Raw genomic sequence first — 217,437 nt, 5'->3', positions numbered from 1 at the left:
AATTGCTTGTTCGTTAGAACATAACATGGAGGTTAGTTCGACAGCACAAGGAGGACGAGGATCGAGTTGGAATGATGGGCCTGAATGAAGGATATCATTCAGGCTCTCATTGAAACCGACCCTCACTTTTGTTGTGGTGTTGTCGGGAACTCGGGATGGAAGAGTTGCCGGAATCTCAAGTTTTGTCTCACCCGGAACGGAGACTTGAGTTGTGAACGAGGAGACCATTTCCGGTGAAGTTCGTGAAAGTGGACCAGTCAGCACCCAACCGAAAACAGTCTCTAGACCTAGAAGAGGTCCACAGATATTCGGATGGTAACCTCCCTGAATAATAGTCGGAAGGATATCCGCACCTAGAAGGACATCAATTTCTGAACTCTTGTAGAACTCGGGATCAGCTAGCTGAATATTCGGCAGCTGGTTCAATAAGAGTTGCGGAATTGGAGATGAAGGGAGTTTACCGGCAAGTTTTGGAAGGACGAGAGCAGAAGCTTCGATTCGTAGTCTCGGCTTCGAAGGAGAACCAATGTCAAAGCTGCATAGCTTTTGTGCATGAGCTGTAACTGCTTCATTCAAGCTGGAAACTTGAGTCTGCATGGATTTGAAGGGCAACTTGATTTTGCGGAATAGTCGCTCAGAAATGAAAGTTGCTTCGGATCCTGAGTCGACTAAAGCACGGGCAGGATAGATTGCTCCGGAATGGCATATGTTGATCACCGCCGTGCCGAGGAGGACACCTCGCGTGTTGGCAGCCAGATACGTTTGGACGTTGGACATAACTTGCGTACGAATTGGGGCTATAGCTGTTGCGGATGCAGCAGCAGACCGAGTAGTATTGTCCCTATGGAGTAGGGTGTTATGTCGACCATTACACTTGAAACAGTTGTGCGTACTGGTACACCCTCGTAACTGGTGACCCTTAGCGAAGCAGTTCAGGCAAATATTCTTTGCTTTGATGTATGCCTCTCGTTCATGGATAGACAGCTGGAGAAACCGAGGGCAAAATCGAATTGGATGGTTCTGTTCTGAACACAGATCGCACAGACTCACTTGCGTTGTAAAAGAGTTGACAAGTTTGGGAGGGGCAGAGCTCGCGCATCTCGGAACTGAGATTGGAGCTGTTGGTGCAGAACGATCACCTTCCATAGCCTCGAGAGCAAGAGCACGCTCGCTAAGAAAGTGACTAACGTCCTGCCAGGCTGGAATTTCTGTTTTTTGTGTCAGTGAATGCTCCCAGAGAGATCGAGTGTGATCTGGCAATTTGGATGTGCACACGAACACAAGGATACAGTCCCAATTCTCCGTAGAGATTTGAGCATGCTCGATTGCAGTGACGCATCTATGAATGGTGCCATGCAACTCTCTGAGAGCCGAGCCTGATTCCTTGGTGACTTTGGAGAGGTTGAGCAGGATTTTCAGCTGGCTGTTGACTAACAGCCGCTTATTCTCGAACCGATCACGCAAGGAGCCCCAAGCCGATGCAAAGCCGTCGTTTGTGAGAGGATACTCTGCGATTAAGGCATTTGCATCGCCTGCTGTCTTTGAATTGAGGTGGAATAACTTTTCCACCGGAGTCAAGCGCGGGTTTTGGATATAAATGGCAGTAAAAAGGTCGCGGAATGTTGGCCAGCGCAAGTAGTCGCCGTGGAACACTTCCGTATCAACAGGTGGAAGGCGACAGCCTCCAGACGAGGCGAAAGTAGCGGACATAGGAGCGGGCGGTGTACTCGATGCGGAAAGTGCGTCGATTTGCACCCCCAGGTGCGTCGTACACCGCTCATACACAGTGTAGCAGTTGTCGAATTTGGCCTCCATGGCTTCAACTTCGCCACTGCTCGCCCCTTGGTTCAACGCTCTGGCACAGACCTTATATTGCTGCTCAGCATCATCCCATAAGGCCCTGACCCGCTCTCGGCGGATCTCGAAGGCCCGGAGTAGAGCCGCCTGGGTGGCATTAGAGTCCCCGGGACCGTCAATGCGGGCTTCGAACTTAATAAGCCTATCCGCAGCCGCGATGAACTCGGACAGAGACATATTTAATGGATTTGCGGGCTTCGGACTGGACCGGGTTACGACCGGACTGCGCTTGAAAGTGCTGGTGGTCTGTGGTTTCCCGGACGGAATGGGAGATGCGGAGGCACTGCGTTGAATCAAACGCGAAGCGGGTACCTTAAGTTGCGGTCGACCCGAACGATCAGACATGGAAGCTAACTAGAAATTAGCTGGCGGAAATTTCTGATACAGAGGTAGAAAATCACTCAAAGAACAGAGTAATGCAGTTGACAAAAACAAGGAAGTTGTCAACTGAATTTTGTAGAACAAATTGAAAAACAAAATGTCTTGTTAAGCAAATAAACGAAAAATGGAAAAATTTAATAAATTAATTAATTAGGATTAATTAGGATAAATTAAACAATTAAATTAATTTATTAAGCTGGGGAAATTTCCTTTTAACAACAGAAGAAAAAAAAACAAGACTAAAAGTCTATTTTCTATTTATTTTGCAATAGTTTTTAAATTACGATGAATTCTGATCGTGCAAAACTATCGTCACGAAATTGTGGCGGCCGGTGATAATTATCGGAAAAGTTATTGATACTAGTTACGATCTCAGCTGTTTGGACACAAAGCAAAACGACCAATTTAGCAATTTAAGTTTATTATTTAAATGTGCCGTGTATATGTATGTGGAACTTTTTATTGTGAATTTATATGTTAATTGTGTTGCTGGGCTGCTTAGAAATACGCGAGTGGAAATCAAATAAATCCAAATCTGCTCGTATGTGCATACATGTATTTATGTAAATATGTATGAGCGTATGTTCGTAAAAACAGAAGATAGCGGACACACAATTAGCAAATATATAAATAAAACACGTAGAAGTAATTATGCTTGGTGGATAAGTTATCTTAAATTGCAAAATAAAACTATTAAAAACAACAAAGGATATTGGTTTTTTATTTAATAGTTCGAGTGAGGAGTATGTATGTATGTATGTACGTACATATGTATGTATGTCTCTCTGCAGCCGGCGACTAGTATATGAGTGTATGCGGATGTGCTAAACAGCAGAATATTGCAAATAGATTTATTAAACAATTAACAAAGGATATTGTTCTCTCGTTTTAATAAATATTTATCGGAATATACATATAGTTATGGAGAAATATATGTGTATGAATGATGTGGCGATATGTAGGACGGAGTGTCGGACTAAATAGGATTAGTACATATGCTTGTGTATGGATTGTAACACAGCTTCAGACATGTCTATATATGCATATAAGGATATATACACATATGTATAGGCATGCAGTAAATATAATGTAAATTAGTACATATATAAATACATATACAAGGAAATATAGCGGCGGACAAGTGCCAGTGTATGTATGTATATACTGTATATATATATATGTACTACTTTACGCAAAGATGGGGTACTTATCTCGACGGCCGATGGAATGCTGATGTGTATGTGGAGGTGGATGAGATCCGGCTCGAAGGACCAAATGTTGTAGTGGTGGCGTCGCCGATAAGTAAAAAGACCGGATTGTAATTTCCTCGTCTTTATTTCTTAGAGTAAAGCTGTGTTGCTCGTATAGCATTAGTAAAGATATACATATATGTCGTCAATACCAGGAGAGGCAAGTGACCCCGGAGGGGGGACGAGGTACTCCGCGGGGCGCCGAGTACAGCGAACCAGTAGGAGAACTGGGTTATGTTATTAGCAGAGTGCTGTTAATAACATAACGTGTGTTGCGGGAGGAGCAATTCTTGTTAATGGGATCTGGCATTAACAGTTCATGTGGATCATATTCACGTTCACGTTCTAATTCTCTATTAAATGCGTTATTCATTCCGCGATCTGGCGCTGGCATTCCTAACCTATCTAACAAACTGCCGCAGATACTATGTGTTACCTCATATATCTTCGATCAAAAGCAAGGCCTGGTTATGCATCTCCTGGTTCGCCTCAAGATCAGGATTTCTTGAGTTGATACGACTTCGATATAAAATGTCTTCATTTTTATACCCTGAACCCATTGAAAATGGGAAATCAGGGTATAATGGTTTTGTTGAAATGTATGTAACAGGCAGAAGGAGGCGTGGCAGACCCCACAAAGTATATATATTCTTGATCAGCACGACGAGCTGAGTCGATTTGGCCCTGTCCGTCTGTCTGTCTGTCCGTATGTATGAACGCGTCGATCTCAGAAGATATAAGAGCTAGAGACCTCAACTTTTTTTTAAAATGTCCGTATATATCGCGCGCATATCGAGTTTATCACTAAAAAACGATAACTCATTCCGATAATTTTTTATCGATAAAAAACCTTATCGAAGATCACTTAAAAAATTATATCTCCTACATCTTTCAAGCTAGAATCTCCAAATTTAAAATGTATATAAAGATGTATTTTATACAATTTCGGTTTTTGTTAGAATTTACCCCCCACCTCTAAAACCACCCCCTCATCCTCATCTTTGTAAAAGTCGTATATCAAATACTAGAAACCTGTGCTTCGGTATACACATACATTTAAACATCATGATTACTTTGTGAAAGTTTCATTACGATCGTACGTCTAGAAATGAGATTATTCAACAAATAAGTTTTCCAAATATTGCCAACACTGCACCAAGCTCAATCGCCTGTATATGCGTGTGTGTGTGTGTGTGCGTGTGTTTGTTTGTATGTGTGTGTGTGTGTGTGCGTGTGTATGTGCGAATTATTATTGAAATATCAGTTGCTCGAAGGGTTCAGGGGATCTCGTAGTCGAGCAGTCTCGACTAGAGCTTTCTTACTTGTTATCTTTGTATTTGCTCCACAGGTCACGTGGTTTCGATGGGAAGCATGTTGAAATGATGATTTCAAATAATGTGCGTATCTGACTTGGTGGAGCATTAAATGTGCGTTCATGTGTTCCAGCTGGTCTTTCATCTGCTCTGATTACTACTTTATAGTCATCTCTTGGCATGCGCTCTAAAGCAGTCTTGAACAGCTTGACCAATGCATCAATGCATCTTGGAGAATTGCTCTTTTCATAGCTGTGTTGATTTCTTGACGCAGGTCAAGTTGTTCTTCCATATTGCCCATGACGTATATTTTCAAGAATTTGTGCTGTGCATCTTCAATAGGTTGCAATGATCCAATGCGATGCCAAATCTGGCCCTGAATCTTTAAATTCAAAGCCATAGTTATGGTTAGAATTACAAACACTTTTTACAGAAATCTAACAAACTTTATTATTCTTTATTTTTTTTTTAATTTTTTTTTTTCAATCCTTGAAAATAAAATTAACGTAAATTACCTTAAATGTTGGATTATATCCGTCTCCAATAATTTCCGGCCCAAATGAAATCATTTGGAAACAGGCATTGTATTTTTGAGTGTTCGCTAGAAAATGTCGTGATTCTAGTGTTTCGCCATAAAGCAGGGAACGCAATGGCTCTGGTGGCGGGACCACTAATGACAATGTCACTTTACCACTAAGGCAGCACGAACCGGGCATTTCACCAGCAAACTTTAATGCGCCACAATGCTGTCAAACAACGTCCATTGGCCCAATGCAAACTAAACGATGCAAGCTGTAGTCAATGGTGCAATCATATCGAAATGCTGCTCGGTCCAAATCAATCCTAAAACCAGATTCACGGGCTGCCTCTCTTTGAGAAGCTGGTTACTAACGCGGCGCCTTTCTCGGGCGATTCCTCGTTCTTCGTCAGATAATTGACTCGCGTTATTCCGTTGCCTAATTGCATTATGGGTCCGCCGGAAAAGATTAGATCTTCTAGGACGCGGCATTTTTATTAATAGTAATACTGAATATGCCCTCGCACAAAACCACAAAACAATCGAGATATATAAATATGAATAATTTACACAAATTAATGTCAGAGACAAACAAATTTTTTTTTTATAAAATTAGTTTTTTTATGAATAGTCAGGTTCGCCTGAGGCTGTGCCGTAGACTGACTGACTACATTTGTTTATTTACTTCTATACTATTGTATAATATGAGAGCAGGACCGAAAACTGTCCTGTTATCAAGCCTACTGAAATTTGAATCTTTAGGGAAAAAACCGCGTTTTTCAAGTATTCATGAAATTTTTTCAGTATTTTTAAGATCTACTATCCTACTCATAGCGGAGACAAATTCAACAAATAAAAAAACCATGAAAATTGGTCCAGCAGATCTCGAATTATAAGTGCTGGAAAACTTTTCACATTTCTCTTTTATATATATAGATATAGCATACTTTTTGGATCAGAGTGACACTCTAACACTGCACTATGAGGTAAACAATAACAGTAACTATACGAAAGTGTAATACTTGCATAAAATACACCTTAGAAGAAACTAGATACTTTAATATGGTTTCCTAAAGAAGTATGATATGAAAATAATTGATGTATTATATTTAGTGTTAAATCTTTAGTTTTATCATTATCATTGGAGTGTATATTTCAGAGGATACAATTTTTTTTGTCTTGACATTTATTTCTCTAAATTCGAGGTCTCGACCTCGAAGAGACAATGTGTCAGCTGTTGCATATTTTCTGATTTATTTATTTATGTATGCATACCATAAAGGACCATAAGTACTCCACTGGATTTTGTCTTTAGAAAGACGACTGGCATACAATAACATTACACTTACCTTGTGCAAACATTTTACGAGTATTTGAGTTTCGGCTTTAATGTTGCCGTTTTAGTAAATCCTTTTCCACAGTCGCTTTGCGTTGCTCTTGGCAACTATGTAGTTTCGCTGACTCGACGGCAGTTAGCGACAAGAATCTCGGCGCTTGGTAAATCTCTGGTGTGCCTGTCAACGGGCTCTTCCTGCTTCCGCTTTCCCATATCCCGTTTGAGCCTTTGAGAGTTGCCTCCCACAATTTCCTTGGCGCCAGGATGATGCCGCCTTTCGTGGGCCTCTCGTCATTTGGACCGCTGCCCAGTTGCCTGGCTACCCACTTGCCTCTTGACAGACCACTCTGTGGGCCATTTAATCGTAAGAGCCGTCTGCACTAGAACTGTGAGCGTCCGGGTGGAGTGAACGAGTGCAGTGAATTATTTGCTTGTATTTTACGATTATGGCCGCGTCTCTGTGCTCATTGTGGCTTTCAGAATTCAATGTGTATGCAAATATTCGATTGACATCCGGCTTTTATGTGCGAACAGCTGATATTGATAGCGCCGAGGGCCTTGTAAGACAGTCCATCCCAAGTGCTGTCCAAACATAATAGCCGCAGGCCGGCTTCCCTACATCCGCCCTGTTGGCCCCTCCACTTGGCTGCCCTGATTGATATGACTGATTGTCAGCTGCCATTTGTTGGCTTATCATTACGAGTGATAATCAAAAAACAAATTTCAGCTTCAAGTGCCGCAGCAAACATCAATCTAATATTTGTTTGAATAGAGACTTGAGCAATAAATATTGCGCATCTTTTTCACAGGCGCGACCTGTAAGCACCTTACTGTCGAAAATATTAAATTACAGAATAAACAAGTAAGAAGGCTCTAGTCGAGACCGCTCGTCTAGGAGATTCCCTGAACCCTCCAATCTGATATTCTAATCATTCTATACTTCTTTTATGCACATATACATACATACACATGCATCCACACGCACGTATAAAAACGCGCTCTGCTAACTGCGCAGTAAGCAGCGACTGCGCTTGGGCTACGCTGGGCACTATTATGGTAATTCATTTGTTGAATAACTTCATTTGTAGACATAAAATCTTAATGAAATTTTCAGGGCGTAATCATATGGTCACAATGTGTGTACATTCCAAAGGACAAGTCTCTACTTAAAATACGTTTTCTACAAATTGGGGGCGAGGGGGGCGTGGTATCCAAAATCTGTTGATTACAAAATGTTTTTATTTATCATATGTATATATACAGTAAATCTGAAGTCTCCACGTCTAATAGTACTCCAATGAGGCTAAAAAACAAAATACATTTTTCGATTATTCTCGATAAAAAAGTTATCGGATGAGCTATCGAAAAAATATTCAGTTCTCTAGCTCTCATATCTTCTGAGATCTCGGCGGACAGACGGACAGGGCTGATTAATTTCTGACCTGTTTTTACATTTTGCAATGAAAAGCAGACTAAATAAAAACAATTAAGAAGGTTCTAGTCGAGACTGCTCGACTAGGAGATACCCTGAACCCTCCCATCTGGTATTCTTATCATCCTGCATTTCTTTTATGCACACATATGTATGTATGTAAGCATCTGCACGCACGTATAAAAACGCGCTCTGCTAACTGCGCAGTAAGCAGCGACTGCGCTTCGACTGTGCTGCAGTGTGGACAATATTATAAGAATTTAATTGTTGAATAATTTAATTTCTAGACGTACAATTAATGAAACTTTCAGAACGTAATCATAATTTTCAAATGTATGTATATGCCGAAGCACAGTCTCTAGTATTAGAAATACGTTTTTTACAATTGAATACAAAATGTTTGTATTCAATATATTTATATACACAGTAAATCTGAAGTCTCCAGGTCTAAAAGTGTTCAAATGAGGCTGAAAAAATCAAATTAATTTTTCGATTATTCTCGATAAACTCGTACTGCGTATGGTATACACGAGCTTATATGCCGAATTTCGGCTCGCTAGCTTTATACCATTATACCCTGATTTCCCATTTTCAATGGGTTCAGGGTATAAAAATATTGAACAGCAATCACTGGGTGCCAACTGAAAACACTGCCAAATATATTTGGATGGTAGGAAAAGTTTTCTTGGCGCGTAGTTAAAGCTAATGAAGAACCTTGGCAAACATGCGGACCAAACTTCTTGCCAAACAAAACAAGTTCAACGGCGCAGAACGTAAGAGAACAGAGGAACCTTCATACATATAATATATTCGATATATACGTTACGATATATACGATATACAAAATTTGTGAAACCTGTAAAAATGCCTTAATTTAAGCTGAATTTTTTTGTATTGTATATTTATTACAATATGTTGTTAAAACCTTTTTCTTCGTTTAACTGAAATCACGTAGTTTTACGTTCGACTCAACGACAAAGTCTAAAAAAAATACGAGCTAAATAAAACTTACCAAATAGCTAACCTGATTTCTTTCTCTCTTTTTGTCATGGGTCTCTCTAGTCTACATTTCCATATATATTCCTAACTTTAATCAAATAATTTATTTTCAACACATATTCTTGGAGCTTCTGCTTCTATTTGCGAGGCTGTTTATATTTGGGAATTCATGGAGTCTGTATTTCACAGAAAGTACTTTTTGGGTCATTGGGAAGACGTATGAGGCTTAGGAAGCTGAAAAATGTGTTTTCCAGTGTGAAATGTTCCGTTTTTAAAGTTCGCCACATTTGCCCACATTTCAATTGGCCAAGCTGAAGTCGACCCACACGTGATACTCCCGCGTTTATCGGACCCACAAATTTTACAAATTGCTCTGCAGTTAGACAGATTATGTAGAGCATGTATGTATGTAGGAGGATGTGTGGCTCATCAGCCCTACGCTTGTGTGCGACACGCGCCTCTGATAAAAAAGCAGCTACAAATTTGACGGCAACTTCCTGACTGCCACGAGCTTCACATTTGCAGAACCCAAAAGTTATTTCCCTCTGCGAAATTAAAAGTTTGCGTAGTTCATGTTAAAGTTTCTCTTTATTGTTGGCCGGGAGGCATGAGCGCTAGGCGTGAAAAGTTTTCTTTTTTTTATACCCTGAACCCATTGAAAATGGGAAATCAGGATATAATGGTTTTGTGATAGTGTATGTAACGGGATAGTGTATGTATACTGTGTATATACATATGTGAATACAAACATTTTGTAATTTACGGATTTTGGATACCACGCCCCCTTCGCCCCCAATTTGTAAAAAACGCATTTCAAATACTAGAGACTTGTGCTTCGGTATACACATACATTTAAACATTATGACTACGTTCTGAAAGTTTCATTACGATCGCACGTCTAGAAATTAAATTATTCAACAAATAAGTTCTCATAATATTGCCAACACTGCAGCGCAACCCAAGCGCAATCGCCTGTATATGCGTGTGAGTGTGTGTGTGTTTGTTTGTATGCGTGTGTGTGTCCGAATTATTATTGAAATATCAGTTGCTGCAAGGGTTCAGGGGATCTCGTAGTCGAGCAGTCTCGACTAGAGCTTTCTTACTTGTTTTTTGTTTACTTTGTCTCATTTGTGCGCTATGGTTTTTTAATTGCCTTGATTAGCATACGAATTTTTCCAGTAGAAGTTGCGCACAATTAAAATTCAATCGCATTTGCTTAGCGTCCATAAAGTCAACAACTAATTCGTAAACAACTTCCGCGAGCTCTGCGGTGCTGCAACTTCTTTTAGCTCGAGTAAATTGTTTCTCTAGCTGATAGTTTGTTATCGTTGTCCTGATTGCCTGCAGGATGTTGTTGCCCGCACAAGTTCTGAGTTTTATTGCCATTGCTTCAAAGCTGGGGATTCGTACATGAAAACTTGTTGGGCCCCCCACACACAGTATGACTGAGGGGAAGTTGGAAAAGCTTAAAGTTGAAACTCTACTCGAGTTATGTCCGTTAAAAAAGTGCACTTCCAACTAGTTGCTCAAGTATAATTATTGGCGAAAGTCGAATCAAGCATCGACAAAGTCAATGGCAATAGAGAGATTTTCAGATCATTTAAGTGAATTTAGAACTAACATTCAACAATTTTTTGAATCCAACACTAAGGACATCAGCTTAATTTAGTTTACGTAATTAAATGAATTTATCAGCTATGCACATCAATCGTACTTCTTCTATTCTTACATCTTTTTATAGAAACTTGATAATCTGAATTAATTTTACTTTTAATGATTCAAATTTTCAATTTAATGTCGTGTAATCATCATGAGATGATCAAGTTTCTATGTTTATTTGCTATAGTACAAATAATTCTTGTTTGCTAAATTTGCGGTTTTCATGCTAAATTTAGTATTTTGGTACGGGGTACTCTTTATATAACTCTCATAATTATATTGTTTTTAGAGTTATACATGCTCAAATTATAATAAAGCAACAAAATACTTACAAATATAAGGCTCATAAATTTCCATAAATAAAAAATTATTTTTTGATAAAATATCCAAATTTTGAAAATGACAATCCAAGCTTCAAAATAATTAACAGAAATAACTATCTGCAAATAGTTTTTTAAATTTATCTTTAAGATATTATAAGAATTACTTGTAAGGTATTAAAGTTAATGAATTTTTTTATTTTTTTTATTTCATTTTATAATTTTATAAAATATAGATTTTATTTTGAATATCTCATTATTAGAGGGTTATTCATTCCAACTTTATAAATATATGATTAGGTTACATTTACCCACGCATTGAAATAATTTATTAGTTTACATGCTCAGACGACCGACTCTAGCATTAAGAATGTAGCAATTTATTACTTATTTTCGATAATGTTTTAATCGATAACTAAATAACGGACAAGTTGTCGATTTTCTGAAAAAGACTCAAGATATGCGCGTAATATACACGGACATAGGTAAACAACTTACAAAACTATTATACCATTTTCAGTACTTGGACATCTACTGCGCGCGGGAGTTTTTTTTTTTTCTTTTTTTTTTTTTGTCGCTAATCTCTAATTTTTGTAATTATCTGCCTAATAATACTAGTGCGACTAGTAATTTCACTTACACTAACGCAACAGCAGCTACTGCAGGAATCTGCTGTGTGAGTCCTAGCGGGTGCACGGCTAACCTTGGAACTGGCTCTATCCAACGCTCCGCTGATAATGTCGATCTAACATGCAACGATTCTGCTAAAATTAACCATCCAGTACTGAGTGGAGCTGTTGACTGGTGAAACTGGTGACTGCCCAAATAAACTTAACAAATAAAAGGAAGACCTTCTTTTTCTCCCTATAATAACCTTCAGAGGTCGAACAAAAACTTAAAACTATACTCGACTTCAATAACAACCAATAAACTCTAGAAATAGATTTGGCAGCTAGACGTGAACATTAATGCAGCCAGTGAAATAATAGCTCTTCTGACGCTGTCCCTCAGAATACTCTCAATATGAATCCTAACGACACGGACAACAACCCACAGCATAATACTTCTAACGCTATCAAGCTTAGTTCACCAACGCCACCGCAAATAGTGGTTAGTATTACCGACCTTAATGATCTCCTTGAACTCATCAAGGAAATAACTAGCCTAGATAACGTGCCCATCAATTTCAATCAAGCTGAAACAGCCCGAAAACTTCCCAAAGACAGTGATACATATAGAGCCATTGTAAACCATTTTGATGCTATTGCGATTGAGTTTCACACCTATCAACTAAAGGGAGATAAACCCTGCAGAATAGTTGTTAAGGGGCTAAACCACAGAACGTTGAACAAACAAATTTTTAAAGATTCAAAAAAAAAAAAAAAAAAAAAAAAAACGGAAAGGACAATAGTATAGTCTGCACAACTTGAAATCCCCTTAACTCGGTATGGGGTCGGCTCTATTATTAATTTACCTTCATTGTGCTGTTTTGGTTCTATTTTTGATGTACCGGTTCTTCACTTAATAAATAAATATATATATAATATATATTATTCCTTTTAATTTTTTCAAATATATATTCATATATATTCATTTATTTGTATGAATTATTAAACGATAATTATGCGTTGTTAAGTCACTTTCTGAAAGCTTTTACAGTCCACTAGAAGTCACATTAAGCACGCACGAATGATTCACCTTCCCGAGCTCTGCAGGAGCTCTTACCATATCATTACAGCTAATGTGCTACAAGTGACAAAATTGTTTAGGCTTAACAAATTAAGACAATTAGACCTTAATTAGCTCTTTCGAAGACTGCCGACGCGTCGATGACCTGCTCGAGACTATAAAAGTGGCAGCACTGAGCTGTCAACAAGTGCAGACAAAACGAAATGGTCAACATAGTCAAACATCCTCCGAGCAGGAGTGCAAGGAATCCACTACTCCAATGCTGGAAGAGCCACCCACTGAAACTAGCCATTACGAACACCTTCTGGGAGTACACGGAGCGCACCAAGGTGAGCGGCATGTGGCTTCTGCGGCGCAATCGCACGCACGGGTTGTCCAGGTGAGTGAGCTATGCGTAATCGACCCTTTGTCAAAATATCTTTATTTGCTAACAACAACGGCAGACCTCATCAAACTAAGATCGATTGTAATACTAACCTCAATAAGTCTTTACGGCTGACCATATCCGGATCCCCAATTCATATCAGAATAAAACGAGACTTAATAATTAGTAATAAAATCAATTTGAAATTTTCCTAGTCGCGACTCTCTGAAAACTTGTTTCTCTCAGAATTTAATCAGAATTCAGAATCTGTTTGTCTGTTTGGACCTAAGTACATTTACATATATTGCAGATTAATTTGGGCTTCGGTGCTGGTTCAGCTGCTGGGTCTCAGCATCTATTTGACTATGCTGCTCTGGCTGAAGTTCTACTCATATCCTATTCTAAACACCATTTCAAATGAGCTGTCTATTACGGATGTGGCCTTTCCCGGCGTAACCATATGTAGTCCCAAGACGGTAAACACGGAGCGAGTGCAACGCTACGTCCGAACGCTGTGAGATGCAATGGAGAATCTCATGAAGGATCCTATTGATACTCTCTTTAACTCTTTCAGCCAGATACCTTCGGATTACGATGTAGCCGAAGTAGCAGCTGGCTTTGAGTTTCTCAATGCCTTCACGGATCAGAGCTTTGTTCCCCCAGCGCATGAGAGCTACAAGGCAACGGATGCTGTGCTGCGACTAAACAACGTGTCCATATGGGAGGCTGCCATGGCTGTCAGTCCGGGCTGTGCGGATTTTGTAAAACGCTGCTTTTGGGGCGTTGGGGAGTTTCCGTGTAATCAGAGCCATGAATACTTGTCCTTTATACCGACTACTGCATTCCTTGGTCCGTGCTGCTCTTTCAACTACAATCCGCGGAATTCCAGCTTTCTGCCCTTCTCAGCCAACATCTTTGGCATGGATGGGGGCCTCACTTTTATTGGCGCTGAAGGCTCTGAACGAAACCTAAACACCGGCCTCATTGTACTTGTCCATCATCCGATGGACTATGTAACGGAGAAAGCCGCATCGGTAACTATAACTGCAAGGTCCGAGAGCTTTGTCGAAGTCTCGCCCACCGTACAGACTTCCTCGACAGAGGTGCTTGAGCTGTCTGAGCGCAAACGAGATTGCCTCACCTCGGATGATGTGCAGCTACGCAACTATCGCCAGGCAGCCTGCTTGCTCGCCTGCCAGACAGAGGCGATTGGCAAACGCTGTGGCTGTCATCCTTACCTCCTGCCCACCGTAAGCAAGAAGTTTAAGGAATGCAGTCTGAACGATACCTTCTGCTACGCATATAACTATGGTAAATAGAGAATACCTACGCCGTACACTTAACTGCGACTTATCCCAAACCTAGACAAGTTTCCCACCTTTACACTCTTTCCTCATTCGACTTACCTGTTCCCATCTCTCGCGGCGCTTGAGTTATTTACCTACACAGACACGTGTGATGCATTGTGGTCACCATATCGCCTTCCTCTGTTTCTCTCTCTCTCTCTCTCCATCTATCACTGATTGCTCCAGTTACATCATATATAATTTAAATTAAATATTCAAAATACGTGCCTGTCTGCCAGCTTATGTAAGTGTACACGCAAGTTGCTCCATAACAGGTCCTTAAAGACGCTTCGGTATGCAAAACCCATAACAATTCCACAGAGCATATTATATGTATATGTCGGTAGCATAAATAGCGTGATTCGGCAAGTGTCTGCTGAAATTCTTCCTATTAACTCGCATACTCATACACACATACATATGTCTATGTGAGCATGTGAGTATTTGTTTGAGTTACCGTATTAGAGTGTTACTCCTCCTTTGATGCCATATCTACAAAGTTAAACTTTAATTAAAGCAAATAAAGAATGCGCGAAATGGGGACTTTTCCTATAAATAGTTTTCGAATGCTTCTTTCGTATCCTCTAGACTTTATCCTCATAGGCAAACTTTACGATATACCTACTAACTTTCTACACAGTAATACATATACAGATAAGATCTAATTTACAGACAATTTCAAGAGTGTTCGTTGTGATCAATGCCTCCCCAATTGCTATGACGTCACATACTCAACGCTGTCCTATAAAACGGATCTCAATCTGCATTCATTCTCCGTCAGTGGCTTTTAGTAAGTATGCAATATAATTGTAGTTCGCAACGTAGTGAACTTAATAATAGCTTACTTAGCAAGCAGGAGACGCTGAACAACGACAGCTTCATGCTACGAGTGTATTTGGCTAAGCAGGTGGTCCCAGTGATACGCAAGGTGACCGTCATGTCCTGGGTTGGACTGCTATGTAAGTGCTTATGAATGTTTCAATTTCAGATAAATATTTTTCTATGTATCCAACGATTGCAGCTGACTTGGGAGGCATTTTCAATTTGTGCTTGGGCTTGAGCATGATTTCCATCGTGGAGTTCTTCTACTACTGCACTTATCGCTTGTATGTTAATTATCAACAGCAGAAGCAGCTTCTGGTGAAACATGCTTGGAATTAGTCTCGATTTAACAGATATTATTATATATTTCAATACATTTATATATCTTTGATCTATAACTTAATTGTAAAAGAGGTTGTAATATCGCGAATCATTTTTTCTTTTTTGACTTTTGTGACTGCGTGGTTGCTTTTCGTTTTTGAGCAACTGTCATTTGCTGCTCATTCGCTTCATCATCGCTGTCCCTGTGGGATAACACATTTATGAATATACTTTACGTATACCTGATTTATTTTTGTCATATTCAAACTCACCCAACGGTGGCCATTTGCTCAAACATGTCCTCGTACTCCGCGTCCAGCGGCGTTGCCTTAGGCTCTCGTTTATTTCGTATGCTTTCTTGCGTTTGCACTTCAGGCTCCGCTTCGTTGTCATCCTCGCTGAGCTGCCGCTGTTGTGACAGTTGGTTAATGAGCACCTTCGTCGCCTTCGACTTGACGTAGCACTGATAGAGCAGTACAGTGGAATCAGCATCGTGCACGCGTACATAGCGATCCAGAGAAGCGGAGCTCAGATATTTGCCCGTCTCATCCAAGTAAAGGTCGCTGATGCCGCCCGTAAAGCCTTTATAAGTGTGCACATGAGTTTTCATGCGGCGCGTGTCAAAGGCCTAACAAGGAATCTTAATGAAGTACGTAAATACACATATGCACAATTTAGTACTTACCTTTAAGACTCCCATTGTAGTGCCTGTATAAATATAGTGACCATTTGCTACGAGCGACGCAAAGCTCATGCCATGCTCCTCGCTGGCAAAGTGTGCCACAGGACGACGTTGCTTGCGTGTGTCGTACAGCCTCACGTAGCCATGGCGAGAGCAGGTGGCCAAGACGCTTGGCCCATCCACAAAGCCTATATCGCTATCCCACACGGGCACCTCTAGCTGCAGATAATCGTTGGGCAAATTCTTGGAGCTGAAGATTTGCTTGCCATCGGCACTCAGATCGTAGATTTTCAAGTTATTCTGTCGAGCTTTGCCGCCGGTGGCCACAATCTGCCTAGCAGTAGAGCACTGACGCAAGTGGTCCATATGATCTCCAGTGGTTATAAGAACTGGTTCCGCCGCAGATTCCTCCTCCTCATCATCAACAGCATCCAGCGACGTGGTCTGTATTTTTCCATTGCTAAAGCCAGCAATCAACTTATTGTTATAGCGAGCTAGACCTACAATTGGGGCGCCGGCTACATTGATGTGGCGTGTTCTTGAGGCACCGCTTGCTCCCAGTGAATGCACCTCAACCACATTCTTCGCGCGACCGAGCAGTATTTCCGTTTGCGCCTCATTGCCAAATGCCAACGCAGTCACTCGGGATTCTTTATCTAGAGCCGCCACATCAGTAAGGTTTGATTGTGAATATGGATTCTTTTCCAGAGCGGGCACCAAGTCTGTAACATATAAAGTTTAAAAAAAAGAGCCCGCCGTAGAACATGTCATTTGACTCACGTTTGAAAGAGCCTGTGTGTGTGCCTACAAACAATTCATGTTTGGCTGTATAATTGGCATGCTTTAAGTTTGCTGTAGTCCACTTCATTTTGTTAAATTGCCCCTTAACAATAAAACAGTCAAAACAAATGCTACACGTGCAGCGCCAAATGTGTGTAAGCGAGACAGCCCTATAAGCTGTCTATCGATTAAAACGATTATTCACCAACACTGAATATAAATCGTATAGCACATATCAGCGGTGGGTATATCTATCGCCTGCTCACGTAGCGACATTTTATTTTAAAGAATAACACGCTCATGGTTTATGAATTTTTACATAATTCATAGAAACTATGGCGCTGACAAAAGTGTACGATGCGGCCACGGTGCTTAAGAACCTCAATGGCATTATCAATGTCTACAAGCCGTCTGGCTTGAAAGTTAAGCATGTGCGCAATGCCATTCTAAGCAACATATGCAAAGGTGCGTTAAAAGCAGAATTGAGATATGAAATAAATAAAGTAATGCTACTTATGTGGTAGGACTCAATGAGCTGGAACAACGGGAGCCACGTGAACTGCCGAATAACATGCGACTGCTGTGCGCTGGCGCTGCCACAGACACTGTACTGCATAAGATAGCCGCCAACACAGATCTCTCGGACCACATATTGGCCAGTGGGCCACGCTACTTGCCAAGTGATATTCGCTGCGCAGCTGTTGGTACACTGGGTTATCACACAAGCGGCGTACTGTGTATGTAATGTATTACTGTATTCCACAGCAGTTATTTGCATATCGTTTTGTTTAGTGTTTGGGCTAAACAAAGGACTGCAACAGTCCAGTCTAATACAACGGAATCGCCCAGTGCGCGTTTACCATGTAACCGCTCGAATGGGCACAGCCACAGAGAATCACCTGCCAGACTCACGTGTGACAGTGCGCGCTAATCACCGGCACTTGACACCGGATCGCATTAGCGGATTGGCCGCCTCGATGCAGGCTTCCCATCAGCGGAAAATGTACGAGCTCTGCGGCGTAGACTTGCAGACGCAGGCGGCCTACGAGCTGGCCTGCAAGGGACTACTGCGACCCGCCGACAATAACCAGCCCGTCGTCTATGGCATCAAGCTCATACACTTTGAACGACCTCACTTCACGCTCGAGCTGCACACGATCAACGAAAACGAACAGTACATGGCAGCCCTGATCCACGACATGGCTATCGAACTACGCACTGTAGCTCACTGCTCACAGATTCGTTGCATACGTCACGCCCACTTTGATGTGTCGGAGAGTCTACTGCGCCATGGCTGGCACCTGCCGGGCATCATGAAGAATCTGCGAATGCAGCAAAGTGTGCTCGAAGCGCATCCGCAGCTACTGGACCAGCAGCGTGTGGATCTACATGCTGCTCAACAATAGCTATTTATAAATAATTAAAATGTAATTATAAGTTTTGTATATAAATGTTTAATTTCATTTGTTAAATTTCAGTGTGGCTGTCAATTTGTAATGCTCCGCAAAGTGCTGCTGCAATTTATCGTTCAGCTTCTTTCCGGCCACAGAGTCCAGCACCTTCTCCACCACGTCTTGCGCCTCCTTCAGACGCAGTTCAGCTTGCTCCAGCAGAGCTGCTGCTTCAGTATGCTGTCTGCGTGCTCGCTCCTCCAGCGTATGAGTCATCTCGATGAGAATGGTGCTGACGTAGATGGCAAGCTTGATGCTGTGGGGATCGAGCAAGTGGCACACGTTGTATAGCTCATTGCACAGGCGTTGCTTTCGGCCCAACTGCAGATCGCTCAGTGTAGCCAACTCCAGCCCTGCCTCATGACCGTACAGCTGGACGAGAGTGTGCTTCAGATTAAACATGTGAAAGTGATTGGTGTGCAGCAGCTGGGAGAGTCGAGCCAACAGTAGCTCCACGTGGCTGGCTGTGGGTCGTCCAGCCAACAGGGACTCCACTTGCTCGGTCATGTGTGTCTGCACTTCAGTCACGTAGGCAGCGTCCACAACCATGGGACAAGTGTCGCACTTCCACTGAGTCTTCTCATCAAGTGGGTCGACCGGCAGCTGGACGCCTACGCACGACTTGGACACATCACCCAAGCAACGCATGGCACTCACATAACTGCCGTTCTCGGTCGGATCCTCACAGCGTGCACAGCGGCAGCTGAAGTGCTTAGTCATGAGTAGATGATGCTGTCGCATTTGCGTACCCCACAATATGTTGGTGTATGTGATCTTCAAATGGTCTCCCTTCTTCAAGCCGCAGCCCGCACGCACTGCAATCCGTTGTGTGGCAGCATCGAACTGGAAGTAACAATTCGGCTGGCAGGCGTGCTCCATCATGCAGGCTTGCCGGAAGAGACCGCTCAGCTCTATTCCCGTGGACAGCTCGATGACCATATAGTTGGTCTCTATGATGCCGCACAGGCGATGCAGCAGCTGTGGCTCGTAGTCGCTGGGCATGCTGTCTCGTTGTTTACTCTGCTTGATGCGCTGCAGGAAACGCTGCTGTAGGTAGCCGACAATTCGCTGCTCCGCTTCCTGGTGCAGTTCGGTGCCCAGGCGCTCCTCTTCATGCGACTGCATTTCCAACAGCGCCCGCCAGCGATCCGGATGTTGCTGCTGCAACAGCAGGCACTTGAGCACCAGCAACGCATCGTGTCGGTAGTAGTCAACGAGAGCACGTACATCCGTCTTGGTTCTAGGTGCGCTTCCCAGACTGAGAACACTGCACTCCAGTTTCTCGTGCTCGCAGCCGATGCTGCATACGGGCCAGCGACAACTGTTGGATATCGAAGATTAAGGAGTACTACTATTAACGCATTAGAGTTTTAGTTATGGTTGGTTTATGGTGTATCAAGACAAGATACTGATGATTATGCTAATCATTGCCGGCAGATGAACTATTATATTGGAATTATTTTCGAAGGTCGTAGAAATACCTTCAACAAATGCATGCTTTGACCTACGCTTTTGAGGATTCCCTTCAACTGTTGATTTTTGTTCCACGGTTTTTGACACTCACTTGCGACAATGATGTTTGTCCACGCGGCAGGGCGTGTAGCAGCCTACACAGGGGACGATGCTGGACGATTTCTCTTCGTCGGTGAGAAACCACTTAGGACCCACGACAAGGGGATCCTCGACAAATATGATCTGCTTGGCCATAACGTTGTGTGTAGCTACCAAGTAGCGGCCCAGTTGGGCATCCTGCTGCTCCCGGAATGGCCGGCAGCAGCTCTTGTGCTGCGGCCAATCCTGCTTCTGGTGCTCCCCATTGCAATAGCGTACGACCTTGCAGCGTGTGCAGGTGAGCCGGGCGGCCACATGGCAAACGGCACAGTTAGTTTTCGTGAACGTCATTCCAATTGTCACTCTACGACTCTCTAAAACGCAATGATCTTATGTGAGCGGACAACATTTGATTCGTTTCGGGCTTCCACTGTTTTAGCACTTTTCTTCAAACATTTGCCTCTGCTCGCTCAAAATCTATTCAGCGTGCTCTGCGACGCGTTCAGGAATGCTGTGAAAATCTCTTCAAAGTGAGAGTATACATACATATATAATAGTATGCACACTATATATATAGATATATATATGTCGAAGCACTAGTATTCTTGTTGAAGCACTAGTATTCTCTTGCTTAATTTCCATTGTGCAGCGAGTTTCGGCGGCGGACAAGTTCTAAACGTAACTGACTTCTTTGTCTCAACCATTTCTTGTGCTTGCCACCGAACCACACTCAGCGACAGCTACAAACGCTGTCGCCCAGCTACAACGGGACATTTCCATGCTAAAAATCATATTCCAGTCACAACACATCAAACGGCTGATGCAATACTCTTATGAAATTACAATAGTTGTGAAATAGCAAACAACTCTTATTTCACATACTGACCACCAAATACTCTCAATAATTTCACTATGTAGGTTGCGCTCATGTGTGACCAAAACAACCACCATACACTGTCATAGAGCATTCTTTGTTCAAGGGCATCAAACACACAAGCTCGACTCACACTCGCACAAGTTCGAAGGCACGCATAAAGGGAAATAGAAGCACAATTATAGTGCGCGCCAACAAATTAGTACTACTTGCTCTTCGACACGGCCATCCTGACCTTAACACGGCCTCGTGTAATATTATACCAAGCTTTTCCACATCATCAATTTATTTACCAATTATTAAGCATAAGATATAATTTCCGCTTTATCTCATAAATTGGTCCATTACAACTACATATCTTTTTACATTTTTTTCTTACAGTTTGTATAAGATCTTATTTCCGATTTTAGTTTTATTCTTAGGTTGGCATAAATTTATCTTTCTACTCAACTCAAATTCTTCGTAATTGTTCGCATTATCATAACCTTAGCTCGTTTTACATCTAATTATCTCATGTGCCACATGCTACTATCAGAACATTTCACCATCTCTTATTTCATTACTGTCTCTTGCAACAGTGTCTCTTTCATTTACTTCATTACTGTCTCTTGCAACAGCTTCTCTCTCAATTACTTCATTACTGTCTCTTGCAACAGCTTCTCTCTCAATTACTTCATTACTGTCTCTTGCAACAGCTTCTCTCTCAATTACTTCATTACTGTCTCTTGCAACAGCTTCTCTCTCAATTACTTCATTACTGTCTCTTGCAACAGCTTCTCTCTCAATTACTTCATTACTGTCTCTTGCAACAGCTTCTCTCTCAATTACTTCATTACTGTCTCTTGCAACAGCTTCAATTACTTCATTACTGTCTCTTGCAACAGCTTCACTTTCAATCAATCCATTACTGTCTCTTTCAACAGCTTCTCTTTCAATCAATCCATTAATGTCTCTTTCAATTATATTCAAATCCTCGTCGCAACTTTCCATTTCAATTGTGTACCCCTCCGTCTACCAATTCAAATATCTGCAACGGCCCTCTAAACTTGGGACTTAATTTCGTCTGATGCCTTTCTTCAATCCTCAACAACACAAAGTCGCCTTTTTTATATCTAACTAATTTAGCTTTGGTTTTATCAAATCACGCTTTATTGTAAGCTGCTCCTGGAATATTTTCCGCTGCCCGTGCTCTTGATTCTACCAAATCGACCTCATGTGTCGTGTCGCACAGTGGGAGCAGCCCCAACGGTCGAGCAACCTTACCAATAAACAATTCTAAAGGACTTGCCTTTGTTACACGACTTACTGTACAATTTAAGGCTAACTGAACCTCTCGATTGCTAGTCTCAACTGCAGTTAACAGATTTTCAAGGTGTTCATAGTCCGTTCAACTTATCCGTTTGCTCTACTTGCGCCCGTCGCAATTAAATGCAAGCATATTTTCTGTTTATAACAAACTCGCTAAACTTTGTATTGGCGAAACACCTACCCTGGCCTGCGATTATGAGGTTTGGTACTCCAAACAATGATACAGCTGATGTCACAACAATTATGCAGCTCTTAGCATCAATCTTGACCGTGTGTGTTAAATAGGCAAATTTAGTGAAAGCATCTATTTGGACAATAACATACTCCTTTTGATCAGACTTCCCACTTAGTTTTCGACGAACTTTCGTATATACTTGGACATGATTTCAAACCAGTAATAGTCATAGGCCTTATCCAACGTCTTCTCCCAGCCTAAATGCATGATTGATTCATGTATCTGATTTATTACAGACCATCTGAACGCTCTTGGGACAATTGGCAAGGATCGAGTTCTACCATTTCTCTGGATTTTACGATATAATATTCCCCCTCTTAACTCATAAGTTTTTATCAAGTCCTCGGGCAAAGAATTCTCTTTCAACTCTTTCACGATATTACTGATATCAGCATCTTTGCGCTGTTCGGCCATTAGCCAATCACTAGATATTTCTGAAAGATTAACTCGCCTTTCCTGGATCTTATAAATATTATTCGCCTTAGTGGATGGGAGATTTCTCGAAAAGAAGTCGGCATGAGCCATTCTCTTACCCTCTGTATACTGTAAATCAAACGTGAACAATGCAATGCAATCAGTAAGAACGACGAACTCTCTGCCCGTCAAATAATGTCGGAAATGCTTTATAGCCATGACAACTGCAAGAGTTTCTAATTCGTAAGAACGGTATCGTGACTCAGCAGATGAAGTTGCCTTACTGAAAAACTCAACGACATGAGCCTTATTGTTGATTCTATGTAATAGAATGGCTCCGTATCCTGGAGCACTTGCATCCATATGCAACTCAATCGGGTATTGGGGGTCAAATATTACTAAGACTGGCTTCTGCGTAAGCAGAGAAACAACTTTTTGTCTTATTTGTTTATGTTCTGGCTTCCAGACAAACTCGTTCTTTTCCAACGTCAAAATATATAATGGCTTCATCGAACACGAAAATTCTTGTATAAATTGCCGAACATATGATGCCAATCCGATAAATTGTCTCAAGGCCAAAACCGACTTATACAAAGAAAAAAAAATATAAGTGTCGTGTCTTCACAATATTATGAATATCGTGTTATCACTATTATAAGCATCGTGTCATCACTATATTTCAAGATTAAGAGCGTAAAGAGGAAAGAATAAAATGTACTTCACAATAACGCTTAAGGTTGTATGTGTGACTATGCGACTGCCGTTATTTCAATTCCATTCGTTTCTTCCCCGATCCGTTATCCTAACCTGGCAGACGTCTCTGTCTGACGCAGTCTGGGCACGACAGTAAATTAGAGCGAGACAGACACAACAACCGCAACACATACATGTATGAGCGAGCGTGCGCGTGCACCCACACAGAACAGCAGCAAGGCCCAAATATATCATCATTTGAACAACGGTTTACAATTTTCGATCTGATAACTTCAAATTTTCCGGGAGACATAATGATATGAAACCCATTAGACAATATTTCTCGATCAATCACGACACCTTTTTTTAAGTTTTCATCCCCCAAAACATGAAATAGTATCTCAATGCAAAAAATTGTTAATTTTTACATTACCAAGTATTTGCAATGTACTACAAATACTACCATTGCCAATACCCTTTAAAATTACTACATTATTAATTCTTTTACCAATTAACTTAGAACTTATCTTTTCTTTGACCAATGAAAATTCCGCACAAGTTATGTCAGGATAACATGTTTGTGAAAGCCACTGCGATGCACTGCCATCCAACGCTGCACTCAAAGCCATCACTAATGCACTGCCTTTTATGAGATTTTCCGCCATGATGATATTCACTGTAGCGCACCATGCTGCTGCGTCGGCGCCAGCAACTTCTGCGTTGAGTTTTGGCAACACTATTGTCTTATTATTTGTTGTTTCAGTTGCAATGCTTTACAAGCTCGATTAAATTTTTATTTTGTTGCTCAATTAATATTCATAGAGGCTCATTCAGAGTGGTAGATAGTGAGCCGAATCCCACTTCTGATGTCGAAGCACTAGTATTCTTGTTGAAGCACTAGTATTCTCTTGCTTAATTTCCATTGTGCAGCGAGTTTCGGCGGCGGACAAGTTCTAAACGTAACTGACTTCTTTGTCTCAACCATTTCTTGTGCTTGCCACCGAACCACACTCAGCGACAGCTACAAACGCTGTCGCCCAGCTACAACGGGACATTTCCATGCTAAAAATCATATTCCAGTCACAACACATCAAACGGCTGATGCAATACTCTTATGAAATAGTTGTGAAATAGCAAACAACTCTTATTTCACATACTGACCACCAAATACTCTCAATAATTTCACTATGTAGGTTGCGCTCATGTGTGACCAAAACAACCACCATACACTGTCATAGAGCATTCTTTGTTCAAGGGCATCAAACACACAAGCTCGACTCACACTCGCACAAGTTCGAAGGCACGCATAAAGGGAAATAGAAGCACAATTATAGTGCGCGCCAACAAATTAGTACTACTTGCTCTTCGACATATATATATATGTTTACATAGACAATGAAATACACTGTGAAGAATCATTCTTATTCTATAGTTGTAATAACGAAAGCATATTATATTTTGTTTCATTACCGCCAATTTTGTTTACAACAGCAATTTCTTCAAACATATCGTTTCACGCGTCATGTTTTTCGTGCATTCCACGTACGATATAAGAAAACTTCATTTTTTAAGTACTCAACTTGCTCTTATAAACTTTTAATATTTTGATTCAAGTTTGATATTTGAATAATTTTCGTTCGTATTTTCAAAGTATGTATTCATAATGTAATTTTATTAATCTGTACTGCAAAAGAGCTGTACGTAATTTGCCTAAGTTTAGCGTTTGATTTTTATACCCTGAACCAATTGAAAATGGGAAATCAGGGTATAATGGTATGTAACGGGCAGAAGGAATCAACGGAGACCCCATAAAGTATATATATTCTTGATCAGGACGGCGAGCTGAGTCGAAATAGCTCTGTCCGTCCCTCCGTCCGTCCGTTTGTATGAGGGCGTCCATCTCAGAAGATCCAAAAACTAGAGAGCTGAAATTTGGCATGCATATTCGTGTATACCATACCACTAACCAGACAACACATAGACCGGACACGTAGTGTAAGGCATTTGCACACTTATTTTCGAGCATTAGTTTCCAGACCGTTCGTATTTGCTCGGCTCCTCACTTTTAGGCTTGTGCTACTAAAATATGGGAACACAAAATCATTTCTCTTCATGCGCTCGACCTAGATGGTGACTGTTGAACAAAAGGTCCCTCTATGCTAAATGTTTCCGTTGCTCTCTCTCTCTCTCTCTCTCGAGTCTGGTTAGTGACCATACGCAGTACGAGCTCTCTTTAGTTTTTCGATAAATCATCCGATAACTTTTTTATCGAGAATAATCGAAAAATAGATTGTTTTTCAGCCTCATTTGAACATTTTTAGACCTGGAGACCTCAGATGTACTGTGTATATACATATGATGAGTGCAAACATTTTGTAATTTATAGATTTTGAATACCACGCCCCCTTCGCCCACAATTTGTAAAAAACACATTTCAAATACTAGAGACTCTTCTTCTTATTCAACAAATTCTCACAATATTGCCCACACTGCAGCGCAGCCCAAGCGCACTCGTATCCGAATGGATTTACTCTAGAATTTCTTATGAGAGTCGGCCATTCAATTGGTGCCCAAACATTACGGTTTCTAATAAAGGATTATATTGATACTGCAGACATCGTTGTATGACCAGGAAGCAAATAGGTGATTTAAATTGTTTTCAAAAAAGTTGATAAACCAGATAGCACAGCCCTGTTTATATTGAGCAACTATCGCAAAAAAGGCTGACTTGATGCTGTTTTTTTTACTATCTAGAATAAGCAAATATTTTACAAGAGCTGAGCAATTTCATTACTACCTCCTTTGCCATCAACTTCGCCCTACAAAAATCTTTGCCCATTTCGTGTAGCAGTCTCATATATACTTAGATTATTGTACGAGTATTTACGTGAGTAAAAGAGGGTTACATTTTTTGGAATGCGACATGTTTATTACTTTCATCTCGGATACCTCATTGCTGTCTTTTCGGTTACATGGGTTGATGCCACAGATACATGGGATTTTTATATCGTTGCATCTTCGAGACAATACAGCCTAACTCGGGGCAGTGCTTCTCTCAGTTCCATTTAAGCACTGACCAGAGAACACATAGACTAGACATGTAGAACAAATTTTTCTACACCTCGACACTGTTAAGTTGAGGTACCACTATTCTTCGTATTTGCTCGGCTCGGTCGCTGGAGGTTCAAGCAGTGAAAATGCTCTCTGTTCAGTGATTTAAGTTAGCTGTTTTAATAATCTGTATCCGACATGCGATTGCATGTTCAAACTACTCCAAATTTGAAGTTCTTAATTCGTTCGCTCGATAGATTGAAGATCTTAGGACAGTAAATATTTCATGTTAAACTTTACAATTTCGCTCAACATTTATTAAACATGATATGAATGACATGAATTCGAGTTACGTGACCCCTTTTCGAGACTTAAAGGTTACTCATTATTAAAATTTCCTATAATACTGATTTCTTATGAATGTAACGAATTTGTTCAGATTCCATATTAGTTATATATTTCAAACAATTATCACAACATATATATATTAATTATATATATTAATAAATACTTTCTTGTTTCCAAACATATCCGATATTAAGTGAAATGCAACAAATATGACAACCAACTTTTATTTAGTTTAATTTTTTCACAATCGAAGTTATGCGGTGTAAAACATTTATCTTAAAGGACCATTTTATTTACGGATTTTTTGTTAAATAATTTAATTTTTGTAGATTTTTAGGTTAGCTAGAAAATAACTTAGACTTCTCCGCTTGATTCGGTCTATGGTCTGTTCAATGTGTGTATTTTTATAAAATAATCTGGTTTAGTCTATTTTCTGTGGGGGCGTTAGCTTAGTACGGCTCTTGGGGCGCGTCCAAGTCTCGGTAGTGAGATCTGGCGCGGTAATCGAAACCACCGGGCCTGCAAGCAACGAAAATGAATGTGGTTTAGATTTAGGCATTATATACACAAATCTTATATAAGAAAACAAACATTTACTGCAGCATGTGATTGCATAATAGAAATCATCAGAAACTGTATTTTATTTACTGACAAAATTATAATCCTTAATTAGATCCAAGCCCACAGGTTTTAATTTTTTTTTTTTTTTTTCGTTCTTATTTTTTTTGCTTGTATTTATTCTTAATACAATTGGCATATTGTACATAAATAAAAGTGAAAATCGTTCCTAAGATTTTGTCCCCATTGGCTAGGAATTAGCTTAATTGCTTTATAGAACTATGCTTGAAAATATGCGTTAACTGTGTGTGGTTTCTGCGTTCTGTGCTAATCAATCAATTAATTAATTAGTCAAACATATCGGAATTAATAGGCGCATCCAAATCATGGTAACCGATAATCCGGCGTTGGTGTTCCAAGGGCATTTCTCTGCAAAAAATTTGCGACACAAGAAAGTCGTGACAAATTTCGTTTTTAAACCAACAACAAAACAAATGAAAGCAAGTTAATGAAGGCATATCGAGATCGGGACTAATAGACTAGGCTCCTTATCAACTTAAATTTACTTAAGGAAAAACATGTCTGATTTCTGAGTATTTAGTAGAGATACGATATTTTAATTCTACTAATTTATTCGATTATGTATAAGAAGTCTTTAAAAACGGCTATTATGTAAGCTGGAAAGTACCGCAATATATAATAATAATTAATATAATTTAAGTTGAACTACTTTGAGAGTTGAAGGGTATTGATGACTAAAGTTCAAAATGCCATTTTCAATACACATTAACATACTCTGCTGCCTTATCAGATGAAATAAAATAAAATCTTTTAGTTAGGGACAGTGAAAGCTACAAGAAACTGGAGGTGTCACTCGATTTATATATCGACTACACAGACGGACGAAATATATAGACATCGAATTTTTGTCTATACTTTACCCTAACGTACTTATGTACTATGGACTTTGCATTTTAATGCAAGCAAATTGAGCTACTGACCTGCGTACAGGTGGGAAATTGCGTCCACCTCGTCCTCCACCGCCGCCCATCATGGGCGGTGCAAATCCATACGGCATGGCTGAAAATGGCGGATACACGGGTGGCCGATACCTGTAGGGGCAACAAATATTTACAATGGATAAATGGACATAGGGGATATGTACACTTACCCTGAACCACGGCCTGATTCGGATTCGGTGCGTTTGGAACTACCTGGATGTTCCGGTAGCTGCGGCCGTTTGGGATCCCGCAAATAGTTGTTAAAATATTGCACCTCCTTACGCACCTCTTCGACTTTTTCCTCGTGCTTGTTGAAGATGTGTTTACGTATGAATTCTGGACCCTTGAACTTCTTGCCCGAAAGCGGACACAGCCATTTATCCTTGGCCAGTTCCTGTGTGTTGGCTTGAACGAATTTTTCCACCTCGGCTTCTGGATCTTTGGCGCCCAGCTCTTTAATCTCCTCATCGCTCAGTTGCACAGTCTTGGTCAAGAACTGTTGCAGCTTGCCATCGTATGCTTTGATGTATTCCTGGACATCGTTGCTAGTCACGCGCATGGGGGCTGGTCCACGGGCATGTATAATGCCACAGCGGTTAGGCATTTCATCCTCGTATGGGTACTCGCAGTGATTGTAGTAGTCTACCGAGTGCACAATTCGTAAGTAAAGCACCAAGCGATCGAGAACAGAGATAAGTGACTCGTCCCGCTCGATGGGTTCGCCCTCGCTGTCCTTATTATCGCCGGAAAGGCCAAGCAGCTCCTCTTCCTCGGCTGAGGCTTCCTCAATGAGGTAATCGGTTATGTTCTGAAGCACCGGATTCTTGGAATTGAACCCATACGATGGCGAGTTACTGATACCGCTACCATTGGTAGCCTCTTGGCCAGTTTTGTTCTCCACTGCCTCAACATCTGAACGAGTCGAGTCGCACCACAGCTTAAATCGATCATCTAGATTCATAGCAATTTTTGCGCACAGTTTAATGTCTGCGCGCACAATCTGCTTATGCGCAGTGATACCATTGGCAGGTCGAACTCGTCTGCTCAAATCCCGGTTGACTATGGCGCCCATTTCGCAGTCGCGCAGACGTTGATTGTTCAGGCTCCAGCATATCTCTTTGATGTTGACGTCTCGAGTAAACGTGATCCACCCGCGGCGGTACCAGCGTCGCTCGACGAGGGGATCAGCAATGGCTACGCGTAGATAACCACTGAAGCGTTTGCAAATAGCTTCGATCTCTGCCTTGGTGATTGACGGCGCCAAATTTCGCAGAAAAATTGACGAGGTGCGATGCAGTGCTCGTGGATGTGGCCCATCCTTAACCTTGTCCAGATCGATTGTTTCGGTCACTTCATTTGCTGTTGATTCTTGAATGTCCGCTTCGGACCTGTCTTCGGTTTTCGCTTCCTTCTCTTCGCCATTCTTTTCTCCTGGATTGCCTGCCGTAGCATGCTCAGTTTGTTCTACTCGTTGCTCAATTTTGTCCTCTTTGGGTTCCTCACTGGCTTCACTTTTGATTTCTACTGCCTCTTTAGGATCTTCCACGTCGTCAGCCTGGGGACTTTCGGGTGGCAGTAACATTTCTTTAGCTGCTATGGCAGAGTTCTCTCTGTCTTTTTGTGCCTCCGCTTTCTGATCAGCGCGCAACCCCTCTTCTACATCGTATTTAGCTTTGACCTTTTCATCGTCTGATTCCGTGTCGGAATCGGAGCTAGAAGAAGATGAGCTGTCATCGTCGCTGCTGTTCCGTTTTCGTTTCTTAATTTTCTTTTTTTTTAGATTTTTCTCATTGTCATTTATAACTGATTCTTCCTCCTCTGGTTCTTTACTTCGTCCATCAATGGACTTTTCGCCGACTTTGCCTCTCTGCACTTCCATGGGTTCATCTTCATCCCAATTCTCCTCGTCAAGGTTAACGGGCCTTAAGCTTTTATGTTGTGGGGATTGAGCCCCTAGCAAGACGTCATCTTTCTCCGCTTTTGAAATCTCAGGCTCCCGTTTTGCTACGATAGTTGATTCAGTTGTTTCTGATTTGCGCTCGTAAACGATCGACGGATCTTTGGGCTTTTCGTCAAGAACCTTAAGATCCTCATCAGTGCCACCCTCTAGTTTGATTACACAAGTATCCAAAACTCGCACCAAAGCATCAGCCTGCGAAGAGTCAACTTTGACGCTGCTAATGGTGCCGTTCTCCAGTAATTCCAGAAATACTTCTGTTCGTCGCTATACATTTTAATGTGCATGTATTATAACTTAGTTATTGACAGATAAAATGTTGATTACCTTTAAAAATCCCCGCTGTTCTTCACTCCGTCGCACGCTGTCTTCTGGATGGTATTTGTTTTTGAACCTGCGAAAGACAAAGCTCAGCTTAAGAACAGATTACGAACAAAGCCAAATATTAAAGATAATAATGTTCAGAGATTCAAGTGGGCAAGACATATAGTCTTTGATTTTGTATATGGCAGGTTTTCGATTTCCTTGTATCCAGAGGGTAAGACATCAAGTACTTATTTAGTGGAACACATTTATTGGATTTCAATTTAGATTTAGCTTTTGCATATGTACAAATTTCCCAAGGTCTTACCTTTGCAAGCGCATTCATAATGTGTATATGTATATAATATACATTCGTTAGTTATATATATACATATATATATATATATATATAAATTTAGGCATTTGCTCGCAACGAATTTAAAAAGATCGCGGTTCAAAAATAAACACAACCCACGGCATTGCTCGCCGGGTAAATTTAAATTTAAAGTTATTCTTTCAGTTTCTACTGAGACAGAGGCTGTATCAGTGTCTCGTCTCTGAGTCTCAGATCGCAAAACGCCATAAAACCCATAAATAGCTGCAGAGAAAAACTTAATAATAAGTATACAAGACGGTTATGAATTTTATGAATGCAGTCGCACTTAGAGAAATAATTGCAATTAAATAAAGAATAAAATACAAAATGTACACATATAAATATACATTGTTTGCAGTGAAATGCAATGGATGTCGAGAATCCACTTCAAAGCGTGATTCTGGCCTTCGCTGTTGTCATTATTTATTTTTTAGTTCTTTGTTAGGGAAGACCCATTCTTACTCACCATTCCTCGTCCTTGTGCGCCACAAAGAACTCGTTTAGCTGCTGTCTTTTAAAGTCAGTCTTGTATTCGGTGTATTTACGCATCACTTCGGAGTCAGATATGTTCTCGTCCTGCGTGTCCAGAAATTGCTTCAGAGTTAGCATTGCCGGCTGCGTCAATGTGTCCCCGCCTCCAGCAGGCACTGTTTCTCGAACAGACGACCCGTGACCTGCATGGGAGTAAGCTGAGTGCAGTGACTGATAATGATCATTCCAGGCCTGTACCAGATACGGGTCATAGCCTGCAAAATAAGCAAAATAATTTATATAATAGTAATGAGCTGATAATATTAATCCTTCAGTGCCTTACCAAAACGCGGATTGGACCTCATCTCGCTGTCACCCCAGTCGGGTCGCATGCGCTTCGCTGGCGGCATCTCCCGCCCCGGTGAGCCGTACCGTGGACGTGGTCCAGAGCCTCGATAGTCACTATAATCTGGGCGATGACGTGCCCCGCCGCCGCCACCACCGCCACCTGCTGTCGAGCTGCCGCGAAACGGATTGCTGTGAGAGAAGCTGAATAGTGTGAACGATTTCACTATTGCCAAAATTTAATCCACTTACCGCTCCGACCACTCGTCACGTGAGTTAGAAGCACCGCCCATGGGTCGACGCTCGTCCCTGCGTTCGGGACGGTAGCTGTCGCGCTCGCCACGAAATTTATCACGCCGTTTGCGATCGTATTCATCATCTGAATCAGCCATTGATGGTTCCCTGAAATAAACAATGCAAAATAGCATTAGCAATTAACAGACTAGTGAAAGTTTGCACCTAAATGGAAATTCTGGAGCTGGCGACAGAAACATAACCTCAAACTCGACTTAGCAATAATTAGATAGCTGCATACATACATATGTATATGCAGCGTACAATTTTAAAATCTCTAATCATATCACCGTTTTTTGAGGTCTATAACAAAATTATTTTAGATATGTGAATTTTCCCAGGGCACATCCGCCATCTTGTCGTCTTTGTATGAAAAAACAACGCTTACGTGTTGTTACAAAGAAAATATCAATCGAAGAACAATTTTTAACACATTTGAAAGCGATGCGAATACTTTTCCTAAACTTTCTAATCTATATTTCTATTTTTTCACATTTACCTTTTATTTAAAAGTACTTTACTCTTTATTTCACCTTTACTTGTCCCACAGCTTGTCGGCGTCCGAGCTAAGATGTAGATGTGGTAGTAAAAGCTATCGATACTTCGATTCCGATACTCTTTCGAAAACGAGCTGCCAGACTCTATAAAATGTAACTCAGTGAACAACTGAATTGCGATAGTGGTAACCTTTATACGATTAATCATCAAGCTCAGTAAATATATTTGATTAATGAAAATTTGCAAATCGTTTGAACATATTTTAAATATATATATTTTTATTTTTGGTTTTACACGTTTCATATATATCGTATATATAGACTTTTGTTGTTTTTAGTATATTAATACGTATGTATGTATATGTACAGCTTAGATTTAAAACTATTTCAAGTGTGTTTTGTGTGTTTTGCTATCTGTAGTCTCTAACCCTATGTAAATATTTAATGTTTCACGTGCGTAATGTTATTTTGTTCAAAAATGTATTCATATGCGCTCATAGACTTGCATATTAATAAGCTTTTAGTTAATGCGCTGTCACTCGATCTCCAAAAATGTCACACATAAATATAGAAAATTACATCATTTTAGATACCTATATACATATTCTTCGGAAATTTAAGACAAGTTCTAATCGTAGTTTTACGCGTTTGAAGTATAAAAGTTATAATTTATGTGGTTTTCGCTTTTAGCAACACATAATGAAAGTACCTCAAAACTAAATGTAAGTTTATATAGTCTATATTATATGTAAAAGTATTTATAAATACATATGTATATGTATATAAACATACATATGTATATGTTTATATATACACATATACATGCGTTTTCCCTTATATAGACATATCAATGCACCTTAAGTTCTCAAATTAAAAACAAGCTAATCTCGATAAGAAACCATATAAGATAATAAAAATTGCATATTTAATTGTTTATTCGCTTTAAATGCTAACAATCTCTACTTCTCTCTCATTTTCAATAAACGTAATGAAGGAAAAATTTAAATAGATTTGTCAAATATTTGCCAAATAAAAAAGACTGGCGTCTTCAATCTAATCTAAACTATAAATAAAAGCTGTCTTTCTTTATGTTTGTAATCTACTTCTGTTTTTTTTTTTTTTTTTTTTGGCAGTGTAGCGCTTCAAACAAAAATAGAGCTAAATTATTATATATGGGAAACTTACATTCTTTGAAATTCACAAAAGTTGAAATTTCTTAATTTAGTTTACGTATTGTTTGTCTATTATTCATCTGCCTTTCATTTAAATTATGTGTATATATGTAAGTAATTTTTTAATTTGTATGTTTCATTTTCTTTTCTTTTGTAACTCTAAAATGCCACCAATTCAGTTTTCAGTTGCTTATTTTGTTCGGTTCTTTTCATCATTAACAAAGTATATATTGTTTCTTTTTTCAGCTAATGTGCGTTGGTTTTAGCATAGACCGTAATTTCAGTGTAACTGTTTTATGTAATTTATATTGTAATCCTATATAATATTGTAGATAATTGGATAATAGAAGTATATTACTGATTGCTACACATTGCAAATCAAATTTCAAATATTGACATATTTTCTTTATTCATTAGCACAGGTCAACATGGAATTTATGTGTTGAATCTGAAACTGAAACTGAGATCAGAATACTCCCCCACCAGGAGCCCCAAGAACTTTCCAAAATTGCTTTCTGGTGCCTCGATCAGAACTATTCCAATGGCATGAAAGGGAACGAGGAGGGCCTAAGCATCCTAGAAATTGGACGAGTCACAGCTATTCAAGATTCAGATCAGGATTCAGTACTCAGTATTGGGGCGACTAATATTCATGGTAGTGGGTTGACCTGTGTAACTAATTAAATTTCTCATTATTTTTTATTTACTTCCTTTCAAATGTTGGCAGTGAAGAAACGAAACTAAACATTTTTAAATTTATCATTTTTTGATTGGATTAAGTATTTAATACATCACATATGTAAGCATTTGTAAACATATTTTTCAAGTCGAAAACGATTTAAAATATCATTAACTAATTTCAAATTAAATAAATGGAGGCTGAGTGTTTGGTGTTTTTCATTTATGACAGTTATGATCGAGTGCTGCAAAGAACAAACAAAAAAGAAACAGGTACCTATAAGAAGGCATTTGTTTTATCATATTTCTAAACAGAGAGCATGGGTTTAATTTTCTTTCCATTGTATCCTTATTTTTTTTTTTTTTTTTTTTAGAAATTCAGCGAAACAAAAAGATTATTTTATGTATATTTGGTTTGGTATTTTGTAATGTATATTTGTGGTTAGCGCTGATGCTAAGGTCTCGCTTGTAGTTACGTTTATTATTAATGCTCGAAAAACCTTTTAATCGTGTTTGTCATTTGAATGTTTCGTTTGAGGTAGTTTTCAATTCAGGATCAATATCTACAAGTTGAACACAAAACTTTCATCTTTCAATTTTGCTTTTTCATTATCTTTTTTTTATAATGTTTTTGTTTTTTGTTTTGTTCTTGTTTTTTTTTTATTATTAAGGTTAGGTTTAGCGGAATGTTTAATATGGGACTCGATTTCTTTCTCTTTTTCATCGACTTTAAACCTTTACGGATCGTACATAAATCTTCTAGGGATTAAGTACCATATTTAGTTACAGTTTTAGGGCAAAACAAGTTACAGTTACACGTAACAGAAAACAGTGCATAAAAATTAAATAAATTACTTGTATTTGTCGTTTTTCTTGAATTCACAAAAATCTACATAACGATTTGTTCACGTACTTTTTGTTCTAATTATTTATTCATTTCTTGTTTGTTTTTGTTTCTATTATTATTATATGAATGGATATCTCAACAAGTTATTTACTTTATATGTAGCTTATGTTCTTTGTGTATCCTTATAATTTTGTCAGGTTTCTTTCTTTTGTATGTTTCGTATTTGTATTTGCTTTTCGTAATGTTTTCTTATTTTATATAGAGCAAGAGTTACCTACATACTTATTTACAGTTCCACTTAAGCTTAGGTAGTATTAGGGTAAATCTGTTTTATTTGCAGATATTATATATAGTATTATAAAAGTTGAGGGAAATGTTTTATAGTGAGAGCGTGGGAGTTTATTATTATTATATTAAATTAAATATTTCATTTGATTACGACTAGGTTAACTTATACATTTGACATGACATCAGCATATTTATTTAATTTTTATTATAATTATTTTTCATTTAGAAATTATAGTTTCTTTATTTAATTGAAAGAGTTTTTAGAATTTATTTTATCATCTAAAGCTATTTTATAGCGTGTCTTATATTTCTTTCACTTTAATTTAAGCTTTATTGGGCTCTACTCTTAAGTTTCGCCCATTTAAAAATCATGTATGTCTTCATTGTGCCAGATTTCCAATTTGTGAAACTAAAACTTGGACTACAATTTAAAAAAAAAAAAAATAAATAAATAAATAAATTTCCACTTTTAGACCCAAGCTGCTTCGTAATTCACTTTGCTTCCTCCCGTTTTTACCTTCTCTCCTTTCCCTTTCCTCTTTCGGTTCATTCGCTTTTATACTCCCAAAAAATTTGTTTCTTAGTTTGCTTTTCCAATTTCTGAATAGCCACACTCAGTGAAAAGCTAACTTCACAGCCGTTTGCTTCGCATTTTAGCGAATCGCATTCAATTTCTGCACGTTATCTATCGATATCCTATTATCATAAACTTATCGAAAAGAGTCGCTGCTCTACCCTGCTCTTCGAGTCTATACATTCGTCGAATATTTATCAAACTAAAATGTAAGCTATGAACAATTAATCTTCTAGTTTGTTAATGTTTCATTTTCAATCCTTACGAGTACATACCTTCCTTCCAATATTAAATTAGATAAAAAAGTGTTCAGAAAATCGATAAGAGCAAATATTTAAAAAAGAATAAGTTAAATAAAAACACAATTTTGCTTATGCTTCATTTTTTTGTTCAACATATTTTCATATATATTGTGTGTATATTTTTGTTTTGTTGTTGTTGCATGTTCCATTTTCGCATTTACGTAAAATTGTAAAAATTAATTGTATGTATATATATATATATTATTGTAGATTTCTGTTATTTTTACATTAGAGTAAAACTACACAACAAATTATGCGAATAAAAATAGGCGCCTGTAAGGTAATCTATAAAAAACTTAAGTTTTAAATCAAATTTATATTATAATAATTATATAATGAAACTTAAAAATGAGTTTTTGTTTTGCTTTGTATTTTTTATATTTCGGTTCATTCTTCCACTAATAGATTGGTATTATTTATATTATTTAATTAAATTATTCACTGTTTTTGTTTTCATTCTCCAAGTGCAGTTTACAAGTATTCTATTACTATACTTTCGCGTTATTATTTTCCAATATGTTCAAAATGTTTGTGTGTGTGTATATATATATGAAAACTATGTATATGTATATAATTAGAATAATGATAATAATAATAATAATAATAATAATAATAATAGTAAAATTTAAAAATTGCACATTTCAAACATTTTTCTGCCTTCTTTAAAACACAATTCGAAAATGATTTTTATTTTTCTTTGTTTACATATTTTGTTTGTGTTTCTCGTACTTTACAAATGCTACTAAAATTAAAGTAAATTTGATTTAAGTTAAAATAAGGCCAACAATTTATTTTTTCCCGTTTTCCTTTTTTTAAAGCAAAAGCAAAACAAAAAAAAACAAAAAATGAAAAAGGAAATCATAAAAATTTAATTGCATAACAAAATTTTCAAATAAAAAAACAAATTGCCAAAAATATTCCTTGCACTTTTGATGTCATAGTTTTTTTTTTTTTTACAAATTTTGATTAATTTACAATTATTCATAAATTTTAAATAAAATTTTTTAAATTTTTAATTAATATTGAAGTCTTTTGGTGTGTATATGTGTGTGTGTGTTTGTATCTAATTTTGTGTGGTTGTGATTGAAACTTGTTTGCCAGCAAAAATGTGCATTGATTTTTAAATTTATTTGTTAGTTAGTTGTTAAATATTTAATACCGTTAATGCCTTTTAAATTTTGAGTAAAACTCCAATCACTTTTTTCTTGTTTACAAAACTTTTATCAATTTCGCCATTTTTTTTTATCTTTTTCTTATTTTTCAAAGAAAAATAAAAAATAAACTGCATTTAAAATTGTAAATTCTCAATTTCTGGTTAATTAAAAAAAATATAAGGAGGGCATAAGGAAAAATATATTTGTATGTATTTTTCTTCATTTCAGTTTGTCAATATTTTTTCTTATTCCGTTTCAGTTACTCATTTAATATGATTAAAAAAATATTTATAAAATCAGTCCAAGTTTGCGTTTTTTTTTTAGATTTAATGTTTTTTTTTTTAAGTTTGGGTTTGTGGTGTTGTGAATTATGTAACTTAAATTAGCTGTTAATGGTTTAGCTTTTTTTTATAGTTCAAGGTGTTTAAATTAAATATAGTGCTTTTGAATTACATTTACAGGTTATATATGTTTCTTTTATTTTTTTTTTTAGTAATAATATTATAAATTGTATGTATTTGTTTTTATATATTTTTAAAATATAAACAATCTTTATTCTCTTTTGTTTTAATTTTTATAATTTTTGCATGACAGTTTGACAGTAGAAAATTCAATACAATGTTTTGGTTGTACATATAGTTGATATATAAACAAATATACATTTTTATGTATATAAATATATATGTTAAGGTATTCTTTGCATTAATTCTATGCCCTTTGCTTACGAGTTTAAGCATTCTCTGTTATAGTTTAGAATTTGTTTTATTGAATTAGCTGTGTCTGTGTGTGTGTGGGTGTGTCTGTGTGTCCATGTATACTATGTTTTTTGTTATATATATTCATAATACCTTAGACCTAATATTTGCAGGCTTAACACTAAATAACTGCATTTTACGCTTCCTCAAAAATGTTTTTCTCCAGCTTTTCATACATTTATATATATTAGATCAAGCAAATGTGCCGTTACGCACTTATGTTTTAAATCCACGCGCTTTATTTTGTTCAGCTCAGTAAAAAAAAAAAACTATTTTGCATATGTAAAATTTGACTGTTTCACCAGCTATATACAAATGAAGTGAATCTATTATCAAAGTGCCTAACGGTACAGCTCGGTCTATGTGGATGTGTGAGTGGGAGTGTGGGTGTGGGTGTGGGTGTAAATGTGTAGGCTCACAGCTGCCAAGCCTCAGCTCACTCAATAATGCTGCCTAACAACGGACCACCCACCGGCACGCCCACGTCTGTGTCCAAGCCCATGCCCTCAAGCAGAGGCTATGCAGTGGTTGTCGAGTGCTCCGATTTGAGGGGCACGCCCATCAGAGCCATCGCCGCCTGCGTATTGGCATACATGTTGACGTTCGCCCCTCCCCCGTTGGCCACCGGCGCGGTCGTCGAGCTGGCGGGCACAGCGGCTGTGATGCTAGTGCTGGAACTGGCGGCTGCTGTGGTGGGTCCCATAGCACCGCCACCACCTATATAGTCGCTAGTGGTGCTGACAGCTGAGACGGAGCCACCGGGCACCGGCAGTGGCAACGTGTGCACGGGAAGCGTGTGGAGCTGCTGGTGCTGTTGCTGTTGATGCAGTGGCTGTTGTTGGGCGGCGGCAGCGAGCGCCGCCTGGGACGATGTGGAGGCGGAGTCGGCGTCAAGGCCGGCGGTGATGGCACCTCCGACAGCGCCACGCATCCGCTCGGCGCGTCGCTCCTGCTCCTCCTGCTGGGCCTGGAGATGTGATTGAACTGAGGGCGGTATGGCGTGCACGTCCCAGATCTCCTCCAGGAACTTGGGCAGCTTTCGATTCTTGAGCTTGAGCGAGAAACACATCTCGGCGTTCTGGTTGCCCAGCGTGCGCAGCTCGGTGAGTATGGAGAGCAGTTTGGCGTAGAAGACGAGACTCCTGGAGTCGCCGCAGTGGCGATTGAGTATATAAATGCGTAGTGTGTCGATGTAGTAGCTCTGTATCGCTTCAACCAGCTGGGCCTTCTCCAGGCCCGGCCGGTCCGAGAAGATCACAATGGCAGTGAGTAGCGCGTACTCTACGTTGTCCACCTTCATCGAGAACATCTGCCTGCAGAAGTGCAGCAGATCCTCAATGTTGTCCGCCATTCCGGCCATCTTGTACGAGTCGCGCGTATACGATCGATTGTTCGCGAAGAATATCGAGTCCGAACTGTGATCGTAGCGTCGGGCCATTCGCAGCATCATTACCTCCGACGAGCAGGCCTGCAAGCAATATCGATAATTATCGATCTATATCTCGATTTCGATTCTCGTTTACTGATCGCCAATACTCACCTTGAGTAACGTGATCTGATCCTCTTGCGGTATCTTTGTAAACGCTGGTAATCCTTTCGCAAATTCCACGATCAACTGCACTGTGAGTATGGTTATCTCGGTGATGTGCCGAAAGCTGACATCCGTCTGACTCTCATTCTCATCGGGTTGACTCTGCATAGTGGGAAACAAGAAACAAGGGAGATGAGAGCAAATTATAGAAGAGTGTTTGTAATACAACTTATCAAGTGCTCTAGGGATTCTTCATGTTGCACCAAGAGCCGTGATTTGTGGAGGACTTACCATAATACGCTTGAGATCTTCTTCGGATGGCTGCTCATAGCCATCCTGATACCAAATTAATTTATATATAACGGCCAATTGATTGAACGTTAATGGAGGTATATTGCGCGCTTGACACTCGGCCAAAATATCATCAGGTAGTAGCTGCAAAGATATTCATCGTCAAGTTGCGATTGTCGGCAGCTGGGGATGGGAGTGGACTTACCGGAATTGTGGCATGCTGGGGGGGCTCGCACGTCATGAGGTCGAGAATTTCCTTCTTGACGTAGTCATGGGTACCGTGGAGAGCTCCAGTGGGGCCGCCGGCGCTGTGCTGTGAGCTGGGGGAGCTGGAGACCTTGTCCTTCTCCTTCTGGGCCTTCTTCTCGCGCCGCTTCATCGCGCACTGGTTCTCCGGCACCACGCATTCCGGCCGCATGCCCACGGCCAGGCACTTCTTTAGGCGGCACTCCTGGCACTTGCGCCGCATGTACATGTCCATCTCGCAGGCCCGTCCAAACTTGCAGCAGTAGTGCGCATTCTTCGTCACGCTGCGCCGAAAGAAGCCCTTGCAGCCCTCGCAGGTGAGCGCATTGTAATGATAGCCGGACGCTCGATCCCCGCAGACCAGGCACAGCTCCTCCTGCAGCCGGGGCGCCGGGCCCTTCTTGCTCTTCTTCGCATCGCAGCCCTCGTTTGCCGAGTAGCCGTTGAGGCTGCTCGAGGGCGAGAGATCATCGCGACCTGCAAATGTACCCAAATTCCAGATTCGATTATTCTTTAGCTGGCCGTTTTTTACGATTTCCGTGAATTTCTTAAAATCGAAATCAATTGGTTGTTGGCTTACATAAAACATTAGACCCAAATAAATAAATTTTTTTTTTCGAAAAATTTGCATTCGAAAAATGGAAAATCAAGAGAGAATAAATTCAAAAACAAATTCCCCAGAGAGCCGTCCAACAGCCACAAGTTCCTTCAATTTCCAAGCGCCTAGCTGTATATCTACGTAAGAATATATAATCTGGAACTTGCTGCATCTGTATCTGTATCTGTCTTTCTAGATGTATCTGTGTTTGCGAAGTGGGTCTCCAAGCATAGCAATGGACAAAAGTTCGAAAAAATATTTAAAATTCAATTACCGTGTGCTCAAAAATTATCGCACGCAAAGAATTCGACGGCATAAGAACGAGATAAATGTAAGCAAAGCAGGCAGAGAGAAAAAAAATATCTTAGAAACAGCCAATGGAAATAGGAGAACTCAGTACGGATATCGTCAATGTCGACCGTAGTGCTCAATTCTCGAAGTTTTATTCATTACAAACTTGTTTCAAGCAAAATATTTAAGATAATTATTAAAATTAACTGATATAGATAATGCCAGTAAGAGCAATCATCAAAATTCAGAATGGGGGATCAAAGGCCAGTAAAAATATTCCGATATTCTAAAGTGGAATATGGTGTGGAATATAACGCCAAAGTGGATGTCATTGGAAATCTAAATGAAATGCATGAAACGAGAGTTTAATCACTGTGATGCATGTGGATCACATATGTAGCTCTGAAAGACTGCATATGAAGATATGGAAGTTGAAATTCATATTCTCTGTATTCAATTAAGCTATGTGTGTTGTATGATTATCCTGTATGGGTGCTATGTCAACTCTGTCTACTAATTCATTATATATCCTATATCTTAGTCCTGATCTTCATTAGATATAATCTATTCTTCTCTAATGTTACTTGACCAAAGAGACTCGTATCGATTTGAATATTGACTATTGGCTCGGACAGGAAACTGCGGACTGCGGACTGCGGACTGTCGACTGTGGACTATGAAGAGTCCTGGCTCAGCTGCACTCATACAAATGGTCACGTTCAGGGCGCCCATTAGAAGGCGACGGAGAACGAGACGCAGGGCAAAAAACATATCAAGTGCAAGTTGTTGTCTGTGCAAAGACAGTAATAATCGGGCAGCCAGATGGATGGGTAGATGGGTAGATGGCTAGATGGCTAGATGGGCGGGTGAGCCGTATCCTAAGTAGATAAAAAGCTACGACAAAGAGGCGTTGCGGCTGCGACTTCGGCATGCGGCTTAGAGCAGCAAGACACTAGACTTAGAAGCCAAAGCACGAGCACTAAAAAACACTTGGACGACAAGTGCAAAAGCTGTGCCACGCCTACACCCACGCCCAACGCAGCCCGCTTTGATGAGTGCAGCGCGGTGTATTGTGGGCATAGCACAGTTTTTTTTCTTATTGCTTCTCATTCTCGCCTCTTCCCTGGTTCGTTGCATGCCACACGCTGCACCTGCTGCTGCCTCTGGAGCTACAACTGCTGCCGCTATTGCTGCAATGATATATTGCGCATACACCATGTACTCCCGCCTCGGCCGCTTTCCCTGTGCGCACACACAGTTGTTGCTGCACCGTTTCAATTTCACTGCCACAGCAAAAGCAAAAACAAGAGAGAAACAAGTAAAAAGCTGCACGCTAAATAATATGAAATGAAACGCGGCGTCATGCAAACTTCATCTGCTTCAGCAACGACGACGACGACGGCGACGCCAACTTGGCTGCAAACATTTTCACTGCAGCGTGTAACGTGCGTGTGTGTGTGGCATGTGTGTGTGTGTGTGTGCGCGCTTGGTAAATGAAAAATGCAGTAAATTGCTGTTGCGGCCAAAGAAAAAGTGTGTAGCAACAACAACAACAGCTGCAATGGCCCCAGTAGCAGATGAAAAGGACAGAAAAAAGTAAAAACCTGACCAACCACACATTCAACACACACACACACACACTGGGCTTCGTGTGTGTGGTTCCCGAGGCGTTGTTTTTTTTTTTTTTTTTTTCTTTGATCGCTGACAGCGTCATGCAATGTTTGGCATTTTCATGGCTTGTTTGCGCTATGCAGCAGCAACAACGACAACAACAACAACAACAGCTAAGTAACTTATTTTAATCACCATATATGAGCCATGACTACCTAAACTTCAACGCTGATAATACAAAAGACTTGAATGGAATATCTTTGGTTGCAAATTTAACACCGGATTGATTCGAGCTTGGCAAGCTGAAGAGGTTAACTTGAGCTTAGATCCATTTAATTAGCTATTCAAATATTTGCCAACGGTATGGAATGCCTTGAGTACATTTTGAAAGGATTAAGTCGAAAATATTAAATCAATTTGTTGTTGAAAACGCTTTATTGAAAAATGAACGAGGGAGGAATCTATGTGGATCGTATAATTGTGGAATGTAATGATATATTTACAACGAATACTTTGGAAAATGGATTGTCTGTGCATGCCATGTGGATTGTATTAGGGTTTTACCCACATCAATATATAAGCGGGTCTCTGACATTTCATTCATATATTTTGCATTCATGTAACGAATCTAATATTTCTATAAAAATTTGTTCGTTGTATTCAATATTCTATAGTGCGGATTCCATGTGGATTACGTGTTGGAATCTATATACTTTAGTTACATGAACTTAAATCTGCACATGCTTACTAAGAAAATGTTTTTTACTTTGTGGATTGTAGGCAGAAGAAGCCAATGCTTTCCACTTTCCACAAATCTAATCTAATCGCAGTACGTTTGCGTATAATCTGAGCGTATTAAATAGAACTGAGGCTACCGCCAGGTGGCGCTAATGCAGCGGAGAGCTATGTGTGAGGCAAGCTGCGTCAGCAGTAATTGGCCGCCATTTTGAGTTCGAAACTACCTCAGGTTAGAGGTGGTGCGGTCTGGTTTAAAGCGTAAGCCATCAGCCAGATGACTTATTATATTCCTTATACAAAATATAAAAATAAAAGCAACAATAACTACAACCAGTGCAACAACAAACACAATCAAAGCGCCACATTTCATTTTTCACTATAAAAAGACTTTCTGCATTCGAACAGTACCAAAGAACGCCATGAAGTAACTAAACAAAGGCTCGCAATGGGAAAAACTAAGAGGAGCAGAAGAGAAAGACGAGAAAAAAATAAACGGAAATATAGACGCCAAGTAAAGTACAAAAACAAAACACAAAAGGCAGCCAGCGACGGTGGCGACCTCCATGCCTCATGCCTCATGGCTCCCTCTCACTCCCTCTTCCATTCACTCCACACACCATTAAAAGCCGAGCCCGGCCTCTGCCCACATTTGGAGTTCATTGTGTTATTGTGCTTGGTCGTCTCTCGGTCTCGGTCTCGGCGCAACGCTGCGCCGCACTACATACCCACATAATCCATGTAAACGTCCGAAAGCTACGCGGTAACTGAGATGGGGACGAAGGCGGCGACGGCGGTGACGGCGGCAGCGACGGAGGAACGGGCAGCGACAGCAAGAGCAACAGAAGCCATAGCTATGGCCACGAGAGCACAACACAAACTGGGAAACTGCAGTCGACGTCGCCGCCGCCAGCCGTCAGTCGTCAGCAGCCAGCCACCAGCCGCCAAACAACAAGCACAGCAGCCAGCCGCGGCGCTGGCGCTCAAGCACCAATACAAATGCAAACAACAACCGCAACAGCTCGCACATGCAGCGGGCGCTCTCTCAGTCTTTACTGCACTCTCATGATTTACAGAGCGCGCTCTCTCACTCTCTCGCAGTATGTCTTTATCTCTCGCTCTATGTGTCTCTCTCTCTCTCTCCCTCTCTCCTTCTCTCCCTGTCTTACTCGCTCTGGGAGTTGTTGCAAAAGCAGAAAAATGTTGATGTAGGCCTCGAATATGCAGTTTGCCTTTGGCATTGCCACTGTCACTGCAAGCAGCGCTGCCGGCGTAGGTCCCCCTCTTGGGCTATGCAGCCCTGTTTGCTGCTCCGCTCTGAGAGTATGTGTGTGAGTGTGTGCGTGAATTGCATGTCGCACACAATTTGAGCGTGGTATAGGTAAGTTCTCCCTTCTTTTTTTTGCTTTCTGCTCGTCCGTTTCGCGTGCATTTTTGTTCTATGCCAAGAATTGAAACTTTTTATCTGCTTTTGCTTTTTTCTGTTCTTTATTATTATTATTATTTTTGTGCTCTACTCTAGTCGTCGTTTTCCATGGTAATGTTTTGTGGTGCTTGCTTCAATGCATATTTTTAAGCGGCTTCTTCTATATGTGCGAGTGAGTGTGTGTGTGTGTGTGTGTGTGTGTGTGTGCGCCTTAGGCTGCAGCGTAGCAAAATAGACACATATGTGAATATGCTAGTGGCCAGGCAGTCTTCGTAGATCCCATCTTCTGCTGTTTTTCCAACCCTCCTCAGTCGCATTGTCGCCACTGCGCTGCCGTGGCTCTGCTGCGATATTAGCAAGTTGAAATCTATTCGACTGAAAGTCATGACAAAAGTCTGACGGCAAAAGCAACAACAACAACAACAACGACAACAGCAACAACGGCTTGTTTGCTTGTACGATTTGCAGTTGAGCTGTAGCTACAATATAAATACAAATACACACATATATTAAATCTATATATATATATATATACCTATACACATATGTGTAAATATACTGAGCATCTATATCATCATCTCACATCATATACACATATGACAAAAAAACGTCATACATACATATGTATGTATAAATGTATATGTAGATTTGACGATACATTTTTTGCACTTACAGAAGCTATTCAAAATTTCATACGAATTATTGTATATGTGTATGTATGTGAGTAAAAGTGTGGTTTGTGTTTGGAAGTGGAATTCATTGCCATTTCACTGTGAATGTCATGAATACACATATATGTACACCAAGTAGTAAGCATATGCATGTACTTTCATCAATGGAAAGCAATTAACTGTAAACTTAAAATTGATTTTACTTTGAAGTGAGCTGAATACATTCGTCTTTTATATAGACTAATTCACGTGGATCCCAAGTGGATCGTATGGATCGTAAATGTGGCTGTACCAAAGTTACCGGTCAACTGGTTTTTTATAGCGTGTGGATTGTGTTTGCCATTAATTGTGAATTTTACTACATTTCGATTTACCACCTACGAATTATTACTTGTTGCCCCCGGTGTTGGTCAAAGGTAAATCAAAAATCATTCCATTGACACATTTATCCAAGTCGCCCTACACACGGGGGCTACAGACGATTACATAAATAGGGCTGACGACCCTAACTCAAAATGTGCTGGGGCCAAAACATTGCGAGGCTAACCATAGCAACCCCAACGTTGGCGAGTCAATCGTCCTCTCTCTACCTTGGCTTTGGCTTTGACTTTAAGTCCAACGCCAACATGAGGCTTGAATTCTGAATGGGTTGGTTAGAAAGGGGTTTCGTATCTTACTACATTGGCGCTGTGCCTCTGCGTTTTGGCCGGGCGCCAATTCGTTAGCTGGAGTTGAAAAACTGTACCAACAGCAGCGCATGGCAAATGCATTTGCCAGTGCTCTTCAGGCTCTCTCTCTCTTTCTTTCTCTCTCTCGCTCTCTTTCTATCTCGCTCTCTTCGAGAAGTGCAAGGGGTAATAGGAAGGGGTCTAGTGCAAGGCTGCAATATATTTTGCTCGAGCTTCTCAGTTGTTAGGCACGTTTTGCTACGCGACTACAAAAAGAAACATTGATTTTTTCAGTTCGTTGGCACGTTACCTAGTCCAAAGGGGTAGCAACCCCCCACGCCACACGGCACACTCGCCTTGCCCCCTTGCTCCCTTGCCCGTTTACTGCCCCACGCTGACCACAGGGTTGCAATGCAGTGCAGCACGGCCAAACAGGGCTGAACATGCTTTTTAACCTACTTAAAGCACAGGTCGACATTTGGCGGGGGTCGTCGCATGACCTTTGCGCTTATACCTTGGCTCTGCCTGCCTGAAAGACGCCACTACAGGCGAGTTCAAATGGCTCAGCTGAAGAGGCAGGCGGTGCCACCTAGTACCAACGGTGCTGCAACTGCCGAAAACTGAATTGCTGAAAGAATGCGCCACTAATTTCCATAGAAATAGTCAAGCCATTTTACGGCGTCTGCCATTTCGTAAATGGGCGCCAAACAGGAGATTGAGAGGAAGTGAGAGATAAAGACAAAGTGAGAGAGAAGGAGACAGTCAAAGAATACATGACTCGCAGGTAAACGAAAGTATTTCCATTGGTTTCCGTTTCCGTTTGTCGAGTTCAAGGAAAAATGTGCATTGGTCATGACATCGACTTGAAGGAGGTCCAGTTCAGCCCCAGCTTAAAGCCTGCTATCCCGTAGGGGGCCAATGCAAAATGAATTAGCCGCAAGTAAAAATAACGTAATACATTGAGTAACTAACAGTTAGAAATAACTTGGCTATCTGTGCATCGCTAAGGTAACATTTTATATAATATGTACATATATTATTGTATATGCATTACATTTCTGTTATGGTTTTCCATACTGCATAACTTTACAGAAAGTACAGTTACATAGCTATAATTAAGAACGGTTACGACTCAGTTCTACAGCTTCCATGTGAGCTTTGTCTAATTGTAGCTGTCTTTTAATAGATTTTGTAGGTTTCTCCGAGTTTGATTCGCCTTGAGCTGAGCGCCTTGAACTATGCAGTAAAAACTGCAATCTACATACATACATATAATATACCAAGAGTACTCAGCACTGCACCTCTCTGTCGCTCTCTCTCTCTCCCTTGCGCTCTCTCACTCTCTCTTTCGCATTCTCTTTGTAGCTCTCGTTCATGGGTTGTCTGGGCTGTCATATTCTGTTTATATGAGCCTTTAATCATGCACATGTTTGCTTTTACGCGCACACACACACATATACAAACTCACACACTCACACACACACACACACACAGACACAGTTGGCTTTGTTTACAGTTGGCTTTTTATAGCCAACATATGCTCGACATGTTCAGTTGCCTCGTTTATTGCACATTGCATTGCGTCGCTGTTTTTATGCGCCATTCGCCTCACAACTCGTTTACCAACACTGGCAAACACTTAGCAAAATGTTCAAGTGCTTAGCCATGGGCAGGGACGGCGAGTGGGGGCGGAGGCGTGGCGCAAGGAATTCATGAACAGGCGCTACAAAATATGAATGTATTCCAGAAGCCGAGAAAAAACAAAGGAATACTAAAACAAATGGCAATATAGTGAAGCCATTAACAAACATTCACACACTCACACACATACACAGAGGAACGTGGAAAAAGGTAGAAGTAAATGAAGAAGTTTCAGAGTTGAAAGAAAAAAAAACTAAACAAAAGTCGCAACGCCAATTGTTCTGCCGGCTTTTGCTTCTAAGCGAATGCCTATGACTGTGTGACCAACGCTGACGGCACTGCATGTGTGTGGTGTGTGTTTGTATATAGATGTGTGTGTGTATGTATACAGCCACTATTAGCACAAATACATGAAATCAACTGAAGTTTGTCCACAAGGCAAAGCATTCAGGCAAACTGAAGTTGGGCAACAGAGTACAGAGCTATAAAATATTCTGTTAGGCAGCAGCAAATTAACATTCGCAACGATATAAGGCAAACAAGCAAATGCATGAGCCGGAGATATAAAGGATGGCAATCCATGCATACTCGTTTAGTAAAGTTTCGAACATTTCCGCTCATTACACGTTCTTTCATCTTAAGCGAAGTTTGGCAACAGTGCAATGCCTGAACGTCAGCCATATTTAGTTCTTTAACGGATTTCCAATACCTCATTAGTGAAATTCGGCAACAGCGTCCAAACGAGAGGAACTACATATATAGTGAAGTTTGCCAGCAATGCAAGTATTCGTTAAAGCTTCTGAAATTTGCAATTTTTATGAAATCATTTCTCGATGAAGTTTGGCAACACAGCATTCAAATGGTATATATGGAGCACATTACGGCTCAATGTTGAGAGACTGCCTCAACAATGGACATTGTTTTAAGAACATTGGCTTTTGTGCTGAAATTTGGCAGCGCTGCAGTCAGCTTTGGAGCGCTGTATCGATTACAGCATCTCATTGTGCTGCACCTGATGCGCTGTTGCCGCACTTTCCTCCCTATCCCTCGCCCGCTCTGTTGACTGATTAATGCAGTCAGTCAAGCGTTGCTCTTACGCAAAAAAAAAAAAAAAAAAAAAAAAAAAACATAACAAACAAACAAAAGTTATATATATATATTTATGAGAACAAAGTACAACAATTATTTATAGACTTTGTTCAAGTGCAGTTCTGTTTGGAGTTGAAAAGTGTAGTCGCAGGAAGTTTTTAATTAAATGTTGTGTGAAATATATGAAAGATTGTTGGAAAATCTTTGTATTCAGGTATTCAGTGCAATAGAATTGAGCTCTAAAATATTTTGTGGCTCGCCAGCGACCTTGTGGCTCATGGAAAAGTCAATACGTTCTGTGAACGAAGTGAGTGAGAGTACGGGCGTACGGGAGTCTCCTCATCATTGTCTGGCCGGGGTTTTGTACAATTTTATTGTTATTGTCCATTACATTATCAACATGCTGTACAGCTGGTATACAACTTGTTATGCAGCATCACCAGCAACTCGAGCGACATCCAATACCATAGACGCTATACATTCAATGAACACCCTCAGCACCTTCAACACCCTGCCCTTGCCTGCCTGATTTCCTCTTTGTGTTCGTCGTCGTCGTCGTCGTCGTCGTCGTCGTCTCTCGCACTGCAGACTTATTAAATATCAGCCACATTGTTGATGGTCAGTGATTTTTATTGGGCGACTCGACTCGACTCGACTCGACTCGACTTGCTCCTATTCTGGTTTTGCCTCCATCTCTGTCGCCGTCTTTGTCTCTATCTCCGGCTCCCTCTTTGCTCTCTATCTGGCGTCTGCTGTCGTCTTTTATTATTATAACAGTCTGGTCCGTCTGCTTTTTGCAGCGCGGGTTACTGTGCGTCCTTGAAGTAATTTACGTCAGTTGACAATGCAGTTGCTGCCCGCTGGCCGAAGGAGGGTGCGCGGAGGTTGCCCAGCATAAAATATGGTATTGGGCACTCACATTTACGCACTTTGAGGCCATTTCGTGACGCCCGAGCTCTAAGCCCAAAAGTCTTAAGGAGAAGGCGAAACCATTGATGCATATAAGCCACAGGATAAGGAGCCTAGACAGACGCCTTTCAGTTGTCAGCCGGACGAGTGGGCTTAACTTACGGCTATAAATAGCCAGCCGAGAGTGCATAAAGCAGGCTAGAGAAGAAACAGTTGTTCTACCTAGTCAAGCTAACTTGAGTTGTCATATAAGGCAAACAGATTTGCGGATTTCACTTGTATTTCCTTTCGATTTATTGAATTCCTTTCCTCAATCAACAATGAAATATCATACACGTTCAATGTTTGAAGCAAGCATAAAACATTGACTATAGTTATAGTACATGATTATTGCTTTGCCATTGGCTTTACCTTGCAATCAATACAACATTAGTATTTGCTATTGGGATTCCAAGGTTGGGCAATAGATACCGCAAAGTCCCAAATGGAGAGTACGAACAGGGTGCAGCTGCATTATCAACTAATATGGGACAATATTAAGTAATTTTTCTAATATACACATACGCAAGGCAACATCTGAATTCAATTGCAACTATGTTTATTTATTTATACGAATTCATATAACGAATTTAATATCGGTTTTCAGAATCGCCAGAGCTCTGCAGAGGAAGTTAGTTTGCCATGGCGCCCCCCTCAGCAATTGCTTCTCGTGAATGTTATTTAATCTCCAGCTGCAACTCTTGCACTTCGAACGTGAATATTCACATTTTCATGTTCACGCATTCGGATATTCATATATTCATATGTATATTCATATTTGCCCATTTGGCCCACAGGCAAAGGCATTGAACTGCAGTCGACTCAGGGGGTGAGGGAACGAGCAGAATTAAATATGTTGGTGACTGCGTTTCAAGTGCAAGCACGCTCTGTGCTGCAGCAGCAGACTAAAAATTTCTCATTTGGTTTTTTTCTGGCCAGTTTTTCTTGGCTCCAGGGCCTGACCTTTCTGTGCTACGATGCGTATGCGCAATTTTCGGTTTTCGAGCAGTTGTGGGAAAATCTTTTGTCGAGTGCAGCAGAAAGTGCATTTGATCGAAGCTACTTCTTCTTCTTCTGGTTGCGGCGGTGGTATTACATTACTCTGACTGGCACTCTGTAAGCCGATCACAACAGAACGGGGGAGCTATACGAGCATATTACAAAATACATTTCCAGGAATTTCTCATAAGCAAAGCGCCAAAAACTGAACAACAGAAATCAAGTAAAATTATAAAATGTGAACATAATGCGATTATCAATTTGTTTGCTTGCTGATTTGCTTTTTCATTTTCTTTTCTCTATATTGTTCGTTTTCTTTTTCATTTCGTTTTTTTTTTCGATTTTTTGCAGTGTAAGCTGCATTCAAAATTCAGAAATTACTAATTTCACTAAACTGCTATCCACATACGAAATTGATATATTTTGATAGCAGCATTGGGCCTCTTTAGATTTTGTGTTAAGGCGCATTAATCTCTCGCCGCGCGACAAATTGTCAAAACTTTCGTTTTGTTTCGAACACCTGTCCAATTCGCATTTTGCGTCTATCACTCGCTCGCTCCCTCTCTGCCTCTCACTCTCTCCCTCACACACACCCATCAGATGTACAATTTTATTTTGCGGCAAATAAATCACTTGCAAAAAGAGCTGACGATTGCCTGACACCAAAAAAAGAAAACAACAACGAAAACAGAAAATAAGCGAAAGAAAAGGGGCAAACGAAACAAATTGCGAAAATTCCCTCAGGTTCCGGTCTTAGGTACAACAAATTCGTCATCGCGATGAGCTACTGTAACATTTAAAACTCTTCTGCATAATTTCTAATACGCCTGATTTATGATCTAATTTGTCTCTATTTCTCACGCGAATTATCTCGACTGATTGCGGGTTAAATTATTTTATTTTCGCTTTGCTCTCTAAATGGGACCTTAAGTTATTCAAACATTCTTCCACATCAAAAAGAAAATCAAATTCAGGTTAAGATCTTAATAATCATCATTTCCTTACTGGTGACAAAATAAAATTTAAAAAAAAAAAACTTATGAAAAAGTCCATGGGTCACAGACAGATCACTTTAACTAAGTCCCTGATTGAACGAAAAATAGTAATTGTAATATTTTCCATTAGAAAAATATCATTCTGCTCATTGATATCCAATAAATTATACGTATATTAGTGAATACTTTAAAAGTATTTTATCTTATATTATTTTTTTCTAGACTTGATTTAAAGTCTGGATCAAAAAATTAAAAATAAAAAATTTTAAATTAAAAAAAAATATACCTAATTATTACTGGCTAAAAAGGTCAGATTGAACGAAGCTGTGACAAATTAATATACTTTTTGAGCTTCCTTTTTATTTATTTAAAATTATAATTAAATATAGACAAATTGGTTTCTTTCATGAATTTCTAGTCTTTATAGTTTAATTTCTATTATCTTAAAATGTATTTATCTTTTTTTCAGCTCTATACATTACACAGCTTTTGGAATGACCCTTTGTAGACGCGTTACAAATCTTACCAAATCTGTCGAATGTATCCCTTTTTCTGTTGACCTTTTCCGCCCCCGCTAACCGGACAATGCGAATTGTTGGGTAATATATATACATATATACATAACACACATATATGTATATATATATATATATACGTTTATTTTATTTGTTGCTATGACAAAAAGTGTGTCAAGGGGCAACTTGTCAGTCATATGATTTCTGTGCGCCTGTCATATTACATTTTTTTTTTTTTGGCTAAGAGAAATTGCGTAAATGCTGTGTTGTGGGGCGTGTGGGCGTGTTAACAAATCACTTTATACAATCATATCTATATATACATACATAGGGCAGTGCTAGGGACGTTTACCTGTGGCTGGCCAAATTTTGTATGGCTGTATGTCATTACCTGCAAAAGAGAAAAGAAGCAGAATTCAGGTAAGCAAAATAGAACCTCAAGTGTGAACACAAATTAAAATTATATCCAGATGTAGAAATGAGACTTTACACTTGCAGTGCAGTGCAGTTGCAGTTGCGAGCTAGCGTATCTGTCTAAGGTTACATTTCCGCAATGGCTATATATACTTATACCTATATACGCACACACATACACCTGTATAGTATTTATGCTCTTGATGCCAAGTTGACTTCACAGCTCGCCTAACTTCCGCTGGAAACTTTAATTACAAGTAACAAAAGCAAATGCCAAAAGACCGACAATTTTCTTCATTCTGGCTCTGAGCTCTGCGTAAACGAAACCAAAACTCAAGGCAAAGCTCAAAAGCACCGCCAGAACACAGTGTGTGTGTGACAAAGAGAGAGAGAGAGAGAGAGAGAGAGAGAGAGAGAGAAAGAACACACACACACACACGCACGCACACATATACTGTATGGAAATTGTAGACACTACGAAATCGACATTTCATATACATATTACTTTAACGTCCCAACTATTTATAAACATGCGATCATCATGCGAAAAGCACAAGAGGAACCCCAAGAAATGTTCAATCCCATCAAGCACAGCCAACGACAACAGAAGCAGCAACAGAAGCAAAGAGGAGCAGAAAATGGTAACAAGAAGTGCTAAGAATCTGTGGCTATTAAAGCTGGCCACACACACACACACACACACACACACACACACACACCAAGCACAGAGACCCATACAGAGATACTCGCACATAAAGGTGTGTTTGCACAGCAATGAATACCCTGTATACGCTTAATATAAGGGCTCATAAAGGAAGAGAGAGAGAGAGAGAGAGAGAGAGAGAGGTTTCCTATCCTATATACGAAAATATTATTATTATCAAACTATCAAAGAGTTTGTTTGTTCACTATATTTGTCAATTCTAAGATTCTTATACACACTTCTTTCTAATTTAATTTACGACCTGTTAAATTGATTAAAGTACTTTTAATATTAGATTCGCACAAATCTTTTGGCTGAAATAGTTTAAAAATTATCTAAAATTTAGGTTTTAAAGAAAATCATTAAATGTTTCAATTATTCATTTAATTCATTCATATTCAAGTGTATCCAGATAGCAAAGGATTTCACCTCGATTGTTAACCTGACTAGCTCTATTAAGTTCTTTGCCACAGTTGCCACAATTGGCACAGCAGGGTAGCCAATTCCAAGCTAAATGTTAAAACTAAAAATAATTGCTTTAACTACATTGAAACAGTTTAAATTCAGCTAAATTGAATGAGTCAAAAAGTTAACTGCAACTCTAGCAAGCTTTATGGAAAGCACTCAGCTTGAATTAGTTATGGCTAAATCCGAAGCCAATGGAAAAAAACTTGCGCACGCGAGTGACTTGAAATGCATAATGTTTAATGTTTAAAGTTAAATGATTTTGTGAGATATGAAACTAAACTGCACAAAACCAATGCAAGTGATGCGAAAACATTTGCAATTTACCATATAAAAAGCCAATCAGCCACAGCTGCAGGTATACAGAGAGAGCGAGAGAGAGAGAGAGCCCAGACGAAGTTTGATTACCCTAGGAGACAATGTTAATGTAACCGAGTGTAGGCTAAGTGCATCGATGTTACATCTGTTAAGTTACATATTTAGTAAAGGGACTCCGCACATCAAATGCAAGCTGATTTATGTTAACAGTACTGACTGTGACTGTAATATTCGAAATGAAATAGTTGAAAATATTTTGTAATCGATACAGATATATCTATATAGTACCCGATCGAAACTTATATGGCCACCTATAACATATCCTAGTCCTACGGATACCAATACTGATATTATTCTTTATAGTAATATTAATACTAGTTAAACTTTATGAAAAATTATTAATAGAAATCAAAAACAATACTTGTAGTCATATCAATGTCAGTATTCGTAGTAATATCAATGACCAAGCACATACAAACCTTTACCATCCTTACATCAACATCTTATACCCATAAAAAAAAATGAATAAATAAATATACAAAGATTAATGTAACACTAATAACTATATTAATACTAATTAAAATTCGACCGATACTCCTATACCAATAGCCATACTGATAGCAAATGTGCTACACTTTTCCCATTTCGAATCATACAGAAATTAATTAGCCTGTCTTCAGAATGACTTCCTCACACAGGCCGTGGCAAATTTATGGAACCCACAGAAAGTGTATCAAGCCAAATGGAAACAGAAATAGGTGGCCAGGCCAAAACCACTTTCAATGGCATCCACGCAGACCCAGTCCGAGCCAGCAACTGGTTTGGCCGCGAAACAGAGAAACACCACGTGCAGCGAGTAGTGCACTGGGCAAGCGGGACAGACAGACAACGGCTGCAGCCCGAACAGCCCGAACATTTGTAACCGCTTTCTAAGCATGCCACAGCCAGCTGCAATGGGCAGTGGCTAATGCTTAGTGGTTAGGCGAGACGGCCGAAGTGGGCTTTCGTTTCAAATGCGCGTTGCTGCCACAAAATGGCCTTGAATTTTTAATCAAGTTTCGCAGACAAGCCGCGGGCACAGATCACGGCCCCAGAGACTCGACGCGAGGCGACTCGACTCGACTTGAGTCGGCTCAATTCGCGATTCGAATCGTAGCAAGACTCAACTCTCAACTGCCTCGAAATTGCTTGGTCATGTTTTAGACGCACACACACTCGCACACATAAAGATTCGTTATACACGTTAGCTTTAAACAAGTTCTATTGAACTTGGCTACTAAACCTTTGCCTGAGCTTTACCTTTATTTCTTTTTTTTAATATATTTTGTTTTTGTTGTTGCACCAAATGATTAATGGAATAAACGCGCGCAATTTGAGTCAACTGAGCACACACACTCTCTCACACTCGCACACACACTGCTAAAACACACACTTATATTTTTGTATTAAAATATTATTTTTGCTCGACAAAAATGCCAAAAATTGCCCGCTGTGCAGAAAAGACGCAGAAATGCGCGAAATTGTGGAACCCAAAGAAAAAAAAGGTGTTGCTTAAATAAGAAGAAGAGGAAGACTCGGGAGAAGTGGGAGTTACTTATGAATCGATGTGCCCAATAGGTACCACGCAGAACTTTGCGAGATTTCGATGAATGCGAAATTTGCTAGAGATGATCCCTACTACAGTTGAAATAATTTGACGCCTATCCATTTATATTTTCCTGTAGAGCATACATCAGTACGATTTACAGATCCAAAAGATATGTAGAAAAACATTTGAGCATATTAAGCAAAATGAATATGCGTATATACGTCTCCATAAGTTGCATTGTACATCGAGTTACGCAGTTATGTGAAATATTTCCATAAAAAATTCATTTATTCATTTTAATTAAAGATTGAATTAGTAGTTGCTACTAATAAAAAACAGCACGAAACAAAACAGAAAAACAAGCGACGATGACATCAAATCGGAAATTAGTGTTAACGTATGAGAAATTAATATATGAACGGTATATAAATTTAAGATATGCATATTTCTAACATGGATGAGATATATTTAGAATCAAAGGCCAACGAAAACCCACAACTAAACAATTTCGACTATTATTTTCGTTAGTCTTTTAGCTGAACTATAAATTAAACTGGAGCTCTTCTAATATATTATACAAATAATAAATAATATTAAAAGTACATTTTAAAGGCAGTAAATAACATAGACAATAGATAATACAAATGATAAATAATACAAATTATTTAGAATAATAAATAATAATAGCACTAAGTGCTATTAGCAGCAATTAATAATAAGGAATATTTAGGATAAGTAATATTAAAAACATATCTAATTTCAATGCTCATTTCTCGAGGAGTTCAAGTTTCTTGTTTTCAGTCTTCGCGTAGTTTCGTGAATTTTGTTTTCGCCTTTTGATTAATTGCACGCACATTCTTGGGCCGTGACAGCGGCTAAAGGAATTGTCATAAGCCATGCAACAGCTCATGACTAATAAAGAGTCGCAGCAAACCCAACTGATAAAAAAAAACCAGCAAAATAATCACAAACGACGGCTGCGAACAGCAAATGAAACAGAAACCGAAACCGAAACAAACTTCAACTTTAACTTCAACTTCAACTTAACATAAGAAGAAGAAGAAGAAGCAGACGCGAACTGCGCCTTCCTAAAATCATAAAATAAATAAAGCTGAAGGCAGACTAAAAGCCGACATGTGTAAACGCTGACAGGCGCTGGCCAAAGGGGTCGGTGGCTGGAAGCGGACTTTGACTGTGTGTGTGTTTCACTTTTGATATGTCCCCACACACACACACACACACACACACACACACACACTGCGATTCTCGCTTGCATTTAAAAAACACACCCAACAAATATTTGTAAGCTGAAAAAAACACAATTTTCTGCCTTGTTTGTTTTTTTCTTACTTTTTCAGTTTTTATTTGATTCGAAGTGCATTTCAAGTCAACGACGAAATTGAATCATTTGACAAAAAGCAACGGGGCAACGAGCTTTATCAATTTCGTGGCTCGTCGCTCGACGTTCGCCCGAAATGCAAATTATGCGTTTAGCTAACAGAATATCTTTTGACAACCGAGAAAGAGAGACAGAGAGATGGAGAGAGAGAGGGAGACAATACCCCTGCCGAAATCGCTTTACGGCTTTGGACAAATGGACTGCGGGGTGGACAACTGAATGGAGATTCAAAAATTCTGAGGCCATGTTTGCAAAAATATGCACAGCCTATAAATCAAAAGCCCTGGCTCATCTGACATTCTCGTTTCCCTGTGTGTGTACGTGTGATTGACTGTGTGTGTGTGTGTGTGTTGACACTCAATGGCCTTTTTCATGCTAATACAAATGCGAGTCCAAAGGGCTGACTGCATCGGTTAAAAAATTGTCGCTTTTTTAATGCGTGCGACAAATTTCTGGTGTTTTGTGTCTTAAGTTTCTGGTTTCTTAGTTTTGGGTGAAACACAGGCAATAATTAGGACTTTCTCAAGAAACTGGTATAGGGAGATGAAGACGAAACATTTTCACAAACTGAATCCCAAAGGGTTTGCTGGAAAAGGGCGAGCAGCAAGAGCTGAACTCTATGAAGACATAAAATTATGAATACTACGCATGATTAGTGTTGGAAAACGTAAATCAAATAACGAGCTAATTAATGAGAAATGCAAGGAATATGGAATACATTATAATATAGTAAAATTGAATTGGTAATTGAAACCGAATCATAGTTGCCCAATGAGTGCGAGAATAAAACGATTTCTGATTGGTGTTGCATAACGAGGTCAGGTTTGATTAGTTGCTGTTGTTTCAAATAGTAAATAAGAGTTTAAAAGGCAAGTAGTCAATTCATTAGAATACGATGTTAAGATTCTTGCATACATGTAGATAATATATAAAATATGGTGTACCTCATGCAAACAGTGTTGGACAGTGTGGATTTACTGGCGCTGTATATGCAAGTGTGAATACTTTTGAGTTAATTTTGATATTGGAATTGATCAATATCATATATATATGAGTATGTTCATTTGATTTACTCCGACCCATTCGATATATGCATATATATAAATATCTTGCTCCAGCAGTGTTCCATACATAAGGAGAGCGTTTGTCACCTTCGAAAAACATATATGTACACATGTATGTATACATCACACTTGCTACACTTTGTCGGGCGCGCCTCGATGTCTGTCTCTGAGTAATGAGTGAGTAAAGCGTATTGGGGAGTGTATTTAGGTCTAGGTCTCGTTGGGCATTAATACATTTTTATATAAGTAAGGCACTCGCTTATACTCGCACTCGCATCTGGCACAAGTCCGTGGTCACATTTCATTTTCATGTTCATTTCCATTTTCAGTTTGCCTCACATTTTCGTGACAACTTTCGTTTCATTAATTTTCTTAGCAGACATGGCGTATGCGTAATGTGCGTATTTCTTATGATTCTTATTTATGGCATGAGTAATTGAATGGAACAATGCAAGGCGTGCTACAATTTGATTGATGTGCTGATTAAACGAGCAACGAAACCAACTCCAGAAGCGCTTTGCATTTTATGCATTGTTTGCCAATTAACGTTTGACGACGCGATAAGAATCGCGCAAAACATTTGCCAGTTAAGGCCAGCGCAAACCGAAAAACAAAAACACTACAGGCAGAACATACACTCTGAGCAGATGCCGCAGAGAGCAAACGAGGGCCACGGCAACAGCTGCCAGAGAGACTAAGGCAGGAGCAAAGCAGAAAAAAACAGATACAGGGACAGGGACCGGACAGGGACGGGCACGGGAAGAGAGAGGCGAGCCAAGCAATTGGAATCTAATTTAAAATTAGTGCTTGAAGGATTGAAATAAATTTAGGCAATTTTAAGACACGACACAGAGCAGCCGCTGCCCTTTGGCCACAGCCGAAGCCGGAGCCACTGTTGGGCTCATTGGAAATGCGTAAAGAGCTCTGCGGTTCCGGTTGGCCCATGGGACAAGCAGGCAGGCAAAACTTTTTGGCAGGTGGCCTGATGCTTTGGCCCCGATAGCGTTAGGGGCCCAAGACATTTGGTCTAACCAATTGCAATTGGCTCAAGCTGCTGTTGCTGTTGCTCTGGCTGTTGCTGGCTGCCTTTAAACATATTTTGACAACGAGATAATAAACTAAAGTTAAGGTCAGGCTAGAAACCACGAAAACAGAGCCGCGCCAGCTGCTGCTGCCAAAAGAATATAAAATAAAAGTAAAAGACGAGATACCCGCAGCTTAAAGTTCTAACTCTTAAAAGAGCAATTAAAAGTGAAAAAGGAATGGGCAAAATAAAAAACTATATACTCCAGCTAAAGGGAGGAAGAAACATACAAAATTACAGATAATTACTTTGTAAAAAAAATTTGATTCTAGATCTAAATTATGCGACGGAAATTAAACAAAATAACAAGCCAAGCGTTCGCAAAACGTGCCAAGCAGCAAACAAGCGAGGGAGAGGGGGAAGGGGGGGGAAGGGTTTCGTACAAAGAAAGAGAGAGAAAGACAGAAAGAGAGCGAAACTCTCGTGAGAGGCGTCTGGCTTGAACTAACTTTATTTATTTTTTTTAGATTTTCGTTTTCGCAAACTTGCTTTTAGCATCATTATCAGCACTATAATAATAATTATATATTCACTCTTAGTTCTTCAGCTTTGACAACCTTTTCAAGCATTTGCATATCATTTAAATATATTAATAATTTTGTTGGGACTTTGCTTTACGGAAGTCAAATTGAATATTGGTTAATTAATTTGCGATATTTCGTCTAAGACAATCTGATTTGTTTGCAGTCAGGGAATACCGAAATAGAATCTTAAGTGGCTTACAGCCCTTACAATGAGGCCCAAGCACAACATTGTTGCCAACGCGCATTCAGTAGGCCAAGTTTTGTATGTCTGTGCCTCAGAAACGGTAAGCAGAAACAAACAAAAATCAAGTTTTAATCGTTTTCGATGGCCCAACATGTCCATAAAAGTGGACAAATGCCTGATTTTACCGTTAGCCACAAAGTCGTGGTACTCAGCTCCCACACGCACTCACACAGACACACACACACGCGCAAAAAAAATACACTCAACTGCAGATCGAGATTGAGTCAAGTCGAGTCACTAATTGAAATGCCTCAGCCTCAGCCTGCCTGCGTGGACAAATTGTTAGCGAAATGTTGAAATTTCATCAATTAACACCCAGGCAGTAGGTAGATAACATATATACATATATGTATACCTATGTACCATAGAGCAATTGTTAACCCAGTTTTTGGTCAGGGAGTAGGCGGCACAAGCCGAGAAATGCGATCAAAATTTCCGCTGAAATTGGCAGCACTTTGTTGTTCCTTTTCTCATTTGTCACATTTAATTTGCAGCATTTATATTTAAGGTATACGATAAACATTTTCGAGAGCTCTATAGATCCCTAAGACTCAAAGTGTGTTTTAGCTTATAAAGCTAGCATTAATAAATTTTGGAGTATTTTTTTATTTTGTTTAGACTGCATATTTTAAGTCCTTTTTATTTATTTATTATTGCTTCATTATATTTAAACTGACAAATCACAATAAATAATAATCTGGGTTTTACATTTTTGATATTTATTTTTAAATCAACAGAATCTACAAATTTTTATTCTATATATTCTATAACAAAGTTTGAAGTTTATATAAGAGTACGATTCGATTTAGATCTGATTGAACTTTGCGTGATTTGCAGCTCGTTTAATTAGACAAACAATTTTCTAATCACGCTTCTAGTTTGCCGTCTCATGTGACAGAGCAAAACAAAAGACTTAGGAAACGAACTAGTGGCGGAATGAACCAAGCCTCAAGAAAGAAGACAGGAAAAACAGATTTGGAGAGGCAGCAGAACGAGAACGGTTCAACAAAATCGAAAAGAATGGCGTCAGAAAATGGTTAGAAAAATTTCATAAATCACTTTTGATTGTGCACATTGTTATTTTAATTAAAAAAATAACAAACAACACACACACGCATACAGACCTAAACGCATACGCTCTAGCACACACTCGTTTATAAATATAGATGATAATAATAATAATAGGCTGCGTTAGACAATGGCCTGTAGACTAACAAAGGCCGCCAAATTGTAAAATTGAAGCACATGGCTTAAATAAATAAAAGGCAACGCGTATAGAAAGCCAGTCGAGGAGTGAGAAGTGAGGAGAGAGGCGCGAGACGAGAGGAGAGCAGCGAAGAGCGGGGCCTTAGACACAAAGTAAACATAAAATTTAATTTGCTTGGGCCAACGATCATTATAATCAACATAATAATCAAGCCGCACGAAATTACAAAATACAAAACAACCAAAAACCAAAAAAATATATATATAATAATAAAAATAACAAGAACCAAGCGAAAATCCAAATGCTTGAAAATAGTGCTAAAAAAAATAGAAATCGCGTGTGCGCTGACGAAGCAGAAACTCCCCCAACAACAGCAACCAACTATCATAAGAATAATAAGAGAATAAATAAATGTATGCGTATGTTTATATGTGTATATCAATGTATGTACATATATATAGCTACGACTCACGTCTCATAGTAAAAGCTCAAATAGTAAAAATTCTCAACGCTCAATTTCGCATCGAGGCCCAGAGCCACGCACATGGCGGGAACTGAGACGATATTATTCTTTGAGCTGTGCCCCTCTCTTATGGTAACGTGTTTCTGGCCAAAAGTGTGAACCAGGGCTATCGCTGTTGTTCTTGTTGCTGTTGCTTGTAGTTTATTACGCATCAGCATTTAACCTTGAACGCGGGGGTCAATGAACGTTTTGGCCAAAATATTCTAACAATTTTAGTTGCTACCAACAACAACAGCAGCAACAACAATAACAATCACTTCTAATTATAACAATAACAAAATTATACACACACACACACACACACACATAGATCTACTTCTTTTCTATATAGTTAGTAAGCTGAACTATAAACATTTCGAAAGGCTCACACGCGGCGTATACGTAATATTCCTTTTGATGACTGCAGCTGTTGAGTGTATCACGTGTAGCAAGCGCGTAAAATGTGAAAGTATTTTGATCAATCTATTAACGGAGCCACAGCTGAATATACTTTAATCACACATCCACTTGGCAGGGCATCCTCTCGTCTCATATGAAGTTGTTAGTCGCTAGGCCAAGCTTTTACTTCAAGTGGTCCAAGTACAGGTGTTTCTTATCTCAGTCAGTGTCTCGACATAAAAGATAATTGTATATACATATATCATATACCACAGTTTACCCACTATAAATTAATAAGATGAATGAATTTAATATGAACAACTTTAGAAAACCTAAAATTACCGTGACTTAATCATCTCGACTTGTTCTTCTCGTCTTTTCGTTGCCAGAATGTCCAGATTGTGAAAGCGGGGTTGCCGCACCGCTCAACCAAGCTTCCCTTGTAACTTTTCATAGATCTGCATTTCGATTCATAAACCAATTACCAACTATTCTTACTATCTATCCTTTCACTCTTAAGGTAACTCATTAAATTACAAGTTTCATATTTATAGAAAATGATATTTCGCCTTTTGACTTCTACCATCTGCTTCTCAATGTTATTTACGCGTTGGCCCATTTTAGTGGCCAGAAACTTGGACACGTTTTAGCGCCAGGTCAATCAATATTTTGACTTTTATAACGCCTTCAATATTATTTATTATTGTTGTTGTCCGCTGTTTTCTTGTTGTTTTTATTTTTCTGACTTTTGGCAATGCCATTTGGCGTGTTGTACTTGAAACACAAGCGAATGCGGAGCGAGTGCAAAAAAAAAAACATACACACATACACACGTTTAAAACATTTCGCTTTGTGTGCTTTTTCCTATTTTTATTATTTACTGTGAATTTCAATTGTTGCTGAATAAATTGTGTGCTGAGTGAGTGCAGGGGATTGCGGGTGCCCCCCTCAAAGGGGGGGAACCTGCCAAGGCACGGTCCTACAATTAATTTTGATTCACATTGACGAAAAAATACGCGACTCGTACTTGTATTATATATGTAGATATATATACATACATATGTATATGTACATACATATATATATATACGACCATCGAGTATGTGACTGTAGATGATTCGCGTATTTTGCCAGCATATAGACTCCAGTACTCCATATATACATATGGGCATATATAGTACATGTGTTGATTGCCTCTGATGGTTGTTGTTGCTGTTTCTGTGCTTGTTTTCGCTTGCCCTCATCGTGCGTTGTTTTGTTTTCTTAGCCAGGCTGAAAGGCTGAGAGAGCTTCACGCCTCAATCAACACGCGTAGCGCAGAGTCGCTGGTAGCCAGGGCATACTGTATGACATTACACATTACCCAAAAAGCGGCCATAGGTTAAGGTCAATTCCAAATTCAATGCGGGTTTTTTCTTTCGATTCGTTCGCTTTTGCGCCCGAAAAAAAGAATTCGCATTGTAAAATATGTGCTTAAGATTTTAATTAAACTTTGCACTTGATTGTTCAGCTTTTAATTCGGTTTAATAAGAGAACAGAGAGAGGAGAGAATACATCAATCCAGCTGCCTGTCAGCGCGACAAGATCAAAGAGCACCAAAGGGCGGCAACACCAGAGAGAAGCGATCAGTGTGAAAGGGTTTCTTTTTAAATGAAGACAAGCTTGTAAGCATAAGAAGAGCAATGCTGAATCAATATTGGCGAAAATTACGAGAGATATATTTCGGATCTTCTCTTGAGAGAAAAGTGTTTATAGTGTATAAATTCCTTAGCTTCTCTAAAGGAAATGAGTCAAACAAGGGTTTTTTACATATTTCTTAACATTTCCATTCCCATTTAGTGTATATATGTATCCTTGATAGATGTCCTAATCTTCTAACTTATCTTAGTTCTTTGCTATTCAAAGTGTATAAAACTAAAAGTGAAACGTCTAAAAAAAAAAAATCAAGCTTGAGTCCCAAACATATCTGTGAGCTGAGCTGAGTCAATTGAAATTCAATCTGATTAGGGAGAACAACCCCACGTTGATTATGTTATCCATATTGATTATATATTGTATTAAAACTCGCTTATCCCATGCTAAATGAAGTTGATGTGGATGTTAGAAACAAAGACTCGATGGCCACCTAATTTGAATAGGTCTAGCCAACATTTTATACTATTTTATTTGCTCTTCATGTATGCTATGTATCCCTTCCATTCTTCTCTATTATAATCAGTTTTAACTTCTATAGCCCATATTTCGGCCATCGCGTTTTGGCTTAGCCTACATACATACATACTTGTATCTCACATATTTTTCTGTATATATGCATTTAAACCTGCGTAGATATGAAACGAAATGGCATACAAATTGTGATAGCCGCACAATTAGGCCAATAATTCGAAATAATCTGTTTTGCGAGTCGCTCATTACTTTTGAGTATGAATTTTTATTTGTTCAATTTAAACAATAAATTCGCCAGCCAGCGCTTAACCTTGTAACAATTTTTATGCTGTTTTTTTATTTTTTTTTTTTTTTTATTTATTTTTTGTCTTTATGATATTTCGGTTTCTAAACAAACAGCAAGGCAAGTGCGTGCTTTTTAACAATTTATTTTATTTATTATTATTTTACCCACTATTTGTTCAGCTTCAGCTTCATAGTATTTCTTTTTGTTTTTTACTTTTTGCATTGTGAGAAACCTTCACAAGACCAATTTAAAACTATAAATATGTATGTATATATTGTATCCAATAAAAAGTCAATACAACAACGTCACTAATAGCAACACCCACCACACATTCATGGAAAAAAATTGATGGCGATCTTTTACGCCGCTTTTTTTTTTTTTTTTTTTTTTTTTTTTTTTTTTTTTTAGCGCGCTTTTAAACGCCATATAGAAATGCGAAGTAGCCTTGGGCTGAGCTGCAAAACATATGCCTTGCGGTTAGACATGGCATAGTTTTATTTAACACTATTTTTGACTTTTACTTTGTGCTAGGCCTGCTTTGCCCACATTGCTGTTGCTGCTTATATACATACATAATTATGATGATTGACTCGACTGAATGGAGCCGCGGCAATGTCTCCAGTGAAGTGTGTGGATCGCAATTAAGAAATCTCAGTAATTGCACTGCATCCACACATAGGGGAAGGGGGAGAGGCAGGGAGATTGCCCCGCCCACACAGCAGCTGACGGGCACTTTCTTTTTTAATTGCGAAAAATAATAATGTGAATCTGAAACGCTCGCAGCTTCTACTGAGGCAACTCAGGCAAGGCTACACTCGAATAAGCTGGCTTCATGTTCATAGAAAATGAATATAATAATAGTATAACATATCCATTAGCTAGGCCAATCAGAAATTCTTTTCTATTTACAAATCTACAGAGATTACAGAGATAAATAGAAGGGAATTTCTGCATTCGAAAATTGTAGACTCTTTGAAATTGTAAGCATTTTGAGACTAAAAATCTCCGTCTAGACAGCTGCTAATCCAATTTTCTCTTGTTCTTCAATTTTAAGTAGAATTTATAGTCCACAAAGCAAACAAAACTCATTTTGCTGCATTTCTTGTGCACAAATTCGCTTTCATTTGGCCAAACGCTAACAGCTACATTCAAAAAAACAAAAACAAAAAAAAAAAAAAAAAACAAAAAAAAAATATATATATATATATATATATATATATATATATTTACACACACTTGAGATATATACATATGTATATGTTAAATACAATTGTTCCTTATCTTATCAGCAATGCGACGACTAAGAAGTGCAAAAGCTTTGCGAGCCGTAAATAAGAAACAAGAATTGTTTATATTGTTGCTCATGTGCTCAGTCACAGAAGCAAAAGCAAAAAACAAAAAACAAGAAAAGAAAATACTTTGTTATGGCAAAATAAATAGCACAAATGTGCATTATCAGCACACACACGAATGTGTGTGTGTGTGTGTGTGTGGCAGACGCACACACGCGCATTAACCTCAATTTGAACCGTCCGATTGTGGGGCACTGTGTTATCAGCGCCGTGAGTTGACTGGCTGCTTTTATTTTTTTTGGCTGCTCTGATAAGCCACTGCCCAAAAAAGAAGTAAAGCAGAAAGCAAGAAGAAACATCGTGATCGGAGAGATATCAACTCCAATTGAAGCCATTCGTGCGCTGCCAAATTCCACCTGGAATACATCCCATCCACAATAAATATTTATCTATCGAGGAGCGCCTGTACTAAAAAGTGAGTTTCCATTGAATTGTACAGGTTGAATGAACTTGCTTCCTCACTTAAAGACTCGTTGCATTTTAGTACGCATTGTATTTTTTTAGTACACGCCGACCCTGAACTTGAACCAAGCCAAATTAGTTGAACCCATTAAAAAAAAGACACAAGCAAAAAAGTGAAGTCGCTGTGTGTTTTCAGCTAGTTCGTGAACCTTTGGGCCAAGTGTGAAGGCCAAATGAGTTTTCATCAAAACGAAGTGGAAAAGCAGAAATAGTAAATGAATAAATGAATAAAGAGAAGACGTAACTATAAAAACGTGTTTTAGAAAATGTTCGTTAGCCACCAGTCTCTCTCTCTCTCTCTCTCTCTCTCTCTCTCTCTCTCTTTCTCTATCTCTCTCTCTTTCTCTATCTCTATGACTGCAATCTTCTCTTTCGAAATACTTGAGCTATTAGATATATGCCACTTAGGGACCATCAACAGCGAAAACAATGCTGCGTCTTGTGTACTTAGTAGTACACAGTACTAAATTGTGACCGAGAGATCGAATTCGATTGAGAATAAGACGTAAAATGTAGCTTTATATCAGTTCAAGTAAATGTTTCCTAGATTATATCTATATATGTATATAGATGTGTATAGGTTCCTTAAATATCAGGCAATTTCATATAATATATTTCATCATATCTATAATAACTGTGGATATGCTATATATACATTTTCAATTGCTTGCATACTAAGTCCTGTCATTTTTTGAATTCATGTGTTTCCAACAATATTTGAGTTCAGCATTTATTTTGATTTCCACCTAAACACCATTTACTAAATTAGAGGCATTATATTACTATTAATATCCGCTACTAACATATAGACATAGTTTAGAACAGTTTTTAGGAAGCCCCACGAAGCATATGTATATTGTATATTTTATATATTGAAGCAATATTAAATGTTTCAGTACAGAGTAATAAAAGAAAAAAAAGTAAATAAAGAAACAAATTCTACCAATATCTAGATCTAAACACTTCAGAGCCTTTCACTACTACGGCAAAACTATTTTTAGTACATCTCGCTCGAGCGCCCTATGAATATTGTGCCAGCAGCGCTTTTAATAGATTTCTCTCCTTAGTTTAGCCTTAGCCGGCTCAATGGATTCGGTATGACTCTTAGCACTCTCAAGTGACACCTGGAATTACTAGGCGCTGAAAGGTGGCAGCAGGTGGGGGAGTTTATCAAATGGAGCAAGCTATATGCATATATTTCCTCCACACTTTGTTTATATACTTATCACGTCAAAAGGGCGGGTGGCCAAGAGAGAATGGGATGGAATGGGAAAAAGCGAGCGGGGGATGTGGGGGAATTGTGAAAGTGACCGGCGAGAGAATTATGTATATTTCGTTTTCTTAGTTTTTGTGGCGATGTCAATCATTGGGGCCCACACAGCACTAGGAACTAGAATAGCACCTGAGCCCATGGACGATTACGAAAAGTATGAGAAGAAAAGAATAATAATTTACGTGGGGCTACCCCAATGCTCTCCCACTCGCACTAAATTTTTTTAAACCCAAAATACCTTGTTGGCTAGGCCATTAGCATTACGAAAGAGCAATGAAAAGTTGCGAGAAGGTGTGCTCTCTGTTCTCTGTCTCTCTCTCATTATCTATCTCTCTCACTCTGACGCACTATTTTCAGTGAGCACGAGTCGGAAATGCGTGCGCTCGAAATTTGGGTTATTATTTGTGTGTTGCCCTACTTTCTAAGATAGTCGAAACACACACAAACACACTCATATATATGTGTTTGTACACCCACACACACAATTGTGCTGATTAGAATTTGTGTACTATTGCTCACGTGCCCTTGCCTAGAGCAATATGAATTGGTCAGCGAGCATGGAACGAGAGTGGAAAATCTACTCTCGGAATTTCGAATTTTACATAATACTAACTACCTAAATTACATAACTCTAAGTTCCAGTCGGGCCGCCTCTCAACTCTTAATGCAGGGTATTTCACTTTCTGAGTTTTGCAATATGCTAACAACAAATTAATCTCCTTATTCTCTTTGTTTCGCCATAGAGTATATCTAAACTATCTGCAGGGTATTTGACATTCGGTATACTATGCACATAAGTTATCTTTTGTTTTATTTTTGTTGTTGCTGTTGTTCCTCTGCCTCCAGCTCCTTTATGGTCTGCCCCGAGATGCGACCGGCACGATAAGTAATCGCCTTCTGCCCCGCCACTGCTGCCCAATAAAAAAAGTGCCGGCAATAGTCTGATAAGCTACGCATAGGTAGCTCTATAGTAGATGTAGTTTTTTTTTTTTTTTTTTTGTGTGGCTGTCTTTTTGGTCAATTTTTATGTGACGACTGCACAATTTTGATCGCTGAGCTATTTTCGTTTTGTTGTTGTTTTGTTTCACTTTTGTTGCTCCATTTGGGTTAATTGACATATTTGGGTCAATGTTTAGTTTGCATTTCTGGTGCCGATAAAATAAATAGTAATAATGCTTAGCCGAGTCAGTGAAGCGCACTTTTTGCCCGCCGTGAATTACTTTCTACGTAAGCAAATTGGATTTCATGAAATATATTTGTCGGTTTGGCTCACAAGCTTCAAGGATGTAGATATCTATATAATATGGTGCAAAGCTTCCGCTTAATATTCAAAATTATCAAATTATCATGATCACAAAATAATTTTCCATAGCTCGCCTGTAATTTTCAATCGGTTCTAGTTCAAGACTTTTCATATGAAGAGAAAGGAATTCCTCTATTGGCTCGTTTTTGATTTACATGAGTATATCAAATCATAACATAATTGTTATTTATATTATCATCACTGTCATTACCCAATAGGTGGCATAAATTACGCTAATCAACTGTAAAAATCGGGCTACGAAAGACAACACGAACAATTGAATTCAATATATTTTCCAATGTGAAATTGGACTGAATTCTTCATTTTCATTTTATTTAATTGTGTCTTTTCTTCCATCTCCACTTGATTCGAATTCCATTTCGATTTCGATTTCGGTTGAGTTTAGGGTTTTAGGTTCTACATTTGCTTCACTCTGTATTTTTTTTTTTTTTTATGGGTTTTTGGGGTTATGTGTTTCACTTTCTGCTGGGCTAAACAATTTTGTCTTCTTCGGGCAAATGCGGTGAGTGCATATAGGAATTAGAAATACAATACAATTGAGTACAGAGCAGACAAAGCAAACACGGACAGAGGCGGGCCCAAAGAGGCAAGGGAAGTGTGCCGCCTTAATTGACGGAACAGCTCCGATGGGGCCAAAGTATGCGCCGCCCGAGAACCTCCACGATGGAATTTCATTACAACCCCAAGTCGGCCCTGGCTTGAATTGTGCGTGTAATTGAAATAAATTTCCCAACCAGATGGAACTGAATTGTTTACTGAACAAACTGTTGCCCACAGTCAAATTGTCATTTGCCGGAGTGAGGGCGAAAAAGCAGCTAGAATGACTAGAGCATTATATACTAACAATCGATTATCGATCAATTTATCGATAGATTATCAGATTGTAATCCTCTTTTCCGAAAAACATTCTCATATGGAATAATCCCATTCTCATTTCTTCTTCCAATTCATTCTAACACATTTGAACTTATTTAACATGTTGCAAAATTTATCGATCGATGCACTTTGATGCATTTATCGATAATTTATCGATCGCTATTAATTGATTCTTTGTTATCGAGCTTTCTCTCTGTCTTTTTCCGTCGATTTTCTCGATATATCTGAGGTGTGGCATATATATCATTCTATCTAGCTCTCTCACTAACACTTTCTCTCTCTCTCCAGTTCTCTTCAACAAACAGTTATAATTATATTGGCTGTCGATAAGTTTATAAATAGCTGACCTACTTCCTAACACTACTTCTTATCTAGCCAATGCATTTCTGTCTCTGTCTTTCCCTATCTCGCTGACATATAGTAGTAGCTTACCCGTAATCATTTTGTGTAGAGATTGTGTGATAAGTTACGATTTGCATAAGTGGAACATACCTGCAAGATAAAGAACGAGGTAATAAATCAGTCGGGTTTGCTTATAATTGGATTACGCACACTACTTCAATCTTATAAGACAATGTACATTGGAATATCTTACTATACAGTAAAATAGATTGTACATAATTCAAAAAGATCAATATGATATTAATAAATAAATGTATTGCTTAAGGGAGAGTTTCATTGATCTTTTCATTGACCAAAACTTTGACATAGATACCAAAAGTTGGAAAGGAACAAATAAATAAGTCTATAAATTCCTGGTAAGGTAAGCTAGTGTCTATTTGTGATATATGGATTTTCTCCATATGTAAATGATTAATTATATTTCTCATAGTTAGAGCATAGAGCACCTTTTCGATTTGTTTATCTCAATGTTCTTTGTGCGCAAATCCCTAAAAGCAAAGTAGTTAATTACTTAATAACCGTGCACATTTAACCCATCACGGTATATATGAACACTACCCTGGTCGAACATAAATGCTTTAATGGTGGGTCCATTAATAGAAAAACTATTTCCAGCTCGTCGTCGTCGTTGTAAAACTGCATTCAAGTTTATTAATTGTCAACGTTGTTGCAGCTTGCAGTTTTATATGTAGTATTTTTTATGATGCGATTCTCTTTTTATAGAACTCATTAAATTTGCATCGTAAAAAGTCGAGCGATGCAATAACTGTAAATCGAATCATATCTATCATATGCTACATATATATATTTATATATATCTGTATACATATAGCGTGTTTTACGGCAGTGCGAATGGGGCGTCAACTCAATTTTCACCTGGCCAAAAAGGTGAATTGCGTGTCAGCTAGACTCGGGGAGGCGACTTTAAGAGTCAAGGAATTATAGCTCGTTAAGGGTTAAGGTTCACAGCAAAAATACTAAATGACGAAAAAGACACAGACGTTGGGGAAGGAGAGGGAAGCTACACGCTATGCGCTTAGTTGTAATTAATTAAACCAAAAAAAAAAAAAAAAAAAAAAAAAAAAAAAAAAAACAAACAAACAAACAGTGGGGCAACCCTCTCTATTTGTGAATAATGCGAACGAAAAATCATTTTAATGAGCTCATCGGATGCCCACAACAATAAATACTAAGAAAATACTGACAATTTAATGTAATTTTAGCTGTTTATATTTTGTGTGAATTCGTTTTTTGGGTTTTTTCCTTGCCAAAGCTTAAACAAAAATTCTCATTGCCAACGATGACGTGCAAAAAAAAAAAAAAAAAAAAATAATGATATAAATCTCATTTATAATTTTTGATTAATTTAATGAAGCCAATTTAAATATACCACACAGCATATAGTATTTTTTCGATTTGCAAATAATTGTGGGCGCCCATTAATGTCAAGGCGGATGCCAAAAGTGAAACTATGCTGCGATTCTGAATTTGTTTATACTCTCCAACTAAGCGAAAAACGAGTATATTTGGCCATTATTTTTTCCGTATGTGATACGGATAGGATGGACAACTTGGACTTCAAAGCAATTCTTAATCACCAGCGTGTCTCATACTCTTCGTCTTCCTTTTTAATTAAATTAAAAAGAGAATTCGGAATACTGAGAATTATATTGTCATCTAAAAGATAGTACAAGTATAGTATATCTGCAAAGAATTGGTGTTTAATGATTTTTAGTTTCAGCTGAGTTAATTAATAAGCGAATAATAAAATAATTAGCAACTGTTCCAAACAAAAAAAAAAAAAAAAAGGTTATCAAAATATATCCGAATTTTTCCAAATAAAGTTTACATTTCGCATAGTCTGATTTTTATAAGAAAATCAAAATATAAAAAATTCACTAAAGATCATATATTCCATTGAATGATCATGTATTTAATGAATGGTTTACAACGAAGATACATACATATGTATATATATATATAGACAATTGCAATCGTGATCAGAGGAGGAGAGGAGAGTTGTACTATGATCAACCTGACAGACGCTCATCACACCCATTGTTGTAAATAGAGAATGGGAGGCATGGCAGAGCAGATGGAATATCAACTATTAAAAGTGCGCGGAGTGTCTTTTGGTCGTGCAGTCCCGATTTGAGCGGTCACAATCTATAGCTACCTATCTCTCTCGCTCGTTCACAGTTTTTTGCGCGCTTGCACTTTCCACATGTATGTATGTAAGTGCAGTCACGCCATTTACTGTCAGCTTCTCGACGCCTTTCGCTCGGGCCAAATTGGAAGCTCGGCAGCTGATTTCAAGTTCAAATTGGCCGTAATCATTTTCTTTTCTTTGTTGTTTAAAATTTGAATACATGGGAAATTTACGCAAAAATCAAAATTGGCAGCAATCAGCGCCAGCATAAATCAAAAGCACCAAGAGAGGCATAGACACAGCGAGTGAGGAAAAAGAGAGCGAATTAACAGTTTTTACCTGCTGCAGTGCAACAGAAAACAAAAGCTAAAGAAAAAGTGGAAAATCACGCTTAGTTGCAACAACAACTTTCACCCGAGACAAAAATGGTTGTTGTTATTGTTGTTGTTGTTGCAGCGACGCATTTCTAGAAGCCAGCAAAAGAAAGTGAGCAGTCATAGAAGCAACCAAAGAAGAAGCTGAACGAGAAGAAAGTCAAGAATGAGTGTAGTCATATACACGCTGTGTTCGTGTATGTGTGTAACTGAGCGCAGAGCTATTTGCCTCTGTGTATGAACGCGAGAGAGAGCGAAACTTGTTTGCTGAGCTGCGCTTACGAACAGCTTATTAGAAAGTTGTTTGACTCTCCCAGAATGCAGGCCGCAATGGGAAAAAAAAACAGTTACCGCAAGACACGAAGCGAGCTTAAATTATGTGTTAGTTGGTCTGTCTGCGCATTCATTCTCAACACAAAAGCTCTTGCGTGCGCTGAGAGAGAGCCAACGGCACTCTCACTCACTCGGTCACTCTTGCTCTCTCGCTCTTTTTGCTGTTATTGCCTAATAAGAAAAAGTGTATTCTTAGCATTTTATTTTGTTGTTTGTTCATTTTGCTTTCGAACACAAATTCCTGCCACTTTTATTTCAACTTGTTGTTATTTTTCTCTTTGGCTAATAAAAATACTTAAATATGTATATATGTACATACATATGTACATATATACGTATGTATGGACAGCATTTGTGCATACACACTACTGACATAGTTTGCGTGCTGCCTAAATATGTTTACTGTTTTTTTTCTCATTTTTTTTTTTTCAATTTTTAATTTTATATTTAGCCCCACAGTGGCGCAAAACTTAGAAACATTTACATTCTGATTGTATGTGTACGCGTGTGTGTGTGATGCTTGTATTTTATCAGCAAATCAGCCTGCTGTCAATTTCACTTTTTATTTTATTTCTATGAGCGCAGCTGCGCGTTGTTTTTAAAACTAAATTTAATTAAATTGTAGTATATGAAATAGTATTTAGTTGCGGCCGCGCGCGCATACAGCCGGTTGTGTCATTAACCTATAAAAACGTGTTCGCTAAATGCACTCACACACGCACACACACATTCACTCAACTAATACTAGTTACGCTGACAGCGATGTGGACATCGCTGTCGCAGTCGCTATCGCTGTCCACTTCAACGGCTAATGCACTTGACGTTGACTAAAGGCAAGAGGCAGAAAAAAAATGCCTCTCGGCAGAAGCAACGACTGCGCTGTCGACGCTGACGCTTTCTTTGCGTTTCTCATTTGATTGAAAATTAATGCCAAGTGTACGAAAATAGCCAAAAATACAGCAGCAAGAAACATACTAAGAATGCACAAACACAGAAGAACATGCAAAAGCATGCATATGCATGTGTGTAGATATATGTATGCATATATGGGCATGGTCGTGTATGTGTATTTGCTGTGCTGGCAAAGCTTTCACAGGCTGACGTCACACGCATGTGAGTAACTTTCAAAATGGTTGCCGCCTGCATTTTTCGGCTGTCTAACCAATTTCTCAATGCATAAGATTAGGTTACGCACACATGTACATCTGTATACATATAATGTTAACTATCTATCTTATAGTAATTTGAGCAGTGCAAGCCAACTGATAATCTTTTCGTATGCAAAATGACAATGTTTGCATTGCTTTGCCATGACAAATCGTTTGCTGAAAATTAAAAAAAAAAAGAAGCTAGCAAAAGCAAACTTAAAGTCAAAGTCAGGCGCAAGCTTATCAATGTCAAATCGTTCGAAAAAGACGGCGTAATTACAAGTAGCCAGCAACAACTGTCGCCGCTGCAACAGCAACAAATATCTTGTTCATACAAAGTAGACAAAATGTAGTTTGCTTTTAGCATGAATACAAATTTGTGCACGGCATGTAAAAGCAACAGCAACTACAACGGCAACAGCAACACCAACAATAGCAGCGTTGTTAATAATATGAGCGCGCACGCGAGTCCGCGAGTCCATTTTAATTTGCTGGCGTTTGTGGGAGAGCTGGAGAGCGCGAGAGCAGCTACGCTCTTTAGCTGTTGTTTGTGCTGCTGCTGTTGCTGCTGGGTTCGATTCTTGGTGCTTGCATACGAAGTGCGCTTCGGCCGACTGCTCGATCGCGACGTCGATAACTGACGATGGCGGCGCACAAAATCATTGACCTCATTTTTTTCGTCATGCGAATACACACACACACACATTCGTAACTCTGTGACTCGTGTGTGTATGTGTAACTGCAAGACTAAAAACCGTCAACAGACACTGTTGGCGTCGACTGTGACGGCAGCGTCAATTGCTACTGTTATCGTTCTGTACTTTGTTTATCGCATTAATTTGAAGTTGCCATATAAATCGAATGCTTTATTTATTTTTGAATTTGTACACATTTTGCCTTGCATTGCTTGTTGCTGTCCTTGACTTATAGGATCGTCGTAGCAGCAACAGAATAAGAGCAACCCTAAAAATTATGCTTGCCACCCTAACAGCAAAGCAAAACCCTTGCCCGAAATCTAACAAAAGAAATGCAAATAATAAGCTCAAAGCCGGCCAAAAAACCATTGTGCAAAAAGCACGCACACACGTCGCAGCCGCAGCAGCAGCAGAAGCTGATGTCGTTACCGGTAGTTGCTTAGCTGCGCTGTCGGCGTCTGCGTCGGCGTCGCCATCAACGTTAGCATCGCATTGCTTGGATTTGCTTGTCTGCAGGGGTAAGGTCATGTACTTGAGTTTACAACGCTTGCAATGGCACGTAAAACTGTGTAGAAAGAGAGAGAGAGAGAGAGAGAGAGAGAGAGAGAGAAAGAGCGAAGCATTGAGAGTCATATGCACATTCGACAGCTTTGTCCTTCCGGTCTTTAGTGAGCAACGGTATTTTTCAGGTTTTTTTGGCTGCACCAGTGACCCAAATTTACTCAAAAATTACGAGTTGAGTTCAAAGTCACTTGAAACGACGACGGAGACGGAACAGAAGAGGACGAACAACCATAACAATGCACAGCACAGCTGCTTGAGCTGCACTTCACTCACTGTAAAATGAGAGAATGCCAGTGAAAGAGATGAGACGAACCAGAGTAAAATTTGAGTGTTAAATCAAAACTAATGAGCTTCGAATTTGCAGACTCAACAGACGATTGTTAGTCGGCATTTGAGTCCTGTTAATATAACAGTTCAGCTTACACTTGGTCAATATCGCATTGAAACAAATGTTATTTTGCTTTATTTTTAATATATTGAATAAGATGAGACTTTGGAGTCAAACCAATTAAAATCCATACCTATTACTCAAATTGAGCAATTATGGTTACAAATGAGTTAGAAACAGTAATGGAGAAGGGCTGCGCAGATATATACTTATCACTGGGTTATACATATGTACATACTTGATCATCATTCTTTTTGTAAATTGATAGCAAGGGTGATTTGTGAATACTCTAAATGAATAATATATTGCTCATAACTGAAGCCAATTTTGAATAATAAAATAGATTTACACTATTCATTTTATTAACTGGTTCTCATATCAGTCGGCAATGGGGATTCTAGAGAATCATATCATTTAAAGTTGTTTCAGGGCCTTTTCAATTTCACATAAATTGTTTTTTTTTTTTTTTTTTTTTCAAGCTAAGTCCTTAGTTGACCTGACCCAGACATGGTACTCGGTCAATGTCTAACGGGATGTCGGCTGGCCGGAATACGGACAAGGGACAATCTGTGTCACATCCGGAAGCTGGAGCAGCAACAGTTGCCCCTGACCTCTGACCTCCCTGGAAATTGGGTCACAGTGCAGCATGCAAATTGCTCTGCACGAGCTCGGTGACCCGCTTTTGCAGTGCTGCAGTCGCCCAATGCAATGCAGGACGAGGACGTGGACGAGGTCGTCTTTCCCGACTGCCGAAGGTCACTCGACGCTCTGACGTCACCAACGATTGGAGTTCGATCAAAGACACGAGCCCAAGAGCCAAGGACCGAAAGGCCGGCAGAGGGAAAGGGTAAAAGGGTGACAGGGAGACTCAGAGAGTGCGTTTGTTTGCTAAACATAGAACAGCTTGAGGTAGGTTCGAGTTACACCACCTTATGGCTGCATATTGTGCGTGTGTGTGTGTGTGTAAGTATGTGAGTGTGTGGTGCAGCCCGCCGTGACGCTTGCTGATAAAGTGCGAAGCAAACGCACAAGCGAAACAACAATAACACCAATGTATGCACCAGCTCTCTCACACACAACCCTCCCCCTCCCTATCTGTCACTCCATATCACTCTCTCTTTCTCGCACACTGTTGCTTGGAAAGTCTTTAAGTGCTGTTGATGGTGTTTTCCATCCCTCGTTCTGTGCTCCCTCTACACTTCGCTTGTTCGTATTCAACACACACAAACACACACACACACACAATATATTGTATGTGTTTGTATGCATAAACAAAAGCAATGAATGCAGCTCGTAAAAAAGTGCATCATAAAATATATATACCTCTATATATGCATATAGAAATGCAATTAAATTTAATTAGTGCAGTGTGCAGCAATGCGACAAAGGGGTAAAGGTTGTGAAAGGGGAGTGGTTTGAGCATCTATTAAGAGCAAAGCTTTATAAACCATTATCATTAAACAAAACTGAAAGTCCGCACCGAAATTAATGTCACGTCTCATTAAATTAAAATGCACTGAAAGCGTTTTCCAACACTCACAATCAGTAAAGTACAATTTGGTCAATCCAGTGACAATCCTATGTTCTATAAAATACTTGCATAAAATAACTTTAATTATTTTATAGCAGATTTTTTAACACTGAAAATGGACTTTCATAAGGGATATTATTTGAATAAATGATATGATGAAAATAAACTGAATATTTATTTCAAGAGTAAAGGGTTGGTAAATGCATTTTACAGCACTCTTACCAACTCTACAAAGGCCAACAGCATAATACATACTGAATATACATATAGTATCAAGTAATATCTGTATGTATAATCTTAATAATAATAATTTTAAGTATAAATACATTATAATAATATTTCATAGTATATCAAATAAGGATTTTTTATATTCATACATATGTATCTACTTTGTAGACTACAATATATCATACGGAAAAATAATTATATACTTAAGCAGACTTGGTATAATATATTATATCATATAATATACCTACATATATAAAAAAGGCAAGTCTATTTTGGAGATTCACACGGTATACCAGGAGATATCTCCTCCTCTATGAAACCTTAGACCAACCATCATCGAGTGCACTTTCCTTAATCATTTTTTGACCCTCAACTAATCGAGCTTATTTAGAGTTATTCGTATAGGAAGCCCACTAACCTGATGAAATGGAATTCGCGGAGTCACTGCGCGGCGTATGCTGCATGGCCATGCCCATGGGCACGCCCATCACGCCGACCGCCGCCCCATTGCCCGGATTCGAGCCGAGTCCGTTGGAATTGCCGTTCGTGTGATGAAGCGCGCTCAGGCCCAGGCCGATGGAGGACATGCCGCCGACTGATGCTGGGCCGCCGCCGGAGCCATTGATGCCGCTCTGTTGCATGTGCAAGCCCGGTGTGGGCGTGGTCGAGTTGATCAAACTGTGGCCATTCTGCTGCAGTTGCTGCATGCTGCTGACCAGGCTGCCCACCATGTGACCCCCATTCGTGAGCGAGCCCAGGTTCGTGGCGCCTGGCACGTACCCATTGCTATTGTTGCTACTATTGTTATTGTTATTGTTATTATTGTTGCTGTTGCTATTGTTGTTGTTGTTGTTGCTGCTGCTGTTGCTGTTGTTGTTGTTGTTGTTGTTGTTGATGGGTATTATGGTGGTCTGGGCAGGCAGCGTGCTGGAGCAGCCGTGCATGGCCAGCGTAATGACGCTCTGCTGCTGCGCAGTGGCATGCCCCAAGGTGTTGCCATAGTGCTGGCCCGCATCGTTGCCGCACAGCCAGCTGCCCTGGTCGCCGTAGTCGGGCGAGTCGAGTGGCGACGGCGACATGCTGAGGCCCGAGGACAGGACGAGGCCATTGCTGGAGGAGGTCACCTCCGAGGAGGACTCCTCGTGGATGCGCAGGAAGCCGCCATTGTTCGACCAGCGTCGTTTCATCATTTGATAGCCGATGGTCGCCGTTGTGCTGCCTTTTTGTTCCAAACTTGCGAAACACGAAAATCCGATTTTCCTGTGCGGTCCAATTGGTTCCGCTTCTAGTTTTTCGAATCGTCTTTATATACGCTTCTCGGCTGCTCTTCCAGCTTCGATTTTTCGGTATTGTTTCTAGTATTTCTTACGCACTTGTTTGCGCACGAAATACATTTTTATGGCGTGCCACGCCCCGCGTCTTCAGCAAACAAAAGCTGCAAAATTTTCAATTTCAATTTAAGCATAAACTCGATTTTGCCTCTTCGCTTCTTGTTTGTGCGTCGAAACTCGTTGGGAATCGTATTCGAAATAGACCAAAAAAATACTAGTATTTCCAATTGATTTCATATCGGTTCAATGTACCCCAACTCAGCGCTCATGAAATTTTCATTTTCATTTTAATTCAATTGCAAATGTTCGACTTTTTGCCTTGAACCGCAAAGAACACGGGAAAAATTAACTAACAGCAAAGCACAACAAAAATAAAAGAAACGAGAAAAATTTTAATTTGCTTTAGCTTAGAGAAAAATAAATTTAAATGCTTCTTACTCCACCTAATTTCTAAGTGTTTCTATTTATATATCTATAGCCGGCATCTCCTCTCCCCCCCCTCTCTCCACCCTCTCTATCTCCCCCTCTCTCTATCTCGCTCACTGGCTTTTTTTTAAGTGAACCAGTTTCTCTGAAGAAGATTGCAAAGTTTTGATAAGAAAATTTATTGTCATATGCTTGGACCATAATTTTATTCGCCAATTTTAATTAATCAAAGTCAGAAAAGTTAAGTTCTGCCATAGGTTTTATTTGGTTAAGCTCGTGGCGAAAGGTTTCTCAGCGCGAGGCTGTTAATGGTCATCGTGTCGGATTTTAATTGATGATTATCGACTTAATGATCCATCACTCAAATCACAATTCCAAATTTTGCGCCTTTTACGCATCGTTCGGCTAATCAATTTATTTCCCTGTTTGCAAAGCAAACACTGAAGTTCTTATTGGCATTCTGTTTCGGGGCGAGCCCAAGAACTCAGAACGTACATCTGTGTGAGTATGCCCACATATATGTACATATGTAGGTACATGCACATGTATGCATGTGGAACTTGTTCACTTGTCGCACTTATCTAAATATTTTTATAATCATTTGTTAACACATTCTGTCTATTCAGGTTTCCAACACAAACACGACCTTTACAACAAGACAACAACAACAACAACAGCTAAATATCTGTTACAAGCCCTGAAAATATTTAGGCTCAACATTGAGAACTCGGAAGTTGCGACAACGGAAAAGGTGCGATATTTTTTATTGATATTCTACATATAGTAGAACTCAAATTTTGACCAAGAATAGTCGAATCGGAATTTGTAGGTAACGTCAACATTCCGAAAATATAAATAACAAATAGTTCATAGAAAACTTATGTCTAAAATACGTAAATATTAAATTCAACCGAGTTTACTATAAAGCTATGAGAACAACAATCACATAACAGCGCAAGATACGCCCTTCTATGCAATTCTCATAGGTGCTTAGCTTAGCAATTTTCCGTATTCATGCTGCTCCAAATAATAAGTAAGCATCTTTATCGAGTAAAGTCCCATTTAATTTGGGTCACGTTTTTGTTATCTGCACAACACAATTAATGAATTGTAATAGACCAAACCTCTTGCTATATACATAGATCTTGAGCAGTGTAAAATTCAGATTTTGGTTAACAAGCTCCTTTCTATGCGATTCTCAACAAGGTAAATAATCATTAAACAGGCAACAGGAATTAAACTAAACTTTTCTCTGTCTCAGACCTTTTTCGATAAACCATACTTAGTCCATAGAATTCACTTCACATTGCCAAACACACACACACCCACAGTGCTCACGCATTAGACTGACAAGTGAATTGATAAATGAATGCTCATAGATATACTATATATATGTGTGTGTGTATATGTGTATATGTAAATGGCGGTGATCCAATCAACAATCCACTTAGGCTGTGCCACATATTTTGCTTGGCTTAATGAGGTTTCAATGTAGATATACATTCATAATTACAGTGCTCAGGAGTTGTAATGCGGCTAATTAATAGCATTCAATTACAGTGAAAGTCGACTGGAGAGTAGAGCAGCCAATTGGCCTGGCCAATAAATTGCAGCCAATACGTGGAGCATGGGCCACAGCAGGGGCGAGCAGATGAGCCCCTAATGCAGTTGAATCATTTTCACGGCGAACAACAGGTGATTCATCAGCCTCAGCATTTGACAGTTGAACCTAAAGGCAGAGCTGAAAATATATTTGCCAAGCCGAAACGAATCGCTGCATAAAAAGACCGGCAAGCAAACAGCAACAACAAAGACAGCCAGTGAGTGTTGTTAATAAGCAAAGTGTTGCTGACAACACAACTCTGAAGTTGCCGCTGTGATACCCTCTACAAGGTAAGAGATTGGGGTAGTCCCACTGTAGAGGGCGAGAATAAAATTTGACCCAAAAGAGATTGAAACCGACTTATATATAAACATGATTAAAAAGCAAAGTTAAGAGAACTGTATTAAACAATAATTCCTAGTATTACTCATATATATAATATATAATATATAATATTAGCCGTTTATCTCAGATCATCTATACATGTATGTATGCCTGGTAAACAAATCAATATACCCGTCACGCCAGCTGAACAAAAGCGAGTGAGCAGTTTTTTTTGTTTAAAGTGCCAAAACCGGTTTTGTCCACTCACTGGGCAGAGAGATTGCGAGAGGAGAGCGGCGCTGCGAGAGAGCCGTATTGCCATCTCGCTTGCACAGCAGCTTAGAACAAAATAAAAAGTGGCTAACAACAATGCGATTCGAAGCTTTTAAGCAAGCCAGAAGAGTGCAGAAAAGACACAACTGAGTTTAGAGAGAGAGAGAGAGAGAAAGGCAGCGAAGGGGGGGTCGAGGGGAGGGCGTGTTTTGGCCGTCACATTACTGAGATTTTGGCCCGCATTAACAAACGTAAGAAACCTGTCGCCGTCGACGTATCTCGCTCAATATGAACGAACGAACGAACGAACGAACAACGACAACAACAGCAACGACAACAACAATAATAAACAGGTTGTTCTGTTGTATTTTGCTGCTGTTGTTGCTTTTGCTTTGTTGTCTACAAAAAATCTTGACCAGCAGCAGCAGAAGACGCATCCAGTTTACAAACAGCTACAGATATATTTATCTATATATACATATGTGAGTATGTATGTCTATATATACTATATCTGTGTGTGTGTGCGTGTGATACATAAACGACATTTAAGGCATTTTTATAGCTTTGCGTGCCTCACTCATGCTCTTGTTGTTGTTGTTGTTGCTGCTGCTTTTTGCGCATTTTACTTTTAGCTTTTTTCAAGCTAAAACACACAGCAAAATGCCAGCCAAAAGGCAAGTGCAAAAGTCAAAGCGCGCGCAGTCGCAGACGTCTTTGCCTTTCTATATATGTATGTATATACATATATGTATATATCTAACTCACTCACTCCTTCTCCCTCTCTCTCTCTCTCTCTCTGTCTCTCTCTCCCTAGAAGTTCTTCACTCTCGCTCATTTAGCTGGCGCGTAATTGCCTTAAAGTTCTTCTTCTTCTGTTTTTTTTTTTGTAATTTATAATCGCGACGCATTGTGAAATTTGTTTTTGGTTTGAGTCAATTTGTAACGCGTGTAATGCTGTTGGGCTAAGAGCGCAATTTAAGAATGGGAAGCGTATTAACTCAGGGGAATTGCCTTGCAATCGATGCGATCTCATTGCGTCATGAGAACTGCAGAGAAAGGCCTTGATAGTTATATAGTTTTTTGCAAAGGGAAAAGAATATGGGAGAAACTAAGTTATTTACATAAACAAATGGAGCTGGATTGTCCATAAATATGCCCAAATTAATTAATTCAGATTCCTTTTGTGTGACTTTTACATATAATTTTTGGGCTTAATTATTTTTACGATTAAAGTTCTTTTACATTACAAAAAGGAATACAAACCCCTCATGCAAAATAATATTATTATCGGTTAATCTGTAAACCAGTTGAAAATTGCACAGAGAGGCGAGTGATTAATTAGAAATCTGATTAAATGTAAATACTCGTAAAAAATCCATTAGCTCTAGCTCAGAGAATCGAAGCACAGCTTTGAGCAGTGACTTACATTTGATATAGGCTTTAGGTTTTCGTTAATTGCTGTAAAGATCCAAAATTTCCATTGCGCAATCGCGTCTGACTTCCTTGTGGGGGACACTCACAAATATTGCTGACACTCAGTTTAATTGTGTTCATCAAGCTGTTGTATCACAATACATTTCGTATCATCCTAATACCTTTTTAATCACAAAGCAACAGGGACACTCCAGTGCTCGACATCCTTTTTCAACAATTAATTCGAGGGCCAAAGTATTTTCTGTATTTTCTGTGTTTCGAAGTATGTCAAGTATGTCTGGCACGCGATTGTCGCTTGCCATTTGGCCTGAGCTCAAGCAAATGCAATAAACTATATTAAATGTACGCGAACAACAATTTGGAGTGGGTGCTACAGCACGCCTCGAAGGATTGAAACAGAGAGAGAGCGGAAGAGAAAGAGCGAGAGAGCAAGATAGCAAGATAGTGAAACAGAGGCAAAATAAAACAATTAAATTTCCGTTGACCAACTAACCAAAGAGCCTTAATAGGCTAACAATATTCCTTAACATACGCACACACACATACACACACTGACATATATACGTACAATATGGATCCTTTTAATTTCCTGCTGTTATTTTTATGCACATAGCGCAAACGCCGCGTGATTTCCATTTGCTTACATGTTGACAGGGTATGCGTGGGCTGTCACAGCTTGCATGTATGCATGCGTATGTGTGCGTGTGTGTGAGCGCTGCGCACATGTGGCATATTCCCATAAACAGCGCACAGCTGCGCCATGTGTCTCAGTGCCTGCGCCTCCTCGAGCAAAGTAATCTAATAATAATACATGTATGTATGTATGTGGCCCACCCAAAATGAGAGAGAGCGAGAGACAGAGAGATAGGGATAGAGACATTCCTTCATTTTCTAAGAAACACCCCCACGTCAAGCTGGCTCTAGTCCAGGTTCAAGTAGAAGCTTGTGTTTCAGGAGTGTGTGTGGAGCAGAGATCTTCGAATCACCCAAAAGCCTTTTATGCCATGCTCTAATGACTGTCATTGAGATTGACTTCCTGTTGGGTTATGTCTCTCAGTGTGAGTGTACTTAGACGAAATACCCGAGCCACTGTGCGAGCTCGACAGAGTATGCTGGACTGCCAGTTTTAAAGGATAGGGATATAAGCCATTGGATGTTTCACTCTCTTCAAACTAGACTTTATGTACTTTCCATTAAGATAGGACTGAAAGAATCTTTTCTTCCTATTGTTTCAGATCTATAAACAGTAAAACATGAAGTTTTATTGAAATCTACATGCAATTTAAAACTATTGTCAAGCTCATTTAATCAAATCCATCTAAATTATAAAACAAAAAAATTGAGATAAAAAATTTCTTAAGCCAAATAGATATTAAAATAAGTCGAAGCCTCTTTTAATGAAACTTTAACTTCATTTATTATTTAGGGAAGCAACAATGTTCTCTATTCAAGGATCTAACCTGTCATCCAACATAATTTTTTCACTTTTGCACTCTAAATTTACAGGTGCCGGTATATTCAAGTCTGTCATTTGTGGATTTTACCGAAAGAAAAATAAATATTCCATCTGTCAAAAAACTGTTGACAGCCAAAAACTTTAGGCCGTGCCGCCATTTATACATGTATAAATATTTGCTTATATGTATATATAGAAGGAGATGATGAAGTTTAATCGAATGCCCAATTTTGGTCAGCACCGAAAGTTCCTCAAAAGCCACTCGAGCTTCGGCAGAATCAAACCGACACCAACATCAACAGAGTTGACCTCGTTTCCCTTTTTCTTTTTCTGTGGCTTAGTTTTTTTTTTCTCTCTCTCTTCTCCGCCGAACTTTTGTTTTTGTTTGCAGTTTATCAGCTTTTTCTCTCGTGGTCTGTGCAAACACACGTGCCCAAAAACCGCATGGAGCATACATATCTCCACACCTTTCTCTCTATCTCTCTCTATCTCTCTCTCTCTCTCTCTCTCTCTCACTCACTCTCTCTCTCTCTCTCTCTCTCTTTCGCTGTGTCTCCTTCTTCCTACCTCTCTTTCTACCTCTCACTTTATATCTTTTTCGAGACACGACTGCAGACAGACTTAACGGTTATTTTCGTTTGCGCCGCTCTGGTTAAAAACACATAAAATACAACCAAAACCAAACCATCCCAAACGAAAAAACAAAAACTGGTTTCGCGTTGCTTTTCCGCGAATTTGTTCTGTCTCTTTTGTGTCATTTTGATATATTTTATTTTTTACTTTATTTTGAAGTTTGCTGATTTGCCCAACACGAGAATCGGTGCCATCAATTGACACATATCGCATGCAACTGCCAGACTAGCTGAGCAGCTAGACGCTCAACTAGACGCAGCAACAGGTGCTTGTTAACATTTAACTGGCAGTTTAAGTGGCTTACCGGACGAGAGTTTCTGTCTTTTAGTTCTTTATTCTTTCAATGTTCTATAACTAAGTATAAACTTGCCTTCAAAGGACAACAATATTTCAGAGTGAAGATAATTTGAAGATGTATTATTAACTAGCTATTCATATTTTATAGCACATCAATCTCGAGTCAAGGGCAACAACTCCTTCGAGGAAGATTTGAATATTTAACAATAGCTTTGACAGCAGCTTTTAGCATTTTAGGGTCTTTCCTCATGATTTTGATTGTCGCCTACTCATAGAGTATGGATGTATGTGTGTATGCGCATATATTTGATAGCCCATCTGTGCCATTCCACGAAGCTCATGTTTATGATATTGGGAAGCCTGTGGATTGCCATAAAATCATTTACATGTAAGTCCTTTCTCCTTTTTGATTGCTTTCTCATTAACCAATTTTTTTTTTTTTTTTTTTTTTTTTAAGGCCTCAAACCAATTAACAATGAAAACAAGCCGAAAAACAAATATCGTGACGAATTGTAGATACTCTCGAAAAAGTCTTATAGCTATAGAGTCCTCTAGATTATTCTTATACTCCTAATTGAGTTTCTATGAAACATTTATAAATTCAACTTTATTTCGTTAATTATATTTATAAATGTTATGGTAATAATAATAAATTGCCCATCATATTTTTATTGGGATCGAATCAGCATTTGTATCAACTAAATTTCCAATTGCCTGAATAAGTTTTTTAGGCTGCTGCTGGAAAAGTCGAAAGGAAACTTTTTAATGGCCATCTGATGTACAAACAGCACAAACAGAAAATGGGAAAAGTCGTTTTGAGGAGCAGATTTATGGCGCATTTTTCGGCTTTCCATTAAGTGGAGAAGCTCTTAATTGCTTGCAATGTTGTGACAGGGCACGCGTTTGGATTAGGCCAGAGATAGGGGGCGAAAAATGGCTAAAACACAGAGAGCTGTCAATACTTGCCTCATATTCTTAGCACTCGCACAAATTATGCGGGAGCAATGGAATACCAAGTGGAATCGTAGCGGTTTCTGGTGGAGCTACACATTATGTCAAAGGCACAACCTTGACGCAACAACAACAGCGCAACTGACAATAAATAAGAAGATATATATGCTTGCATAAAAGAAGAAGAAACAGCAACAACAGAAAAATAATACCAGTAATAGGAAAAAAAGAGACAGACATTAGACAGAAACCAGCCGAAAAGGCGAACGCTCAAAATGCGCTTGAATCATTTCCTTTTCCGGTTTTGTCGCGTTTCTCGTTTCAGCTCATTTTTGTTATAGACTCGTATAATTTTTTATTTATTTATTACTTTTTTTTTGTTTTATTTTGTTGTACTACGTGTATTCATTATCGATTTGCATTTATTATCGAGATGATTTGCATACAACGCCGGACTTGCCTCAATTTAGGCTGACCTTTTGGAAAGTTATCAACGAGATATATAGAATTTGTGTTTGACGACTTTATTAGAACTGGCATATGGAAGTTGGAAATAGTTGAAAATATCTATGGATATCATTTATCAGTGGGACTCTATATACAGAATCGAATATGGTAAGTGGGAATAAAAATAGAGACTGATATGCTCATGAACACAACTGTAAGTGATTTATTCTGGCTGCCAACTCGATTTACCATGCATATATACATATCCTATATTTTATTTGCGACCTGTTATAAGGGCCAAGCAGAGACAGAGATGGTGTAATGGTGATGTCGATGTTAAAATTTTCCATTTGAATACTACTGGCTTTATTTGCAGGTTTTTTAACTTTTCAGATTTCTAGCCTGCTTTCGAGTGAGTATATAGTCCACCAATAACTGACTTAGTCTCTGTTGAACTTAGCTCAGTTCAGGTGTCACGACAACTTAGTGTCGTCTGTTGCAAATCGACCTTGAATTCTAGGTCTCTTTTAATTTTTTGTTTTTTGTTTGGTTTTCATTTAGTATGACAGCTATGCCTAATATGTATTTAGTGAGTTGCTAAACAAGAAATATTATAATTAACTCATTGAGATACAGTATTGATCAACTTCGAGTTGTGAGTCATTAAAAGATCAGGTTTGTCCAGCTGAGGTCGTTAGCTTTTTGAGGGGGGCAACTAAAGGGTATTTCGTTACTCAAGGAAAAGCCAAAAGAAGATATTGTGAATGCATAATTATTGTGAATCGAAAAGGCTTTCAGGGAAAGCTTAAGCTGCAATTCGAATTCTTTGCTACAATAGAGATGAACTCATTAACTAATTAGATCCCATAAATCAGCTGGCATAACTTATTATCTCGTAGCCTGAGCATATACATATTTATAGCACACTTGCACGTATTTTCATTTGCAATGATGGAAAACTGTGGAAAGTCTGTGGTAATTGTCTGCGAAAGTGTTGACAGCCATGTTTTATTTTTATTTTTATTTTTTCTTTGCCTCTTCTCTGAAATTTTGCTTATTTTTCATATGGATTGAGCAATGTGAAAGCGTTGCAATGAAACTCGTTTCAAGCGCCGTTTTTATGGCAAGACTTTGCTAATTAATGCCACACACACACACACGTACACTCAGATAGGCAGAAACACAGATGCAACAGAAGTTGCTCTGGTTTTTCCAGAGTTCACAAACGCTGCGAGCTCTACACAATGCATATGTCCAGACAGAGAGAACCCAACGAGTGAGAGGGAGAGAGAGCGAGAGAGAGAGAGAGAGAGGTAGTCACTGGAAATATCCGAAGCGAGCAACGGACAAGATAAGACGCACAATGCACATAATGAAGGGAACCTGTTTGATGCGCCTCGCAATTGTTGAAATTTATTCCTCTGTGTGCCTTCCTTAAGGGTGGTTCGCAGATGAAATCTGGCTGAACATGTGCATGACTCATGACCCAGTCATGGCCAGAGTCACTCACTCACTCACTCAGTCAGTCAGTCAGTCAGTCAGAATCGATGCTGCGGCAACTAGAAATTGATTTATTGATTGAACTCCGGGCATGAACCTGCACCAGGTGTCGCATTGTTTGCGCCCACACAATGCAGGTGAATAGCCAAGCGGCGCCGGCTCGAAATCATCTTTTTTTCTGTTTCGTAAAGCGGTTCAAGGTTTGCTAGGAATGAGTGCAATATGGCACATGCATACTAAATAGACTTCCTTCATACACTTGTTTGTGGTACAATATTATATAATTTCAAATAAGAATAGGTCCCCTGTATTCGCTAAGCTACGACATAATAGAGCTTACGTATAAATCTAGGGCAAAGCAACTATTTGGCTACATTGCAATCGATGCATCATAGTAAACCACAAGCTATTTCATAAAAAATGTATAGTAACACCCGATGATAAAAATTATATTTGGATTTGTACAAAATATATAAGGATTTATAGCAACTTTATAGTAATTGTATAGTAACAATAGGGATATCTGATAGCAGTAGTATTTCTAATTTGGATTGTTACAATACACATCAAACTTTATTGTACTTTTATAGAAAGTTTATGGTAAATTTATAGTAACAGTGAGGAGTCCAAGCATCCATGATATTCGAGAGTGCTGCAATAGAATTTTAGGTAAATTCGATTTGCAATCAATTTTTATAGCGATCTTATAGAGCTCAACTTTGTCATCAATTGTAGTTTTATTTATAATTAACTTATAGTAACAGGGATATTCGGGAGTCATCGAGTTTTATTGCTATAATTTGTATAGCGACATTTTTATAGCTCAAATTTATCAGAAATTATATTTTGACGGCGCTTTAAATGTATTATCTGCTAACACTTGCTATACATTTTATAGCAAGTATGAAATAATCAAAACTTTCAATGAATCTTGCTATAAATTGTATAGCAAGTATGAAATAACGAACATTTGTCGCTTGAAAGGTATTATATGTTAAATCCGTCGACGAATCTTGCTATACAGTTTATAGCAAGTCTGAAATAAACAACATTTAACTGCCCGGCCAGCAGGCACTTGCCGTAGCACTTATAGCAAGTCGTTTTTAGGCATCGAAATGCGCAAAAACATAAACCCAGTAACTGCCCAAGGGATCGGTCCGTTGAGCAAGCCCACACATTAGGCACACATACACACACATAATACTCGGCAAATACTTATGATAATCGTAGACAAACAACTCATAGATGAGTTGATATAGGCACAGAAGTCTGTGTGTGTGTGTGTGTGTGTGTGTGTGTGTGTGTGTGCAGCACAATCGGAAGGCGGGCCCATTAAAACCAGAAGCTTGACAATGCATGCGAAGAGCTCAGAGCTCAGAGCTCAGAGCGAAGCACGAAACATGAAACACTTTGGAATGTGCGCCTAGAGCGAATCACACATTTAAATTGATATACATATAGATACATGAGCGTACGTTCATATGTGTAGTATGTATATATCCATATACATATATATACAAATATGTATGTATATATTTGCATAAAATGGCATTAAAATTTGCCATTTAGCCAACTTTAATGTACCATAAAACAAACAGCAACGAAGCAAAGTAACTTTTTTTTATAGCTGCAAAGGCAGAAGAAAATAGAAAATAGAAAATAGAAAAGAGAGACAGGTTACCAGCAGACCCTGAAAGTGGATCTTTTCTCAGAAGTGGAGGCGAGGGCAGAGGGGAGCGCCTCTTCTAGCTGCGACAGGCAAATTAATTGCGCCCAGTCCCAACTAATGCGAGTTGGTTAATGTGGCTTTTTGGCTCGTTAGGCGCCTGGAATTAGGCAATACTAAGCCAGGAGGACACATTCTTCTCAATTTCTCTGCTGCAAATGGAAAAAAACGACACTTTACCTAAATAAAAAGCTGCACCTGGCGAAAAGCCAATCAACGTCAATAAGGAAATGAAAATGAAAATAAATAATAAATATTTAGTTAGTGTCTTATGCGGTCTTTACTTCAGAGCTGCAATTAAGCAACGTTTACTTGGGCATAATCGAAATATCTGATAGTTCGATCGTATTAACTAAATGAGCTGAACGATCAGATTAAAACAGATCTGAAATACTGGGAATTATTTAAAAAACCTGTCCTTATATATTCCACATGTTATATGGTTATATGGTTATATAATTTTCTTCAAGTGTATTTGACATCGAAATAGAGGCCACTACGAGGAGACGCAAAACATTGTTGGCAAAACAACAACAACAACAACAACAAATAGCGACACGCGCAAAGCCGCCCAAAACAATTAGTGCGGAATCGCGTTCATCATCATCATTATCAGCATCATCATGGTCATTGCCATCGTCATCACGGACCACATTATCAGCATTTACTTCATTTGGCTATGGTGTCCTGCAGAGCTTGTGGTATTATTGATAGGTCGCCTAATGCCTTTCATTTCTGTTGCTATTGTTGTTGTTGTTGTTGTTGTTTGTGACGTTTGATACGCGTGCTCTCCAGGTTGAATCATATTACATTGTCATTGCGTACAGAACATGTTAAATATAAACATATATATGTACATGTATATAGGTATATATGGATATTAATTACTATATATATATATACATATATACTTCTAGGAATCAGAGTCAAGCGCTAACACCAATCTGCAAAAGGTGATTGCAAATTTGTTGCTTATATAATGAGTGTACAAACTTTTGCTGGCTGTGACAAGCATATCAATTTGCATACAGCAGACAGATAGAGCGAAGGGCTCTTAGATGGTAGTAGTTGATTATATTTAGATTGAGGCTATAAAAAACTGAAGAATCCTTAAGAAACCTTGAGAATTCTGGGAGTTATAAAACTCAAGCTAAATCGCAAATCTCAACTCTGTTCTGGGGTTTCCTCCCGCTAGTTACTGTTTAAGTCTTGAGTTAATAATATTATGTCGATTTCTAAGAATTGTTAGCCGTATAACTAACAAATTTAAAATCTGATCAGTCAGCAGTTATCCAAGAGTATTTTGCTAAAAATTCTCTATTGGATTCAGCTATAAATAAAACAAATTCGAATTGGCTCAAGATCAAATCAAGACCATATCCATTGACCATTGCGCAGAATAAAATTATATTTGTCCTTAACCCGGCGAGTTCCTGGATTACTCCTTTAAAAAATGGAATCGTAGCTTACATATTTCAAATCGGCTCACGTTACAAATCAAACGAATTTGCCTAATTCCAATCCACTTGCTAGATAATCACTTTGGGCCTCACAGAAAAGTTAGCCAAGGCAACACACACGCACACACACACACACACACACACAAACACAAACACAAACACACACAGAAAATCAGAATGAAAAGAAGAAGAAGCAGAGTGAGCTCGCCACTTGAAAAGTCAATAAGCAGCGCAATTTATTTGTATAATTCAGTTGTTCGATGCCAATTACATGTGCAAAGTGCTCAAAAATCCACTTCTCTCTACATACATACATATATCCAAATGTATCTCAAGTGTGTGTGTGTGTGTGTGCGTGTGCGTGTACTTTTGTATGTATATAAATTTACATTTCAGCAAATGCGCTTTAATTGGCCGTCTGTCAGTTGTCATGACAATAATTAATGTATTACCAATTTATGGCCAGAAACATGTGTATCTTCTGCGTGCCTACAGCAAAAGTATCTGCAGATACAAATGTATCTACGCTGTGCTGTACTGCGTGTGTATCTTGGCATAGAAATGGCTTCACGCTGCTTTTTATTTTTCACTTGGCCAAGTTTTTGCCCAAATTTTCATTCTTCTTCCCTTTTTTTCTGGGCCGGACGCAATGGAAATGCGTAGCTTGTTTTCTCAAGCGCATCGCGTGTATCTCAAACTCAATCTCAATCTGTGTCTGATTGAATGGTTGACAGGTCAAATGTAAATAATCAAATTCGCATAAAAAGTAAATAAACAAGTGTCGAACAGATGACAGCCTAATTCACGTCAGATACATCCATCCACTCTCATGTATGGGAGGGACAGCCAAAGGGAGGGGAGACGGATGAATACTTAGCTATTCTAGGCAAACATCTATGTATCGACATACATACAGCTCTGTGAGCTCCCAATAACTTATTAAACTGAATATAAAGTTATACTGTATATAAAGTCTGTTCCTGTAGAATGTTATATAGTTCGGAGTATTACTGAACAGTCTATATCTATACAGAGATCGATATACACATATAACTCTGTTTTCCATTGCAGTTTCCATTCTACTTGGTAACCAATTGAACAAATTTTTTAATTTAATATAAGCTCAAACTCAGTTTTTTTAAATCTGTATTTTTCACCAGTTTTTCGTTCCAACTCTTTCAATTTCCTTGGCAACGAGTTCGCACGCACAAACAGTTGGAATTTAGTTGCTCTTTGATTTCTTCCAACTTACCGTTAGCATCTATGAAATGCGTGTAATCGGCTACTAATCCATACAAATCGTTATCCATTTACAAAGTTATAGATTAAACACAGAGAGTAGGCAACTTCTTTATAATTTTTTTTTTTTTTGCAATTGCTGTTGCTGTTTTTCTTTCGCACTCTTTGCACTATAATTCGTATATATTTTATGCACTGTAAACTTTATGCTCGTATTTAATTTCACTTATTTCATTTCGTAGTTTTGTTTGTTTTGGGGCACTTTTGGCAACTGCTTCAACTGCGACGCTCAGTCGGGCAGTTAGTCAACCAATCAATCAATCGATCAGGTCAATCCGTTAGTCGTGCCGGCGTAGTGGGTGCGCGCTGTAGACGCCAGGACATGCCGGACAATGCAGACAGACAAACTGCAGACGCTAGTCTGCCGTCGCAGTCGCCGTCGTTGTCGCGGTTTAACACGCCGCTGATGCTCTTTCTCTCTATGTGTTGATTACGTAGCGCAGTCGACGTCGCTGTATGATAAACGTTACGGCCGCTGCCGCTGCGGCTGTTGTTGATGTTTGATAGTTCCTGTTGTAGGTGTGTGTGCGTCTACGTGTGTGTGTGTGTCACTCTCTCTCTCTCTCTCTCTCTGTGTGTGCTGTGGTGGTGTGTTTGCTTTCACTGTAAAATGTTTAGTTTCATGTGCGTTTTTATTTACACATTTTGTCTCATTGTTGTTGTTGTTGTTTTTCTATATTTTGCTTTTTCTATTCTATTTATTTATTTTTATTTTCTTTTTATTTTGGCTTGTTGCTATTTTAAAGCATGTCGCATGCAGCGGCTGTTAGAGGCAGATTTTCAATTCATATACATATATATAAATATATATGTATAAATATATAAAACTGTTGCACTTCAGACTGTTTTGTTTTTTGTTTTTTTTTTTTTTTTTTTCAGCTACGATGCATTTGCACTTTGTTTTATCTAAATATATTTTATTTCAATTGCACTTGTGTTTAACAATTTATATTTATTTTATTTTGTGTTGTTTAGCATAATTTTGTTTTAGTACTTTGTTTCAACGCGTGTTATATTTAAGAGTTTCGGTTCAACCGTTATGTTTCATTAATAATATTTTTTATTTAAACAATTATTTTATTTATTTTTTATTTGGTATTCAAAAGCAAACCGCAAAAAACACAACGAACGAACGAGCGAACGGGAGAACGAACCGTTAACGACAAAGTCCAAACAAATACTAAATGTAAAGTCCAAACAAATACTAAATGTTATTGCTCTGTTAAATTGGAAATGACGAAGTGCGGCAAACTCACCACGAAACCCACCACCGACACTGCAAGAGAGAGAGGGAGAGCGAGAGTGAGAGCGTACGCCGCGACGTCGACAGCAGCCCACACCAGAGCGAACGTGCGCTCACTAGAAGTCGAAAACGGAATCAGCGCTAAAGTTAAATGTGAAGCGCAGCGCACACACGCATAAATATCTTACGCTCTTGCACACACACAAACACACGCAGTAGCGAGTGGCTTGAATGAAAATGCCGATGCAATCGCACGCTGCTCTTTGCGTTGCCTCTCCGGCACGTACACACACACACCCATAAATAGACGCTCACACAGCACACACATACTACACACATAAGCCGCGCTCTTTCCTCCGCCGTTGTGTGTACACCCACACTCAAAACCATAAGGCGTGTCTGCGTTTGTGTGCGTGCGAGTGCCATCATCGCTTTCCTTTATATTTGCCTCCTTTTAGTTTCTCTTTTCTTTTTATTTTCGTTGATTTTTCCTGTGTGTGAGTGTGTGTGTTGTGTCTGCTCGCACTGCTGCTGCTGCTGCTGGTGGCGTCGTCGTCGGGTGCACAAGTGCAAATTCACACGTACATTCGAAATGTGTTCGCACAGTGGCACCAAAACGATTATTACCAACATTTCCAGACGCTGACAGCCGCCAGAGACAAGGGCAAATCCGAAGTTGGGAAGTTGTTCGTTGCAGCGGAGACGTTGGAATTTTCTAGTACAATTGCACTCACATTATATTGTATGTAAATTTGTATGCATATGTTTATGTATGTGTATGTGTATGTGTGTGTGGATAACTATTTACATACTGTGGATGGAAATGAATGGAAATGGAAATTTGTAAACAAGCGAGTGAGAGCTAGGAAAATGTAGTGTTAATTTGCTTTTTCTTTCGTTACAGAGAAACTGCAAATCTGTGTAACATAATATTAAACTAAAATATTATCAGAAGAGGGAAATTTTATAATATTTTCTTTTCATTTCTTATAATTCAGAAAGTTATCTAACTGAATATTCTAAATAAATTTAATTTAAGAATCAAATAGTTTGTTGTATTCGCCGCCTCTCCCTCTCTCTCTCTCTCTCTCTCACACCCACTCTCGTTTTCTTTGTTATTTTACAGTATCTTTGACGTAAGGCGCTACCTTAATACGTACATACGTATCTTATCTCATTGGTTTTATCTAAAGACAGAGACATAAAAGTCCCAAAATCATTCAGAAATCCAATTTGTTTGAATTACAAAATACCAAGGTCTACACACATATGTACATATTTACCACCCGATATACGTCTAGATAACAATATTTAACAAGTGCATTTAAAAGTGCATGCCAGAGCTAAACAAATCAATTTGTAATAAACTAATACAGCAAGGCATACTATATATACTTGATATCGGTCAAATGCAAATCTACGAAATCAAGTACAAGCTTTGCCTTGTAGTAAATAGCAGAACAAATTCAGATTCAAATACAAATATGAGAAAATAAACATGAAAACGAATTTGAGTGCGAGTATACATACATACATATGTACATATCTAGAAGTATGTACGTGTGTAGAGCGACGACGTGCTGAGACGTAATTGATGAAAGGCAAAGATCTACAGCGCAAACACTGAACAACAAAAATAATAACAACAACAATGGGAAAAACTCAACTAAAGCAGTCTAAGGACGCAACTGCGACAGCGACAGCGACAGCGACGGCGACGTCGACGTCGACATATGAAATTGCACATTTCAAATACAATGTGGTTAAAAAGTAAGCGCAGAGGCAAACAAACAGAGATACAGAGATACCGATAGAAGGGGTCGGATCGGGGGGAGGTAGAGAGCAAAGGGGAGCAGCAGATAATTGTAGACAGTCAGACACAGTCTGTCTGCATACGTATACATATGTATGTAAATATGTGTGTGTTGAGTTAACGCTCGGCAAGTTCAAGTGTAGAATGCAATAGAGCGCTGCAAGCAGCAGCAACAACGACGCCAAGAGAGCGAGAGAGACGAACAGAGAGAGGGAGAGCGACAGCGCAAAGAGCGAAAGCGTCTACGCATACGCATAGAAAAAAGCCGGCAAACGGCAAGGGCAACAGAGGCAGAGAGCGCGCGACTGCTAGCGAGTGAGGGAGCTGCAGCTTGGGGAAATGCTCTGCCGTCTGTGGTGAATTTGCCGTTTGGCAGCATTTCATTTTGGGGGTTGGCTAGACACATTGAACCACAAAAGTTCAAGATGAAAACACAAAATATCAACAATGACAGCTGAGTATGAAATGCGGTGTGGAGAGGGGGACACATCGCATTCTCTCTCACTCGCTAGCCGCTGCCTCTCTCTTTCTGGGGTTCTTTCTCTCTCTCTCTCTCTCTCTCTGGTTTGCATATGTGTGTGTGACTCGACTGCTTTGGCCGACTGCCAAACGTTCAGTAGTACACTGGAGCAATTTGGGTGTGAATGCAACTGCGGGTGCCTATGTGTGTGTCTATGTGTTAGTATGAGTATGAGTGGGTGACTGTATGTGCTTGCTAGGGCGTGTTGGGCGTCACGGCTATCATTTGTTGGGGTAGTTCGCTGACGGCAAATAGCAAAAAACAAAGTAGCAGACACATTCGCAGTCTCAGTCGCAGTCGCTGCCAACACACACACACGTATGCGTGTCCAGCCTGCTAAAAAAAAAGCAGAAAACTTGTCTACGCAGCCGTGTCATACAAGCTGCTAAAATTATGCGAAGACACACAAATCTACTGAACGAGCAACCGACAATGCAGTTAGCTTCGCTGCTGCTGCGCTGCTGGCGTCGCGATGTCAGTGTGTTTGTTGTGTTATCCATGGGCGCTCGCTCAAAGGCGCTCTCCCTCTATATCTTTCGCTCGCTCTCTCTCTCTCCCTCTCTCTCTCCCTCTCTCTCTCTCTCTCTCTCTCTTGCTCATAACTGCATAGAGACCGTGCACATAAAAATCATAATAATTTGTTGTATTTTCCTTTGCCCGGTTCGCCTTGTTCGGCTAGGTTTCGCTTTGCTCCGATTATGAGTGCGAGCGAGAGGCACAATGGCAAAGTCAGGTTTAATATCGTTCAGTGGCGCGCGCGGCATTCGCAGTTGAGGCAGGCAGCGGCCGTCGAGCAGTAAAAGAATATGAGAGGAGGGGCACATGGGGCTGGGGAGGGCTTCAAAAGTGAGGCTGCCACCGATTGTGGGCAGAGAGACAACGTGAACAACTAGAATTGACAACGACAACACAAACAGCAACAGAGAGAAGTTGTCGAAGCGCTAACAACAGCATTTCGCATTATGAAAACTATTTAAGCCATTTCATGGAATCACTTTCATCGATCGATTATCATAGATAATTTAATAAGATTCATCAATCCAGTTACTTGTATGCATATTTAGATAAATTGATCGAATGTAAAATAATCGATTATTCTAAATCGATTATACTTATGAAAGACTCTCCAAATAAATTATCGCAAATAAAAATTATTAATTATGAAGAAACGTAATTCAGTAAGTCGTGCACATAATAGGCTTATAGGAATCACCTATTAGCAACTGTGTTTTTTACATTACACATTTATCAAATTTATATATGAAATATCGATGGCGATATGGGGATCTGAGGACTGTACCCACAACATAGGGCTGCCCAGATACTTAACTTTAGAGCTTTTCCTACATTTTTCATTAGCATATTGGAAGCTATATATCCATAAACGGCAATTGGACTTTTGTCATTGCGATAGCTGGAAATGCATTTGTAGTTCGGTTATCAGGGAAATATTTTAGAGCAAGGGGCGGGAGGGGCGGGTTTTAGGTTGGTGGGGTCAACTGCAATTGACCGCCAGTTAGGAAATTTTGTTTGTCGCTTCGATTCACTTTGTTTCGTTTCGATTTGTTTCGGTTATTTCAATTTCCAATTTTTATGTGCGTGCATTTTTCACTTAAATAAGTTTTATGTTGACTTCTGCCTTCTGCCTTCACCACCTCCAAGCCCCCCTGCCAACGCTCTCTGCTTCGGCTTGGTATTTTATTTTCTTTTATTGCATATTGACATTTCAATTGCTTTTTATCAGCGCAATTTATTTCTATGTCTTTTTATATGGCTGTCTTCTGATTGCTGCAGCCAGAACAACGCGCCACAGAGAAGTGCAGAGTCGCATTAGGTTGGTCGAGTTTCAATATGGTTTCCACATGGAGCTTAACTTAAACTATCTTCTCTTACATATCTTACATATCTATCTGTATACATACTTATCTATGCATACACTTACTCGAATGCGACAGCTCAACTGCGGTAACTCACCTGCAAAGGACAAAGATAAAGAATGTGATTAGTTAAGCGTGACTCAAAGATGTTTTATTTATTTGTATTTTTTCTATATAGATAATGATTTTTATGATTTATACATCTTAATTCTCAGTTCAATTGTTACTATAAATGTAACACTTAGAGCACCCATAAGAATATTTTCTCCTTTCAGCTCCCTCCATCGCGGTAATCGAAACTACTTGCAATACTTCTTTAAGACATATAACTCCAATAATGACATTAATATACTTTACAATGTTGAGCAATCTGAATTCTATGTTCCCTAAGTTCCTTTATCTCGCTTTTATTCGTATAGAATATACTTATGGGTCTTTCTCGCTCTTTCGTTTTATCTCTCACTCATTCTTTATGTACGTTATCTCCTGTCAATATCCGACTCTCTGGTCTTTCTATTTCTCTCTATCGGTCTCCCTATCTCTTTCACGGTCTAGCTATCTCTGTCTCGTTTGTCTCTCGTTGTCTCTTTATATCTATCACACTCTCTCTCGCTCGATCGTCGTTGCTGTATATATTCACACCCTCTCTCACACTCTCTCTATCCCATTCTCTCTCAGTCGCACTCTCTTTCACTCTCACTTCTCTCTCCTTTTTCTCTTCTTTCTCTATCAGTCCTTCTTTCCTCTTCTTATCTCTCTTCTCTCCTCTCTCTTTCATACTCTGTCTCTTTCCCTCAATATTACTTTCTTTCTCACTTATCCCTCTCGCTCTCTCTCTCTGCCTCTCTCACTCGTTTTACTTGTGCCTCTCTCTCCCTCCCTCAGGTGCTATCTCTGTATCTTTCTCTGTCTGTCTAAAGCTTGATTATTCGTGCACGTTTTTCATTTCAACGCGCCGTGCTAAATGCAAAATGCAAATTCAAATTGAAAATTGCTACTCTCAACGAGACGACACTCGACGAGCTGTCCAAAAAAAAAACGCAGAAGATAACATAACAATAATAATATCCATTCAGCCACATAGTTAAGTATACTATGCTCTGGACAGGGGCGTAGGCAGAACATGTAAGAAAGGGATCTCCGAAAATACATTGATATATTGATTATATTCAAACCATAAACATTCTGTTAAGTTACTGCAAAGCTCTACAAAAAGAAACTAACAGAGAGGCACACCTATTGAGTAATTATTACCATTGATTAAAATTGATTTTATTCAGCCAAATTCAGCCACTATTAACTTTTAAACAGTATAAATCTTTATATATATTAAACGTAATCATTTATTACCATATATTTCTAATATAAATTTCTAATAAATATATCTCCAGAAGTCATGTGACATATATGAACGAATATATTTATTTTTTATGCCAACTTGCGTGACACACCTCTACTCGATGTGACAATTGCGAATAGCTATGTAGCAAATATGTAGATTGATCATTCTCGAATATAATAATACAACTGATAACACTGTAAATATGTTGTAAATATATAAAAAAAATAACTGAAGCGAATTAAAGTATAATTAAAAATAATTCATACATTTTAATTTATATTATTATAAGCATTCTTGATAAAGAGTTTTTAAATTTTAAGAATAAAAAATATAATAATATTCTTTGTCATATTTTCAGCGAAATATATCATATAGTTATAGTTTAAAAGTGCAAAAAAACTTAAGCGATTAAAACCGTGTTGTTTGTTTAGGGCTACAAATCCTTCCACTATTTCTATATATTTTTTTAATTATTTATTTATGCTATTTTTAGCTTTAAATATGAGTATTTGGGAATTTTAAGAAAATTAAATAAATACATTATAATACCAACTTAGTCCAGTTTATTAGAATAACCGTAATTTCTTAGTCAAATTCTGAAAAAGTTCAATATTCAGATGAATTATTTTCGATTTTCCTTTAGGACACGAACCCCCTAGACAAGAATAATAGAGCCCTGCTCGGTTAGAGTTTGATTTGGATGGAAACTGATAGCAAACGAGGCCACAAACATGGTGGGCGTGGCACCTCCACACTGCTATCGATAGTAGAGAATAGCTATATCACCTGCACCACCTGTGCCACTTGTTGCAGCTCTCATTTTAAATGCATTCGCTGCAGACAGACAGACAGACAGAGAGACTCGTGTGTTTGCACATCCTTTGACAGTTGAGCCCTGTTGGGACTGGCATTGGATTACAGGATCTGCTGTTGGGACACGCCGCAACACGCGCTGTACCCTTTCCCCCTTCCCCCTTCCCCCTTCCCCCGTCCCCCGTCCACGTACCCCTCGTCCACTACCCTCTCCCTCGCACGACCTTTGGCCTGGCTCAAGGCCCTTTTTGCTTTGCTGGTCAAAATGGCGACGCAGTTTCTCTTCGGAGGAGTAGATACTGTGCGGCAAGGGCAGCTGAAACAGCACCGCACTTGCCTGCACATGCCACACGCAATCTGTGTCGCATTAACCACGTGCCACGCCCATCGCCCAACAACAGCACCGCCCACTTGCCATTCGCCAGTCCCCTCTCGATGGCTGTGCTGCATGTAAATTATTTTTAAATACCACAAATATTTAAGCAGCTGCAAAAGTTAAAGTTCCAACTCGAGCGAATTTTATTTGTGCGTTCCTTAACAAGTAAATGAGCGCCTCAAAATAAATTAACTTTATATAAATAAATGAGCTTTCATAAATTTAAATTTTTAAATAGACTGTGACTTTTAGCTGCCCAATCCAACTTGAGAAAAATGCAGTTTTGGATCAAGTTTTTTGCTAGAAGCTAGATATCCCCATCATATGCAATTCGAGAATATACCAAATTTTATAAACGTCTTTCCGTTCCCGATATAATTAACATGATCTAAAATTTGGGTAATAGAGTGACTGTATATTTTATTGATTGATGGGAAATCAGGATACAATGGTTTATAATGTATATTATTATTAAAGTACCAATCTCAGGGTCCATAAGAGCTAGGGACCTATACCCAGTTTGTTAAAAAATAAATCGACAGCTATTCCCGCTTCAATATTATCGATTAAAAACTGTTACCTTCACTTTAAAGTCTGAAAATGTTATATTTATTTCAAGGTATATTTTATGAAACTACTACATTCTGGATGTCGGCCCTTCTTAAATCGATCATTTTCCTTGAGTGGAATTACAAACAGTATGTGGCGGTATTGGTAGAGTTTTTGTCCACAAGTTCTGCGATGTTAGGGCCTTGAAGCATCCTCAAAAATTCGTATACATTTATGAAAGATCAAGCTATGGGGCTCATCTAAAGATGCAAGTCGGGCGGTCTCGAGGGTAACTTGTTGTTGAGCATCCTAGGCTTGCTTAGAGCTTCTTCACTTTCTCTTCCTTTCTAAATGTATACAAAAAATCTCCGAAAGTCATATATAAACCAGATTATTGTACATATATGCATTCAAATGAATATCTGTATAGGTTTGTCGACAATTGACAACCGTCTCTCAGGCAGAACCTGTATGAATGTACGTGTGTGTGCGTGAGTATTCACAAAAATATAAATGTGCTCAGATTCATACTCATTTTGTTGCGCCCGCCAGTTCAATGAACGACTTGTCGACTGCGGTTATTACTCATTTTGGCGTTTTTGTGGGGCGCAAACTTTGTGCCTAATTAAATCAACAAAGCGCTGGAAAAACCACACACACAAACACCACAATGCAGATACACACCCTCACACACGTCCCGTTAATGAATCTAAAACAAAACCTTTTCATAATCAAATGCAATTATAAAGTCAAAGCCCAAAACAAATTAATGAAATTTAACTATATAATAACAGCAATACCGAATTCCAGAAATGTCCTCAAAGAACCCTTAATGGACTGCAAGGCTAATGGGGTGGCGCTAGTAGCGCTAGTGGTGCTGGTGGTAGTGTCGATTTATCTGCTAATGTATATCAAAACCTTTTTCAAAATGAAAGTTTAAACAAGTGCGAAATTTGTTTTCATATTTCGTTTTGCCTCTTCTTTAGTCCGATTATAATTAACTTGGGACATGTTGGTGACGCTTTGGCGGAATATGCTTATAATACTCTATAAATTGAATATTAGGGTTATGTTTTATTTATGTCTATTCCCAAATCATTAATCAATCAATAGGAAAGAAATATACGATCTCAGAAGACACAAAATCTTCAGAGCGAAAATTTGGCATGCATACTCGCGCATACCATACGCAGTACGAGTTTGTCTTATTTTTTCGATAAATCATACGATAACTTTTTATCGAGAATAATCGAAAAATTAATTTTGTTTTTTTCAGACATGGAAACTTCAGATTTTCTGTGTATATACATATAATGAATACAATCATTTTATAATTTACAGATTTTGGATACGACGCCCCCTTCGCTCCCATTGAAAAAAAAAAAAAAAAACAAGTATTTCAAGTACAGAGGGCTATGCGTCGGAATGTACACACATTTTAACATTATGATTACGTTCATTAAGATCGTACGTCTAGAAATTAAATTATTCAACATATAAATTCTCATAATATTGCCCACACTGCAGCGCAGCCCAAACGCAGTCGCTGCTTACTGCGCAGTTAGCAGCGCGCGTTTTTATACAAATGTGTGGATGCATGTGTGCATAAAAGTGCAGAATGATTAGAATATCAGCTTGGAGGGTTCAGGGTATCTCCTAGTCTCGACTAGAGGACTTTGGTTTTTCTTTTTTCTGATTCTGTTTTCAAAATTTTACAATAAATATTCAAACTACAGACATTTTTCTAATACATATAATTTATAAATTTAAATTACAGTGTATCTGCAAATCAGCGAATTTATTTGCTAAAGCTCTGTTATGGCATTAGCTAGTCAACTCTAAACTGTAATTGCCACACATGCAAGAGCCAAGCGAAGGAAATTGATGACGTCTGTCTGTAAGGATTATATGACTTTACAAAATAGAAGTAAGTTAGCGCGACAAGCCATTAATTAGCCCAAAGAGTGGAGAGAAAATTGCCCAAGATGACATTGAGAAACGGAGGAACATGTCTTAGAATCTATGGAAATATTATTTCATTCAAAGCCAAACAACGCAATGGAACTGGTCGTGCAATCGGGCACTGCATAATATGTTCTTATGTATATTAAGTGATTAATTATATATACATATATCCATAAAATTTGAAAATATTGGAGAGAGTTGAGGCTGGAACTGGATGGTTTCCAAATGTATTGTATGCTCATTAATATATTATATTACATCCATAGAAGAGATGGAAAGTAAAGTAATATTTTAAATTTTCCTAGCTCAAAAACTTTTTAATATACAAAACTTTCTATTAGAGAAGAAACTAAGAGAAGTGTCCTGTTCTATGCGTATTCTTGAAACAGATTTCTAACATGTTTTAAAAACGAAATAAGCCACGACATAATTGTTCTCATATTCATAATCCAAAATTTATTTCAATATCTGGTTTTCAATTATTTTGTTTTTGCTCGAAAATATGCCAAGTCCCCTTTAAGAGGGCCTTGCTAGTAGATCACAAAACAAAATTCTAAAAGTTACATAACTCTAATAGCTTCAATAAACCAAAAGAAATTCCAGCAAATCGTTTTTACGACCGAACAAAGCAGAGCGAAACCCTTCTAGAAATGAGAAGCTTTGCAAATTGGATAATCTGCTTGGGTCTGTCCCTTTTAATATGGACCATCTCTTACTACTCACAGATGATGGCTTTCCAAGTGGAAGCAGAGCAAATGGGTAAGTTCAAGAGAATAACAGTAGAAAACTTGTGATCAAAGCAGCCGTGTCATGAGTTTATAATCTCTAAATGTTAAACAACAAATGACTTTCACACGTGACACAACAATGAACTATAATATGGATACGAACAATACATTAGATGAGGAACTGCAGGACGCGTTTTCGGACACTTGCAAGAGCAGCTCCATTGATATATACTTACATTTCTTTTGGATCTTCGCATGCATATACGCGCTGTCCAAGTTTACGGAGCTATCGGAGCGCTACTTGAGCGCGAAGATCGCTTCGAAGGAGCGCAGCTCGGATATGCGCGTCTTGAACGAGGAATGGGAGAAGACGCTCAAGCTATACGAACTGGATAAGAAGCAATTGGACGCTCAGCTGCAGGCGCTACGCGAAAAAAATGGAGGCTTAGAGCAATCGATGCGAGATCTACGGGATTGCAATTTGCATTTGATCAGTGAGAACTTTATGCGCACTGTGCTGCAGGATCAACAGATTCAGGGCTTGGCTCAGCGTGTTCAGGATCAACAACCCTCGAATATCTATATAACCAATCGACATATTCACTTGACCCGACAGGTCTTTCTCAACGATGGACAGGTCAGCCTCGATCGTCAGTTGCGCAACGTGGGCGGACAGGAGCAATCGCTAAACGTGTGGGTTCAATACCTCAAGATGCGCAAATGTTACATGGGGCCCATAGCTGATCCGAAGTTGGTGCTGAACAACTACACGGAGCATATGATGCCCATTGTCATGACGACCGAGCAATTGGCCAAATTGCAGGGTATGTCTCAAACTTATTCTCTACAGACCATTCAGAACGGTTCGCATTTCTTTCTTTCAGGCATGCTTTGACTTTTCTTTGTGATAGTTTTGTTTGGTTTTTGATATGGGGGAAATGGAACACATAGTATATCGATGAATACATTTTTATTCACCAAAGTTCACCCCAAAAAAAGAAAAGAACAACAGAAATATTGCTCACTGCAAATATGTTAAGATAAACAAAAGAAGACTTTCGTATTGTTAATAAAAAGAAGAAAACGGTTTGTATATATCCATTCACTTATATACATAGATTTAATAACTCTTCTTCGCAGTATAAAAAACTGTACGAAATGTTTGTACTTCTTACTTGGGACTTATGAAGTGTCTCACCTTTTCTTATGCTAAAATCAACAATCAGCGAATCGACAGGTCACATGCTTCCAGTCAGGTGTTACAGATTTATTTGCAATCAAACTATATATGTTTACAAACATTTTGAATGGTATATTAGTGCATTATGTAACAAGTATAGTAATTAAATGAATCAACGATTAATTATCGAACTCGAGAACTCAGCATTTTCTGGTTTTCTTTTTGGGAGCTTCTTCCAATTGCCGATTCAGATCTGAAACGGTGGGAAATTAAATATCATGGACTGTAAACTTGCATATGTTGAAAAATACCATATGTTTTAGTCCTTCTTAGACTGATCATCTTGATCGCTTCAATATAACTGCTGTAATTTATTTATGAAAACTTTCTAATGTTAAGACCGAAATAAACTTTTATATACTTCCCAACTTCCAATTTATGTATACATTGCACATTTAACTGAAAAGTCAAAGCTAAGGATGATTTTATTTTAGTTAATTTTTCAGTTTTATAAGGTTGCCGATCCCATCAAATTGGAATTCCTCTATAGGTTAGAATACAAATGAACTGTATAATAACAGCTGTTTAACAGCTCAAGGGAGCGTCGTTATAACCGGGGGACGTTATATCCATATAAGTTTGCTCATATTTGTTTGTTTTGGGACCAGCATTCCGTCGCAATAACCGTACGGACGCCATAAGCGGAGTCGTTGTAACCGGATTCTACTGTATATTGTTATATAATATACATTTTATATTATACTATCTATACCAATGTTACAGATATAGTTTCCAGTAATTTCCTCGTTTTAAAGAGTTTCATATGAAATCATAAAGCCCAAAGCGTCAACAGCTAAATGCAGCCGGAGGGGGTGAGAGAAGCGGCCAGGAAAGAGAACGATGACGTTTCACGCCGATGACTTATCAGAGGCAGTGTGCATGCTCTCCGTCTGTTTCTTTCGCGCTGCTCTCAGTTATTCGCTTTATTCACGCTGGGGTCAGTGGCAGTTATCGCTGCAATTTTGTAATCAGTCGACGGCTCAAGGTTAACAGAAAACCACCTCCTGCTCCCACACGTCCCTTTCTCTCTCTCTCTACCACACACACACACACACACACACACACACACACATGTATATATATATATATCTCTTTTTCTCTTTTTGCATTTGCATATAGGCATATGTGTTTGTCTTTATTTTCGTACTTTTCCCTTTGTGTTTTTTTTTTCAGTGTATTCCATTTTTGATTTGGTTTTACTTTTATTGAATTTTATTTCTTTGTGCATTTTTTGGTGACTTTTTCTGGGTCATTTGCCAGTCTGGCAGTCGGGTAATTTTTTGTGTCACATTTCGTTTTGTAGACATGTTTGTTAATTTAGATTTATTGCCATTTAAATGCACCTCCTTTGTATACATTGATTGTATATTGCGGCCTCAGTTGACGATTTCTACAAACATTTTATGGCTATTTATTTTGTGGTCTTTATTATACTCTCCTTTCAAAATAAAGTTTCAGGGTAAAATATTTCTATCAAAAGGAAACGGGTATGATTATATATGTATATCCGTTCGTCCATCCGTCTATCCGTATTTGAATAGAGCCACTGCTCTTTGACTGTTCTGTAACTGTTGTTGAATACGATCGATAAAAACCAATATCACTTGCAAACAGATCCAATCCGTGAACAGGTTTTTAGTAAAATGGCAAATATTCAATAGGTCTACTCATGTCCGTCTGTACGTCCAAACGCGCTTCAGCACCTATAATAAATGGTGGTACGGTAATTTAGAGGCACTCTTTACACTCATATGTCTCTTCAATTATCAGACACTTAAGATACTCTTACTTGACTCAAGTCTTTGCATTGGGGCGGCTCTCAGGAGTAATTCTAATATTACACACACCATTAATAGCTGAGCTCAATATGGTTTCATTGTTGGCAAGCACTGGGCCACAGCACACTCCCTGAAGCACTTTGGCACATTGCGTCGCACAATTATTCATTACACTACACACTTTCTGGGTCACAGTTAACAATGTCAACAACGTCATTCGGTTTGCCACCCGCATACGCCCACATATATCTCTATACATATACATATAAGTAAGTACATATATAGAGCCGAAAGCTTCGCACTTAGTAGTTTTAATTGTTTTGCTCGACATTGTTGACACCCGCTAGCCCCTAGCACCGCCTTTTAGCAGCCCTCTCTCCATTCACGCCAGTGCTCCAGACAGGCGCTTACATAAAGCCAGATATGACGCTGTACCTTGAATAGGTTTCAGCCATGCTCTACGTCGATATCAATCGCATACCAAATTCGAATTATTTATAGAGATAGATAGATATTCAAACCACCTGCTCCCCCAACATCAGTTTCGACCACACCCACCATAGAACTTTACAGAATTGCTACTGCGACGCACTTTGCACTATTTTTATTTGCATAGATAATTTGTTTACGCATCCGGAAATAGCCCATGAACAGACGAGAATCAAATTGAAGAGCGCAGAACAGAATCGAATAGAATAGAGCACACATCTCTTCGTAGATTGGCACACTAACCCCAAGAAAAGTGGGATACACAGGCATGCTGTTGTCATTGGCCCCATTTCGCTGATAGATAAAATAGTTTATCAAGGTTGCGTGCAAAAAAAAAAAAAAAAAAAATCTCCTATTCATAAACCAAACAATAAAATAAAACCATAGTCGACTAAAAGATACCCTGCGATCTGCAGTTTTTAATCTTTCATGAAATGATATAAAATTAGATTACATTTTTTTAGCTACGAAGAGAAAAAAAAAACGAATATAAAAATAAATACATATTTATATTCAAATTAATTTAATGAAAAAAAATAGCTTTCATTGACACATCAATATCTGTTGAGTTATATCACAAGCTTTCCATATACAAAGTTAATTTCATGTGATCGCAACAAAGTTCGGTTAGCGTTCGATTGAATAGGTTCGTTCATTTATATCTAACATTCGAGGCATCTTCTGACGCCCTCAATTAAATTCACCATACAACGACTACATATATATACATATACAATACTTTCACCGACTTTTTCAGATGTGTACGTATTTTCGATATGGCCCCACATCAAAAACATTTATCGCACATGGCGAAACGCAACATTAATTGAAAGCGACCTTGAGATAATGACCTCATTTATGCAGATAACTGTGTTTGTGCTAGAGTCAAATTCTTTGCGTAGCTGCTGAATGAACCAGGAAGCGAGCCAATAACAATATAAAAGTAATTAGCTGTTTATATGTGACTGAAAGAACCACAACAATAAAATAGGCAAATGCTAAGGTAAAGAAACATGTGTGCTATAATATGTTTCATATACCCGTCTACGAGATGCCCTGAATCCTGGCGTATCTGGGTTTTCGGATATACGAATCTATGTGCTTACTAATTTCGATTCGATGTTCTGCGTCATTCGAAATCCAATCGAATTTCAATAACATGTTTTAGAAAAGAAAGGTATTAGCTCTAAGACATCGATATGTTTGGGACCCGATGCGCCGTACACTGCACCGCATTGTAGTCCTTGAGCAATTAGTGATATTAAAGAAACGCCTGAAAACTTGAATTCAATTCCAAAAGTTTTCAATTTTTGGAAACAAGTGTGGGTGTTGTACGGGCCATTAAGAAGAGTTAAGAATACATATTATAAGAATCTATGGGATCTGTCCACCTCTTTTTGTCTGCTACAAATCCTTTATTGATTTCCACTTTTCATTAGCTTTACAGTATAATTACCCGTATTCAGTGGGTCACCTTGTACTTCAGGTTATATGTCTATGCAGTCTATATACATACACATATAGCTGATAAAAATTGCATGTTTATTGAAGCATTAAGCGGTTCGCATATTAAACAGCTGCGTAAATTTCAGAGAAAGTGGAAAATGAAGGGGGAATAAAATGGAGATCAACGATAATAAAATTCTGTTAGCGAGAGCAACCAGTTTTCAATTTTCGATATCTTCAATAAGCAATCAACTCGATGTACAGAAAGAGAAGAAAGCAAATTGTAAAGTCAAATGCGAAATTGAGATAAATAAATCAGCATTTGCAAACAGCATCATAAAAATTCAATAAACCGAACTTCTGAAATACAGCCGAAAAATGGTCAATTATTGCAGCAGGGTCAATAACATCGCCATGGAATATCTAAACAGCTGACAGATCCTCATGCGTCATATGACAAAACAGAAAACGTAATGAAAGAGAAACGCAAGAAATGAAAAGAAACATTGAACTTGAAATTTAACATAGAAATTTTTTAATAAACAACAATAATGCTGTCTGCGATAAGAAACGTGGAACAACTGGGTACTAGCTTAGAAAAGGAAGTAGAAAACGAATAATGCATACAATTGTCGGAAATAGACGACGTCGGAATACCCTATATGTATCGTTGACTGACTCTATTCTCAATTTATGAGTCCTTCTGTATGTGTGGTCTGTGGCCTATACATTATCTTATAGCTCCTATCCGTCTACCCTTCAGGTTACTCCAATCACTATGATGAAACCATAGGATATTGAACATCACGTTTTTTAGAAATCTATATAACAGACAGAGGGACGCCTGGCAGATACCATGCTTCATCATATATCTTTCAACTCAATTTTTCACATTTCAGAATACAATCAAATTAGGTTTTTTTTGGCTATACATCAACTCAAGTATTTGAGTATAATATTACAGGGTATATAACAGGTATTTTTGTTTATGGGTCAATGTGCTATTTTAAGCCTGAGTCGGGTATATAACAAAAAAATAAATGTATGAATTAAAGCAAATGTTGCCTAAGCCTCCAGCATCGAATGATGACACCTTCATCCAGCAGGCAAAATATCCTAAACAATACATAACCGCATCGCATACACAGTTCATTCACAGACGGGAGAACAGATGCGGACAAATGAGTCGATTAGCCAGATAAGGGCTTAAGAGATATGCCTCAAAGTCGATGAGACGGTGTCGCAATGACAGAACAAAAGTGAACAAATAAAAAAACAGCAATACCAACAACATTATGAATAAAGTGAATAGCGCGCCCAACGAAATGTTTATTTACCCAAAAATTAGGGTCAGGGCTAGAGGCAAATGACGACAGCAGACAGACAGGCCAGAGGGACGAAGAGATGGGATGGAGCGAGACAGACAATATTTGAGTGCTTTCTTATCCGCCTGTCTGGCTTTGCTATGGTGTGCACTGTTGTGTGCGTGTGTGTGTTTCTTTTCTGTGTCATGCGAAAGCGAAAATATTTTATACATACATACATACATATATATATTCATACATATTAAGTTAACTGCCCCTCCATCGTCCCACCCACTTTCAACAAGAGTCGTTCATGAGTCTCAATTCTAATTTCATTTAAATGCTGCCCGAAAGCGCAAACACGCTTTCTCGTTGTCTCTATCTCTATCCTTCACACGCGCGATTCAACCCGCTGCTTGTAGCTGTCCTTGTCTTGCGCCAGACACACATTTTCGACAAAACATCCGAAACTCGAAAAAATAACAAAACTGCAGCCAGCCGGCCATTTTGTTTTTTATTTTTTTTCGGCGGTTTCGTTTTGCCATTGTTCTGTTGCTATTACTGTTGTTGTTGTTGTCGTTGACGTGCTGTCTACTGCTTCTCGCGCCTTCGCTTTGACGCCCCCATCAGCAGCTCACAAGCCCCCTGCTTGCCCGTCACACCCACACCACAACGAAGTCGACGACGCGTCGTCGGTTTTTCTGTCGTTGTTCTCTAAAGCGCACAAACGTGTCGGTGTCAGAGTCTTGTTACTTTTTTTTTCCTTTTTTATTAAATATTTTTTTCGCTTGTTCGATTTGCGCACGTATTTGCAATATTCTCGCATTGCCGTATGTTGCATTTTTTCCTTTGGTGGTTTTTAATAACAATTTACAAAATATATGTTATATATACAAGTATAACCATTTTCTCCTTAAATTTTTAATGATTTAAAAAAAATTAAAAAATAGATCGCCCAACGTGGGGCTCGAACCCACGACCCTGAGATTAAGAGTCTCATGCTCTACCGACTGAGCTAGCCGGGCACTTGCCTGAATAGAAGCCAATACATTACTTGTACTCAGATCAAAATCTATTCACAAGCATTTATATTAGCAACGCATAGAATATTCTAAAAATAAAAATTTAAATAAACTTACAGATATATATAGAAATACGAACAACGTTAATGTAAACAAAGACTCAGATGCTTGCGATGAGTTGTGGCCTTTATAGATAGCTGCCCGAACTGGTGCCACACTGCGTATGCGTAATTTGGTATTCTTTCCAATTCAGGTTAAAGTAATTAGTAGTTTGACAATTGATATCGTGTCGCTCATTACCTGATTACCTGCAGCGCTCTGCTCACCTGCTCAGTTGCTGATTGCCGACACGCAGCACAATTGTAATATTTGATTATTTTTACTGCTGCTTATACAAACAACTAACACACCCCGAGCAGCACAACTACGATTCCCCGAGCACTGCCCCTGAAATGCATGTAATTGCATTGCAGTCGCATTTTAATTGCCCTCTTCCAGTGCTTTAATCAGTTTCGGTTGGCTTTTATAATTTCATTGTCCATTTCATTCATACAAACGTAATGGCACTATTCACTATTCGTGTCTCGCTCGCTCGTTCGTCCGCTATTCGCATAGAAACTACAAACAGCAACAACTATTCATAGATTTCTATTTCATTTCACCCTGACCCACCGCAACAGTTTTCATGTGTACCCCTTTTTGCAGTCGACGCTGACAGCGACGCCAACGACTGCAGCGACTGAAGCACCAACAACTATTTATGGCATTTTTTTCTGGCTGCTTTCTTTGCTATTTCACGCCACCTCGTCTGTGTATATATAAATATGTATGTGTGCATTAGTTGTTATTCTGCTACTCTTGATTTAGTTGGTTATTATTAGGTATTTACTAGTTTTATACAGGGTATTTAGGGCGTAAGTATTATGTTCAATTTTTCATTCAGAATATTAAATGTATGTAGTTAATCTAAAAGCTTTAAGAAAATATTCTTGTGTAAATAAATTTGACTTATTTAAATTTTTCTTTTGAATTATGTATTTTTGTAACTAACTGAAAGTCAATTATGTAATATTTCGATCGAAACACGAATAGTTTATTCGTATTATTTTATGAATTTTATTTATAAAATAAAAATATATTATATATATTATATGATTTGTTATTGGAAAAAATTAAATTGTTTGGTTGCAACTCAAAGAGGGTTTTCACAAAACTTACAGGGTAGTTTTCAATGCGCGAACTTCAAATACCAAATTTTACTATTTTTTTTATTTTTATTTTTTTTTGTCTACGGTTCATTGAGTTTCAGTTGCGATAAAGCGAAGCCGGCGCGAATGCCGGCACATGCCACGCACTTTTTACGCAAAATAAAAAACAATACAAACACACGCACACACACACACGACCAACAATAAAAATATCCGTGTAGACGCATTCATTTAACAAGTGCGAAAATTTCATGCAGACAGTTTTATATTTATTGTATGTCTATGTGTGTGTGCCTATGTGTGCATGAGTCATTGGTGCGTATGACGACTCATGACTCATTGCACATACGCCAAGTAGTCTGCGACGCACTCAAATTTTTCTTGCCGTTTTTAAAACACAAAACGTATTATATTTCACATGTGTAAATTATTGAAATGAGTTTCTGATTAAATCTCTAATTGACAATAAGTGTAAAAGTACGAATCGAATTTATAAGTTACAAAAAATACGTAAAAACACAGTAAATGTTTTATTAAAACAAAATAATAAAAATCTACAAAAATATAAATAATAAAACTTAAAATATAAAAACCCAGAAATGTCTCAAAGCTAATTCACTTTAAAGAGTTTTAAGATTTCTTATCGAAACTGAACTTATACAATACAAATTCTTTTGAAAATAAAAATAATATTCCACCTTTGCAATCGAAATTTATATTAAAACAGAGCAAAAATATTTTAATCGGTTAGCTTCCAATTATTCCGTTTCCTAACTATAAAAAAAATTTTTTTTAAATAAATAAATAAAAACAATTAAGGAAGCTTTAGTCGAGACTGCTCGACTAACACACACACGTACATACACAGGCGACTGCGCTTGGGCTGCGCTGCAGTTTTGGCAATATTCAATAATTCAATTTGTAGACGTACGATCTTAATGAAACTTGCAGAACGTAATCATAATGTTTAAATGTATATATGTATATACCGAAGCACAAGTCTCTAGTATTTAAAGTACTTTTACAAATATGAGGGTGAGGGGTGGATATAAGGATGAGGGTAAATTACAACAAAACCCGATATTATATAAAATACACATAAGTCCACATTTAATTTGGAAGCTCTGGCTCTAAAGGCGTAGGAGATATAATTAAATAACTTGCCTTTGATAAGGTTCTTAACCGATAAAAATATCGGGATAATTATCGATTTTTAGTGATAAACTTGATATTCGCGTGATATACACGAACCTAGGAAGAAAAATTTCAAGTCTCTAGCTCTTATATCTTCTGAGATCGACGCGTTCATACACACGGACGGACGAACGGACAGGGCCAAATCGACTCAGCTTGTCGCCCTGATCAAGAATATATATACTTTGTGGGATCTGCCGCGCCTTCTTCTGCCTGTTACATACTTTTAACAAAACCATTACCCTGATTTCCCATTTCCAATGGTTGCAGGGTATAAAAACAATATTGATAAATCAAAATGAAAAAGTTCCAACAATTCGTAGAAAGTTGGATTTGTTAAAGTGTAATGGATATTTTTAGAATAAAATCTAAAAGGAATTATGAGAAAACACGTAACTTTCGATCAAAATAAATTTGACTTCTACAATTTTACAGTGATGATTAAAAATCGAGCGTTCATAGAAATAATGATGAAAGCAATAAAATAAATATCAAAAATTGCAAATTCAATTTGGTTTATAATAATAAAACCTAAATTAATAATAAAATAGGATTGTTCATTTTAAATGGTATTTTGTAGGCATTCTCGGGCTTTTGCCAAATTATTCATTTCACATTTCAGACTTTTCTTTACTTTTTATTTTTCGTGTGCCTTTGTTCTGAAATTTTTTGTGCCTTGCGCTGCGTTTGTTTGTGTGCTGCGATTTGAAATGCTTTGTTCGAAAAGACACACATACATATACATATAATACCTATGCATATGGCAAGTATCAGTATTTGTAGCTGAACATGTATCTGCATCTGTGTCTGTAAGTGTTATTATACGTATCTGTTCGGTAAACATGCAGTTGGCTTTTTATTGCTGTTTTCGTCTGTCTCTTTCACTTTTTTTACTTTTTACTTTTAGGTATATATATTATCAGAATTTACTGCGCCTTAGGTTCATTGTTTTCGACTCACAAAAAATGCCAAAAAATCACCCGAAAAATTGTTTGCAATCTACTCGAATTTATGTTGATTCGTGCAGTGGTTATAATATATATATACAAGATTTCTTCCACATCTCACAACTTGTATGCTGTATATACTTATTAAAGATGTATACATTTATTACAACTAATAACTAATAATAACTATAATTCCTTCGTATACTTGATCTTGCAGCAGTGAAAGTCTAGTAGACGCACAAAAGCTAATTGCTGTGAGACGCAACTGTAACTTCCATATAATGCTACAGATTGATCGCATAGAACAAAAAACTGGTTCTAGCTGGAAAGGCGAAAAAAAAAAAGCTGAATGGAGATTTCGCATTTTTGCATGCTTTATGTAAAATATGCAAACATTTTTTTTATGTATTTTTCGATTTGATTGCATTTTGAAATTTATATTAGATTTAGATATTTTTGTATGGGAACACTGAAAAAAATCTATAAAATTTATTAAAAATTTTTAAAAATTCAAAACAAGTTTTCCGCATTTCTAAAAAGCGCTTGGAAATAAGCCAGATCTAGCCAAAACGTCAACACAGCTCACTAGAGATGTCGATATACACATGTACATATGCACATGCATTATATATATATATGTATATGTATATACACATATATATATTGACTGCTTAAATGAGTTTTTATTACCGGCTCTTGCCTCTATCAACAGTCTTCCGAAACTCTTCTCGCATTGGCGTTGCCATCCTGTCAAGATTGTGCACTAAGATGCCACACCGCTCGACAAACCTTTGCAGGGGCATCATACATATCCAGAGTTATGTAGTTGGATTAAGGTCATCTGCAGTTTTCTTCTTCGTGAATGACATCTTTTGTTATTTAAGTTTTGTTTCGCATGCTTTACGAGTGCATTGCCTCGCATTATTTAGCAATTAATCATCGGCTATGCAGCGGACCTATCTAAACCTATAGCTACGTCTAGTGCCATAAACATCAATCAAATATCGAGCAAAAGAAAAACAAACAAAACAAAGCTCACGCTCTGTGCCAACGACACCTTCTAGCCGTTCATTTAATTAATGGACGATGTTTTTCGTATTTACGTATTTCTGTTTGTGCTAAAACTTTTACTACATCTATAGAAAATATACAAACATATATGTGTATATATACTTGTTATACATCGCTCATATACATTAGGGGTATATATTCGTTGCACTCGGTTGCGCCATTTGCTGAGATAAGCGTCGACGATTCGAGCTGTTAAATTCATTTCAATTTGAAAGCGAGAGTATACAAAGTACATAGTGAATGTTTACCAAGAACAAATACAAATACACATGCATATGTGTGTGTATACGTTGTCTATGAGTTTCGATTTGCCACTGCAATATAAATACACTGAGATACATACATACATATATGCATATATATATTTTATATGCGCTGTTTAACTCGACTTCTAGTTGAAATATTTTTGCATTCATTTATTAGTCATTCAACATTACAAAGCACAGTTATATATAATTGAATAAAACTGTGAAATTAAATGTATTCAAAATATTTTGCAATCTGTAAGGTACAAAACATTCTCTATAGGGAACATACGAGAAAAATTTGTATGATGAGTTAGTTCCTAAGATCGCAGGCTTTGAGAGAATGCCAAATTACAAAATATAGAAAAGATATCCCATTACTCTAAAGAACTATTAAAAATACTAAATATATTAAGTCGAAGTATAAAAGTCTAGAAGTTAAGCTACACATTGAGTCCAAACAAAATCTCTTAGGATAGAGTCGCAGAAAGATGAGATCATCATTAGAGTCACTCAGGTGACAGCTGATAATCCCATTCATTGATAAAAAAAATCACACATAGGCAATTAGCCAAGCAAAAGAAAAGCCCAAACAAGAATTGAAGAGCGAATACGAAATACCAAAACCGAAATTTCGATTTATTTTTAGTGTTTTAGAGTTTTGACTTGTTTTTGTTTTTGGCTTTTAGCTTTTTGCTGTTTGCTTTTAGGTTTTTGCTTTTTGGCGGCCATTTTTGATGACGCGGGCATTGAATGACACACTGTCACATGAAATACACAAAACACACACAGAGAGACAGAGAGAAAGACAGACAGTGAGACAGAGAGAGAGAGAGAGAGAGAGAGAGAGAGCGAGAGAGAAAGAAAAAGCAGATGGAGATAAAGCTACACCACTGCAGAGGCACAAATATATGTACATATATGTCTGTATGAGTGTGTCGATCGAAAAAGATTGTATTATATGTGTTTATATGTGTTAATGGGTCTCTGACCTGATTTAACAATAATAAATATCACGACAGGTCCACATGAGTGTGAGTGCATTGTATAAATACAATCCAAATGAATGTGTGTTTATGCATATATTGAACATACATACACACATGTATATGCAAGAGCAAAAAAGCACTCGATATAATTTTATTGTTTATTAGATTTATATCTATATTTCATTTATAAATAATGTTTTAGTGTCAAGTGTTTAACTCAATCTCATTAGCTTTCATATTATTGAAAAGAATTTTACTTCAAAGTTTGCAATTTCTTGTCTCAGTTTCATTCCGTTCCAGATATGAGAGCATATTTTGTACACGCATCATTTTCATTCCCTTTTAGGATCCAACACTCTACTAAAATACTTTTACAATAGAGATCGAAAATATCCTGTATACATAATTGTCCCACTTACTTTCCATTTTCAAACAAAAGACGCCCAAAAATGCATTTAAATTAAGGAAAAATATATAGAATATTCAAAAAACCACAGTTTTTTAAATGAGAATCATTCATATGGAGTATTCCATAAGAAAATACGACTATATTTGTGTTTAGTACATTTAATTATAAATAATAACATAAATGCAACTTTGATGGATTTTTAAGCAAATTAGTTATAAATAATAATCGCAAGTTAAAAAAAACACGCTGAATATGCTGAATCGCTCTATAAATATCTTGCTCCATTTACCTATCCATGGGCACGCCCACTCTTTAGTTCAATATACCCCACATGCGTCTTTTATGCGAAATTCGCAAAGAGAAAAGAACAAAAAATGAGCAAAAAATTAATGGGAACAAAAAATTATCAACAAAGTCTGTTGATATTTTGGCGTTCTCGAGGGAGCTAAATGAGTGCATGTGAGTGTATGTGTGTGTGTGTACAAAGAGTGTATATGTGCGCCTACGTGTGTGTATTTTTGGTAGACAGTGTGTGTGACCTTGAAAACGGTTGCTTTGTTGTTGCCACATTTTTTGGAAATTATCGCGCGTGTTCTGGCTGTAGCTGTATCTGTGTATCTGTGTATCTGTGTGAGAGCGTGTGTGAATGTGCCTGTGCATGTGTGAATATCTGTCTCTGTATTGATGAAATGAAAGTAACTGCTGTCGCTGTTGCTGTTTGTGCTGCAGGCAGCTTAAATTGAAATGCGCTCGCAATTATCGCCACATTCCCTTCGCCCGCTCCCTCGCATCGCTCTCGCTCTCACTGTGCACTGCCCGCTCTACTCCCCCGCCCCTGCCCATAGGAAATTAATTATCTTTTTACAGAGATGTACGATAAACTTTTGCGCCATATAAAAGCCAAAGTTCGCTGTATTAATTCAAGGCCAAGTGCAAAATACCTATGCACATATACATTTATGTATATACATACATATACATACATATATAAATATTTTTTGTGAATGTATATATCAGCTACAATAACAACAACAACAACAACAACAACGATGGCGACGACAATTGACTATCAAAATACAGCTAAAGCGCAACTGAAAGTGACTAAATATATGTACTTTGTCTGGGAACAACAACAACATTTATAAAGCGCACTCACAGCGAGAAGCATTTCGAAGAGAGAGATAGAGAGAGAGAGAGAGAGAGGTCGACAAAGAAAGAAAAAGGAAACGTTTCAAAGTTCCAAAAGTACTAACATCGAAGTAGAGGAATACATTCTGAAACTAAGATATTTAGCCAAATATACATATATTAATATGTTAAAATTATGTAGATTGAAGTGAATGAAATTCATGTTGGAATCAATTCGGAGCGCATATAAATTTTAAATTGTTAATGATTTTAGTACATTTAGTATTACTTCAGTCTCGTTTAACGCAATCTGTCGTCCATATATTCAAATAATTTACGGCGGAAAATATGAGTCCTAGACAGAAAAGGAAACATAAAACTGAAGACATCTGTAGCTCCACCTTAATGCGGTTAGATCAGGATAACGCCTGGATCAAACCTGACAGGAACTTCAAAATAAATAAGCATTAGCATTATCATTGCCATTACAGTATTTTCAAGTTGCTTTTATTATTTGAATATCTTGATCACTCAATACTTTTCAGATCTGAACAAAATTCCCTTCCTCCCCGGTATCTCTTTACAAGTTCCTTCAAAGACATTCCCTCATTAAGGGCAATCCGAGCTGTGCAAAAAATCCCAATCATCCGGACACTAAAACTTTGAGCTGTTGCATTCATAAATCCCTATTCGGGCCAAGTACGGCCCAAGGATTACGGCAAAATAAACCGAATGCAAATTGAACTGTCAACGAAATCCCCAGCAACAGAAGATTTTAATCCTGTGTTTGGGTGTGCGTATGTTTATGTGTGTGTGTGTGTGTGTGTATGTGTGTGGGTGTGTGTGTGTGCAACAGGGCGATGGGGCATAAACAACTAAAATCCATTTGTGGCACGTAGCTCACGTATTGGGTCTAAAATGCTTTCTATGTGCTGTCTTCGGCTAGGGGCGTGGCAAGAGCATATTTTATTGGGTTTCTTTAAAGCATTAACTAAACGTCATCATCATCAGCAACATCATCACGATGTTATTTAAAAATTCTCATGAATTTCAAGGACAAACTCAGAAACTCTGCACAATTTTCGACTTACTTCTGAGGTTTGCCCACATACAAGCACAGATATATATATATATATATATATATATATATATATATATATATATATATATATATATATATATATATATATATATATATATGTGTGTGTATGTGCATATGTGCATATATATATGTATATTTGCTCCGCTTCTTCGCATTATACTGGAATTAATTGTGCGGGTTCTCTCTGCACGTCACTCACACAGGCAAACTCAGTTGCACTTACATATATATGTATATCGTCTATATTTATTTATATGTATATGTGTACGTTCAAAACAGGAAAGCCAAAACCCGCCTCAGCGTCAGTTTCGCATGTGTGCTAATGGCATTTGGCCTATTTATGCTTCCACGTATTCAATAAACACACACACATATATATATATATATATATAAATATATATATATATATATATATATATATATATATATATATATATATATATATATATATATATATATATACATATATATATATATGTATATAAACATATATATATATATAGACATTGAAGCACACACACGCTTGGCTTGGGATATTAGGTAACGTTTTGCGCTCCGGGGTTTCAAATTTGTTTTTAACCCTTCAACTGAAGCGGGGTAAGTTTTTAACATTTTTTTTTTTTTTGCTCAGTTTAACGTTTTCTTTTTTTTTTTTGCTTTTTTAAGCCGCTGGCGTCGCTTTGCTTCTGCAGTTGAAAGTTAATTGGGTTACAAGCGCAGTGGGTTAACAGGGTGTTCCAATGAAAGCGGTTGAAGCTCTCGCTACTCGAAACTCACAAAGTGAAAACCAAATCAGATCAGCTATACAACAGTTAGTTTGATGTTCATATTTGAATGGATATCTATTTACAATATATTTATAATTGATTTAATCATATTTGTATAGCTATGAATACAAAACATATTTATAGTTTATTCAGTCTGTTTGATGAATTTATTTGAAGTATAAGCAACGTGTTCATAGAACTATATTTCAACTGCTACCAGAACGAAGAACTTTGCATAACTATTATCCAAACTGAAGAGATATTTACCGGGATCTGATTAATGAACAAGTATTTCTCTACATTTTAATGTAATCTCATATGCATATCCAAATCTAATCAAACTGGATCTTAAAGAGAAGTGATTAGAAATGTAGTAATCATATATAGAAGACTGTTTATCCCAAAAAGTGTTCAAAAGAGCACGAAATCTATACAAAGACTTTTCAGATTTTCTGTGTTGTGTCCTTTTTGGGTGAATAAATCTGTACTCTAATTATATTATAGCACAGTATTTATGCATATACATATATAGAATATACTGCAAATATATTAAAATATAATTTAAGGATTTGAAGGCGCAGAGCACAGATTTTAAAATTCTTAAATGTAGTAATAATAAGAAGGAACCAAAAATATCATAGAACGCCCTAAGCTCAACTATATCTAAGACAATATGATTTATCATTACCTATGTATATCGAAGAAAACTCCTGGATTTCCTGCAGTTTGCATTCCAATAAGAACTATACAGACACCCTGTATAGCTCGTACAAGAAAACCACTTGCAGCCACAGCACACCACCAAATATGTGTTGCACGCGTTCAGCCCATATCTCCACATACACATACATATGTCCATACATACATATATGTACATATGCATATAGCTTGGACTGTTTTCAAGATCAAGGTCAAGCTATATACGAAAGAGCTTATATACAACACAACTTGAAGAGAAGAGAGTAAGAGCGTGTGAGAGAGGGAGAGTGAGCGTAAGGTAGATAGAGAGAGGGAGAGAGAGAGAGAGAGAGCGAGAACATGTGCCGACATAAACAATGGAACTTTTCTCTCCTCTGGGTCGTTATTTTTTAATTTTTGGACGAACAACCCCTTTTTGCAGACCATTTGACACAGTAAAGCCAGCCACAAATGATGATGATGATGCCGATGATGATGATGGCAACGCTGGTGACGATCATCAAGTATTTTGGACAATGGGCAGACAAGTGTACCTGCTAAGAGCCAGATAAGAAAGAAGTTGCAAAACAAAAATGATGAAAAAAAGCAGCTGCTGTCGAGAGACCTTGAACAAAAGTCCAGACAACAACAACAACAACCGCAGCGACAAATTTTTGCAAGCAGAAGAACAGATCGCTTTTTTTCCCTTTGATTTTTTTTTCTTTTTTTATTTGGTCAAAGAGGCAAGTTCTAAGGCATAATCAGGAAATGCAAGCCACAAACAACAAGGCGAAACCGGTTTCTTATATGAAATCCAGCCAGACAGCCATAGAGCGAGAGCGCGTGCAAGAGAGACAAAGCATGGCGCGTTATCATGTTTCAGGCACATGATTGAAATTGAAATTCATCGCTGCAAAACCTTGAAGAAAGCAAAAAAAAAAAAAAAAAATTTAACTTTAGTTTTGCGTGTCCTGTACAGATTAAGGCACTTTTTTATTTTTCTTCTCCTTTAGCGTTTTCGTTTTCATCTTCTTCTATTGTTTCGATCGCTGGGTTCTGGTCTGGTTCTGGATTCTGTTTCTTCGGGGCTTGGCCGTCTAGACATTTGGTACGCACCTAATTGCAGTCATTGCTCAATCGATGTCCATCGATCGAGCATTTCTCTTAAGAAGCCAAGAGGCAAAGGGAGGGACCGAGCAAGAGCCTCGATATTTTGCTGTCGATTGGGTTTCTCTGGAAAAGGCCTGCAGCTAAGCGATTTGAATGCTAATTTGTAGAGCTCTTGAAATCTGAGGCAGCTAACTGAAGCTGAAGGCCTGTCTCATATGCAATTAACAGTTAAATAGGTGTTACATAACTTAAGTAGCTCACCTCAGCAAATTTTCTTTTGATTTGATAATTATATTTTAATGAATTTGCGTACCTGAAATGAAATGAGTTTTAAAACAAATAAGTTGCGATATCTAAATAGCTAGACAAATCTGGTAAGTACAGTAAATTTAGTATGTGCATTTGATATGCGTCATGGAGAAGGCCAGTTAAGAGATATTAAAAATTATCTCTTATGTTCTTTACTTAATAGACAGTGACACTTAAAATTCATCCAGCTTATGTTAATGTACAATCAAACTGCTAGAGAGCAAGCAAACTAACGCAGTAATTTACCTAAGTGCTAATTTCTATCTGCTTAAATGAAAAAAAAAAAAAAGAAATATATAAAATCTTAACTGAAACGATTATAATTAGTATTGAATATGATCCGAAATAAGATAAGTTTTCGTAAAAATATCAAGCTAGAAAGTATATGCGACGAAGAACTTCAAATATAAACTTAATATTGACGGCTCACGAGAATTACTAACTTCACTGGGCTCAAATTCTTTTAGCATCGTAAAGTATTGTACCTTTTATTTCGAATTGTTCTTGAATTGCTTCTTCATAGAATTAAGTTCGATACGTTTTCTTTATTTAGTCTCTAAGGCCACAGAATCCAATTAATATTTTCTAATTCGGTTTTGATTTCTAATATTATATATTATTATCATAATATTATAAACCAGTTCATATAAAAAAATCATAACTCTAATAATATATATATTTTCTCTATTTATATATCCTTGCATAATTCATTGATAATTTGAATATATTATATAGTAAATACCTTACAATTTCACTCATATATGTTATATAATGAATGACATAACTTTGTGTTTAATACTGATAATAATAATATACAATATATGAGTAAAAATTAAAAAAACTATACAAGATATATTTAGATAAGGTCATTCATATTCAATCATTACAATAATAATAATAATAAACTAGTCACTTTTTCAGCTGATGATAATTTACTATAAAACCATTGGAATTCTGGTTGCGTCTGCAAAGTTTTCGTTTTCATTATGAAGTTAGCTTTCGCCGATCCCCCTACCAGTGTTAGGGATTTAATATTTGATTTTCCCTCTACTTTTGCTATTCCTTTTCTGTGGAAAACGTGAATTTTTCTTTCAATATTGTTCGCTCAATCGAATCCTCCCCAGGGCACATCTGTTAGGAACCATGACCTTGCGGCCTTGGGCCTGCCTTAGCATAAGATTAATGGCCCAAGCAACGACGCATTAAATGCAGTTAAGCTCTCCCAACTTATAAATAACCTATTACAGACATACACACATACATTATATCAAATATATATTTATATATTTCTCACATACATAGCAAAAATGCCAAAACGCAATCCTCTGAAAAGTCAAAAGAATGTCTCGAAAAATATGCTTTGTTCGGTTAGGCACTTCAGTTTTCCGATAACTCTTCCCATATCCTTATTTTTGATCAATACCGATAGTTTGTAAGTAATGATTCGGATTCTAGAATATAGAACTTGGAAAATGAGCCCTTTGGTGGTTTCAAGGTATTTTCTAGTCGGGGCAGTCTCTTGTTGTTTTTCGTTCCATTAGATTTCATGTTCAGTTTTATGGGAGCGATTTATGGATTTGCCGACATCGAGCATACGCCTGATTGAACAGGCAGCCAGCAGAGAGAAACTGCCAGTAAAATTGCAAACTGACAGAAGCAAATATGAAATAAAATAACATAATTAAAATAGAATCAAGAATCCTCTGCCGACTAAAGAACTGCCGACTTTAAAATGCACTGAATCATGCACATTCACACCATAATGTAGCTAAATTTTCGATTCATAACTAGCCTGATTTCCGCATCATTGAATTCATTACTAAATCAAATTCCATAACAAATACAAAACTGCACAAAACATTGATACTATAGCTTTAAGGACATATAACATATCATTTTATTTTAATTCAACTTTTGGAAACCTTTTTAATCGATAATTTTAAAGGAAAATTAGTTATTGATTTTTTCAAACACAATCGATTTATACCAGACTACAACGGACGGACGCGGCTTAGTCAACTAAGGTCGTCATCATGCTTTAGAATTGATGTGCTTTATGGGCTCTACCACGCCGCATACATATGTATAGTTTTAGTTAGTAAATCAGTGCATCAATCAGTCAATCCCAAAAGGATGTCTATCAGCACAAACAGAATGAATAATTCATACTGAGTCAATCAGTGCATCGATAAAGCATTAAGTGCGCTGTGCACCGAACCGAGAGTCATTGAATAGTTCAATCAGTCAATCAATATAGTATCAATCAATATATATACAGTCAATATAGACAATATAGACCATGAAGTGTTACGTATTGAATCATGATATGCGATATACCCTCGCTCGTAAGAGCATCGCAGACAAGCGCCCCTGCATTTTCATCGCTCCCTGTGGCAAGTTTTGGACATTTTATGCGTCGGCCCGTTTAAGTGCCTCGTTTACAGCAGTTGGCAGCCTTTGCGCCTCCGTGCGTCTGCGTTATCCTGCGTCCTTGTCTGGCATTTGTACCATACAGCCTTGGCATGATTTCATTCCATTACGCGCTTTCCTTTTACAGCTGCTCCTCTCTCCCCTCAATCTCTCGCTTTTGTGGGTCGTTCTCTGGGTCCTTGCCTCGTACGGCCTCGCCTGCGCCGCGCACCGCCAGACAGCTCTACAAGCGGCCAGAATGAAAGCGAGACGAGTTGTTTTTTCTCGGCTTTCTCGATTCGCTTTTCGGGTTCAAAAGCACTCGAGCCACGCCCACCACGGGCGCACAACTAATCGATAAATTTGGGAAAAGCACTGGAAGTTCTCAGCTGGAAATGAAGCTGCGTGCAATGCGTCTGCAGGGGCGTTCGGGGGGAGGCGACGACGTGGGGTAGGAGTTGACTGTCTACCTATAAGTTTATTGTCTGCTTGTTTAGCCTTCAACTTGGCGGCAATGCCAAAAAACGACGCTGACGCCGATGCCGATGCCGATGCCAATGCCGACGCCGACGCTGTCTGGTGACCTTCAACTTTCAACTTTATTGCCATTGTCAGTCAGACAGCCAAGGCAGCCTAAAACAGACAGAACAACAACCCAGGCACACACCCCACCCACCCATATCTAACACCCAGCGCATGTCTGCTGGCGCGTTTTGGTAATTTCAGAAAGTTCCTCCCTCTTCTAAGGACCCGCTCTCAGCTGCTTCTCGGGCCTCTGCCATGCGCGACCTTGAAAATGGCCACGTTTGCACGTGAAAGGTGAAAGGCAGGTTCTTCAGTAAGTACTACTTTATATATATATGTATGTATGCATGTATATTATTATGTTCGTGTCTAATTCTCTTTTAGGTCTCTATTTGGTATCGTTTAGGTTTTCCTTTCCAAACATTTTCGCCTGGTTGATTTATTTGCAGACACAAAGCGGGTTAATAAACTGCACGCCACACTTAATCTTTTTTCTAAGCTCCTGTATAAAAATATGCAAGAATTACGTATTCATGAATAGGACATAAGACAGCTCAAACAAGAAAAATATTTAAAAATTTTTGAAAACTAAAGCACTATTATCCGGTTCGAAATCATTTCGAATTGCCCATATAAAATTTTAAATGCAGCTTAAATCTAAAATGCATATTAAAACAAGTAAGAAAGCTCTAGTCGAGACTGCTCGACTACGAGATCCCCTGAACCCTACAAGCAACTGATATTTCAATAATAGTTAGCACACACACACGCACACGCACACACACACGCATATAAACAAATACACGCACACACATACACATACAAACAAACACACGCATACACACACACTCACATGTACAGGCGATTGCGCTTGGGTTGCGCTGCAGTGTTGGCAATATTAGGAGAACTTATTTGTTGAATAATTTAATTTCTAGACGTACGATCGTAATGAAACTTTCAGAACGTAATCATAATGTTTAAATGTATGTGTATATCGAAGCACAAGTCTCTAGTATTTGATATACGACTTTTACAAAGATGATGCTGAGGGGGTGGATTTAGGGGTGGGGGGTAAATTTTAACAAAAACCGAAATTGTATAAAATACATCTTTATATACGTTTTAAATTTGGAGACTCTAGCTTGAAAGATGTAGGAGATATAATTATTTAAGTGATCTTCGATAAGGTTTTTTATCGATAAAAAAATATCGGAATGAGTTATCGTTTTTTAGTGATAAACTCGATATGCGCGTGATATATACGAACATTTAAAAAAAAAGTTGAAGTCTCTAGCTCTTATATCTCCTGAAATCGACGCGTTCAAACATACGGACAGACAGACGGACGGACGGACGGACGGACGGACAGACGGACAGGGCTAAATCGACTCAGCTCGTCGCCCTGATCAAGAATATATATACATTGTGGTGTCTGCCACGCCTCCTTCTGCCTGTTACATACATTTCAACAAAACCATTATACCCTGATTTCCCATTTTCAATGGGTTCAGGGTATAAAAAAAAAAAACTTCAAAGGCACTTGTATTATATTTTTTTTATATATATACATTTTTTGCTACAACACAAAATATAACCTATAGTTGATAGTATGTATATAATATACTATGTATAGTTTGTATATATCTAATAATAACCTATAGTTGATAGTATGTATATAATATACTATGTATAGTTGTATAAAATATATCTAATTTTAAATGTTCCCAAAAGGTCGAAATGCAACAACCATTACATTCAAGAACTATAAAAAAATGTGCCTTTCCTTCGCCAATTTAATGATGAACTATTAAATTTATTTTTTATTTGTTTTTCAGTTTCAACTCCATACAATTAAAATTAAAAACAAAAATATATAAATAAGGCAGCTTAAAAGCATCCGACTGAAAGCGCCATCTACATGTCAACACGCGTACATTCTGCATATACGCAAATAAACACGAGGTGGCGCTTTACAACGGTTCAAGACAAAAGCTCGCAATCGCCTATCTCGCTCTCGCTCGCACTCACCTGTTTTGCCATTGGGACTGTATGGATCGTAGCTGCCTGCTGACATGGGCGATGCATAACCATTGGACATGTTGTAGCTATGATTCTGTGAACCGGGTGACGGCGACAGCGGCGGAGCTGAGCTTGGCACGCTGCCTGGACTTGGCGTCGACATCCAATCCTCGGGCCTGCAATGACACACAAATCTTGAGTAAGAGCAAAGAAAAAGCTCTAATAAAACTTACGCATCGAGCCGAGCACGTTTGTTGGGCACAAATACTAAATGCCCGTTGGAGGAAGCAGCAGCCGCAGCTGTCGCGGCGGCCGCTGCGGCCGAAGTAGACGCAATGCCGCTGCTGGCGTTAGCTGCGGAACTACTATTGCTAATGTTATTGCTATTAGTGGTGGTCAAGGCGATTACGTCAGGCATGGGTTCAGTTTTAATAACTGTAGAGGGTGCTGGCGTCAGCGTCGGCATCGGCGTCAGCGTCAGCGTTGGCGGCAGCGCAGGCGTTGTCATCAACGCTGGCGCTGCCGTGGCAGTTGTCAATAGCTTTAATTTATCCTCAACACTGATTGCAGTTGTAGCTGAAGCTGCTGTTGTCGTTGTCGTAGCTGCACCGCCATTTATGTTGGCCACTTGAAAGGTCAAGGCAGCATTGTTATTGCTGATGCCAGCGCTTGCGGCGGCGGCTGCTGACGCTGCAGCTGCTACTAATTGTTGCTGCAACAATATGTGACTTGGTATTATCGACTGTTTTTGTTTGGTTGGGTGTTGTTGTTGCTGCTGCTGAAGTTGTTGTTGTTGTTTTTGTTGGTGCTGCTGTTGTGTGGCATTCAAACGGTACATATTGCATGCATGTTATTCTTAATAGCAGTTGAATGTTGTTGTTGCTGCAATGGCGTATGACAACATGGCCACGCCTTCATGTTGTCTAAGAGCATTTTATTTTACATAATTTGTGAGATGTCGTCCTGCTGAAACAGAATAAATATAATACATATTAAAAAATTAATGTTTGAATTCATAATTAAAGTAATCTGGACAAAAATATTTATTCAACGCCCCCGGGTGGACTCGAACCACCAACCTTTCGGTTAACAGCCGAACGCGCTAACCGATTGCGCCACGGAGGCTGCGTTGACAGCGCGAAATTTCTTCATAATTTGAAGGAAAGCAAATTCATAGGTATTCAAGATTTAGAACTTGGAGCTTTTGAGTAAAGCTGATTTAAAAGTTCTATTCAACGATACTACATATATAGCATTGGACGTGAAATTTTCAGCTGCCTCCGTGGCGCAATCGGTTAGCGCGTTCGGCTGTTAACCGAAAGGTTGGTGGTTCGAGTCCACCCGGGGGCGAAACCTATCCTTTTTTATAATTATTTTATTATATTATTTTCATATGATTTATATATGTTTTTGAATAAATTGTATTTCTTTAATAGGTTTTTCGTTACACTATCAATTGGCAAGTAGTTTGTTTCTCATTTATTTAGTTCGCATGACCCAATGTCAATTACCTGATTGAAATGAGGTCAATGCAGCAGTTAAATTCACCTGAACCGCTCGTAATAATTGCAGCCTACATGCACACGACCCCGTTTCACCCTTAACGATACTATAGACCATCTTCCCTTTGTTTTTGCATACCGAATCGTTGTCTGGCAGCATTAATGATATGCTCAAGAGAATGCAAAACTATGCCCACAATATCTTACACTCGCACACACATATAATTAGTTAGATATACATATGTACAATGTATACTAAATATGTATTCATATATGCGAGCCGTGTGTGGCGCCAGCATATTGACCCAGAATCCTTGATAAGGTCGCTAACGCCGACGTTGACCCAATTTCCCTGTAGCGCTACTTATGTAAGAATGTGTATGCACATAAAGTGTTAAATAGCTAATCAAAGCAATCGGATATAACAAATTATTATTCCCAGTGTATAGAAAGTATATTTTTGAAATTAAATTTAGGAATAATTTTTATAATATGTTAAGTAATTATAACCTATACTCAATTATAAGCCAATTATGTGGACACAACTAAAATTTTGATTGATATGCATTGCAATATGAATTTTACAATCAAATAATAAAACAAGTAAGAGTGTTCTAATCGAGAGTGATCGACTAGGAGATACCCTAAACCCTCCAAGCTGATATTTCAATCATTCAGCACTTCTTTTATGCACACATGCACACATTTGCATCCACACGCAGTCATAAACAAGCGCTCTGCTAACTGCGCAATAAGCAGCGACTGCGCTTAGGTTGCGCTCCAATGTGGGCAATATTATGAAAATTTATTTGTTCAATAACTTCTTTTGTAGACGGACAATCCTAATCAGACATTCAGAACTTAATCATAATGTTTAAATATGTGTATATTTTAAAGCACAAGTCTCCAGTACTTGAAATAGGTTTTTTACAAATTGAGGGCGAAGGGGGCGTGGTATCCAACATCTATAAATTACAAAATTTTTATAACCATTAAATATATAAACACAGTGAATCTGAAGTCTGATTTCCCATTTTCAATGGGTTCAGGGTATGAATATACCGTTTATAGCTTTATAGAAGGCATACACGAATTGGCGGATTGAAATCTATTTATGGGACACACGTTTAAATATAGAACAAGCTTTTTTCCATTTTTTTTTATTTTATTTATTTACATATGTATATTTTTTTTTTTTCTTCTTGCAATTGGCAAAAGTTTGTTAGCCTTTTGTCGTTAACATGTTGCACTTGCACTCATTTTAAAATGATCCCAGCAAATAACTCATTTGTTTATAAGCTTATACATATGTACATACGTATGCATGTCTAAATATACTGCAGTCTGTCTGTCGTATGACTAAACCAACCAACTGTCTGACCAATGGACCGATTTTGCAAACGATGCATTTCCGCTGTGAAAAATTGTTTTTGTTTTCACAAACAAAAAGAGAGAAAAATAAAATAAATAACATGAAAAAGGGGACGACTCAAAAACTCATCTGCATTGCCAATTGGCGCTGAAACAAAACAGCTGCAATTTATGTATGTGCATTACAATTAGCAAAAGAGTTTCAGTTTTCCACTTCTTATTTTCCTCTTTTGAGGGCAATGAATTGCACTTTCAATTGCAAAGTAATAAAAAAGACGACCAAGGGTCTGTAGGGGCCTTTTGCTTAGTTATAACTAAGACTAAAACAAATTTCAGTGAAAACTCAATTTACTTATGTCATACAAATCAATTTATTAATTGGTCTTCTACTCACCAATTTTGAATTAAGCTAATCAAGTCATTCAATCCAAAATGTTTTTTTGTCCTTTTCTTTGTGTATGCGTGTGTTTTCTTTTTTTAATCACCCACGAAACTGTAAATGAGTACGAAAACAAAAGCAGCTCAATTCAGAGCTCAAAGACATTTTCTTGACACATCATCGTCAACATCAATTGCAATACAAATTCTTCTTGTTTTTCCATCATACAAATGACACTTATCACACTGTGCGCAAAGGCAATGAGCGGGAGAACGACTGAGAGAGTGACAGAGAGAGCGTGTGCAGTTACGGGGCTGACTATGCAATTGGGTCTCAGTCAAAAAGCAATAGCAACTCCAACCTACCGCCCAATCTCCCCTTCACCGTTTCTCTCTCTCTCTCTCTCTCTCTCTCTCTCTCTCTCTCTCTCTCTCTCACACACACACACACGCACACACACACACTCACTCACTCACTCACTCACTCAAACACGTGCGTTCTAGCATATTTATCGAAGAAAGCACACAGCATCAAAACGTCTGAATGAAATTCGTTCAATGTACTTCGTTAATAAATTACATTAAATGTTATGTCGGCGATTTGATTAAACATTACACGCGGTTTTTTGAAAAGAAAAAAAAAACAACAAGAAAATGCATTCTCTATCTGCCTCTCGCTTTTCATGCATTCTGTAGGTTGAGCTCTTGCTTTTCCCTGACTGTCTCTTCGTTGGCGCTCTCTCTGAGGTGAGTCCACGAGTAAACAGCGGTCGCGACTGCATGGAAGTGACGTGTGGGTGGTAAAAGAGAGAAGGGTAACGTTATTCGCTGCGCTGACCAGCGATTTCGGCAAAAGAAATAACAACAAAACCTTCGCATTTTGCTGCACTCATTTGCGCTCTCAGTTATTAGCGTGCGTGCTCTCTTCCATTTTTGCCTCTCTTCACCTCTCCCTTCACTCCTATGTCTAGGAGTAAACAAGCGCCAACAAATGCATGGAACTGTCATGTGAGTGGGAAAGGGAGGACAACGTCACTCACCATTCGCAGCAGCAGCAACAACAACAACAGAAACAGCAGCAACTCTTGGCACGGCACAGTTTTGCTGTTGCTTAGAAGTTTACACACAAATTTGAATGCATCTGTATGTACATATGTATTGTAACTAACTTTTTTACCGCTGCTGTTGTGGTTCTTACTGTTATTGTTATTCTTTTTTTCTTACACATAACTTTTTTCACAAGCAAATTATACAGACAAATACACGCACACTCGCAATTACGCACACTCACACACGCACATACAACAATAACAATTTGAAATGCACGTAAACAAGCACGCTCACAGAGACAAGGCGGTAGGCGCATACAAGTTGTATTAATTAAACTAAAATCTGTTTCACTTTACGTTTTGGTTTGCTGGTATTTCTAGCACACCACTTGTTTCTATTTCTTTCCTCCTTTTTTCTGCACCGTCAAGCGACATAAACGACGCGCAATGTAATTTTTATTACACGAGAGCCGCACATAAAAACTAAAACTAAAAGGCCGCCGTTGCCGTTAGCCCGTTGCTACTGCTGCCGTGGCTGCCGCTGCTGCGCTGCGTGGCTGTGGGAGAGAAACGGGCGATACCTCGATAGGCGCTCATTTAGCAAGCGCTCTCGCGCTCTTTTTCCCCTCTCATTTTAGTTGTCATCTCTTTTGCTTATGCGGGGGCGAGTGTGGAGAGCTTGCGATTGTTATTGCTGTGCATTTGCTTGAGGCGCATGCGCACTTTTCAATATTTTTACTTGGCAGTGCTACGCGCTGTGTTTGATTTTGCCTTTGCCTTTGCCGTTGCCTTTGCTTAAGCTGCGCTCAACTTTCGCGCGAAGAGCAACACGAAACCCGACAACAACATACATAGAAGTGGCAGCAGTCGTATGTTATCGATATGTACTGTGGTGCGAGTTATGTGTGCACACATATAACTTTTTGTAGATCACATACTATTATGAATTTTAACTAGGCAAATAATGCTAATTAATATTTATTTGTTTTCGTTTTTTACTATTTGCAAGCTCAATTTAATACCTTTTCAATCAACTGCTGCTCTACGCGAATTAATGATAATGCTTAAAATTCGAAGTTCTGTCCCACTGTGCACGCACACATATACAATTTTGGAGCCAGCGTGCGGAACTTTTCAAAAAACTGGTTTTCGACGCGCGGCTCATTGTTTTTCTCTGATTGGTTGTTCGTTGTTGGCTGTTTATAGTTAAGTGTAGTTGTTGTTACTGTTGTTGTAGTCGGTATTCTCGGTTTCTTTTCGCTGTGGTTTTTAAGCTCTACTTGTTATTGTTGTGCTTTTGACTTTGTAACACACTTTTTCTGTTGATTTCGATGCTGCTGGCGTCGCGACGCGTCTCAGCGACGTCTTCGCTGCTATATGACTTTTGATTTTAATGCTTTTTTTCCTTAATGAAACTGTGCATGTGTGTGTACGGATGTGTGGAAGTGTGTATGTACATCTGTATGATGTTTGTTTCTGCTCGTTTTATCTGGTTGGCCGCTCTCTTCGGCCCGTCTGGTTTGGTCTTCTCACACTTCAGAGTGCATTAAGATTACGACAAACAATGAGAGGCACACGTGTTGTTTTTGTTTATGCCGCTAGTGCTTTCTACACTTCGTGGGAACTTGGCAATTTCTAAATTTAAGTGTCGTAAGCTTCTTCAGTCAAGTGAAAAAATCAGGTGTTTAAGGGTTGAAGCTTAGAATCGCTGATCCCCTGTTATGAATTAAGTATACTTCGTGACTTTTCCAATTCGATGTAAGCCCGACGCACTTAACCTCACTTACTCAATCTTACCAGTCACTCCCATTCCGCGTGTGTGCAGTAATCGTCTATTGAACCTGTTCACATTACCTAAGGTTAATCCAATAAAGCGTCCAACCGAACTACCCAGAGCTTTACGAAAATGCACATGCAATAGTTTAAAATAATGTGTTTAAATAAAGCTATTTGCACGTTGTATAACATTGAATTACATTTTCGAACTTGAAAAATAAAGCAAGCATGAAATTATCGGTGTACTTCGAGCCACTCTAATCGACTATCATCAAAGAGTATCACCTCAACTCAGCTGATTAAATGATTTTGCAAAATTTTGAGCCTCAGTCTATCCGTCCATATACTCCAATACCGTAGTAGTAGTACAAAATTATAGTTTTGTTTGATAACTTTTTTTTTTTCTTTAATGTCCTATGCAAACCTAAACAAGATGTGACCTATAATTCAAACAGTTATATGAAGGGCATATCTTATTTCCAATTAGCTAACACATACTTTTTTTTTATACCCTGAACCCATTGAAAATGGGAAATCAGGGTATAATGGTTTTGTTGAAATGTATGTAACAGGCAGAAGGAGGCGTGGCAGACCACATAAAATATATATATTCTTGATCAGGGCGACGAGCTGAGTCGATTTAGCCCTGTCCGTCTGTCCGTCCGTCTGTTCGTATGTTTGAACGCGTCGATTTCTGAAGATTTAAGAGCTAGAGACCTCAACTTTTTTTAAATGTCCGTATATACAGCGCGCATATCGAGTTTATCACTAAAAAACGATAACTCATTCCGATACTTTTTTATCGATAAAAAACCATATCGAAGATCACTTAAATAATTATATCTCCTACATCTTTCAAGCTAGAGTCTCCAAATTTAAAATGTATATTAAGATGAATTTTATACAATTTTGGTTTTTGTTAAAATTTACCCCCCACCCCTAAATCCACCCCCTCAGCATCATCTTTGTAAAAGTCGTATATCAAATACTAGAGACTTGTGCTTCGATATACACATACATTTAAACATTATGATTACGTTCTGAAAGTTTCATTACGATCGTACGTCTAGAAATTAATTTATTCAACAAATAAGTTCTCCTAATATTGCCAACACTGCAGCGCAACCAAAGCGTAAACGCCAGTATATGCGTGTGTGTGGGGGTATGCGTGTGTTTATTTGTATGTGTATGTGTGTGCGTGTATTTGTTTGTATGCATGTGTGTGTGTGTGCGTGTATTTGTTTGTATGCATGTGTGTGTGTGCGTGTGCGTGTGTGTGTGCTAACTATTATTGAAATATCAGTTGCTTGTAGGGTTCAGGGGATCTCGTAGCGAGCAGTCTCGACTAGAGCTTTCTTACTTGTTTTTTTTTTTTTTTAAATAATTAAAAAATTAATAAGTAAGAAAGCTCTAGTCGAAACTGCTCGACTGGGAGATACCCTGAACCCTCCCAGATGATTTTCGAATAATTGTGCACTTCTTCTATGCACACATTACATACATTTACATCCACACGCACGTATAAGCACGCGCTCTGCATGAGGATAATATTATATGAATTTACTTATTAAATAATTTATTTCATGGTAGAACTATCTTCCTAAAACTTTCAGAACATGATCATAATGTTCGAATATGTGTACATATATTCTTAGGCACAAGTCTCTAGTACTTGAAATATGTTTTTTTGTTTTTAAATTGGGGGCAAAGGGGCGTGATATCCGAAATCTGTAAATTACAAAATCTTCATATCCATTAAATATATATACACAATGAATCTGAAGACTCCAGATCTAGAAGTATTCAAATTAGGCTGAAAAAACAAAATCAATTTATCGATTATCCTCGATAAAAAGGTATCGATTGAGTTATCGAAAAAAATTGATAAACTTGTACTGCGTATGCTATACACGAGTGTGCATGCCACATGTCAGCTCTCTAGCTCTTCCTCATATGAACAGATGGACAGACAGACACACGACCAGGGCTAAATAGACTCAGCTCGTTGCCCTGATCAAGAATATATATACATACATATGTATTCTTCATAGGGTCTGCCACGCCTGTTTTGCCTGTTATATATGTGCTTTTCAACGTATTAAATAATAATACAGACGGGCATTGCACAAACCCAATATACTTTTCCCCTTTGGCGCGAAGTATTATAAAAAAGCGCGATGAGCAATGAGGAAAATGTAAAAGCAACGAAAACAACAATACAATAATAATAACAACAACAGAAACGAAACGAAAACAGCGACGACAACGACAACAGCAAGTTGAATGACATAAAACATCAAGTGACCTTCAACTCTGCGACTGAACCTTAGAAAAAAAAATGAATAATTTTACACTCGAAACAAACACTACCACATACACACACACATTCAGATGCAACTTACAGCATTTTACAATGGCCACATGGCGCATCGTATATGTGAGCAGAGCGAAAATAGGAGAGCGAGAGCAAAAGCACGTCGAAACACGCAAGCATGGCAGGAAAAAAGATAGGAATTTGCAATAGTGTTGCAAGCGCCAAGCACACACACACGCAAACGCGCACACACACTTAGGCATTGGGCTGCAATGCCCAAAAAGCAGTCTGTTGATGAATATGAGCGTGAGAGAGCGCCGACTAGCTGGCTTACTGCATGGCGTACAGCAATGAAGAGAGCGAGAGAGGGAAAGACTACGAATGCCTAGGCTGAGAGCGCAGTCAATTGCAACTACAACTACGACCACAAAAGCAAATACAAATACAGCAAGCGAGTAGGTTGGGGCGTCCTATTTAACGTTGCATGTTTATTTTTAGCTCAGGCAACATAGGCGGTGGCCGAGGAAGAGACGGAGACGGAGACGGAGGCAGAGGCAAAGCCAACAGGCAAAAGCAAAATTGCATTCACTCTCGCTTTAGTTCTTTTTGCTTTTGATTTTTTGATTTTTGTTTTAGGGCGTTGTACAAGCGTAAGTTTGAAAGAGAACGGGAAGGCGGCCGTACAGGCAGATTTTTGCTATGTCAGCGGATGCATCATGTGACGACGAGTTGCAGTTGCATGAGGAGGGGAATGTTTGAGGACCAGCATGACATGTGGAATGTCGTGCATACCATTTACACCTGTTTAAATGACACAGGTAGGACAAAATTGTTTCATTTTTATTTATTTGCATTATTGTTGGCAAAAAGGTTAAAAACATTAAATGAAGGAAAGCGATGAATGGGGTAAGCAATGAAGCCAACAAGAAAGATATTGAAAAAAGAGTTGTGTAAATAAAATGGACGGCTGGCGAAATCAAAGTTAAGGAACTGTCAGAATTTCAAGAAGAAGATTTCAGAAAATTAAAATATAGGTTTGACTAGTATCACTATTGATACCATTGAAAAAGAAACTGTAGGTTTCGTAATAAATAAATATCCGTATAGCGACTATCCGGAAAAAATATATAAAAAATAAAAAATTTCTTCCTCATGCAAATCGATTCCGTCCAATATTTCATCTGGTTTTGTAATTTTTAAGAAATATTGGGAATCGTCAGCTTGCCCGTTTATGGCCATTTCGTTCAGTTCCAACAGTTCTTTACAATTTATGCATTCAAAGCGTGAACCACGAAATGAGCATTTAACAAGTAAGAAGACTCTCGACTAGGAGATACCCTGAACCCTCCATTCTTATCATTTTGCACTACTTTTATGCAGGTACACATACATACACATGCATCCACCCTCACGCGCCCGCGCTCTGCTAACTGCGACTGCGCTTGGGCTGCGCTGCAATGTGGGCAATAATATGAGAATGTACTTGGTGAATAACTTCTTTTGTAAACACACGATCTTAATGAAATTTTCAGGGCGTAATTATATGGTCAAAATGTGTGTACATTCCAAAGCACAAGTCTCTAGTACTTGTAATACGTTTTTTACGGATTGGAAAATCTGTTGATTACAAAATGTTTGTATTTATCATATGTATATACACAGTAAATCTCCATGTCTAATAGTACTCCGATGAGGCTCAAAAAACAAAATCAATTTTTCGATTATTCTCGATAAAAAAGTTATCGGATGAGTTATCGAAAAAATAAAGCAAACTCGTACTGCGTATGGTATACACGAGTATGCACACAAAATTTCAGCTCTCTAGCTCTTATATCTTCTGAGATCTCGGCATTCATACGGACAGACGGACGGACAGGGCTATATCGACTCAGCTCGTCGTGCTGATATATACTTTATGGGGTCTGCGATGATTCCTTCTGCCTGTTACATACATTTTCACAAAAACATTATACCCTGATTTCCCATTTTCAATGGGTTCACGGTATAAAAAGGGGGGGACGAATTGGTTTAGAAATACCTATAGGCCATTGGGATGCGGCTGAATTAAGTTCAACATGCCCGTTCAGAAGCTCAAAGTTTTTCAAACTTTTTCAGTGTCAGTGTTTTCAGTGTCGCTGAAATGTGCATCGTCCTTTACCGCTTTAACCTTTTTTGCTATCACATCCTTGACCCAAACAACGTTCAATGAGTTCAATGAGAAGCCAATGGAAAACTATAACCACGCAGATCTTCTCTATATTTTATATACACTACTTCGAAATGATGTAAATGAAACTGTTTACTCAAATATATAGGGCAATGTCTTTTATTAAGGCACCCCAACTTCAAACTGCTTTATTTAGAATACTAAAATATAGAAAATTGATGTAATTAATAGAAACGAAGATAAAAATCAGGTCTCTGGCATCATTAGGAATCCAGATATTTAAGTTTTTATATGAACACATACACTCATACGTTGAGTGATACTAAAAATAGATACCGAGTCATTGGTAGGACAATCTATTATACTCTATTTTGAAGCATTTACAGTATGGGCACCACATATCAAATAAGAAAGCGACTCACAATAGTAATAAAATGGGAAGGTCTTCTTCCTGGCAGTGTGACGCCGTTGCTTTGGGAGGGGCAAGGACTTATATATATATATATATATATATATATATATATATATATATATATATATATATATATATATATATATATATATAGATTTACAACCCTGCTATTTCTTAGCTAAGAAGTTCCAGACAATTTTAAGGACTGTGGTACTGATAATACAGAGAATATGCATTGATAGTGTGGAATATGATACGACAATTTCGCGGGAATGCGGCGATATGTTAATCATGTCATATCGTATGAAAGGATATAAATCTCTTATTAAAAATATAATAATAAAAAATCATCTTTGGAGTTATTCAAATATTTTGTTATTCTAACCCAGATTAAATACTTCAAACAGTTTTCCATTATATTATTGGTAGAGAAAGATAAAGCTCCTGTGGCGCTTTGTTGATGACGTTAATAGCTTGCTGAAATTGCTGAAATTGGATTCAGCAACTTAATAAACCAAAATATATAAAATAATGACCTATAACCTATTCTAATTATCTAAACTCTGATGGAAAATAAACTTTAATTAGACCGTTGGTCCTGTGGCGCAATGGATAACGCGTCTGACTACGGATCAGAAGATTCCAGGTTCGACTCCTGGCAGGATCGCTAAGCGTCAATCAATTTTTTATTACCTGGTTACAACTGAAATAATAACAATTATCTAAATATTTATAAACATGTATATGTATATGTATATCTCTCATATTAATTTGGGTATTTTATTTCAAAATGGAAAATAATGCTGCAAAAGTATTTTTACAATTATTAGTCTTAAACTTCTTTAAAAAATTATTTTTTGTAAACTATATTTTGAACTTATGAACAGCAGCCTCCGTGGCGCAATCGGTTAGCGCGTTCGGCTGTTAACCGAAAGGTTGGTGGTTCGAGTCCACCCGGGGGCGGCGTTCTTCTATTTTATTTTTTTTTTTACTGCAAAACTATGCCCGATCACACTTTTCAAGGTCATCATTATTAATCTCGTGAGAAAGCCTATTGCAATCTACACAAGTTATGGAGCCAGTTTTTGTTTCTTTTCATTTTACCTATGGCTCTGGTTGTCATTGATCGTTTCAGCAAGACCCTAAAGCATAACATTGTCGCAAATAAGTCGGAAGAACTGAAACTAAATACACAGTCGGAGCTCAATGAATTAGATGAGCCCTTAGGAATTGTGCAGTGATTGAATGGTAAAACATGTCAAGATAAAAAAATAAAAATGTACGAGAAAATAATTATTAATGAATGACTTGTTAAGTCAAAATACTCCACGGTTTCGCAATCCTTCCCATACCGGGAATTGAACCCGGGCCTTCCGGGTGAGAGCCGGATATCCTAACCACTAGACAATATGGGAGATGGACTAAATTTGAACAAACGATTATTTCAGTGCCAGTGTTAACTGTAGAGCTAAAGAAATTATTTTATTTTACTTTTATTTTACAAGTAGACATCAGCTTTGTTTTCACTAAAGAACGCCATCCCGTTGTAAACATCTGAGGAGAGGAAAATATAATCGCCCAACGTGGGGCTCGAACCCACGACCCTGAGATTAAGAGTCTCATGCTCTACCGACTGAGCTAGCCGGGCTATGCGAAGATCATGCGATTTTCCTTTTAGCTCATCCACGCACCTTCATTTATGTAGAAAACAATAGCACTAACATAGATATTACAATAAATAATGTAAGCATACCAGAAACACACCTTAAAATTCTAGGTTTAACTGTAGACAGTAAATATAATTGGAACGAGCATATCAAATCTTTAACAAACTCATTAAATATAATTAAATGTTTAAGGAGCAATAAGTTAAAAAGCAATGCCTCATCTCTCATTAATATAACTAAATCTTTCAATCTACGGTAAAACAAACAAAACCAATCATGCAAAACTTTCCACTCCCTACCATTCCTCCATAAGACTCTCATTAGGCGTCTTCCTTACTACTCCAATAAAAGCCATGCTGGCAGAAACAGGACTCACCGCTTCCAATGGTGCATTGGAAGAAATATTATTTCGATAACACACTCCTCAAGCAATTTAAACGAAAAGCAATCCAAAAGTCATCAAGCTTAGAAATTATCATCAAAACAGGTAAGAAGGCTCTAGTCGAGACTGCTCGACTAGGAGATACCCTGAACCCTACAATCTGATATTCTAATCATTCTGCAATTCTTTTATGCTTCCTAACGCACGTATAAAAACGCGCTCTGCTTAATGCACAGTAAGCAGCGACTGCGCTTGAGCGGCGCTGCAGTGTTGGCAATATTATGAGAATTTATTTGTTGAATAATTTAATTTCTAGACGAACAATCTTAATGAAAGCACAAGTCTCTAGTATTTGAAATGCGTTTTTTACAAATTGGGGACGAGGGGGGCGGGGTATCAAAAATCTGTTGATTACAAAATGTTTGTATTCATCATATGCATATACACAGTAAATCTGAAGTTTCCAGGTCTAATGGTGTTCAAATGAGGCTGAAAAAGCAAAATAATTTTTCGATTATTCTCAAATTTCAGCTCCCTAGCTTTTCTATCTTCTGAGATCGACGCACTCATACAGACAGGCGGATGGACGGACAGACGGACAGGGCTATATCGACTCAGCTCGTCGTCCCGATCAAGAATATATATACTTCATTGGGTCTGCGATGATTCCTTCTGCCCGTTACATACTTTTCCACAAAACCATTATACCATTATTGAGGGTATAAAAAGTCTGCCTGAAGGCCTTTGTCGCTCTGGTTTAAAAAAATTGTTATTTAGATTTAATTCTTTGTAACAATAGTTAAATAAAGAAATAACTATATAAATATATAGTCATTAAATTTAATAAAATACGCTGGTTGGAAACTATATATTCATCAGTCCTTATTGGTCTAATGGTTTGCGCGCGATGTTGTTTTAGTATTTATTGCACCCGTGTTAAACAAAAATTTAAAATTTTCGTTGAATGTTTTTTTCTAAATAACATATGTATATATATATATATATATTTATACATATGCATACCCATATCTAGAATATCAATAAATTCCAAAATTTAGAAGTGCCCGGCTAGCTCAGTCGGTAGAGCATGAGACTCTTAATCTCAGGGTCGTGGGTTCGAGCCCCACGTTGGGCGATAGAGGATATTTTTGCTAAATGTCATTATTTTATACATTTACTTTATTGCTATATAACTTCAATATGATTGAGTAGCTCATATTGTCAGTTGCTCAATCACAAAAGCTCTTTTCTCTTATTTACGAGCCTACCCCAACTTTTTCGGCCTTGTCTGTTACAGAGACTTCTGGCGAATGAGCATAAAATAGACAGAAAAGATGGAATGGAGGTCGTGGAGAAGCCACCCGACAACGACAATAATCACACAGTTTTGCAGCACAAATAAGACTTTGATTTTCATTTGTTTTATTTTGCCCCTTTATTCTCTTCCTTACAATATGGAAATTGTAGATCATATGATCAACTGAGGACTGTATCATGTGCATCAACGAGGCATCCAACTTTTATATACACCTGCATTAAAATTGTACTTTATATAGCAAACTTATCACAATATTGTATATTTAATATATTATATTTTATATAAGAAACTTATCACAATATTGTACAATAAATACTTATGCTAATTATAAAATATATGTATTAAGTTAAATTATTAAGAGTAACACAAGTAAAGTCAAATATTTAAAAGTACAAGTAAAAATATGTATACATGACAATAGCAACCTTTATTTGGTCGCCCCTATGCCCTCCTGTCTAGAAAGTAGCGCAACCGAAAAGACTCGTGCGAAGCTCTTTAACAGCCTGCTGTCTCTGTCTCGCAACGCATATTTGTCTGCTTCTGCTTCTGCTTCAATATGCGCTCGTTTCGTATTTGTTTTGTTTCCTTTCGAACATTGTTTCGTTTTAATATTCAATTGCAAATTACTTTACCGACGGAGTGGTGCATGGGGGATGCATCCATTGAAAATGGGAAATCAGGATATAATGGTTTTGTTTAAAGTATGTAACAGGCAGACGGAGGCGTGGCAGAAGTAGATACATATATTCTTTATCAAAGCGACGAGCTGAGTCGATTTAGCCCCGTCCGTCAGTCCGTCTGTCCGTATGCATGAGCGCGTCGATCTCAGAAGATATAAGAGCTAGAGAGCTGAAATTGTGCATGCGTACTCGTGTATACCATATGCAGTACCAGTTTACCATATTTTTCGATAACTCATTCGATAACTTATTATCGAGAATAACCAAAAAACGGATTGTTTTTTCAGCCTAATTTGAACACTTTTTGACCGGGAGACTTCAGATTTACTGTGTATATAGTGCAGAATGTTTAGAATATCAGCTTGGAGGGTTCAGAGTATCTCCTAGTCGAGCAGCCTCCAGCAACCAAAGCTTAGCACCTGGAGTAGGTTGATGAGGAAGAACACAGCAGCTAATCGAGACTACGATTTATACATTGGAATGTAACGTTGCCCCGTTTATAGAGTACAGGAACTATAGCAACATGAGGTGTAAGATAGCTGCACCCATAGGGCCCGGCTAGCTCAGTCGGTAGAGCATGAGACTCTTAATCTCAGGGTCGTGGGTTCGAGCCCCACGTTGGGCGAACTGAATTTTTTGTATTTATATTTGGGGTACTAAGTAAGTGCATTATTTATAAATACAACAATAATTAGAAAATAGATCTTCAGTAACATATAACATTTGGATTCCTTTTAATATTAGTATAGGGATGGTCTTTGACAGTTGGCCCATTAGCTCAGCTGGTTAGAGCGTCGTGCTAATAACGCGAAGGCCGCGGGTTCGATCCCCCCATGGGCCAGTATAGAGAATACTTTTTTTTATGTTTTTGTGTTAAAGACCTATTTTTTCCGACAACAATTTTGATTTTATAAATCCTGGAAACGAAATGGCGTTAATATGGCCCATTAGCTCAGCTGGTTAGAGCGTCGTGCTAATAACGCGAAGGCCGCGGGTTCGATCCCCCCATGGGCCAACTATACTTTTTTTTTATGTACAGTATTCAAGCTAAAGGAGTTTAATTTATTAATTTAAATTTGAATGTAGTCTATTGTTTGCGTAATATCCGTCTTATTGTCCGTATTTCTCATACGGAGATCAAATGTTACTACAATATTGGAGACACTGAGACTTCAAACTCGAGTATATACCCGAATTAGAAAAGGTCACTGAATCGGGATCATTAATATTTTTATCATAGCTCACGTCAATGCTTGACTTGAGCGTAAAAACAAAAAAAAAAAACAAGCTAAGCCAGACGCAACGCGTTGATTAACCAGCTGAGCTAATGGGCCATATTAACCCCATATTGTATCCAGGATTTACAAAATCAAAGTTATTGTCGGAAAAACATAGGTCTTGTAACGCAAAAAAAAGTACTTTCTATACTGGCCCATGGGGGGATCGAACCCGCGGCCTTCGCGTTATTAGCACGACGCTCTAACCAGCTGAGCTAATGGGCCATATTAACGCCATTTTGTTTCCAGGATTTAAAAATCAAAATTATTGTCGGAAAAAATAGGTCTTTAACACAAAAACATATAAAAAAGTATTCTCTATACTGGCCCATGGGGGGATCGAACCCGCGGCCTTCGCGTTATTAGCACGACGCTCTAACCAGCTGAGCTAATGGGCCCCATGATCAAACACTTATAATCCAAGAATGACTAAGCTAAAAAGCGACAACAAATATGTATGTATATATATTTACTTACCTAAAAGATTTATAAATAGCTTAAGTTGGTGAATTGAACATAGACCTAAAATATTATGATTTCATTTATTATACACTTTCGGGTCAGAATGTGTTCAAATTATTTGAAAATCGTATATTTAGTTGAACGGATCGATCGATTTTAATTCTGCAAAATAAAGAGACACATATTAATAGCCAAAAGCAAAGAAATGTAAACAAATAACCAAAATTGTTTCAATAAATTTCAACGAAAGCTAATGAAGAAATAAAATTAACAGAAATTTTAAGAAGCAGACTGAAAAATATATGCCTCGTAGATATACATTGTTACATTCATACATACAAGCATACATTTGAAATCTAGTGAAGTGTGCGTGGAAGTAGAGCCGACGCAATAAATTTTCTGTGGTGTAGGTTAGGGCAAGCAGCGTGAACGCTTATTCGCTCGCACTTACTAAATACAGCGGCAAGGGAGAAAAAGAGACGGACGAGCACAGACAGGCAGGCAGTTGCATGGCCGAGTGCACTAGCAGAATGACGCATACGTTGACTGCGACTGCAGTTGCGACAGCGACCGAGCCAGAGAGCTTCAATAGGCCGATAAGCGACGCGCCGCAGCAACTTGCAGTTTTAGAAGAATGAGCGTAGAAACTTGCAGACGGCGCAAAAATGAAGCAGTGTAAAGCAGTATATATATATATATATATATATATGTGTGTGTGCAACCATGAAGGAAGAGCCGACAGGCTGGCATGGCCCGATGTCAGGGGCATGAAGTTGCAATGAAAATGAAATTGCAAGCGGGAACCTAGACACAGCCCCTTGCATGCATGCATACATACATACACACACACACACAATTTACACACTTACAGATGAGTATATACATATGTATCTGATCTATTTAAGTTTGTGTGTGTGTTTTGTGCGTTATATTTAGTTACTTGTCTCTGGTTCTTGCTGCATGCACATGCTATGTGGCAATTTTAGATACATGCATACATATGCATGTATCTGTAAAAACATTCGTAAGGCAAACTTCTAGCGCAAGAAGCAGACGCAATTTTTTCTCTCCGTTGCGCTATTTTCGCTTTCAACGAAGCTGCACAGCCCAAAATGGTGGACGCTTTTAATTCTTCAGACAAGTTTTCGATTGAGCAGGTTAATGGGGCTGTGAAATACGAGCTTTTTAGATACATAGATGCATGGAGACATAGGGCTGCGTGAGCGAGTTTAATCCATGTACATTCATATCTAATTTATACTCTTATATTATATTTTTAAAAGCAATCAAGTATTGCTTACCTACATACATATATACATATGTGTATACATATCTGAAAGGTGAAAAATCAATTAGACAATAGTAAATGCTATTCTATAACGTTTTATTAGATATTCACATATGTTTCTCTTGAAAGTTAACAAAGTTTTTACAAATATTAGGGTTATTAACATAATACATTAATTTCTCTAACCTCTATATCAGTTTGCTTCCATTTCAATGTATTTCCCAATTATATTTTATCTTATATAAACTTTTGCGGTTTGCCATACCCCCTGTGGGCGGACATATGTATATCCACCTAACCAAAGTTTTTTCGTCTTGGGGGCATCCCGAGTATGTATACCAAATTTGAGGTCTCTAGCATCAATAGTGTCAAAAATATAGCAGAATTTAAAAATCACTATATCTTCAGGTCCGATTTGGTACGTCCCCTAAAGGCGTACATATATCCGCCATAGCTCGTGATCCTGGATGATCGACGCGGATCTACATTCCAATATGATTTCTGCTATATAGGAAAATACATTTTCCGATTTGCGCGTCCCTAGTGGGCGGATCGGGAACATTTTAACACGTCATAAAGCGGAGAGTATGTGTTTCAAATTCCAAGACTCTAGCTTTAATAGCGCCGCAATAAACATACGGACAGACAGCAAGACGGACATCGCACAAAACCAATGTACTCAATTAACTTTCGTGAATGAGCATGAAAATAAAAATCGTATTTACTTTACATTTAAACTCGATTATGTGCAACAAACTTTTTATCTTAGATCTCGATTCGGATTCAGCATAGCTTAAAGAAGGGAATTACTTTCTTATACAATTTTTGTGTGATTACTTATAATATAATACGAAAATATAGTTCATTGAATACATTTGCATGAATGAATTATTGTGCTAATGGCTTTGATTTCGAGTACTGGAAGAGTTTTACATGTTATTGCAAGGGATGTCTTCTGTTAAGAGGCCCTTCTGCTTCTGTTTCTGCTTCTGTTGCAGATACAACTTCAATTTGTAAGCTGTGAGTCTGTAATGTCGACTGCAACAATTTTGTAGCGCTTGGGATGTTGGGGTATACATACAATGCTTTACATTTAGATAGATTCACGCGGACGCCGCGGGCCGGCACGTTTGTCGAAAGGGGAAGTCAACAATTCTGCCACAGACTATTTTTATGTGCTACGGCGTTTTACTGTGCGGCGGCAACAACAACAGCAGCAGCAGGCAAAACAAGTCGCCAAACGGGTTAATGACGGCCAGAGAAGCGTACTATGCCGAATAATAGAATGACAAGCAGAGAGAGAGTGAGAGAGTAAGATAGAGAAAGAAGGAGAGGAGGCAAGAGAAGCAAAGTCGCAAAGGAACCGAAGTAGAGGCAGCGGTAACGGCAGAGATACAATACAGCAGCGGCGGCAGCAGGTCGCTTGGCGCTTTTTGCTGCCCGCGTGGAGGCCTACAAATACACACACACAAACACTAAAACAGTAGCACCAACTCACACACATATACAGCGTGACTGTCCCACAGAGATCGACAGACACAAATACACTGTCAAATAAACACATCATAACACACACTAATGCACACACACATGAGCGCATTCATGCATACATATACACATATGTAAATGGAGAAACGACAGCTAAACAAACAGCAAGAACAACAACGTTGAACGTCGCGACATTTGCTTTAGCCCTAGCCCCAATCTTTGAGCTTTTCGCTTTACGTTTTTCGCTTTTACACGCTATGCTTGCCCACTGTTTTTCGTTCTTGTTCTTGCTCGAACGATTTCGTTTCCATTCGTTTCGTTTCATTTGAGATGGTTTTTGGGCTTTGACGTTGCTGCTGCGGCTGAGGCTGCCGCTGTTTGGCTGCTTGACTGAGGCAGAAGCAGACGATGAAAACAAAAACGTATGTGAAAAGACAGAATAATAAGGAATATAAAGAAGCGCCAGAAAGCATGTAAACGGAAAAAGAAGCCGAGAGAGCTGAAGTAGTGGGTGTTAAAACAGTATGGCAGGAGGGGTCGGCGTTGTCGGCTTTTAAACTGCACTTACCGCACTAACTGCAATCAATTACGTTTACGTTTATTTTTCGCATTACATCAATTATTTTTTGGATTTGTTATTGCACATATAATCTCAATAATACTTTGATATACTATAAAAATATATGTAAATATATTTATGTACACGCACTCTTTTCATTTCTTTCTATTTCCCTTTTGTTTTGTTATATTGTGTTATAAACAATTTGTTGTATGTATGTATTTTCTATTTATTAGTATATTGCTCAGAGATTGACATTTGTATTTTATTTATGTTTCGCATTTGCTTACGTCTCGCGCACGTTCAACGGCTTTGCGCTCAATACGTCGTATCGTTACTTGCGTTGCCACTGAACTGCACACATTGAGTGCCAATAAGAGACTGAATCGTATGTTTGCTGTTGAGACAACAACCACGGCTGATTCTGTTACTGCTGCAGCACGATTGAGTGATGCTCTGACGTCTTTGTGGTGACGACAGGGTACAGACAACTTGCCATAGTTATTAACAAATTAAAATAAAGCTAAAACAAAAATTTGGAAATTACATTAACCAAAAAACGTTAAAAAATGTATTGATTTTATATTTAAGTAACTGGTAATAAAAAGTTTTTTGTGCTCCACTATCCGATTTGGTCTTCCCAACTGCTTCTTACACTGCTTGTTCTGTTAATAAAATTAAATATATACATTTTGCACTGCTTAGGCTGTTAAATGGTTTTCTGTTGCAATTTCAGTGTGCGGTCCTGTGGCGCAATGGATAACGCGTCTGACTACGGATCAGAAGATTCCAGGTTCGACTCCTGGCAGGATCGGGTTTTTTCTTTGTTTTTTGTTCTTAATTAATATAATTGTTTTTGCCCTGGTTTAAACAACACTACTCATACGTTTGTGTGTAGTATATGAATTCATATATTTATATATACATATGTACTATTTGTATTTCAATCCACGGAATAAACTGCTTGACAAAATGTGCTTTGAGACATTTTGAGTGAGTGGTCCTGTGGCGCAATGGATAACGCGTCTGACTACGGATCAGAAGATTCCAGGTTCGACTCCTGGCAGGATCGAGTTTTTTATATTCTCATTTATTAATAATGAGTAAAATGAGACAAAGTAGATCTTATATTTTCTTAAGATAAGAAGTATAAATGTGCATTTTCGAAACCGTGAACTAAAAAGCAAGCCATGTGTTTTTATTGTTAAGAATGTGTAATACTTTGTATGTTACATAGACAAGAGGGAAATTGTTCCTTATAGAAGCAGCTTTAGATTTTAATATTAGATAACACAAAATTTGCCTTTATTTATAATTTGAATTTGAAACTATTCATATTGTGATGTTGGTCAACACCAAAAGCGCCTCCCATATGGTCTAGTGGCTAGGATATCTGGCTTTCACCCAGAAGGCCCGGGTTCGATTCCCGGTATGGGAAGATGATTTTTTTATTTTCTTTTTAAGACAATATTAGATATTTATAAACATTTGTCTAATGATATATATTTTTATATTGTTTGAACTATGATTAAATATATACATTATTCAGCGGTAAATAGCAACTTAGAAAATGCATACATTCAACATCCAATTGCAAGCGTAATATATTATATTTTCAATTACGACTTTCTGATGATATGCAAATCACAAGAGATTTGCAGCGCACATAGTATATGCACAACCATGAGGGTGTACGCATCAAGTCCTTTGAATAAGAATCATTTGGATGTCACCTTAAAAGTCCTTGACGTTGCATATTTGCACACAGCTGATGTGGCGTTTTACTGTTTGCAATGCACCCGTCCCCATTTCATGGCAAACTTTGTACACTTTCCGCTGCTTAGCATAAAACGACACATAATCCACACGCTCCACACGACACCTCTTGATTTACTTTCAGGCAGAGTCTCTCTTCCCCTGAGGAGACCAACATTTATTACATCTAAAAAATGAAAATTGAGAAAAATGTTGTAAAATAAATATACAGCAAAATTAAATTCGATCCTGCCAGGAGTCGAACCTGGAATCTTCTGATCCGTAGTCAGACGCGTTATCCATTGCGCCACAGGACCGGTGTTTGTTGATTGTCAAAACTCACCAAATGATACTAGATATTGTTCAGCTTTTATGTAATACAATTATCAGCGGCAGATTTAAAATTGTGTATGTTTATAGTAATAAACAAAAGTTAATTATATTAATGAGATTGTCTTATCTATTTATTTATATTTATATTTATATTTATATTTTATTTTTAAGCCCCTTAAGTAACAAGCCGAGGGCCTTAGCGTTTTACGTTTATTATTATATTATATAATCTGCAATAAGTAAATAAAAATACTTTAACGTAAATTGTTAAAGGTAAACTGAAATGAATAATAAAAATAAAAAATTCGATCCTGCCAGGAGTCGAACCTGGAATCTTCTGATCCGTAGTCAGACGCGTTATCCATTGCGCCACAGGACCGTTGTGAGATGTGTGTTTTGAGCCATTATAAATGCATTCCCAACGATAAGTTATGACTGCATTACCGACACGTAAGCAGTGATAAAGACTTATATAAACCAGTTTAAAGATTGCTTCAAAGGTCTGCATCTAATTAAATCCGCCTGCAAAATAAATTTGTCATTTTATCTTCATTGATAAATAAAAAGTAATTTAATAACTAGTTTATTTTTATTTTAGTTTGATGAAAATAAGGTAAGTTTATATATATAAACGTATATATATATATATATGATATGTGAAACATTTGATAGACTAGTAGTCTTATTATAGTTTTAGCAACAGAGAGAATATATCCCATATTGTCTAGTGGTTAGGATATCCGGCTCTCACCCGGAAGGCCCGGGTTCAATTCCCGGTATGGGAAATTAAGTGACAAATTTTTTCTTACAAAATATTTTTATAATCACTCACAAAAGTCAAATGAGTGTATTGGATTTGTGCAGTGTCCGTCCGTATCAACGCAATTTATTTCGGCGCGATTAAAGCTGGCGGCATGAAATTCGGACCACATACTCGTGTATATCCCCGATTTATATTTAGGGGCGTGGCGAGTTGAGAAAAACTGTACTTCATACAGTATTACAGGTACTACTAAATTGCCGATGGGATGTGAATGTGTGCAGAATTGCAGCTGGTAACGCCCGACAGCAACGTTCTTACGAATTTCTCAAAATTTCAGCTATCTAGTTCTTCAGCTTCTAACAAATCGGAAAATGCATTTACCGATTTACCACGCCCCTGGCAGATCGGGAAAAGTTTACCACTTTATAAATTGGAGATATACACCACTATCTGTTCCAAATTTGAAATCTTTAGCTTTGTTAGCGCCGAAATAAACTGCGTTCATACGGACAGACGAACAGACGCCAAGACGGACATTGTACAAAACCAATGTACTCATTTCACTAAAAATGCCTTCAACTTAACCTCGAATCATCCTTGTCCCTCAGAGAAACTCGCGCATATCTTGTCAAGGATATCCCATGGACAATTATCGTGCAGTCAAGTTGCTGGGCAAATGTGTCATAATGAGGCGAATGAAGCGCAGGAAGAGGGTAAGTTAGGTGGTTAGTAGGAGAGGAAAGAATGGCAGGAAAAGTAGGAGGGGCAGCAATTGTGGCTAATGCAAAAAGTTACTCTTTTACTTGCTCCACAAGATGACGTACCAAAGTGCAACAGCTGTGAGCCCTTGTAATAGCCATGTAAGGACACTATTGTTGTTGCTGGTTTTGTTGTTGTTTTATTACATACACACACATAGAAGCACTTAACACACTTGATGCAATTGTCATTTTACGCAGCGAAAATGTCGCAAATGAGAGCAGCAGAACTGGGTACACCGTGAAGATACTTAGCTGCATTTCAGCCACATAATGTTTGCATAATGTGGATAATTACAAAAGCAGTATCATCGTTGGCATTAAGTGTTGTTTCCAAATTTTTTAATACCCAGTCAAGAAAGCTACCGGGCGCCATTTAACTGGAGAGTAGCTATTAAGTAGTTTAGATTCTTGGCTATTACTATTCAAAGTATATTGTTCAATATTAAATTATTAGTATCCTAGACACTTGAATGATGTAAGATCTTTCTTTTTATACCCTGAACCCATAGAAAATGGGAAATCAGGGTATAATGGTTTTGTGTAAAAGTATGTAACAGGCAGAAGGAATCATCGCAGACCCAATAAAGTATATATATTCTTGATCAGCACGACGAGCTGAGTCGATATAGCCCTTTCCGTCTGTCCGTCCGTGCGTCCGTCCGTCCGTCCGTCTGTCCGTATGAAGATATAAAAGCTCAGAAGATATAAGAGCTAGAGAGCTGAAATTCTGTGTGCATATTCGTCTATACCATACGCAGTACGAGTTTGCTTTATTTTTTCGATAACTCATTCGATAACTTTTTTATCGAAAATAATCGAAAATTTGATTTTGTTTTGTGAGCCTCATAGGAGTACTATTAGACGTGGAGACTTCAGATTTACTGTGTATATATATATGATGAATACAAAAATTTTGCAATCAACAGATTTCGGATACCACGCCTTCAATTTGTAAAAAACGTATTTCAAGTACTAGAGACTTGTGCTTTGGATATAATTACGCCCTGAAAATTTCATTAAGATCGTGTGTTTACAAAAAAAGTTATTCACCAAGTAAATTCTCATACTATTGCCCACACTGCAGCGCAGCCCAAGTGCAGTCGCTGCTTACTGCGCAGTTAGCAGAGCGCGGGTGCGTGAGGGTGGATGCATGTGTATGTATGTGTGCGTGCATAAAATAAGTGCAGAATGATAAGAATATCAGCTTGGAGGGTTCAGGGTATCTCCTAGTCGAGCAGTCTCGACTAGAGTCTTCTTACTTGTTCAAATTGGCCTCGATGTAAATATAAGTATATCTGTTTTTGTTTTAATCAATGTGCACTTTACGCTGATTTGCGTCTACCAACCCTTATTATCACAAAGAATTTTTGACAGCTTTTTTCTAAATACCACATTTTTAGTGAGCTTTGAGTCATTCGTCTTTCGTTAACGACCATACCACGCTGAATACATCGTTTCTCGTCAGATCGCCGAAATTAAGCAGCATCAGACGCGGTTGAGTACTTAGTTGACGGGAAAAATAGAAAATTGGAATAGGAATTGGATTTGAAAATTGGAAACCCTGATTTCTGGTTTTGTGAAAAGTATGTAATGAATACGCGTGTTTACCATACGCAGTATCAGTGTGTCTTATTTTTTCAATAGCTTTCTTATCGAGAATGATCAAAAAATCGATTTTGTTTATTTAGCCTCATTTGAATACTATTAGACCTGGAGACTTAAGAAAACATTTCGTAATTTATAGATTTTAGAAACCACGCTCTGAAATTTTCATTAAGATTGTATGACTACAAAATCAATTATTCAACAAACAAATGCTTATCATATTTTCCACAATGCAGCGCAGTCGCTGCTTATTGCGCAGTTAGCATAGCGCGTTCTTATACGTGCGTGTGGGTGCATGTGTAGTGCAGAACGATTAGAATATCAGCTTAGTGGGTTCAGAGTATCTCCTATTCGAGCAGTCTCGACTAGAGCCTTCTTTCTGTTTTACTTACGAGGCAATTGCTCGTGTTTAAATTTTAATTGATGGAATGTTTTAATTGTTAAATGAATATCCCAAACTTCCTTTTTTCAAAGAGATTTTACGAGAACTCTCATATAGATAAATAGGTTACAAAACGGTTAAGGCCGACGCCGTTGAAAATGGAAAGTGATAGCTAATATATAACAATTTATATAAATATTAGGATTGAGCTGACTTACTTTACTTTTTGTACTTTTTATACTCATTCATTCAAAACTATATTGTTTATATATCTCGGCATTTCTCTTCAATTTTAAATTCGAGCGTTTTTAACTAAATTATTTTAAATTATTTTTAATCTTTATTGATTTTAAGGGCTGTAATCGAAAAAAAATCTATCTTCTACAATTGTGCTACAGCACGAAAATAAGATATTTGCAGATTCCTTTTTGGGTCATGAATGTGGATTATTTAGTCAGTAACGCGTCAATTACTATAACTGTCGGCAGAGTTCTTGTTTGTGTTATGTAACCAGGCTCCAGGAACTGAAGTTTGAATTTGCTGACTATAGTTAACTGCTGCTAATATGCAGAGATACATGTATTTTATCCTCTTTTCTTTCAGGGTATATTCTAACTTTCGGACATACATCTTAAAATAAACGTGCACAAATGCCAAACGACATAAAATTAAATGATATACTGCATTTAAGCCAATTCACAGTTGACTTGCTCTACAGAATCGAGGGGGCGAGTTTCAGTTTCAGCTCCGCTAGTACGCAACAATTTGGAATGACATTCTGTTGACCTTGTCGCATTGCAAAGGGCCACAGCTGCAAAATACATTTCCCGATTCTACTTACATTTTCCCCATGTGCTATTGAAAACTGCGCGTAAGTCGCACGCAATATTAATACCCTATGAATGAAGAAGTGTATGGTTGTTTGAGTAAGCATAGGTTATTTTTTATTTTTAGCCTTAAAATTATTATTATTATTACTATTTTTTTTTTTTAATGCTAAAAATATGTTTTTGATTAATAAGAAGAGTAATAAATATCTTAGGACTCAGCATTGTAATACAATTTAAAAATATTTAAATGTAATTTTTCAATCTTGAAGATTGTGTTTTGGACCAAATTTTCAGCTTAACCACTTCTCGGTCTGCGGCTCTAGTTGGAATCCGCCATTAGCCCACATTTAAATTCCAGCAGACATTATGTATGCTTTAGCATTAGCTCTTTTATAATATATTTGGAAACGTTCAAATTAAAAGTGTATGTATTATCTCTATAGATGTATATACTTTTAATGCTAAAAACATTTTATTCGGAGGATTGAGATAATATGAACAAGATATGACATGTATAAAACAGTCTTTACTTAGGATATTCATTTTTACGGGGTATTTATCGGTTGCTAGCATGTACAGTTTAAGCTTAGATCCAAGTTTGGTTACCTTCGCGCTGCGTTATATTCATTTTTATTGAATTGCATTGGCAAAGCCATCGAACAACAAAATCCACTCAACTAGACAGAAACTCAGAAAGTTAAAGTCGAAAGTTTTTGAGAATTTGATGGCTGCACCTGCAGTCAATGCGTATAACTGTGCGAGCCATTCAATTTAATTAGCTCTACTGTGCAGTATATTCCACCAGATTAGCCATCATTAAAGCCAAAACTCTAACTGGAACTTAGATAAAGCTTCGCCTTGAGCACAAATTGCATGCAAATTGACATAAAATTAATAAACACGCAAATTGCATCATTTTTCGAGGGGAAAGTTAGCTGCAGAGATGAGTCGCGACGTTCTGAAAGGGCTGGCCAGTACAGCTCTAATTAGCTGGAAACTCTACCCCACGAACCTTGAACTGGTACACGAATTTGTTAATTAAGTAAGGGAGTCGCGCAACATTACCGCGCTTTGACAGCGTTGACGGCCATTGTATAAGAGCAAAAAACCTATATAAAAAAAGTGCGATAAAATCTTAATGAAGCATTGGATTTTGTGCAGTGATTTGGCAAAGAAAAAAAAGAAAAGGGACGCAAACGTTCATTTATTGCAAATGTAGTGAGATGCGTTAAATGCAAATACCAATAATAACAACGGTTATTAGTTCGTATTGCATACGGTGGAATTGTAATAACATATAACGCATATAACTCAATAAATAATTAGGAATTAATCAGGAAAATATAAATAATTGTTTTGTTTGTACTAAAAACAATAAAATAAGTTGTTGGCACATGCCAACAACACGCGGTGTTCCCAAGCGGTCCCCTCATTTGATATAGATTTGTATATTTTAAATGTATAACCTATGTATGTTTGCTAGACAATATAGGCTAACCTCTCATAAGGTTTAGCTGTTATCAAAGCAGTTCATTTACGTTTCATTACTGTATTTGAATTTGTATTTGAACTGCTTGTTTTTACAAACGAAGGAAATCTGTTCTTTTGTTAATGCCAACCGTGCTCATGGTCTCACAGTTGGTTGGTTATTTTTCCAGACAATCGGTTGTCAACCCAACCGAATTCTATTAATTACCATTAGAACAGTTGAACACAACTTTAGCATTAAATATGCCAACTTCTGTACTGATATTTGGTAAAGAACTGTGCTAAAATGAGTACGAAACTGAATTGTGTAGGTGCTTCGTAGGTATTATCGATATCGTTTGTAATTGTGTTCAATGCGAATAGAGTGATAAAATGCTCAAGCACTTATAAGCAAAATTTTCGTGTTTGCTGGCTATAGCAGCCAGATTTCAAGTCGTGGATAGGTCGAGATGAGAACGACAACAATAAGGCGTACTAAAGTCCCTGCAAATACCAAAAAATTGTCTGTCCTATTTTTTGATCATTTTTTTTTTTTAGCTTTTTCAGTCATTTTTTCAGTATTTAAAAAATTACATCACTCTTCATAGTGAACTTTCAGTTGCTCGTGTTTCGCCAACGACCTTTCCACGCTGAATAGATCGGTTCTTGCTCAATCACCGAAACTAAGCAGCGTCCGGCGCCGTTAGTACTTAGATGAGGGACCGCTTGGGAACACGGCGTGTTGTTGGCATCTGTTGATGACAACTATTTTATTGATCAAATAACTTTTACCTAATTTCTTTTGTTGTTGTCTAGCTTAGCTTCGTTGACTTATAAATTAATTTTAATGTGCACACATATATATGTAGATATTCATGCAACACATGGTTGTTTTTCGCAGACAAAGCTGAGCTTGTCTCTGATTCCACTTCTATGCCATACGTATTGTTTTTGTTGGTTTTCATTACAAATATATTTTTAAATATTTCCAAGCTATTCCCTGCTTGAATATTCTGTAAATTTATTGAAAGATACTACTACAATACTTTTTTGGAAAAAAACTTAACCACCTGTTGTGCATTACTGTTTCTTTAATATGCACTTATTATTATAATTAGTTATTTTAAAAATTTTCTATTCAGTTGGTATTATTTTTATACTCATTCACGAAGTGAATTAGTATATTGGTTTTGTGCAATGTCCGTCTTGCTGTCCGTCCGTCCGTCCGTCTGTCCGTCTGTCCGTCTGTCCGTCTGTCCGTCTGTCCGTATGAACGCAGTTCATTTCGCCGCTATTGAAGCTAGAGACTTGAAATTTGGAACACATACTCGTGTATAGCTCCGATTTATAAAGTGTTAAAATTTTCCCGATCCGCCACTAGGGGCGTGGCATTTTCCGATATACCAGAAATCATGTTAGTTGAAGAGCTAGAAAGTTGAAATTTGGTATGTAGATCCGCGTTGACCCCCCAAGTCCAAAAAGCTATGGTGGATATATCTACGCCCATTGGGGGCGTGGCAAATCAGATAAAACTGTATCTCCTAAAGTTCTAAAGCTAGAACGTTGAAATTTCGCACGTGAGCTAATGCTATAATTCTATAATGATTGGTGAAAAAATTTTATGTCTACGCCTAATAGGGGCGTGGCAAATCGGACCTGAAGATATAGTGATTTTTCAAATTTGGCTATATTTTAGGCACTATTGATGCTAGAGACTTGAAATTTGGTATATATACGCGAGTTGATCTCCCAAGTCCAACAAGCTGTGGTGGATATATGTCCGCCCAAAGGGGGCGTGGCAAACCGCAAAACTTTATATCTCCTACAGTTTAAGAGCTAGAAGCTTCAAATTTGGATAGTTGAGTTACTGGTAACCTCCTCTATCGATGCCCCAAAAATAATTGTCACGCCTCTTTAGGGGCGTGGCATATCGAAAAATACCCTGTAATTTTCACATTTTTTGAGCGTAAGCATTCAAATTTTGCATTTACGTTACCGTTAGCTCTTTCTAAGAACTGGCCAAAAATGAGGTGTCTACGGCCACTAGGGGCGTGGCAATCGGCATTTATAGTATCAAATTGCGACATTTATATGATTGAGCTATCTATGTATGTACATGAATATACAAATAGGCTTACTAGGCATTGATAACACGGAAGGAAACATTTTTATAAAATCTAAAAATAAAATTTAAATATTTAAAAAATATAAAAGAAGCTAAAATAACAAAATTTGCAATTTACAAAAAAGAGTTTTCCGCGGGATTTGAACTCGCACCCAAGCCATGTTTGTCAAAATAACAAAAACAAATTTAACCGGTGCCTTTGCCGACAGCGATACCGCCTACTGTCAACAATAGTAATTAAAATGAAATCCAAAAATAAGATTCTTGTTATGAGAGTAGCGGATGGTAAACTCAAAAACAAAGCAAAAACAAATCAGTCTCATTTCAACGCTAGAGTATGCTTTTATGTGTACATACATACACACATACAAATGAGCGCGTGCATAAGAAAGGCTGGAATGCTTGATGCTACATATGCGTGCAGACTTATGTGCATACATATACATGCATATATGCGTACATACATATATGAGGGCTATTTAAGAAGAAACAAATTAAAACTTATAAAATTGTTCAATTAGAAAAAAGAATAAAATAAATATCTATTTTATAAAAACGAAATATGTATGAAAAAAATACGCAACATTGAAGGGGCTTTGAACCTCCGCCACTGTAACATAACTTACGACGCCTCTATCACCCACGCTATCGTTTTGCTTGACAATCTGTTAGCTAAAATACAATAAGCTAATAACAGAGCGTCATCTGACAAAACTACAACAACAGCTAGAAAATCCAGAAATCAATCGCAATTCTTAGAATGCTAAAAAGCGCACTGTTGTAATGTAAGCAAACGCTAAAGAATCTGCAATAGGTGTGACCGAAAGCTATTAACGAAAATTACCATACATTTGTACTCAAAAAGTGCACGATCAATATAATAATTATCGATTACTCGATAAAAATTACCAAAAGCTACAATTTCTTTAAGGCCAAATTAAATTTGAAATAAGAATAAATTTTTAAATATTTCCAAGCTATTCCCTGCTTGAATATTCTGTAAATTTATTGAAAGATACTACTACAATACTTTTTTGGAAAAAAACTTAACCACCTGTTGTGCATTACTGTTTCTTTAATATGCACTTATTATTATAATTAGTTATTTTAAAAATTTTCTATTCAGTTGGTATTATTTTTATACTCATTCACGAAGTGAATTAGTATATTGGTTTTGTGCAATGTCCGTCTTGCTGTCCGTCCGTCCGTCCGTCTGTCCGTCTGTCCGTCTGTCCGTCTGTCCGTCTGTCCGTATGAACGCAGTTCATTTCGCCGCTATTGAAGCTAGAGACTTGAAATTTGGAACACATACTCGTGTATAGCTCCGATTTATAAAGTGTTAAAATTTTCCCGATCCGCCACTAGGGGCGTGGCATTTTCCGATATACCAGAAATCATGTTAGTTGAAGAGCTAGAAAGTTGAAATTTGGTATGTAGATCCGCGTTGACCCCCCAAGTCCAAAAAGCTATGGTGGATATATCTACGCCCATTGGGGGCGTGGCAAATCAGATAAAACTGTATCTCCTAAAGTTCTAAAGCTAGAACGTTGAAATTTCGCACGTGAGCTAATGCTATAATTCTATAATGATTGGTGAAAAAATTTTATGTCTACGCCTAATAGGGGCGTGGCAAATCGGACCTGAAGATATAGTGATTTTTCAAATTTGGCTATATTTTAGGCACTATTGATGCTAGAGACTTGAAATTTGGTATATATACGCGAGTTGATCTCCCAAGTCCAACAAGCTGTGGTGGATATATGTCCGCCCAAAGGGGGCGTGGCAAACCGCAAAACTTTATATCTCCTACAGTTTAAGAGCTAGAAGCTTCAAATTTGGATAGTTGAGTTACTGGTAACCTCCTCTATCGATGCCCCAAAAATAATTGTCACGCCTCTTTAGGGGCGTGGCATATCGAAAAATACCCTGTAATTTTCACATTTTTTGAGCGTAAGCATTCAAATTTTGCATTTACGTTACCGTTAGCTCTTTCTAAGAACTGGCCAAAAATGAGGTGTCTACGGCCACTAGGGGCGTGGCAATCGGCATTTATAGTATCAAATTGCGACATTTATATGATTGAGCTATCTATGTATGTACATGAATATACAAATAGGCTTACTAGGCATTGATAACACGGAAGGAAACATTTTTATAAAATCTAAAAATAAAATTTAAATATTTAAAAAATATAAAAGAAGCTAAAATAACAAAATTTGCAATTTACAAAAAAGAGTTTTCCGCGGGATTTGAACTCGCACCCAAGCCATGTTTGTCAAAATAACAAAAACAAATTTAACCGGTGCCTTTGCCGACAGCGATACCGCCTACTGTCAACAATAGTAATTAAAATGAAATCCAAAAATAAGATTCTTGTTATGAGAGTAGCGGATGGTAAACTCAAAAACAAAGCAAAAACAAATCAGTCTCATTTCAACGCTAGAGTATGCTTTTATGTGTACATACATACACACATACAAATGAGCGCGTGCATAAGAAAGGCTGGAATGCTTGATGCTACATATGCGTGCAGACTTATGTGCATACATATACATGCATATATGCGTACATACATATATGAGGGCTATTTAAGAAGAAACAAATTAAAACTTATAAAATTGTTCAATTAGAAAAAAGAATAAAATAAATATCTATTTTATAAAAACGAAATATGTATGAAAAAAATACGCAACATTGAAGGGGCTTTGAACCTCCGCCACTGTAACATAACTTACGACGCCTCTATCACCCACGCTATCGTTTTGCTTGACAATCTGTTAGCTAAAATACAATAAGCTAATAACAGAGCGTCATCTGACAAAACTACAACAACAGCTAGAAAATCCAGAAATCAATCGCAATTCTTAGAATGCTAAAAAGCGCACTGTTGTAATGTAAGCAAACGCTAAAGAATCTGCAATAGGTGTGACCGAAAGCTATTAACGAAAATTACCATACATTTGTACTCAAAAAGTGCACGATCAATATAATAATTATCGATTACTCGATAAAAATTACCAAAAGCTACAATTTCTTTAAGGCCAAATTAAATTTGAAATAAGAATAAATGCCCCCTTGTAAACATAGCATCATGTATACGGACTGTGAATGAGTATTCCGCAGTCGGTAGCGCCCGACTGCAACGTTCTTACTTGTTTATGATAGCAAATTTTATTGGACAATATTTTACGAATCATATGTTCCCCTGTTCACACTTAGAGCATTTGTAATTCCTTGCAACCTTGTTAGGCAATGACAACTAGGGGCTCGGTGAAAATTGAATAAACGTACACGCAGCCAATTTCGAGCACAAGATGAATATCCCAGCTATAAAACGAGAGCTATGCGTTGGATATCCTATTGACGACCTTCGTTTAACGTTCTGTGAAACTGGCCACCAAGCAGATGACGCTATTCAACCCCACCTAGTCTTAGTTGCAGCTACAAATACAGCTACCCCAACACCAGATTCGCATAAATTAAGTGGAAGCAGCAGCATTGTCCTTCAACCTATCGTCTGATTCTCACAGCGCATTTATTTTGCGTGACTTTTGTAGTCAGCTGCACGTCTTGCTCCTTTTAAGCGTTGTCTCTGTTGTTGATGCTGTCGTTCACGTACTTTGCTCCCAGTTTCCTGCAGCAGAAGCCAATTTAATTGCAATTTTTCCTGCAGCCAGCGCCAAAGACAAATAACCAAAGCTAATAGATCATGTCATTTTGTCAACAAGTTTTACAATCTAATTGCGAACATTCACAAGAGCTAACAAAGACGTATACTTTGAACTTCAATTGAAAGAGCGACAATTTACTAATTTCTATTTAAACTCGATATTTTTTTTAATATAGCTAATCATTTATTTTAATTAATATAGCTTATCCAACTCGCATATGTTATTATGACATTTTTTTAATACAAATTATAATTAATTTTAAGAAGTTATTATAAGTTCTTGGCAACTTTTTTGTTAATTTTTAGGGAATGATCTCTTATGGTAGTTCCTTGAAGTTATTTGGGTGTCAGCAGATCAGCAGCCCGGCTAGCTCAGTCGGTAGAGCATGAGACTCTTAATCCCAGGGTCGTGGGTTCGAGCCCCACGTTGGGCGAACACTGTTTTTTATTTGAATTTTCAACGATTACAAAATAAACATAAAAATTTAAGAAAGCTCTAGCGAGACTGCTCGATCTTTCAAAAATGATCACATAGCATTTTCGGTTTATATAGAAAAGTTTTCTGACAAAACCGCACATGCACACGCAGTGTGGGCTTAATATGGGGACTTAGTTATACTCATTCACGAAAGTGAAATGAGTATCTATATATATAAAAGAGAGTTGTGAAAAGTTTTCCAGCACTTATAACTCGAGATCTGCTGGACCAATTTTCATGGTTTTTGATTTGTTGGATTTGTCTCCGCTACGAGTAGGATAGTAGATCTTAAAAATACGGAACAAATTTCACGAATACTTGAAAAACGCGGTTTTTTCCCTAAAGATTCAAATTTCCATTGATACTCAGTAGGCTTGATAACAGTGACAGTTTTCGGTCCTGCTCTCATATTATACAATAGTATAGAAGTAAATAAACAAATGTAGTCAGTCAGTCTACGGCACAGCCTCAGGCGAACCTGACTATTCATAAAAAATCACATTTGATAAAAATAATACGCGTGCATACAGAAGCTCAATATCTCGAAAGTATTTGTTTGTCTCAAACATAAATTTGTTTAAATTATTTATATTTATATTTCTCGATTGATTTTATGTGGTTTTGTGCGAGGGCATATTCAGTATTACTATTAATAAAAATGCCGCGTCCTAGAAGATCTAATCTTTCCCGGCGGACCAATAATGCAACTAGGCAACGGAATAGCGCGAGTCAATTATCTGACGAAGAACGATAAATCGCTCGAGAAGGGCGCCGCGTTAGTACCCAGCCAAGAAGGGCCTTAATTCGTGCTTCTCAAAGAGCCAGTCCGTGAAACGGCAATAAGAAATAGTTCAAGCGTTTTATTATCCGGTGATTTCCGACAAACACTACCAGTAATTCCAAGATCTACTGCTGCCGACGAAATAAATGCTTGCCTCAAAGCATCAAAGCTGTGGCGATATGTAACCAAACTTCAACTGTCTGTAAATATGAGAGTTGCATTGTTAAACGATCTATCTGCTGATGATTTCTCGAAGCAATTGCTGAATATCGGTAATGGCCGTATTCCTGTTGACGAATCGAGTGGCTGGATTTCATTTACTCCAAATTTTTGCAATTTCGTCTCATTAAAAGATGAGGCTATCAACAAAGTATTTCAGAATATCATTGCTTTCCACAAAAATACTAAATGGCTAAAAATAAAGATGTGGATGACTTAATTTTATAATTCAAAATAACATCGTTGATACTCTGTATTCATTCAAATATATCGACTGTGTAACAAACGAAGAAGAAGCCACTAATTATCCAACTGAATTTTTGAGCACAATTTACAACTGAAGGTTGGCTAGGTAGTTATTATGCCTAGAAATTTAAACCAAACAAATCTGTGCAATGGAACGCGTTTAGTGATCAACAAATCACAGGGCCAATCTACAGTCCGAATCTCAGCTTTTTAGCTCTTCAACTAACGACTTCTGGTATATCGAAAATGCATCCGATTTGCCACGAGTATGTGTTCTCTAGCTTCAATAGCGCCGAAAAAATTGCAGTAAGACGCACATTGCACAAAACCAATAGACTCGTTTTACTTCTGTGAATGAGTATAATAAATAGAAGTGATTCTACGTGTAAATTTAAGATGTTTAATTGTAAAACACACAATTCACTCTTTTAAAAAATAAGAACAAGTTTGTTATTTCGATCCTACCAGGAGTCGAACTTGGAATGTTCTAGATGCGTATCCATTGGCCCACAGGACGAGTCCAAAACTAGAAACAAAAATATTTTTGTATATTGAAAATTTTTACATATATTCTAGATTTTATCTTTTACCATAGCTTTAAACTTTTTCAAAGTATTTTGAATGTGCTACTATATTTTGCATAATATTCTGGCTGTATGTACGATGAAGTACGTCCCCTTTAAGCCGAAGTAAGTTGTCCCGCAGGCGAGACCTTGCAAACAAATGTAAGAAGTTACTTTTATGCTGTCTTCGCAAATGCAAATGGCATGCCATTCAAACAAACAGAAATCATATTATCCATACGCCCGTTCGCCTTTCGAGCTTCGCCATTCGCCATTCCCCTATTGCTTTAACCACCAAAAGCAATTTTTGATTTTATATCACGAAACGCACCCCACTCGAAAAGTAAAAATGCAACGCTCTGTGCTTGCACATTTCGTGCTTGTAGTCCAATCCCAATGGGACTCGTAAACACTTTTGGCCAGCACGCAAAAGGAACATACAAGAAGACGGTAACGGTGTAAAGCTACAAAGGAGGGTGCACCCCAATATCCCAGCTCCGACAATTGCCAATCCTTGACCCGTCATAACGTTCTCTCCCCAGCATCGACTTGCTTTTTCCTTTTGACAGCTCAGTTAAATGAGATATGCTTTTTACATTTTTTCGATAAATTTCGTGGCACCCCAGCATTCGTAGCAGTGGATAACATTATTAGCGCAAAACTTTGCCATAAAAATGGCAAACGGATTTACGCAACGCTTAAAATTGAGATTTACTGTTAGTGAAATTTATAACAAACGAAAGAAAAAAACCCCTGCAGCGACAAATTTAAGGAGAAAAACTACTTAAGCTTCGAGCTTATCAAATGACATTGATGAATGCTTCGGGCAATTAACGTGAACCACGCCACAATTGTATAAAAGGCAGGGTCTGTCACTGCATAATTCACAAAATGAAGTCTTTAGGTATCGCTCTTCTTTGTCTCCTCGGCACACTGTCGCGGGCGCAGGAGCAGGAGAGACTAGTTCAGATTGAGAAGCCCATACCGGAGGAGGAAAATCCGTTGAAAATTTTCCTTCCAACATATTCAACGGGTGATTTTGCACTATCTGCATCTGTCAAAGTAATTAATGATAATACTTTAAATATTATAATTTATTGGAAATTAATTGTATACTTTTATGAAAACAGCTAAATTGGTTCCAAGCTGAAGCCACCTGCGCTTCTCAAGAAGGATATTCCTTGGTCACGTTAGACAGTCCTGAAAAGCATGAACGCGTATTTCTATTTTTGCTCAATTCGGGTTATTTTAATCTGCTTAACGAACCCGTTTGGACGTCAGGCTCGAACCTGGCCAACGCTTCTCAATGGAGTTGGTTCAACACTGGAGCTGCCTTAAAATATCGCAAATTTCAGACCACACCCAATTCCTCGTACCGCTGCCTTGGCCTTGCACGTACCGGTTACTGGATTCCTGAAGATTGCTATGCTCAACGCTTTTTCGTATGCGAAAAACGATGCGAAAAATGATTGGATTCAAATAAAATAAGCGTATTTCTTTTACTTTTCTGCTGATCTATAAAAGATTTATAATAAAAGGTTCTGATTGTAATAAATCTTTAATTTGATTTGAATTGTACAATGGTTGAAACATATGTAATAGGCATCAAATATATATAACCTTGAACAGGGCGGTGGTCCGAGTGGGTTTTCTTTGACCTTCAATCGCTCCATAAATTAATTTAGTTCTCACAGATTCTTTTTGCTACCCTGAACCCATTGAAAATGGGAAATCAGGGTATAATGGTTTTGTTGAAATGTATGTAACAGGCAGAAGGAGGCGTGGCAGACCCCACAAAGTATATATATTCTTGATCAGCTGGGTCGATTGAGCCCTGTCCGTCTGTCTGTCTGTCCGTCCGTCCGTCCGTCCGTCCGTCCGTCCGTCTGTCCGTATGTTTGAACGTGTCGATTTCAGAAGATATAAGAGCTAGAGACTTCAACTTTTTTTTTAAATGTCCGTATATGCAGCGCGCATATCGAGTTTATCATTAAAAAACGGTAACTATTCCAATACTTTTTTATCGATAAAAAACCTTATCGAAGATCACTTAAATATTTATATCTCCTACATCTTTCAAGCTATAGTCTCCAAATTTAAAATGTATATTAAGATGTATTTTAAACAATTTCGGTTTTTGTTAAAATTTAATCCCCACCCCTAAATCCACCCCCTCACCCTCATCTTTGTAAAAGTCGTATATCAAATACTAGAGACTTGAGCTTCGGTATACACATACATTTTAACATTATGATTACGTTCTGAAAGTTTCATTACGATCGTACGTCTAGAAATTAAATTATTCAACAAATAAGTTCTCATTATATTGCCAACACTGCAGCGCAACCCAAGCGCAATAGGTTATAAATTTATATCTCCTACATTTTTAGAGCTATAGTCTCCAAATTTTAAAAATATATTCCAATGCATTTTATACAATTTCGGATTTTGTTATATTTTGGATACCGGCTCCAAATTCACCAGAATCCCCAGTGAAGGTCAGATACTAGTATAGCTAATTGTGAATGATTTGACATGTTTTTTTTAAATGCCAAATATTCAATAGAATATGTAGATCATATGCTGAAAGTTTCATTAAATTCGGTTTAGTCAATCGACGTTAAAAAATAACAAAATGTTTGGCCAATTAACAAACGCACGTGCTGCAGCAACAGCAGTTTTCCAATACGTGTGCACACATACATTCAAACATCTTCTAGCACATTCTTAGAATCACATCAGCAATTAGTTTCCTTTAGTTCTGCTAGATGACGTTGCATCAGTGAATCTATTTCTGTTTTGACATTGCAAATAACAATAGAGGAGTGGCGTCATGGTAGAGGGTTCAAATCCTGCTGTGGGCATATTGTAGTTTTCTTTTAATTGCTTCAAAATTTTTATATATTTGATTAAATTTCTCTTATATTTTTTCAAAAATCGAAATTGAAATTTTAATCATACTATATGTACGTTTTTATTAGTTTGGTTGTTCTTGCACATTCTTAAAGTCACATTAGCAGTTAGTTTGACTTAGATTTGATAGATGGCACTGTAGCAGTGAATCTATTTCAGTTTTGACATTGAAAAACAGAACAGAAGGGTGGCGGCAAGGTAGAAAGCGCGGCGCTTGATCACGAGGATTAGGATTCAAACCCAGAGCGTGTCGTATTTCTTTATTTTTAATTGTTTCAAAATTTTTATATATTTAATTAAATGAGTTTTCTATTTCATTTATATTTTTAAATACATCGAAATTGAAATTTGAACCACACTAAATGTGCTTTTCTATTAGTTTGGTTCAGGGTAGTATCTAGTCGAGCGCTCTCGACTAGAGTTTTCTTACTTGTTATATATACAGGGGATCGTTTGCTGTTCTGCACGTTCTTTCGCATATGAAATAGTATTCACTGTAGCAATCTACACTGTACCAAGACTGATCCAATCCCATAACCATGCATCCCCCATTCCCAATAAAATCCATTTGTGGCTCATTATTTCCCCATTTCTTATAGCCCAGAGGTATTCCAAGGCCTTGCCACGTCCAAGAATTGAAATCTCCCAAGTTGCTGGCGCCAAGCCAGAAACCTTCTTGTCCCAGCAGGTGTCCTGGATAAAAGTTTATCGTTTGATCGATAAAATAAAATTTTATGATGCAAGTAGATACCATTGACAGCTATGCTATGCATCAGGAGGAGCTGCTGGTGGTAGCTTGTGACTGTAGCCAGAATCATATCGGATTTGTGACATATTTGATTCGCCTGGAACCAATTGACCTAATAGAAAAATATTGGATTAGATATATGCATACATATTTGCAGCTACAATAACTGAACCGTTCTTACCTTGCCAAAAGTTGCAACGATATATCTATCTTTGGCCGTCTGAAAATTCCCAAGGTGCAAACAGCAAATGAGAAGCAGAAGTCGAACCATTTTGTGAAGAATTTGTTCTGGTATTTTTGAGTGGTTGGGCGGTACTTATATTAACTCGATAAACATCGCGTCAGAAATCGCTCAGAAAGCAATTAGTTGTTCAGAAAGCAATTGAAGATGATGTCCATATTTGTTATAGGGTTGTTGAAAATAAGTTAAGCGGTCTTTTTCATTCAAATAAAAAACAAGTTAGAGCGTTGCAGTCGGGCGTTACTTATTGCGGAATACTCATTCACACCCCAGGGGCGTGGCAAATCGAGAAAAACTTAATTTTCTACAGTATTAGAGCAAAACTTAGCTACTAAATTGCTGATGGGGTATGAAGATGAAGATATTTATTTTCACAAACAAAATTTCCTCCCTTTAAATATTTTTTATTTTTACGACGATACCCAAATATAATTTTACTTTGGAACTCGTTACATATGATGATAAGATAGTTTTAACTAACTTGTAAATGACAATGATGGATGCCTTACACAATTTGATTTTAACGCTAAAAACTGCCTATAAAAGCAAACAGCCCGTGGAACTCTTCACAAAATGAAGTGTCAAGCTCTCTGTATTTTCTGGCTGCTCAGCGTTGTGGCATGGGCTAAATCTGAAGTCGATCCGTCCAGCGACAATGATATTGATGCTCAACCCGTTCTTGATTATTTCACTCATACTGATGAAAAGTATGGCCTAAGCCTGCACAAGGTAAAAGTAATTTGAAAGTTCACTGGACAAAAAACTATATTTTTATTATTATTTTTTTAATTATAGTTGACTTGGTATGAGGCACAGCTCTATTGTGCTACACAGGGGTATTTTCTAGCCAACATTCCTTCATATACTGCTCAGGTCCGCATAACAGATTTTATCCAAGGCTCTGGTATGGACAACCTTATATTAGTTACTAACGAACCCATCTGGGTCTCGGGTACAAATCAGGGACTTGCCACCCAATACGTATGGCATAGCAGTGGAGCTAGGTTTACTTATAAGAACTTTCTCAGGACCCCATCATCTGCCAACCGCTGCGTCGCAATAAATGCAATCACAGGCGACTGGACCGCTGAGAATTGCAGAGACAAGTATTACTTTGTCTGCGAAAAACACCCATGCACACCATAAAAATTTATAACGTACACGCATACTTTGAAATTGATTTATATTTACGGGCATAAAATAAACTAAATAAAAAATTTGAAATTACAATCAGAATCAGAAATATTGTCTATAATCCAAATAAAACTGAGAGGGGGAAGAAGTTCTAGACAGTTGGTTTTTGTTTACCGGGACTTCTATAAGTTAGAGGAGAGGACAACTACAAAAAGAATTATTCCAAAGTTATTTTTTTGAATAAATGATGCCCACTGTTTATTAAAAACAATGAAAAAAGTTGTTAACACTTGCGCCAACAACACGCGGTGTTCCCAAGCGGTCCCCCATCTAAGTACTAACCGCGCCCGACGCTGCTTAATTTCGGTGATCGGACGAGAACCGATGTATTCAGCGTGGTATGGTCGTTGGCAAAGTGCTAGCGGCTGACTATTCACTATAGATGTGGTATGTTAGAACAATCAGTTGGGAATTTCAGCAACATTCGAAACACAAAATAGGGGTTGGTTTTCAAGTGAAGTCATCCCTTAAATTCCATTGGGCAGAGCACATGTATGGCACATACATAGAGCGCATTGCAGTTACTGTTAAGAATTTCGTAAGTCATATGTTTATATATCACGACAAAGAAACCAATTCTATTAGATTTGAATTTATTTACGTTGGAGGTATTCTTTGATTTGTTGCATATATGTAAGGATTCGAATATAAAACAGTACTCACTACAGCAATCCTTATAATAATTTTATGGCGAGAATCGCATCAAAAGTCGTTCAGAAAGAGCAACTAAGCTACATATATATAAATAACAAATGTACTTGGTTTCTAGGAAAATACAAAACTTTTTATTCAATAGCAACAAGTATTGACTTTACAAAATTGTCTCCCATACTAAAACTTAAGAAATGCTCTCTTTAGTGTTTTGTGTTGTCTGGAATTTAGTGCTTAGACTAAGGAGATAAATATATAACTATTCACTTTGTTTAAAGCTAATAGTATTTATTTCTATACAAAAATATCGTCCGATCTCTTAACTTAACTGTAGGTAAATTAGTTAAAGTAGATTTCGGTTATGGAAACCCGAAGTCATGTTAAACATTTATATGTGAGGACTTATGAGATATGGCTTGCATTACTTTCGTTCTATGAAATGCCCATGTTGCATACCTTAAATGGCTAATCGGAAATCGGACTCACATAAATATTCCAAAGAAATCATGACAACTGCGCTAATAGAAATAATTTTAAAGTTTTGTAAAAATTATATAAATTAAAATGCGTTTGATGATAAGCATGGAAGAAAGTATAAGCAGAGAAAAAAATGAACAATTCCCAAAATTGGATTTCTAATTTGAAAAGTGATATTAATTAAAATTAAACAGTTTCTTATCGAGGCAAGCCATAGATTAAGGTAATACAAGTAATAACGGTGCCTACGTACATTGACTATAGATTCGACTTCTCTATCAGGCATTTACAGAATATTGTAAACACAAAATCCTAAAAGTATTTAAGATATTATTGAAGCCCGATATTGTTTTGTGATTTGGAAAGTCCGTCAAATTTGGAAAAATTCTAAAAATTGAAGGCAATTCAAAAATTTAAAATCAATAATTAAAAATATTAATAAATGCTCAGAGTCTATTAAGATATTGTTATTAGTGTTCAAAGCAACTCAAAAATATTTGTATGAATTGCTCAATTATTGCTCAGAATTAATTCCAAAATTTGCTTAAGATATTTTCTGAAATTACGAAATAATAACATAGGCACAACTACTTCCTGAAAATGAATTCAAAATGAAAATTATGCATTTATATGTATATATATAAATTATTTATAAGAGTCGCCTAGGTAAATTATTTAAACTATGCTTAATTACGATTTTCATTATATGTCATCTAATAGCAAGTTCAAGCTCTCGACTTCCTGCTTGAGTTGAAGAAATGTTAGTAATCCCCATATAGATATGTGGGCTGTTGATGCGTGATCTTGCTGCTTTGCTGGTAGAGATTGTGATGCGAGGAAGAGCGATGGGCGAAGTTGGCGGCAACGGCGGCGGTTTCGGCGGTATACGAATGCGATTGTGAATGTCGCTGAGTCGGCGAATGGGCGCGCCTAGCACGACGCTCCTCGATGTTAGCCGGCCACCGTTGATGAAAGCGCGTCGAGTCCTCCGACGAACGACGGCGATGATAACGTTTCGCCGAACTGTTGGCCAGTGGAGCTGGACTCTGCTCGGACTGTTGGCGGTAGCTGCTGTCGTCGCCGCTGGCAGCGCTAAGTGCCTGCTGGTACTGACGCCTCATTCGCTCGTCCAGCGACGAGCTCGGCGTGGGCGTGCGGAGATCGATGACGTCACCATGGGAATTGCGACGAATTGGTCGCTGCATGTCCTGGTTGTAGTTCTCATAGAGATTGCGTCGCTGCTTGTTGCGCTGATGCTGCTGCTCATGGGCATCGAGCCGTTGTCGCCACTCGGCTGCCGACACCTGCTGGCCATAGAGATCGGGCTGTGGCTGGAACTGGGCAGCGCCACTGCCATAAATATTCTGATAGCTGGACTGCCGCCAAGCTTTCTCGGCGGCAGCGGCATTATTAGCCAGCTGCTGGCGTCGCTGTGAGCGACTGGAACTGCTTTCCGATGAGTCCTCGCCGGAGGTGCCCAAGCCCTGGTCCTTCTCATCCCCGCCGTAAGCCTTAAAGGGCGCACCTAGGAAACCCTTGGACCCATAGGCATAAGGTCCGTTCAGTCCCATGCTGGGATACTGCATGTAATAGGACTGCACAAAGGGTTTCTCTATCACATTTGCGAGCTTCATATCAGCCGCACTATTATCCACCTCATCTTCGGAGCCATCGTCACGACCCGTCCAGGTCAACCAAGAACCAGGTCCGAAGAGCGACAGCAACACAGGTAGCAAGAAAAGCCCATGCATAGCGCCAAAGAAAATGACGAGGAAAACCATTTTGAAGAATACCAGAAAGATATAGCTCTGTGCTAGTAATAGAGCTATAATGCCCAAAATCGTCGAGCTGGAGCCTTGCACTATGGGCAGTCCGAGCGAATGAAGAGCCTCACGTACACGCGCTTTGGGACTGCGCTTCTTCGACGACATGTAGGTGTAGCAGATATGCGCAGTAAAGTCCACAGAGAAGCCAATGCACATGATCAGATTAATCATAGATATCGAGTCCAGATTCACATCCCACAAAGCCATATAGCCAGCGACGCCCAACTCAATTGATATGACGGAAAAGGCTACCCATAACGAGCAGAGGATATTGGGAATGAAGACGAACGAGATGATCATCATAATGATCGCACCAATGACCATGGCCTGCAGTGAAACGGGACGAACCAGTTCGAATTGATCGAAGAACACAAAGTAGGGATGAAAGATGGAAGCATTCAACGGTGAGTCTTTGCATATTTTCCGTAAATCTCGCACCATTTCCTTTTCATGATTCGTATCCGTAATATTAACAGCCTGTATAAGGAATCTCGAGGCAATGATCTGTGTCTCATCCTGGTTTAGACGCACATCCAGTGAGAATGGATTGCCAGGGAACAACCAGTGGTCCTTGACTGCATCAATAAACGATTGTTCATCATCGATCGTCTCATTCAGATAATCACTGTTCCGTTCCATGAACGACAGAAACGAGCGCAGCCACGATTCAGTATATAATGAAGAGGTTACATATGATGTGTGCTCTAAAGTGCTTGTCAAATTCTCTATTTGCTCTTGTACTTCAGGATCTGAGTAATTCAGAGGACCCGCAATGATAACCTGTAAAAGAATTGATTGGATTAATGGTTTGGAGCGTGTTAAGTGTTGACGAAAAGCTTACCTGCATTCTGTAAGGAAACTCCCGATAGTAATCATCTTCACGATCGAAAAACTCCACAGAATACGAATCCTCCCGTGACAATTTGCGTCTCTCCAGTCCCTCTTTGATTTGTGTGACTCCGTAGCAAGCTCCAGCCAGATAGCTGGCGAAGGCGAAAATAATAAATATCTTGCACCATTTGTTATTAATGACCGAAGCCAGTTTGTCCTTGAAAAATGCCATGAGCATGTGATCCTTGTTATCGACGGGATTATCTGGATCATTGGGATCGATACCGCCAGCCATGATTGCCTTGTAGAGGAAGTTGCGTTTCTCTGTAATATTAGAGAAAAGTCGCTTTAGTCCAATTGCCATTGACCTCAATTCTACAGATTGATTTCGACGTTCTTCTTAGCCGAGACTAGTTTGATTTTAGTCTCATGATCAAGTTCATGTCTCAGCTGGTAGTTGGTCGAGTAAATTAATTTCATTCTCTCTATGCTTGGCACTAAACTGGTTGCTCGGGCCAACAAGTCAGGCCTTGGGCCTGTTACAACCAACCAAGTTTTGTCATCAGTTGAGCGCGAACTATAGAATTTAATTGTAGATTCGTAAAAGATCAAGAACAATGATGTGTCCATGATTGGAACTGTCTGTATAACTATTGTAGATATAAGCGCATTTTTGTTGATGAAACAATCATATTTAAAATTTTCTAAAAGTCTTCTTCACTTGACACTTCTGTTTATGCTTACGCTCAAAAAATGTGAAAATTACAGGCTACTTTTCGATATGCTATGCCCCTAAAGAGACGTAACAATTATTTTTGGGTTATTGATAGAGGCGGTTACTAGTAACTCAAGTATCCAAATTTGGTTCTAGCTCTTAACCTGTAAAAGATATAAGCTTTGCGGTTGCCCGAGTATATATACGAAATTCGATGTCTCTAGCATCAATAGTGCCAAAATATAGCAACATTTAAAAATCACTATATCTTCAGGTCCGATTTGCCACGCCCCTAGTAAGCGTAAACATATAATTTTTGTATTCTTCATTCTTTGATACACGTTTCAAATTTTAGCGTTACAGCTTTAAAACTCTAGGAGATACCTTTTTATCCGATTTTCCCCCAATGGGTGTAGATGTATTCGCCATAGCTTGATCAACAACTAATATGATTTCTGGAATATCGGAAAATGCGAACCCACCCCTAGTGGGCGGTTCGGGAAAATCGGAGATGTACACGAGTATGTATTCCGAATTTCAAGCCTCTAACTTTATACAGACGGACGGACAAGACGAACATTGCATAACACCTATATACTCATATCATTTTCGTGAATGAGTATAAAAGAATAATTAAATATACATAGTTGAAACCACGTATATATGAAAATAGAATTACTTAAAAATTAAAAGGAGTCGTATATCTCGACATGCGATCCAAAACATGATTTCCTCTCTCCTCTCTTACCTCAAACTCACATTTGATTTCCGCAAATTATTAATTTCTAAAACCGATGTGTACTTTCGTTATATCTCCGCTTACCTTTAATCGCCACCGACAAGGGCTTCACTTTACAACCAAAGATAGCATGAAGATTCCTACGCTCCCTGTACCCAGATATTGCCATGCAGGCGGCAAAGAAAGTGATGTGCCACATGAATGTGAAGCAGACGGCAAACACAGAGTAGGTACAAAATATCTTCACCGAGCGAAAAGGGCTGATGATACCAATCAGGAAAGAAATAAAGTCAGTGACTGATGTAATCGTTATCGAAACGGCTGCCTCGGACATCATATGAGCCATACGCTCATGGACGGGCATCTTGGCCGGAGTACGTCGCCAGCCAGCCAACATTACAAACGTATCATCGATGCCAATACCTATAATCCAATAAATCGAATTCAAGTAAATGTCAAATTTTTGGATATGTTTAAGAGCTTACCAATCATTAGAAAAGGCGCTGCTAAATTAATTCCAATAAACTCGATGCCGCAGTACATGGCTAAGCCAAAAGCAGCTAAGGTGGCCATTATGGCTGAGATATTGCCCATCAGACCAAGAAAAGGTTTCGACCGTACCGCATCACCCATCATGCAAGTAATGATGCTAAAGTAAATCGATAAACAAATTCAAAACGTCGTCTCCATTAGTTTTAAAAATAGAAAATACTTACCTAAACAAACCCATGAGCAGAAAGGTAGAGCTAAAGTAAGGCACTACCGTCTTGGTATTCTTTTCCAATTCATGATCCAGAGTTCGCGAGGCGAAATAGGAAACCGAAATATGCTTGAACATGCCCGATTTTTCAGCCTTGCCCACGACTTTTAAAAATGTTTCTTCCCATTCACCGCCCCTAAAATGTGGGAATTCAATATTAAAGATGTTATATCCGACTTGATTTTCTTTCTTACTTTGCATCCTGACGTTTTGTATCAGCAGTGACAAAGTAAACTAGTTGAATCGCCGGCACGCTTATTATATAATTATCTTCAGTTAGTTTAGTGCCACCAAAGAATACTGGAAAGGCGTGAGCATCCCATGTCACGGGATTAAACATGATGGGAAATGTTAAATTCAATTGACCCGACTCGATCTACGGAGAGAAAGAACTTAGTTGCGTTTATCTAGAAACGAATTTGCACTCACATCATCCATCAGAGCATCCAAGTTTAAGATATCATTCTCGAAACACTCGTTTTCCCAGCGAGCACAAATGTCCTTGTAGGTAAATGTCTCGCCATCATATATCGTTGACGCATTCTGTATGAGATTGTCAAGCTGTCGTAGCTCCATGAAAACCTCTCTTCGCAACATATTATCGTCGCCATCTTTTGGTATTACTATAACTCGGCCAAAACGACCTGCAAATCACAGAAATAAATATTAATATAAATCCAATAAAGTTGTCTTAAATTAGATTTGGTAATGTTACTTGTACTGAAGTTATTTGACAACTTAATGGTTTGAAACGTATGGCTCTACATATGTTAATTATATCATATATTTTTAATAGTATATTTTTCAAAACAAATATAAATATCTTACATATAACACATTACCTTTAATGAAACTTTAACGAAATGAATGACCTCATTAAATCATATAAGGAGTCTTTACAGATTTAATTCTCTCATCAAAAGAGATGGCATATGCCACTCAAAAGTTAAACAACTATCGCGCTGCGTATGATCAAATTTAATCATAATTTGACCCTATTTTAGACCAGTGTGCACTGCCTAGGCCTTCTTCAGTGCCAGCGCCTTCGTTTTGTATCTGACGACGTGACAATAATTCAAATCAGTTTTATTTTCAAAGATCTTTTTATTAGTTATTTGCGCTGGTATAATTCACTTCCACATTGTTAGAGTATTGTGCAAATCGTTTTGTGTTTAATGCGCCATAACAAATGCAGCAGTCACAGTCACAGACCCGCTATATATGCAAATAAATATCTACCTGTGTGCGTAGATAACATTAAAAGTATCTTTCAAATATAATTAATATATAAGATATATAAATATATATATGTATATAAATATTTGAAAGAAACTTTTTATATTATCAACACATGTATTTACATTAGATATGCAGATATGTATATATATATATATATATATATATATATATATATCAGAATATATCTGCATATCTAATGCTGGTTGCCTAGCATCTGGATGAAACGTGACGCTCAACACGTTCCATTCGCGAATATTTTGTCAATAAACTTGTAAAATTTATAATACACATTTTGAAATAAACAAAATTTGATCGTGGCTTTATAATATATACAAATGGACACACTGAAATAGAGGCAGAGATAATTTTCTACGGCGACGAGCTGACTTGATTTAGCCCTGTCCGTCTGTCTGTCCGTCTATCCGTCCGTTCGTATGTATGAACGCGTCGATCTCAGAAGATATAAAGCACTTTAAATTTGTTTCCTAGGTCCGTGTATATCACGCACATATCGAGTTTTTCTATAAAAATTAATAATTACTCCCGATACTTTATTATCGATTACAATCCTTATCGAGAGCTAGTTATTTAGTTATATCTTCTACACCTTTAGAGGTAGGGCTTCAAAATTTTAGGTGCAGACTTATATCTATATATATAAAAGAAAGTTGTGTAAAAGTGTTCCAGCACTTATAACTGGAGATCTGCTGGACCGATTTTCATGGTTTTTGATTTGTTGGATTTGTCTCCGCTACGAGTAGGATAGTAGATCTTAAAACTACTGAACAAATTTTACGAATACTTTAACGCGGTTTTTTCCCTAAAGATTCAAATTTCCATTGATACTCAGTAGGCTTGATAACAGTGACAGTTTTCGGTCCTGCTCTCATATTATACAATAGTATAGAAGCAAAGAAACAAATGAAGTCAGTCAGTCTACGCCACAGCCTCAGGCGAACCTGAGTATTCATAAAAAAACAAGTAAGAAAGCTCTAGTCGAGACTGCTCGACTACGAGATCCCCTGAACCCTACAAGCAAATAATAGTTCAATAATAATTAGCACACACACACGAATACAAAGAAACACAAGCACACACACACGCGCATACAAACAAATACACGCACACACATACACATACAAATTAACACACACATACAAATAAACTGTAAAACATTTACAGGCGTTTGCGCTTTGGTTGCGCTGCAGTGTTGGCAATATTAGGAGAACTTATTTGTTGAATAGTTTAATTTCTAGACGTACGATCGTAATGAAACTTTCCGAACGTAATCATAATGTTTAAATGTATGTGTATACCGAAGCACAAGTCTCTAGTATTTGATATACGACTTTTACAGAGATGAGGGTGAGGGGGTGGATTTTAATAAAAACCGAAATTGTATAAAATGAATCTTAATATACATTTTAAATTTGGAGACTCTAGCTTGAAAGATGTAGGAGATCTAATTTCTTAAGTGATCTTCGATAAGGTTTTTCATCGATAAAAAAGTATCGGAGTAAGTTATCGTTTTTTAGTGATAAACTCGATATGCGCGTGATATATACGAACATTTAAAAAAAAAAGTTGAAGTCTCTAGCTCTTATATCTTCTGAAATCGACGCGTTCAAACATACGGACAGACGGACAGACAGACGGACAGGGCCAAATCGACTCAGCTTGTCGCCCTGATCAAGAATATATATATACTTTGTGGGGTCTGCCACGCCTCCTTCTGCCTGTTACATACATTTCAACAAAACCATTATACCCTGATTTCCCATTTTTAATGGGTTCAGGGTATAAAAAGCATATTTCATAAAAATAATACGCGTGCATACAGAAGCTCAATATCTCGAAAGTTCAGGTATTTGTTTGTCTCAAACATAAATTTGTTTAAATTATTTATATTTATATTTCTCGATTGATTTTATGTGGTTTTGTGCGAGGGCATATTCAGTATTACTATTAATCAAAATGCCGCGTCCTAGAAGATCTAATCTTTCCCGGCGGACCCATAATGCAATTAGGCAACGGAATAGCGCGAGTCAATTATCTGACGAAGAACGAGAAATCGCCCGAGAAGGGCGCCGCGTTAGTACCCAGCCAAGAAGGGCCTTAATTCGTGCTTCTCAAAGAGCCAGTCCGTGAAACGGCAATAAGAAATAGTTCAAGCGTTTTATTATCTGGTGATTTCCGACAAACACTACCAGTAGTTCCAAGATCTACTGCTGCCGACGAAATAAATGCTTGCCTCAAAGCATCAAAGCTGTGGCGATATGTAACCAAACTTCAACTGTCTGTAAATATGAGAGTTGCATTGTTGAACGATCTATCTGCTGATGATTTCTCGAAGCAATTGCTGAATATCGGTAATGGCCGTATTCCTGTTGACGAATCGAGTGGCTGGATTTCATTTACTCAAAATTTTTGCAATTTCGTCTCATTAAAAGATGAGCTTATCAACAAAGTATTTCAGAATATCATTGCTTTCCACAAAAATACTAAATGGCTAAAAATAAAGATGTGGATGACTTAATTTTATAATTCAAAATAACATCGTTGATACTCTGTATTTATTCAAATATATCGACTGTGTAACAAACGAAGAAGAAGCCACTAATTATCCAACTGAATTTTTGAACTCCTTAGATGTGCCTGGTTACCACCACACAATTTACAACTGAGGTTGGCTCGGTAGTTATCATGCTTAGAAATTTAAACCAACCAAATCTGTGCAATGGAACGCGTTTGGTGATAAGAAAACTGATGAGCAATGTGATTAACGCGTCGATACTCAAAGGAAAATTTAAAGATGAGGAAGTTCTTATTCCTAGGATTCCGATGATCCCAACAGATATGCCCTTTGAGTTTAAACGAATTCAATTCCCGATTCGTCTTGCCTTCGCTATGACGATCAACAAATCACAGGGCCAATCTTTGACTATTTGTGGCCTCAATCTAGAAAATGATTGTTTTTCTCATGGTCAATTGTACGTAGCATGCTCACGTGTTGGCAAACCATCCACATTATTTGTTCTTGCACCTGACCAAAAAACAAAGAATGTCGTTTATCACAAGGTGCTTGCATGAAAATCCGATTAATAAATTAATCAGAGTGTATCCCAACTTGAACAACATAGCTTTCAACAATTATTTACCTAGAAATAATGGATAGGGCACTGCAACGTTTGCCGGGCCAGCTAGTGTATTTTATATAATTTACGTTTTTGTTGTTTTCGTTAACCCCCATCTTTATATCCACCCCCTCAACATTACTTTTGCAAAAGGAGTATTTCAAATACAAGGGACTTTTGCTGAGGCATGTACGCGAAGTTTAATGTTATAACGACCTGCAAGTTTCATGGGCATAGCTCATCAACAAGAAAAGTTATTAAACAATTAAGTTTCCATAGTAAGCCCACACTGCAGCGAACGCGTGTTTGTGCTTGTATCCCTATGTTTATATATGTATTTTCTGTGTAAGCAGAAAGACTCGAAGAATTATTGTGAAATATCAATTCTTCGAATGGTTCAAGGGATTTCTTAGTCGACCAGTTTCGACTAGAGCTTTCTTAATTGTTTTAATATGCATACATTGATTTTGATCGAATACTGCCAAATACAAAATAGACCATATGCGGAGTAAGTACACAGAAATACATATAAATACCCAATGAAAAAATATATCAGAGCAATTCAAAAATGCATTACAACATTGTCTAAAATTACTAGTTATGTATTTACTATTCTCTAAAATGTACTTAATGGAAAGAAATTAAACATTTTATATGTACTTCAAATTAAAAATGTATTTGTAATACAAACAAATTATTTTTTTTAAATAGTAATAGAAATAATAATCTACTGAGCGATTCTAGAAGCTGTTGAACGTATATCTAGTTAACCAAAAACTTCTTAGTTTTACTTTGTGGTAATATGTTATGCAGATGAAAATTTTACAAAACAGAAAATAATTTTTAAAAAAATTGTGCGAGACTTCCCATACCGGGAATTGAACCCGGGCCTTCCGGGTGAGAGCCGGATATCCTAACCACTAGACAATATGGGAGACGTGTTTAAGTCTCACCCAAATGACAAATGAATAGCTATAAAGCAGTGCAAGCAGTGCAAGGTGTTCAACTTGGAAACTGTAAGGCTGTGTTATTGATAATTTTTTTTTTTAATGCACGACAATGTTCATAGTACCAATAGATTTATATAACTTCATCGAAAGACTTGATTAACAAATAAAAATAAAATACAAAAATAATGCATCACTTTGTTGCGCTACATAAAAATAATATACTTAATTTCTTGATACAGACAGGCGAAAGTTAGTTGCAGTGCAACACAATTTATTTGCTAACATGCAACTCCATTTGAGTTTGAAGCATTTGAAATCGCCTCCGTGGCTACGGGAATACACAGACACAGCAACGACCACAAGTGCAAGTTAAGCGAAGCGTAGCGAACTGGTCGAAACCAAATAAATGCGGTCTAGATAGTGTCTATAAACAGTTAGCTCAAATGCAACAGTTGTTGCCACTGCTGATGTTACCGCTGTTGCTTTTTCTGTTGCTGTTTCTGCTACTGCTGTTTCTTACTGCAACTCACAAGACTTGTTGTGCATCTTCTCCTTGCGATTGTCAAAACCAAAGTTCAATGATGCTACGCATACATGCACAGGTTAAATGATCGCTAGATTAAGTGGTTAAGTCGAGATCTCGAAATACAAAATTACTCTTATGAGCATTGAGTTAAGACCTCGTTGCCATTGAGTGCAGCGCTTTGTAGAATGCGGCCAGCAGATTTAGCAAGAAGCGTTTGTTAATCTCGTTTCGTATGTTATATTTCGCTCACTCATGCTCTGGCTCTTTCTCTGTGTGAACTCATTATATTTGATGATTTTTTATAGTCATAAAAAATCAGTTTTTGTTTTACAATTTGTGCAAAATTTTGTGTACATTATTATTATTACTATTATTATTATTTTTTTGCAAAGCAACCTTTATCATATTGAAAACTCTTACTACACACTTACTATTGACCTGCTTTGCGCACCTACGTCTTTGTGACTGGGCACACTATTTACGATTCATTTGTTATACACATATCTCTAAATTGAAAATGTAGTATTTGTTAATTCGTCGTTGCCCTGATACATGTTTAGTATGATATTAAAAATAATTCTCAGAATTTATTTTAGCCTTCGGTTTAAGTCACATAAATATAAAATTTATTTACTGTGCGATAGGATACCAAGTCTCCCATATGGTCTAGTGGCTAGGATATCTGGCTTTCACCCAGAAGGCCCGGGTTCGATTCCCGGTATGGGAAATATATTTTTTTCTTTAATTTGTCATATATATATATACATATGCAGTCTTATATATACATACTTCTTGCAGTCAATCAAGCAAGTTAAATTTATTAATTATAGTTGATGTTTTAACTGTCTTAAAAAATGGTCTGATTGATTTGGTAATAACTTGAAGCTTATTGTGATTACGTTTTACTGCTACTGACTCAAGTCACTCGGTTTTTTTCTTTTATTTGTGGCACAATGTCATTTGGCAATTTTACATCGTTTGCCAGCCTTAGTTTTGATTGTTGTTGTTGGCTTTGGTTAATAAGCCATTTAGTGTAGTTAATAGCGTGTAGAAACTCTGCCGAGGTTCAAGACCCTATTCAAATGTTGCCCACACATTTCATCTGCGCGTTCATTTTGTAGACTTGAACTTTAATGTTAGAAACTAAATGTTGTCTGAGTCAAACAGAGATTTGCAACACAGCTTTTCAGGGAACTGAGATGAAGCATAAGCGCGGTGGAAAAAGTGTTGCAATTTTTAATTAGATGACTAAATTGGTGTCGTCGAGCGATTTCACTTGCCCAATGTTTGACTATTTATTATAGGCAACCATTTAAGCCCCACCCTATGCACATAGAGAAACTTTGAATGTGGTTGCTTGCTGTTATTGTTGGAACTTACCCGGCCTGGTAATGCGTCCTACATTGAAGCGATGCGTATAATTCACTTTGAAGTATTGCTCAACAAGCGCACGCTCGGCCTTACCCTCGCCATTTATGGGCGAAAATAGATATTCGGGATCGATTTGGTACTTTAACTGCTGATAGCTGCATAATATAAGTATTGTTAAAGATCATCCTTTTAAATTGTATAAAACATTTTGTTGTAACTCACCCAGTCATACAGAGCAGCGTTATCATCACGGGTATGATAACAAAATAGCCCGGATGTTTGGCTATGCAAATGCCCAGGTGATAAAATGATTTGTTTAGTGTTTTGTCGACACATGAAATGCCACACGTCATCTGTAAATTGAATTAAAAATACAGCTGTTATTGAGATATAGGTATAATGAAGTTATCTAAGTAAGTTAATAGGTATTAGTTAATTTTGTACAACTATATCTCAAGATCAACTAATTGAAGCAATCGCATTAATAACTAAGCTCATCTGAGCCTCGATTGCGTGCATGCTGTACTCTAGTGAAGGTGAAAGACTTAAGGCAAAACTATACTGAAACTGTTATTATACGCTATCTATGTACATACACAAATACATTTGCACAACGTAGGTTTGTAAAGGTTGGTAGGCATTATTGTATTTGTAGTGTGCTTGTTTTGCCTTGTGCATCGGCACCTTCAACTTAACGTAACACGCATTGTTTTTAGTATGCTTTTTGTCTGAATAGATTCGAGAAAATAAAATATATATAAATGCCCTTGTTCTTCTAACCAAACATAACAATAAAGTAAATAACGACAAAAATAAGTCAGTAATGCATGCACATTAACATGATCATGGAAGTCAAGTACAGGACTATAATAAACAGTTTTATATAATTACTTTAAATTAGTTTCGCCAGTATAACAAGATTTTTTAATAGAAAGAACAGATATAATAGGAATTCGCGGCTAAAATTATAATAGTAACTTAGGAAAAAATAAAAATATTCTCGCCCCCGGGTGGACTCGAACCACCAACCTTTCGGTTAACAGCCGAACGCGCTAACCGATTGCGCCACGGAGGCTGCTGATGGTTGACTGTCCAATTTCATTTTCGTGTTGTAAGCCAGAATTTCTTTTAAGAATATTTTTGAGTTAGTGTAATTCGTGCTCAAGTTAATTTGGTTAGAATTCACTCAGCATACATAGGCCTCCGTGGCGCAATCGGTTAGCGCGTTCGGCTGTTAACCGAAAGGTTGGTGGTTCGAGTCCACCCGGGGGCGAAAATACTTATTTTGCAATTTTTTTGTAGTAACATAATTTTCAATACGGTCGTGATGTTAAGTTGGGATCTTTTAGTCATTCCAATGTTTTGGAGATGAAAGTTGTTATACCGTGATCGACTTTTTTGCAGTCGGTGACGATGGATCTTAAATTTGTATATATAATTAAAACAAATTCCTGAATTCCTTTTTCAAAAATTTCTACAAAAAATCATAATCTAAACGCATTGTATATTTTTCATTATAATGAAAACAATATTTGTTGCTGCGCAATTTGTTTAGGCAATTACTCATGCCAAACACAGAATATTTCACATTATGAGTTCGTCGAACAACGAACTTCAATGAGCTACATGAATAGAACATTAGCATTATAATTGCCCAATACCAAAAAAAAAAAAAAAAAAAAAAAAAAAAAAAAAAAAAAAAACAATGAAGAGCACAATAACAATAAGATGGAAGCCACAACACTTTCAATGAAATAACATATGAAGCAAATTTGAGTCTGTCCACTTACAGAATAACAGTGTATAGAAATGGTCATAAGAAGGGTCTGTTAAGCTGTTGCAAGCTAGGTGCATTGTGAATACAATCGCTCTACTGCTTAATAGTAATTGGCCATCATCTTTGGCTTTTACAATTTGTATCTTGGTGTTTGCATGTTAAACGCCGAGCTTAACATCAATTAACCATATGTACTGTATATATTTATATCTATAGCTGCAGCTGTATATTTAAAAGCATATACATACTTGGTAACTTTCTATTTTTTCTCGTTCGGGTTCAACGACAACTGACACTGCACTTTTACAAAGGAAAAAAATGGTAACAAAACAGACATTACAACACAGACGCCCGTTGCCCATAGCACACTTGAGTCTTTTGGCTTTGGATTTGCTTCAGTCAAGGTTAGAGCTTCAGTCTGGACCGTTGCAGCAACTATTGTTATTGTTGTTGGTATAGCGGTTCATTATGTCAAAGTGATTTAATAAACAAGTTGGGCGCCAAGCATCAACATCAAAGTAGTGTTGTGTGGCAACAGTCGCCAACGTCGGCAATATTTATATTTGTGTTAAGAGGCTAGCAAATGAATCTCTGTCGCTGTCCATCAACACAGTTCAGTGCAGGGCCAAAGCACCTCAAGTCCTATGTTGCCCACTTCCATAATACTACATAGTTAGGTAGAATAACAGTTAAAAAGTTATGCAAATATGCAACAATTTTCGTGCACGACTCATGTGATGGCTTCATTTTACTATTTACTTCACAGGTGTACGACGAATGCTACTCAAAAAGTTCTTGTAGTAAAGAAATTTGTCAGTTAAGTGGCTAACTTTAATTACATGAGCCAGTCAGACTACCGAATTCGTAGATTTAATAAAAAAGTTCTCACATACGTTGAAATACGTAGGTAACAATCACATTGCTAAAATGAATTGGGATACTTAAACAAATAAGAATATATTCTTCAAATATATTATTTTGGCAAAACTCTTAATATAAACAAGTCGGTATAGCCAACTAGAAGATACACAAACTTTTAGACGAGAAAAACACGTATTAGCCGCATCATTCAAACTAACGCTTTCACAAACTAAAGCATTTGTGCAACAAAGGCCACAATCAGCTTAACGATTTCTCTGCAGCTGAGAATTTCGACTCTATTAAATAAAATAATTAAATTTGAAGGAATGCTCGCATTTCAATGTGTGTGTGCACATGTATACAAATTATGCATACACAGCTTCTACGTGCTATCGACCATACGATTCACAAAATTAGATTTGCTTTACTAACGGATACAGGTCAAATCGCAGATTACCTACATATAATTATAACTAACCTTAAACTTAAACTTTTTCGACACAAAATATAACAAAAATCAAAACAGTATAATATACACATTACAACAAATTCATTATTTGTACGAGATACGATTTAATAATTCGTTTTTTTTTTTTTTTTTTTTTTTTTTTTTTTTTTTTGTAACCCCCACCCTCATATATATAGATAGACTGACATTGCTAGATTGATACAGTCGATAGTCATACAGATTGATAGTCAACCTGATCGAGAATTTTTCTACGGTAGGGAATCTCAGTTTAATAAAACAAAATAATAAAAACAAAGTAAATAAATAAAAGACACTAATCTCTAAAAACACAAATATAACTGGGCTTTGAAGTTTGTGAATTGAATCAATGTTTGTTTTTTGCAGTACAATAGTATATTTTCCGTTCTACATTCTGAAGAATCCTCTGCATTTCTGATATCTATATCATTGAATAGGTCTTTTGCTCCCGAGCTTCTTTATGTGACTTTATTTGACTTATAATTCCATCATATGAGTGCACTCGCAATTTTTGATTGATTAGTCCAACTTTCACTTGGGCTCAATTTCTTTTTCCGTCGCATTAATTATATTGGACTATGCTGATTTTGGTGACGTGTCTATGCCATCAGCTGACTTTATATATATAGAGCCATAAAATTGATGTTCACAGCTTTTCGCTTTGCTTTCGACTCGAATTAGTGCGATTAAAGTCTAAAAATAGCCTTTTCCAAAAGCCCGGCGCGTCCGATATTATGCAAAATTTGAAATTTAACAACATACATAACATAACAAATGCAGCGTCCCTCGAAGCCCATTAATGAACATTTAAATGATGTTGCAAGCGCCAGCTTCAACTTCAACTTCAACTTCAACTTTAACTTTAACATCGACTTCAGCTTGAATTTCAGTTTTCATAATCAGCTGCAAGCTGACATTAAGTGTCTATGTAAATGCGTTATCAAGTCGTCTGCGGCTATTGCATTGTACTGCAATATTGCTGCGACTAAAACGATTTTCTGAGCTTTTGAAATTCGCCAATTCGAAAACAATATTTGGCTCTTCAAAAATGTTGTGCAGTGCGACACGTTCGCACCTTGAGAATTTCCCACCTATTCCTTGGCTCAAGTACGTGCCAAGAAAACCAAGAAACGAGCATAAATAGAAACATACATATATCTAAACGAATTAATAGAGTCTTATTTAAATGTGACGACTATCAAAGGCGATTTCTGCATAATTTTTGGGTCTTCCGCCAATTTGGGTAACTGGGTCGACAAACAACCGATGCTGATTGATTTATAGCAAAATATTTTTGTATGTTTCAATTATCTTTTGAGCAAAATGCAAACATTTTCGCATTTGTAAACTATTTTTTTAATAATTCATTAGAAATTCTTTGAAGCGCCGTGAAAGTTGTCTACCCAAAAAAGAGTTTGTCGCTTAAGTCTTTTGTTTACATTTTGATTTTATTTCAACTTCGCTTTTTGGACAAAGCACTGTGATGTCTTGCTGTTTATGGCTATAATTTTTTGGGTCATTGCAGATTATTGGCCTTAAAAAATATGATTCAGAGTGCGATCGTGCAAAATAATTCTTTTTTTTTTATTTCTTTATTTCGGAGGAAGTGATTTTACTGAGAAGTATAATACAAAATTCTAATCGCCTTAACTTAACTACATACACGTTACAAATTTTTAAAGTATTATATTTATATTTAATCTAAGTAAATAAAAATAATGGAAATGCTATTTCAAAAAATGTTTAGACACAATTTATTATCAATAACAAACGCACAAAAGTAAAAGTCTCAATTTACTAAACCGCACGAATTCTTTCGAAAAAATATGGCTAAAAAGGCGCCTGTTTTAAGTTTCCAATATCCAGTAAAAGCTGGAGTTTTCCCGTCACTATTCGCACAGCATACGGATGCCTACTAGTCCACTGGTTGTTGATGTTTACCTGCATTTTCTGACCAATCTGTTGCATGGCGTTGCATAAGTGTGGTTTACCCAGGCGCAAACTAAACGCCTTTCGGTCTCTATTTTACTCGCTTCTTAAACAATTTATATAATCGATTTATACGTTGCAAAAAAAATATAATAAAAAAAAAAAACCGCACACATACTTAATTCAATATGTTTGCCATTACCAAATATCAAAATGAACAACTTTCACTTTTGTTATTTTATGTTATGTATTTTTATTTTATTTTTATTTTTTTGCGGACAAATCAACAAAGCATAAATACTAACAGATTACAAAATGCATAGTGATTAATGCAGATTTAAAATACTAATTTCACTAATGCGAAATAATGTGAAAAAGCAACAACAAAGAAGGGAAATTATTAAAAATTTAACATCAAAGTTCAATTTAATACTTTGCCTTGTGGATGGCTTTGAATTTGGGTCAAGCCCGCCAGTCAAGTAGAACACAAGACTATATTGACCTTAAAACGTGGGCGTGGCTTAGCCAAAAAGCCTAACAATATTTATGTTTATGAACCTATATATATTTATTTATTGTGGATTGTCAACTCCAAAGCTGAATCACATTTATATATATGTACATACATATATTCGAGCCATACAGACATATGTGCGTTGTTTTTGGCAACGGGCAAACAACCTTTTCGTATTTCTTACAATTCGTGTGGCAACAATTGTTTGCAATGAATTTTAATTAGTCTTGCCTCGAGGCTGACAAATTAACATTGAGCACCCGTCAAACACTTGGCAGCATTGATACTGCGCTGTCGCTCCGCCCCCTAGTAGGCTGGGAGCTGAAATATGAATACGATATATATCGTATAACATATTTGCATATGAATCGAACACGAATACACAAATTGAAAACACTTTCTACTTTTTCTGCGACTCTGAACTTCAAGCTCCGCAAACTTGGTCTGACGCATGCGCAGCCAAAACAACCTGGAACTAGGCCACACATATACACGCACACACACACACACACACACACACACACACACGAACGCTTAGTTAAAGTTCGCTCTCTGTAACTGCTTTCAATTTGAATTTAGTTTTTTTTTATTTATTTCTACTCGCTTTTTGATTTGGTTGGCTTTGCATTAATTAACGATTTATCGGCTACTTTTAAAACGGTTTAGTTTCGACTGTCTGATATCTCATTTTATTTTTGTTTTTTTTTCTTTCGAATTCCATTCGAAATGTTTGGGTCAGTAGAGCAGCTGTTAGCTGCTTAAATAGTTTCAGCCCAGCTGATTCGTTCATTCGAATACAACGATAAATCCATTCATTTAACACTAGTCAAACACTTCCGGACACTAAATCCCGTTGATCATTAAAGAAATTGGACGTTGTTTTATAAGAGATTTAATTTTTATTTTCACATTATTTGAATTACTTGCATCTCTACGCAGATCACGTATACAGTAAACATTATATTTAAAAAAAATAAATAAAATAAAATAAAATATATATATATATAATACATAACTTCTTGATGATTTAATTATAAAAATGAAGTATGAATATTGTTTTGCAGCAGAGGCATTTATACCATCTTTATTCGTTTTGATGAGATTAGGGATGAGCTCTTCAGAACATTAGTAATCATATTATCTAGCGGCATGAATAGAATATGAAAGCCTAGCTAAACCCTAGTATTTTTTCATTTAAAAGTCTTCTTAGGACTGAACCCAAATAACCTAATCCTGTTTTCTTACATATCATTGATATTATTATTATTTTTTTTGTAAATGTACAGTTGTGTTTGGGTAAGAAATACAGCAGGTAGCTGTGATTGTGTCGAGTCAAAGACTGATCCTCAGAAGATTGAATGGCCTACAAATAAAATATCGTACAGCCTGCATAGGTAGCATTCCAGAACTGGTTTCAACAGGTTGATGGAACAATGTTCAATGAAGACCCAACCAGGAGTTTTACGAATGGCCATTAACAACTTTCGGCACGCGACTTGAGTGCTCAATAGTTCGCGAAATCTAACAAATTGAACTGTTCAAATATTTGCTAAAGTATTTAACATGAAAGCGAACGCCACAAATTAGCAAAGTTCGAGTTTCGATCGTAGTTCCAGTTCCAAAGCCAAGTGGTGCGCAGCTAATGACAAGCCACATCATTGTGGAACCCGTCAAGGTATTCACTTAAGCACGAGCTTCAAGTGGTTCCACAGCAATCAATAGGTGTCTCATGTGCAAAGTCTTTCGAAAGGAAAAGTGCCCAGCCAGCCTTCGACTCAGACTCAGAGCCCAACTGTGATCCAAACTGAGGTGCTATACACTGCGCTCTTGTTCCAGAAAATCTCTCATGGTGTGCTGCTCTAAAGCGCCGTTACACTCCACACTCTTTAAATATATACATTTACTACCATGCATGTGTATACTTCCACATATACAGATATTTATATAGTATAGGTGATCGGCAGTGCACTTTCTTTTTCTCTACCGCATTTCTCGACGTCTTCTGCTTTGGCTGCGACTTTTGTTGCCTTTTGTTGTCTTTCGCTCTTTCCTTCGCTCTTTCTTTATTTATTTTTTGACTTTTAGCATTCGTATATGTGATTTTTTATTTCTACTTTTTTATTATTGCTCTGCCGATTCGATGTTATACGTGTACTAAGTCGACGTTATTCGCTCGGAAAACGCCATCATAATTACTCGTTTTCTACGGAAAACGAATCTGAGAGTAAAAGTCTAATGTGATAAAACTAATTAACGTCTAGACCAAAGAAAGTGCAAGTTATTGTGCTTGTCATTGGTCGAATGATAGCTAAATGTGCTTGACATATCGCTAAATGCATAATTGAGATCTTGGAGAAGAAACAAAGATAGCGAAAGTGACTAGAAATATGTGGAAAACATTTGAAAAAGTATGTTTACTTAAACGTTTTTCATTTGAAACTTGATTGCCATCTACAGCTAGATAAAATAGACGGTAAAAATTTAAAGAGTTTCCAAGTTATATATGTAAATCTCCCTCAAACAAAATTAATTTGCAATTTGGTGAAATGAAATTTATTGAAATTTAGTTCACGCCATCCAAAAAAAAAAATATTTTATTACATGAGCCGGTTAGAATTTCATTTTAAACTAAAATGAAAACAGTTTTTGATATCAAACTCAATACCTGATTCTTTTATACCTAAAATTGTTAAAAATAATAAAATAACAATATAGGTTAAGGAACCAAGGCAAGCGACAGTTAGTTGGTTTAAGCAGATGAACGCCTTAGCCGAAGTTAGCTGAACTAACCTAACCTAACATAATTTTACCTAACCTCAGCCCCGACAATATCCTATAAACATTAATATATAATAATAGATCATTAATTTTCGAAATCAATTTCAAGTTGAATTAACCTAAATGCCACTAAACTATATTTAATGAATTGTAGAAATTATGATACACTTGGTCTTTTTCAATTCGATCTCGATTTCGACTTCAAATTTGATTTCCACAACGTTGTCGGCCTTGAACATAATGGGATTTGCTCAAACAGAAATTGATTAAAACTCGACCTAAACGAACCGGTTTTTTTCGGCAATTTCACTTGAACTTTCATTAACTGTGCAACTCCTTTATATGTTGGCTCCCCATCGGGGAAGGGGGAAGTTACAAATATTTTCACATTACATAGTCAACAAAGGCAAACCGGATCATAATGAATCGAGCTACGTTTCGGGTTGGATGGGGTGCGGGGTTACTTTTATGTAATCATTTTTCAGGTCGTATGTTCAAAATGCAAACTTATGAAAATTGTTGTGTGTGTCCTAGTGTGTGTGTTGTGTGTGTTCATGTGTGTACATTTGTGTACGTGTGTGTGTTTGGAGTATTGGCCAATGTTAGCTATTGAGCTTTGGATCCGCTGTCTTGTATCTTGTCATGACGCTTTTCGCTTTACTCTTTAATGCCGATTTGTATATGTATGTGTGTGTGTATGTGCTGGCTTTGAGGTTCAGGTGTTGTACTCTGGCAATGCCCAAGTAATTGTAGCTATGCTCCAATTAAACTGCATTTATTCACCTGTCAAAGTTTTTTTTTTATTTATTTTTTAGACGCACAGCACAACTCGCCTCCAATCACAGTCATTTGTTGAGTTTAATTACACTTCGTCTAGGCTGTCATTCATTTTCTTTAAATCGCATTTGATAACTCGAAAAGCAACGTATATAATCTAGAGTTGATTTGTGTGTGTGTTTGTTATTATTCTGTAATTTAATTAAAGTTTGATAAAATGCCAGTCTGAAAGAACATCTCCGTTGCCAAGTGGAAAGATTTTAAAATGGGAATAGTCGAAAATGCGAGCACATATGAGAAATAATTGAAAAAAATTGCTTCTTCAATTGGACGTAAAATTGCGCAAATTTTATTGTTCTATTGTAATAGAAATGTATATAAAATATTCGAGAAAAACTACCTCAAATTTTAGCTTCAGTTAAGTTTGAGAAATTTTGTATCATTAAAAACTTTTACTTCTTTATTTAATTCTCATATGCAATTTTATTAGATTTATTTAGATTTACTAAAGTCCTGTATATATATTTTTGTATTTCATTCTTATTTGTTTATAAAAATTGAAGAAAAATGAATAGACTTTTCAATACTATTGAACATAATATAATTGAAATTTAAGAAAACTGAATTTGTAATAATTATAATTAATCTTTTTCTGCAATCGTACAATTTTGTCCTGGGATGTCGTATACGACGCAGTTTAAAACTTCACTGGAACAACAAAGTGTTGATGCGCAATAATCAAAGATTCCTAACCATTAAAATGTGGGAAAAATAGATGACATATAAATAGATGCTAGGGCACAATTAAAAGCACTCAATGATAATAAATATATGTTCGAAACTCACCTTGTCGTTATCGAAACACACGCAAGTTGAATATCCAAAATATTTAGAATTTGTGTAGAACTTTAAAAAGTTGTTCGTTTGCGAATTGCTGTAAGCCTTTTATTCTCCTCGAGGAACAGATTCAATTGCACTTTTTCGTGTTTCGCATATGATTCTTATGATATATAACATATATGCTCCGATATGTGTATCTTCAAATTAATAATTATTCAACTACTTGTTCTAGAATACCAGACACACGCACTGACTTTTCCGACATTTTATATAAACATATATATAGATTTGTACATATATATTTATCCAATCGCATACGGATAGAGCGTTAAAAAATCTCGAACCTGCGATGTTGCGACAGAGCGACTGACCGACCGTTGGCTACGAGACCGTCACACGGACTGACTATCGAATCTGAGCTGTAGTGTTGTATGGCCGACTTAAACTGACTATGAGCACGGCATGCACGTGTGTGTATGAGAGTGAGAGCGAGAGAGAGAGAGAGAAAGAGCGTGCATCAACTCAAGCATGAGAGAGCATTCCGTTGCTCTATCTCTCTCTCTCGCTCTCTCTCGCTTCTGGCGCTGCTGCTCACCTGTTGCATATGTTTCAACTGCTTTCTTTCATTTCTCTCCTTCCCTCGTTCTCCCTCTCTCTCTCTCTCTCTCTCTCTCTCTCTCTCTCTCTCTCTCTTTCGCTCTTGTATATTTCTTGGTTTTCAAGTGTTGCATTTGAGCACCGGTTTGTGCCGGTTTTACAATTTTTTGGGAAAATGTATTTTTTTTATTTTTTCCTATACCTGTTTGATTTTCTTGCTACTATTGTTGTTGCTGCTGCTGCTGTTGTTGTTTTTGTGCCTTATGCTCAAGTCTGAAGGTCGCATGTTCGTTCATTAATCGCTGCTTCAGCACTTTCATCCGCGCCTGCGTACACTGATTAACGGTGTCATGGAGGTATCAGCGCGTTCAGGTGTGTGCGTGTGTCTAATATCATTTGTAAGAGTTTCGTATGAATTATGCGCCTGAGCAGCAGCCATAAACGTTTATTGAAGGGATTTCGCGAGAATTGTGTAGCTGTGCTACATACATAAATACATACATACATACTTACATTTATACATACATACATACATTCATACATAAATACATACATACATTCATACATACATATATATGTATGTATGTACAAATGCATCTTCTCACTTTTTATTTACCCTTCACTTGCATTTCAATTTAAAATTTAAAACACAAAAGATTTAGAGCACTGAAGAACAGGAGCGGTTCAACTTACTGCCCGATTTTGGTTAAAGGTGCATTCATATTCAGCAATCGCAAAAAAGTGGGCTGAAATTGCACAAAAATTACGAGAGAAAGGCAACGGGACTGAATGAGAAATAGCGAGACCATGAGAATGAAAATTAATCAGAAATGAGAAAAGTTGTATTCTATTCAATTTAATATATGCTTCATTTCCAGATTATTACATGTTGCTTAAAGCTAGCTTATTTTTATTTTTACAGAGTTCAGACTTATTTAATGTCTGTGCAGCTGAGATATCATATTTACATTAAATTTAATTAAAACATTGATTGATATATTTAGATGGTAAAGGAAAATGGATGAGAAACCTTTAGTTGTGACTATCTATCTTGAAACTAGGGGGGCAAGACAAGAGCCCTATTAGCTTGTATCTTGAGTTGAATATGATTTTTTCAATATAAATTTGGCTTTTGAGAGAGTGATGAGCTCATCAATCGTCTTAATATTCGCCATTTTATGCAGATATGGTATTGTGATATCGTGGTAGATTGAGGATCATTTTTAATGTTTCATTTTCAAGAGAAAAGTAGTATATGATTATTGTTATATAGCTCAGTTTGTAAATCTGATATCTGAAATTAAACCAGAGGAATCTGGAAAATCTAGAATTATGGAGAATTATTAGAATAATCGAGAGCTGTACTCAGAGTTATTTTTCAATTTGTGGATCCTTAGTTTGATTAAAGATGCACAGATATTCCATTATGCTTTAGCGGCTCGATTCTGGAGAAGGAATATCAACGTAAATTAGTTTATTTAAACTAAACCTTAAACCCATTGAAAATAGGAAATCAGGGTATAATGGTTTTGTCAAAATGTCTGTCCGTCCGTCCGTCTGTCCTTATGCTTGAACGCGTCGATTTCAGAACATATAAGAGCTAGAGACTTAAATTTTTTTTTTAAATGTCCATTTCGCTATTTCATTAAATGGAATGTACATACATTAGAAGTCTAGATATTAAATTATTCAACATTTAAGTTCTCATAACATTGCCAACACTGCAGCGCAACCCAAGCGCATTCGCCAGTGTATGTGCGTGTGTGTGTGCGAATTATTACGGAAATATCATTTGTTCGAAGGGTTCAGAGAATCTCGTAGTCGATCAGTCTTGACTACAGCTTTCTTACTTGTTCTTTGTTGTACTTTTCTTAATTAAATAATTAGGTAAACTAGATATGTACTTCCTAAGCTTAACTATTGAGATATTCAAGATACCAACATAAAATATTTTTTCAAATAATTAAACAAATGGTTAGACCTTCGGCTATCATTAAAACAACATTTGAGCAATGAGTCCGGCGACTTCATAAAATCTCGAAATTCTTAAAGCTCACAGACAAAAATAGCGTATAAGTCTAATATCATTTAAATATTTAAATGTCAGGAACTAAAAGACAAGACTAATTCATTAGATCAGTGTGAGAAATATGCTTGAGAGTTCAGAAAATTCCGTAGCATAGAGAAAGAGCTGGCGACTAAAAACCTCACACATATATAGGAGGGAAAGAGAAGGGGAGATGCTTAAGCGGAAATTTTAATAAAAATTATATACAATTTATTTCAAACAGTGAATATACACACACATACACACACAGATACACTTAGCTCGTTTGTGTGATAAAAATACGCAGAAGCAATGTGCGACAAGTATTGAAAATATTATATGTACTCGTATATGGACTAACTATATAGACGGCGATCTGCTGGATGGTCTGTTGATAGCGCAAACAAAATGCCAGATAAGCACGTTCAACTCAGTCGAGGATTGACGGCCCATTCAATTGAGTAGGTGTAGGTGTATCTGTATCTGTATCTGCGAGTACTGCACACTGCGATGCTTCGAATCGTATAGTTGAATTTAATTCTGTGCAATCAGCGGCGTTTTACGACGCTCTATATATATATATATATATATATATATATATATCTTTGAGAATGAGTAAACATTGTGGCATCAAGAAAGCGTTGATTGGATTTTGAATAAGATTGAATACGATTGGGCAACATCATCAGTAAATTCCGCACTACACTAAGCCAAACGATATCTCTAAATATACTTTTTCATTCAAATTAATTTCATTCATACATAACTTTTTAGATTATGATAAAATATCTCTATTTGCTTTTCTCGCTGTCTTCGTTTTCTTCAAGTTGTATTTAATAAATGTTCATTTAACGTATTCAAACTGTTTGTGTGTGTGCGAATTTATTAAATTTGCTTAGGATGAGACATATAAAAATTAGTGATGGAACTCTTTTGCACATGAAAAATCTCGATTATTACTTTGAGATTTGGATGGCACGTAACAGGAATAAGAAGTAAACCATCGCATTGTATATCAATTAAAACACATTAGAGTACAGTTTTTTCAGAGGGCTTATAAATATTTTATTTTCAGTAAGCTCATATCTATTACTGTATCTGTATAGGTATTGCTTTAACTCAAACATAATGCTTACAATCTGTTTATAAATGGACGATAAATCTGAATAGGATTTCTTAATATACTAACAAAACTCAAAATTGCAAATACTCCAAGAAATATTCCCTGCCCTCTGGTACCACCTGAATCTATATCGCAATTGCAGGCCAATTCACATTCAAAACAGATCAAACTTCTATAGACAATGATACTCGGTCCTACTATTCCACATGTTTTATCTTTGGCCCGGAAGCACACAGCATTTGATAAAGTATCTGATATACCAAAAATGTTATTTCATCGACTGTTTACGATGCGTTCTTAATAAAGAAGAGTTACCAGTTATTTTCATTTTAGGATCTATGCATTCATCCAGAGTTTCGTCCGGCCTTGTATTCCCGATTGGTTGTACTTTGCCCTCGTCAGCTGTTTTATTTTTTATGAACACAAGATTTTTCGCTGGCTTACAATTTGAAATATAGCCAGTGCAATCAAAACACTTATTTCCATGTCCACACACATCTGTAAAATGTTGCTTATTTAAACACTCAGTATAAAAAATAGGCATGGGTTTTAAATATCTAATGCTGTCAAGAATGGGCATACATATGTAGTTAAGATAATATTGATATTATAATTTTAGTCTTTTTCTTTTTTTATAAAAACCTAAACGTTTTTTTTTTTTTATTATTATTTGTTTGGAGTGTCAGTTAAAAAGCAAAAGAAATTTTACGTCAGATTTCCCAGGTTTTTATTAAAATAAAAGTCGGCCTAAATATAGTATATATAGTTTAACCACAGTTATCAGGAATTGAAATTACCATTATACAGAAGAAAAAACAAGAAAATGTAAGATATTTTGAATGTGTTCATCCTTTAAACTAAAAATTTTGATATCAGAACTCAAATTTAATTTTGATAAAAAACATTTAGACTTGTATTTATTACAAGAGCTTGCTGAGTTTTGAGAAAGTTTAAAGAAATTATTTGTCATAGACATAGGTACAGAAACATGATATTGATACCCTACCCAAATAAAATCCTTGTGACTTGAGAAGAATTTTGGCTAGAGAGAACAAAAAAGATAGATATAGATATAGATATAGATATAGATATAGATATAGATATAGATATAGATATAGATATAGATATAGATATAGATATAGATATAGATATAGATATAGATATAGATATAGATATAGATATAGATATAGATATAGATATAGATATAGATATAGATATAGATATAGATATAGATATAGATATAGATATAGATATAGATATAGATATAGATATAGATATAGATATAGATATAGATATAGATATAGATATAGATATAGATATAGATATAGATATAGATATAGATATAGATATAGATATAGATATAGATATAGATATAGATATAGATATCGCTCTCGCTCTCCTCTCGCTCTCGCTCTCGCTCTCTCTCTCGCTCTCGCTCTCTCTCTCTCGCTCTCGCTCTCGCTCTCGCTCTCGCTCTCGCTCTCGCTCTCGCTTCTCGATCTCTCTCTCGCTCTCGCTCTCGCTCTCGCCGCTCTCGCTCTCGCTCTCGCTCTCGCTCTCGCTCTCGCTCTCGCTCTCGCTCTCGCTCTCGCTACTCGCTCTCGCTCTCGCTCTCGCTCTCGCTCTCGCTCTCCTCTCGCTCTCGCTCTCGCTCTCGCTCTCGCTCTCGCTCTCCTCTCGCTCTCGCTCTCGCTCTCGCTCTCGCTCTCGCTCTCGCTTCGCTCTCCGCTCTCGCTCTCGCTCTCGCTCTCGCTCTCCTCTCGCTCTCGCTCTCGCTCTCGCTCTCGCTATCGCTTCGCTACTCGCTCTCGCTCTCGCTCTCGCTCTCGCTCTCGCTCTCGCTTCGCTCCTCTCGCTCTCGCTCTCGCTCTCGCTCTCGCTCTCGCTCTCGCTCTCGCTCTCGCTCGTCGCTATCGCTCCTCGCTCTCGCTCTCGCTCTCGCTCTCGATCTAGATATAGATTATATTTAAACAAGTAAGAAGACTCTAGTCTCGACTAGGAGATACCCTGAACCCTCCAAGCTGATATGCTTACCATTCTGCACTTCTTTTATGCACGCACACATACATTTACATGCATCCACCCTCACGCGCCCGCGCTCTGCTAACTGCGCAGTAAGCAGCGACTGCGCTTGGGCTGCGCTGCAGTGTGGGCAATAGTATGAGAATTTACTTGGTGAACAACTTCTTTTGTAAACATACGATCTTAATGAAATATTCTTGGCGTAATTATATGGTTAAAATGTGTGTACATTCTAAAGCACAAGTCTCTAGTACTTGAAATACGTTTTTTACAAATTGGTGGCGAAGGGGGCGTGGTATCCAAAATCTGTTGATTACATAATGTTTGTATTCATGGAATATGCATAGTAAATCTGAAGTCTCCACGTTTAATAGTACTCCGATGCGGCTCAAAAAACAAAATCAATTTTTCGATTATTCTCGATAAAAAAGTTATCGGATGAGTTATCGAAAAAATAAAAATAGCAAACACGTACTGCGTATGGTAAACACGAGTATGCACACAAAATTTCAGCTCTCTAGCTCTTATATCTTCTGAGATCTCGGCGTTCATACGGACAGACGGACGGACGGACGGACGGACGGACGGACGGACGGACGGACAGACGGACAGGGCTATATCGACTCAGCTCGTCGTGCTGATCAAGAATATATATACTTTATGGGGTCTGCGATGATTCCTTCTGCCTGTTACATACTTTTACACAAAAACATTATACCCTGATTTCCCATTTTCAATGGGTTCAGGGTATAAAAAGAATACAAATAAAAATTTCAAAGGACTCAAGGTATTTGAAAATGTATCAATAAATACCCAATCCGCTTATACACACTAAAATTTGAAAAGATTCCAAATAGATAAACGATGTAAGGTCTGCTTCTCTTGCAGCTTTTGAGAATTTAATTCGATCACATTGACAGGCTGTCGCACACGCCCAGCATACAGCACCCTCGTCATTATAGTTGTTTGATATTACGCCACAGGTCTTATCTTTAGTAATGGAGCACAGAACACCGTTCAAAACACCTAAAACGCAACAGTAAATAATCTTTAGTATTTTCCATAATAAATACACCCATGTAAGGAGAATATCCTTAAGCCACACTATGCGAATAGACTTACCAGTTAAATTCATATCAGGCCTTATACACTTATCTACCTCCGATTCAGATCCCGAGTCATATTCCCTCTGTACGGCCTTCGTAGAATCCTTTTGTGGTACTGTGAATTTAAAAAGGTCTTTGGGTGGCCTACAATTGTGAATATTGACTACACAATCAAAACATTTGTTATGTTGACCATTAACATCTGTAAGGTTCAGTTTTCAGTGACTCGCAATATAGTTGGTTATATATATAAATATATGAAGGAATATGACGCGTAGAACTTAACTTACTGATCATTAAACTGAACAGCACATAGCCAAAACTAATGTTAAAAAACATATTTGAAGTTTTGGTATTTATTATTCGAATTATCTGGAGCAACGAAAACAACTTTTTAATGACAGATGACAGTTATATGCATATACATATATACTTTTTATTATTATTTTTTCATTTTCCATAATTATTACAGTTTATTGAATTATGAAACGCTTCAGTTTTCTTAAAATTAATTAATGCGAAATTTATATATTGTACAGATATAAAAGTCAATCATGGGGCTAAGATATTTAATGGTGCCAAATGCAGATTTATGTATCTGAAGAAATTACTTCAATATTACAAAATGGAATCGAGTATAGCTTTTGTGCTTAGCGAAGGTAGCTGTGCATATATATTTATCGAAATATTGATTTCACAACAAATTAATCATAAATTATAAGTAAAAGATAAAATATACAAAAGCAGACAAATTGTATGATTGTATGATGATTCGCGATCTGCTGAATTTGTGTGAATGCTACAAAGGCAATACTTGAAACATTGCTGGCAGGCAATATGATGGAAATGATGTATGTTAACATAATCCTTGCTGGCGACAGTCTGACATCCAAAATATGGGGCCCAGAAGCAAATGAATGTGTCTATTTCATCTGCAGTATAACCATATAAAATTCAGACTTTCATTAATATTGGTATTGAGTATTTTTATACCCTGAACCCATTGAAAATGGAAAATCAGGGTATAATAGTTTTGTTTAAATGTATGTAACAGGCAGAAGGGGCGTGGCAGACCCCACAAAGTATATATATTCTTGATCAGCACGACGAGCTGAGTCGATTTGGCCCTGTCCGTCCGTCTGTCTGTCTGTCCGTCCGTCCGTCCGTCCGTCCGTCTGTCCGTATGTATGAACGCGTCGATCTTAGAAGATATAAGAGCTAGAGACCTCAACGTTTTTTTTAAAATGTCCGTATATATCGTGCGCATATCGAGTTTATCACTAAAAAACGATAACTCATTCCGATATTTTTTTATCGATAAAAAACCTTATCGAAGAGCATTTAAAAAATTACATCTCCTACATCTTTCAAGCTAGAGTCTCCAAATTTAAAATGTATATAAAGATGTATTTTATACAATTTCGGTTTTTGTTAAAATTTACCCCCCACCCCTAAATTCACCCCCTCATCCTCATCTTTGTAGAAGTCGTATATCAAATACTAGAGACTTGAGCTTCGGTATACACATACATTTATACATCATGATTACGTTCTGAAAGTTTCATTACGATCGTACGTCTAAAAATTAAATTATTCCACAAAAAAGTTCTCATAATATCGCCAACACTGCAGTGCAACCCGAGCTCAATCGCCGGTGTATGCGTGTGTGTGTGTGTGTGTGTGCGTGTGTGTGTGTGTGTGTGTGTGTGCGTGTGTATGTGCGAATTATTATTGAAATATCAGTTGCTCGAAGGGTTCAGGTGATCTCGTAGTCGAGCACTCTCGACTAGAGCTTTCTTACTTGTTTTTTAAATTATTTAATTACCAGTTATTGTATAGCCATCAATAACGCAGCCAGCCAGTTTTGTATCCACATCTGCTATCTCGAATGTGGCTATGGGTCGAACTATTTCAGAGTCAAACAACGACATCTTAAAGGGGGCCCAGCCTGTTCTGTTCACTTCACAAGATCCACTGTACGCGCGACAGTTGACGCATTCATTGTTCAATACATTTCCAGCCTCTATAATGAGAGATACAGTTATCTTATGTTGATATCCTGAAGATCATTCAAAATAATAAGCAGAGTGTTCTCCAGTCGTAAGTGCCCGATTCACAGCCCATTCACATGATTAAGTGTGCCTATGAATGTGTGTGTACGCGAGTTTCTAAATATATCCCCATAGGGCAATTTCGACTGAACCATTATTACTTATTATATTAATAATTAATAATCTCCTGACCACTTTCTGTAAGGAAACCAATAATTCCAAACAACAAAATAAGAAAGTTTTTTGGCAGTTTGACCATTTTATTCAAAATTAAAGCATCAAGGCATTCTATGTTTCTATGTTTTACCTACATAACAGCATATATATATATATATATATATATATATATATATATATATATATATATATATATATATATATATATATATATATTCGTATATATATATATATATATATATATATATATATGTGCCTATGAATGTGTGTGTACGCGAGTTTCTAAATATATCCCCATAGGGCAATTTCGACTGAACCATTATTACTTATTATATTAATAATTAATAATCTCCTGACCACTTTCTGTAAGGAAACCAATAATTCCAAACAACAAAATAAGAAAGTTTTTTGGCAGTTTGACCATTTTATTCAAAATTAAAGCATCAAGGCATTCTATGTTTCTATGTTTTACCTACATAACAGTATATATATATATATATATATATATATATATATATATATATATATATATATATATATATATATTCGTATATATATATATATATATGTTTTGAAAACGAACCAATTATAGTGCTAATGCAGAGTTATAAGATCCATTTCCATTCATTATAAACAAATTAGTTTGGCATATGTGTGCTAAAATAATTTTAAATTTATGTTTTATTTACGATCTGTGGTAATATAGGATTAGTTAGCTATGCTAGCTGCGCAGTAAGCAGCGACTGTGCTTGGGCTGCGCTGCAGTGTGGGCCTGTGTAAGGGCAAGTAATACCTAAGCTCGCTCACAAACAAATTTAAAAAACAAACACGATCGTCATATATTCACTTCGAGCATCCCCTTTTTCGAGAGCAACAACAATTAAATAAAAGTTGTCATGTGGAGAGAACGGGAAACCCGCTCAGTACAAAGATCGACACAGCCAAGCGATAAGGGCGACAAGAGGCTGATTTATTTTTGGTTCGCGTCCGTTGAAAGATACAAAGATGCGACCACCAAAATGGGAAAAATTACTGTGCGATAAGAAGTTCATCAGCACTGAGGTGCCATGGCGATAAGGTAGACGGTTACACGCCGACTGAAGTACTCGCTGAGGGTGCAGTTACCATAGATACCCGATTCCGAATTCAGATCTCAATAATCAATTAGTAAGCGCTGATTGTAAATTAGCAAACATTGACAGACAGTCTCGGGACTCTTATCGCAGGGCGGGCGATCCATGTCAAGGGCTATCAGTGCGCCCTCAGCCGGCAACGGCAACAGCAACAGCAACGGCATCGGCATCGGCATCAGCATCGTCATTGACTTCGGCATCAGCATCGGCATCGACATCCACATTAGCAGCGGCATTAGCATCAGTACTTCTCAGTCTTCGGTCGAGATCGTCGATCGTTGTCATTGAACACGCTCAAAGCACAGACGTCCATCAACGGTCCAGCTGAGCGGACGGACGTAGTTCAAGGTATTAGCATTATGTTCCCGCTGCTGAATCATTCGGTCTTCGTGGTGTGCCGTTGCTGCCTGGTGGAACAGCCGGAGCAGTGCCACAGCATTGGCGACAATGATCAACTGCTCAGCCAGCTGCTCACGCTGTCCCCCACTCTGCAGATCGTGCCCAGCGATGTCATCTGCCAGCTCTGCCTGCATCGACTCCATGACGCTCTTGACTTTCGTCAGCGCTGCGAGGAATCGGAGCGCATTCTACGCGCCCGGAACGAACAGGCCTTGGACGATGCTCTCGAGTGCCTCGAACGGGAGGTTGGATGCCTGGAGAAGGCTAAGTCCATGTCAATGTCCATGTCCTCGCCCATGTCCACATCCATGTCCACGTCCATGTCCATGCCTATGTCTGTGTCATCGCTGCCGGAGCCGGTTGACTTTGGTAAGTGAACTGAATAATTGATAAGCACATCAAATTAATTAAATAAATCATAAACGTGTCGAAAATAGAATTAATGTTGATAAAACCTTATCTAGCGATAATCTGCACCCGTTGCCCATGATCAAGGCAACATCCGCTTGAACTAAACGCAATTCACGTTTAAACTTTAAACTTTAGTACATTTACTAATGCCAGCAACTGCCTTACTTACTTTGTAGTTCATATCTGTATACAAACTAAGATTTGTATACACATTTCTCAATTAGGTTGCTATGAAATCCACATTTTAATGAAATCCAATTCGAAAGGCATTGATTGATTGCAATCAGCTTATCAGGAAGCTGTATTTAGTATATTCTATTGCACAGTTACGTCATTTAAAGAGAAAGAGAAGGAGAGTGAGCGATAGAGACCCAAAAAAACTAATTATAATTAGTTTCAATTACCAGATTAGAAATTTGTTCTTTGACTTTATTCCTATGTCAAAAGCAAAATTATATTAAATATATTAAAGATTTGATTTAGCATTCTAAAATAAATAAGTTATTTATTTAATATATAAATGCAAATATATTTAATTATATTAAGTTCTTATTAGAGTAAAACAGATTTTCGCTGTTCAAGAAGTCCTAAAACAAGTCGTATAAACCTTCAAAAGATATTAATATATTCTGTTAAGGATGACAGACTGAGCATCTTAATAAATCTGGCAGATTTATTTTCGGGCGCGAATCCCTTTTCAGGATTATTGTTTTGATCTCTATATCTTTTCTATATAAAAGAACTAAGAAGACCTGCGAAGTACCGTAGGTCTATAGTGATCTGTTTATGTATAATTTAAATTCAATTGTTAGGCCTCTCAACCAAGTTCTTCCTGCTGGCCCCTGTTAAAACTCTAAACTAATATATGCCCATATTCTGTATGCAGTTCACATGTATCTCTCATTTTGGGGGAAAACGAAGAAGTAAAACCACTGAAACCGTCATTATTAGTGGGTCAGATAATATTGAGCCTGCGATCCCTGGTAAGACTGTACATATAAAGACTTAGCCAATCTTCAGACGGTTCGATAATTTAAATGACAAACTTCGTATCCTATAGTATAAGCAAAATATTATATGTAATATTAAATATCTATCCATATCTATATATGATGTTTTTCTTACCCTGTAGGTTCGCTAGATCTGTCTGATTTATTTCGCGATAATCAGGAGCAGCTGAACACAACCATTTCCACCTGGGACGCTGCCACCCTAAACACGCCCATCCATTTGCCAGGTCACCTGGAGCCATTGAAGCCCGCCCAAGAAGAAGAAAGAGAATCCGAGGAAGCGAAAGAGGAACAGAATTGCAAGGCAGAACTAGTAGTGCCGCCCAAGCGAAAGAGGGCGCCTCGCAAGGCAGCGGCCACAGCAGGGGACAGCGCGAAAGGGGAACGCAGTAGGACGCCAAAGTCGCTATGTCCGTGCACTGAGTGCGAGAAGAAGTTCACGCGTAACTTTCAACTGAAGCTGCATATGATATCGGTGCATGGGCTGGGCGATGGGCTGCGCTACAAGTGCGAGGTGTGCGCGAAGAGCTTCGCGTCGCGGCACAGCCTGCGCTATCATTTCACTTCGCTGCACTCCACCGAGCGGCCGTTTGTCTGCGAGCTGTGCGATCGACGGTTTGTGCTGCGCACACAACTGATCTCGCATGCCCGCATGCACACGGGCGAAACGAAGCCGCGCATCTTCGACTGCACCGTGTGCGGCAAGACGTGGCCCACCAAATCGGATCTGCGCACCCATATGCGCTCCCACGATCCGGACATGTCCAAGCGACCCTACAAGTGTGATAAGTGCAACAAGGCCTTCTTCACGCGGGGCCACCTGAACTCTCACCACCTGGTGCACACCGGCGAAAAGCCCTACGCCTGCCCCTACTGCGACAAGTCCTACCAGAGCGTTGGCAATCTAAACAACCACACGTTGAGGCAGCACTCGAATCTTATGGAGTCGCAGATGAATCTGAAGTACGTCGACCTTGAGAGCTAAGCTCGTTGCCATTACACCATGTTTTCTCTTACTAAAAACTCAGTTATTGCCTAAGGAATCGTACATCAAAATTTCTACATAATAATTAGGATTTGAACTTATTTTGCAATCATACTTTGTTAATTGAAATTTGTGAACTTTGACAAGTGATGCAATTTGTAGCTATCTGTCTCTAGGCCGGGTAGAAGTATTAGATTTTTCAACACAAACATGCAAATATGAAATCAAATATCAATAGGAATATGAATACACATATGTACATATGTATATATAATTGATAATAAATTTTTATATAAATACAAATATATATACATTATTTATAGACATAACATTTCAATAGTTGATACGTCTTCAAAGTTAATTAAGCAACAAAAATATCTTAATTTATTTACTAGGCATAATAGAATTATATACGAATTTATCATACAAATCAAAAATAAAGCAAAATAAATCAATTGAAATTTCTATTTTTAATCATAATGATTTGTCTAAAGTATTTCACAACATCAACATAAATATTAAAATGACTATGTATATATATACATATATGCACACATATAAATATGAATTTTGGTTGTTTGATGGAAGCACACGTTTAAAATCTTCGAAAACGCCGCTGTTACGCTCATAAAACATCTTTGCATATTTTCCTGTAATCAATATGTATATTTCTCTATATGTACATCATTAATATTAAGCATGAAAATAAAATATACTATACAATAATTATAAATAAAAATTAAAAGTATATAATTGCCACAGATCATGCAAAAAAAAAAAACTGAGAAGAAAGCAATAAATAAATACATATACAAAAGATACTGTTAAGAAAGCGCAAGTAATGTTCCAGCAATTTCGCAAGAATTTTGTTTGTTTTTTTTTTTTTATTTTTGCTTTACTTATCACTTATTCAATACTCTATAGCGCTCAGAGTATACACTGAAAAGTCTCTCATTGACTATAATAAAAATGTTTAAGAAACATTTTCATATGTCGTTTTATTCTATTGTTACTACTCTTTTGTATTCCGATTTATTCTCTTCAAGTAAGCACAGTGAACAAACTGTCCACATTAGATTTAATAATCTCACATGATCTTATGTAGTTTATATAATGTTCTTATCAACATAATAATAAATAGTTTATTGTTGACACTCTCTATTGTTTTACAAAATAATTTTGAAACGTAATCGTCAATTTTGAAGATGCCCAATAGACTTTCTAAAGATTGTAAAAACACACACTTAATCAAGACTGTTCAAGAGTATCAGCCTGAAAATATTTTCCACTTGAAGTGTGAAGCTCATAATTATTGAATACATTTATTCAATGTTTTTGGAGCATAAGCAATCAAATAATACTATTACCAATATAACAATAACTTTCCGCATTATCTATGTTCAAACACCACTTTAAAATAAAACTTATCAGCACGGAAAATGCCCAAGCTCAATAAATATTTATAGAGCATACTGAGTACGACTGCCTTCATTGAGCTCAGTCCATTTTTAATTATTCCTTATCCTGCCCGTCTGCCAGTCTATCTGTCCTTCTGTATGAACTCAGCTATCTATCCATTATATCCACTAAATTTTACTCCAGCTATACCCCACGCAGCAATTAACATTTTTTGTTTTATTTATTGTTTTCATTTTTACGTAACTCATAAACCAAAAACAAATTTAAACAGATTTGATATATTTCTATCGCTCAACCGCTTCTCAAAGGTATCAGGGTATTTCATAGTCGAACAATCTCCACTAGAGCACTCTTATTAAAATACGTACATATGTATATATAAATATATGTATTGTGTACCCGGTAAATAGATGTGTATATACATACATACATATGCCGGTTCCACTATCAACGCCTTTAATCAAAACAAGTGCCTGGCAGTCTGACCGTAAACAAGCTTCCAGAGAAGACACGACCCATTCACTAGCAAAGACAATTTTCATTGACTTCAATTACAAAATGACCAGAGAATAACAACAGCAACATCATAACAACAACTACAGAAATGGAAAAAGGCATAGTAACGAGACATGTCATAATTGTGATCCAGAAAAAGTGTTAATCCAATTAACTTTGATTTAACACGGGGAAGTGACCGCCGTCGAATGGCCTAGGTCAGCGATTCGTATAGCCTGGAATGCGTAGAAGACGATAACTCGAGAGCTCTTTCCACTGACTCACAGCCGATAAGATGAGATGGGCATTCCGATAGCCTTGTCACCCTCGACTGCGAGGCTGGCAATGTGATTACATTGTATATCCCGCTGGACATTTCTCTAAACTGTTTATTCGTATGCCCCTTCACAGACTCGCACAATTAGTCATACCGTATGGAAAGTGCCAATTATTACGCATCGAGGCTAGGCTAGGTACACCAAGACAGCCAGACATTGACCCAACCCTACCCAGGTTCCAGGGCTTTGTTGCGATTGCCTGCAACTCTCACGTCACGTACTCGACAAGACGTGATCTTTTCGTTCTAGACGATCGCTTTTATTTCAGATTGTAAATTTGAAACTTATCAGAAGACTTTATTTCAAATTCTTTTCCTTAAGTTATGCTCATCAGGGAACATAAAGTTAACAGAACTGGCTGTAGATCGAAATTGCAAACTTACATTTATATCTCCTACTATTTTTGCCTTCTAGGTTACGTTCGGATAGAGCCCGTCTCAAGAATCATACTTGAAAATATGAATATATATTTATTCTGAAGTCTTATAGTTACTATGAACAAATCCCATAAATTTAATAATGGCAAAACTATATATTTTACTGCTGATGAGCAATAATTCTAAAATTTTAAAGCTAATACATAGACACTCAATGTAATACACTAACTAAATGAATACTATGTTCCAGAACTAGTGTTCTTCCAAGTGTATGGTAACCCTAAGGTGGACAACTAAGAAAACTTTGTACACGAGAGCCTGGAGTGTGGAGCGGAATCTTAACAGGATAATCCAGGAGATATTCAAAGAATAGGGAAATGTACTGCAGTGGAAGAACTAATATGTATCAATTATATTGTAAAATTGATCCACATACATATTCTAACTGCATCTTAAATATTATATGTTTCTTTCCCGCAACTTTAATGCTATGTTCAAAATGTCATCTGTTGTCTAAGCTCGGAGATCAACGATCAAATTATAACATGTACGTTTTATTGCATCTTCTCCTCTACAGACCACTTACGATATAATACGATAGAGAATTGTTTATGTAGTCGGCACCGCCCGGCTGTCGCAAAACCATTTCATTTGCTTAAATTAGTTCACTATTTCCTGCCTATCCAGCAGACCTTTGGTATCTGTAGTTAAGATCCCAAACAATAAATAGAACTGAACCTCGATTGCTCATTCTATCATATTTATGACACAGCTCCTGCGATTCCGACTGAATCGATGAATTGATGAGTCAGACTCGCATGATTTCTCGAATTTAATTATACAATAACAACATTAGCACACTTAACAGCTATTTCCCAGTTAGTTAGGGCTCGTTCGGCTCGTTTGGTAATTACTTGTGAAAGTCTTTTGGCGGACGCTGCGTGAAGAGCAGGCGTGCCAGCTGCGCTTGCTGCTGGGCGCAGAGGCTGCTCGACGGCTGGTCCACGGCCGACTCGGGCGTCACGGACTGGCGGACGAGCTCCCTGAGGCTGGCTGAGATCTTGGCAGTGCGGAAGCGCGCCTCGTGCTTGCGCTGCCGGCAGTCGACAAAGCGTTGCGATTGCTGCCGCTTGCGCTGGATGTCGTGCTGCAGTTGCTCGCGCTTCAGGCGCTCCGATAGCTGGCGCTCGCGCCAGTGCTCCTCGTGGTGCAGCTGCTCGAGCTGGTTGTCGTGCTGCAGCCGCTTCAAGTAGCTCTCAAGCAGCTGCGAGCGCAGCTGATCCGCACGGCGCAGTCGCTGCGTGAGCCGGATGCACGTGTCCCGCTTGCGCAGCGTCTCGTCCAGCTGCTGCTCCTCCTGCTGCAGACTGACCGCCTCGCTGCGACGCGACTCCTCGCAGCGTCGCTGGCAGAGCGTCAAGTCGCGCTCCAGACGCATCGCCGCCAGGCGCTGCTTGGCCGCCGCATCCTTGGCTTCCAAGGCGCCGCGCAGCCGCCGCAGCTCGGCTAGATCCCGCTCAGCCAGCGCCTGCAGCCGCGCCTTGGTCAGCAGGTAGTCCTGGAACTGTTTGTCGTGCACGGCCCGCTTATACTCCTCCAGCTGCTCGCACTTGAGCAGCTGTCGCTCCAGCCGCTCGTTCTCCCAGTATTTGCGTGCCAGCCACGCGTGCTCCTTGTCCGCCGCCCGCTCGCTCCGCTTCACAGCCATCCGATTCAGGATCCTCTGATCGTGGCTGGGCACTCGCTCAAAGGCAGCGCGCACCGTCGGCGCCAGGCACAGGCTGGCCATGGAGGCGCACAGCGAGCTGTGGCCCTGCTTCTGGCCCAGCGGCACCAGCGACATGTTCTCCTGCGACTTGGACCTGGCGCGGCTGCCACCGATGGCCAGCGTCGAGGCATCGGTGCCCCTAAGTGAGCCGAACACAGTCTGCAATGACATGGACCCGAGATTTTTAAACAAATTGAGGAAAATTCCAATATTGTGGATGGAAAACAAAAGGCTTCACAGCTTAAGACATTTTCAAGGACAAAGGGGGCACTTTTCGGACTTAAACTCAGTGTATTCCTCGGGCAATTTATCTACATTGCGCAAATCTACACGAGTCATATCATAGATTTGGATTTATTCGGTAAGTCCGAATTTGATCATACTAGTTAGTATATAGGCAATATACAACGATTGGCGCCTAAGGCCCTTGTCTGCAGGCATGTGCAACTGAAGGTGGCAGACAAGCCTCAACTCTAACCAGGTGCATTGGGCCACCACTTTATCATATGGTTGATAACATTCAACTCAACTGAGTCACTCGCAAATGCTTGAATGAGGAATGAAAAATAGTTCATTTGTGTTGATTTAACTATTGTTCCTGTTTTTCCTTTCCCTGCTCCTCCTCCTACCCCTCCTCCACCTTTCAGTTGTCCCTCGATCTGTCTGTCTGCAGGAGTGATTCAAGCTAGATACTTGAAATTTGTTAGTCTAACTCTATACTCGTGCGTAGCCCAGTTATTGCTTAAAACCTGGAGGGCTGGGGTTGTGATAGATAGACATATCTACAATCAAATCGCGCTAGGCGCATTAGTATCTTTCACAGTCTTGGAATGGGAACTCAGCTTGCCACGAGGATTACTGCAGATCTGTAATATGCATCGGGCACGGCGCGTATTCAATTCACATTGCCTGAAAAATCGTGACTTTCTATAAGGAGCTCAGTATACGATATAACGTAATAGGATCTGGGATGCGCATCTTTGGTACTCAACTTAAAAGGTTCACTGAGTAAGGTAAACCTTTCAAGGCCAAGATGCCTTTCGAAATTGGTATTGCTTGGCATCACCTTATTTGCTGAATCGATACCAAATACTATTTCAAGGAGCAAAATGTCCGCTCTAGGAAAATGCAATGAAATGAATGTATGCACTTACCAACGCGGAAGTCTCTAGTATTTCAAATACGCCTTGAATACATATGATGGTGAGGGGGTGGATATCGGGGTGGGGGTAAATTTGAACAAAAATCAAAGATATATAAAATACACTCTTAACTCTCAGAAATTCAAATTATCGAAAACGAGTTATTTACAAATTATCGAGACTCGACTGTACTATTAACAGCAACTACAGTATCAAGTAGTAGCTAGTTATCTGTTTCTCCTCCTCCTCATTCACGTCGCACTCACCTGGAGCATTTCGCAGTCGCGCAGGCCACCCGTGCGACCAGCTCGCTGCTTGGAAGGTTTCTCTTTGACCCGAGCCTCCAGAGGCTCCTCCCGGGAGGGGCAACGGTTGCTGCCCGCACTCTTGGAGCGCCTGCTCCTGGACGCTGTCGAGACGCGTGTGAGGCACTCTGCCGAGCCGCGTCGACTCTGCGGGATGCGGGGCTCCGCTGGGGACTTGGAAGCGCTGATTTGCCTGCTGTGTCTGCGCACTCGACTGCCGTCTCTGTTGGCGCTGCCCTCGCTGCGCTGCACCTGCTCCAAGGCGCGTATCTGTTGATCCAGTTGCTTCAGCTGCGTCTCTGTGTTTGCTGAGGCACGAACAGGTCCACTCCCATTGCCGCTGCTGTGCGAACTGTAGCAATCACAGTGGCATATATCGCAGCAGCTGTCCGTTAGCTCCAGGGCAGCGAGCAGCTGCTTGTGCTGCTCCTTGGCGCGGCTTCTGCCGCGCTGACGCTTCCTCTTGGGCGTCATCCTGCTCAACAGTCCATCACCGACTCCAGATGCAGGCCACACTCTTCACTCTCAGCTCTAAGCCTTAACTTCTTAGCTGGCGCAATAATTCGAGCTGCATTCCAGCTGAACTTTTTGGTATATTAATTAATCTGCTCGTAAACCCAAAACCCAAATTCCTGCGCACCTGCAGTGGCCTTTTCTACCTTCCACTTAGATTTGTTTACTTTTCTATTGATTGGCCATTCGCCCGTTGCCCTTGGCAACGAGTTGTCGATTTATTTTTATTTTGACTTTGACTTGCTTCGTGCCTTTCATGTTTCTTCTTCTTTTTGGAACACTTTCGAGGTTTCCGCTGATATTTCTGACCGGAAATTGGCTGTGCCAATTAGAGCACGAGAAGTGAAAGGAAGCATTTCGAAGGACATGTGAATATAGAAGTTCAGCTATTTACAAAATTTCTAAAACACTTCACGCACGCAATGCAACGAAATCTATCGAAATTGGAATAGAAATAAAGATCTAAAAGAATAATTCGACATATCCTCTAATACGGAAAATACATAAACATGATCTACATCATACTAACTAAAGTTAGTCTAACAAATTGCATTTCGAACATCATCTATATATTGAAATTAATTAATTCGTTTGGTATACATATTTCTATATTATGAAATAAATAACATACATTGAATAACATCCCGATTTCCTTCATATCGTTGAAATGAACAGATTTGCAGTTCCTAACGGAAAAGCAAACATGTCTGAATAGGGGTCGCTAATAATTTACATACATACACACAATTTACACCATCAATGCTTGTCGTAATATATAATACTGACAATAACCACGGAATAAATTCATAATAATAATAATAAGATCATAAATACACATCGATCAATTTTCTACTAAGTAATATTGCTCTCTTCATCTACTTTTGTTCTTCAGCTGAGGTCAGCTCAAGCGAAATGCCTATTCGAAAACTAAAGGTATCGAGGTGAACGGAAGCACCGGGCAAGACGGCTCCAGCTGCAGCGAGGTGGCAAAGCAGTCAGCAGATGAATTGTAATCGCCTAGTGTTTCCATAACCTGGCCCAGCGAGAACCTGCAAGATCAACAGCTGAGCATTTAGCATGCCTGAGTTTGGCGCATTCATTAAACACTTGCCATATCTTTGGACAGTTGGGATCCAATTTAGCGGCATCCTTCAGCATTTTCTCAGCCAGCCGCGGCTCGCCCAGTATTAAATGCGTCTCGCCTAGAGCGCGCAGAGCTTCGGTATGATTCGGATTGGCGGCAACGGCATTCAGAAAGCATTGCTTCGCATCCAGCCACTGCTCCAAATAAACATGCACCTGACCGCGCTGCAAAGTGCATGTTAGACATAAGATGCTGTCGATGGCGATAGGCGATGTGCGAAAGGCCAACTCACCATGAACATAATTTGATGCGAGAGCGGATATATTTGCGTGGCTTCGTGTATGCAATTGAGCGCCTCGTTCGGTTGGTCGATGCGCATATAGACATCGGCGAGCAGCAGCCAGATCTACAGAAGGACATGTATGTGATTAGTGTCAGCTGTACAATATGATTTACAGTAGTAAACCAATAACCCACCTCGATCTGCAGCATCCAGGGACGGCGCGGCCCCGGCCTCTGGGTGAACGAGCTCAGCGAGCTAGCCGCCTCACTGAGCGCCTGTTCTACGCGCGAGACTGCGGCCAGCGAGGCAGCGTAGACGGAATCTTAAAGTTGCGATAACAAGTTGAGAGTTACAAATGAAACGAGAGTGAAAATATGTTAGATTAACCAGCTCGAGTTGGAGAGTACTAAAAACAACAGTATACACAATCAGTAATCGTGCCTAAATTTCAAGAAACGCATGCGAGAGGTTGCAAAGAGGTTTAAGAGCAGGCAAGGCAGAAGAATGTACAACATAAACGAGAGAAGATCCGAAAGGCAGAAAGAAGAAGAGAGAGCAAGAGAGAGAAAAAGACAGAACCACAATGTAGAAGCATAAAAAGAAGCAATTTATACATTTGCAAAGAGATAATCCTCTATTCCTCTAATTTTCCTGAACTCGACCCCAGGTGAAATTTAATCAACTCCAGAATCTGAATACGAAATGAATTTGGAAAATAGTGTTTACATTTGGATCTTTGAAGTCACTATAATATGCTTAACAAATCAAATCTATGCATATATATGCCGATCGGACCGGATAGAAAAGATGGAAAAAAACCTGAAATAGATTATTTCATAAGTAGGTTGGATATGAATTGATTCCTCACAGAAACAATCAGGTGTAGAAACAAACAAGATATGAACAATATGAACAAAATAGAAGATCTCAAAATACAATAAAATTTGAGGGCTAATAATTTTAATAGAATAGATTCATTTCGCCATAACTAAGCTAAAACGTTTATGTGCATATGATAGAAAATTGAAAGAAACTTGAATTATTAATTGATCATTTCTGTGATGAATTCAGTTATCAATTACTTCATAGCTATTCACCTCATGCATCTTTAAACTAGTCTTTCATAATCTTTCCTGAATATATTAGATTAGTGACTTTAAAATTCCTGCATCTACTATCTCTATCTGCATCTAATTTATTTATCATCTATATTGCAATTGTACAAGGACGTCGATTCCAGCCGACGTTCCACTCAAGCAATTCTCGTTCTTTAATTTGCAATTAAGACTTACAATTATGTTTTATGTTATTTATGAATGTTTTTTTTTTTTTTTTTTTTAAGTAGACAGACACATTCCGCAGAAGTTGGGTAGTTACAAAGATGTCATAGATTTATATAAATATATATATGTATGCGTATGTGTGTGTGTGTGTGTAGGTAATGTGTTTTTGTATTTATACAGAACATATGGTTAGTATTAGAGGCAGGAGTTGTTTTGCGGTCTATTGCGATGTTGACGCACGACAAAAACTTACTCGAATCCTTGTCGGACATTTGCGAAGAGTGAATCAGGTGGATGCCACTCTTGGTATCCGAATGCTTCTCCTCCTCGCCCGCCAGCTGCGCCTCGTACAGGTCCCGCCAGACGGCGAGCATGTGCTGCACCGTGGACAGCGCCGTCTCGGCGTCTTCCAGATTCAGTTGGAGATGCGCCTTCACATGCAGCAGCTGCAGATTGTCGGGAAACTCGTGCAGCGCGTCCTCCACCACGCCCAGCGCCTCGCGCGGACGTCTCGAGGCCGTCAGCAGCAGAGCGAACAGATGCAGGCAGGGCGCATGCTCCATGCGCAGCGCCAAGGCGAAGCGAATGTGGCTCAGAGCCTCGCCCAACTGATTGAGGAGCGCGTATTGCAGCGACAGGTAGTACTCGGCCAGGTGATCGTTGCCATCGTGCTGAACGGCGCGCTCCAAGGCCTCCAGAGCCAATTTATTGTAGCTGTCGCGATCGCTCTTCAGCGTGGCCTGAATGGCCAGCTGCTGGTATCCAATGCCCACAAAGAGCTGGCTCCGGGACGGACGAAGACCTAAAATGTATTTCAGAGAGTTAGAGAGAGAAATAGAGAGGCACAAGTGAACAATGTGAGTCCGCCTGCACTCACCCTTCACTTCCCGCTTGAGCGCTTGCTGCGCATAGTCCAGCCCCTGCTTCACAGTCTCCAGACTCTCGTAGCAGATGCGCGAGGCCAGCAGGCAGGGCAGCGGATCGCCCGGCGTCAGCTTCATCGACTCCTGCAGCACGCGCAGCGCGTACGCGTGCTTCTCCGCGGCCATCAGGCTCAGCCCGTATTGCCGCCAGATGTGCTGCTCGCCAAAGCTGAACTTGAGCGCCTTTTCGAAGGACTCGTTGAGCAGCTGCACCAGACCCCAGCGGATCGTGGCCAGCGCCAGCAGATCGTAGACGGCGGTCACATTGCCCATGGCGTGCTGTCGCGCCTGCTTGAATTCCGGACTCTGCGACAGCACGGTGTCCCGCACAGCCAGAGCCTCGGCAATGAGCAGCAGCAGGATCACTTCCTCCTGCTGATTGCGCGGCGTGAATTGCTGCCTGGCCGCGTACTTGCGTGGCTTCCACAGCCGCTTGGCTGCCCCGCCGCCACGCAAGGTGCTGCCACCCGACTTGGTGGTGAACGGAGGCGTGTAGATTGTGCCCGACACGCCACGGAGCAGCACCTCAGCCAGCTGCCGGGCCAGCGTCAGGCGCAACGATTGCGTCGCACGCGTCTCAATGGCATTCAGCATAATGCGATATCTCTCCACGGCCACTTGCAGCTTGCCCGCCTTAATCAGGACGATGGGCGCTCGCTGCAGCGCCGTCTCCAGGATGGCGCCCATGCGGCGATTGACTTCTAGGGTTGCGCTGCTGCTCGGAATGGTGCTGCTGATGGCGAAGCTGCTCGACGACTGCTGCACCCCGGCATTCACGTTAAGTGTGGAGCCGGTAGTGGAATTGTTTGAGGAGCTGTTGCTTCCACTCACGATGTCGTACTCCTGCAGGTAGAGCAGACCCAAGTCCGAGGCGCGCTCAAAGCAGCAAATCTGATCAAGGGTGAAGAGGTTGATTTGTTGTTACTGCTCTGTGCGAGCTTAAGCAGCAGGATCTTACCATTTCCGTATCCTTTTCGGCTTTCTTGAACTTGGACGTGGGCTTGTGCGCCTGCTGCTCCAAGCAAAGGCCCTTAATAGCGTACGATTCAGCCAGGATCTTCAAGCTGCGCCTGTTTATATATCAAATGTATATATGTATGAATAAGAATCAGAGAATATATCAGAAATAGGGAATTACTTACAGTGTCAGCTCCTTCTCGGCTAGCGTATTCAACTCCGCCTTAATGAAGTTCTCCAGACTCTGCTCGTACTCGCCGCAGGCGTAGCAGAGCTTAGCCAGCAGCAAATACGCATCCAAGGCAATGCCCGCCTTTTGGCCACTCTCGCCCAAGGCAAGATTTAGATAACGCCTCGCCTCCGCCAAGCCATTTTTGGCTCGTCCAAAGGTCGACTCGGCGGCCACGGCATGCTCTTCCAGGTAGCTTTCCAGCCGAGCCTCGCCTATCAAGAAATTTGCCAAGCACTCTGCAAAGCAGTTAAACAGTTCAGTGATTGATTTATTTGCTTTTTATTTAGCTTTCGTTTCTTTTACCGTTATGTGGCGATCCCGTTTTCAGCTCGTCCGTCAGCTCGATGACGCGCTGCCATTTACCCTCGCTGCGGCAGCTCTCTATGAGAGCTTCGACCTTGGTCGTGTTGTTGCGCGTGCGATTGGCCATAACAGTTAACTAATTAAGCGGCCAGCACGTTTGTTCCTTGTAATTTGGTATAATAATTTCAACTTTTAATTCGATTACAATTTTCTGCAACACACACACACAGCCACACTTACATTAACTTGAAGCACAGCGTTGCCACCTGCTCAAACGCACCTTCTCATTACGTCACACACTCAATATGTGCTGTCGAATACCAACAATCTTCGCTGATATCATAATATCGTGTTATCCATATCAATTTTAAATGCCGGACTTAGTAACTAGCACACTTGTCAGTTTTTAACACAGACTGTTCTGACATACAAAATATGACATCTCACATACATCATGCATATGACAATCTTCTAATTATTTTCATGGGAATGTTGTGGAAAAACAAACAGCTGTTTATCAAATTCCAGCTATTTTTACATTCTTTAAAAAT

General features: G+C 38.1%; 14 protein-coding genes, 5 long non-coding RNA genes and 25 other non-coding genes across 52 annotated transcripts; 21 read left to right on the top strand and 23 right to left on the bottom strand.

Annotated features, from left to right (window-relative positions):
- Window positions 1-5,056: 5,056 nt before the first annotated feature.
- LOC149091249 (uncharacterized) lies at window positions 5,057-6,040 on the bottom strand. The gene is made up of 2 exons (XR_016197143.1): window positions 5,317-6,040; window positions 5,057-5,246 (listed from the first exon to the last, which is right to left on the bottom strand). It is a non-coding gene; the product is annotated as an uncharacterized LOC149091249 (long non-coding RNA).
- Window positions 6,041-12,737: 6,697 nt separating this feature from the next.
- On the top strand, window positions 12,738-16,266 carry ppk6 (pickpocket 6). Its single transcript, XM_018106744.3, has 6 exons — window positions 12,738-13,132; window positions 13,428-13,631; window positions 13,692-14,428; window positions 15,136-15,253; window positions 15,313-15,422; window positions 15,485-16,266. The coding sequence occupies exons 1-6, from the start codon at window positions 12,957-12,959 to the stop codon at window positions 15,622-15,624; spliced, it is 1,485 nt and encodes a 494-aa protein (XP_017962233.1). The 5' UTR covers window positions 12,738-12,956; the 3' UTR covers window positions 15,625-16,266.
- On the bottom strand, window positions 15,631-17,229 carry l(2)k09848 (WD repeat domain 74 lethal (2) k09848). Its single transcript, XM_018106743.3, has 4 exons — window positions 17,069-17,229; window positions 16,292-17,010; window positions 15,879-16,234; window positions 15,631-15,809 (listed from the first exon to the last, which is right to left on the bottom strand). The coding sequence occupies exons 1-4, from the start codon at window positions 17,154-17,156 to the stop codon at window positions 15,716-15,718; spliced, it is 1,257 nt and encodes a 418-aa protein (XP_017962232.1). The 5' UTR covers window positions 17,157-17,229; the 3' UTR covers window positions 15,631-15,715.
- LOC108655054 (pseudouridylate synthase TRUB2, mitochondrial) lies at window positions 17,202-19,762 on the top strand. 3 transcript variants are annotated; one of them, XM_018106742.3, is made up of 4 exons: window positions 17,202-17,313; window positions 17,399-17,533; window positions 17,593-17,805; window positions 17,861-18,540. In XM_018106742.3, the coding sequence occupies exons 2-4, from the start codon at window positions 17,404-17,406 to the stop codon at window positions 18,472-18,474; spliced, it is 957 nt and encodes a 318-aa protein (XP_017962231.1). In that variant the 5' UTR covers window positions 17,202-17,313; window positions 17,399-17,403; the 3' UTR covers window positions 18,475-18,540. The 3 variants fall into 3 exon arrangements, with proteins under 3 accessions (XP_017962231.1, XP_089117011.1, XP_089117010.1); XM_089260885.1 differs by having other exon boundaries at window positions 17,288-17,309; XM_089260884.1 differs by lacking the exon at window positions 17,202-17,313 and adding an exon at window positions 18,547-19,762 and having other exon boundaries at window positions 17,343-17,533; window positions 17,861-18,495.
- Window positions 18,500-24,697, bottom strand: SmydA-5 (SET and MYND domain containing, arthropod-specific, member 5). The gene is made up of 2 exons (XM_018106741.3): window positions 20,084-24,697; window positions 18,500-19,840 (listed from the first exon to the last, which is right to left on the bottom strand). The coding sequence occupies exons 1-2, from the start codon at window positions 20,419-20,421 to the stop codon at window positions 18,529-18,531; spliced, it is 1,650 nt and encodes a 549-aa protein (XP_017962230.1). The 5' UTR covers window positions 20,422-24,697; the 3' UTR covers window positions 18,500-18,528.
- A 2,504-nt stretch (window positions 24,698-27,201) lies between these two features.
- Ars2 (arsenic resistance protein 2) lies at window positions 27,202-32,948 on the bottom strand. 2 transcript variants are annotated; one of them, XM_018106184.3, is made up of 8 exons: window positions 32,798-32,948; window positions 32,257-32,406; window positions 32,003-32,196; window positions 31,655-31,934; window positions 30,837-30,903; window positions 28,723-30,776; window positions 28,553-28,663; window positions 27,202-27,512 (listed from the first exon to the last, which is right to left on the bottom strand). In XM_018106184.3, the coding sequence occupies exons 2-8, from the start codon at window positions 32,394-32,396 to the stop codon at window positions 27,443-27,445; spliced, it is 2,916 nt and encodes a 971-aa protein (XP_017961673.1). In that variant the 5' UTR covers window positions 32,397-32,406; window positions 32,798-32,948; the 3' UTR covers window positions 27,202-27,442. The 2 variants fall into 2 exon arrangements, with proteins under 2 accessions (XP_017961673.1, XP_017961672.1); XM_018106183.3 differs by lacking the exon at window positions 27,202-27,512 and adding an exon at window positions 27,586-27,980.
- Window positions 32,949-35,335: 2,387 nt separating this feature from the next.
- On the bottom strand, window positions 35,336-132,871 carry EcR (Ecdysone receptor). Of its 4 annotated transcripts, XM_089261451.1 has the most exons (8): window positions 132,715-132,871; window positions 128,291-129,023; window positions 128,067-128,233; window positions 53,173-53,211; window positions 40,593-41,110; window positions 40,388-40,531; window positions 40,106-40,258; window positions 35,336-40,033 (listed from the first exon to the last, which is right to left on the bottom strand). In XM_089261451.1, the coding sequence occupies exons 2-8, from the start codon at window positions 128,893-128,895 to the stop codon at window positions 39,083-39,085; spliced, it is 2,577 nt and encodes an 858-aa protein (XP_089117577.1). In that variant the 5' UTR covers window positions 128,896-129,023; window positions 132,715-132,871; the 3' UTR covers window positions 35,336-39,082. The 4 variants fall into 4 exon arrangements, with proteins under 4 accessions (XP_089117577.1, XP_089117578.1, XP_089117576.1 ...); XM_089261452.1 differs by lacking the exon at window positions 53,173-53,211; XM_089261450.1 differs by lacking the exons at window positions 128,067-128,233; window positions 128,291-129,023; window positions 132,715-132,871 and adding exons at window positions 78,701-79,717; window positions 93,396-95,204.
- On the bottom strand, window positions 85,443-93,389 carry LOC149091248 (uncharacterized). 2 transcript variants are annotated; one of them, XR_016196988.1, is made up of 2 exons: window positions 85,697-93,389; window positions 85,443-85,632 (listed from the first exon to the last, which is right to left on the bottom strand). It is a non-coding gene; the product is annotated as an uncharacterized LOC149091248 (long non-coding RNA). The 2 variants fall into 2 exon arrangements; XR_016196989.1 differs by having other exon boundaries at window positions 85,443-85,628.
- Window positions 104,325-106,047, top strand: LOC108654689 (uncharacterized). Its single transcript, XM_018106190.3, has 4 exons — window positions 104,325-104,699; window positions 104,842-105,492; window positions 105,553-105,754; window positions 105,809-106,047. The coding sequence occupies exons 1-3, from the start codon at window positions 104,591-104,593 to the stop codon at window positions 105,561-105,563; spliced, it is 771 nt and encodes a 256-aa protein (XP_017961679.1). The 5' UTR covers window positions 104,325-104,590; the 3' UTR covers window positions 105,564-105,754; window positions 105,809-106,047.
- On the bottom strand, window positions 105,915-106,369 carry LOC149091247 (uncharacterized). The gene is made up of 2 exons (XR_016196985.1): window positions 106,160-106,369; window positions 105,915-106,101 (listed from the first exon to the last, which is right to left on the bottom strand). It is a non-coding gene; the product is annotated as an uncharacterized LOC149091247 (long non-coding RNA).
- On the bottom strand, window positions 111,878-111,950 carry TRNAK-CUU (transfer RNA lysine (anticodon CUU)). Its single transcript has one exon. It is a non-coding gene; the product is annotated as a tRNA-Lys (tRNA).
- TRNAN-GUU (transfer RNA asparagine (anticodon GUU)) lies at window positions 129,109-129,182 on the bottom strand. The gene has a single exon. It is a non-coding gene; the product is annotated as a tRNA-Asn (tRNA).
- On the top strand, window positions 129,334-129,407 carry TRNAN-GUU (transfer RNA asparagine (anticodon GUU)). The gene has a single exon. It is a non-coding gene; the product is annotated as a tRNA-Asn (tRNA).
- A 6,749-nt stretch (window positions 132,872-139,620) lies between the features above and the next one.
- On the top strand, window positions 139,621-139,693 carry TRNAR-ACG (transfer RNA arginine (anticodon ACG)). The gene has a single exon. It is a non-coding gene; the product is annotated as a tRNA-Arg (tRNA).
- Window positions 139,694-139,915: 222 nt separating this feature from the next.
- On the top strand, window positions 139,916-139,989 carry TRNAN-GUU (transfer RNA asparagine (anticodon GUU)). Its single transcript has one exon. It is a non-coding gene; the product is annotated as a tRNA-Asn (tRNA).
- A 380-nt stretch (window positions 139,990-140,369) lies between these two features.
- TRNAE-CUC (transfer RNA glutamic acid (anticodon CUC)) lies at window positions 140,370-140,441 on the bottom strand. Its single transcript has one exon. It is a non-coding gene; the product is annotated as a tRNA-Glu (tRNA).
- A 160-nt stretch (window positions 140,442-140,601) lies between these two features.
- TRNAK-CUU (transfer RNA lysine (anticodon CUU)) lies at window positions 140,602-140,674 on the bottom strand. Its single transcript has one exon. It is a non-coding gene; the product is annotated as a tRNA-Lys (tRNA).
- Window positions 140,675-142,137: 1,463 nt separating this feature from the next.
- On the top strand, window positions 142,138-142,210 carry TRNAK-CUU (transfer RNA lysine (anticodon CUU)). The gene has a single exon. It is a non-coding gene; the product is annotated as a tRNA-Lys (tRNA).
- A 1,415-nt stretch (window positions 142,211-143,625) lies between these two features.
- Window positions 143,626-143,698, top strand: TRNAK-CUU (transfer RNA lysine (anticodon CUU)). The gene has a single exon. It is a non-coding gene; the product is annotated as a tRNA-Lys (tRNA).
- Window positions 143,699-143,840: 142 nt separating this feature from the next.
- On the top strand, window positions 143,841-143,914 carry TRNAI-AAU (transfer RNA isoleucine (anticodon AAU)). Its single transcript has one exon. It is a non-coding gene; the product is annotated as a tRNA-Ile (tRNA).
- A 100-nt stretch (window positions 143,915-144,014) lies between these two features.
- TRNAI-AAU (transfer RNA isoleucine (anticodon AAU)) lies at window positions 144,015-144,088 on the top strand. The gene has a single exon. It is a non-coding gene; the product is annotated as a tRNA-Ile (tRNA).
- Window positions 144,089-144,501: 413 nt separating this feature from the next.
- Window positions 144,502-144,575, bottom strand: TRNAI-AAU (transfer RNA isoleucine (anticodon AAU)). The gene has a single exon. It is a non-coding gene; the product is annotated as a tRNA-Ile (tRNA).
- A 99-nt stretch (window positions 144,576-144,674) lies between these two features.
- On the bottom strand, window positions 144,675-144,748 carry TRNAI-AAU (transfer RNA isoleucine (anticodon AAU)). The gene has a single exon. It is a non-coding gene; the product is annotated as a tRNA-Ile (tRNA).
- Window positions 144,749-148,888: 4,140 nt separating this feature from the next.
- On the top strand, window positions 148,889-148,961 carry TRNAR-ACG (transfer RNA arginine (anticodon ACG)). Its single transcript has one exon. It is a non-coding gene; the product is annotated as a tRNA-Arg (tRNA).
- A 185-nt stretch (window positions 148,962-149,146) lies between these two features.
- TRNAR-ACG (transfer RNA arginine (anticodon ACG)) lies at window positions 149,147-149,219 on the top strand. The gene has a single exon. It is a non-coding gene; the product is annotated as a tRNA-Arg (tRNA).
- A 294-nt stretch (window positions 149,220-149,513) lies between these two features.
- Window positions 149,514-149,585, top strand: TRNAE-UUC (transfer RNA glutamic acid (anticodon UUC)). The gene has a single exon. It is a non-coding gene; the product is annotated as a tRNA-Glu (tRNA).
- A 561-nt stretch (window positions 149,586-150,146) lies between these two features.
- On the bottom strand, window positions 150,147-150,219 carry TRNAR-ACG (transfer RNA arginine (anticodon ACG)). Its single transcript has one exon. It is a non-coding gene; the product is annotated as a tRNA-Arg (tRNA).
- A 322-nt stretch (window positions 150,220-150,541) lies between these two features.
- Window positions 150,542-150,614, bottom strand: TRNAR-ACG (transfer RNA arginine (anticodon ACG)). Its single transcript has one exon. It is a non-coding gene; the product is annotated as a tRNA-Arg (tRNA).
- Window positions 150,615-150,948: 334 nt separating this feature from the next.
- TRNAE-CUC (transfer RNA glutamic acid (anticodon CUC)) lies at window positions 150,949-151,020 on the top strand. The gene has a single exon. It is a non-coding gene; the product is annotated as a tRNA-Glu (tRNA).
- Window positions 151,021-162,199: 11,179 nt separating this feature from the next.
- On the top strand, window positions 162,200-162,272 carry TRNAK-CUU (transfer RNA lysine (anticodon CUU)). The gene has a single exon. It is a non-coding gene; the product is annotated as a tRNA-Lys (tRNA).
- Window positions 162,273-164,993: 2,721 nt separating this feature from the next.
- Window positions 164,994-165,680, top strand: LOC108653048 (salivary C-type lectin 1). Its single transcript, XM_018103326.3, has 2 exons — window positions 164,994-165,187; window positions 165,256-165,680. Exons 1-2 carry the CDS (start codon window positions 165,017-165,019, stop codon window positions 165,592-165,594), a joined length of 510 nt encoding a protein of 169 aa, XP_017958815.1. The 5' UTR covers window positions 164,994-165,016; the 3' UTR covers window positions 165,595-165,680.
- Window positions 165,681-167,468: 1,788 nt separating this feature from the next.
- On the bottom strand, window positions 167,469-168,105 carry LOC108653116 (C-type lectin mosGCTL-1). Its single transcript, XM_018103430.3, has 3 exons — window positions 167,968-168,105; window positions 167,790-167,898; window positions 167,469-167,731 (listed from the first exon to the last, which is right to left on the bottom strand). Exons 1-3 carry the CDS (start codon window positions 168,055-168,057, stop codon window positions 167,472-167,474), a joined length of 459 nt encoding a protein of 152 aa, XP_017958919.1. The 5' UTR covers window positions 168,058-168,105; the 3' UTR covers window positions 167,469-167,471.
- Window positions 168,106-168,575: 470 nt separating this feature from the next.
- On the top strand, window positions 168,576-169,263 carry LOC108653040 (C-type lectin mosGCTL-7-like). Its single transcript, XM_018103320.3, has 2 exons — window positions 168,576-168,756; window positions 168,823-169,263. The coding sequence occupies exons 1-2, from the start codon at window positions 168,601-168,603 to the stop codon at window positions 169,171-169,173; spliced, it is 507 nt and encodes a 168-aa protein (XP_017958809.1). The 5' UTR covers window positions 168,576-168,600; the 3' UTR covers window positions 169,174-169,263.
- A 191-nt stretch (window positions 169,264-169,454) lies between these two features.
- Window positions 169,455-169,573, bottom strand: LOC115564417 (5S ribosomal RNA). Its single transcript, XR_003980618.1, has one exon. It is a non-coding gene; the product is annotated as a 5S ribosomal RNA (ribosomal RNA).
- Window positions 169,574-177,969: 8,396 nt separating this feature from the next.
- LOC149091231 (uncharacterized) lies at window positions 177,970-178,593 on the top strand. Its single transcript, XR_016197065.1, has 2 exons — window positions 177,970-178,323; window positions 178,417-178,593. It is a non-coding gene; the product is annotated as an uncharacterized LOC149091231 (long non-coding RNA).
- Window positions 178,594-180,456: 1,863 nt separating this feature from the next.
- Window positions 180,457-180,528, bottom strand: TRNAE-CUC (transfer RNA glutamic acid (anticodon CUC)). Its single transcript has one exon. It is a non-coding gene; the product is annotated as a tRNA-Glu (tRNA).
- A 1,196-nt stretch (window positions 180,529-181,724) lies between these two features.
- Window positions 181,725-181,796, top strand: TRNAE-UUC (transfer RNA glutamic acid (anticodon UUC)). The gene has a single exon. It is a non-coding gene; the product is annotated as a tRNA-Glu (tRNA).
- Window positions 181,797-183,441: 1,645 nt separating this feature from the next.
- TRNAN-GUU (transfer RNA asparagine (anticodon GUU)) lies at window positions 183,442-183,515 on the bottom strand. The gene has a single exon. It is a non-coding gene; the product is annotated as a tRNA-Asn (tRNA).
- A 124-nt stretch (window positions 183,516-183,639) lies between these two features.
- TRNAN-GUU (transfer RNA asparagine (anticodon GUU)) lies at window positions 183,640-183,713 on the top strand. The gene has a single exon. It is a non-coding gene; the product is annotated as a tRNA-Asn (tRNA).
- A 12,447-nt stretch (window positions 183,714-196,160) lies between these two features.
- On the bottom strand, window positions 196,161-197,106 carry LOC149091228 (uncharacterized). The gene is made up of 3 exons (XR_016197137.1): window positions 196,968-197,106; window positions 196,486-196,668; window positions 196,161-196,421 (listed from the first exon to the last, which is right to left on the bottom strand). It is a non-coding gene; the product is annotated as an uncharacterized LOC149091228 (long non-coding RNA).
- Window positions 197,107-198,976: 1,870 nt separating this feature from the next.
- LOC108658386 (uncharacterized) lies at window positions 198,977-201,564 on the bottom strand. The gene is made up of 5 exons (XM_089261716.1): window positions 201,511-201,564; window positions 201,124-201,321; window positions 199,589-199,670; window positions 199,315-199,500; window positions 198,977-199,218 (listed from the first exon to the last, which is right to left on the bottom strand). Exons 3-5 carry the CDS (start codon window positions 199,635-199,637, stop codon window positions 198,995-198,997), a joined length of 459 nt encoding a protein of 152 aa, XP_089117842.1. The 5' UTR covers window positions 199,638-199,670; window positions 201,124-201,321; window positions 201,511-201,564; the 3' UTR covers window positions 198,977-198,994.
- Window positions 201,565-202,681: 1,117 nt separating this feature from the next.
- On the top strand, window positions 202,682-205,737 carry LOC108654995 (uncharacterized). The gene is made up of 2 exons (XM_018106635.3): window positions 202,682-203,427; window positions 204,602-205,737. Exons 1-2 carry the CDS (start codon window positions 203,019-203,021, stop codon window positions 205,462-205,464), a joined length of 1,272 nt encoding a protein of 423 aa, XP_017962124.1. The 5' UTR covers window positions 202,682-203,018; the 3' UTR covers window positions 205,465-205,737.
- A 3,175-nt stretch (window positions 205,738-208,912) lies between these two features.
- On the bottom strand, window positions 208,913-212,306 carry LOC108654994 (uncharacterized). Its single transcript, XM_018106634.3, has 2 exons — window positions 211,270-212,306; window positions 208,913-210,020 (listed from the first exon to the last, which is right to left on the bottom strand). The coding sequence occupies exons 1-2, from the start codon at window positions 211,780-211,782 to the stop codon at window positions 209,004-209,006; spliced, it is 1,530 nt and encodes a 509-aa protein (XP_017962123.1). The 5' UTR covers window positions 211,783-212,306; the 3' UTR covers window positions 208,913-209,003.
- A 318-nt stretch (window positions 212,307-212,624) lies between these two features.
- On the bottom strand, window positions 212,625-217,146 carry Ttc7 (tetratricopeptide repeat domain 7). 2 transcript variants are annotated; one of them, XM_018106779.3, is made up of 9 exons: window positions 216,887-217,146; window positions 216,537-216,819; window positions 216,353-216,464; window positions 215,349-216,285; window positions 214,725-215,273; window positions 213,383-213,510; window positions 213,198-213,311; window positions 212,933-213,129; window positions 212,625-212,870 (listed from the first exon to the last, which is right to left on the bottom strand). In XM_018106779.3, exons 1-9 carry the CDS (start codon window positions 217,011-217,013, stop codon window positions 212,738-212,740), a joined length of 2,580 nt encoding a protein of 859 aa, XP_017962268.1. In that variant the 5' UTR covers window positions 217,014-217,146; the 3' UTR covers window positions 212,625-212,737. The 2 variants fall into 2 exon arrangements, with proteins under 2 accessions (XP_017962268.1, XP_089117575.1); XM_089261449.1 differs by having other exon boundaries at window positions 213,383-213,480.
- Window positions 217,147-217,437: the final 291 nt, after the last annotated feature.

The sequence above is a fragment of the Drosophila navojoa genome, chromosome 5 (genome assembly GCF_054131105.1).
Source record: "Drosophila navojoa isolate 15081-1374.11 chromosome 5, UAZ_NAV_1.0, whole genome shotgun sequence".
In the NCBI taxonomy this organism is placed as follows: domain Eukaryota; kingdom Metazoa; phylum Arthropoda; class Insecta; order Diptera; family Drosophilidae; genus Drosophila; species Drosophila navojoa.
This window is presented reverse-complemented; position numbering and strand designations above follow the sequence as displayed.

Bases quoted from the DNA above. Each gene is read 5' to 3' on its own strand.
- ppk6 (XM_018106744.3), top strand. From the start codon at position 12,957: ATGGTCAACATAGTCAAACATCCTCCGAGCAGGAGTGCAAGGAATCCA. The intron at 14,429-15,135 runs GTAAATAGAGAA...TCTAATTTACAG, and splicing joins CTGCTACGCATATAACTATG to ACAATTTCAAGAGTGTTCGT. The intron at 15,423-15,484 runs GTAAGTGCTTAT...CAACGATTGCAG, and splicing joins GTCCTGGGTTGGACTGCTAT to CTGACTTGGGAGGCATTTTC.
- LOC108655054 (XM_089260884.1), top strand. From the start codon at position 17,404: ATGGCGCTGACAAAAGTGTACGATGCGGCCACGGTGCTTAAGAACCTC. The intron at 17,534-17,592 runs GTGCGTTAAAAG...CTTATGTGGTAG, and splicing joins TCTAAGCAACATATGCAAAG to GACTCAATGAGCTGGAACAA. The intron at 17,806-17,860 runs GTATGTAATGTA...CGTTTTGTTTAG, and splicing joins TCACACAAGCGGCGTACTGT to TGTTTGGGCTAAACAAAGGA.
- SmydA-5 (XM_018106741.3), bottom strand. From the start codon at position 20,421: ATGACGTTCACGAAAACTAACTGTGCCGTTTGCCATGTGGCCGCCCGG. The intron at 19,841-20,083 runs GTGAGTGTCAAA...GATATCCAACAG, and splicing joins GACAAACATCATTGTCGCAA to TTGTCGCTGGCCCGTATGCA.
- Ars2 (XM_018106183.3), bottom strand. From the start codon at position 32,396: ATGGCTGATTCAGATGATGAATACGATCGCAAACGGCGTGATAAATTT. The intron at 31,935-32,002 runs GTAAGGCACTGA...CTTATTTTGCAG, and splicing joins GAGGTCCAATCCGCGTTTTG to GCTATGACCCGTATCTGGTA. The intron at 27,981-28,552 runs GTCAGTAGCTCA...AATTTTTTGCAG, and splicing joins AATTTCCCACCTGTACGCAG to AGAAATGCCCTTGGAACACC.
- LOC108654689 (XM_018106190.3), top strand. From the start codon at position 104,591: ATGAGAAGCTTTGCAAATTGGATAATCTGCTTGGGTCTGTCCCTTTTA. The intron at 104,700-104,841 runs GTAAGTTCAAGA...ACAATACATTAG, and splicing joins AGTGGAAGCAGAGCAAATGG to ATGAGGAACTGCAGGACGCG.
- EcR (XM_089261451.1), bottom strand. From the start codon at position 128,895: ATGTACCGTTTGAATGCCACACAACAGCAGCACCAACAAAAACAACAA. The intron at 128,234-128,290 runs GTAAGTTTTATT...GTGTCATTGCAG, and splicing joins AAACGTGCTCGGCTCGATGC to GCCCGAGGATTGGATGTCGA. The intron at 40,532-40,592 runs GTAAGTCCACTC...ATATCTTTGCAG, and splicing joins CCCAGCATGCCACAATTCCG to CTACTACCTGATGATATTTT.
- LOC108653048 (XM_018103326.3), top strand. From the start codon at position 165,017: ATGAAGTCTTTAGGTATCGCTCTTCTTTGTCTCCTCGGCACACTGTCG. The intron at 165,188-165,255 runs GTAATTAATGAT...TTATGAAAACAG, and splicing joins CACTATCTGCATCTGTCAAA to CTAAATTGGTTCCAAGCTGA.
- LOC108653116 (XM_018103430.3), bottom strand. From the start codon at position 168,057: ATGGTTCGACTTCTGCTTCTCATTTGCTGTTTGCACCTTGGGAATTTT. The intron at 167,899-167,967 runs GTAAGAACGGTT...TTTTTCTATTAG, and splicing joins TCGTTGCAACTTTTGGCAAG to GTCAATTGGTTCCAGGCGAA. The intron at 167,732-167,789 runs GTATCTACTTGC...ACTTTTATCCAG, and splicing joins GCATAGCATAGCTGTCAATG to GACACCTGCTGGGACAAGAA.
- LOC108653040 (XM_018103320.3), top strand. From the start codon at position 168,601: ATGAAGTGTCAAGCTCTCTGTATTTTCTGGCTGCTCAGCGTTGTGGCA. The intron at 168,757-168,822 runs GTAAAAGTAATT...TTTTAATTATAG, and splicing joins ATGGCCTAAGCCTGCACAAG to TTGACTTGGTATGAGGCACA.
- LOC108658386 (XM_089261716.1), bottom strand. From the start codon at position 199,637: ATGTTTTTTAACATTAGTTTTGGCTATGTGCTGTTCAGTTTAATGATC. The intron at 199,501-199,588 runs GTAAGTTAAGTT...TGAACCTTACAG, and splicing joins GCTGTTCAGTTTAATGATCA to ATGTTAATGGTCAACATAAC. The intron at 199,219-199,314 runs GTAAGTCTATTC...GTTGCGTTTTAG, and splicing joins GCCTGATATGAATTTAACTG to GTGTTTTGAACGGTGTTCTG.
- LOC108654995 (XM_018106635.3), top strand. From the start codon at position 203,019: ATGTTCCCGCTGCTGAATCATTCGGTCTTCGTGGTGTGCCGTTGCTGC. The intron at 203,428-204,601 runs GTAAGTGAACTG...CTTACCCTGTAG, and splicing joins GCCGGAGCCGGTTGACTTTG to GTTCGCTAGATCTGTCTGAT.
- LOC108654994 (XM_018106634.3), bottom strand. From the start codon at position 211,782: ATGACGCCCAAGAGGAAGCGTCAGCGCGGCAGAAGCCGCGCCAAGGAG. The intron at 210,021-211,269 runs GTGAGTGCGACG...ATGTCATTGCAG, and splicing joins GCGACTGCGAAATGCTCCAG to ACTGTGTTCGGCTCACTTAG.
- Ttc7 (XM_018106779.3), bottom strand. From the start codon at position 217,013: ATGGCCAATCGCACGCGCAACAACACGACCAAGGTCGAAGCTCTCATA. The intron at 216,286-216,352 runs GTAAGATCCTGC...ACCCTTGATCAG, and splicing joins CCGAAAAGGATACGGAAATG to ATTTGCTGCTTTGAGCGCGC. The intron at 215,274-215,348 runs GTGAGTGCAGGC...AATACATTTTAG, and splicing joins GCTCAAGCGGGAAGTGAAGG to GTCTTCGTCCGTCCCGGAGC.